Raw genomic sequence first — 277,532 nt, 5'->3', positions numbered from 1 at the left:
AAATACGGTAAAATTAAATACTTTTGCATACAAACACTTCATTGCCACATAACTCTACAGTAGGTACATCTAAAATAAATTTAAATATGGAGGAACTGAATGAAATAAAGATGCTTAATGTGGGCCTGCACAGAATTCTGGGTAATATTGATTGACTTGCTCATTGCTGCGTAGCAAAATCCACACAGAAGAGTAGCTTGCTATTGAAGTGACAAGTTATTGAGTACAAACACAAAAGTAGGTTTCAGAAGCAAAAATTGAAAGAAGCAGCCGAGCACGAAAAAACAAAGCTACCAAATATATTGATTATTTTCATTATTCTATATTATATATTTATATATTATATATTTTCATTAAAAAGAAAAAGAAAGACGGGATAGCAGCAAACATTCGTTGTGAGCAAGAAGAGCCGAAGCTGCTATGGCAACAGCATCGCGCCATCCACCGCAGTGAAGATGAGTTACGTGCCCCCGGACACATTCAAACTTTGACAGCCTGAAACACTGTGCGCTGACACAGATGGACTATTTTGAGCAAGCAGGTGAGTTATGCCATATTTACAAAAATGACCTCAACATTTCCCACGCAACTCCTGTAATTCTGTGGGTGTTTAACAGACAGCATCTGAAAAGAGGAAACAATACAAGAATTTACCAGGATGTTGATTATGACAACAACTGCAGCGCTGCGAGCTTTTCTTAACTAAACAATTCCAGCATGTGTAGCCTCTGCCTAACTTATTGCATTGGGGCCCCACGCCAACTCGTTACGCCCCTGTGCTGAAGCTATATTTCCTGAAATGTCAAACTCATTCTTCAAACTCCATGTATAGGAGACTCCTGGTCTCTGTCATTGCTGTAGAGGGGATTAGTGATACCTGACTATAGATATCGGGCTAGATTCTTCTAGATTCACTTGGCCACATACAGTACGTAACTAGGTATCTAATCAACTTTTGAGATTTATGCGTACGCATGAGAATTGCTATGACAGCAGGGCAGCAGAGATCATGTGGCAGTGCCAACTTGTATTTAAAACAATTAAAATCAACCTCCGACCAAATCTGAGACTGATACAAACTAGCTTCTAGAAGTCGAAATAAGTCTGTTTCCAAAAGTGAGCTTCTGACCCTGTAAATTTCCTACATTCACACAAACATTTGCACAGGAAAATGCTGTGCTATTTCTTCCCTCTCAGTGCATGAAAATACTTTGACATCCTGCATAATCTGAATTCTCAGAGTAACCTGGTTTCTTGTGTTCATGCACGCATACTGAATTACTAAAGTGGACACCTATCCTTAATACTGGTGAAACATACAACACCAGCGTGAAGATTCCTGTTGCCATGGTATGCTTAGTCCACAATGCTGTATGACATCTAACCTACAATATACATATTTGCATTTGAATGAAAGAAGAAACATCCTTGCAAGTCTAGTTGTTCTCCAAAGCAACAAGAACCTCATGTAATGAACTTGAAATAAACTAACACTGCCTTGATTTTGACCTGAGAACCAGCAGTGACGACTAGATTCTAGCAATGTTGTGCTATTGTAAATGAACCCATCTGTGACAAATGGTAATTGAAAAAAAGACTATAATCTTATTGGCTTGTATGATTTCATGCATCAGTAAACCTCGTTTTTGCTGCTTTACCAGCATTCACCATTTTGCCAACTAAGTACATGGTTAAAAAGACATCAGCTGTCGGGCCATTTGTCTATGTGAAGCCAGCTGCGTGCTTAGGCTTCAGAGGTGGCCTATTGCCTGGATCTATTCCCTATGTACCGGTAAACATTTTAATCACTAATCAGATGGCCTATTACAATGGATGCCAACCAAGGCCATCAGTGGGAATGGGAAAATTATGCAGTAAAACGGCAGAGATCAGCAAGCCATTTGCTCCCTTGCCTCTAAGTGACTACAGATGGATAGCAAAGAGCCATTATGCACATTACAAGAATTAGAAGTACATTAAACATGCAAATGCAAATATTCAACCACCAATAATCACTAAGCAGGACCAAGAAACACCTCTCTATAACAATGTCTTGTAAAATCCCACAGAGCTTTGAAAAAAAGCATTACCGGATTGGATTCAATATTATAGTTAAAGTAAATGGTAAATGGACTGCACATGTATAGCGCCTTTCTAGTCTTCGGACCACTCCATCAACAGCTGCACGTTGTAGAAGCAGCTACCATAAAATTCCTTACACTTCACTACATTTTTGTTTGAATTTGTATTTTCTTTCACCTTTATTACTGAAACACATATGATTATGATAACTCAGATCAGACCTAAAGCTGTTCAGCTACCCAGCCTACTCCTGGTTAATATCTGGTCAGACGAAAATAAAATGGATGAAATAAGACTCAGGCTACCCCAGCAAGGGGAAAACAGAAACTGCTGTGCCCTCGTCTTTGAGGCCTCTGAGACCTAGCTGCAAAACAAGCTTGTAGTTAGGTCTGACAGAGAACAACCTGCTGGCTTAACATCAGTAAAATCAACAAGGTGATTGTTGGTTTTAGAAAAAAGGAGGGTAAGACAAACACTCCAGTCTACATCAGTGGAGCTGAGATGGAGCAGCTTTAGGTTCCAGGGAATCAGCAGAGCCCAAAAGGTACTAAAACAGTACCCACCTGTTTACCCTGCTGCCCTCTGGAAAAAGATATACATATATATAAATACAAAATAAATGCAATCATCTCATTTTACAACTCTGTTGTAATATGTCAAATAAATCTACCTTTACACTACATGTCAAATTCACACACCGATTGCAGTGGCTGCCATGCAATGTGCCAACTGCACATCACAGAGGAATTAATCATTCACACAAACACTGATGGCACAGCCTTCAGGAGCAAGTTGGGGTTCAGTATTTTGCCCAAGGACGCTTCGATATGCAGAGTGGAGGAGCCAAGGATCAAACCACAGACCTTCTGATTAGTGGATGACATGCCCTACTTCCTGAGCCACAGCTGCCTCTATTTAATGTTTATTTTTGATAGTAACTAGTACATGGCACAGACTGTGGCCTAGGCTAGTTTGCAAAACAAATGGTAACCCCCAAAATATCTGGACACAGCAGAAACAGCGATCACCTCCAGCGATGGTATAACAATCAAACAAACAGGCTTACCACCGGGACAAAGCTTGGGAGTGTACAGATCACTTAATTATTAGATTATCAGTCTAAACTCTAAAATGTTTAATACTTGAGGTTCATTTAAACATTAGGACATATATCCATCCATCGTCAACCGCTTATCCTGCATACAGGGTCGCGGGGGGCTGGAGCCAATCCCAGCTGATATTTGGCGAAAGTCGGGGTACACCCTGGACAGGTCGCCAGCCCATCACAGCGCTAACCACAGCACCACCGTGCCGCCCGACATATGTACATATTATTTTAAAAAGTGCAATTATATTGAGTTACTAAACTGGAATCCTTAAAATGAAGACACCTGAAAATGTTATTACAGTTTTTTTTCAATTGCTAAGATGCAATGGTCAAAACTGAAGCCACTTTTTCAAAACTCTTCACACAGTCTGCATTACCAACATGCATCCTGGCCAAACAATTAATCTCACCACCAAAAGTCACTCAAACCACCAAAACACGTCATATAAGCCTCAAAATAATCTCGTTTAGCCAAACCACTGGAAACAATACCCACCCAGAATGCATCCATTGTCACTCATAACACATTGACCTACAAAACACTAACAACAGGAAGCATTACGTACATTTGTTGAACTTTTATCTTTGAAATGTGACTGATTTTTTCATATAAATCAGCATTTCATTATAGAATATATATTGTTTTCAGTCACTTTGGTACATTTCTCAGATCAGAATTGAAATTCTACTTGTTCAGTCTCCACATCATCTAGTCACTTGTGAACATCATATGTAAAAGCAATTTCTCAGTCTTTCGAGATATTGCAAATTGCACATGTTTTGACACATTTGTGCAAATTATTATGTACATTTGTCTGCCGTTTCCTACATTATCAATTGCTTACTGTATGTCATGTTGATCACAGTGTATTACAGTATACTGCTTCTTTGTTGAGAAGTCTTACCCCCCAAAACATCTAGACATAAGTTCATTGCGTAAGTCACTACATGCAAAATGGTTAAACACCTCATAATCTGCATTTTCCTACATATGTCTATTAGACTTGTTTTGTAAATGTGTCCTACGGTAAACTGATGAAGTTCTGATCTGTTGTGCTGTGAATAAGAATCTGTGGCCCAATAGACAGGAACATCAACCTGAGGGCGTTTTCATGTTTCCAATTCTTATTTTGTAATTGTTTCCGTTGTGCTATGCAGTGCTGTAAAATAGTCTTGTTTTTTTATTTTCTGCATCACAATGACATGCTCTGTCAACAAATTACAGTGCATACAGTAAAAGTGTAACTGTGAATCCTGTTCAATCTCTTGCAATGTTTACTGTAACTCTGTACTGTTGAAATGTATCTATGCCATACAGAAAAAGCACAGCCTTGTGCATTTTCAATCATTGTCATCAAAAGTTTAGCCATAGTTTACCAATACAAATAGTTTTGCAAATGTACCAAAGCGACTGAGAAACAATGGAAGAAACCTGTAACATATTTTCACTTTATTGACTGTACTATAGTATATGTTACAAGAATGAATCAGAAATGCATTCAGTAATTTACTTGTGAAAAAAATAAGTTCTTGACATTTCAGTGCTGCAATACACTTTTTTTCAGTTGTTTACATAGTTAACAGTGGTACCTGAGACCCAATGACCCAATGTACCATCCCCTTGAACCAGTTCTGCTAAAATATAAGCACATTTCTTGCTTTACACTCAGCTTGCAGTTTTACAGTAAAACCACATTCAAAACATTACACATATTTCTCTAAAACATAAAATGGATGTAAATGTTCTGCAAAGATTTTCTATATATATCTTTCCAGCTACAGCAAAAATGCAGGAAATTTGCAAACATTTTGTTTTGAACGTGTTTTTAACAGTTTTGGACACAGTGTGTTAGCATTTGAAAAATGTGCTGCAGATAAACAGTGTTTTGCAGGTGGTGAAGTAGTGGTGAAGAGTTTATGGATTTTGGAGCAAGTGGTCATTGAATGCATTCTGTGTGAAAGCAATGAAAAATGATTCACAGTTTGGTCCACATACACTTCTGTTTTGCTGACTGTGTGAAGAGTTTCAATGTGACTTCAGTTTTGACCAATGCAGGTTAGCAATTGAAAAAACTGTAACAATGGATCAAATGACCATGTGTAATGTGAAATTACCACCAACTCTGCAGCTCACTTCAGCTGTACGGAGCTTTTTGCCTTTTTCAGCTGGGTTTCTCATCAACCTTGTGTCCAGAAGTTGTTTTCAGTAAACCAGCTGCCTAGCACCAAACAGCATACAAAGTTGAACGGTGAACAGTGGAATATTTGGCAGCTAAAGAGACAGGTATTTGTCTTAGACCTAGGTGGAGATGAAAAAAAAAAAAAAACCAAGGGCCAAACAAAATTTGTGTAGCCAAATGTCAATATTCAATCCACTCAGATTTATTTTGTGTCCCCAAGACAGAGAATTTAGTTTCTGCTTTTTCAGACCATTTACTGTTGCATATGCTGCACATCACTACTGAGCATTTTACAAAGCTAACCATTGTGTTTTAGATTTGTGAGTGCATTTTCCTACCTTATAGGGAATAACTACTTTCTGTTCACATCAGTATGGAATTAGAAATCAACATGCAGATAATTCATATTTAAAAAAAACTATCTGAGTTAGATAATATATCACAGTGAATTTTTGTCACCACTTGATGATAGACACAAGTTTTGGTCTTGAAATGGAATTTGTTGATGACAAAATACACAAATAATAGCAGACTTTATATAATGATACATTAGTTGATATTTACTTTGGTGGCAATTTGCAATTAATCAAATTATGAAAAATCAACTGACATTCAGCTTTCATGGGTCTCTGGGGTACTGGAAACCCAGGACAGTGGCCCAATTTGCCCAGTTGGTAGCAAAGCTTGTTACCACACATGATAACTGATCCCTGAGAACAGTCTACTATATATATATATATATGTGTGTGTATATTTTCATACTGTATGCTTTGGAAAGCTGTCAGCACTACTTTAATGTAATTCTTTTAAATATGTCAAAACATGCAATAACACTTAGAAATTAAACTGACACACAGAGCTTTGGTTTGGATTTACAGTTTTTTCCAAAGGCTTACACACAAAATCTTCATATGTCACACAATTTTTGAAACGTCTCACTCAAAGAGCAAAACCTCACCTCAAATCTCCAAAACCATTAGCTATTTCTCAGCCTTTCACTCAGTTTTCAATTGCATATAACACTTTTTTCAAAACACTACAGACAATTCTCTACCTAGGACACAAAAATCTAACAGGAAGTGACCTGCTTTCCTTTTCCAAACACAATCAATGAAAATGCTACACTTCTTCACCAGGTCACACACCCACTCCTCACATGTGTAAACTGATACAGTAGACCTCTATACATAGGTCAAAGGTCAGATTACCTGTTTTGAACAATGGACCACACCGATGCACAGAGAGCAAGGGGGGTAGGAGGGAGAGGCAGGGGATGACAACAAGGACAAGTCCAAGAAGCAAGAGCTGGAAGAAGATGAGGAGGAGGAAGAGAACTTGGAAGAGGATGAGGGCGAAGAAGAGAAGGAAGGAGAGCCATCACTGATGAGATCAGGGTCACACACACAGGTTGACAATGAGAGAAGCTGGACTAAGAGTCAAGCCCAACTTAAGTTTCTTTACATTTGCATCCTTAATTTGAACTTTCAGCTATTTGCAACAATCTAAAGTAATGGTTATTTCAGCAGTACAGTATTGTAAAATAAGTATTACAGTAATTTTTAGCTATAACAGTAAAAATAATGCTTTCAGTTTATATATATTTATGGTTTCCTTTTCTTACTTGTCACTGTAGAAGATTGCATGGAAATGTGCACATAAGCCTATGAAAGACAAAAGAGCTTTAGATTTAGAACAACAGTGTGTAACAGGATATCCAATAGTTTATTATTATGGATATTATTATGATGCAAGTGCTTCATTTTGGGATGTGTTTATGGCATTTTGAATGCAGTGTTACCTTTTGAAGGACATATGAGGCATTTTGCATTTTGTGTGAGCAGTTGTGGGAATTGTGTGTAGAGTTTAAAAAAAAGACAGTTATGAAAACATGTGTAAGCAGTTGTAAAAAACTTTAAAGCACAAATTAAACTTAAAACAGCTAAAGGATGAAGCACTAGCGCAGTACCCAGGGCTATTTTAATCAGAAAAGGTTCATGTTCTATGAGTCCTGTTAAAATGCTTCTAAGTACGCCTAACGATATAAAGGCAAGGCTGAAAGTATGCACACTGTTGAGTGGTTAGATGTGTGAATAATTTTACCGTGTGATGTGGAGAGATGCTGGTGACCTTGTGAAGCATCTAGCTCACAGGCCTTTTCCAATCACTCCTACACAACCCCAGAATGAGCCTGGACATGAGGTCAGCCTACACTGCCCTCCAGGCTCTGCTTCACCTGTCTTTCTGATCAACACCATACACAACAGGGCTCAGTATGCACGCTGCTAGTAATGGGCCTCCTGTTGACCTGGACCTCTGTAGAACAAGACTTCCAGCTGTGCCCCAGAAGTAACAATGAACCTAAACGCCCAACACATACGTGCAATTAAGGAGACATCTTGAGGAGCACTAAAGAGGTTCACGGGACAGCAAATTAACTAAAGAAGAGCCATGTGTTTGTGCTATATGTAGCTGTTGATGTAGCTAAGATGATTCTTGTTTTTGTAATTTAAGACCAACAAAATAAACATAAATATAGTTTTCAGCATGTCTCCCCCTAAGTATAATTCCACACAAAATAACAATAACAATAGCAAACTGTGTCCTGCTTCTTGGATTGTCCATGGACCTCGCTGTCAACAAGTTTTATTGATATTAACTAGCCAGAGTAACCAAAACAGTATAACCTGTTGATATACCGATATGTTCAGCTTTTAAAATGTCATTTATTAAATGCAGAACAGATATCTCAAATTCAATAAATAAACGTAAACCTATCTGCATGGCCAGACACCAAGAGGGATCTATTTTGTGTTATTTGGGTGAACCAAGCTTTTAAATGTGTTCTTTGCGTTGTGTTTTCACTGTAGTAGGTGAGGCGAGGAAGTCAGGTTTGATATTTTATTTTCACATTACAAATGTGAAATTACCACCAACTCTGCAGTTCACTTCAGATGTACAGAGCATCTCAGTATTTCAGTCCTAATTTTGCAACTTTTGAATTACGTTATTTAAAAATTCATAATTTGTAGTAAAGCACTTTGATGAGTACTTTAATACACACAAAGGAGAAATCAAGACATGCAGTTGGTGTGGAGCGCTGTCGGTGATGGGTCACCACAGTGCAGCGCTCTGAGCGGGGTTAGGTGAACTAGCAGCTCTTCAGCTACCAGCCACCTCTGTATCGACTGGTCCATGCTGACCCCGAACTAGCCACCTCCCTCCCCCCAAGACACGTCCTTATGCACTGAGCTACTGCCACTGGGAAGTAAACTGTGCACTGAAAAACTCAATAACTCATCATACATCACACGAACAATAAAAAGAGATTTCTAGTCACAGTAGGAGCAAGAATTACAACAACCCTCCAATTCCTGGTAGGCAGCAGGAGTACCACTATATGTTTTTATGCCCCCCGAAAACAGCTCTGTGTCTAATGCATGATTCAGGCCCCCCCGTAAATGCAGCCCTGCTGCAGGCGGTGACCTCAGGTCTCCAGGTTGAGCTGTTTTACCATGGTCTGTTCACTGTTGTTGAAAAAGAACCCCTTTCGAGCGGCTCGCCCTCCGAAGCAGATGACAGTTCAGAGGGGCTGTCAGCCCTTGCTTGACACAAGGGCAGAGTCAATGACTGCGAGTCAGCCAAAAAACAAGACGGACTGTCAGCCAAGGAGCCCGAGGGGAAAGAGAAAAACAGCAGCCATATTTGGAAGGCTAATGAGCTCAGTTGCGAGGCAGCAAGGAGAAAACATAGAAGGCATTGCATGTTTTTACAGCATCTTCTTGTCACTCTCTCTCTGGGGAAAAGGTAAGCTTGCCTTCCCACCAATGGTCTCTGCTTCCATCATCTCAGTCTGTCTGTCCTCACTTCTCCCTCCCTGCCAGCAGAGATTTGCTACAGTGTCTGAAAGGCCAATTTCCATCAGTCACCTCATGAATACTGAACGGCCTCAAGTAGTTTTGATTAAGAAGGTACAAAGGTTGCAGACAGTAATCTGCAATCTTTCACCAGTCGGAGAGGGATTTCTAGGAAAACAGGCCAGAGGACAAGGGGGAATAAGATGGATCGGAATAATTTATGTCTCATTTTTAAACTAATTCAAACAGAGTAAGGCAGTGGCTGTTTATGGGACTGGAGTTTTTTTCATTCCATTCCAGACAGAGAAGAAATAAAAGGTATTAACACCCGAGAGAATTGCCTGAAATTGCCATTTCCCTGTCCTGGATGTGCTGAGGCAGCAAAGCCACTTTTCACATCCCCACTGACATAGCTGCTTAGCTGCTGTATGCCATATGAGAGGTGAAGCTGAGCAGCCGCCTGCCTGCTGTTTGGGGATGTTCCCCTGTAGAAGAGCCACAGTGAGGGAGAATTCTCTATCACTTATCAGCTCCACAGATGATCTGACCTTGCCTCAGGTTGCTTCCTGCTAGCTTTTGCTTGTCAGGGGGACTACACTACAGGCAGGGAGCTGCAAAACGTATTTGACTGGTGAAGGGAAAACTTCACGAGACCGACCTCCCAACCTCTACGCATAGATGAAATATTAGAGAGGAGAATTTCTCTACTTTGATACTGAATAAATTTCAAATATGTAGAAGTGTGTATGAAGGAAGAATGCAATATTTATTAGGCAGATGCCAGTGTATGTAGATTCTTTTAGAGGCCTGGTGTTTTTATTTTTTTTTATTAGTTTTGTGCATTAATTTTTATCACCTCTGCATAGTTAATTGTGTACAAAGCCACCTACTCCTGTTGCTATTGCTAATTACCAGATGGTAACTGATAACTACTACAGCTAAAGTAATAATATAATAATAATAATAATAATTTTATTTATAGAGAAGAACAAAGTACAAAGTGCTTCACAGGGACAAGGATGGATTAAAATACCGCAGTGAATGATAAAATACAAGAGGCTCCAAAAAATAAAAATAATAAAAAAGAAAATAAAAAACATTGAAATAAGCAGGATAAAGAAGAGATAAAACAAATCAGACATTAACAGGAACAGGTGGCTCCATGCTTTCAGATAAAAGTGCGTTTTTAGAGGAGACTTAAAAGAAGACAGGCAGGTCATTCCAGCAAAAGCTCTGTCCCCTTCAGATTTCAGACTGGACTCGGGAAGAGACAGGAGACCCCAGCCTGAATCGAGACTCAGACAAGACCAAGACTTTGAGGGGCTCAGACCAAGTCAAGACCAAGAACAGTGCCATACAGAACAACCTATTTAGTATGTAGATTTTTCATTAAAATAAATGCAATTGGTGATGGGGACGATTTAAAATAAATGTATTGCAACAGTAGGATATCAAAATACTGTAATACTTTTCACAATGAATGCATTGCTGCTCCACATGTAGGCATATTGTGAATTGTCGTTTTTAAATAGGTTATGGCAAGCCAAAGTATCGACACCTGGTCGAGCTTCTGATTGTACACTGGAATGTCGAAAGCGTGTAATTTGCCATAAAAACGGTGCGAACTTGTGTTGGAAGCAGGGACAGTGTTTCCCACAGACAGGCTTTACTTGGGTGGGCCGCCCAGGTATATTAGCGGCCACCCAAATATATTCAGGTAAACAGTGAACATACCGCTGCATCTGTCACTCGGTGACCTCCAACAGTGGATTCGGTTTTGATAGGCTTCCTAATTAACAAGTCTCTGAATGTGGCGCACTTGGCTGCTGAAGCTGCAGCAGAGGACAGTAGCACCTTAGAGGTAAGAAAACATAGAAAATACAGCTAGCTCAAGTCATTTTCACTTCTGCCATTTAGCAAAGTTTTGGTCCATAAGATGGGGTTTTAGACTTTTGTATTATCATTAAACCCAACGAGACCATGAATCATCAAGAACAAATCTGACAGTGGATTACAATTGTTGAGTCAATAGAATTCAGTAGGCTATAAATTAAATAACAAACATGAACTTTTCTTTAAAATTGCTGTGGGTGGATGACAGTAGCTAAATATATCTTCAGTCAAGGCTGACACTTTATTGTAGTTGTAAGCTTTGTAAGCTCCCCAATTGGAGCCAATAAAACAGTTTTTCTGAGCAGTTTATTTGTAGCAATTTAGTTGTAGCAGCAAAAGCTATAAAAAAAAGAAGCCATTATAACTAGTGGTGCATGATTTGGATTTGTTTCCCACTGGTCCAATAATTGCGTACTTCTCACGGCTGATGTACTGCGGTAAGCGTGTCGACTCATTTCAGTTTCCGGTGCTTGTGTGTTGGTACCGTGTTGTGCTGCTCTTGCTAAATAACAGTTACATTTGTTAGATTACAGCAGCCAACTGTCCGCTAAACACTTATTCTTACAGTAATTTTGCCTAAGCACTCAGTTCTTTCCTTCTTTTAGTGACTGCTGTTCAATCTCATAGCTGTTCTAAAGTTTTGGTAACTGACGCTACAGTACTTTAGCTTAGCCGTTAGCGACTTTAGCTTAGCAGCTAGCGATGGCTTCTCCTTCTCTCTCTCTCTCTCCTACTTTCTCCTGCTCGGTGTGTCAGATGTTCAGTTACTCCTCTGCCTCCTTTAGCTGTAATGGTACGTGTAATAAGTGTAGTTTATTTGTAGACATGGAGGCGAGGCTCAGTGATTTAGAAGTCCGGCTCCGCACCTTGGTAGATCAGTCTTTAGCTACTGTAGCTAGCCAGTTCCCGGTAGTCGGTGCGGAACGGCCTGAGTTAGCCTGTGGTAGCCGTCCTCCGGCATCCCCTGTGCAGCCAGGAAGGGGGGGCTGGATGACTGTTCCATCAGGAGGAATAGTCGTAAGCATTCAAAGTCCACGGGGCACCATCAACAGATTTTCCCCACTCAGCGACACACCCGCTGAGAAACCAACTCTGATCATTGGCAGCTCCATTTTGAGAAACGTGAAGTTAGCGAAGCCAGCGGCCACAGTTAAGTGCATCCCTGGGGCCAGAGCGGGCGACATTGAGTCTTATTTGAAACTGCTGGCTAAGGATAAACGTAAATACAGTAAGATTGTTATTCATGTCGGCGGTAATGACTCCCGGTTACGCCAATTGGAGGTCACTAAGATTAATGTTGAGTCGGTGTGTACATATGCAAAAACAATGTCGGACATCAAAGTTTTCTCTGGACCCCTGCCAAATCTGACCAGTGATGACATGTATAGCCGCATGTCGTCATTCCGCCGCTGGTTGTCGAGGTGGTGTCCAGCAAACGATGTGGGCTTTGTAGATCATTGGCAGACTTTCTGGGGAAGACCTGGTCTGATCCGGAGAGACGGCATCCATCCCACTTGGGAAGGAGCAGCTCTCATTTCTAGAAATCTGGCCAAGTTTATTAGTGGACCAAATCCATGACCACCCAGAGTTGAGACCAGGAGGCAGAGTCCCAGTCTAACACACTTCTCTGCCCTTCTAATTCAGCAGTTACCCACCCAAAACCCTACGCAGAGTCGCAGTCTAACACACTTCTCTGCCCTTCCAATTCAGCAGTTACCCACCCAAAACCGTACGCAGAGTCGCAGTCTAACACACTTCTCTGCTCCTCCATTCCAGGAGTTACTTAGTGAAAATCCTATAGTGACGGTGTCTGCCCCCCGACCATCGAAATTATTTAAATCAAAGGTAAACAGAAGAGGAGCTGTGCATAAAAACCTCATAAAAATTAAAACCACAAAAGCAATAGTGCAAACGAATAGGAGAGTTAAATGTGGAAGTGAGATCTCTCTCTTCTAAAGGTATATTAGTAAATGAACTAATATCAGATTATGATATTGATTTATTTTGTCTTACTGAAACCTGGCTGGGTGATGGAGAATATGTTAGCCTAAATGAATCCACCCCTCCCAGTCATATTAATACTCACATTCCTCGAGGCACAGGCCGAGGAGGTGGAGTTGCAGCTATCTTCGACTCTAGCCTACTAATCAGCTCTAAACCTAAACTAAACTATAACTCATTTGAAAGCCTTGTTCTTAGTCTTTCGCACCCAAGTTGGAAATCACTGCATCCAATTCTCTTCGTTATAGTGTACCAAGCACCTGGTCCGTACTCTGAATTCTTATCTGAATTTGCAGAGTTTTTGTCAACTTTAGTCCTTAAAACGGACAAAGTTATTATTGTAGGGGATTTTAATATTCATGTGGATGTTGCGTTTATCTCTCTGTTAGATTCCATTGGCTTCTCTCAGAATGTTCATGAACCGACTCACTGTTTTAACCACACCCTCGACCTTGTTTTGGTGAATGGTATTGAAATTGAACATTTAGTGGTGTTCCCACAGAATCCCTCTTTATCTGACCACTGTTTGATAACTTTTAAGTTTGTATTGCTGAACTAAATTTTCTATACAAGATGTCTGTCTGATAGTGCTGTAGCAAAATTTAAGGATGCGATTCCATCAGCTCTAAATTCATTATCAAGTCACAAAGTAACAGTGGACTCCTATGCTAATTTCAGTCCGTCCCAAATCGATCATCTTGTTGATAGTGCAGCAGGCTCGCTGCGAATGACACTGGACTCTGTAGCCCCTCTAAAAAAGAAAATACTAAAACAAAGACTGTTAGCTTCATGTTATAACACTGAAACTCGCAAATTAAAGCAAATATCGTGGAAACTTGAGAGGAATTGGCGTTCCACCAAACTGGAAAATTCTCGTTTAATTTGGCAAGATAGTCTTTAAACTTATAGGAAGGCCCTCCGTAATGCCAGAGCAGCATACTACTCGTCATTAATAGAGGAAAATAGGAACAACCCCAGGTTTCTTTTCAGCACTGTAGCCAGGCTGACAGAGAGTCACAGCTCTATTGAGCCAAGTATTCCCATAGCTCTCAGTAGCTACGACTTCATGAGCTTCTTTAATGATAAAATTCTAACTATTAGAAACAAAATTCACCAAGACCTGCCCTCAACTGGCACCAACTTATCTCTAAACTCAGGAATCTTAGAAACAGCTGTAGAACCAGATATATGTTTAGACTGCCTTGCTTCCCTCAATCTTTACCAACTAACTTCAATAATTTCTTCATCTAAACCATCAACCTGCCTCTCAGACCCCATCCCGACTAGGCTGCTTAAAGATGTTTTACCCTTAGTCAGCACTTCTATACTAGATATGATCAATCTATCTTTATCAACAGGCTATGTACCACAGTACTTTAAAGTAGCTGTAATTAAACCTCTTCTGAAAAAGCCCAAACTTGATCCGGATGTTTTAGCCAAATACAGACCTATATCTAACCTTCCATTTCTTTCTAAGGTTCTGGAGAAAGCAGTTGCTAAACAGCTGTGACTTTCTACAGAGCAATAGTTTATTTGAGGATTTTCAGTCAGGATTTAGAGCTCATCATAGCACAGAGACAGCACTGGTGAAAATTACTAACGACCTCCTCATTGCATCAGACAAAGGACTTGTCTCTGTACTGGTTTCATTAGATCTTAGTGCTGCATTTGATACCATTGACCATCAGATCCTATTGCAGAGACTGGAACATTTCATTGGCATTAAAGGAACCGTTCTAAGCTGGTCCTATTTATCAGATCGATTTCAGTTTGTACTTGTTAGCGATGAGTCCTCCATGCACGACAAAGTTAGTCATGGAGTTCCACAAGGATCTGTGCTCGGACCAATCCTCTTCACTTTATATATGCTTCCTTTAGGCAATATTATCAGGAAATATTCCATAAGCTTTCATTGTTATGCAGATGATACTCAGTTATATCTATCGATCAAACCAGATGAAACTCATCAGTTAGCTAAACTTCAAATGTGCCTTCAGGATGTTAAAACCTGGATGACCTGTAATTTTCTAATGTTAAACTCAGATAAAACTGAAGTTATTGTTCTGGGGCCTAAGCACCTCCGTGACAAAGATATAGTTTCCCTTGATGGGATCGCCCTGGCCTCCAGCATCACTGTGAGGAATCTTGGAGTTATCTTTGATCAGGACATGTCGTTTAAGTCTCACATTAAGCAAATTTCAAGGACCGCCTTTTTTCAACTACGTAATATTGCGAAAATCAGGAACATCCTGTCTAAAAATGATGCAGAAAAACTAGTCCATGCATTTGTTACTTCTAGGCTGGATTACTGCAATTCCTTATTATCAGGCTGCTCGAAAAAGTCCATTAAGACTCTTCAGCTGATTCAGAATGCTGCAGCACGTGTTCTGACAGGAACCAGGAAAAGAGATCATATTCTTCTCTTAGCTTCTCTGCGTTGGCTTCCAGTAAAATCCAGAATAGAATTTAAAATCATTCTTCTTACCTACAAAGCTCTTAATGGTCAGGCACCATCTTATCTTAAAGAGCTCATAGTACCTTACTACCCCACCAGAGCACTGCGCTCCCAGAATGCAGGGTTACTTGTGGTTCCTAGAGTCTCCAAAAGTAGACTTGGAGCCAGAGCATTCAGCTATCAAGCTCCTCTCCTGTGGAACCAGGTTCCAGTTTGGGTTCAGGAGGCAGACACCATCTCCACATTTAAGAGTAGGCTTAAGACTTTCCTCTTTGATAAAGTTTATAGTTAGGGCTGGCTCAGGTAGTCCTGAACCATCCCTTAGTTATGCTGCTATAGGCCTAGACTGCCGGGGGATTTCCTATGATGCACTGGGCTCCTCTCTCCTCTACTTTCTCTCCCTCTGTAAGCAACCTCATCCCATTATTGCATGTTACTAACACAACTTCTCCCCTTTCTGGTATTCTTGTGCTTTCTCGTCCCTCTCCTCTCTCCTCCTATCACTTCCTCCAGGTGTTTCTGGCTCTGGAGCTGTGGAGTCTGGATCTGTGGCTGCGGGTCACCTGCTGCCCCCGTGTTCCTGCTCGGCACCCTCTGCTGCAACGACTATTGTTGCAAGTCCTATTGTTATTATTGTTATTATAATCATTAACATTACGATTGTTATCATTAACAATACTGCAGATGGCCGCCCACCCTGAGCCATGGTTCTGCTCGAGGTTTCTGCCTCTTAAAAGGAAGTTTTTCCTTGCCTCTGTCGCCTAGTGATTGCTCTTGGTGGGAACTGTTGGGCTTCTGTAAATAGCATCATAGAGTACGGTCTAGACCTGCTGTTTTATGAAAAGCGCTGTGAGATAACTGTTGTTGTGATTTGGCGCTATATAAATAAAACTGAATTGAATTCAATCCAATAACTAATAATTTCTTAATATTTTATTATTAGTTATAAAAAAGTTTTAATGTTTTGATGGAGAGAATCATGTCTGCTGCTATGGCTGTAGCTATCTCCAGTTAGCTGTTCACATGCATCAAGAATAGTCAATATGTTTTCAGAAAGAGCCCACTAGCATGCACTTAGAGGTGCAAGTAATTCATAGTCTATCCAATAAGAAAGCAAAGTAACATCAATAAGGTCTGAGCTTATAGATACTGCTATTGAGTCTAGTGGGACCTATAATGTAGCGTTATGTCTCGAGAGACAAGTCATGTAATTTAAATCAAACACGATTTAACTTAAAATGAATTTTAAAAAAAAGTTATTTAGTGAAATGCGGTATTACAGGGACCCAGGGCTGAAGATTGTAACTTACTGCTTATGACCAGGCTCCAGCCTCTGTCTGCTCTGTGTGTCCACTCCTGAGCAACCACACACACCCACACACACACACAGCAGCAGAGGGAGTGGCCACAGTGGAGATGGTGAAGTAAAGGTAGCTCCAAACTAGTCCAGTTGACCACAAGCTTACGTTAGCTTACGTTAGCTTGGCAATTAGCCAAATGTACAAACTAACTCAATTGAAAGCTGTCTGTAGTCTGTAACTGTTCAGCCTAGATTGCTTAAAATAGCTTAAAATGTGGCACATTGTTACCTGCAGTGAATCACAACAGAGAGAGAGAGAGGAGGTCAGGAGGAAGGTCTGATGCCATATTGCAACAGAGCTGTCTTCTTCTGAAACAGTGAAAAACATCCAAACCATCAACAACATGTTTGTTTGGCTCTTGCTGCCTGCACCCAGTCTGTGTGGCTTTATCCAGGCGCAGCAACATGACAACCAGAGCATGACAACAGCAGCAGCACATGTTAAAGCATTATTTGATTCTTAACGCTAGATTATCAGCCAAAATTGTATTTTCCGATATGATTCCGATTATAATTATCAGCCCATTTATCGGATGGATAGGGCCCTATACATGGTCAGTTGGGTGAAAGGCAGCTATTAAGTCCACAGCACCTGCGTCAGTGTTCATTAAAAGGTCATTAGTGACTCTGAGAAATGCTGTCTCAGTACTGTCAAGCTGACCAAATACGCAAATAAAGACAACAGAGATTCAAAGATGCGTTGTGAGTGTATTTTTAGAGAAACATACATCTCTATCATCCGAAAAGTCAAACAAAATCTCCTTTCCTAACCACCTTTCCTTGACCTTGATGGAAAACGTCATGAGGTCAAGAAAATATGTGAAGGAGTATCCATAAGGACTTAGGAAAAGAGGACAAAAAGAGGTCTAAGAGAATCCGACTGCTCTTTTCTAAGCAACGTAAATTATGCGATGGCGGATTTTATTGACGTGACCTGCCGTGATGAAACTACAATGTTCGGAAGATGGACTACATCTTTGACACTGTGCCCCGTTGTAATGCATGTAGGCCTACTTCATAACCAAGATAGCAAAAAGGCAGATAGGGTAGCCTACCACCTATCATGAAACATCAAAACTGTTGGTACGGTGTGACTGTCCAGGCTATATGTGACCTCACTAACATGAGAATAAATCTCAGTAAGACCCAAAATAATTGATACATTTACAGTTTAAGTAATATTAAAATGTTTTTTAAGAGACATAGAAAGTGTTGAAGCTTGTGCATGATTTTTAGGCAAGTTATGGCCAAATACATTTTGTCCTTAATATGGGCATCATATGGTGTGGCAATAATTTGGAGATCATGATGAAAAGGTCCACACTCATCCACAAAGTTGCAGTTACATCTCTGGAGTGGTTAGGAAGGTAAACATGTGTTTTAACTTTTAATTAAAGTTTCTCTATCTGACATGAAAAACCTTAATTAATCAATTAATTCTTAAAAATCATTGCTGCCATGTGGAAATTACAAGAATAAGCTAGCTGTTTTTAGGTAACAAAGAAATTAGAATAACTGAAAAAAAAACACCAGATGGTAGTGACTGTTTTCTAAGTCACACCATATGATACATCTGTCACACAATATTACCCACAACTGATTTTATCATAAATACATAAATATTTAAAACATAGTGCATTGATTTGATTGTGAACATTAAATTATCCATACAATTAATGTATTCAAATTTATACTTATTTTGACCAGGTTTATTATTATTATGTTTGGCATGCTTTGCATATTAGAATATGTAATTTTTTGTCTGTTTGAGGCAGAAAAGTCAAGTAAAGAGACGATTCAAATACAGGGAAAGACTCAATGCTGACCCTGAGGCAGTCCTGAGAGGTCCTGATGGAAAGGAGGAAAAAGTAAAGGGATCATGCCAGTTCAAACAGAACAGACTCCTAAAGGGATGAAAGTCTAGGCCACAGCCTGCATAGTGTAACTGATTATATTATCAAGATGGTGAAGCTGAAATGTATGGATGCAAAAATATTATTATATGTAATTATATTATATATATTTAAAACTATATGTATATATGTGTGTGTGTGCGTGTGTGTGTGTGTGTGTGTGTGTGTGTGTGTGTGTAAGAGAGTGTGTGTGTATATACTGTATATATCTATATAGCTCCTGGATAGTACATGTACAGGTACTTTGGTACAGGTGATTGTTCGATTCCTGGTCAGGGCGAGGGATTCAGGTGGACCGTAAGGTCCTTAATGATACTTGCCTACCTCAGATATTAGTGAAACCGCAAATACAAGAGCCATAACGGCTCAGACGTCGCCCAGGTCAACAAGGTCCGCGTCAGGTGCTAGGGAACCAGGGCAACCTGATGACAAATGGGCTACTGGAACAAGACATTCATGGACTACAGCAGAAAATATGGATCTGATGCAATGCTACTATACAAGCAATCCCGGTGAGAGGGGTTATATGCAGAGACTGTGGGATATATGGATGCTTCGAAACCCATCATCAACACTGACAAAGAAACAACTCCTAGCTCAGTGTAACATCCGCAAACGGCAGCTCTTATCACAACCACAGATAGATGAGGTACAACAAATATGCTACAGCAAGGGGGAGCCAGGACGACAGGTTGGGTCCCAAGCCCCAATAACAACAAGCCCTTATGGTAGTGAATCACTCAACATAAGGGCGGCTGACCTACAATTGAAGATCATCACTAAGCTGGACCCCCAAGTACAACGACCAAGATTGCCAAGGCTACGTGACAAAGTACCCTACTAAAGCCATAACTGAGACCAATGAGCTGATGTACGCTACAGCAACAGTGATCCTAGAGATGCCACAAAGAGCATTACCCCCCATGGAGGAGAAGGCTAGCGGCCAAGATCTCAGAGCTACAGAAAGGTGCAGTCGATACCTGAGGCTCTGGAAACTGCCAAACAAAGACTTACCGCTCTGGCTACCCGCCTAAAGAGATACAAGGGAGAAGCAGAAGCCAGGAGGATAAACTGGATATTCCCCACCGAACCATCCAAAGTGTACTCTCAGTGGCAGGGTAATAACACAACTGAACAGTACTGGAAGAACATATGGGAGAAAGAGGCAACACCAATGCTCAGTGGCTAGTGGATCTAAGAATAGATCCCAGCAATCTCCCAGAACCAGATCCAGTAACCATTACAACGGCAGACATCCAAGAAAGAGTGGCAGGTATGAAGAGCTGGACAGCACCAGGCCCTGACATAATCCACACCTACTGGCTGAAGAAACTAACTGCACTCCATGAACGCCTGGCAGCACAAATGAACCAACTGCTGATGGATGGGATCCACCCAGAATGGTTAACCCAAGGACAGACAGTCCTGATCATGAAGGACCCCCAGAAGGGAACAATCCCATCCAACTACCGGCCAATAACCTGTCTCTGCACAACATGGAAGCTCCTGTCAGGCATCATAGCAGCTAAGATGAATAGGCACATGGCTCAATACATGGACAGGGCCCAGAAGGGAATGGGCAGTAATACCAGGGGAGCCAAGCACCAGCTACTGGTTGATAGAGCAGTCTCTCGAGACTGCAAGACCAGGCAGACCAATCTGTGCACCGCCTAGAATGACTATAAGAAATCCTATGACTCACTGCCACATACATGGATACTGGAATGCTTGGAAATGTACAAGATCAACAGGACACTAATAGCCTTCATCAAGAACTCAATAGGGCTGTGGAAAACAAGTCTGGAAGCCAACTCAAAGCCAAGTGCACAAGTCACCATTAAGTGCGGCATATACCAAGGTGATGCACTATCCCTGCTGCTTTTCTGCATAGGTCTGAACCCCCTCAGCCAGATCATCACAAAGACTGGCTACAGATACCGGTTCCAAAGTGGAACAACCATCAGTCATCTCCTCTACATGGATGACATCAAGCTGTATGCCAGAAATGAGCGAGCCATCGACTCACTGATCCACACTACCAGGATTTACAGCAACGACATTGGAATGTTGTTCAGACTGGACAAGTGTGGCCACATGGCATCAAAAAGAGGGAAAATGATCAGAACCAAGGGGGTTTAACTACCAGAAGGCCACATTGCAGATGTTGAGGACAGCTACAAATACCTTGGGGTGCCGCAGGCTAACGGAAACCATTAGGAGGCAGCATTACCGTGGTGAGGGTGAAACGACAAAGATCCAAGAGTACATCAGGAAGATGGCCCCCCAAGATGAAGGGCTTAGTGAATACCTCAGGCAGCAGAAACCCGAGGGTGAGGACAAGGAAGACGAAGAACCTTCATGGAGGGACAAGCCGCTGCACGGCATGTACCACAGACAAATGGAAGAAGTGGCTGATTTTAAGAAATCCTACCAGTGGCTGGAAAAGGCTGGACTAAAGGACAGCACAGACGCACTTATCATGGCGGCATAAGAACAGGCACTCAGTACAAGGACCCCAGGTGCAGACTGTGCAAGGACGCCCCTGAGACAGTACAGCACATAACAGCAGGGTGTAAGATGCAGGCAGGAAGTGCGTACATGGAACGCCATAATCAGGTAGCTGGCATAGTGTACAGGAACATCTGCCATGAGTATGGGCTGGAAGTCCCAAGGTCAAAATGAAAGATACTTCCTAAGGTAGTTGAGAATGACCGAGCTAAGATCCTGTGGGACTTCAAGATCCAGACTGACAAACTGGTGATGGCTAACCAACCAGACATCGTGTTGATCGACAAACAGCAGAAGAAGGGTGCAGTGATATCAAGAAGAAGGAGGACATCAAGAAGAAGGAACATGAGAAGCTTGAGAAATACCAAGGGCTGAAAGAGGAGCTAGAAAAGATGCGGAAAGTAAGACCAACAGTGGTGCCAGTGGTAATCGGAGCACTGGGGGCTGTGACCCCCAAACTGGGAGAGTGGCTACAGCAGATTCCAGGTAAAACATCAGAGGTCTTTGTCCAGAAGAGTGCAGTCCTAGGAACAGCTAAAATACTGCGCAGAATCCTCAAACTCCCAGGCCTCTGATGGAGGACCCAAGCTTGAGGATGACACATACCACCCCGCAAGGGGTGAGAGGGGGATTTATTTATACATCATGTTCAATATTCTTGATGTTATGTGCTGTTTAATTTACTCATATTTGTAAGTTTCTTAAATAACATTTTAAAAGTTTTAAAAGGATGTTTTAAAAGGCTAAACTTTTTGTTATTTAATATCAAACTCAAGTCTTTAAAGTTTGTAAATTTGTGTCAAAATTCATTCATGTTAAATACTCCTAAGTCAATTCAATTCAATTCAATTCAATTCTATTTATATAGCGCCAAATCACAACAAGTTATCTCTGCACGCTTTTCAAGAAAGAGCAGGTCTAGACCGTACTCTGTGATGTTATTTACAGAAGCCCAACAATTCCCACCAAGAGCAAGCACTAGGCGACAGTGGCAAGGAAAAACTTCCTTTTAAGAGGCAGAAACCTCGAGCAGAACCATGGCTCAGGGTGGGCGGCCATCTGCCTCAACCGGTTGGGGGTGAAGGAGAGAGAGAGAGAGATGGAAGGAGAGAGAGAGGGGAGGGAGGCAGCCTACACAATATACCCACAGAGGTAAAGACAGTAAAGGTGATGTTGCTATAGAATGAAAAATGGTACAGATATATACAGTAGTGTTAATGATAATCGTAATGTTAATGACTATAATAACAATAATAACAATAGGACTAGTAACAATACTTGTAGCAGAGGGTGTCGAGCAGGAACACGGGGGCAGCAGGTGACTCGCAACCACAGATCCAGACTCCACAGCTCCAGAGCCAGAAACACCTGCAGGAAGTGACAGGAGGAGAGAGAAGAGGTACGAGAAAGCACAAGACTACCGGAAAGGGAAGAAGTTGAGTTAGTAACATGCATTAATGGGATGAGATTACATACAGAGGGAGAGAAAGAAGAGAGAGGAGCTCAGTGCATCATGGGAAATCACCAGGCAGTCTAGGCCTATAACAGCATAACTAAGGGATGGTTCAGGACTCACCTGAGCCAGCCCCAACTATACCAGGAAAGTCTTAAGCCTAGTCTTAAATGTGGAGATGGTGTCTGCCTCCTTTAAATTCTATTCTGGATTTTACTGGAATCCAATGCAGAGAAGCTAAAGCTGTGTCTCAATTCAGGGACCGCATCCTTCGAAGGTCGTGGCCTTCAAGGCGTACGAAGGCATGCGGCCGCAAAAGGCTGAACCGACCATTGTTAAATGAGACGGTCTGGTCTACGGACGACTGATGTCTATTGCATCATCAACTGACCCCGCCCTTACCCATGCGTGGGGAAGCGCCGCTCCTGTCACCTAGCAACCTTCACAGCTGCGGTCCACCGGCAATGGAGACGAATATTTTAATTTTAATATTTTACCTCTTAAGAGTAGGAACTAGAGATACTTCACCGCCGGCGCCGCTGCATGATGTATTTTAGGCTGAGAGAGGACCCTGGCAGGGTAAATAGTGGGGGAAAGTAACTAAGAAACGTTACATTTTATATGTATTTAGGTACTATAGGCTTCCTAAAGCTAACAGTGATGTTAACCTCAGTTAACGTTGTTTATTGCTACTGCCATTTCACTATAACAACATAATTTTCACATTTAAAGAAAACCTAACCTTACTTAAATATTAAAATATTGACAGTGTTTTTGTCATTGATCAGCTAAAGCAAGTTGAATAGAAAGATATACAAGTCTTATCTAACTAAGCTCTCTACACTTCATAACAGTTGTTCTTCTCCTTGTATCCCTACACCAGCCCCGGCCCCTGTACTGCAGGATAAATTTGAGAGTTCCTGTGCTGGACAGGTTTTTTAACCTGCAGGACACACGGCCGGATTTCCGGTTGAGGAGGGAGGCCCTGGGAGTGCTACTGGGACTCCTAAACCAGGAACGGAGACACAGATGGGGTGCCACAATTGAGACCCTGGTGTTTCTCTTCTAACTGGCAAGAGTGGCATCATACAGGTGGTCTCCAGAGTGTTTGCAATGCCTCGATCCACTGTCCACCGCATCGTCTACAGAGTCACTGAGGAGGTGGTGGCCATTCGCCACAAGGTCATCCACCTACCAAAGACCCAGGATGAGTTACAACCGATATCCCGTGAGTTTGCAGGGTTGGCAAGACACAGAGCCTTTTTTAAAGCTGCTGGAGCAATCGACGGCTGCCGTGTCCGCATCAAGCCACCGAGCGGCCCTGATGGTCAGTGCTACAGGAACAGGAAACTGTTTCCATCCATCATCCTGCAGGCTGTCTGTGACCATCAGGGCCGCTTCATTGACACCTACGTGGGCTGGCCTGGGTCGGTCCACGACTCCAGAGTGCTCTGCTACAGCCCACTGTACAGGAGTTCACTCTACCCTCCTCCAGGGCATTTCATCCTTGCAGACGGAGGGTACCCGTGCCTCCAACACCCACTCCCCCTCATCACTCCCTACAAGAGGCCAATACAAGGTGTGGGAGCCCAGCGCTTCAACAGCCATCACTCCAGGGCACGCTCCATTATAGAGCGTGCTTTTGGGATGATGAAGACCAGGTTCCGGGCCATCTTCCTCCAAGCGCTGGAGGTGCACCACACCTTTGTACCTCACCTGAGTATTTTCTTTACTGTACTAATGAGTAAATTAACAGACAGATTCATCAAAAAGCATAAATGTTTTGTTTTTTTCCAGACTGAAATATATTTTTAACCATTTCAGGTCATAACAGCATGTGCCATCCTCCACAACATCTGCCTTGGTTCTGGTGACATTGTGGCCCCAGAGGATGAGCCTGAGGAGGACGAGGCAGAGGATGAGGGGGAGAACGGTTTGGAGACAGTCAGTGGTGCTCCCTGGCGTGACCAGCTGTCTGCAGAGGTGTCTGCCCTGGAGGAGTTGCCCCCTGACCACCAATGTTTTTAACAGGCAAGTAAAAGATCGGTAAATTCCTATTCATATCCTAACAATTTTGCGTGTTGAAATATTTTGTAGATTTATTTTGTCAAAATAAGATTGTGATTTAGTATTTTGTGTGCACTGCCTATTATTCTTGCCTCTTACTAAAACATCTTAGTGACATGGCAGCCGTCGATTGAACCAGCCCTGCAAACCCACTGATGGACGATGCGGTGGACAGTGGAGAGATGCATCCACACCTGCAACACACTCTGGAGACCACCCCAGATGATGTCCTGCTGACCAGGGTCTTTATTGTGGCAGCCCATCCAGGTCCAGCAGCATCACCAGGGTCTCCCTGCTCAGAATAAATGTTGTAAATATGCTGTAAATACTATTAGTTATAAAGAAAATAAAATAATTTATTTAACAAATATTTTATTTGAATTGATTAATAACTATTATATATATTATTATTTAAGCATTTATTTATTTTTCGTCCAGTCTCTCTAGTAGAGAGAACAGCCTGTCCATCCTCTCTCTGCTCTCCTGTGCTCTCCTCTCCTCTGCAACTTCATGTCTTCTTTCAGTGGCTGAAGCAGCTCATCCTCTCTGTCCCTCTTTCTCTTTCTCGGCTGGCTCTCCTCCTCCTCCTCCTCCTCCTCTTCCTCCTCCTGGTCACCCACTGCAGCACTTGGCCCTGGTGTGTCCTCAGGGATAGAGGCAATTACGACAGGTGGGATGGTGGAATGCCTCTGTCCCAACACCTCATCCATGCGGACAAACCAGTGCCAAGTTGCAGCAGTGGGCTTCCCCCCTACACCCTCTCTTGACCCTGGACACTTGCACTCCTAAGGCACAGGAAATCAATCATGGTAAATAACTGCAGCAGAAAAACAAATTTCAGCAACTATGTTTATTAACGTGCATGACTAAAATGAATGAAATGAATATACAACATACAAGGTAAATGTATGTATTATATTAAAACAGGGTGAACAGTGAACGATTTATACAAAAATGTATACAGAATATATCAATTTCAAATCATGCATACATACTTTGTATTTTTTTTTTTAAATTGTCCCACTTTTTTTTCGCTTGGAGGGAAGTCACCTTCCCCCACTGGCCCATTTTCTCCAAAAAACATTATTTGTCCCACAGTGGGGAAATTGCGGTACATGGTAATTGTGTGAAGTCACAACAAATGGCTGCCCCATTTACTAGTTGTTTTATTGTTAAAGGCTTTGAATAGGATGGCGGCTCATTTAACTGAAACTTTAAGTACATGATGATTAAATGCAGATATTACAAAAGGGCTATTGATACTTTAATTATCTCCAAGCCACGTTGGCAGAAAACTTTGCCCCGGTGAAGAGGTGGTCGCTCTCCCCCCTCAATTTAATAAAGAGGGCAGTTTGCTCCTTGCTCCCTAAAACAAAACGACATGTTCAAGTAAGTTTTATGCTTCACATCACCAAACAGTAAGCAGCATAAATCGCAAAATAACCTAGTTACATTAACCATGTACTATATCCCAAGGTTTTTGTAACCGTTACTAACATTAACGGTGTGAAAACCAAGCAGGGTTCACAACCCGTCTAACGTTAAATTAGTCTAACGTTACATGGTCACGTTATTTTCATGTACATAATATTAAGTATAAGTGATGTGGAATATCGCGACAATCTCGGTAAGACGCAGGTCTGACTCCGAACCCCTTTCGATTTAAAGTGAAGACATTAAACGCTTTATTTTTTAGGTTGTAACTTGCCCAGCCGATTTGCATTTAACGTTAGCACATCAGTAACCTCAGGTAACGTTAACTTAATGTTAGCTTGCCATTTAATCACTTAACTCACGTTAACTTCTTCCACAAAACTATTCTTTAAACGAAACATTGCGCTTTTATGCCTCTTGTTATTTTTACATATGTGTAGTTGGCATTTGAAATGAGTTGAAATCCAATACTTACATTTATAGGTAAAATCCGGGGGGCTCAACTCCACAGCCACAGCCGACGCCATTATTTACGCTGGGACAATCAACCAGCGCGCAATGAATGTCGGGATACCAGGGGCTGCGAAGGATCCAATTGTTGGATCCTCCAAACGGAGGAAAAGAAGGTCACATTTGTCGGCGGCATTTGAAGGAGCCTTTGAAATGGGACAGCCTAGTCGCATCGACTGTGATGTATTCGGTCTTCAAATGCAGCCTTCGAAGGATGCGGTCCCTGAATTGAGACACAGCTTAAGACAGGAGAAATGTGATCTCTTTTCCTGGTTCCTGTCAGAACACATGCTGCAGCATTCTGGATCAGCTGAAGAGTCTTAATGGACTTTTTTGAGCAGCCTGATAATAAGGAATTGCAGTAATCCAGCCTAGAAGTAACAAATGCATGGACTAGTTTTTCTGCATCATTTTTAGACAGGATGTTCCTGATTTTTTCAATATTATATGGGTGAAAAAGGCAGTCCTTGAAATTTGCTTAATGTCAGACTTGGACATGTCCTGATCAAAGTTAACTCCAAGATTCCTCACAGTGGTGCTGGAGGCCAGGGCGATGCCATCAAGGGAAAGTATATCTTTAGATAATGCTTGAGCCCCAGAACAATAACTTCAGTTTTATCCATGTTTAACAGTAGAAAATTACAGGTCATTTTAACATCCTGAAGGCACATTTGAAGTTTAGCTAATTGATGAGTTTCATCTGGCTTGATCGATAGATATAACTGAGTATCATCTGCATAACTGTATGTTCAAAGAGAGCGAAAGCAATTTCTGTATGTTCCAAGAGAACGAAAGTGTTCAAAATTTTCTGGTAAAATGTCTGTTGATTTGATAACTGTTGAAAAATGGATTGAGGAGGCTCGCAGGTGTCTGGCAGTTAGACAAATGTCTCAAACTGAACGGATTCTTTTTCTGTATGACCATCTAGAGGGGGATGCAAGAGCTGAGCTTGATTTTCATAATCTGACAGACAGAGATAATCCAGAAAAGATATTTACCATATTTACTGAAAACTTCAGTTGCTCCCTGTCTTATGTTGCTGCACAGCTTCAGTTCTTTCAGCGAAGTCAGCGGGAAGGGGAATCTCTTAGAGGCTATTCTCATGCTCTAAAGTCACTAATGGATGTGGTCATTCATAAAACACCTGGCGGCATTTCTAACTCTGACCAGATTTTGCGTGATCAGTTTACGGAACATGTACATGACGATATGTTGCGGAGGGAACTGAAACAAAGCATCAGTCAAAATCCCACAATGTCATTTACTTTGCTCCGTAATATTGCAGGTGGGCAGAAGAAGGAAGAAATGGGAGTAGGCAGAGGACTCGTGCTTTTTCCTGTAAGACATACACCAATCCGGAAGACAGGGATGTAATTGAGACTAATGCTATGTCTGTCCAACCAAATGGCGATCTAGCTGATCTTAAAGAGTGTCTTAGGAAACAGCAGGCACAGCTTGATGTCATTATGAAACACATAGGAATCTCAAATACTACCCCGCATGCACAGACTTCACAAAGAGAGGCAGACTCAAAACCATATCGTTTTCAAGCAGATGGTAGACCAATTTGCATGCGATGTAGTAAGGTGGGGCACATAGAACGGTTTGTAGGGTTCAGATACAGTCTGCCACAGGTCCTACCAAAAGCTCAAGACATCAAGCAACAGTACAAGCAAATGATGCTGTAGCCACTGCAGTTTGGCCGCAGGAAAACTAGCGCCCTCTGGTGTGGGGAGCCAGACACCAGGAGGGGGACTCTCAGACTCAAGTGACCAGGATGAACGTCCACCTGAACTGATAGGGGAATGTCCAATAGTGGAAGTGAATATAGGAGGATTGACAGTGCCTTGTTTACTGGACACAGGTTCCATGGTCTCCACTATTACAGAAGATTTCTTTATCGAACACTTTCAGTCCAAAGGTGAAGCTAAGTTGAGACAGTGCAACTGGTTGCAGTTGAAGGCTGCAAATGGATTGGGAATCCCCTATATAGGTTACCTGGAACTTGATGTCGATATCTTGAGTAAGACCCTCTCCCGAATGGGGGTACTGGTCGTGAAGAGCCCAGAAGACCCTCGAACTAAGGAGCAAAAACTCTCAGGCCAGGCTTGATTGGCATGAACATCATCCGATGTTGTTACTACGAACTATTCGTTCAGCTGGGTCCTGACCTTTTCGACTTCCCCCCATTGAAATCAGCTGGCCTAGGCTGGAAAGAGGCCCTGTCAGAGTGCCATGCTATTGAGTCACTTGGTGAACAAGGGTACTTGGGAAAGGTTAAGGTCAAAGGTCGACCTGTCCGTATTCCAGCAGGCTCCATGAGATTCATCTCTGTTGTTTGCCCAAGTTCTGCCAACGTGACTCTTCCCTCAGTCTTGCTAGAACGCCTTGAAGAGGGAAACTGTTAACTCCCGGAGGTATTGATCTCTAAGGCCCTGCTGACAGTAAGGCGGGGCATAGTGGAAAAACCTGTTGTCAATGTTGGCTTACAAGATGCATGGCTCAAACCTAACACCTTACTTGGTGTATTGCATGTGGTTTAAATTCAGTCCCCTCTGTGTTCGGTCACTTTGGAGGATGAGGATGGCAGTCAGGTGGGTGTTGTGCAATCCATTGCTGCTGTCTGTAGCTCGACTTTGGATCTCTCTAGTGCCTCATGGCCGACTCTTTTATCAGAGCAACAGCAGCAAGGGGAGGCGCTGTTAAAAAAATATGCAGGAGTGTTCAGCCAAGGAGAAGGAGATCTAGGCTGCACCACATTGGTAGAGCATGAGATCCCCTTGATGGATGATGTCCCTCTTCGCCAGCGCTATAGACGGCTACCTCCCTCCCAATATGAGCAAGTCAAGGCTCACATTCAGGAGCTACTGAATAGTGGTGTCATTCAGCCGAGCTGCAGTCCTTATGCCTCCCCCATAGTCATTGTCCAAAAGAAGGATGGAAGCATAAGACTGTGTGTGGACTATAGGCTCTATATATATATATAGGCAAAGACAAGGAAAGACCCACTGCCACGGATAGAGGAGTCCTTGGATGCCCTGGGAGGGGCAAGATGGTTTTCGAATGCCTTTTGGTCTTTGTAATGCGCCAAGTACTTTCCAGTGACTAATGCAACGCATTTTTGGCGATCAGTCTCTCCAGTCACTACTTCTATATCTTGATGACATCGTTGTCTTCTCATCCACCTTTGAAGATCACCTTCAGCGTTTGGAATTGGTCTTGGCTTGCTTACAAGAACATCACCTGAAGTTGAAATTTAAAAAGTGTCAGTTTTTCCAACATGAGGTTAAGTACCTGGCGCACATAGTGTCAGCTGCTGGGGTGGCCACAGACCCAGACAAGATCAGTGTGGTCTCAGAGTGGAAGCGACCCACTACTGCAAAAGAGCTTCAGTCATTCCTTGGGTTTGCATCTTATTACCGCTGCTTTGTGGAGGGATTTTCAAAGTTGGCAGCACCGTTACACCATCTGGTAGCAGAAGTAATGGGGAGCAAACACAAGTTCAAGGGCCATGGTAAAGGCTCCATCCTGGAGGAGTGGAATGAAGAGTGTGAATGGGGGTTTCAGACTTTAAAGGAATGATTAGTCAGTGCCCCAGTTCTTGGCTATGCTGACTTTGCAAAACCCTTTGTTCTTGAAATCGACGCAAGTAATGCGGGACTTGGTGCAGTATTGTCACAGGATCAAGAAGGCAAACAGAGACCTATTTCTTTTGCCAGCAGAGGCCTTAGACGCTCAGAGCGTAACATGTCTAACTATAGCTCAAGGAAATTGGAGCTGTTGGCCCTGAAATCCCCTGGCATCAAAGTGCCCAGTGTGATGCATGAACCGAAACAGGGGCCACAGATTTCACCTCAGGAACTTGTCACCACTCTAGCAATTCAGGCGCTTCCAATGCGGGAAAAAGTTGACATAAAGGCACTGCAGGATGCAGACCCAGCGATTGGTGCATTTAAATCTTATTGGCAGTGTGCGAAGCGGCCATCAAAACAAGAACTGACAACAGAATCACAATATGTCCGCAAACTGGTCCAACAATGGGACAGGATTTGTATGAGACATGGGGTGTTGTATTGCCGTATCAGACCACCAAACACAGCAGAAGAAATCTTTCAACTCCTTCTCCCTGACTGCCTTAAGGGTGAGGTGTCAAAGGTCAAAGGTATCAAATATCTCCATGATGACCATGGTCACCAGGGGGTTGAACGGACCATACATCTTGTGAGAGAGAGAAGCTTTTGGCCCAACATGTGGCAAGATATTGAGAAATACTGCCACAACTGTAATCACTGTCTAGTAGCTAAAGCCAATCAACTTAAAGTTAGAACTTTTCCTGGTAATATCATGGCGTCCCAACCGCTAGAAATTCTGGCCATTGATTGGCAATAAAACTGGCAATAGAGATACTGATCCCAGGAACGCTTGCTTTACGGAGGAACTATCTACTTCACTGGGACCCGACAATCTATGAGGTGGTCCACTGTCTTGATGATAAAGGAAGAGTTTACAAGATCCGACCAAAGAATGAACCGGGGCCAGACAAAAATATCAACAGGACAGAGCTAAAAGTTGTGCCTTCTACTGCCATCGTTGATACCCCTGACCTTCTTCCATCTGAGTCACATAGTTTGCCCGAAAGAGAGGAAAATGATTTCGATATCACTAAAGATGAAAGTGAAATGGGTAATCTCATAATGGTTCAGATCCAGCCCCCAAACTCTGGAAACTTGGACTTGGCAGCTTCTCATAATTTGGTACCCAAAGATCCACCAGTTACAGTACAACCAGAGCCCCAACGAGACAGCTTAGAAGATCCATTACATGAGGAGTCTTCTAGTAGTTCCCCTATTCTTGTGAGACGTCCCCAGAGAACAACAGCAGGCCGCCACACAAGCCCCTTTAATCTGCCACAGTCCGCATGCAGACTTGCTGAAAATAACAGAAGGGGCAGTGACAATAACATTCCCCAAGCCGTTAGTCAATCAGTGTATGCAGTGTTTAGACCATGGGTTTAAAACATAAACAATTTTATTTTTTGTCACCGGGACGGTGACCTTTTAAAGTGGGGGTAGATTTGATAGGGAAGGCAACAGGGGTTTAGCACTAGGACCCAGGTAAAGGGGCAGAGTCTATAAATAGGGGAGGGAAGATCACCTGGTCCTTTCTTTCTGCAGTCACACACCTGAGAGAGGAGCTGAGGCCAGCCTTTGTTTGGTGCTTGATTGGACTTCATGGTGGTGAGGGTCCAAAGCTTGGAGTGATTGTTTAAACACATCAGCTAAAGCACAGATCCCAGTCACCTGCATGCCTTCAACGGCGGGAGGGGAATGTGTTTCTAAGTCAAGCAAGACATTATTAGGAGAGCCAACCACTGTTTTTTCCCCATCGGTTAGTTTTATTGTGCTCACACTAGATCCTTGAATGGGCCATATTTTGTGTTTCTGGCTGTGTTAAAGGGGGAAACTGAAAGACAGAGTAACCATTTTGCATGGATGTTTTGTGTAATTAGTGTGCGGTATGCAGATATAGATATAGTGTTTTTCCATAGTATTTGGTTTAATTGGTTTTAGCGTGTGGTTTATTTCCTTATTTGTCTACCAGTTTGGTTATAATTTGTCGGTGCTCAATTCTACATCAGTTTCCCTGGTAATGCAGTCTAGTCCTGAATTGTGTTTTTTGTTTTGATGTAACATAAATAAAATTTACATTCCTATACTGATATAGTAGCCTCTGGTGCAGTTTGTTCTGGCACTTGTGTATGAAGTAGCGTTTGGTTTACATAACAATGAAAGTTTATGGAATGTTTCCTGATAATACTGCCTAAAGGAAGCATATATAAAGTGAAGAGGATTGGTCTGAGGACAGATCCTTGAGGAACTCCATGACTAACTTTGGCATGCATGGAGGACTCATCGTTAACAAATACAAACTGAAATCGATCTGATAAATAGGACCAGCTTAGAGCGGTTCCTTTAATGCCAATGAAATGTTCCAGTCTCTGCAATAGGATCTGATGGTCAATGGTATCAAATGCAGCACTAAGATCTAATGAAACCAGTACAGAGACAAGTCCTTTGTCTGATGCAATAAGGAGGTCGTTAGTAATTTTCACCAGTGCTGTCTCTGTGCTATGATGAGCTCTAAATCCTGACTGAAAATCCTCAAATAAACTATTGCTCTGTAGAAAGTCACACAGCTGTTTAGCAACTGCTTTCTCCAGAACCTTAGAGAGAAATGGAAGGTTAGATATAGGTCTATAGTTGGCTAAAACATCCGGATCAAGTTTGGGCTTTTTCAGAAGAGGTTTAATTACAGCTACTTTAAAGTACTGTGGTACATAGCCTGTTGATAAAGATAGATTGATCATATCTAGTATAGAGGTGCTGACTAAGGGTAAAACTTCTTTAAGCAGCCTAGTCGGGATGGGGTCTAAGAGGCAGGTTGATGGTTTAGATGAAGAAATTATTGAAGTTAGTTGGTAAAGATTGAGGGAAGCAAAACAGTCTAAACATATATCTGGTTCTACAGCTGTTTCTAAGGTTCCTGAGTTTAGAGATAAGTTGGTGCCAGTTGAGGGCAGGTCTTGGTGAATTTTGTTTCTAATAGTTAGAATTTTATCATTAAAGAAGCTCATGAAGTCGTAACTACTGAGAGCTATGGGAATACTTGGCTCAATAGAGCTGTGACTCTCTGTCAGCCTGGCTACAGTGCTGAAAAGAAACCTGGGGTTGTTCCTATTTTCCTCTATTAATGACGAGTAGTATGCTGCTCTGGCATTACGGAGGGCCTTCCTATAAGTTTAAAGACTATCTTGCCAAAATAAACGAGAAATTTCCAGTTTGGTAGAACGCCAATTCCTCTCAAGTTTCCACGATATTTGCTTTAATTTGCGAGTTTCAGTGTTATAACATGAAGCTAACAGTCTTTGTTTTAGTATTTTCTTTTTTAGAGGGGCTACAGAGTCGAGTGTCATTTGCAGCGAGCCTGCAGCACTATCAACAAGATGATCGATTTGGGAGGGACTGAAATTAGCATAGGAGTCCTCCGTTACTTTGTGACTAGATAATGAATTTAGAGCTGATGGAATCGCATCCTTAAATTTAGCTACAGCACTATCAGACAGACATCTTGTATAGAAATTTTTGCCCAATGGCGAGTAGTTCAGCAATACAAACTCAAAAGTTGTCAAACAGTGGTCGGATAGAGAGGGATTCTGTGGGAACACTATTAAATGTTCAATTTCAAATACCATACACCAAAACAAGGTCGAGGGTGTGGTTAAAACAGTGAGTCGGTTCATGAACACTCTGAGAGAAGCCAATTAAATCTAACAGAGATAAACGCAGTACTAAAGCTGTCATTCTCAACGTCCACATGAATATTAAAATCCCCTACAATAATAACTTTGTCCGTTTTAAGGACTAAAGTTGACAAAAACTCTACAAATTCAGATAAGAATTCAGAGTACGGGCCAGGTGCTCGGTACACTATAACGAAGAGAATTGGTTGCAGTGATTTCCAACTTGGGTGCGAAAGACTAAGAACAAGGCTTTCAAATGAGTTATAGTTTAGTTTAGGTTTAGAGCTGATTAGTAGGCTAGATTCGAAGATAGCTGCAACTCCACCTCCTCGGCCTGTGCCTCGAGGAATGTGAGTATTAATATGACTGGGAGGGGTGGATTCATTTAGGCTAACATATTCTCCATCACCCAGCCAGGTTTCAGTAAGACAAAATAAATCAAGTTTCATTTACTAGTACACCTTTAGAAGAGAGAGATCTGATGTTTAAGAGTCCACATTTAACTCTCCTATTCGTTTGCACTATTGCTCTTGTGGTTTTAATTTTTATGAGGTTTTTATGCACAGCTCCTCTTCTGTTTACCTTTTTAAATAATTTCGATGGTCGGGGGGCAGACACCGTCACTATAGGATTTTCACTAAGTAACTCCTGAAATGGAGGAGCAGAGAAGTGTGTTAGACTGCGACTCTGCGTAGGGTTTTGGGTGGGTAACTGCTGAAAAAGAAGGGCAGAGAAGTGTGTTAGACTGCGACTCTGCCTCCTGGTCTCAACTCTGGGTTGTCATGGATTTGGTCCACTAATAAACTTGGCCAGATTTCTAGAAATGAGAGCTGCTCCTTCCCAAGTGGGATGGATGCCGTCTGTCTGGATCAGACCAGGTGTTCCCCAGAAAGTCTGCCAATGATCTACAAAGCCCACATCGTTTTTGTTTTTGTAAGACTATTAAAGTTGTGAGATTTATTTATTGTTACATTTTAGTCCAGCAATTTTAAATCCTGTCTAAAATCACATTTTTGTGCAGTTTTTCTTAATGTGCATTTGTCTGAGAGGAAAATGCATATAAAATACACTGTTTTGCAATGACAAATTGTGCGTGGTGCAGTTCATCATATGGTGTGACATTCAGAATTGTGACAATAAAAAGCCTTTTTTGATTATAAAATTATAATCATAAAAGTCAATGGAACTTAATTAAAACAGTATCAGAAAGAGTCACAAGCATTTTGTTAGATTTATAACAAGGTTTGTCAGAATCAATCTAAAATATCTTGAAAGGCTGAAGTCAGGTGTCTTACTTTGCATGATGATTTAATAAAAATAAATAATAGAAAATCTAATGAAAGATTAATTAATAAAAGTTTAAGATAGTAATGATAAAAACCTATGGTTAAGTTAGTTATTTGGGTAAAGTATATCCCATTGTAATTATATAAAATATAACTTTTTACAATTTTAGGCACTGATGCAACAAATTGGTGAATAAATTAAAATTCCACAAAAAAATCTAAAAGACCACATTTATTTTTGGAAATTAAACAGTCAATCCAACACAACTTAATATTTTTCATGCCTAAGATTGAAAACTTTTTCAGGCTTTTATGTCAACCTCCCTTTTATATGCTATACCTTGCACTATATGTCACCAATTTGCCAGTATCTGGCACATCAGTAACAAAAAAACATTGTTCTTTAAGATATTTTACAGTTTGTAATTTTCTGAAAAACAATTTAGGTATAATTTAGGTTTAGTGTATAATGGAAAGCTTTCTCAATTTTTATGATGCCACTTGTAGCATAGTGTTTCTGGGGGCCGACCGTGCCCCACTGGTTACTGTACAAAAACACAACTTTTCTTTGTCAAGAAGAAGCTCTTCAATGATTTTGGTGAAATTGGATCATATTTGAATGAGAATGTATTTTCTAGTTTTCTCTCTGATGTCCCCCTGCTGCTCTGCCTCAACTCTGTGATCTGAGTTTCCTGATGGACAGATAACTTTACTTGTGGCTGAAGTAATCGCTAACTGCAGCAATAGCTGCCATTTTCTAATTAGCCTAGTTAGCCGAGGAAGTAGTTATAAAATTAGCTTACTCTGCCCGTACTGGGAGCTCAGACCACCAGGGGAATGTTAGCGTTTACCATGACTCTATAAAGGTGTTTAAACCTTCTCGAGCACTGGAGGTTTTCAGGGCAGGGAGCTGCGAGATTCAAATAAATGGTATCATTGTTGAAAGAAATGACAAATGTACCTTTTGACAAATGTGCTAGGGCTTTCTGGTCTGTGGTTCAAAGCCTATTATGGTCTTTCTGTGTGGAGTTCAGTAAGTTCTTCCCATTTCTGAATCTTTTTCATCTGAGTGCTCCGAGAGTGTAAACACATGCAGGTAAGGTTAAGTCCTATACCTAACCAGTCATCCCTGTGAGATACACTAGTGATGTGTCCAGGGAATACCTTACCTCCAGCCTCATTACTGATGGAATGGACCTTTCAAACACTGCTTGTATAAACATTGACAAAAGGACCAATTTCATGTGAGGACACTGCAGCTGTGAAACAGATGTCCAGGTAATCACATCGAGTGGAGAACTGACTCTTCACAAATAGTCCAATGTCTGTAAACTAGGTGAAACTAAAAGATTTAGCCTACTAAAACTCTAGTTAGTAAAGGCATTCCTTTAGTGTGCAACAATTATCAAAGCAGACTGATCCAGACAGCCATTTATCCTCCTTACGCAGTTTTAATGCAGTTTCACTGTTGGTGTGACAACTATATTGCACATGCCTTTGGAAAAATGTAATTCTGATAGACATATCTGAAGCACAGCCTCTGCTCTCTGCAGTCAGAAGTTGGATGAAGGACAAAATGCAGAGCACATTCTCATTTCAAAATATTAGAGTGACTATTGATCAGCAAAGAAAGATTACATCTTCGGTCTCACTCTGATGTCCTTCAACGACACTTTAAGCATTTAATGAAAGTCTGAACAGACACACACAGAGCAGATGTTTGTGTTATCGCACTGCTTGACACTGGATGTTTGACGATTCACAGTGAACACTACATTGGCCTTTGACTGAGATTCCGTCTGCAGGCAACATATACACTCTGCAGGCTTTTGGATGTAACTGAAAGTTTTCATACAGAGTCAAGGTCAGAGGACGATATTTTTAAGGATGTCATTTGGTTTTCAGGGTGTCCTTCAGTAAGTGTGCAAGACATTTATCTTATTATTTTCACTCCACAACTGGGAGAGTATTTACATTTAACAACTTTCTCACAAAAACATTCGCTATTTACCTGGTCTATGTGAAAATTAAAGGCTACTGCTTACAGTGTATATCAAGTACACGAAAGCCATGTCATTAAAGTTTCCACCAACACACTTATGAAATCATGATTCTACAACCAATCAGCCACAGGTCTATGTATAATTTGTGCTGTCTCTGGGTCCCCTGTAAGTCAGCTGAAGGTACAGAGAGGATTGGTGAGGATGAATGGAACAGAGGGTTTCAGTAACATAATGAGGAGAGAGACGTTTTCATAGTCTCATGATTTGGGCTATGGCTGTGTCAACCGTCTAACCAGTGTGTCCTAAATTGTCAGTTTCCAACCCTGAATAAACTATCAGGCTGCATAAGCACAACCAGCCACTTACTGTTGTATACAACAGTATAAAAATTTTGAGTGATTATTTTGCAGTCTGGTGCTGTTAAACAAGATGTTATCAAAAACCATCTGATTGCTTCAGTGTGAGACATCCTCCAGTTAAAGGTAGAACACATAACTGCAGCATTTGGATGGCTGTAAATGGAAAGAATGTGTCCGTTTCTGTTGGTTTGCACCGTATGTTCAGTGTGCACGAGCATGAACACACATGTTGCAGACAAAGACAGCACAATGAAGCAATGAATGATGCAGCCCTGTATTCCCCACCTTTAATCCTCTGGACACCTTGAACATCTGTACAAAATGAAATGGCAATCCACCCAATAGTTGTTTAGATATTTCAGTCTGGACCAGAGTAGTGCACAGACCCACTGACCTCAGTCGGCTGATCATGTGATGAGCAGAGGGTGAGCAGTTAAAGCTCAGTTTTGGAGCAGAACAGACTAATTTTCCCTTAAGCGGATTATAAACAAAGGAAAAAAACAAAATCAGTGTGGTTTGTGTCTCATTAAGGCATTCACTGAGCACTGTCAACGCTTTTGTTGACATTTCCCAAAACAGAAGAATACACTGTTCCCCTATTTGTTTTATCTGCATGCCCGCTGGAAATCTTTGAACAAAAGCACACCAAAAGTTTTCATTTAAGTGTAAATGGAAAGACATGAACTGAAGACACGCAAAATACATTAACTCAGACAAATCCAGTCTTCAAGGCATTCTAAAACATCACCATAATTTATTTACAATATATTAAGCCGCAATGCAAAATTTATAACAAGTGGTCAATTTGTTCAATAACGACAATAAACATGAACTATTTTCAAAGCTAGCATGAATCATACACATACTTATATAAATACTGTGTGAAGTCAGCAATATAATATCTGCTGTTGTTTTTCCTGTTGAACACTTTGATCAGGATCAGTAAGGTCAAAAAACATATTTCCACACTTGTGTTGACTGCATAGAGAATAAAAATGAAGACGAGTCTACAAAAAGCATGTATAGTAGAATCACACAATGTTTCTGGCAATGAAGAACATCCTCTAATTTTATTCAGCCCCAAATGCCATGTCAAGCTCTTCTGGATTTTAAATGAGTTTCAAAAATATCTTAAAATACGCCGTAAATACCAGACAGATGATCAAAAGGGTGTCATGTAACACTTTAGCAACTATGAAAAAGCAGGATCCTATTTTCTTGCTGTTTAGAGACATTGCTGGGTTACAAAAAAGACCTGACAAAGAAACAGGCTTCAAAGACACTGAACATGACTTCACAGTATTGGTTATACAGACTGTAGTGTGTCCAGTTAATGAAGTTCCAGTTAAAGTACCCAATGAGGCTTTAAAGGAGAAGGCCGGTGATATTCTAGATTTTCATCAAAACCTATAAAAAGACATAAATCCATGGAAAGATCTGTTCATTTTAAAGGAATCACTGCGATCAGCAGATCTGCTTGCCTGATTCGCAGTTAAACTCTGACACTTACATTTGCGCCACTGACTATTGGAAGGCATTCTGCCAGTGCTGACAACTGAGGTGAGAGAGCCAGAGAATCCAAACTATAGAATCCACTATAATTACCTACTGGTAGATAGGCCTGTCATTTTTCTTTTCATCATTTGTGGGACATTGGGAAAATGTTTTATATCCTTGCCCTATCTGTAAACTAGGCTAACATTCTTTTTGCTAGTGCAAAAAAGAAAAAGCTAGCTAGCTATGTTGAACAAAGTGAATGAACAGAAAAATGTGAATTCCACAACATATTTTAGGACATTGAATTCTGTGTGTGCTGTGTTCAGATTAATGCCCTGATGTTTTTGAAAAAGTGTCAATCCTGTAAGCTGCGTTGCATCATCCACTTTTATAAAACCCTTATCCACTGGAGTGGAGTGGTTTTCAGGCTGTTATGAAACAAGAATTGTTGATTTCATGTATGCATAACCTGAATCATCTTATTGTGGTGTTACTAAGGTAGAGGATTAAGGCCACATGTAAAAAATGTATTTGAGTTCTGAGTTTAAAGACAGAATTCTGAGAATAAAGTCAGACTAAACTCATTGACATTTTTCACATGTGGCCCTGATCCTCTTCTCTAGTTTAGTGACCAAGGTAGTTGAGCTAGCACTAGCATATTCACAGTTTGTAAAAAACTATAGTGGCTAGCAACAAAAAAACTACATTAGCGAGCCTTTTTTTAAGATGTCTATCTTAAAAAATAGGAACCAATTGGTTTAGGACAATTGTGATGACAGCTTAGCTAGCTTCATTCCCCGAAGAAGACTAAGAGATGTGGTTGAAGGGGACCTCTGAGCTGAAAATATTTTGTTACACATACTTATCCCAAAGGTCAACCAAACACATAGCTGGTCTTGGTCTTTCCGTGTGATTTGGAGAAAAATATGGAATAACACCAGCTTTTACCTTTGAGGATACCAAATGCTTTTTGTTTTTTTTTGTTTTTTTTGGAGAAACAAACAGATGACTGGTGCCTAAAGTCAAGGGCATTCCCTTAGAAAAAAAAGCACATCAAACTTAAAGCAAAACATGGACAGCATGTGAACAACAAGCACAAGGACAAAGCCGAAGTCTCTTCATCACTAAAGAATTCTGTCAAGTCCTCAAATCAATTTGAAATGAAAATAAGACAAGGCATTTCACATATGTAAGCTCAAAGGTCATGGAAATTTATTTGCTGGCTGATGGCTGTCCTCTGCAAATTAAATCTGTCAAACATCAAAAACTAAAGATTCAAATGGAGAAAAATCCTTTGATTCCTCGGCACAGCGGTTAGTGATGGATTCCTCCTCCTCTGTAAGGAAGAGATCATTTGCCAGCAAAAGGCACAAAACTTTTCAGGCAAACAAAAGCGAGCAGATGTTAATGAGAGAGTCTTCAGTATATGACGCAGCAGTCCATGAAATGCCACAGCTGCAGAGAAGCCAGCTGTAGAGGAGCCCACTTAAATCAAATGGCACTTGTCCCGAAAAGGAAAGGAGGAGGAGGAGGATAAAAGGTGGGGACTCTTCCCAGGACTCGGCATCAATTGGCAATAAGTAAAAGAGAGTGCACACATACTTGAACAAAGGCTTTTTGGTAATACATTGTGTACTATGTACATGTATGTAAAGAAGAGAGAAAGAAACAGACAAAGAGAGAGTTTGAAAGAATCTATTATCATTGCAACCTCAAGTTCTTTGGCTCAGTTACAACCATGGTGGGAGTTAAACAGAACGGCTGCTCAAGCCAAGCAACTGCTGCTTGCATGCAACCAGCAGAGTCAAGTCGTTAATAATGCAGCTGCTTTGTGTGCAGTGAGGTTAGACTGATGAGTGACGAGTCTAAAAGCCCATGTTGTTTGTTAAACTAGGACCAAATCCTGTGAATGTTAGGAACATCTCCAGTATTTGAATGTCTGTTTTCCGGCAGGGTTGTAAGTGTGTGATTGTGTTGGACTGACCACATTCTTTGGTCAGCTTTGCATGCAAGACCAACTATCACAACTGAATGAGGGGATGGAGGATGGATGTTGACAGCGAGCAATACGATGTGGTCTCATCAGGCCTGTCCTCGCCGCCGTCATCTTTCATAAGGCTGCCACATCTGTATCGAGAGTAGTACGCGCCCTTTGTTGACCTGTCTTCTTATTGTTCTTCATCCTCCTCCTCTTCATCAGATCTATCAAAGCAGTAGCGTCTTCGGCCAGGGGGGCTGGAACAGGAAACAACAGACAACTGATGTTAGAATCAAAAAAGAAAGCAGAGTATTGTTTCTGAGCTCAATGCATTACAATGTAAAAAAAACACAAACAAATGTAGAAATCATCATAACTGTGAAAACACACGTTTAGAAACCAAAGTGGCAAAGTACATGTTATGATATATAAAAATACATGATGACACAACTGATGAAGCTATACTATAGTTACTATTTGCTGGATCTTTTCTAAATTTGACATATGTGTTGCCAAAGTGATGATGTGGTTTTCTTCATTTGCTTGTGTTCTTATGTTCCAGTATGCTGAGCTCTCTTAACCACCACGGAGAAGCTGTACATTCAGACATGTTGTGAGGTTAGTCTTTCTTCTGGCATCTAGTGACCAATAAATCGCATGCAATGTTGTGCTCCACTAGGCATGCATAACTATTTTGTGTTATTATAGTCACTATGGGATTATATCTACACTATTCAAATAACAAATACAAAGCATTGTGCAGATGTGATTCCATCCTCTCAAAATGTTAGTTGTCAAGTGAATTAGCCCAAAGAAAAAAACATGAAACGTACTGAAAATAAAAGAAATTTGACCAAATCTAAACATGATTCAAGTCATTTTTTAAACATAATCCCAAATATTCCTAAAGAACTAAAATCCCATCACCAGTCACACAAGAGACTAGCCCAGCCTTTTCACATTATTTAACATTCAAAATGCTTAAATATTGCTAACGCAGGGTTAATTAGTCAACTGTGCATCTAAATTAATTTGGTAGTTGGTGTAAATCAATGCTCAGGGTCTAATTATGCCTGCAGTTATGGTCCGGAAGAAAAAATGTATTATGGCTTCTCTTAACTGACTCCTGTTATTTTTACCTTTCTGGGGCTACAAACCAATCTGATGTCTCAAGAGTAATTAAAGGCTGACTTTACATCCATGTCTTCACAACAGACCCAGTCTCTTCTGCTCCCAAAGAGTCCTCAATGAAAGCCTAGCAGTATTAAACTAGTGAAAAGACCATAGAGGTTGTGATCACTACTCTTCGGCTTGAAACTGAGAATGTGTAGTAGCAAACATCAAAAATTGTTAGCATGCCTAAGATGACACATCATCAGAAACACGACCCACAAATTATAATTCTAAACTGTTGAAGTCTAATATCAGTCAGACTGAATGGACAACATTTAATGTGCTGAGGGACAACAGTGAAAGGTACTGATTGGTTAGGTCACATCATGCTTCAAAAACACTCTTCAAGGCAAGTCCGCATCAGGCAACCACCTACTGCCTGCCTCAGTCACTGTCCGGCCGGTATAGGTATTTCATCATCAGACTGTCCACCTTCTTCTTTCTCTTTTTATCATCCTTTTTGTTATGTGGTTGGCTCACACTCTGTGGCCTAGCTTCTCCTTCCCCTTCTGGGCTGGACACCTTTCGAACCGGGGCCCTTTTCACACTGCTGGAGCTTCGGTAGGAAATAGTGGAGGCCCCGGAGCTCGAGTCTGACCCAGAGTCCAACTCGGAATCTGAAGACGAAGAAGAGGAGGAAGAAGATGGAGATTCATCCCTCTTCTTGGACTTTTTCTTGGACTTCCTCTTGGAGCTGCTCTTGTGACGATGGTCATCTCCTGAGCTTTCAGATTCGGAGCTGTGGCTTCTCTTCTTCTTCTTCTTGCCTTTGCTCTTACTGCGATGGCGACTGCTGCAGCTGTTGGTGCTGTGGGACGATCTCATGCAGTCCATAGCGGATGCAGAGCGTCTGAGACTGCTGGCAGGGCGAGCACTGTCTCGATTATGGATAGCTTTGCCGGTGTCTTCATCATTCTTGGACTTTGCTTCCTCACCCTCAGAGTCTTCCAAGCTCCTGCGTTTGAATTTGATAGGCTTGAAACTCAGCACCTCATTGATGGCTTTCTCTAGGTCAGGGTCAAGGTAGTTGCGATGACTGACTGGTTTAATATCCAAGTTATCAATTGGGTCAGTAGTTGATGACCTGGCTTGTGGTGGTGGCATGGAGAGACTGCGGCCGGTGGACGAGTGAGGACTGTAGGCCGACCTCTCGGTGAAGGCCACACTTCGACTATCATCAATGTCAAACTCGCTCAGACGGCAGCTGCGTGCCAGCGACATATGGGAATCAGCTCGGCTAACACTTCCAGGACTGCGACCCCCAGACCTTCTGCTAAAGCAAGGGCTACTAGGACTGCTGCCATACATTGGCCGTCCGCCTCTGCCCTCATCTAAGCGTGAGGTGCTTTGGCGGCGTCCAAGTGGGCTTGACAGACCTAAGCTGATGGTAGACTTGGCATCATTCTCTGGGCTTAACCCAAGACGTGTGGAGGCCCGACTTTGTGCAGTGTATGAAACGGTTGATTCTTTGTCAAAGTCACCCCAGCGGCTGTCCATGCCTTTCCTGGCTCGGCTGTTGGCCTCTGAATAGGCTTGAGAGATGACTGATTCTCTGTCATTCATGTCATCCCCTGCCTGAGACTTCCTCCTGGAGAGGGTATCATCCTGAAAATCCGAGGTTCTGGGTTTAGCTTTATGGAAGGATAGTGTGTCTTCTGACTCTGCATTCTCCTTGAGGGCACTGAAGAGGGCATCCCCTTTGCCACCGATGGAATCAAGGTTGGATCGTTTTCTGTAGCTGAGGGAGCTCATCACTGACATTGACCTGCTGGGCTCCACCTCTTTGCCCTCTTTATTTACCTCTTTCCATTCCTTACCCTCTTTCCATTCTCTCCCTTCCTTTGCGTCTACATTTACAGCAAATCTAAGAAAGAAACAACAGCGGAAAGAACAAAGGAATGAAGACAGTGGCAGAGAAAATGACAAAGATGAAATATTGGGTCAAGTGGAGGCGAATGGAAGAAGAGCATAAGAAACGAATGAAACTTTATGAAAACAGAAATATGATGAGAAATGTAAGAGCTGCAAAATGAAGAAGATCAATGAACAAAGGCAGATTAAGGAGAGTGTAACTGGGGACAACTGACAAGCTACTAACATGGGCTTTCCTAGCATTGAAATGTTAAGACATGGACCAAAATGTTTTTATTGCCAACAAAGAACAACTGGAGGCCACAGTAATGATAAGAATAAGAAAAATCACACCTTCAAACCTCTACAAACCCACTTTAAAGCAAATGAAATGTTTTTGGCCAATGTGGTATTATGGCCAGAGATTGTTGCAACAAAACACTGACCCAGCCATTTAGCTAAAAAGCAGGTACATACGCAATACATCTGGAAAAACCAAGTAACAAAATGAATTGAAAATTGAATGGCAATGTTTGAGTTTTATCACTTATATTAAGTTACTTTTAGCTGTCTTGCTTAAAGTTGTAAAAACCTAGATAGATTTGATAAAGCATTCAAATTTGGTATGCACATTTGCTACTAGATTCAGATCCAATATAATGTTATTGAGCCCAAGTCACAGCAGCTGACAAAACAGACGAGAAAGCATTCTACTGCTACAGCGACTAAAAAAAAAACCCTGACAGGATCTGCTTGGGAAAAAGGATTCAAAACATTTGGAAAGAAGAAAGAGTATGTTCCACTCGTTTCATTTGTAAAGTAATGTATCTATTGCGTATGCCTGACTATATGTACTTTCATAGAAACGCAGTTTGTGCTAGCAAAAACTTTCTATTCTGATGGGAAATGACCTATGACTATGTCATTTTTATAGTACTATGTGACTTTATTTATTCAAAATCCATATTTTTTTCAGAATCAGAAAGCTTTATTAAGTGCTCCACTCAACGTACATTTTTTTGTAATGAGCATCATGTTGCACTACTGTATGTTGAACACTGATCCGAAACAATGCATGCCTGTGAGCATTACAGCAGATTTAAGAAACAACATTTGGCTAAACTCTGACTGAAAATGTTTTTTAATTATAAGTAATCATGTAGACATGATAAACCTTTTAAATAATAATCCTTTTCACAACCTTTTGCTGGTCATTTCTTTGTTGACAGAACTAGGCAAGAATTCCTATGTGTTGTAATGTGTACAGTACCGGTGCCAATGGCACTTAAGGTAACTTGAAAGCTACTACTGCTGGCTCACTCGATTAATCAGTCAGTGTATGTCTATGGGGACTTGCTGGTAAAAGAGATTTAAAAACTCCAGAAGTTTTTAAAGTCGGGAGTGGCCCGGCTGAGGGAGGGAAGTTAAATCTTCTGGTAAGGAGACAAATCTGGGGCAATCGAAGCTGGCAGCTGGCAGACACATTCATTAATCTCAGTGAGTGGCTCAGGTAGACTGTGCCAGCTGGCCATTGGGCATGTCGATAAATCTACCAAGGTGGTGTTTTGTTTTAAGGAATAAAAAGTCCCCTCTTCACAGAGTGGGTGACAATAAACACAAAGCAGCTTGAAAATACATTTCAGCCAAATATCCTGCTCCGGTTTATTTCCTCTGGGTCAGATCACTTAAACAATTTCATCCAGACAGTCCAAAAGCAGTCAAATGTCTAGCAAGACTGTTTACTAACTGCTGCTGAAGTAATAGTAATAGAAGCAGCCTTTGTACTGACCTGGAGCTCTTGAGGCTGCCGTCATCTGATAAGTTCTTGGTGGAACCTTTGCTTTTGGACAACCAGGACTTCACCCCGTCCACACGATCCTCCACCTCAGAGTCGGTGTCTGAATCCCCCTGACTGGTGAGGAGTCATAAATAGGAAAACATGTTAGGGGGTGTAGAGGAGAGATGAGGTGGCAAAGGAGGTTATGAATAGAGAAAATAGAAGTCAGATATGCCCATTCAGAGAGGAGGGAATAAGGAAAAAGAAATGTTAGTGTGAAAGGAGAGTCAGCACTGGTAGAAACATTCCTGTAATTCTCTGTCGCTGTGGAAGCAGAGAATGAAGACCAGGCTTTAGTATTAGTGTGGAGGCAAGGAGGGGTTGCGCTTAGGGTGACGAAGGCAACGGATGCCTGCAGCTGCGCCTGCTGATTGTGTATCTGGTGATTTTTCCTATTCCTCCTCCTTCATAGGTTTGGCTGCAACATAATTTTCTGCCACCACCTCTTTGCTTACAAATGAATGAAAGACAGCATATGCAGTCAGCCCCGTAAACACACAAACATGCCCAATAGAGGTTGAGTAGATGTAAATACTGTTGTCCCTGTTAGATGAGTGCTTTCATGGTCCAGAAGTTAGCTGGCACAGAGGCTTCCAGCAATCATTCTACCTTTAGTCTTCCAAAGCTACTTTAGGGCTCAACAAGCACACAGGAACAAACCCCAATGATAGCACTTGAACTATAGGAACTTTCGGTTTTTACAAGGTGTTTTTTTTGGCCATCACTCCTGTTAGGTACTAAGAAAATACCCACTAAATGTATTGTGTACTCTGCTAGACACACACCCTACCACCCAAGCTGAATGGTTTTAAAGTCCATAGTTCTTTTCTTTTTTTTTTTTAAAACCACTTCACTGAAAGTGAGGAGGAAAGTTGAATATGAATTGTGGTTTAGGTAAATCAAAGCTCTTATTTGAAATAAGAGCTTTGATGATTTGGTTAAAGGGGTAATATGTCGTTTTCAGCGGCTAATAGCGGTGTGGTATTAAGCAACCAGGTGTTTGAGCCACACATCGGCATAATACTCCTGGGGAAAAAAGACAGTGTGACAGGGGCCACAAACTTCACACAACATGCTGGAAAACTCAGGTAAACTTCCACTGCAACGTTACAGCAACATTTTTATCAGCTTGAGGTTGAACTAATCCATGCTCGTTACATGATAACGTTACACTGACTGCATTTAGCCGGCGTTTTATGGTGTTAGTGGATTGCATGTTGTCACTGTAGTCGGGAGAGGCTCAGGAGTGCCCATGCAGCTAAATCCCGACCCGATACCTTCACATGGGAAGCAGAATAGTGGCTGTTCCAAGCAACAGAGAAAACAGGCATGCTGCTCAGTTCTAAGTGAGGCTACAGCCTGTTGACAAAAAGGCCCTAAAAAAAGTGATTTTCTGATAAGGGATTTCATTGAAAAGCTACATATAGCCCCTTTAAACTGATGATGTGTTCAACACCTGCCAGGTGCTTCAACAATTCATTATTTCAGTTCCATAATTTGGGGAACTTGTGAGACACAAATTTAGAAAATATTCAAAATCAAAGAAGTAGTATAACACATCTGTATCTCTTTTTGGCAATCGAGTTACATTGTGGGTAAAGTTTTGACAAGAAAGGAGAATGAATGGAAAAACTGGTTCTCCTGCTCCAATTTGGATCCTTTTTTAAACTTTCCAGCTTTTTCAGAGCTAAAGAAGACATTGTGCATCTTATGAACTGGGATAGTGGCATTCCAAAAACACACAAAAATCATTTCCTTTTGCTTGTGTGTTTAGGCAGCAACGCTTTTACTATATTAGAGCACCAGAAGAGCAGTAGTCTCATCCTTTTATAAAAGATAAACAATCAGCCCCTGCTGGTGTGTAGTGAAGGTACAACAATGAGTAAAAATATACAATGGACACTTTTCATCAAATCAGTACATTGTACCTAGACATCAAATCCTTTTTATAGTTATTAAGGCTTTCCTTCTAACGTGTTTGAGAAACATATTAAGGCATTCTCCCCTGTGTTGGTGTTGTTTTGTTATGGGTTCCCTCCTGCTTACCTTGTACTTCAAGTATGGTTTGATTCACCATTCATCATTAATTAGGGCCTTAAGCTGTGTGCCTACATTTCAACACTGCATTCAGAAAGTTATACAAAACGTGGTTTTAGAATGGGATTTTATGTACTGCAGACCCTGGTGCCAACCCTACTGAAGTCACTGAGGGTTTGTGTTTTGTTTATTTTTCGTTAAATGTCACAATGCAGAGGTGGTATGACTGCTGCACACACCTCAGATACATAAAATAAACACATAAACCAACAGGTGGCCCAGTAACTCCCTCATAGTATGCTGCATATTCAAAACCTTACATGCTTGCGTTCCCTAAATTGAGCTGCATCTTGTGATACAGGCCACGCCCATTTCCTATCATTTTTTTTGCACAAAAATACATGTGTGAAACCTACTTTTTCGAAGGTGAGTCCGATCTGCACGACACTTTGTATGTACAGTACAATCTATGATCAAAATTTTTAAAATAATTTTCATAATCAAAAAAGTAAGACTTCAACTTCCTGTAGGTTGCATCAAAAAAATGGGGGTGATGTCATATCTCTACATGGGTCTGTTTCAAAAAAGAAGTAATCTGATCCTGTAGTAATAGGTTTTAAACATTTCTATGGATCTTGGCTCAACAACATTCATTGGCTTTATTTCAGCTACTTCAGCAAATGTAGTAAATTTAAGTCAGTGAAATGCTGTTAAAACATATTCCGACTATCTGCAGCTACACTATGATCCTGCTCACTCAGAAATAATAACATATGATCTCCAATATTTTAAGAACTATGTTCCATTAGTGTGACCAATCATAAGTGATAGAGATAATTATTCATTGATCCTACATGTCTTAAAGGTTCAGTGTGTTATATTTAGGAGGATCTATTGACAGAAATGCAATATAACATACATAACTATGTTTTCAGTGGTGTATAAAGACCTTACATAATGAACCGTTATGTTTTTATTACCTTAGAATGAGACATTTCTATCTACATACACCGAGGGTCCTCTTACATGGACGTTGCCGTGTTGCACTGCCATGTTTCTACAGTAGCCCAAACAGCTCTACCGAGCGAGTTTCATCACTATACACAATAAGTTGGAAAAAAAAAGGAGAAGCAGCAGCAGTAGTCGTCATCTGGTTTATTAGAAGTAAAAAAAGAAGTCAAATTTGGGCAAATGGAGGCCCACACGTATTACTTAGCACAAAAGCTGACAGAGCGTGTCGGCCATCATAGCTTCTCCTGAGTGCATGGAAAGGGAGGGATGAGCAGTGACTGATGGTGCATTCATGTGGTGTCGGAATGATCAGTTTTCTTTTTTCCTTCCTTAAATCGTTATTGCAAAAAGTGGAATAAAGTGTACATGGGACATAAAGAAGTATACAGATCAGTCTATATTATATAAAGATATTAAAAGAGGGCCATATGTTGACAGTTTTCACAGCCTTTTTGTGGTTGGATTTAGAAATTAAATTGATACAATGGAGAAAAAGTACAACATTAGGTTTTTTTTACAGCTAAATTTACAATTCCCATTAGAATTAATACATTTATTATAAAGTACTTATTTTGGTTGAGGAGCAAGTGAATGCAGTGAGCCATTTGTTGCAGTTCACAACCCTCACCACTAGACAGAGATGGGGACTCGAGTGAGAGACTCGGACTCGAGTGCGACTTAAGTCGCACACACAGTGACTTCAGACTCGACTTGAGACTCGAGGCGCGGGACTCGTGAACAATGTTTATTTTTTAGGACACGTCTGATGAGCTTGCCGTTATTCCCTCCCTCCGTTACCTGCCAACGTAACATGTAGGCCTAACATCTGCTACGCGCAACCGCACATGAGAGAGGACATCAAACACCGGCAGCTGCGTTTAACGTAATCATTACGTCCCGCTGGCAGCCATCACGTTAATTATTGCCGTTGGCTGGAAAGACGTTACAGGTTATTGTTGATCATGTAGCCTAACATTACAGTTTTATTTAGTTATAACCTAACATTACACTGGTTTGAGAGTCTGCAGGGTGTGTTGACTTACAGTAGTTTAAGCTGTCAGTGATTGCATTGCACATTATGGTTGTGCTCTGTAAGTTAAAAACAGCTTACTGTTTATTGTTTTGAGAGTCTGGGGGATGTGTTGACTTACAGTGGTTTATAAGCTGTCATTAACTGCATTGCACATTACATGGTTGTGCTCTGTAAATTAAAAACAGACAGATTTATTGTTGATTATGCAACGTCACAGTTTTATTGACTTATAGTATTTAATAAGCTGTCATTAATTGCATTGCACATTACATGGTTGTGCTCTGTAAATGAAAAACAGGTTACGGTTACAGAATTCCTTATAGCTATGCAGTTTTATTAGCAACCTGGATTGAACGCAGCAGCTGATACAACATTCGTAATAACCACGAGAGACTTGAGACTTGACTTGGACTCTAGCATCTCTGCCACTAAAACTTACACACTGAACCTTTAAGCGTTCTGACTGGTACTAATTCAACTGAAATTACAGATTATGCGCAATAAACATTTAAATGGACCTACAGACTATACAGACTGAATCAATGAGGAAATGCGTGTCTGGCTCGACATGTGAAGACTGTGTCCCTTTAAAGGTGTGTGTGTAAGACTTACGGGGATATTGGCAGAAATGGAATATAATATTCACGGGAATGTTTTCATTAGTGTATAACCACTTGAAAATAAGAATCTTCCACAGAGTCCGCCATTTATTACCACCTTTACTTTCTAAAGTAGCCTGACACAAACAAACCAAACACTGGCTCCAGAGAGGGCCTTTTGTGTTTTATTGCTGGTTTAACGTCCTCCGTAAGTCCTCCCACACACTTCTGAACGTTGAGGTGAGACAAAGGGTTGCAATCAGCAAGATTAGATGCCACTAAAGCTAACACACTGCTCCTTTAACTGTGTACATCTCTGTGTGAGGGCAGCGGGACTTCAATAAAAATAAAATCTGTTACACTCCCTCTCACTTATTGCTGCTAATTTTTTTATCCTTCACCTTTACCAGATTAAAAAATGTTCACTTTTATTTGTTTTTAAATCTATAAATGTTACCACAACCCATGATGATAGGTGGCAAAAACACCTATATTGAAAAACTATACTGTTTTGTTTTTTTATTGCACAGTAGAGTGGCAGAAAATGTCCTGATTTATTTTTCATCTGGTAATTACATTCATCGTCAGTCCTGCGCACACATGCGGTGATATGCATACACTCAGAATTTCACTTCTTGACAGAATGATTTGATACACAGTTGGGCACTGCACTGCTTTTCCTCTCAATTATCATTACATGTTCATAAACCACTGCAAGCCACAGAGTAAAATAGAAGGCTTGTCATAGAATTTGACACGGATGAAAAGAGCGCAACACTCATTAAGTGCCGTCAAAGCCCAGTGCATGTGTGGCGTTGTGAAATTAAGTTGTTACAGCTTAATCGTCCTACAGAGACAGAGGGGTGGCTCAACATCTCTGCATCTGTTTCAGAAAGCCTCCCATCTTGTCAAGCAAGAGCGAGAAAAACAGTATTTTCTCCAGCACATGGAGTTTAGAAAGGCCCAGCACAACCTTTAATTAAAATCATTAGCAGTCAGAGACAAAAGCTCCCGAGATTTCAAAGGGGAGATTTCACATAATGGCGTTCCCAGTGAGATCCAAATGCATAGCCAGCTTTAACTGAATACAATAACCTTGGACAGTAAAGCTGGGACTGCATTCACGCCAATGACAAGGAGGGAGGGATGGGAGGAAGGATGGGGGCGACAGACTTGTAAGCTGTAATTAGTTTTACAGAACATGCCTTTACTATTAGACAATCTGGGGATTTGCTGCTGCCTACTGTTATGATGACAGAGCCCCCAAGTGTCTTTGTTTCTGGCACCGAGAACCTGTCAGAAGAGACGGGATAAACATCACTCAGTGAGGAGAGAGGACGCTCTAACGTCATGTAGCAGAACCTAAACTGCAGACATGTTTCCTTATCTGACTAAGGATTTGTGTGTTGCTTTTGGGAAGTCAACTCTTCCATACAGCCCTCTTAAATTACTCTTCCAACCTTTGTCTTCACTGGCAAAACGCTTTAAATATGGAAAATAGAGTGCAGGTTTTTTTCTTGCATCTTTTCACCTTAGTGCCACTGCTGACTTTCCTGAAACTGAAAAAAGACTTGTGATAGTTTGTAATACAGAAACTCTTTATCATGCAGCTCTCAGGTTCATTACATATGCTTGCTATCAGACACATCACTGCACCCTATACAGTATCGTAAACTGGCCATCACTTAGAACGCGCATGATGCTACACTGCTACATTTTCATTTAAAAGGCCATTCTTGGTCTTTTGTCTTCTTCTATCTGTTCTATAAGTTTTCTCCCATGCAAAGAACATATAATTAAAATTCTGTTCCTGGACTGCTTTGCATGGTACCTAATATGAGGACCGAAGCAGGAAAGAGGAGTCTGTCTTACTACAGCCCTAGGTGTAGAAAGACACAGATTCTACCGTTTCTTTTTGAGACTGTTTTCATGTTGGGTTATTGGTCCCTGACTCCATGGTGGAGCCCCGTCTTTAAATGTAAATGCTCCGTATTTGTATAGCGCCTGTCTAGTCTTTTCAACCACTCAAAGCGCTTTTACACTACATCTGCATCAAGTGCTCAAACAATTCGGGGTTCAGTATCTTCCCCAAGGATACTTCGACATGCATCAGTTAATAATATCAGTGCTTTACCAATTTCAGATCACTCACTAATATTATTTGACATTTCTATCCCTAATTCATTTAGTATGGGGAAATTGGGGCATTAGACAAGGTTACCTTGTTATTTTAGCACTAGTGCTTTAAATTACCTTAACTTGAAACTACCAGATGTGATGGATTCAGTTTTTAGCCAAGCCTTTTCGGTGGACTGTCTCACAGACAACTTTAATGGTGTACTCTGGGATTTGTTGGAGTGGGTGGCTAAGCGACGACATGGAAGTGTCCTCCAAAAGAAATCATACACCTTGGCTAAATGAGGAGTTACCGATTCTCAGTAAGAGCTGCAGAAAAGTTGAATGTCAGTGGCGCCATACTAAGCTTGAAGTTTATCATCAGGGATGGCATGACATTCTGACCACCTATCAGTCTAAGATGGCTACTGCAAACGCAGCATTTTATTCTAATGTGATCATGAATAATAAGCATAATCCTAGACTTTTATTTGACACTGTTGATAGACTTGCACAGTCTCAGTAGCCAGTAAGTAGTACGAATTTGTCAGCACATGATTTTATGATGGATTTTTATGAGACAGTTGAGGACATCCGAACTAGGATTGATTGTTGGGGGATTAGACTGCGCTATCAAGGGACCATTTTCTATACGACGGGGCCACTCTGAGTTTGAACCGTATTCTTTGGCTGATTGAACTAAAATTGTTGTGACTGCAAGCGGTACCCATTGCTCTCTGGATCCCTTTCCTGCCTGGGCCAACATTAGGATTGTATGTTTTAGCCATTTTAAACCTTTCGCTCTCCACAGCAGTTTTACGGTTTGCTTCAAATCTGCGGTTGTTAAATCATTATTGAAGAAACCAAATCTGGAAATAAACTTGTTGCCAAATTTTAGACCTGTTTCTAATTTGGCCTTCTTATCGAAAGTCTTTGAGAAAGTGATCTCAAATCAGCTTTTAAAATATCTGTCATCTAATAATCTTTTGGAGCTGCTGCAGTCTGCTTTTCAGGCATTCTACTGAAACTGCACTCACAAAGGTGGTAAATGATCTGTTACTGGCTGCTGACTCAGACTTAACATCTATCCTCTTGTGGTTGGATCTTAGCACAGCTTTTAACACTGTGGAACACCGTATTCTTTTGGACAGACTCTAGAAATACTTCGGGATCTCTGGCCAGATGCTTAAGTGGTTGAGATCTTACCTTTCAGAAAGTTCTCAATGTGTGTTTTACAATAACACATTTTCTGACTCTCAGCGCGGCGTTCCACATGGTTCAGTCCTTGGTCCACTGTTGTTTTTGTTATACTTCGTTCATTCTTTTGGGATGGCTTTTCACTGCTATGCTGTTGATTTACAAATACATATGCCAGTATATATGCCAGTTCTGTTGCGAACATACAAAATAGTGAACGGCCTTGCACCATTATATCTGTCTGATCTTGTGAATTATTTTGTGCCTACACAGTTGCTGCGCTCCAACAGGACAGGACTTCTGACTGTACTAAAGGAAGAAAACAGTTGGTGAGCGAGCCTTTCCGCACTCCAACAGTCTTCCAGCAGATATTAGACTGGCATGTTCAAATGAGATTTTTAAATCAAAGCTTAAGACCTACTTATTCACTTCTGCGTATGAGTCCTAGATGGTTGTTTATCTCTGACGTCTTTGTATAAGTGGTATTTGCTTTTAGTGTTTAAATTAGAAATTTTATTGTACCGTATTTTAAACGTTTTCTTTTTGTAAAGCACTTTGAGTGAAAGTGCTCTATAAATAAATTTATTATATTGTTATTATAGTATATTATTATTATTATTGGCAATATTAATAACTTTTCATATTTCTAAATATCTTTGCTACTTGCTAATAATCAAACCTGCCCTACCAGATCCCAACACCAAACTGTGTTTCTTAAATTGAATCAGTGAGTGTTTCCAACAACTACCCTCTATACAAATATATTCAAGAGGAAGTGAGAAGATTATATATCCTCCAGTGAAAAACTTTGACTTCATTACTCTCCAACACTTTCATATCTGTGTACAATTCCATCATACATTCAAAGCACACACAGAAATCTCTCAGGTCTATAGCCAAAACCACAATGGTGGGCATTATGTAATTGAGCGTTTCACACATGATGTCAACAACAATTTATGTCCTTGACCACCATACCATTAGTTAAGCCCTGCCGATAGCCTGGGGGAAGCAAACAAACACAGTGCTGAGGAGACATTAATTGTCTGTGACATTCTGCCGCCATTGGTTGTACTTCTCTGTTACACACTATTACATTCATCATTAGCTTTTATGGATTCTCCTGCTCTGCTTAGCTTTGCTCCTCTGTGTCGCCGGCTCTTATAGACGCTGCTGTTTATGCCTCCGATATATGAGACTGTTGACCCAGTGAAGTCCCTTTGGCTTTGGAGCACATACAGACATCTGCATCCTCTCCAAGAGCATCAACAAACAACTCCTCTCATCCACAGTGTCACATGAAAATGTAACACTGCTAATCTGTGTAAACCTGTGCTGCAGAACTGCACTGAGCAATGACTTCACACAACATTTAGCATCTAAATTGACCAATACTGACATTTTAAAGCTGTTTATTGTGTGACAGAAAGTAATTTTCTTTACTGATGCTGTACTGTAGAACAGCCTTAAAGTAAATATCAAGTTGGCAAAAACAAGATGACTTGTTACTTGAGCCATTTTGTTGGATATAAAACACTGCCAACATAAGTCAATTGATATTTAAGCCAAAAGTGCTCCGGCATCAGATATATGCCTGTCAGGATTTGATGTATTTTAGAAAAGCTCAATACAAACAGTTACACTGTATTAATATATTTCAATGTATAGCTACATAATGTATATTTTATGAAAACAGAAAGCTGTGTATACCTTATCCAAACACCAGGAAAGACTAGCTTTTTCATTCATCTGTGGCAGTGCTCACAGCTCATTACCATCACTGCACTTTCCAGCTCTGTTTAATAATCCTTTAAACAATCAGAAAACCAAACACTGGCAATGGACTGGAATGGCTGGGAGCCAGAGGTCAATGCTGTGTGTGTGCTACTTGCCTTGTGAGCAAGACTGCTTTTTGTAAAACATTTGAGAGTTCTGCATTATTAAGCAAGCGCAAGTCAAAGATTGACGAGGAACACACCCTTTTTCCTCCTGTCAGGAGGGCAGTCACCGCCGAGCCCTGGCACATCCAGCCCTAGAGTGGGCCGATGAAATATTAAGAGGCCCCGGGGGAGCAAGGCTGACTTGTCGCTGACTGCTGTACAAACAACACAGCAGTGTTTGTAGACTAAGGCAAGGCGGTATATCCACAGCTGGATATACGCCTCAGCGGGTAAAGGAGAACTGTGAGGAAGATCTCTGCCTCCAGGGGGATGACCAGAGACATCATGACACTTTCATTTTAAAGCTTTGCAAAGTGTTTAATGGTACAGGGAATCTGAGGAGGGAGGCTTGTTTCATGCTGAGGCTGAAGGAACATATTGTCAGTGGTATTCATGCATCTCAGCATGTGAGGGCATGCAATGAAGAGTGGAGTAAAATGTTATGAGGGAATCTCTGAGCACTGTTGATGATGCATTATCCCCAAGCCTTCACACATCAAAGTAAAATCCCCTCTTGGATTTTCTATGTCTCTGCCTCTTCCAGGAGGCATTACTTCCAGTTTGAATTGTTGAACATGTGTGGATCACGAACTGAGCCACCGCTCTTTGATTTTGAGGTTCTGACACCTATAGCTGATGTCTTAAAATGGAAATTATCACAGGAATCAGAGAAATCACCAAACATTCCATCTATCTTTTCTATTTTTCCTGGCAGGGGGGATTTTTCCTTTAAAGTTCAGCTCTTTTCTATAGCCAGAAGTGATGGACTAACTCTCCACTATCAACTTCTGACCTAAATGTTCAAAGACTGTAGAATGTTGCATCATTTCCAGTGTTGCAAAACAAAAGACACACACACCCACAAAAAACAAGTTCCTCACGTTTTGTTCTGTCTTTTCTGATACTTTGTCACCATGTCTTGTAAACTGGTCGTGATGATGATGGATGGAGGGACAGACACAAAAGAAAAGAACAAAAGACAATAACACATGAAAACAAGAATCAAGTCAAAAATACAAATAAAAATACATTAAATGTGAATTCTGTTATGGCAGATGCTGTGATAACCCAGTTTTGGTTTTCTTTTTGGCAAACTAACTGTATTGTACACATCATGTTTTTAGGGGCATTGACTCAGCACGCCACCTCATCCTGGTCTTGTGTCTTGCATACAGAGTGGAGAAGAAGGCATCCCAGAGCTTTGTTTAATAACTCACAGAGCTGCTTACTGCTGCTGTAGGGAAAAGAACTTTCACCTTGTCGTTGGCAGGACCGTACAGAAAAATCTGTAAGGCTCAGCAGGCATCTCAGAAAGTATATACATTTTCTTACAAGGAGCCCCAACAAGAGTACAGGACATTTTACTGGGTGTGAACTGAGTCAAAAAGAACTACCATCTCTGTGGAGACTTCTACATGTTAGAATTATATATAGATATAGATAGATGTAACTGCTGTCTGTAGAAGTTGAGTCTTGATCCTGACGAGGAAAGGCATTATAGATGTAATAAATGACCAGAAGATTCTATATCAGGAGGGCTTTGATTGGCTTGGTGACATTATCATAGGTCACATGAGGAAGCCTTGAGAGGCAATTGAGAAAAATACAATTCTGGTGACCCATCCTATGTCTGATCTAAATTGAGTGAAATGAGTGAAAAGAACAGATTTGGCAGGTGAAGCACATTTTTTTTGTCACGATCACTGTTCTAGGTGTTTATTGTTAATTCTGTGAAGTGCTGTATAAATATAATTTAATTGAAAATTAATTGATTTGTTGTAATACTCATTCCTGCGACAAGATGCTGACGTGCACCACTACCCCGTGTTCTAATTAGGACTAAAAGCATCCATGTTTTCTGCCAAGTGAGTGTGAGTGAATGAATCAGAGTTGTGATTTTTCCCGAATTCCAGATTTTCGACCAGAACATGTGACACACGAATCCAGCAGATCCATCAAAAAAATAAAAATTAAATTCTGGTTCCTATCTCGTTTTTTGGGGGGTGGGGTGCATTTTCTTCTTCTTTTTCTTATTATCATCATCATCATTATTATCCATCTTAGGTTAATTAAAGTAGTCTAACTTGCAGGCATGATAACTCAATCATGACTGGACTAAATAGTCACGTGACACACGCAGTTGGAAGACAATAAAATAGGTTTATGATATAATATTTATAAAATATCTGCCTACAGCTTACACTAAATTTAAATAAGTGCTTTCGACATATACTTTACTTGGGCGTTTCCCAGGTATATTAGCACCTGCCAAAGTATATTTGATAACCTATTTTAGCATTTTTCAGAGAAACAGAGAGAGAGATGTAATCTGGTATTACGTGACAAGATGCGGACATGGTGGACGTCACATTACAGAGTCACAGTCAACGCACCAGCGCAAATGTCACTCAGTAACACGTTGGTTTAGATCATGCGGCGCAACTGCTGAGACTTTTTTAAACGCAACAAAAGGAATTTGATGATATAGAAATTGAGGTTGGTGAAGTAGAGGTTAGAAAGGCATTGTTTGGTGGCCACATCAGAGGCGTCACAAACTAAATTTAATGCAGCGAATGGCAAGTTGCTACTGTGGTTAATGCAGTGAGTTCATCAGTGGTCAGATCTAAAGGTAGAGGCAAAAAAATTTAATTGCATCCCACCTTCAGCAAGGCCACACCGAGCTGTCACTGCTGGAAACCCGAATGGCCTCTGTACTCGGGGAAACAAGTTGTTTTTGGGTACCTGTTGATAAGGTCTTCGTTGTCATCACTCTCCATCTCGTCCTCTATGGCTGCCTGGAGGTCACCGATCCTTTTGAAGGCTAGCTTGAGGTCTGCCTGCAGGCTCTGATTAGCAGCCTCTAAGCTCTCAATGTCCATTTCCTGGTCAATGGGACAAGAGACAGCAGAACAAAGGTCAACCAGTTCAATGTTGCTGATTTATTGTTGATGGATGGTAAGTTGGCTCTACTAAAATGTCACGAGTGTCTGACTGTACCGTTTGCTCATTGATAATTGTTAGCAAGTTGTCTTACTTCCGTCTGTCACATTCTTACCAGCTCGTGTTTTTTGCGGCTGGCCTCGGCTTCCTTTTTGGCCAGCTCACCCATCTCCTCTTTGATGTCGCGGATCTGTCTCTGTAGACGTTTGTTCTGCTCCTTCTCTCGATTCTCGCTGCTGCTGCGCTGGTCTCGTTCCTCCGTCAGCTTCTCCACATTCTCCTTTATACGAGCTACAAGGGTCTGCGCAGAAATAAAGACAGAAGGGTCAACTATACGGTCACAGTGACACTATACACAGAACACAACCTGAATAAAACAGTGGAGGAACATTCAAATGTAGATGCTTCGTGCACCAGTTGTCCCTGAATGGTTTGGTGAGTTTGAAAATGATTTGAATAAAATGCTACGGCCTATTAAAGATTTTGGACCATCGTGTAAGACTCTCCACCATCACCAAACACATAATATAAACTTTTATCTTCAGATCTATTTATTGTTGTTTTTTTCCTTTAATTTGGCAACCATCTGGATATATCAACCATCTGTTTTATACAACTACTGTATGAGCGATCATGTAGAGCAGGCTAGACACATAAATATTACTGCGTGAAAAACACAGCACCCTCTTTCATTTGACCGAGGCCAGTCAGTCAACGCTGCGGGGGCGCCAACACAGCTCTGGCAAAAAGAAGTGGAACCTGGCCCTTTATCGGTCTGCAACTACACATCTTCCGGCAAGATGCTGAGATGGCCAATCAAATACGTGCTAGCACACAGTTGTGGTAGAGAACTGCTGTCTCCAACAAAGTCTGCTAGATGACTAGACATTTTGCTAAATTTCTATTTCTAATAGCTTATTTAGCTATTTTAATTCTACTTCATTATCCACCTTGCTTTAGTGTTTACTCACTAGTTGAATCTGCCCACCTTGCTTTTCCTGTCAGTTCTCTTGTCCTCAAACACACACACCTCGGATCTTGTACCGCAAACACAACTGCTCACCCCCCCTTCCTGTCTCTCTCTCTCTGTCTGCTCTGCTGACTTTCTCCATCAGCAGTACATTTTATTAAGTCACCAAAAAGACACAGAACTCATCTTCTGGATTTTTCCCTCCGCGATTTTGTTCTGTACAGCAGCAGGTGAACCGCATGTGGAGGAGGCTTGTTAAGAACATAGCCTACGTGAACCAACGTGATAGCAAGTAGGGTACTGTGATACAATACCTTGAAAAATATCAATGTTTGATACCATTTTCAATACAACGGGGAAAAATTGACACATCCTTGATTAAATTACTGAATTTAATTACTAAATTATCTAATCAACTTTTTTGTTGATTTGCTGAAATTAGGTGAAGTTAATGGTACTGGTTTGTTAAGCAGAACAACATCAGTTAATGTACTTCTGTTGGGCCGACAACAGGACAACTAGCATGTCAGTCCTGCAGGTACTTTGCTCAGTTGGTTTTGTTGGCACCTTTAGTTAGCACTACTTTGTAGCATCTGTTGCATATGGGCTTGCTTGTATCCTTTGCCAGCATCCAATCACAAGTGATGAGTACTAGGGTTAGGGCACAGCACAGCACAGTAGGGCGTGACTTGTTGAAACTATAACAGGAAAAGCAATTACGCGAATCAACTGGAGCAATTGAGAGGAGAAGATGGCACTGTGAGTGAGAGGAGGCGGGGCTAGGTGGGCACTGCAGCGGTATGTGTCAACTCGCTGTCGGGGAGAAGAGATTGTGAAAAAGCGCATTTTCACTATCAAAACTGCAGAAAATGTGTATTAAAACCGATCAAAACATTCAGAAATCTCAAAAAAATGTTATTTTTGACAACACTAGTAACGAGTGAAATCTGCAGTGTTCAATACTGCTTTACCTGGTCCGTGCTTGTAATATATACCCTGTGTGGCTGTTAATATTAATATACCTGGGCAATCGTTAATGTACCTGGGCGGCCGTTAATTCAATTAAATTCAAATGTATTTAAACAGCGCTAGTTCACAACAAAAGTTTTCTCATTGCTCTTTTCATATAGAGCAGGACCGTACTCTTTGTGATATTATTTGAAGATCAAACAATTAATATTAATTAATGGACCCGGGCGGTTGTTAAAATACCTGAGCGAAAGAGTGAATTGAGCTATTTTACTGGATATGGACATGCTGCTGTGAAGTTTGCAGATGACACAACCATCATCAGCTGGATTCTCTCTCTGCCCCACCACCTCCCCATCACCGCCCAGTCTACACAGTCATCAGCTTCATCATTTCATCAGCGTCATTAGCTATCACCACTACCAGTGTCTGGACTCCATGGGGGGATTAAACATGCTGCTGCTCATGGCTGATGCCTCATGATTACAAGTGCGAAAGATTTTCTGTCAAGACTTAATTATCACATATCATCTGTTGTAATAAACAATTATCTATACTTTGTTCAATTGTCTCTTCTGATTGAAAGCCCTGTTGGTCCAGTAATATGGACAGTAACAGTAACAGGAGTGTTACACAGAACCCAGTCAGAAACCAATGTGAACTGCTACTGTAGCTAAGTAGCTTATTGTATCAATAATGCTTTGGAATAGCGCAGTGGACTTTAATGGCATCTATATCAGTCTTCAGCAGTGTTTTAACAGGTGACTCCTATATAGGTCTTCTAACTCTGCAGTAAGTCTGTATTCAGTCTATGCATCAATGCCAGCACACTTTATCAAGTGAGTGAGCTCCTGCATTAGCCACCGGCGCTGTCCATATCTCACATACTGAGTGGGTGTTGACTGTGCCTCCTCACATCTGTATTGATTGAGTTCTTCTACCTCCAGCTTTGATGAGCTTTACTACTCCTGCAACCTGAAATATTTACACACTGCAGATTTTAATGCTGGCGAGAAGCCATAAAAAGCCAACCAAAAGGCAGGAGGAGTCTAATCCTTGGGTATATTTTCTAAATTCTGCACAATCCACCACAGGCAAGAAATCTGTTTTTTAAAATCACATTTAATAAATAAATATATATTTTTTTGACTTTGGAGGGCAAGGAGCAGAGGGAATGTGCCTTGCGGTGGGCACACTGTACAGCAAGTAATTATTAAACTGAACCTGTAAAAATGAGCGGCCATTTTATCAGTAGGAGAGAGAGGATTTCAGTTTCTCCCTGGGAGCATGCAGATGGTAATTTTTATTCTTCCCCCACCAGCACTCCTCCACTCGTAGCTCTCACCTCTAGACGTTTGACCTGGGTCTTCTCAAACTCTAACTTGGTCTCCAGCTCACGGATCTTGGCCTCCTGCCGGCTGACGAAGGACTTCTCCACCATGGACTGCTCCTGGAACTCTAGCTGGCTCTGGAGGGCTTGCATCTAAGAAACAAAGATACACACATTTATGTCACTATACTAGCTGTAGTAAAATCAAATCTTTTTTGTCTCAATTCAAAGCTTCTCTTTTCACACACACACTCCATGTGAAGTGCTGCAAGGTTCTGTCCTGTGTACATTACTCTTCAGTTTTTATATTTTATGACGGTTATCATTTGTAAACACTGTAGATGATCACTATGCAGACGACACCCAGCTCTACATAACAGTTGATCCTTATGACGTGAGAACCCTTTATTCCCTTAAAATAATTTTTTTCATGACCAAAAGTTCCTAAATTAAATTAAATGTAATCTAATCAGGACTCAACAGATATCATAGCTTTTGGTCCAAAAGACAAAAATATCCATACAATTTACAACACTCTCTTAGTCTATTACAGTACAATAGTCTTTAGAATTTCATTCCTGTCAATTCGGTTGTTGATGTTTTCAGTTGTAAAGGATCCTTCTCTGTCTGAACCAAGTTGAGTTTGGTTGCATTAAAAACCTTAGCCTCTTAGGTCACAATGGTACAAGGTAGAGAATTAGAAGTATTTAGAATGCATATTTGAAGCTTTCTCTAGATCTAGCATGTCAGGTTATGAACATGTAAACGCCAAATAACCTGCCTATGCAAAACCACCACAAGACAGTACAGCAATCTGGGACATGGTGAAATGTCCATGTTTATCACTACTAACTATTTGTTGCTGATTAACACTGTATCAACCTGCTAACACCTATAGAATTTTTGTAACCAAATATCTGCCTTGCTTTTCGGTTTCCTGCATGTTCGTTTATGTTTTGTCTTTCTTTTTGCTTCTGTTTGATGTTGGTCTTCTTGTTATAAAACTTCAAATTATATACAGTATATAAATAAAACAGTCCCTATCCACCACATAATTCTGTGTAGCACCTCCTGTTACAGGGTGGGTTGCCAGATACGGTTGATGAGCACCAGTGGTGAAAAGAAACCAAGAACAAATACTCCATAATTGTACTTTACTAGAGTATTTTTAGTTGTTGCAACATTTTACTTTCACCTTGCTACATTTCTAAGCCAAATAACAACTTTTTACTCCGTTACATTCTGCATGAGACATTCATACATCGTTATGCAGTGGACCTGCTTGGAGCAGCAATGAAAAACAAATGTGAAACTGATAAAGCCGATTCTGTGCTAATCAGCTTATGGTATACTGGTATACACAGTGATAGTAATCGAGTCAATCTCACGCAGTGCTGAAGAACCTGCCTCACTCATGTCAAAGGTGAAAGTGAGTGTTAATGTTTACTTTTTAACTTTGATCAGAGGATGAAGAGGGACTATCCTTCTGGGCAGAGGAGACAAAAAACTCAATGGAACCGCAGTCAGGTAAACATGTGTTCTCTGCTCTTAAAGTCTGATGTCAGCAAATAAAAGTAATGGACCGTGACTACACAATGTTAAAGTGAAATACAAGTATAACAATTTATTACATTGGACAAAGCCAGACGGCCACGGCGTTAAAAAACTGTAGCTCAGAAAAGATGACCACGTTGCGTGTGGAAATGCATTCATATGCGTGTGCACAAAATGACACAGCATTCCAGCAAGACACATCTGTCCAGACAGGATGGGATGGCACTCCTCATACATCATTTAAAAACAAGATAGTGATTATCCATCTCTCAGTCAAGGTTTAGTTACAACTTTAGGCTAACGCAAGATGGGAAGCAGTGGATTCACATTGACTATTGAAAATTAAAATGCTGACTAGCGGGATAGACTGGGCTATACGGATGCACATTTCAAATGGTGTTTTTATTTGAAAATGTATTGAAGGAAACCTGGAAGAGCCTGTTTGAATGGGCCTGATGCAGCTGATAACATTAATATATAGAAAATGCTGGATAATCAGCCAGTACAAGAACAGACTTCAGCCAGTCAGCCAGTACAAGCACAGCCGATCCACATCCAGCCTCAGCCTGTACGAGCACAGACCCAGTCCAGACGGCTTTAGCAGGTCACACAGACCCAAGTGAAACACAGGCAGCCTCAGCCAGTGCTGAAGTTAACATCTTTGTGGATTTGTGGTGAGACTTCTGTATGTGTTTTTGTGTTCAGTCACTTAGTTTTGGTTTCCACCTCCTTGTCTCATTCTAACATACACAAAGAACCCACAACCGGGTTCTGCGTCTGAACGAGATACTACCACACCAGCAGAGCAATAACTCAGGCTAATCCTCTCCACAGTATAGAAAGTATCCACTTGTCCTCTACCAACTCAGTTTTCCTTACTGTGATTGACAGTAACTTATAATGCTGTATTTAAACCTGTCTTGAGTGAATTTTTAGCAACAGTAAATTTAACAGTAAATTTTTTACTTTTACTTGAGTACGTTTATACTGGATGACTTTTACTTTTACTTGAGTAACATTTTTCATGTGGTATCTGTACTTTTACGCAAGTATGAGAATTGAGTACTTCCACCACTGATGAGCACACGTTGTGGTTTAGGTCTCTGTACAACCACGATGGTACCAAACCTGGGAAGCTGAGTTTTGTAGAGAATAGCTTGAGGTTTAATAAACTAAGATATACTAAGGTATAATAAAAAGTTGGTTTGAGGGTGTTCATGTTTCTTTAGCTTTAAAGACGTTGCAGGAGTGTCTCTTGCTCCCAGTGGAAATAACTGCCCTGAAACTGAGATCTTGGATGGTATCATTGTAAGGAAGACTGCAGGGCTTGGGACAGATAGACAACATATCCCTTGTGTCGGTTGAGGATGGGACACTACTCCCCCCCCCCCCCCCCCCCCCTCCCTCTCCGGGTGGGTTTGATTTGTCAGGTACAGCTGTGTCTGATGGAGAAAAAGATTCATGCAGCAGCAGTCCTTATGGGGATGACAGCCCTAGCATGTTCAGCATTATTGCTTGTCTGAGTTGGGAAACCAAGCTGGCAATCTGTGTCACATACTGCCAGCGCCAATCCTGCTTGAATGACACATCAATTACATCAAGGGTTGTATTTGTCAAGAGACCAAAGGCAAAGGAAATGGGCTGGGGCAGTACTGCACATTCATGCAAGTTTGTAAATGGGACTCTTTACTAGCCACTGCGGCATAGGAAACTCTACGTATCTGTGTCAGGGGAGGGGGATGGCCTGCATTATGAGACTGAAACTGTCATACTGTTGTCATACGTTTACATTTCTACTCTAATCGATCAATTTGCCCATCTCAATTTCCAAACCAACATATTCAGATTGTTTCGTCCAGTCCAAGACGCTAAAATATTTTGTTTCTGTCATAAAAACAAAGAAAAGTGGCAAATCCTCACACTTAAGAAGCTGGAACCAGCAAATTATCAAAATACACAAGTACACAATAACACACGTACATAAATTGCATACCATAAATAAAGTGGTTACTGTTCTTCAACATTTTTAAATTACTGTCATGATCCTGGTTTGGAAAGATAACTCTTTGGAGTTACAGTAAGTATCAAAAAAAGCCAGAACTAGTCTCAGTGATCCTGAACCAGACTGACACAAACGTGGTACAATGAAAGATAATTTCTCTTTAAATGTTCAGTCATTTATGCACAAAATGAGCCACTGTATTTTTATAAATATCTTTAAATAGTTTATAGGTTTTTAGTTCAACAGGTTTGATATCCTATTTCTACTTTTTTGGCTTAAAACTGAACTAAGTGTTCTCAAAACCTCTCAGCCTTCATTTTATTCCACATCACTTACAGTGGAAGAGCATTAGATATCTTAATTATGGCATCCAATAACTCGTCATTGTACATATTGGCATATTTAAGAAGGACTGAAAAAATTGTGACCCTTGAAATGTGTCCTCATCATCTCCTCTTGATTCTCTCTCTGCAGACTAAGAGCACAGGCATTCCCTCTTAAAACAGAACTATGTGGCTGTCCCTGTCACATTAGTGATATGATAAGAGAAGAAAGCCAGCATCTACCTTCTCCTGAACCTCCTGCTTCTCTTTGAGGGCCTCCTCCAGCTGGGCTTGGAGGTCACTGATCTGAGCCAGGTTCTGGGCCGACTGAAAAACACAGGAAAGAAGCAAAGTCAATGAGCAATATGATACTGTAGGTGGATAACCTTCTTTTATTCTGTCGGATAGAAGAATGAATAAGGATTTCATATCAACAAGTACATCCTCATTATATAGAGTGCAGAGTATACAAAAACCTAGAAACCAAAATCTATATCCAAATCTAATGCCAAACAATGAAAATATACCAGGCAGATCCAGTGAAACATGATGACATTACAGTGACATTGCTGAGACAAATAAATCAGCTGGAAACATTTTTTGTCTGGTGAAAGCATATCAATAAATCTCAATTCAATGTAACCTGTGTGAAATATTTGAGACGAGTGCTTTTTTTTCTCCACAGTAGATGAAGCACTCTGCTACAGCAAGTCCCATCGGGAATTCAGCTGCTTCAATTTAGACAAGAAGGATGGATTCATTTGGAGCCAGTGGAGGCAGATCACTCATCATTCCATCAGCGCGGGAAAGGAAGAGCTTTTACTCCACTTTCATTTCCACTTGCTGCTCATCTGCATATACATCTACTAATGGGAGTTGTGTGCTTGCCAAATACCTCCGCTTTTCAAAAATGACCCAATTGGCAGGGAGGGATGGTGTTAAAACGATGTAATGTAAAGCTTGATCCAGAGATTTTATCTTTTGCAAATGAACTTGGGATTGCTTTTTGACATAATATGATCGTACACATGACATGATACGTGGAACATGTAGGCTAGACTGTGTGTGTGTGTGTAGTGGCAATGCTGACATATCAGCTTGCTGATATATTAGGCACATTTTGCTTTTTTTATTAAAAGGCATACACCAGGCAGTCAATGTCATCCATCAGTTTTATGATGGATGATTCAGTTTTATTGTTGACATACAATATTAGCTGCAGAATTAATCAGTACTGCACTGGTTCTGCAGTGTTTCCCATACATAGGCTTTCCTTGGGTGGGCCGCCCAGGTAGATTAACAGCCGCTCAAGTAAATTTGGCGACCCATTTTAAATCTTTCTTGATTGCAGCGCTGCGCAGCGCATATTCGCTCCACACATCCTCTCACTGGTCGCTGTCTCTCTCGCAAACACGGACAACAGACCCATCTGTGAATTTAACTGGTTAGTATCATAAACACCTCTGCACAAATCTGTCCGACACAACACGTCGGTCACCCATCTTCAAAACAGTTATTAGCAAGCATGTAAGGAGCCTAGCTAATAAGGAGAGCTATGTTAACTTTGGAAAACAGCTGTCGAATAAATCGTATAATTGGTAGTCTACAGGTGCGTTTGAGATAACTGGCTGACTTTTGCCGACTTGAATAAAAACAGCACTATCAAGTCACCTGCGGTAGACTGCGTGAGCTTACTGTGAGTTTACAACAATGATCAGGCCTTGCTCCCACGAGGTGTAGTGACGTGACACCTCACAGGAGGTAACGCTCTGCTATACTGAGAAAATAGGTGGATGCAAATTTCGGTAGGTAGACTACAATCTCTGTTTTGCCGAATTATACAATTAATTTAAAGTCCTTTTAGGACACTTTGCTGTTTGAACGAGGTTAACGCCACATGTTTTTGCTGAATCTCAAGAAATGGTACTTCTACTAAAAGTAATAATATATTAACGATTCTTAACGTTCATAAAATATATACTGATCATTTATCACTATTGATGAACCCCACAAAGAATAGTATAGTGTTTAAAAGCAGAACATAACACCTGTGACAGTCGACTGCCCCCGCCGCCAATCTGTGGGAAACACTGGGTTGTGTATGGGAATCCCTTAAAGGTTTTTGACCTCTAGTGGCACTATGGATGCGTTTATCTATGAGTGTGTCCCCATTTAGTTTATCTCGTTGCATGTGCACGAGGACATGCAGGCACGCATGGGTGATGCGACATACAGTCCCATTGATTTCATACATCTACAGGCGGCGGTAACATACCATGATATGCTTCAATGTGATTCAGAGTTTCGATGTTCTATAGTGTGCTTTTCCATCTCAACAAAATAATATTATGTAATAACATATACAGTGCTTCAATACATTTTTACATGATCATTTATAACAGAGTGGCTGTAATGTCACCATTTCCCATATCAAAATATTCAGCTCAGTAAGGACATTCTGGCTTCTCAGATGTTTGATAACTTTCATACTTTCCAAAATATTCAAGGTTTTCCAGGAAATTTTAGACTTCCATATTACCCGAGACCAGAACTTACAGCAGGGATGCAGAAAGGTGGACATCTCAAATTGCTCTCATGGACACATTTTGACATTAGACACTTAACTGCACGTTGTGCAAATCAACGTATTTGGATGGCTCGCCCCTGCCCTACACACAGCTGATTGAGATGAGCTAATTAGTGCAGTTTGACACACAGTTCATTCTAAGTCCCAGCAGGCATAACACACACACACACACACACACAAAAGATACATATTTTAAGCTAAAAAAAACATTAAAATGTTAAAACATGCTCTTTAATGCCATTTATGGTTGTATACCATTGTGCACCATCAAATATTGTGCTTTTTTCAACAGTTTATTGCAATCGAAGTGAAAATGCCTTTCGCCTGATGTCAGCTGGGATTGGCTCAATCCCTCCTGTACACAGAATAAGTAGTTGACGATGAGTGAGTGAGAAGTGAAAACCATTGCCAATATAACAATTTAGCTTCCAGCTTTTCTAGAAATGTATTTTAGCTCTTGTTTCTTTAGGTAATTAGCTATTAGTTAGCTATTTATTTAACCTTCCTGCTTTTCAGAAGTGATTTCTTAACAGACTCCATATTTGTGTGTGAAACAGCCAGAGAGGAGAAAAGTAGACCTGGGCGACAGCAGCCTTGTGTTTCTTCATCAGCTCGTTCAGGTCCTCCTGGTCCTCCTCCATCCTCGACTGCAGGTCATTCTTCTCTCTCTGCAGACGACTCAGCTGCTCCTCGAGCTGATGGACAGAAAGCAAATCAAAGAGATTTGTAAATAGAACAACCCAGCTGTGTTTTCAATGGCAGACAAAATTAGACACAAGATGGCAGCTGGTTCTTGCATCTTAACCAAAATATCTATATTTACAGACAGGAAAAAAAACTGAAATTCATCAAACAGGATCTGTGCTTCACACAGGGTCAAGCTCTCTAAACATTTTGCTCAGTGAGTCAAATGTTCTTGTACTGTTGCACAATTACGATTTCTGAAGCAGGCAGTTACTCATAGGTTGCTTTTTCTTAATAAAATTTATATTTTAAATTTAAGAGGTGAGACACCAATCTTGGTCATATGTCTATGGTGAAGTAACATCCATCTATTATGGATAACTGTTAAAGAAGCATGAGACACACATTAATAATAATGCACATTTTAGGAAAATTAACTGGGTAACTTTGAAAATAGGATCCCTAATATAAAACATAAAACAACATAAAAATCCAAAAGATATGTTGATTTTGTGTAATAATGGGAACGTTTTGTGATCTAACAAGATCAAAAGATACATTGTTTCAAAATTTTAAAATATAATGGTATGTAATTACTGACAATTAAAATGTTATAAGATAAATCTTGGCATAACATTAAATAATCTCAATAAATAAAATAAAAATTCTCATTTTAAGTAGAATCTTTATAGATTTTATTTATTTTTTTTATTTTTTTTAAAGGGATTCCACCAAAATATCCTCTTGAATTGCTAAATTAAGCTCTGGAATTATTTAATTCATTCTTTCAAATTAATAATTGTATGCATGAATTCAATAGCACAATTTAAATATTTTGGTACGCACATTATGTTTTGGGCACTGTAATACAATAATATATGATTGAGAATTAGAAGTGATATATAAAGATGGACTACACAGCCCCCCTCTGATCACAGGGCCCAGCAGCTAGCAGAGACTTCCTTGTACCTGTGGCTGAGGGGATGGTCTGTGCTGAAGTAACCCTACTTCTGTAATGACTGGGATAATATACACAAGAGGGAGAGGCGTTGGTGGTGCAAGGCTATGGATTAATAAATGATGACTAATGTGACTATGTGAAAAGGCTAATGAATACATTTGCACAAAGTGAGTGGATGAGGAGTCAGGGACAGGCAGAGCTGACAGGCAGTGTCACATCCATCTTATTGAGAAACCGTCCAAACAGGATGTAGAATTAACCTGAATCACTGAATCAAAAGACAGCTTCAAAGTATGAATTTGGATTATGAGGGTAAGATTTATTTATTCCTTATCTATTTATATGAATACCACCCACTGCTGAGATGTACCAAGGTGTAGTTCAGTAACTAAAAATATCCAAATGGAATCTGGGGCAAATTCATTTACATATCACACTTTCCTTTTTTAGATTCACCAGCTTTGAAAGCAGCTCCAGCTCTGCAGCTTGGGGAAAATATTTTGATGGACATTAGAAAAAACGTGACAGTCGGTAGCATCAAACTTTCATTTAGCACATTTAACAGTAGACCGTCAGTGCAATCTGAAGCCAATTATGTGGCTTTTTCTCTCAGATTGCTGTGGCTCTCTGTGGAAAAATAAAGCTGTTGAAAAAATGCAAGACATATTCCTCCAAACACTGCAATTACTGCGACAGAACGACAGGAGAATGGCAAAAACTGTGGACCATCAGAGGGGAATGTATTTAAATGATTTTATCTTTGATGGATTGCAATGTATGATGTGGCTGAAGGCTGCATAAAAAAACAAAAACATTTATGCACCATTTCTGTCATCAGTTCTCACAGCCTTTTACTTTCCCAGCAGGCTGGATGTATGCTACAGAGGTCGTCCTCAAAGACATGATTTCAAAACAAACAGCTGGTGATACATCTCTGCAATATTCCTTTTCCACCTTCTACTAGGTTTGGGTATTGTTTAAATTTTATCAATTCCAACTCTTCTTATCGAATCCGCTTCTTATTGAATCTCGGTTCTGAACCCCTTCACCACAGATCTCATCAGCGCTTGGTGACCTTCATCCTCTTCCTCCTAGCCCATCTTCCTCTTCATGGCTAAAGTGAAGGAAGTCTCTGCACTAGAGTGGCGTCTGTGAGGACTCGTCTCTAAGATAAATAGATATTTAATCATTTGTAGACATCATTCGTTTCCCTTCAGTAAAAAGGTGAACGTCAGCTCACATGTTTTGTACCTGACTGTTACTGTTAGCTGTATCTGAGAGCGCGACACATTGAACATGGCGCGTTCCTTCAGATTCACGCCGTGTTGAAGTAAATGCTTTGTCATGATGGAGCTGCTTCCTCCCTCGCACTAAACCTCCTTACTGCAGGTGTTGCATTTCGCTGTGTCGTTCTCTTTTTCAGTGAAGCTAAGCCAAACTTTGGAGCGTTTGCTGCAGTCTGCCATGGTCCAGGAATGGAAACAGAAGGACTCTCTTCTTCATGTTTTGTTGACGTACTGCCTAACAATTGATGTTAGTGATGTTTTTCATAGCAGGTCCTGGCAGATAAGGGACAATTTTATGGACTGTAAAAACTGTTGAAAAAGACTTAAAACTAGCCGCAAGAGCTGCAAAACAACTGCAGGATGTTGAGTACCTAATGCAATTTATTTGTTTTAATTTTTTAAATAGCCTACTAATGTTTTTGCACTCACTGTTATTGTCGGACCCTGCATCTGCTTTCCAAGGTCTTCTGAATTGAAATACTGGAATACTTCTCTAAACGTCTCCAAACAACCATGATATACAACCAAAATGATAGTTGAGATGAATCGTCCATTGCTCGTGAAATGTGGGCCCAAACAAATGTTAACAAATAGAGGACCAAAAGCTGCTTGGCTTTATTGGACAGTGGGTGGACAACTAGTTTCTAATCCTCACTTAAAGGTTCCCTGTGGTGGTTTTGACCTCTAGTAGCCCTATAGAGCTGTTGTTTTGATGAGTGGGTCCTCGATTTTAACATTTCTTTGTTTATAAGGAATATCCACAGGGCCCCCTTAGTGAATTATTGCAGCGCAACTGATGCTACTTGTGCTGATAAACAGAGAGGCCTCTATTTGGTGCCATACAGCGTTTTGGGCTGCTAGAATAAGCAGCAGCGGTTTGTGCAAAGCCAGCCACTGAAAAGGCGGAGCTAATTAAAAATCATGAGCTGCGTTGTCCCTCTGCGAACCATCTCAGCTACTGATATCATAAACCTCATTAGAGTATAACATACATTTACTAAGATCCCTGATCCTTTCAAACAAACTATTATTTACCTCCAACACGCACTCATTCTGCTTTAATTTTTTTGTTGCATTTAAGAGGCTTATGCAGGTTTCGTTCAATCAGTGGAAAATATTAAAAAGTCAGGTAGACGCAAAGCTTTCAACCAACCAATGAAGCTAACGTTAATTTGCCAGCTAGTTAGATCTGATCAAATCTGCCAAACAGAATAAATATACAAGCTGCTTTGTTCTACCACTGTATGAAATCAAGGATGTGTGCAGTGCCAGACTGAAAAGTGTAGCAGATGAGAAAAGGAATATGATAGGAAGACACAAAAGTCAAGGGGATGTTGATAGAAAAATTTGGATTTGCCAACTAGATATCAATTGTTTATTGTTTTCCCTTACCTTATTATGTAAATGTAATAAATACATTTAAAATAGCATTTGAAATTAATTGATTATAACTGTAGTTGCGGTCTTGAAGTCTATAATGATTATGGTGGCACACTCCAGACTTCATAATGCTGCTCATTAGTTCACTATTATTAAGACCATTGACCAGAAGATCACTGGTATCCATCTACAGAGCATCAGTGATATCGTGTGCAGGGTGACGGGAGCTAATTTTCATAATTTATAAATGCTATAGTAAATGGTTTTGATTGGATTAATCGTGTTATGTCATATTTAACTGTAAACATTTTTGATTTTGTTGCATACTGCTTTGGCAACTTTGTTTAATGAAACATTCATGCCAATAAAGCAGACTGAACTGAACTAGACAGAAGAAAGAGAAGTGTGTGTTTTTGCAGGGAAACAAGATCCTAACTCAGAAAACTGGATAATATGGTAAAAGAAACAGAAAAGAAAGAACAGAAGGAGTAATAGGAGGACAGAGGATGAGCTCTGAGGGAACAGGTGTGTCCTCTAACCCCTATCTCTGGCTAAAGGCAATGATTTGACATATCTTCTGCTACCCTGCTACTACCACAGATGGTGCAGCCTTATAAAAGCCTCAAAAATGACCTATGTGTTCACCACTGATGATCATTTCCAAATGTTGTGACTACTTTAGCTTTTTCCTAACAAGGGTATGCAGTAAATGCAGCCTGTGACTGTGTCACTCCAGGAGACATGTTAGAAATGCTGCTTTTAAAGGCTGAGAGGAGGATCCAGAAAGCTGTACTGACCGCTTGTTTTGTTTTGGAGATGTCTTCCATCTGAACATGTAGGTCTTCAATCTCTACCTCCATGGACTTACGAGCTTTAACTGCAGCTGCGCAGGTGAACTCAGACTCCTCTAGCTGCAATGGACACACAAATGGAAGAAAATCAATTATATATATATAGTCACTCTGCCTTACTATCAACTGATTCAGGTTCCAGAGAAAATACAGTCATTTTCTTCTCCAGACCAGAGTAGACAAAGTGGGTAAAATCTAGAGCAACTAGAAATGGTTGAGCATCCAAGAGGTTCTTCAGTTCTGACTGAGCGGCAGGGAGCCCCAGGTATTTAACCTCTGTGGGCTCATTATCAAGGTGATGGATACCACTTGGTTCGTTAGTGCTCCTGGCTAGGGCCAAGTCTGAACGATTGTCGCCAGTCAGTCAGAAAAGAAGTCTCTTGGATAAGAGGCAAAACGTCTTTAGGTATTTTCAACCAAGTCCACTTGCCCTTAATTTAACCCACCTTGGAAAACTATGACTTGGATGACAGAGAATCTGAGACATCTAGAACAGAGGTTTTCAAACTTGGGAGAGATGAGAGGCATGAGCAGTGTTTGCTTAAAAACATGTACTACTTGAACCAATCATATGCTGTGGGCGGGACAGAGAGAGACGGCTACATTAGAGCCAAAGCATTAGCACATTTTAAAATGAATTATAAATTTATAAAATAGAATAAAATCAAACATAGCTGCATGCCTTTGCCTCAGCTAATGTTTAGAGGAGCTGCTGAATGTAACTGGACATTCATTAGCAAATTAATGTTGCAAAAAAAGTAGCTTATTTCTTCACTTTAAATAGTCCAACTAAATAATTGGCTATATGGAAAAAAGGGGCCCAGCATCCAGTGGTGAGAGGGAGGATGCATGTTTTCTGTACATATCCGGTCGCATTTGTGTAGGATTTATACTGTTTTTTGCTGCCTGGCAGATTTTATCATGTAAATCCAGTGTTTTCTTATTTTGCTGAATCTCTGTGTCCTCCTGCAAACAAGGAGAAGCAACTAACCCACTAACAGCCTGTGGGGTAAGAAAATAAAAAGAAATGCTCTGTGCAGAGAAAGTACAGACAGCTGCTGATTCTGAGGACAGACAGGATAAACATCTACAGTATTTTGACCATCCATCCATCCATCCATCCATTATCTATAACTCTATATGTTTATCCTCAGAAGGTTGTCGGGGCTGGAGCAAATCCCAGCTGACATGGTGTGACAGGCGGTGTACAACCAGGACAGGTCACCAGTCAATCAAAAGGCTGACACATAGAGACAAACAACCATTCACGCTCACGCTCACCTGCAGGCAGTTTAGACCAGTGGTTCTCAAACCTTTTCACATCAAGGACCCCTAAACTGAGTCGGACACCCATGATAAAATTTTGTCCCAGGATTGAGCATCTGATAGGATTTTGGCATTTAGATGTTTGATTCCAGAAAGTGTATGAAATCCATGACCAAAATAGTCGTATGTTCAGTCACTATGTTACTTATGGATGGAATTATAGTCAAAATAAATGATTCCCCTTATTGCTGGGGACCCCCTGGAACACCCTCAAGGACCCCTGGGGGTCCCCGGACCCCACTTTGAGAACCACTGATTTAGACTGCCAATTTACCTAACCTGGATGTCTTTGGGCTGTGGGAGGACAGCGGGGTACCAGGAGAAAACATACAAACTCCATACTGTAAGGCCCCAGCTGGCGGCTGGGTTTAAACCCAGAACCCTCTTGCTTGATTATAATGTTTATTCTACTGTAATATTATTTCCATGCAAGTATACATACAGTGGTGTTATTTATGGATGTACCTGGTTCTTGAGCTGGGCGATCTCCCTCTTGCTTGGTGCGTTGTTCTTTATGTGGTCTAACATGATTTGGGCGTCAGCCAGCAGAGCCTTGGTTCTCTTCAGGTCCTTCCTCAAACGCTTCTCAGTCTCTATGTCACCACCTCTCACCTGGCAAACAGGTACAGTGAAGAGTGGTGACTCCGTTGATACATCAGGGATTAGACACAGACTCAGTCCATTTTACCATTTAAAGGATCGATCCCTAAATGTTGTACCATATCCATTTAAGCTGAATTTACACACACAATAAAGAGTTTGGCTTTTAGATGGAAATACAGTACAGATGGAAATCCAATCAAATATGAAGGTCTCCTTTATTGCTGATGTGAACAAACAGAATCGGCATCAGAAAACATTACACTTACACTTCAGGGTTTTCATGTTAGCGTGTGCCTTAAAAATGGCTAATTTATGACCTCAACCCAATTTTATATAAACAATATTCCCAACAAAGTTGTTTGGGAAAATTAGATAACATACAACCTGTTGACCACAGGTTTTGGGTGGGGTGACCTTTTCTGATCAGTGTTTTAGAAAACAGAAAAGGGATTCTGTTGATGAAGTCGTGTTGGGTTATGTCAGTACAAAAACCTCTACTAGGAAAGTGCAGTCACTGGGTCCAACCTGATCAACACGTCTCTGTGGTCACAGTGGACACCCAGATTTTAGATTCATAAAATTTTGACTGGTTTGGTTGCAGCGTTCTCTATTGTCTGGATGTCAAAGTTGGACATCAGTCTGAACTTAATCAATACTGGTGGCTCTCTTTGCATCTCAATTGCAGTCAGCAAAGTCAGATAAAAATTTGTTTGTTGTCAGTTTAATTGACTCACTTCAATCATATAAAAGGCTCACATCTCCACCCACACACCTAAACAGCAGTCGTGCTCTATCATTAAACTAAATAACATTATTAACATTCTGTTACCACCCTGCTCTGCACATAGGCCAACCAAATGGGCATGTGAGTGACAGACTTCAGGTTTCATATTCTAGAGGGATGTTGCAGGAAATAATACCAAGGTGTTTTCAGCACTGTTAAGCAGTAAGCAGTAACCTCAACTCAGAGACAAGTGAAAATCTATACACAATGTCACTTTGCATTGCTTAATATTGGATTTTGTTTTTATCTGTTTTAAAGTCTCCAGGATAAGCACGTCAACATGCATATAGTCACTTGCACTGTTTCATTTTTGGTAATTTGTTTTATAGGTATAAAGTTTAATATTGTATAATTTATTCTGGATTTCTGATACCGTTAGTATTATGTTTAATGTCACTTATCACTTTACTTTATTCCATGCTATCCACTTGCTGCTGTAATGTGGAAATTTCTCACCTGTGAGACAAACAAAGGCTGATCTTATCTTATCTTTACATGTTCGAATATTCTTCGACTGGACTCCACACCACAATGTACAGTGTAGTTACCTTGTCCTGTGCTGACAGAAGCTTCGACTCCAGCTCTCTCTTCTCTTTCAGCACCTTCTGCTTCTCATCGTACTCCTCTTCAAGCTGGACTTCCATTTGCTTCAACTAGACACAAAAAAAATAACCCACTTAATAAATAAACTAAGTCACAGTGCTGATCACACAGGAGTACACAAAGTAGTGGATATATGGCTGTTTACCAATGACAAAAACCAACATACTGTACAGACTTCTAAAGGTATATTTAAAAAGTCTAAAGCCCTTGTAAAATCGTGCCTCAAAACTACTAAAGATGTACAAAAGACAAAATGAATAACTGATAATAATTTGGTTTGACTGTTCTCAGAACCTTCCCACGTCGTGGCTAGTAATAAGTTGACAAGACAAACAATCTACAGCCATGCTGCCAGCTTTGTGAGGCTGTACTTTCTGGTAATGTTGCAACATTTACCAGTGTTGTCTCTTTGTTTAGCGTGTTGCCATGCTAACATTTGCTGATGAGCACTAATCACATAATACAAACTGATGCAGATGGACATGTTATTAGTTTTGCAGGTATCTGATCTTAAACCAAAGCAAACTGAAATTTTGACCTGATGCTGCTGCTAGATGAAATGTTGAGGAGAACAAACAAGATGAATTGTAACAATATCTGAACCAAATGTCTTGTGCCAATACATCTAATAGATGTTGATATACTTCACAGAATAATTGACCTGCTCAAGGCGCTAGAGAAAAAGTCAAGGGATCACCAAAGAGGACCAAGCATATGTACCACATTTTATGGAAATCAACAGATGTGAAGATATTTCATTCTGGATCGAAGTGTTGGACCAGCCAGCCAACCTTGCTATTTCTAGAGCCATGCTACTAGCATGGCAAAAAAAACCCCCAAAGAAATATGTCTTGGGAATAATGCCTCAAGAAAGGCCATATTTATGGTTTGTATTTCCCTTGAAGCATTAATGCTAAGCAAGTCCTTTGACAAGGGAAAGGGTTTAGACTCTGGAGTATAAATCACTTTGATCTTGCCTGATGATTGGGCCAAATTTGAAATCCTTGTGAATATCCACAGCAATTTTGTCTTTCGTAATCATCCTAATGGTAATATAATAATCCAACAATCCAACAATTTCCAAGGCAACCTATCTGTAGAGAAATCTTGTTGTGGACCAATGGTTGACTGTTTGACATCAGTAAGCTCGCAGACAGACAGATCGCAGGGTGAGAACTACACACTGACCCCACTTACTGAATAGTAAACCAATATCTTGTTACCACATTGACTGTAAAAATAGATGCATTCTAACACTGTCCAGTCCACAGTACCTTGAAATGAGCAAGGTTCTGTGTTGAGGCTAACGAGGCCTTTCAAAAAAAAATGTATTCACACACACACGGTTCTAGGGCAGTTTTCTTTCATTTATTTATCAGCTTCACCCATCATCAAATAATACATCACTATGTAAATGGCACTGGAAAACACTGTGTAGTACTCCCAGTTTGTGTAAGCAAATTATGCATGGGCTAATGAGGGCTCGACTGATGGAGGCCAGTGATGAGGCAGTCAGCACTGTCATAGCAAAAACAAATCCAAACAGTAATAGCACCAAAGCTAAAGATGCACCCAAATTCCAACAGCAAACCACCCTCTCACTTAATCTGCCACCCACATATTCCAGCGCACGTCTATTCCACTGCATTTCCACCATATTGATACCATATTGATTAAGCCACCAATGGGAGCCATTATGCTGACATATAAACAAATGTGACTCAAGAAAAAGTAAAAATATGTACAGGATCAAATTCTTAATCTAACAAATGCAATTATAAATACAGTTGGAAATGCGTTGTACGCTTATGTGTTGAACTAACATTTATTTTTAAAGAGAAATACTATGAATATTAGTTACTAAACCTAACAGGGATGGAAGGCAGGGATGGAATTACTATAATGGCTCATTGTAAATTCAGCATAAAAAACCTGCCGCAGCACTAATTCATCAGTAACAACATGACATACCCCGTGCCATACAATTCACTCAAACACTGGTATAATTAATTCATTTCATTTTATAAGAACCTACAGGAAAAGGAGGGATCATGCCCCTTGAGCTGCCGGGAGGCTTTTACTGTGAAATATCTGTAAAGGAAGTGTTGACAGCAAACTAAAAATGGCAACGTAGAAATCCCTGTAGATTATAAATGATTGAAAACTGTATTTCTGTGAGAGAAGAGAGTGAGAGCAGCAAAGTGTTGAGTATGACATGACTTTTGTTATACTGATGGAAGGAGTGGAGTGGAAATGTTTTGCTGACAGGTAACAGGTAAACAGCAAATCAGGGAAATATGATCACTAAAGAGATATATTTCTGGTTGCGGGCTTCCTGCTTTCCCCATGCTCAACACCCTCTGCTACGATTATTAGTATTATTATCATTAATATTACTATGATTATTAGTACTATTATTCATTTTCACTGTTGTCTGTACCACTACCACCATTACTATTGTTTTACTCCCCCCAAATGTTGGGTGTAACATAGGGCCCAGTGACTATTTAAGGAACTATCTGGATGGTAACCACAAGGGCCACATTAAGAAAATTTGTGTGTTGCACATGTCAGAAAAGCAATGGAGCAAAACTGTAATTCTGCATTCTTCCTGCAAGAAGGAAGGCTATATGTCAAATAGTTAAATGATTTTGTCATTTCAACAACAGCGATTGACTAAAAAAGAACCTAAAACCATGAAAAATAACTGGTAGTGATTTTTGGTCTTAAAATTAGAATAAATACATTTTGCAGGGTTTTCGGAACTTGACCTATATGTCAGGATATTTTGGTCTCTGCTGCTTCAATTTGGCCATTCTTTTTTAATCCGCCTCTTGTGAGTTGCCTTTTAATAAGTATTTGATTGGCTGATTCAGTCGTTAACACTGATCAGCGCCAATGTTAGGAAAATTACAAATTCAATCAGCAGTCAAAATCAGCAGTAAAATGAAATGGTTTAATTAGCATTTTATTTATTGCAGTATTGTGTTAATGTTGTAACTGTTTCTGTTTTTACACCTACTTCTCCCACACATTAAATCATGGATGTACGTGATATGAACCTCCTTACCTTCTTGCTGCAGGACTGTCTGATCTCCTCCACCTCATCGTCTTTGCTCTCGATCTCCTTGGAATGAGTTTGACGCAAACGCTCCATCTCCATCTCCAGACGCAGCTTGGCCTGAAAAAAAAACACAGACATTACACACTCAGCTCTCATTATGTTTTAAAGGAACACTTTGCTGATCTTGTATTATGTATGTATGAATAATAATGTATGAACTGGTAAGAGCAATCATGTGCATAGCTGTGTCTGCCACATTATTGTTCGATATGATGTGTCAGTGGCCTGACACTAAATGTTGAGTTGTTGAAACAGGAGTTTGGTAAATCCTGGCTGCATTCCGCCTTTAATCTGGCAAAGCTGTGCCTAAAGTCCTGTCGCTACCAGAGAGTTGCACAGCAAAGTTCAAAGAGACACAGCAGGGGCACCAACACAGAGTTCCAGCAGAAAAAATGCAAGATCATTCTGCAAGGTAGTTGAACCTGGCTCAACTTTCACAGTATTACAACTGCAATGCATGCTTGTCATAATTCTATATCATAATTCCAGAATTTGGAAGTTAGCAGTGTTGTTACTGAATGCCGTAAAATGAACTTTTATAGGGTAAGAACAGGTCTCTGTTTGTTATGGAGCGGGATCAGGGATATGCATTACCTTTCAAATGTTAGAAAATACGCACTTACTGACTGATGTAATTGATTGTGTAATCAGATGCAGTCATCCATTCATTCACATATGAATGTGCTGTGCTGTGTAGGGCTATAATGAGTTACTGTGCTTTTCTTGATTGCTATTTGTTCTGTGGTTATTGACATACAGTGTGAGCTACTTTGTTCCTGTAGGCTGGCTAAAGGTAGAGTGGTTGTTTGATAGTCAGAGACAGCAGGCTGAGGTGGTTTGAGCCCAGGGCAGGCTGTGTTTGTAGATTTGGCACTTCAGTTGCTGTCCATGGCGCAGATCAAAAGCTGCAGATTTGCTATTAAAATATTAGTTCAACATTTTGGGAAATGTGTACACTTTTTAATCATTCTCAAGACATATTAGCTTTTTAAAAATGTATCTGCATTCAAATCATCGTCAGAAAATAGCAGATGGACGGAAGAGGAAGTCTTGGCCCAGATATTCTCTGGCTACACTGGAAGCCCGGAAACATTGGCCGTTGTCCCAGAGGCTAAATCGTCGTCAAACAATAGCCCATGGGTTCTGAGACCGGTCAGGATGAGGTTAGCCTAGCTCAGCATAAAGACTAGAAGCAGGGGGATTTCAGCTCATTGACTTCAGATCAGCTATTAAAAGGATAGTTCCCTCCAGGCTTGTCACAAAGCTCAAGGACCTGGGATTAAACACCCCGATGTGCATGTGATGGGCAGACCCCAGGTGGTGAGGGTGGGTAGACACATCTCGTCCACCCTCATCTTCGACACTGGTGCACCCCATGGCTGTATTTCGAGTGCCCCGCAGAACTCCCTGTACACATACGACTGTGTATCCACTTCAGTTTATAGACGACACAGCTGTGGTGTGCCTGATCACAGATCACAGTGAAAAGGCCTATCTCAAGGAGACGGGGAGCCACCAATGGGTGGTGCGTCAGTAAGGGCCTTTCCAAAACTGCTTGCTACTCCCTCTCCCTACAAACTTTCCACTCCGTTTGCGTGTTCATGCGGAGGGTCCGCCACATTGAGTGCCATCCCAAACCAGTGAGGGTGGAGTGGTAGTGGGTTATTAAACCCTCGAATGCCGAGTCAGCGCCAATGCTGGCTTGTTGAAGGTGTGTAACACCCTTTGCTGCACGATGGGGGACCTTTCTTTTAATTTGCGTTCTGTGTGACTTCGCCGGTTAACATTTTATATTCTGAAATTACACTAACATTTCATATCACAATTCACAGGAAAACAACATTGTGTTTATAAAAAATTATCTTGTCTGACAGACAATACAACTGTTGTTTTTATTGATTCGTATTCATCTTATACGAAAATCTTCAGCCAAAGAAAATAGCCTACAGCAAACAACAGAATAATAGAACACAACGGAATACACAGGGGGATCACGTTAAGTCTTTATACATTTGAACTGTTTTAAATTCTTCAGACTATATAATGCTTCATAATTTCTGATTTATATTGAAATGTTGTATTTGTGAAAGTAACATTTTCATATTGGCTAAGATAAAGAGGTCCAAATATATATTCTTTTCTTTACAATAAATATCAGTCTTTTCATAGAAGAATATAATATTTAATTTTCGTCAATATCTAAAGTCATGTTCTTAAAGAAATATAAACACAAAATGAATGACAAATGCAATCAATCCTGAATCTTAATACCACTGTTGTTTATTTGATGCACATATTAGCAGGGAGTGCGGCGGTAACGTCAGATCCTGTTTACTCCGGGGGGAGAGGGTAGTTCGTCCGAAAGTTGTCCGCTGTATTTACACCCAAGTGGGTTAGGGAGCTCGACTTGGCTGTGAGGGTGACTCCGACCAGAGTTCACTCTGTGTCGGAGTGGAAGTGGCGAAGGTCTAGTTTCGGAAAGGCCCCAAGACTAAAGAGCTGATAGTGGACTGCGGCCCCCTTAATATCAACTGTTCCTCTGTGGAGAGGGTGGACAGCTTCTAGTACCTTGGTGTCCGCATCACCGAGGGCCTGACCTGGGTTCTGCATACTGACTCAGTGGTGAGAAAGGCAAGGCAGAGACGGTTTCACCTCAGACGTTTGAGGAAATTCCCGGTATCAATTTCTACTCCTGCAACTTCAAGAGCGTTCTGACGGGAAAATCATTGCCAGGAACGAAAACAGCACCATAGAGGACCGCAAGACCCTGCAAAGAGTGGTTCATTCAGCTGAACATACAATAGGCGGTGCTCTACACTGCTTAAAGGACATTTACATCAGGCGCTGCATGAATAAGGTTAGGAAAATCATAAGAATCCCAACCACCCAGCTAAGAGCCTTTTTCCCAGCTGCGGTTGGAAGAAGGTAGGCCTCTGGATACACCAGGCCAGCACTGAGAGGCTCAGGATGAGATTCTACCCTCCGGTCGTTCGGATCCTAAATGAGGGCCCCCTGTATCTAGTTAAACTTGTTGTGGATTACATTTCACTGTGATTGTACCTTTAGCCTAGTACATGTGTTAAATAAACTTGATTGATTGGTTGGTTGATTCTATCAGCTGGATACAGTAAGCAGTAGTTTTCCACTATATCATATTTGAAAACAGTCTACAGTAGCCTAACTTCTTCCTACTGTCTGAAATTAAAGCACCTGTAAAATATTAGTGTGAGTCACAACGCAACACAGCAGTTGACTTCCCAGCACTAACAGGAAATACGGTTAGTGTCTCTGAGACAACACTGCACTGGCTGTGTGTCTTCGTGTTAACAAATAAGAGCCCCAGGGAGTTATCTGGACATTTAACACCATCCACATAACTGACACAAGAGTGACTAGATAGTCAGTATTGCAGCTTTTTTTATAAAACCACTGAATCAAATGTGTAAAGTGAAAGATGTTGCTCAGAGACAAAACCCAGAGAAAATTATCACCAACTCTGCAGTTCCCCCCAGTTCTATGGAGCTCTATAGTGTCTTTCAGCTAATCGCTTTGTTTTTACAACACATGTACTGTATGGCTCAGTTTTAAACAAATTCTGATGAACTTACGGCATCTTTCCAGCGCCAAACAGCAGACGGACAAAGTTAGGTAAGATTAGCTGGTGAACACACTGTAGTGGAGCATTTAGTGGCTGGAGGGACAGATATTTTTCTCTGGAGTTGGTGAAGAGCACAAGAGTGATAAAAGTGTTGTGTTGAATATTTTCACAGTGCTCTGTCTGTACCTGCTCCAGCATCTGGATGGTGCCGGCCTGCTCGTCCAGTTCCTCCTCCTGGTCCTTCACCTTGGCCTCCATGTCGCGAAGCTGCTTCCTCACCTGAATAACAAAAAAATTACAAAAACACATCCACGTACATAATACAAAGATAATAAAATAGAACTAGAATAGGCTGAGTTGACATTCATTTTAATGTGGGTTTGTATTTGTATAACAGACTGGATTTCTGACTAAGTACAAAGTTTGAGTACAAAGAAAGAAAGAAAGAAAGCAAACCTTGGCCAGCGATGCTTCATCCTTGGATTCCTGGGAGTTGAGGTCCTGCAGCTCAGCCTCCAGCTGGTCCAGCTTCAGGTTGAGTGCACACACCTCCAGATCCTTGTCCTGCAGGACGGAAGGTTAAAGTCAGAACATAGAGGACGGGACGGTCAGGGAGGTAAAGTACCAACATGGAACAGGAACAGACACATACACATGATTAAGGAAGGAACAGAGACACACAATATTTCCACAACTTGGATTCATAATTACAAACTCATGCTGTATGGACATGTGCATTACAAACCTACAGACCCTTATGATCCAAAAGTTTCCATTCACCAAATAAAATATTTTAAATTACAAGGCAAAGTGTATAAAATGTTGCATGAGCCTGTACAGTAAATTTTTCAATTATTGGATGAAATGGTGCAGCAAAAAATCTGGACCTCTTGGATTTAAGTAGTCACCTTATAAAATGTAGGTAGACAAAATGTCAATAAAATAAAAAGGTAACTTTCATTGCAAACAGCTACAATCATGCATCATATGTTATGTTTATTCCATTTAGCAACATTTGCTTCATATGTCCTGTTGGTCAGTTTTGCACCGTATCTGTTTTCTTTTCACGTTATAGCTTTAACGACTGATTATAAATAAAGAAAATAAAGATAAAGTATAGTATAAAGGTAACACTGGAAATTTCTTTTGGTTTGTTAGCCTGAAAAAAAACAAAACCTTGGATGATGCCACCTTGGCTCTGGGACCTTCTCATGGGCATTTTTCATTATATTTAATGAATCTAAAAGTTATCAACATCGTAATCTTGTGAAAGTTTGAAATTTGACCTTAAATAATAGTTGAATGACTTATTTACTGGGCAGAAATTACTGTCAATATTTTAGAGACAAATCACATTTTTAGGTGAGCGCCTGGCTTCTCTGTAGGCTGTCATATAATGCTTACATATGCTTAAGGATAGTCTTTATAACTTCTACTGTGGATTCAGTGGGTGGGACAAATCTGTGAGTGTTTCCACACCATGGGCATGAAAATAAACTATGAATGGGCACCACAGAGTGGAAAATCCCACTATAACTACAGCAAACCTGTATGTGATTCCACAAAGACAAAAAAACACCACCAAGTTTTGTGTCACAAACTGGAGCCCACGACACAAACCTCCAACTGCTGTCGGAGGCTGAAAGCGTCTCCGCTCTGCATGTCTTTCTCGCGCGCCAGTTTCTCCCTCAGGCTCCGCTCCCTCTGCACCTCCTCCTGGGCTGCACTCAGCTCACTGTCAAACCTGCACATACACACACATGTTCACACACTCCACTAATTATTGCTGTCAAAACACTCTAATGGTGCACAGCTCTGATGAAATTTGAGAAGTAAAATGCATAGTGTGAAAGTTCATGAAAAATATATTCACTGAAAATGTGCTTAGCATGTCACAAAGAAGATTGTGCATGTCACCTGTGTTTTAACTACAGCATGCATATTCAGCAACACATATACAGCTACGCAGCATGGGCCATGCTAAGTATAGCAGTAGTACAAATTAACTGGAGATCTAGCCTGCCTGTTCTCTCTGCACAAAATGATGCTATAAACAATCAGGAACACAAAATACACTATATTCACAAAAGTTTTTGGACGCCCACCTTTACATGCACATGAAGGGTAATTGCATCCCATTCTTAATCGGTATGGTTTAATATGGAGTTGGCCTGCCCTTTGCAGCTGTAACAGCTTCAACTCTTCTGAAAAGGCTGTCTACAAGGTTTAGGAGTGTGTTCATGGGAATTTATGACAATTCTTCTAGGAGCAAATTTGTGAAGTGGCGGCGTGCTTTACACACTTTTAGCAATATAGTGTAGTTATTATTGATACTACGGCAACACCACTGGACCCTACACAGTCTATGTTATGTGACCATGGCAGATTCTCAAACATGACTGTGTGTGTGTGTGTGTACGCGCGCATACTGACTTCCTCTGTTTCTTCTCAAGGTCGTGGTTGCGGCTCTGTTGGCCCTCCAAGTGAAGTTTGGTGTCCTGCAGCTCTGCTGTGAGTCGTTGGGTTTTCTTCTTCAGCTGCTGAATGTTTCGCTGGGACTCCTCGTTATCGGCCTGCAGGTCGCTGATCTGCATAAACACAAGAGACAACAAATCAGAAGAAAACTTTCAACATGTTGAAAAGCTTATTGCTGGGAAATGCCCAGAAAAAAATGTAATTCAGTGTGTGACCACTAGAGACCCACAGACCCAATACAATCTATAGAACAGGATGAAGTAGGTTTGAAAATGAAAGCAGACTGAGTGTACAGCAATGCAGCAAGCTTTGTGAGGCTGTACTTACACACAGCAGTGCTTTGAGCTATACGTTAATGTTTACTAGGTATAACGTTTACCATGTTCACTATCTTAGTTGACAGTAACTGAAAGTTAAACTGATATTTTGAACTGATGACGGCGCTGGATGAAGGTAAGGGGATCAATGTTATTAGGGGCCAAAGTTATAATTATTATTTTTCTTACGAGGAAACCTGCTTTCCCATGCATAAAAATAAACAAAACCTCTGCACATAGGTCCAGTCTTAAGCCAGACTTCCTTAACAGGCATTGTGGGCTAATGATGATTTGAATGATCCAATTGAGGCCACAGAACACTTCCATCCTCGTGTAAACTAGTTCAGTCAAATAGAGCATCTTTAAACATCTCTTTGTCACATATAGAGCAATCTTTGCAAAATGCCTGGCCCCAACCCAATGCTGCTCAGCAGCTATAATTACAATTCATTCTCTGGGGACAATGGATGTGTGTACCAAATCCTATAGTGGCACAGGAAAAGTCAGAGGATCACCAAAGTCATTAAGATTGTACAAAAATTGTAATCAAAAAGATGTTGCAGTCAGTACAGAGACGGAGCACAGTGACTAAGTAAACGCTTCAGAAAGGAAGTGAATCCACTCACCCTCCTCTCCAGCTGCCGTTTGTTCTGCTGCTCCACCTCCAGCTTGTCATCAAACTCCTGCTGTAGTCTCTTCTTGGTGAATTCAATCTCCCTGATGGCTCGTTCATACTTTAGCCTCCACTCTCCACCTGTAACATCAGCATGTTCACAGTCACAGTCTGCTTCATCTCATTTCTGTCATACCTGAATATGTTTACACGGTCTGCATACCTCCCTCTAAAACAACAACACTGTATTAATTTGAAATGGGGATTTCAGAAAAAAATCAAAGAAAGAAGAAAGAAAACTTCTGTGTGTCATAAACTACATTTACAAGGGACAATGATAATTTGATTCTAATCTTAGTTGTAACTCAGCAAATCTACATATTATGATGTTTGTGTAGTCCCATATATCAATGTTTCCAGCACATTTTGAATGGGCAAGCATTAAACCATTTCTATGTTATGGAAGTCTCAAAAAAAACAGTAAAAGCAAGCTTAGTCTATGCACAGGAAGAGCTCAGGGGAAAACTCCAGAATTATGGCTCAAGATATCCTGACTTCAGTTAGCCAGATGTGACATATCTGGATTTCTCTGTTTGAGAACAGCTGTGTTCAATTCAAGAATAGAGTGGTTAAACTAGTTTAAATTTAATTGTGAACATTAACAGTGATCTTGAAAAAACACGTTTGGGTGATTCCAGCTGAAAAAAATACATCTCTCTGTATGATCCAACCCCTCTTTTATAAGTACATTTGATCATATTTCAGTAAGAAGCCTTTGTTTCCTGAGCTCCTCCTGTTTTAATTAGGTCTTGATGCAAACTCAATACTTCCTAAATGTTTATTTGTTGTCTTGATAAATTCAGTATAATGTACATTTCCACAACACAAATTCCAGTAATTCAGTACAACAACAGAGTCAAGTCATACTGGCCACTCTTACTATTTAATGTTTCAAGAAAGGAAGTATTTGTGATTTTTTTCTGGTCACTTGTTGTTCTCTAAATAGTGGACAGTTTAACATCTTTAGTTCCAAGACAACTGAGCAAAATCATCTACTGATGAACAGCGTGAGATTCAGTCCAAAGTCCAAGACAGGCAAATAAGTGGCCCCTGAGTTATTGTCATCTACATCCACATAGTTTCAGAGAATTCCTCTGTAACAGTACAATTATCTATGTTTTGAATAGCAGTAGATTGTATGTGGAAGCTTTAAAAGGCACAGGAAACCAATGATCTCAATAAGCTTCAACATGAACACACACCGTTTCTGCCAAAGTTAGAACAGTTTAGATTGTTTCCATGAGAGATTTCTGTTTTTGTGTTTTTGTCTGCCTTATCTGACTGGTTTGAAGTAGGTGGGGCTCAGTGGGAAAAAGGGGGAGCTGCAACTTCCCATTCTGGCCAATGAGAAATATCATTTCAAATAATTTTAACAATTACTATTTATGTACCTTTGAATAAATTATACAGTTGTCGTTCATATATGAAACCAGTGGTAAATGTGGTACCGCCTGATAGCTTTTGTAAATCGGGTGTGTTTTCTTGTTTTGGTGAAACTGAGTCTCTGTGTCCTCTTTTCCCACAGAGAAAAAATTAACGCATTATTAACCTGTGGAGGTGAGGAAAAAAAACAAACGCTCTGTCTAGGGAAAATACTGACAGGCAGACAGATGTGACAGAGTGGACATCTACAGTATTACTACCTCACAAAGTGTCACGTTTTTTTCAGTTTTGCAGCTTTGACCGAGTCAGCAGCTGAGCTTGCTGAAGGCTGAAATATCCTTGATCATATGGATCATATTGTTTATCCAGCTGTAATATTATTTCCACAGAATTTTCATATTAACTGCAGAAAATGGGATAATATACGTTCCTGCAGGCATGTTTGTACTAACAGTAAATGATGAAAGATGTTGGGCATCATGAAAACCCTTCACAACCTGGAAACATTATTGCCAGTTTCAATTTTTTATTTCCTTGCTGACCTGTTTTCAGAGCCGTCACACCACCATCCTACATTTGGTCACACTGCAGATACACTGAGCTGGCAGATAATGTGGGGATTATGGGGGCACATTTTTCAGTATGAAAATAGCAGATAACAATTGGTATGTAAGGCTGTGTTAACATCAGCTCTGCTTCAAAAACCTCAATCATGTCAGTAAGACCATTGTATTGGTACAGTAGGAACCCCAATGCAGAGGGCTACAGAGAGTAAAACACAATGCCACAAAATACATGCAAGAACACATTCCTGGTAGTGTTAATTGAACGGGATGATTCTCAGTCACTGCAGATTTATTTTCTGTCTGAACACCTGTTTTCAGAGTACTATGTAACATAGCTACTTAGGCTTAAAGAGGTCATATTATGCTTTTTGGCTTTTCCCCTTTCCTTTATTAAGTTATATATCTTTTTTGTGCATGTAATAGGTTTGCAAAGTGAAAAAGCCCAAAGTCCAGCCCAAAGTGAGTTCCCATCTCCCACAGAAAGCTCTGCTCTGAACTACCTGAAAACAGCTTGCCAAGCTGGTCGGCAACAGCCTACAGCTGAACCGAAGTCGTGTTTGCTTCTCACGACCCACCCTTCTCTGCTTCTGATTGGCTAGTAGTCCTTAACTAGGAACTGCGCATGTGCAACTCCCAACAAAAATCATTTAGAGACAAGATGTATTACTCCATAGCTAAAACGAAGCCTTCAACACAGGGTGAAAAGAGGAGCTGCAGCAATGTGCAGTATGAAAAAAAAATATGGTGTTTTTTGAAAATTAAACCATGTAAACCTGTTCTGGTACAACCCCTAAATAAAGATATTGAACCTGAAAATGAGCATAATACCACCTCTTTAAGTTGTCCCACCTCAACAGATGTGACAAAACTCACAGAACTGTCACTTAGGCTTGATCTGTACATGCAGTCAGAAACCTGTGTGGGTGTGCAGCAGCTTCAGCAGAAGTCTCACAGTTAACATAAATATAAGTCTCGGCAGTTGGTCACTTCTGTTATTTTGTGTGTGTGTAGGAGTGTCTGACCTGTGTCGTCATCATCCATTTCTCCATTGAGCTCAGAAGCCCTGATGAGTCGAGCCTCCATCACCTCCATCTCCATGGATTCCATCTGTTTCTTCATGCTGTCAAACTTGGCCTGGTGGACAAGAAAGAAGAAGTGGTTACTATGACAACATCAACACATCTCTCGTCTCTATAGATAACCCCAGGTGTTTCTCAGGTTTTCATGTATTAAGAGTCTAAGAACAAGCACACACAGGACCAGATCAAGTCTCAGGGCAGCCGGGGGGACTGAAATGTCAGCTTCAGTTGGTCCATCATGATGTGATTATTGCTGCAGAAGGAGAGTGAAAAATGAAGCTTATCATGATAAATCATTTGTGCAACTTTTATTTTGGTAGGTAAATGTGGCTGGTAGTTAGTACAGATCTTAAACCAGGAAAGTTGACATTTGCTCAAAATCAAGCCTCCCCATTAAGCTCTGTAATTCAAATGGTTAGTCTGAGGTTTTAGGTTACAAAAGGTGCCGTTTAAGGAAAATGGTTTTGCTGAGATTAGAATAGGTAGAGCCAGTTGGGAGGTCTGTGCAGGGGAGTAGGTAAGCTGCAGGCGAATAAAACTTCAAGGTATTCATTTACAATGATGATCTGGACTTTTAACAGAGGTACTGAATTTGGTTATTTCATGGATAAAAATAACAGCCATTGCTTACATTTAAAGCAATCTTACAAAGAGAACATCTGCAGAAGGATTATAATACTAATGTAATACTAGATATGGATACAAAATATTGGTACATCCCCTCCAGTGTTTCCCCTATATGCATTCAGGAGTGGCGGTGTGCCGCTGCTGAATTATGATGTCGCTACTAAAAGTTCACACAATTGTTAATTATTATATCAATGCGCTACTAATTTTCACTCACACAGGGTAACACTCATCGCTTGGCTTGCCTCCTCTCCTCATTCTTCAAAGGGCATCTATGTGACAGGTGCTGTTATAAGAGCAAAGTAACTCCTTATCGGGATGTGCGTAGCAAGTTTCATTGTCCGAGCGGCAGAAAGTGGTGAACGTGAGCAGAGGAAAATATTCTGGCAGTAAATGTACTGAGTCGGTTACGGTGTGTTAGATTTTCAAGACCAAGAAAAGTCTGGCTGTTGTTTCCCAGCTGCTGGAAAAGTGAAACCTGTGTGCGCTAGCTAACATGTCCCCTCCCCTTCAGACTGCCAGCTGAGCAGGAAAGCTTCTACAGTAGGCTGTAACTTACCCTTATCTCTATTTATAGAAACTAACTGGTAGCTGTATTTTATTACTACCTACTTGTCCAATGTTGAGAACATCAGGTACAAACTGGTGTAGCCTATAGCTCTGTCCCGTACAGACCGGTACATCCTAAATTATTTTCCAGATGAGTCTGAAAAAGTGGTTTTGGAAAAGAAAGGACAGTTGTGACTGGAGCAGCTGAGGTTAGTAAAGCTAATCAGTGATGCAAACTAGTCCTTATAAGCTGATGAGGAGACGTTTCTGTTCCTGTTCTGATTTTAATGTGCAAATAAAATGCATCTCAGAAGGGAGGAGGTTTCTGAAGTTGCCTTTTTTTTAATATGTCAAAAGCTGTAAAATGAAGACACAAAAGGCAAACATGAACAAACGTATCTGTAATGATTCTGAGGTCACATTAACTGGGTTTTAGGGGGTGATGCCCAAAACATGCTGTGCCATAAATGTTACGTCACTGTGGAGAGCATCATAACCAACCAAATTACTTTCCCCAATCTAATGGTTGTATTTCCTCCCCAGTAGACTGATCTTTGGATATTTATTATCTGCTCTAGCTTTTCCAAATATTTGTTCAGAGATATTGTGAAAATAATGGCCCAATGTGATGTGAAATTACATGTTTTTCATTGGAAAACGTAAAATTTTCCTGGTGGAGGACCCCTTAACCCCCCCCCACTCCCCCGGCCACGACCCTCACCAAAACATTAATCTAAAGCTCACATTAAACTGGGAAAACACTGACATTTTTAGCTATTCTAATGTGCAGTGCATGCTCATGAACACAAGAGCAATGATGCTGAGACTTGTTGTGTTGGGGTTTTATATTCAGGCATACTACGCACTAAGCGCACAAAAAAGAAAATTGCTTCACCTCCGCTGTTCATACATTTACAAATTTTTTTACAAAAATTATAGTTAATTGAATTATAGTGACATTTTAATTGACAGATATTGTAGTGTAGTTGTTTTATTTGGTGACCATCTTTGGTGTGGAAGGGTATTAGGATAAGGTAAAAGACTATTTCATCAATCACAATCAAATTTTAGAGTTGACATGGATATAAATTAATTTCAAAAGAATCCCTGCATTTATGATATGTAAAAAAGTGACAAAATTCCCCCAAATGTTATCCACAGCTTATCAAAGTACAATTATTTGTACATTATTAGAAAATGTAAGGTACATAAGTAGTTTAAGTAAGTGTAAGGACGGTTGCTTTGCTGAGGTTTGGAATAAAACCCAAACTTTGTCCCTACTGAGAGACAACTAGTCCAGATGGTCAGATTTCATCTAAGAATCACCAAAAACAGGTCTGTCAAAACATACAAGCTGCTGGAACACTGTCCAACAAAAATATTGTTAATGTCATGTCCAAAACTCTTTAGACTTGTCAAAAGATTAAAAAACTGTTCAGGGCTACCATAGAATAAGGAAACCTGTGAGGAACGTTTTGTGGCCTGATGAAATAAAGATGGAGTTCTATGTTGTACTAGTATGTTTGGAGGAGAAAAGGAGAGACATTCAACCACAAGAACACTGTACCGTCTGGTGGTAATAAGCTCAGGGGCTGATCTGCTGCCAGTGGAACTGAAGATACCTTCAGGACGACATCAAACCTTCTGCTAGAAACCGAAAAATGACCCTAACACACATCAAAGAAACCTGTTGATGGCAGCCAAAAGCAGTTGATTGAGGTGAAAAATGCTACAGCAACCACATTTTAGCAGTGGAGTATGTACATTTCGACCCATTAGCTTTAGTTATATTTCCTGAAGACACACACAAGAAACCACCTTTCTGAATGTGCTTTTCAATCATTGTATTACCAAAAATAAAAAATAAAATGACAGTTACTGCCATTATATATATGTCCCTTACAAATGTTTGGAGACTCTGGACCTCCACTGTACGTTCATTTTGAACTTAGTGCCAGTTGTTACTTTTAACCAGCGCTTGAAGAGGAAAAAAAATAGGTGCCAGTCAGTTTGGGTTGTGGTGGGGACATAAGGGCTCAGATTAGGGGTGTGACTACACTTGGGTCACGAGACCAAGATGAGAAGATATTTTAACATTATTTTGAATAAATATTTGATGCTGAAATATGAGTGTGGGTCTGGGGGTTCTCCCCCAGAAGACTTTGAGCATTAAACACTTAATTTCCTGCATTCTGGAGATACTTTCTGCACCAATTTATGGTGGAAATGTCTTTATTTATATGAAGGGAAACAAAATTAAGGTGGCATGTCACAATTCAAAATATAATGGAATATAATGCAGGAATCAGTAGCTTGTTGTTTTAGCTTAACTTACTTTTCTGTTTCTTCTATATTTTAGTTGCATTACATGTTTTCTTATTGTGCATCGTTTCATCTTTTATTTAACATTTCTTGTTGCTGTTTTCCAGGACATTTTTAACAAAAGCTTTCAAAAAGTGATGGAGACATGTCCCCAGTGTAAATGACACTATCTGTCAATATCTTTAAATGTCCCGCCCCATCCACGCTGTGATTGGTCGGTTCACTAAGCTACTTTCTGCACACAGCTGATTGAAAGGCACCTGAGCTTCTCTTCTCCCTGCTGTGTCTCGCCGACAGAGATTAGCAAGCAGGCAAGAACGGGAACAGGTGAGCGTCACGTAGCGCCCAGAGAACCTGATATGGAGGGCAGAGGAGAGGACTGACAGCTTGTGAAAAGTGCCAGTACGCAAGAAAAGATCCCAGTAGAGTGAAATGTTGAGGTGCCAGTACTGCATATCAAGCTACTTCAAGCACTGCTTTAAACTGTAATCCTGAGGACTTGAGATTCTTGGACCTCATTTTGAAACACTACGATAACAAGAAATGACTGTCTAAATTAATCCAAGTATGTAAGTACATCTGGTCCATTCCATTGCAACATTCCCGACATGCAATGCATGCTTTCCCTCTGTGTGTGAATACCTGCGTTGCCCCCTTTTGTCTCTCCTGCCATCACACACACAAAAGGATTCTGTCTGCTTTTGTAGGCAGCCCCTCCCCATGGTTATCTCAGCAATCACTCTAAAAGATCTATCTTAATACCCCCAATACAAATAGAGAAAAAAGCATATAAAAAATGTCAAATAGTGAACTAAGTGGATCAAGGGAGGAGGGGGAGGGCAGTGGCGGATAAAAGGCCTGACAATATGATTTCACAATTACAGTCATCACTGTGCATGTGAGCGTGTGGAGATGTGAGAGAAGGAGGCAGCAGGAGAAGAGAACGCTGTTGGAGAACAGAAAAGTGGATCATTTCCCCTCCTGGTTGAGTCTAATCCATTTGACATGTAGCTCATCAGAGCAACTTCTGCCACTTTTGTGTTTCTATGCATTGGTTTTTTATCCCTGCCTATTTCATAGTGCGTTTTAATAATGCTCCTTTGAACCATACCTGTTCTTGGCACTTACTGTAAATGTCCATGTATGAATGACAGCATGGTGTTTTAGTACTGACTGTATCGAAGTATACTGTAATACTACAACTGCATGCCATATACACAGCTCATTCATCCCTTCATAAAGCGACTACACAGTAAAAGATAGGGGACAAAATCTACAGTCCTCCAAAATAATACATTCTAAAGTTCGGCTGAAGCTAATATGAGGCTTCTGCAGTCAGTCAGACAAGTAATGCGTCATCTTTTTGTGTGGTAGTTGAGTGTAATTTCATTTTAGGTATTTTGTCCCAGACATGCAACTAAACACACCTGACTTAAGAATCATAATGCCCTAATCTGAATTCATTTGTTATAGTTGGAGTTTAAATAAGATCATGAAATCAACTGACACACTGAACTAAAATGAACTTAATGCAAAACGAATATTCTGGCCACCATATAATCATAGCTTGCCAATTTACTGAGAAGCTGTTTTTTGTTTTTTATTTTATGGATTTTGGCATCTCTCAGCCGCAGTTGTAGTTGGTGGAAATTCTGCCTTGGGGTCTTAATGCAAGTCATCACCTACTGTAGACTAGAATATTCTCTTGTCTAATATCTCCATGACACGTCCCCTTGACTGCCTCTTATTAGCCATGGACTGCTTTGAGTTAGAAAGATGTATTTTAGCATCTCATTTCGTGTCAAACCTCTCCCTCTAAATTCCTAGCACAGTACAGTGCTGCTCTGATTAGGGCAGCTAACCCTAATACCACTGCTGACACTGCTGAATGTGTTGTGTTTTTGTCTGTTGGCTTTCGACAGCAGATGAGCGGCCTGAAAATCTTTTCACACTTTGCTACATTTCTGTTAATGAAACTTGCTCACAAACGGAGAACTTATGAAGCAATTTAGGGACACTGATGATCAAATCTCACAAATGCATGACTGCTCATGAACAGGTAACATCCACAGGCTTAAACAAGAAGAAAGAGAAAAGTAAAAGAGTATTAGGATAAATATAAAAACATTCTCATTTGAGGCCTAATGTGAGCACTGACATTAAAATGACATATAAAGTAATTTAAATAATTTATCTTAAATCTGTGACAAAAAAAACCCTAAAGAAATAATAATAATATTAGATAAATTAAACGGGATTTCATCACTCACAACCAAATTTTAGAGTTGACATGGATATGAATGCATTTCAGAAGAATCCCTGCATGTATGAGATGTAAAAAAGGGAATGTTTTTCAAAGCTAGTGTGACTTTGTTAACCTAATTGGGTGAAAACAGTTCCAATTTTGTTATTAGTTATGGCACTGTAAATGCAGCCCAAGTAATCTTTGAAAAAGTGTATTTGTTTCTACAATGAAAGACTCAGGAAACACTGAACAAACCAGGATTTTGTCATTATAGGTGAAAAACTCATTTAGACGGAGGATTTACAGCCCAGCAGGCCGTGCTCTCCTGCTGTCTCACAGCAGCACCACCCCTGAAGAGCTGGAATCTTTTAATCCGGTACCTGGGAATATACTAGCTAATTTGTAATTTGCTCCTATGTGTGTGTGTGTGTGTGTGTGTGTGTGTGTGTGTGGGGGGGGGGGTGTTATTGTTACTATGCAACATTAACTCTTAATTTTAGTTCCATATGCACTTGGTGAGGACAAACAGCTGTGAATTAATCACTGATGAAAGAAAAAAGGTGAGATACAGTAAGTGACAGAATTCTAAGTGGAACATGTGACTGAGATCCTACAGGAGAAAGGGATAATTTTATATACAGTATTTTGAAGTTGTCCATCTGATGCTAGCACTCCAGAAAAAATATTCTGCATACTGTTTGCCTCTGAGACATTGTCATAGTAAGAACTGTACTTCTGTGTTATTGACAAAACAGCAATGTTTAAATATGAGACAGCCTTTATCCAAGGTTAAATTCATATACAACATTCATTTGGCTTTTGAAACATTACAATAGACTGTAAGATCCCACAGGACCTACAGCAGGGCTGGTTTACAGCTCTGCTCTTCAATAATTCAAACTGATGTGTTAAATGTTAATGTTAAATTCTAAAAAATGAGCAGACATTAAACTACATTTTACAATCTGCCTTTACATCAAACAGTCAGAGTGTGTGTGACTGTGTTGTAGAAAACTATTATCTTATTGCTGAAGGGCTAATTGGACTATAAACCATCTTGATTTGGCATTTTCATTAATAGAACTCTGCTTGGAAAAACGCATCAAGTAGAGGAATGGGTCAGTTCTTTAAAGGGATAGTTGGGGATTTTTGTGTGGGGCTGTGTGAGTTACTTCTCCACAGTCAGTGTATTACCTGCAGCAGATGGCGGTCAGCGTGTCCCCAGTTTGGAGAAGCAGAGAGATGAACTTGCATGGAAGCTAAGCAAGTAGGGTCAGCAGCAAGGACACCTAAAAGAAGGCCTACTACTACTACTCTGCCGCAAGTAACACACTAACTATAAATGAGTACATCAAACAGCACCACTTCAAAATTCCTGAACTATCCCCTTTAATAGACACAGTGAGGCGTTAGTGCCCTTCTGTGTGACAGTTTTGATCAAACCTAAACTTAGGCGTTAAACCACAGCCATTGAATGGCACAGCATGCAAACACAACTCTCTCATACTCTGACATGTTATGCTGTTATCTTCTGTGTGTCTGTGTGTGTGTGTGTGTATCTGTGTATTTGTACCTGCAGGTCCTTCATGTCCTTCTCCAGGCGGAGTCTCTCAGAAGTTTCAGTCTCTAGCAGCTGGGAGGCAGACTCCCCGGTGTTCCGCTCATCAGCCAGCTCTGATGACAGCTCTGTAATCTGATGCAATACATACACACAGTCACACACACAGATTAAGAGCCAAGCATGTTTCCACTTTATTGATGTATAGTTTGGAATATTTACTTTATTTGGGGATTCATCCCATGTCATTCATACACCAATGAGTTGAGTTACTGATACACGGGATTATCTGGAAATCTGTCAGGGACTGGACACTGCAGTGGATCCCACTGCTCTGATACTACATCACTGCAACGTTATACAAGGCCAAATAACAGATTCAGCTCAGGTTTAATATCACTACCAAGTTTAGATTTGTGTTCCGATTGATTTCTCTAAAACCCTATTTCCCTGATACCTATTTCCTTCCATCTTTCTCTTGCATATACCCACACACACACACACACATATATATATATTTATATTCTATTTACATCATATAAATGATGAAGGAATGGTGAGGAAATATCCTTCAGATTTGTAGGATTCAGACTTTATTCTGAAAATTCTCTGATTACTCTTAGACTCCTGCTACATGTGTCCATCTGTTTCTGTGTGTTTACCCGGCTTTCGAGGCGGTCGCTGTTAAGTCTCAGCTCATTCCTCTCTTTCTCCACCTTCTCCAGCTTCTGCTTCAGCTGTTGGATCTCTTCCTGAGACAGAAAAGACAGAAGATGTTTATGACAGACAGACAGATTTGTGATAGAGCAGATGGAGTGAATTCACAGCATATAAACTAATGATACTCATAACTATTCAAAGTCTTGTTAGTTGTAGGAATTTACTTATGGGTTTTTTCCTTGTGCACTACCTCTGATATTTATCTGATAGATATGAAGTAGTTTGATTAACTAAATAGTATTATCGAACAAATATTCATTGTCCAATCCTTGTTTTCCTCTAGCAATGTGTTGAGCGCCATAGCGGTCAAAACTCCATGCAGAATTTTCATGAATGTTAAAAAAATAAATTGTGGGGAAAATAACTGGAATTTTGACAGATGTTTTGATGTGAATAGGGTCAAATTTAATTACAACCACAATCGGCATAAAATTAAATAATGACTTCTATATCCAGAGTCTATATCAGCCTCTTTACATTACACCAGAAAAATGTTTTTCCAGTATATTATTTCAGTATTTGTAACTCGAAAGAAAACAGCTACAATTGAAAAGCCACTCCTCAATCACACCATTCTTATGGATACGCACAAGTATTGTGTGTGTGTGTGTACTTACGTCCTTGCCGCGGATCTGTTCCTCAGTGAGCTGCACCTCTATCAGAGGCCTGACGGTGGTGAAGAGCTTCCACCACGGCCAGCCTTTGACACCACGATTCTTCTTTATATTCTTCTGGATGCAGCGGATGGCCAGATCCTGGATCTGTTTCACACACACACACACAGTCAGAGGAAGAACACAAGACTGAATAGTGTATGGTGCACTAACATCTGTAAAGAGTTTCTGATGGTAGGAGGACTGTGTATCTACATAAATAATGCTTGGTGCTCAAACGCAGCCAAAGTGGATGGACAATGTTTATCAGATGTGGAATTTTTAATGCTGAGATGTCGGCCATACTATCTGCCCAGAGAATTCTCCAGTGTTTCTGTCGTTGAGGTTTACATTCCTCCAGATGCAAATAAAAAAAATTCACTACAGGAACTGTACGAGGTCGTCAGCAGTCACATGCCAAAAAAACGGATGGTGATTTTATTGTTGCTGGTGATTTTAATTGAACAGATCTCCGAACAGTATTACCGAAATTCCACCAGCATGTCCACATCCCCAACCAGAGGAACAAACATGCTGGACCACATCTACACCAATATTCCTGGCAGCTACAAAGCCCTCCCCCGTCCCCATTTTGGTTTATCAGGCCAAAAAAGCTGGTTTTCAGACAGCGATAGTGAAAGCTGGCATCAAGGAGGCGAAGCAGAGACATCATGGAGACCTCAACACCAACACCACCAAAGATATGTGGCAAGCCATCAAAAACATCACAGGCTACAAAAGCAGGAGCTCCCCCATCATGTGTGAGGCCACATTACCAGATGAACTTAACACCTTTTATGCTGCTTTGATCTGCTCAACAAAGAGTCAGCTGTAAAGTCTACTCCACCTCCAGAGGACCGGCCCCTGTCAGTATAAACAGCAGATGTGAGGAGAGTCCTGCTGAAAGTGAATTTGAGTAAATCAGTTGGGCCATGTATTAAAAACCTGTGCCAATCAGATAGATGATGTTATTACTAGGGCTGTCGTGATAACCGCAAAATTGAAATACCGCAGTATTGATCAAGCCTTTCGCGGATGACAGCAAGCACTGCAACAACTGCAATGTTCATACTGTACACTTCAGGGCGTGTTAAATTAATTAAAGAGTGCTTCAAAAGTTACACAACTGTAACGAGCTCCGTAACGGTTCAAAGATGGATCTCCATGGGCTGTGCGTGACCCAACTTCAAACTCTGAAGCTGTAAGTGTTTTGTGCTGTTTTACTGTTTATTTGAAAGGTTAGCTGACTTGGCGTTAGCATATTGCGCGGCTAATGTGGCTAGCACGCTCGGTGATTTTGGACTGACATTGTGATCCTGAAGGATAGTCCAGAGAAACTCTGGACAGTATGGCTCATTTGAAGCTCACAAACTAAGGCGTGTGTCGGGAGCCTGCAGCTGTTTTTCATGTTGCTTTCTGGGGAAATTTTGTTATAACGTTACTACAGCGCAGTGATTAGTTGTGGACAGCCATTCTGCTTCACACCGGCGCGTGTGTGCGCGCGCTTTGCTGCGGTATGTAAATTGACTTGATAGGTGCCTTGAAGATAATGATATAGCTACGTCTGAAAAGGACACGGTCAAACTACATAAATCAGTTTACTTGCCAATGTTGTTGACTAGCACGCTGCAGCTAGCTTGCTCAGACCATGAAGCTCCTGCTAGCGGCTCGCTGTGCAGTGAGGCGACAGACACAGACACTCTTACTCTGCTATATGGCACCAAATTACTTCATTGATGACAAATGTGAAAATACCGCATACCTGACCCCCAACATATTGCCACGGTGGAAATTACTTCACCGCGACAGCCCTAGTTATTACTGACATTTTCAACATATCATTGTCTCAGGAGAGGGTTCCCACCTGCTTCAAGACAGCCACCATCGTTCCTGGACCTAAAAAGTCTGAATGACTACCACCCTGTGGCACTCACCCCATTCTGATGAAGTGCTTTGAGAAAGTGGTTCTTCAGCACATAAAGAACAACATCCCAGCCAGCCTGGACCCTCACCAATTTGCTTTGAGAACCATCTCCACTGCCCTCCACTCAGCCCTCACACACCCTGAGAAAAACAACATCAGAATGCTGTTTTGATTTCTGCTCAGCATTCAACACAATCTCCTCCATGAAACTGATCAACAAACTCAGCACTCTGGGTTTAAATACAACACTCTGCAATTGGATATTAGACTTCCTCACAAACAGGCCCCAGTCAGTTTGGATTGGCGGACTGGCGGATTGGCTGTGTGCACAGCCCCCTCCTGTTCACGCTGTACACCCACGACTGCATCCCCCGACATGAAGACAACTCTGTTTTGAAGTTTGCGGATTACACCACCATCATCGGACGGATTTCAAACATCGATGAGACTTCATATCGGAAGGAAATTGATAATCTTGCAGAGTGGTGCTCAGAGAACAACCTACTTCTCAACATCAGCAAAACCAGGGAAAAGGAGATAAAGACACACTCCTGTCTACATCAGTGGAGCTGAGGTGAGGTGCCTACGCAGAGCCCAAAGGATACTAAAGTACCCAGCCACAGCCTGTTCACCCTGCTGCCTTCTGGGAAGAGATATAGAAGTTTCAGCTGCCACACCACCAGACTCTTAAACTCTAATTCATCCTCAGCACTGCTCCAGTGATGATAGTTTATTTCTGTTTACCATTATATATATGTAAATGCTCCGTATTTGTATAGCGCCTTTCTAGTCTTTTCGACCACTCAAAGCACTTTTACACTACATCTGCATTCACCAGTCAAACACATTCATACACTGAGCCTAAGTGCTCAAACAGAAAATAACATTCACACACAAGTCAGAATTTCCGAGTTCCCAGTCGGAACTTTCACCTGGAACGCCCCCTGAAGTCGGATTTCCGACTCGGGAAGTCGGGAGAACCACACTACCCCGACTTCTTGATCGCTGTTGGGGTATCAACAGTTAGTGAAAGCTGTAGTTTATACTATTTATTAGCACTTCTGTGTACTTGTGACTCATATAAATGTTCGTACACAAAGTCCTATCAATAGCTAACCTGGCTAGTTGTAAACAAACAGCTGGTCGAGCGAGGCTTTCCGACTTGTTAACTGGAACACCGTCAACTCGGGTGTGACGTCATTCCCTGCTCCGACCTCCGACTTCCGAGGTAAATGGAACGCAGCATTACACACCACTTGCCACAGTTGTGTCAGGATACTACAAAATCCTCATTTGGTCAATGGGAGAAATATATAAATATATTAATATATTTATTTTGAAAAAGCTAAATGTTCAGCCGTTTGTTTAATACATAAAGGTTGGTCATATTGTGTCAAAGTTAGTTTGTTTTAGTGGAGTGTCTGATTTTCTCAGTATTTTCTTAATCCTTCAAATTTAGGAAGTGACATGTGCAATGCATCATTTAAATAGGGCCCAAAATGTTTAGGGGGGTTATGGAGAGAATTAAAACATGACCATGATGAATGGCAGCAGCAGATCTTAAGTACTACAATCTTTTCTCAACCATTTTCTTCAAGTCAGGAGATGCCTAATAACAACATGATGAAAGAGGATTAGTCAGCACATATCAGCCCTCTATGATCACGCATGCCTACAAATCAGCAGTTGTTCTCTTTACTGTGGCGTATAGGTGCATGTGGTTTGACTGATGGCTGTATCTTAGACAGATTGTTAACACTGCAAGCACAAATTAAACCATCAATGACACACAGGCAGCTTGTTGAAGAGGCATTAAGAGAAATCTTAACTGCAGGTGATCTGGGGAGCCATAAATGAGGGGTGGTGATGGCGCAGTAGATAAAACACGTCTTTGGTGTGAGAGACCCACTGTGACCCATCCACCAATGTGTCCGTGAGCGAGACACTTAACCCCTAGCTGCTCCAGAGGCGTGCGACATATTTAGCAATTCTGTTTGGATAAAACAGTTAGCTAATTGAGCTAAATGTAAATGTAATACACAATTGGAACAAATTGCTCTGTACAGCAAAGGCTGGTATGACTTGGAGTCCTGATTACAGAAATGTTACACACTTTTACAGAAAGGTTTGTGTAACTGGAATAGTTGTTACCAGGCCAGGAGATTAGGAATAACAGACTTCTGTTGGAGACACCTGGCAAGTTGACCATGTAGACCTGTGACTGATTTTAAAGCACTCAGAGTGAGTGCAGGCAAAAGATCTGTGTGGCAGCAGTGTCGCAGGATAAGGACAGATCAGTAGCCTTGAAGAGCGGGTTGAAACACTGATCTAGACCATTTCACTAATCTTCATCTTCAACTTCAATAAACTCCCTGTTCGATTCCCACACTCTTCCTGAAGTGGACAAGAAAATCTTCCCTCAAGCTTCCCTTCAGAAAAGAGGCCAACTCAGACAAGCCTTTATGTTATTTTAGGTTGATTCGATTTTACTTTTTCTTATCCAGGATAAATAATGTTGTCAAGCAGTTGCTGCTGTAGATTATTACACTAAACTTCAAGATGTGGCATTCTATCTATTTTTCTACTATAGCTGAGAAGAAAGTTTATAATACTAATATCCACGTATTTAGACCAAACTTTGACATAGCGCTGAGTGGCACATGCAAGTTGGGCCGGTGCTTGGTCTGTTTTCAAGCAGGAAAACATTGCAGCCTGGCCACAAACTTTCTCCCATTCTCCCAATCTGTCTGAATGGAAGGGGGCAGGTGTTCTGCCAGCACAAATGAAACATGAGCACGGCTGATTTTTCTGGTTCAGGCTAGCAGATTGCTGCCCCAGTGAGAAAAATGATACACGATTCTATGAAAAATGTGTATTCTTAAACTTTGCCTGAAACTTTTTTTTTTTTTTTACGTATTATATAGAGTTGACATTTACTTACGATTGTCTGCTGTGACTGTCTACTTTGTACATATAGCTGTACTGAGTGCCGTCTTGGTAAAGGATCCATCCATCTCCCTCCCCTCCCACTCCCCCCCCCCCCTCCCTTTGTGCTTAGCCTGTGTATTATAAGTACCTAACTACCTTTCAGGGGTTCCGGCAATAAACCAAACAGCCATCCAACTCAAAATATGATGTGTTTGTATGTATATTAGGGTTGGGTATCGTTTAAAATTTTCCAATACCTGTACCAAAACCAGTACCCTTTCATTCGATACCTTGATAAAATGCCACCTGTTGAAGCCATTTTTCTGGTTAAATAAAAGGTATAATAAAATAATAATAGTAGTTGATTGAAAGGTTGAGTAAAATAGTTTAGTGACCACATGGGTTGTGGAAAAAGATATTTAAGTTACATTTTTGATACATTTGTTGAAAGTCAGCCACAGAGAATTATTTTGTTAACTTTCAAATAATAAACTGACTTGAGAGATCTCCACGAGTGCTTTTTCCTTTAGTGGTGAGTTGCAAACCTCCAAAAAGACGACAGTAAGAATTAGAAAACAAGTAAGGAGTCAGCTAAACAAGTTATAAAACTACACTAATGAGTCTAAAGAAGCAAACAGAGGAACAGAGAGACTGCTCATCCAGCAGATCACACAAACTAGGCCTACATCTGAAATCAGCTGATGGCTGCTGCGCCACAAAAGCGTTGAATTGATATGATGGAACGCAGTGATCGATCAGTGACAAGTGATGTGAATAGCAAATAAAATGTACAGAGAAGTGTTAAATGACACCAGAGGTGTCACCAAGGGTGAGGGGCTGTTAAAATCCCGCATGGAAAAAAAGAGCTGTGCCCTTCTCTTTCTTTCAGCTTGATGCTTGCGTGTTTGGCTGCAACAAAACAATATGAATAGTAAATCTAAATAGTATTTTTTCCCCCAGATCTGGTTACAAAAGGGATCGAAAGAAGTACTTGTTCGACTGGAGGGCTATTTCGGTCGATACCCATCCCTCACGTGTATATACATACTGTATATATAAACTCTGTTAATCCTGAATGAACAGATGCATATTGTTGCCACTATATTGTTAATATTGCACTACTAACTGCAGCACCAACGATACTCGAGGCTGTGTTTGCAGTGAGAGATCAGAAATGTGTGTGTGTGTGAGGAAAAGAGAACTGACGGGAAAAGCAAGGTGGGCAGATTCAACTTGTGAGTAAACACTAAATCACTAAACTAAGGTGGAGAATGAAGTAGAATTAAAATGATGAAAGTTGTTTCAGTTACAGTGTTTCCCACAGAATGACGATGAATGAAGTTAAATAAAATAAAGTAACACGTTGCCTGTCCTTCTTTCCTGTTCCCTGTCTCCAGTTCTGAGGCTAGCTAGAGCTGAATCAGAGTGGAAGGGGAAGGCAGATGTCTCCACACTCTCTCCATGTTGCCGCTTCAGGTGAATACATTTTTAGGTGAGTTGTGCTGCCTGTGTATTATTTATTATTATTAATATTTTGCAAATTGCATGGGTCTTGAAAAATCCAAAGTGTATCCAAACATTTGATTTGTAGGAATTCGTGTAGCTCTCCCTCCTCTATATTAACCTAATGTGACATGCCTCTGCCTCTATAGTAGCTGAAAGGCCACTGGCAGCCGTGGAGATATGAGATGAGAGAAACACTTACAGTACACTACAATAATTGTTTATATAAAAAATTGGATTTTACTGACGCAAAGATTTTAGACGATAAATCTGGAGTTCATCCTAAATTGTAACCGGTGCACACTTTTTAAAAAAATCGAGCCAATCAAATTAAACTTTTATGGTGCACCGATGCAAATTGGTGAATCTTATCATCACTACTTTGTGTGTTTGGTTACATTTTAATGCAGCTGATTATGTTTCCTGACTGGTAATAGAATGTCTCATGCTCTTCCAATCTCAACTATTCCCCATGAATGTCAAAGAGATAGGATCTCTTGTATTTGTCCCCATGGCGAACCATAGTCCCTCTCTTTCTCCAGCTTCCCATCCTTTCTCATTCTCATCCTTATCTGGCGGTCAGGCTCCTATCTTCATAGTATTAGTCAAATGAAAGAGATGAGGTACACTGATAAGAGATTCTGATGATCTGTTAATGAATGCAGATGCCAGAGACGGCTCCATTCTCATGCTGGACTTTATAAAATATAATGAAAAAAAAAAAAAAGGTCAGCATTTCTTCCGCATTTACATTGTCAATGTGTTTTTATACTGACAGAAAACTGATATTTGACCTCCTTGATATATATATATATATATATATAGTAGTCATATTTCACAGTTTTCATCAGCAGTTCAGTTTTAGATGTTGCAGGGAGTAAGGAACAAGATGGAGAAGCCACAATGAACTGTTAGATGAAGAGCTGTAGGCAACCGGGTGCAGACCTCCGTTAGCAAGCTAACCATATTACTATATCATGCTGCTGTATGGCCTCAGTATCTAGTTTAAAATAGATGATTAAGCACGTTCTGCTTTAGGGTGTCACTACCTTGTAATTGACAAGTCGTTACCACAGTGATAATAATAAAGATACGGGTGAATCGTATCCATTGCACATGTATGTAAATTTAACTAGCCGTGAACTTTTTTGTGTGCTGTCTGTGTTTTTGTCTAAGAGCTATGACCTGGGCCACGGTTTTGATGCGTCCATAGCCCGGTGTCAAAGTCCACTGGAAGCGTTTCAGCAGCGGAGCGTGCAGCCTGCCCCACGTTTTTAATTGTTATTAATTTGATAGAATCTCTACAAAATGCACTAGCTGCGGTCACAAAGTCATGAACCCAATTCCAAACTACATCAATTACATGAGATCAGTATTGAGACAAGACTCAAACTCCTTAAAGTGAAACCCAAATGCCAGTGAAAGGTGATTTTAGTTGGCAGGCCTAAACCCAGTGCAGCTAGAAAGAATAAACTGAGACGGTACTAAAAATGAAATGCTTGATCTCTACCAAGTCTCTCTCACACACACACACACACACACACATTTACTAGAAAAAAATAAATAAATAAAACTGTGCACCAAATGTAGTGTGTGTTCACATAAGATCTGACTTCCATAAGCAACATCAAAGCTTCTGTGAAATAACACACAAACAGAAAGTCAACAGATCCCCACTAGCACCTTCACAAGACAGTCAGACACACACACACACACACACACACACACACACACACACGGCAAAGACAAATTCCTCAAGAAGGGCAACTTGTAAAACACCCAAAAAGCTAATTTGGCTACAATGCTAATGCATCTCCTTGGGTTTTAACTCCTTTTCATTTCACTGTTTACTGTCCAGAAAAGCTGAAATGCCATGATGGTCTTCAGAAAACACATTAACACAGAATAGAGCACTCACCCATCCTCCCCCACAGCGACCAGGGATCATGGCCTGGCTAAATTTCTTCCAGCCTGACCTCAAACAGAGTTAGCATTGATTGTGGATGGGTCTTCACTTTCATCTGAGCATAAACAAACCATGCCAGGACTCAAAGCAACTTAACTGACCACTGACCCATTTTAAGTTGACCTGAACCCTACAGGTCTGAGAACAAATCAGGACTCTGAGGATGCCAATTTATGCCACTCACTAATCCATCTTCTGGGTGATCCTCTGGACTTCATCAATAACCCATACGGTTATATATAGGAAACAAGGACCAAAAGAAACCAACTTTGTAATTCAGAATCAAATGTACATTAATTGATATTGAATTGACTTTTTTTTCTCTTACTGTCAGTCACATTGTATCCCCACTGTTCCTGTTTACCTGATTTCAGGTAATTCCCACATAAAGCTAATTAGTGCAATCTCTCTTGAGCAAAAACCGAGCTACATTTTAAATATATGTTAATATTGGAGAAAGTTAATTAAATTACTGCTACTTCAATAAGTATTCACTACATATTGGCACAGAATGCAGTACGTTGGCTTCATCTGTGTGTGCAATGCCCTGGTCAGGAGTGAGGTCAGCTGAAAAGAAGCAACTAGCTATCTATGTTGTAATAAACTGATCACCTTCAAAGCTGGAAACTGGTTCCAACCAACATAGTGTAGCCAGATTGTGTAATTAAATAATAATAATAATGCATTACATTTTTATAGCGCTTTATCATTGAAACTCAAAGCGCTTCACGATGAAGTGGGGGGGCCTCACCTCAACCACCACCAATGTGTAGCACCCACCTGGGTGATGCACGGAAGCCATTTAGCGCCAGAACGCTCACCACACATCAGCTTGAGGCAGAGAGGGAGGGGAAACATTGAGCCAATTACTACGGGGGATGATTAGATGGTTGAGAATCTTGCACCAGGGAACCCCCTACTCTTTGCATTACATTCATTTAGCTGACGCTTTTATCCAAAGCGACTTACAATTGCTATACAACTAGGGAGCAACTAGGGGTTAAGTGTCTTGCTCAGGGATACATTGGATGGGTCACAGTAGGGGATTGAAGCCAGGTCTCTCACACCAAAGGCAAGTGTCTTATCCACTTCCCCACCACCTTTGCGACAAGTGCCATGGGATCTTTAATGACAACAGTGAGTCAGGACCTTGGTTTAATGTCTCACCCGAAGGACAGCAGTTCCTACAGCACAGTGTCCCCATTACTGCACTGGGATCTTATTATGAGGACCAGAGGGAAGACTGCCCCCTACTGGCCCACCAACACCTCTTCCAGCAGCAACTTCGTTTTCCCCAGAGGTCTCCCATCCAGGTACTGGCCAAGCCCAAACCTGCTTAGCTTCCATCATTCAACAGTAGCAGGGTTTACATTGGTATGGCTGCCAGCAAAAGAATCAGAATCAGCTTTATTGCCAGGTATGTGTACACATACGAGGAATTTGACTCTGGATTGTGCATTGCTCACGATGTGCTTACTCATAAAAAAATACAAAATCACAATAATAAAAATAAAATACAATCAGACACAGACTTCAGTGTAGACAACACAAATATAATAGTGCAGTGAGCAGAGTGCAAAGGATGCAGGAGTATGTACATGTCGTACATATACGTGATATACAGGTACATATACAGCATACATGTACACAGTGCAAATAAGTGTAAGTAGTTTGTGCAGTAGTTATGATTGAGGTAGGTGGATTTGGTATACAGTATCTACAATATGACAATATAACAGTATGAACAGCACTGAAATAGAGACTGGTGAATAAATAAAGTGGTAACCAGTAAACAGGTGGCTGATTAGAGTTATTAATTAGAGTTACTGGGTTATTGCACAGGAATTGTTCCTGACACGTGAGTCAGAAATCAGCTGTTCATCAGAGTGATGGCTTGTGGGAAGAAACTGTTCCCAAGTCTGTTGGTTTTGGCGTACAGTGCTCTGTAGCGCCTTCCAGAGGGTAGAAGCTGGAACAGGTTGTGTCCGGGGTGAGATGGATCTGCAGTGATGTTTCCTGCCAGTTTCCTGACTCTGGAAATGTATAAGTCCTGAATGGAGGGCAGGTTGGCACCGATGATCTTTTCCTCAGTCCTGACTGTCCGTTGTAGTCTGCTCCTGTCCTTTTTGGTGGCAGATCCAAACCAGACAGTGATGGACGTGCAGAGGACAGACTGGATGATGGCTGTGTAGAAGTGGAACAGCAGCTCCTTAGGCAGGTTGAGCTTCCTGAGCTGACGCAGGAAGTACATCCTCTGCTGGGCCTTCTTGATGATGGTGTCAGTGTTGGGCTCCCACTTCAGGTCCTGGGATATAGTGGATCCCAGAAACCTGAAGGATTCCACAGCAGACACAGGGCTGTTGAGTATGGTGAAGGGGGGCAGAGTGGGGGGGCTCCTCCTGATGTCCCCTAAGGTGCAGTCGTTGGTGTAGAGGGAGAAGAGCAGGGGGGAGAGAGCACAAACCCCTGGGGGGTAGTCCGGGTTCTGGATGTGATGTTCTCCAGCCTCACCTCCTGACTTCTGTCTGAAGTTTGTGTTTGGGTGAGTTATGTGCTGAGGATATCCGGGATGATGGCATTTAACGACGAGCTGAAGTCCACGAACAGGATCCTTGCATATGTCCCCGGAGAGTCGAGGTGTTGCAGGGTGTAATGCAGTCCTAAGTTGACTGCATCATCCACTGACCTGTTAGCCCTGTAGGCAAACTGCAGGGAGTCCAACAAGGGGCCTGTAATGTCCTTCAGGTGGGCCAACACCAGTCTTTCAAAGGACTTCATGACTACAGATGTCAGGGCGACGGGCCTGTAGTCATTTAATCCAGAGCAGAGATGGAGGGTTTTTGGGGGACCGGGAATATTGTGAGCATTTGAAGCAGGAGGGAACTTCACACAGCTCCAGTGATCTGAGGAAGATCTGTGTGAAGATGGGGGCCAGCTGGTCTGCACAGATTTTCAGGCAGGATGGAGACACTCCATCTGGGCCGGGAGCCTTTCTGATCTTCTGCCTTTGGAAGAGGTGGCTCACGTCCTCTTCACAGATCTTGAGTGCAGGTGAGAAGTCAGAGGGGGGAGGTGACTGTTTGGAGATGGTGTTGGAGCTGGGGAGAGGTGTGACTCTGGGCTTCTCAAACCTACAATAGAAACCATTCAGCTCGTCTGCCAGTCGTTGAGTACCATCAGTGTTGAGGGATGGTCTCCTGTAGTTGGTGAGTGCCTCTCCACACTGACGCAGGATTGTTGACTGCAAAGCTTTTCGGCGTAGCTCCTCTTTGCAGCTTTGATCTCCTTAGAGTGTTCCTGGCCTGGTGGTACAGAACTCTGTTCCCACTTCTGAAGGCCTCCCCTTTGGTCTGACGAGGCTGCCGGAGTTTCGCTGTGAACCAGGGTTTTTGTTTGTTGTATGTGCGGAAGGTTTTAGTCGGCACACACGTCCTCACAAAAATTGATGTAAGATGTCACAGGTGCCCAAACAAAAGTTATGTTTCCATTTAGTGTAAAGGCAAAGATGTTTATTGCTGTTCCGAATGGCAACACTCGAAGACCATCATAGGGCCGCATTTTCAAACAGACTCTCATTTCATAGTGATGCACTCAGTTGTTCACATGAAAGGTGACTGAAATAGTTGCATAAAGAATGGAAAAGGTGAGCTTTATATAGAAAATAAACCCTGGCTTCCACCTCCCCAATTACAATGGCAGAAAGGTGTGGGGGCAGGGGTTTCTGAAGCTATTCGACTAATTCTGATGAAGTATGCTGGCAGCTTAAGAGTCATTGCAGAGCATCTTATATTTCTGACCACACCCCAGCGAGTGTCAAAACAGTTGCTTTTACTAAGTTCATCTTATATGGGAGGAATAGTAAAGAGAGGTTAAAACTAGGAAGCTCAGGTTCGTTGTAACCTGATGTTTGAAATTGTTTCTTTATCAAGTATGCCTAGGAAAGTATTTTTAAACTGCAGTAAAACAACAATAAAAGAAGGAAACCCCAGCACCCCTCAGATCTCATGAAGTGATCCTACCCACTATGTGCAGCAGTCTTACCTTCCTCTTCTTAAAGGCCTGTCTAGCCAGGTATCCCCTGCAGGCAGCCTGGAACAGAGAGATGTTCCTCCTGGTCTGAACGTCCCGCTGCTCCTCAAGCCTGGACAAAGTCCCTGCTCTGAAGAACACCTGCGCGAGGAGAGGAATTTAGAAAAGTCACACATAATTCTTTTCTTGAAGGTATTGGCACACGGCCACATAGAACAGCCAGCATGTCAGTTAAGGACATTTTTTTACTATATTTCCACTAAGTTACCATAAAACTTTGATTAATAGCCCAGGTTTTTATTTGCTAAAAACACTGAATTGACCCTGCCTAATATTTGGGACTGGCGTCCACATGGGACAGGCCTTTAATTCCTCTCGCACAGAACTGAAATAGGCTATGAAACCGTTTATTTATTTCAAACAGAATATTACTTGTATAAAAATTATCCAATAATATCAAATACACATCAGACGGCTTATGCGCTTTTATTTTGAAGGCAGCAACGTAACGAAAACAACAACATGGTGCAGGCTGAGAGAAGTGTGGCAGAAGTTAGCAGACAAAGTGATGGACTTTAAACCTTGGATTAATTTTCATGAAAAGCTGGTTTGATTCTTTTGATCGGTGGACCCTTACAGACTGAAGCAATATAAATAATCAAGGAACGACACATTCAGACTCATATCTATAAGAATTAGACTTTGGCTCGCTGTTTCCTTTAAATGAACTGAACGATTGAATTGTATGTAAAAGGATGTGTAGCATGTCCATACTGACACACTGATACCATTAAACATTAATGTTTGTATGAACGATCTAAGCAGCTTAGAAGCAGCTAAAGCGGGCAACCCTGCAGTGTTTAAGAGGTTTTGTACATTTAATGGAGACCTGCGTTTATTTGTCAAAGCAGGCCAGGCCAGTAAACGGGGTAGGTGGCTATTTGGGACTCGGCTATTAATTGAAGTTTTACGGTAAACAAAAACTTGGACAACTGATTGTAAAACTTGCCAGGACTTCAAGTGGACTCACATGGATTTAATCCTATCTGTTTTGTAAGAGTGATTATTTTTATCACCTAAGCTCCATGTTGACATGTTGAATATTTGGGCTCCTGGCAGCATAACAAAATCACCGGATCCCTTCACTGTAGGTGTCAAGCATTCACTTGTAAAGAATATGGTGAAGTATGACTCATCTGACCATATCACTTTATTCCATATCTCTACAGACAGCCTTTGCACTACTGAACTCTCAAATGTGCATTTATCTTCGTAATGAAGGGTTGTCATTGTGCATAGTGTTGTAGAATAAATGTACCTTGAATATTTGATTATTTCATTATGTCACGCACAGTACTGGAGGGGGCGTTTCACTGCACAATGTAGAGAGATGTTGAGTATGTGACAAATAAAAAAAACTTAAAACTTTAAGATAGTGTAGAGTATACCCTTCTGAAGCAATCAACTACAGCAACCCTGTAAAAACATGGCCACTGATCTAGCTGCCTAAATGGAAACACGCCAAACTCTGCACTTCACATCACTTTCTGAATCATTTTATATCTTCCACACATTAACCATGATCACCCAAGTCACTCTTTTCTCTTGCAGGTCACTGGCCACATGCAGCTAACACCAAGGAAAAACATACCCATCGCTGCATCGCAGTGTTTCATCCCTGACTAGGGTATTTCTATTTTGTTTGATTTCTTATAAAAACACTGATAGTGTTAACCATGGATGGATCATCAGCTCTTCTGAATACTTATTAAAATATTTTTGATGTTAAGTCAACACTAGGCCTGTCCTGATCAGTTGAGTAAGGATACCATGCTCAATCCACTATTTATATGTAACACGTTTTGTCTATTTCTACTTAATACAGATGCAGTATATTCTTCAATGCAACTCATACCGTCCATTTGACATGGGTCACATCAAACATGTCTAGTAGTTGAGTAGGGAAGGGCCAGCAATTGTAATAAAATTGCTGCTTTGACTTGCATCAGTGCTGCGAAATCAGACAGCAGCGTTTCCTGATGGACGGGCCATCAAGATGCCATTGGTATGCAGGCTGAAATGGGTGTTTTGTAGTGGTGCAACAGATCACAAAACTCACGGTTCGGATCGATCCGTGGTTTTGACTCACAGATCGGATCCTTTTCAGGTTTCAGGTCGGCAAAACAAAAAAGGGGTTAGGGTTAAGTTAATTTTAAAATGAATACTCTGGCTCTGATGTAGCCACCTCTCTCTGTCTATCCACCTTATTTTTAATGGGAATACGGACACAGCCAGTTGACAGCCAGTCTCGCTCAATCTGACTGCTTACATGTCATGAGTAAAACATTTGCTGCTACGGTGAGCAGCAGAGCTGTGCGTCGAATGGAAGGCAGCGGATATTACTGAAGTTCAGTTCAATTCAATTTTATTTATATAGCGCCAAATCACAACAACAATTATCTCAGAGCGCTTTTCATAAAAGAGCAGGTCTAGACCGTACTCTGTGATGCTATTTACAGAAACCCAACAGTTCCCACCAAGAGCAGCACTAGGAGACAGAGGCAAGGAAAAAGTGAAGTGGCAAAAAACATCACAATCGTATAATCAGTTTCTATGGTGAAAAGCAGCCCAGTTTTTGACGTCACAGCCTATGGGGTTTCACTAAATGGAGGCGAAAGTGACCTGCTCAGCGGTTTGATTTGTCAATTTCTTCCAAGTCCAGAGAAACTATCTCAGCTATTCTCAAAGAATGATCAATATTAGTCTTAGATTAGATTTCTGTCTTTCATCTCCTTTGCTGATGATTTGGGCAGCAGTAGTGCTACTTCCTGAATGCTAATGAGCGCACAATTTCATTTTTGACTGTAAAGAGTCATGATGTGCTGACACTGGGCCCCCTGTAAAAGCCTACATCATAATGCCTCCAACTTCCTCTTGATAATTTTTGTCTGGGAACAGACATTGTTCTGTTCCTCAGACCTGAGTAAGCTGGCAGCTCTTTGTGGAACTACATTCATTAAGTGGAGATGGAGTGGCACTTTGTCTTTCACTGGATGGGACCGTTTCTAACTCTGACTTTAATTTTCAAAATTGGCTGAGCAAAGGAGAAAGAATGGCTTGGAGTATGGCTGGGAGTTAAGGTTGTTGTTGAGATGTCAAGCAGCCCTTGTAACTTCACCATTTATACAACAGTGACATTACTCAGTCCATTTAACCACGCGTCCCTTGACGGTCCATCCAAATATTAGGTGTTTCTAAGGCACTAAGGGCAATCAAATGGGGTCAGCCCGGTCATATAGTGGTTAGCACTGTCCTGTCTGTTCCTCAAAAATCACAATGAAGGTTAGGTTAATTGGAGTGTAAATGGTGGTGAACCCCACTTCTTGCCCAATGTGGTTGGGATAGGCTCCAGCCCCTGCCCAGGATTAGCAGGTATAGATAATGGATGGGTGGATGTTGGTAATCAAATAGCCATATAAAAACAGAGGCCTTATTACAACTGCAGAGCAAGTCCACCCTCAAATGCAGCCAGGAGCAGCTACTGTCAGATCTCTGTCTCTCTGCTGGAAAGTCAGTGAGTCCAGCAGTTTTCTACAGTCACTAGAAGCATGGGATTTAAGTTAAAATTACTTTTCATCTGCCCTGAATTTCCAGTGAAGCTGGATATTGCACAGTTGTCAGAGGATCCAGTTTTCTTTTCTGCTGACTTGTCCTAGGACAATCATTCTTGTACACACAACCATTTCAAAATGAATGGCTACTGATACTGCTCAACAAACATCTTTTAGTGTGGATATGCTTTAATGACTTCTCCTGCTGTACAGTGTATAAGATGTAGGATTAGTAGGAATTTTCTCACCCTGCTTGACTACAATGGTGATGCAATTAGAGTGCAATGTGAAGTAATATACCATGAGTCTGCTGCTCCTCTATGGTGTGTAAATGTGTGCTGGGATGAGAAATGTTGTGAATAGTAACAAGCTACACCATGAGTTAGTAGGAGCTCTAGAAGAAAATGTATTAACAAACGGCTATTGTTTTCATAGATTTATTTTTATAGTGCCCCCTACAATATTCAATGAAGCAGACCCCGGCGTACATTTCACGTAAATGTATGTAATTTGGGAGGCAGATGTATCATCTCTAAAATTAAAAAAAAGCCTCTTGGATCCATATCCTAAACCTAACTGGACGTCAGCTATTTTGAAATGAATTTTTTGCCACCTGTTGGCAATAGGAAATGACATGATTTATACCTTGATGTACCCCTCCAGGCTGCTTTCTTGGATTCATCAAACGGCACTGCCATAGCGACACGGCACATTTCTATGTTCCGATGTTCCAAAATAAGTAAGCCTGCTAACAGATTAAAAGTTTCGAAATAAGTAACTGTTGCACCTCGACCACACTTTGTCAGATATTTACATTTTTATGATAGACCCCTTTGAACTACCCAATGGGCAGGAACCAGCCTGCTATGAAGTCACACCTTAACGTCATTTATCCCAGAATCTCAGGCTCCATCCACACTACTATGTTTTCTTTTTAAAATGCAGACCTTTTGCTACGTTTGCACCTACTGTCCAGACTAAAACGGCGAATCAGAAGACCTAAAACGGAGAAGTCTGCTGACCCCATTTTCGTTTTAAAACTCCGTTGTGGCATATTACTGCAGACAGGCGAAAAACAGGGGCCTTTAAAAACGCAGGACTTTAAAAACGATGATGCAGATGCTCATGTTTGGCTTCCTGATTGGGTGTTACCAGTCATGCAAAGCAGAAACAAGATGCTACTGACAGTGTGTTAGTTTTGGTACTTTATTAAAATATTTAGTACTGTGCAAATAACACTTAAAACACTTTGCGACGACTCCCAGTCTGTTTTCCTCTGCAAGAGTCTATTTGTACTTTCAGTAACAGTTCCACCTCTTTGTCGGTCCATGCTAAAATCTCTGGTGTGGTTGTTTGTAGTACCTACTTTCGTCTTTCGCCAAATCTTCTGCAACTGCGGAGAAGACATTCGTGAACAGCCACTAGATGTGCGTTTTCAGTTGTTTTAATGTAGACGAAGATCAACTCAGCTAAAATGCTGGTGTGGACAGAGATTGTTTTCGTTTTAAAACTCTTAAACTGTTTTTTAAACAAAAGGCTAAATGTTTCTCCAAGCAGATGGCCTCAGGAAGGAACAGCAAAATCCGACCAAACAAATACATGAAGGCCTAATAACAAAGCTGGGTATTTTATTGTATATATTGTGGTTTGTAAAGAACAAGCGGCTAAGTTATAAACAGTACAACAACATTTTTTCCCTCTGTATACAAGGCTTCAACAACCATGAATAATTTCTCTTTTGGTGGGAAATGCTGCTGTGGGCAGATGTCAAACTGGCCTGGGAGGAGATAACACATCTGGTTAACATGAACTGCTGTGCTCCTTAGAGTCTCATTTGTCAATGTGGGGATGGTTTTATGATATCAGGCAGAGAGCCACATACAAGTTGGCAGTGAGAGGTGGGTCATCTGCCAGCCTGGAGAAGATACAGCCACCTGCACACTCCACACTTTCTGCGTCATGCGTGGCACTTTTATTTTGGTTGATAATCATTCCTACATCAAAACTAAGGTATACAAGATTATGTGGTATTCTTTTTAGTTTGCAGCACATTTAAAGTGGATTTTAAAAAGGGTTAACTTTGTGCTATTTATTCCACTGGACGTTAACTGATTCAAAGAAAAGCCTCTGTTACTGATGCTTCAACAATAAGCCTCTGTGTTTATTATCACATCTACAGTATGGACCACACTGAAAAGCATTCTTCCATGGGATGGGTTATTTGCTTGTGCTTATTTTTCTCTGTTTATTAGTTTTAAGTAGCCAAAAACTTGTAACCTCATTTATCCACAACAGCTAAGTCCACCATATAACTGGTTGGAAAAGCATTAATCCTGTGAGCTAAATCGTTACCCCACTTTCAAGCAATGTACCTTATTGAGAAAATCATTTTCATATCGTCACCTTTTTAAAACAAAGTCGTCCAGCTCAACACAGCAGGTACCTACTGTACGACTGTTCTTACGAGAAGATGTGACTGAAGTACTGAGTAATGTAAAGCAAGTGTTTTAAACAGTGGATTTTCTCCACTTTAATGCAGCTCATTTATTCATTATTTAAAATTATTCCCACTCTGCACAAGGTACGCAGTATGATTAGATTAAGTAAGTGGCCCAGTGTGTGTCTTGTCTGCCAGTAAAAATAATGTGTAACAAGAGACCTTAGCAACATAAATAATATGAACACCAGAGAACAAAAAAGTTCTGATTTGAAACTTTATCTAAACTTGGGAAAAGTAGCGGGCCAAGAATAGACTGACACACACAAACACTAAGGCAAGGTTAAACTCCCTGCAATATCTGCCAAGAAATGTCTCTAATTGACAGCTTAAGGCGCACACTGTTCTTTATTCCACAGACATTTACAGATCTAATTAACAAAACCATCAGCCTGTCTTTTTCCTTGTGATTAGCTGTTTTTTCTCTATCTCATAGAGTTGGAGTCTGGCATTGTCTGACTGCTGCTTGGCAAGGGTCACAGCTACAGAAAGCCACACAGATCAGCTCCTTCCCATAAAAAGAAAGATTAAAAACCAAAACACACCTCGAGCAGTGAAGGTGAGAATGGATGTGTGAAGATTAAAAAAAAATAGTGGCACACCTGATTGTGTGAAATCTCCCACATAAATTACTGCTGGATTAATATTACAATTTATCACAATCATTTCAATGTTTCAGTCTATCCAGCCTTCATCAGTCAGCAGCATCGCAACACTTCCATGTGGGACCCTCCCATATGGAAGTGTTGCGATGCCCCCCCTCCAGCAGGTGTCTGTGCTTTTGGCAATTGGTGTATTTTCTCTGTTGTTTCCTCTTGTCACACCCCAACCACCCACCCGTCCATCTTGCAGGTGCAGTCATTTCTCTGTGGTATCCGTTTCTTTGATGTTTGTGCCCCCCACCCCCATTTCCACCCCCCTGTCTGGCCTAGTGAAAAATATATACACATACATTATAAAATAAAAACAAAGACGACAAAGGACTGAATTAAAACTCTGCACAACATGGTACCCAACTCCTCCTACTATACATATATTAAACATAGCCTGCTCCAGAGCAGGTTAGTCATTTAGCTAAAGTTACCATGGCGATGTACCCAGGGTTAAACCTAAATTTAACATCAAGAGTTAAGAAATTATACACAATCTTAGAAATATGGCTCACCATTCAAGCTTTTTCTGGTAAGGGGGACAAGTGAAAATAGTCTAAATATATAAATAAATAAACATGCAGAAACACTTGATGCACATTTATTAGGTAACAGGTCTGAAAAACCAACACAGTTTTCCCCATATGTTTCTATGACCACCTATCTAGTGTGTATAATTTTTGTATGTTTGTTTTTTTGCGAGTAGCAAAAAGGGAACTACAGCTTATCCTGTTATACAACCCTGTGTTGTAAAATGATGTCTCTTTTAGCCACAACATGGTTAGATTTCTAAATCAGATTAGGCCAGTGTTTTATACACTCCCTAAACTACACAATCAATACCGAACTGCCAGTTGCAACTACTAGCCGACATCCCACTCTGCCCGGTCGGCCCAAAAGCCATTTTTAAAGTCTGACCACACAAGATTATGTAAAAAAAAAAGTCGATCATGGGGACATCCCCTTGATTGGGAAGACTCGCTTCAATCTGTTAAGCAAGAGCCAGAAAAAAACTATTCTCAGCTACATGTTTGACTCATAGACTTTATAAAAGAAGCGTATATAGGCACTATTATGTTACCCGTTGGTTTCTGGAAAACCATCTTGAAGCCTTGAGTTTAACATTTTGGCCGTTGCCATCTTGTTGGGGTTTTTTGGAACCAAACACTGGACATGATCATGTTTGGACGAGAGGGTGGCACTAGCTAGCTTGGTTAGCAAGGTGAATCCATAATTCATTTTAACTGTTCATTTTACCCATGATAATAATTTTAGCTTCCAAAAAAAACAGGCTTCAAACTAAAACAGCTGACTCCTAATAAGCTTTTTCAACAGCGCTGGACACAGAGCTGCACAAGTCTGATACAAGTCACCTCTAGTCTGATTCATAGGTCACCATGGTACAGACTTTTCAATCCCAAAAGCATACCCTGCTTTATCGTCTATTTTAATTTTAACTAGGACCATAATTTATAAAATGATTGAAGACCACTTGAATCTTGCGAGTGACACCATAAACCTATTAGGAAAGTGTTTACTGAGGTAATAAATCAGCTGAGAAGTAGGTTCATTTTGTCTTTACGTCTCATGCAATTGGACTTATTTTTGCCATCAGTGGAGTCACCCCCTGCTGGCAGAGGTCCCCGACTGGTATAATCACCTACTCTCCTCAGAGTCATCTTGTAAGGTCAGTATTTATGAAGCACTACTACATATTAAAATCACACCCAGAGCTATTGCTCATTTTTAATTACCCATCTTTGTTTGTATACAAACGGGGGCGAAATTTAAGACATAATTTAGTCTATAATGCAAATTTTTCCCATAAGAAAACTCTGACTTGTGTGGATCTGACTTGAAATGAATGTGTATAATGAAAATAAATAACTTAGAATGGGGATTTATAGCTACAGTGGGAGCATGTCCGCTTCCACAGAGTCCAACCATGTTGCGCTGTCATGATTCAACCTCACCGCTAGATGCCCCTAAATCCTGCACATTGGGCCTTTAAGGTTAATAAAGGGCCTGGCTACAATTTCAAAAATGACAGCATTACATTGTGACTTATAATGAGCTGACAAGTGTGCATGTGCAAGACTCACCCGGCTTAGCCCCATGTGGTAGCTGCTCTTTTCCAGTTCCAAGGACTCCAGCAGCTCCTCCACTGCCTGGAAACCAGCAGAACAAACAGTCAGTAGTCAGATAAATATAACAACTTCGGTTTGTTCCGGGCCTTACCGCTACTTGATCATAACGTAGTTTCACAAAGGATGCTAGCTAGGTGACAGGAAACAACCACTATTCCCCCTTAACAACACACACACACACACACACACACACAATCTGCTTTGAGGGACTTAGCATAAAACAAGACAGAGAGGGAAGCTTTTCTGTCAGGTTTCATCTATTGTATCAATCTACAATATTGATTGTATTGATTTAGAGGGCTGATGCTGAGATTGAGGATTACGAATATCAATATCTAAAAGATGTTTAATACTGGCTACAAATAGGAAGAAGAATCATTCTTACTTGCCGTGAGGGGTCCTAGATTAGCAATAGATATTATATTCCACAATAGGAAAGTGTAGAATTTGGCTATTCAACACTGATAGTAGCATAGTAGTAGTAGATAGTAGTATAATAATAGTAGTTAAAGCTTTCAAGTTTGTTTTGGGGTGGTGCTATAGGAAAGGCCGAGGGACATTTAAATTACAGAATAAGCTTAATTGGCTTTTAATTTGTTATTATTGGTAATAGCAAATGTGTTTAAATTAAAGTCCATTCAAACTTACATGCATATCGCCCTCTGGAGGCAGCATGCCTTCAGGGGCTATTCTGTCACAAATGCAACAGACTAAAGAAAATAGTTTTTGTCTTCTGCATCACATACAGTGCAAGCACACACCTTTTTTGTAAATGCCTTCCTTGTGTGGGAACACAATATAAAGTGGGAAAAACAACACAAGCTGCCAACACTAAAAATGCATATTTAAAGCATTATAAAATACAAATTCAATTTGTTAATCCTCTCTAAAGCATGGTCATGTAGAGAATCCCATGTACTGGGCATGTGTACCTACTGCTACCTCCTGGAAACCTCAGGGGTGTGTAATTCTGCTCCAGTGGGCGTAAATAAAAAGTCCAACCAATAAAGGCATTGACACCTATGTGCCTTGACTATCAAATATAAACAGTTTTCTCTCAATATCTAATAGCCCATTGATTTACATTAACAAGATAATTCCAGTTAATTACAACTTGCGTCTTACTGTTTGGTTCTGTGCATCATTTTTATGTGTTATGATAAAACTGTACTCGCTAAAGTAACTGGTGAGATGTGAGCATATGAAATCGGCAAAAAGATTACAGACAGACAAGGATTAACTGGGTTTTTTGAAAACTTTCCCCAGACTTCACTGTAGGAATGTCACCATGTTCCCAGGTCTCAGCAATTAACTTGGTCAGTATCCAACAAAGGTTAACATCAAGGGCAACTGGACTTGGTTGAAGATACTGGAAGACGTTTCGTCCCTCATCCAAAGGACTTCTTCAGTTCTGACTGACTGGCAGGGAAACTCAGCTATTTAACCTCAGTGGGGTCGTTATCCCAAGGGTCATCGATACTGGTATCGATGACCCTTGATTTTAACCTTCGTTGGATAACTATGACCTGGATGACTGAGAATCTTCATAGACAACTTGGTCAGTACAACGTTATTACAATGAACACAGCTATGAAAATACAACACAATTATTTAAAGTTCCCATGAAACAGGAAGCAGAGTGCTGTTTGATTCCTGTAAAACAAAAAGCTAGGGAGGGAGTTGATTGGCTCCTGAGCTACAGTAGAGGTGTAAACACTCCCTCTGTGCTCTGATCTCCCAGTCCGGCCAGAGTCAGCTAATATGGCCACTGGCTGCACAGCTAACTGAGCTAACTTAATAACAGCAGCTACTTCATCAGCAGTTTGCCGTTATTTTAGCAACATGTAAAGCTATCTCTTCATCAGGAAACTCTGTAAATCATTGAGGAAGAGGACATCAGAGGAAAACCAGAAAACATTTTCTCTACAAATGTTCACACAAGTCACTCAATAAAGTGTTTTGTAAAAGTTATGAAGTTGTGTTTGGTGTGTTTTGTATGAGGTAAGCTCAAGGAGTGTCCAAAATGGAAAAGATTTGTGGGAAGCATGAATGTGCTCAGTACATTTATTTATTTTATTCTGCATATCAAATTTTGACATTAATAAATATAAAAGCCCTGACAGATTATTATTTATAATTTATTAATTTTATTATACTGTAGTATATGAGTGAAAGCTTCCACTGAAAACCACAAAAATAATAGTAATCCATGATAACAACACACAGAACAGTCAGGTTCCACTGAGGTTTCAGCCTCTCAGGGACAGAACACTAACAGGAATGTTGTATCATGTGGTGGATGTCCTCTCTGTTGTTAGACTGGTTGGTCTGAAAAGCTCTTGGCAGGTACACCATCTGGCTACTGACATCATGGCTACATCACACTATATTAAGAGGAAGTGACAGAACTGGGCTGACAGCGGCAGAAAGTGAGGGCTTTTTGTTTAGCAAAAAGACATTTTTCAGACAGGCTCAGCAAACCAATATTCCTTCTGTCGCTTTCTCTTTCTCTGAAAACCAATTCTTTATTATTCCTCCAATTATACATCCTTCTCTGTCTCCAACTGCCTCCTTTCATCCATCACCCTTGCTTTCTTGTTTCTTTGCTGTTTATTCCCGACTCCCCAGAGAGCTGGGTACCATTAGTTCTTTCTGAGTAGGCTATCCTCTCAAAGCTCATCTCCAAGGAATCTTATGAGCCACTTTACTGCCAGTGTGCTGTGGTGTGGTAAACAGAACAGGGCTTGATTTCAGTGAACCACTTAATTAATCCAGTAAAATCTTGTTGACAGTGGCTATTCATTTTAACGTTCTTTTCAAATTACACATTTTGTCTGGCACATAAATAGGCAGGCATTCAGCCAATCAGATTTTCAGTTTTTTGATTCCTGAATATCATTTTGAGACAAGAAACTTCAGCACATCAGGTACAAAAGGCCTACATGTATAGATGTTTTTTTTCCCCCAGCAGCCCCTCCTCCCACTCATAAAGGCTAATCATGCCTTTGTGCAAAGCTGCTATATACTGTACTGCCTAAAGAGAATATAGAGAAGACATTAATCATATGCTCAGGGATGTTCCTAAACTGTTCTGCCTCCTATACAAAAGAAGTGGAAAGATAATGAGACCTGAAAAAAGGGAAAGCGACAAGGGAATGGAAGGGAAGAGGGAGAGCGCAGAGGAAAGAAAGAGCTCTTCCCACTGCCGGTAATTAATCAGTACAGTAGCCGTATGCTGCCAGCCTGCACAATCATAATTAATTACACAGAAGAGCGCTCTTGGAACAGGAAGAGGACAGCACAGAGAGGAGAGCAGGAGGAGAGGAGGAATAAAGGGATTCTGTTCACACCGGGAGATTAGAATGTGGTGGGAAAGGAGAGAAATACTGAATCTCCAGACTTTACAGTTACTACATTTATTTGGCTAGCAAATAGCTTCGAATGTTACGAGCTACTCCAGTGATTTAGTACTGCACTTCCATAAAGTTGGAGGGCTTACAAGAGACAGAATCATCAATACTGGCTCAGCAGAGGCAGATATCCTGACTTTTACGCCTTAGAATCAAGAAAAGCTCTAACAAGACTGGATCTCACATTTCCCATAACGCAACTCAATAGCTTATCCTCATTAGACCCTCCCCGCCTGGTATACAGCCACACCTTTCAAATATCTAACCTCCAGTTTGTAACGCAGGCTTTCTGTAGTGTCTAAACTCAAACCTTTTTTGGTAGTTTGACAACACAAAGTTTTTTTGTAGGACAAAGCTCCTCCAGAGACAACGAAGACATTGTTTTTTACAGGCCGAGTAGTACTAACCTTAATGAGTAAGTTGACATTGGTGTGTAAAAAAGGTGTAGTGACTGTTTTCATAAAAAAATATTTTCTAATAAATACATTTTTGCTGTCGACAATGTTTTCCCTCTTGATGACCCTCAAAAGAGGGTTCAGAAATAAATTAAACACGCAAAGGTTAAGCACATTGATTCATTATCCGGTTAACTGACAGTAAAACTGTCAAGGACCAGTACAGCACAAGGCTGTAACGAAAGTTTATAGTCCCTTCATGCTACACACACAGAACATAAGAGATAATTACTTTATTATTTATATTCAAATACTAAATAATATAGACCTACACCATTATTTCATGTGGAAACAAAAAACAAATAGACCATGTGTCTTTCGTTTTTTGTTTCAAATGAAATTATGAATTGACTGAAGTAGACCTCTTCATTCTTCAAGTCAAAAAGGAGTAATGATAAAAGGAATCGCCAAAACAGACTGATTTTGAATGGTTTTTGATTCCGATTTTTTAATTACAAATTAATGATGGATTATCCAATGATACCCAGACCAAAAAGGAACATTTCTGTCTTCAGATAATGGTCATACATAAAATGATGTTACAAGAGTGAAAATTGTGAAAGTTAGAGCAAGTTGAGAGAGTTTTACCGAAATGTTTGTCACATTCCCACCCATTATAAAATCTGAAACGGTCTTTAAAAAACAAAAAAAATCACAGTTTACATTTTGTGATAGCTACCAAAATGCCCATTTAGCACAATAAAGTCCCAAGTCTCGTGACCCGTTTGAAGAGGTGGTATTATGCTTTTTGGCTTTTTCCCTCTCCTTTATTGACTTATTTCTCTTTTTTGTGCATGTAACAGGTTTGCAAAGTGTCCAGCCCAAAGGGAGTTCCCATCTCCCACAGAAAGCTCTGCTCTGAACCGCTTGAAAACAGCTCGTTTCTAGTCCAGCCCTTCACTTCCTTTACTTGTGACGTCACAATGAAAACGCGTCATAAAGCTTGCCAAGCGGCTAGCGGGGTCAGGCACGCCCTCAAACCAAGCTAGTCTGAGCGGAGGCCCTTTGGCTCGACTCGCTTTTGTTTGGTTTTCCATTGTAGAAATGTTGCACCTGTACCTGCTTCCAGGTACTTTTTTTCGTATCACCTCACCTCCATCGAGGTTCCAAGCAAGCTGAGGGATACTAAAATGTAACGTGAAAACAGACAGACTGCTGATTGGTCAGAGAGAATATTCACTATTCACTGCATCATCATTGCTGCACCAGACAGAGGCCAGCAACAGGAAGTTTTATATTTTACAGTTTTCGTATGGAATTTCATTACTAAATGTTGCATTGAACATTACGTCGCCCCTGAAAATGAGCATAATACCACCTCTTTAAACCCAAAGAAGAGCGGGTTTGAGCTATATCACAATGATTTCCCAGTTGAGAAAGTTACATGGGTTGAAGTCAGAAAATCTTTAAAAAAACGGAGGATCATTGGGTGACATCACAGGTCATGTGACACACTAAGCAGCGCAATACACACCCATTATAAACTCAGAAAAGGACCAAAAACAGCATAAAACTGTGATAATTACAAAAAATAATAAATATATATATCAAAAGGCTGAGTTTAACAGCTTAAAGTCAGGAGTAATGCATTTTTAACATCTTAATGTAGGGACTCCCATAAAAGTTAGAAAGAGTAGTTTCCATCATATCAGGGGTTACTGTCCAGCCACATACAACAGCATTATGAAGTGTCAGCCTAACCCTGCCGAACACTCACCCTTCGCTCATCTGTGACAATGTAGTGGCGTCCATGCTTCTTGGTCAGATGTGGTGCCAGGACATCAAAGCGCCTGCGGAACTCAGAAAACACCATGTGGTCTGGGTATCCTGGAGGCAGGGAGAAAGCAGAACAGAGAGGAGGTCAGTGGAACGTCTGCAGCTAGTGGAGAGCCAACAATGTTCAATGGTCAACTTTTATTTTCAGGAGAAATACAGGCAAAAAAAAACAACAAGAACACTTCAAAGCTGTCAACAAGACAATGTTGTGAAGGTTTGACAGGTGAAAATGTATGAGGTCACAGGGGGTTCTCAAGCTTTTAGAAAGGCACAAACAGTAGGAAGGCCTATGGGAATACATTGGGACATAGGGCTAAGGGATCTGAAAGTATACACTTTTGAATGAAGACAGTGGAAATAATTGTGCCTTTTGACAGTAACAGCATTGGGATAAAGTTATTGCAACAGTTTCAGATTCTCTCTGGAATCTCTGGAAGTTAAATTCATCACTGGATCCAAATGATTTGGGCAAGAAAAGAAAGAAGGTATAGTTCATATTTTATTGACACCATCAGAAAGACAGCTGAGTCATGGAGGAGTTTGAGAGCAGGTTAAGCTTCAGGAACTTTGAAACATTAAAAGAGAAAACTGACTTCTGTACCAGACAGTAAATCTGAGATCAAAATTTAATCCATGAGAATGTATCATTGTTTTATGGACGTTTTCCTACCCCGTTAAAACCAGTATTATCCTGACTTTTAGTGACTAGTAAGTCACTTTATTAACAATAACTTTATTTCTATAACACCTTTCATAAACACAACAAAATGATTCATATGTGTACTTACTAATAATAGCATGGAATTCACTAATAATTTCAGGGAATGGTCACACTTAATTCAAACATACTAAATAACAACAACATAAACTTAAGTAATATGTGGAACTCCTTGGTGCAGGATAAGAAACTGAAATTACAATGTAAAGCAATGTCATGCAGTCAGGACTGGGGATATACTGCATGTTCTCGCCAACCGCAGATGAGCAACTGCTGCAATATTCAGGTAAGTCAAGGCAAAAGTAGGTGGAGGAGTGGATCATTTTTGGGGAGAACTGGTTTAAAATACTGCTGATTTGTGAGTAGCCAAACTGAACAATATAATCATAATAAACTATTTATAGAGCACTTATCAAAGCAAAGTACAATGTGTTTCATAGAGACACCAAGAGAAGGATGAAATGAAACTACAGGGCATAATAAAAATACGAAATAAAAAATAAAGTAAACAGGCGGCTCAGATAAAAATCAGGATATGGTTTCTGATAAAAGTGCGTTTTTAGAGGAGACTTCAAAGAAGACACTGACTCTGACAGTCTAATTTCTTCGGGCAGGTCATTTCAGAGCCTCGGGGCCTTGACAGCCAAAGCTCTTTACATTTCAGCCTGTATTCAGGGAGAAACAGGAGACCCCTGCTCAGGTGTGATAAGACCGTACCACTTGGTTCTGGTCAAAAGCCGAGCAGCTGAGTTCTCCACAGTCTGTAGTCTTTTCAAGGTTTTTGATTAAGACTAAAGAAGACGCTGTTGCAATAATCAAGACATGAGGAGTAGGAACAGTTTCTCTATCTTTAACATTTATTTAAGCAATATTTCTGAGGTGATAAAAACATTACTGGACAGCTTAGTGATGTGTTGCTCAAAACGTAAAGTGCTATCAAACAGGGGTGTTTGGTGTAAAGCTGATGATACACGGGGCAACATTTTGAGCAATCTCGCTGGTGGCAAGTCCAACTATGTTTTGAACGGATAGCGGTGGTGCGGGGAGGGTGGCTGAGTGATGGGGGAATCTTTACTCATTACCACTGACAGCAACATTGCCCAGCACCATTGCTCTAAAAAGTTGCTCCGTGTATCATCAGCTTAAGGCTTCTTGCAACAGGCTTGATATGTTGTGATAGGTGACCAGTAGATGGCAGTATTTGTTTTCTGATATGTTGGGGCCCAATAACAAGGATTTCTGTTTCATTAGAGTTTAGCTGAAGAAAATGTATCGAAATCCAGTTTTTATATCTGCCAGGCAGTCCTGTACAACTGTGTGTCATCTGCATAACAATGAAAGGAAACACCATGTCTACAGATCACATCATCCAGGGGGAGCATATGTATGGAAAACAAAATTGGTCCAAGAACTGACCCTTGAGGCACACCATAAATGATGTGGGAAGAGGCAACATGAAGCTGTTAATAGAGACACAATAGAAATGCTTCAGTGTATCTAAAAGAATGCCATGATCACTTTTGTTGAAGCGCCAGAATTGAACACAGAAGAGATTATAAATCAGTGTTCACAGACTGAGTGGCCCTCCTTAGTAAACTGACCATTTTAATTGCATTCTTGGTATTTAAATAAAATAAAAATTAAAAAACAAGATTTCCACAAGTACTTCATTACCTTGCCTGTAGATGCGCAGCGCATCCAGCAGCTTGGATCCTCGGAGCTGAGCTCTCAGGAGGCCTACGTCCAGAGTCATAAGGCCCGACTCGGGGCTCTCTCCTTGCACAACACGGGGCTCACCTCCTCCACCCACTGCCTCTGCTTTGGGCAGCAGGCAGTGGACGAAGTGAACCCTGGAGCGACGCACCATGTCAATCAGAGCATCCTAAAAACAGAAAGGACTCAGATATCAGCTTCTGCTTGTTGACAGAACAACAGTCGTTCTTTCTAATAGTTCATCAACTTCATTGTGGCAGTTTGTGCTGGACTGCGAACCACTCTACATGCAACCTACAGCAGCTGCATGAAGCAACTCAATAATTTTCTTCAAGGCCCTGCATTTATCACCACTGATCAACGACACAAAGAATATTACATCGTTTTTAAATAGTAATTTAAATAGACCAGCGAGGAAACGCAACGTGCGTGCTGCTATCGGCCGCACAGCAGGCACGCAAAACTCTGCACAAGACCGGTGAATGGCAGGCGAGCAGAGAGAAAAGGGTCAACAATAAGACTCAGTTAGCTGGAAATGTACAGTGTAAGTTACAGTGACTAATAAATAGAGACTACAGCTCTGCAGCTTCTCAAGAATAAAGTGGAACTACTGTGTATCAACCCCCCACAACTGCCGCACACAAACACTGTACATGACTAAGTAAATATGTAAATCCTTAGTCGGGGACAGCCCTACTTTATATACTTACATTTCTTTAATTTCATTACACTTACAGTATTTTGTTGCTTATATGAAACAATGACATGAACAAACTTTATGTTTTGAAATGTCTTTGAATAAGTAAAGGAAGTAACACTTTTTTCTCTCCCAATACTGATACAAACTTCAAAACTTAATGACTTCAAAATAATTTTACCAATTGACACTGAAAATTACAACAAAAACAAGCGATCACAGTAAATTACTTCAGCAGTGACAAAGGACCAGTCTGTAAAGTTGACAGGAAAGGTTATTTTAGCAATGAGGTACAGGTTTTAATCACCGGGTCCTCCACTTACCACTTGGAGTTTGACCTGGATACACAGGCTCTTCTTCTTGACGGCAGCCACTCCTGTGGTGAAGGTTTTCCTCATGCTGGTGGCTCGTCGCAGGGCCAGCTGGGAGCTTCCCTCTAGACCTGCGATGGAGCCCGACAACACTGTGGCCCCGCTGGCCCGGCCCATAAACAGCCCGCTGATGTTCTTCCTGTGGTGGCAGAAGAATAGATTTTTGTTTGTTTGTTTGGCCCGTTATTTGGTAGAAGAGCTGAAGAGAGAGGAGAAAGAGGGGATGACATGCAGCAGAGAGCCATGGGTTGAACACGGGCAGCTGCAATAAGAATTTTAGCCACGTACATGATGCGTGAGCTAACAGGTGCTCCAAAGGGAGTACATTTGTATGCATACACATGATTGACATGTTTTTCTTCATCACTGTATCAGCCAGTAATTGGTACTACAATCTACACGGAGCTAGTCTGACTGCATCCATAGCAAATTCTACAGTTTGGAGACCCATATGTTGGCGGGCTGCTCCCTGCATCATTTGGCTTACTGTGTTGCCAACTGCTCTCAAACTGTGGACCTCTCTTTTTCTAAATCCTTATGGATACTGGAAGTCTGACTGTGACTTGGATTAATTGCTATTTGCAACTACACATGTGCATTGTGGTGGACATGAACAAATTAAGTACAGTAGATCTTGATTTTCATAGAGAACCATGTGGCTTAGAAAATGCTTGTAAATTAAAATACATACAAAGGACAGCCCCTGACAGAAGCTGAGGTGATAAATTCAGGAAATTCAAAATTTACTGGGGTTCAACTTGTGGGTTTATAGTTGAACGTGAAGATTTTTAATAAACATGCAGACAACTCTCTTCAAGCTACATTTCACCTGCTCTTATGAATGTATGTCGTCACCTGAAAATGCAGCATCTTTTAACAAGTTCACATGCATACATACCAGCAGCATCGCACATTTCTCATTAATTGTCAGTATTTGTCAGTCTGATAAATGAGATGTGTTTGTTTAAATGATAAATATTTATCATTTAAACAAACACATCTCATCCGTCATAGTAGAGAATTGTAAAATATGAGCGGTGACAGTTTGTGAGTTTGAGAGTTTGCCGTCGCTCATATTTTACAATTCTCTACTATGACGGATATTACAGGGATGGGGCATTTGTCCCAGGAAAGTCATCTGGTGCACAGGAAGCATTATAGTTTTATTCTTTCAGTAAGCAATTACATGAGAGAAGTGGTTGATTTAAACAGATATCCCAAAAAAACACAGTAACATTGTCACAACAGACTTAGCTCTTATAAGCGTTACGTGGGGTGTGTGTGATTGCTGTTAGTGGTCATACTTCTGGGAGTCCTGCAGTAGTGTGGCAGCGTTCTGGGCAGCATGGTTGTGCTTGGCATGGCTCAGCCAGCCCTGAGCATTGTACTCAACCCAGTCTGTCCCGTGGCTGTGGCCCAGCAAGAAGAGGTGGGGCTTCTCTCCTCGCAGCAGCAGACTGGCTCCTGCAACACATGCACATGGGAGAAGTTAGCCTTCAAGGTTTTCTGCCAGAAGGAAGTCAGGTGACGTAGTCAGGTGACGCAGTATTAAAATAAAATTAAAGCTGCAAGCAGCGTTGGGCGGGCCCTCGCACTTGTAAGCGCGTCCGCGTGTGAGCCGGCCGAGTTGCATATTCTGGAGCTCTGCCGGTGCGGCTGTGAATTTCCTACGCGGTTATGTCGCCGCATGAAGGTGCTATATGTCACTTCCTGTGTCCCCTATGTGGAGCTACATAGCACTTGCCGCTATGAATATAAATCGGTAATGGTGTGTAGATGTCTGCGGGGTGGGAGAGTTATCAAGCACGTAAAGTTTGTTTCAGATGTGGGCATGTACACTGAACAATAATGTACCCAAACAATAAAATAAATTCCTTTTATATTTCCCTGCCTTGTTGTTTATGTGTACATACAGAGGAAGAATGTGATAACAGCACACATTTCATCGTTACTGTGTGCTGTACTGCAGTTCTGTGTCCATGCATGCAGCAAACTGAAAGCACTGTCTGTCGGAGCGTCTACATGAAAAGAGAAGGAAGACATGGCTGGTAGTGTCTTCAGAGTTGTTAAACACCTCAGCGCACTGAAGGAAGCCATCTGACTGTGTGAGGGGCAAGATCGTTGATGTCTGCAGGCAGAGTAGGCCTAGAGCTCTCCTGTCTGACTGGTCCACCAATAGCAGAGAAGATGACCCCTTGAGACACAGCCCCTCCTCATTTGCATAATGAGGCAGAAATGCATACAGAAATTTAAAAAGGACAGGCAGAAATAAATACCATGGGTGAAAATAAATAAGGTAGAAAAATACAAAGGAAGAATAAAACAGACAAAAATATTAAAACACACACATAAATAAATATATTAAAAAAATTAGTAATAAATAAAGTTGAAGATTATAAGGGAGAATAAATAAATAAGGTGATTATAACAAAGGTGAATAAGTAAAGGCACTAATTAAAATATATACATTTATGTCTCCTTGCATAATTTAATTAATACCAACATTTATTTATTTACTTTATTTTTTTGTGTATTTAATTGGAAGCTTATTTATTTATTGAGCATTTATTTATTTCTGTATTTATTTCTGACTGTGTCAGGATCGGTCCTCCATAGTGGGGTGGGAGAGTTATCAAGCACGTAAAGTTTGGTTCAGATGTTAGCATGTACACTGAAGTTACAACAACTTCCTGTGTCATGGCGAAGACTTGATCTTTGACGCCACGCCACGGACACACCCATTGACGAAAACTCGCAAATAGCACAACTTTTCATCTTCAATGCCTTTAGAAGGCACAGCACAAATTTGAAGTCGGTCGGACTAAATCCCTAGGAGGAGTTCGTTAAAGTACGAAGTGTGTAAATCATCCAAAATTTGACGTAAAATTCAAAATGGCCGACTTCCTGTTGATTTTAGGGCATCGCTCCGAGAGGCTTTTTTGTGCGTCTGGACAAGATACACGTACCACAGAAAATTCGTGCACGTAGGTGAAACGTGCGGCGGGGGCTGCTTCGTTAAAAGTCACTTCCTTTTGCCAGCAGGTGGCGCTATGACTGTGGGTGAATGTCAGCATGTACATGTGTTCAGGGCGGGACTCTCATCCTACATGTACAGTTTGGTGCAGATGTGAGCATGTACACTGAAGCTACGACAACTTCCGTGTCATGGTGAAGAGCTGATCTTTGACGCCACGCCACGGACACGCCCATTGACGAAAACTTGCAAATAGCACAACTTTTCATCTTCAATGCCTTTAGAAGGCACAGCAGAAATTTGAGGTCGGTCGGACTTAATCCCTAGGAGGAGTTCGTTAAAGTACGAAGTGTGTAAATCATCCAAAATTTGACGTAAAATTCAAAATGGCCGACTTCCTGTTGGGTTTAGGCTATGGCTCCAAGAGACTTTTTTGTGAGTCTGGACAAGATACACGTACCACAGAAAATTCGTGCACGTAGGTGAAACGTGCGGCGGGGGCTGCTTCGTTAAAAGTCACTTCCTGTTGCCAGCAGGTGGCGCTATGACTGTGGGTGAATATCAGCATGTACATGTGTTCAGGGCGGGACTCTCATCCTACATGTACAGTTTGGTCCAGATGTGAGCATGTACACTGAAGCTACGACAACTTCCGTGTCATGGCGAAGAGTTGATCTTTGACGCCACGCCACGGACACGCCCATTGACGAAAACTTGCAAATAGCACAACTTTTCATCTTCAATGCCTTTAGAAGGCACAGCAGAAATTTGAGGTCGATCGGACTAAATCCCTAGGAGGAGTTCGTTAAAGTACGAAGTGTGTAAATCATCCAAAATTTGACGTAAAATTCAAAATAGCCGACTTCCTGTTGGGTTTAGGCTATGGCTCCAAGAGACTTTTTTGTGCGTCTGGACAAGATACACGTACCACAGAAAATTCGTGCACGTAGGTGAAACATGCGGCGGGGGCTGCTTCGTTAAAGGTCACTTTCTATTGCCAGCAGGTGGCGCTATGACTGTGGGTGAATGTCGGCATGTACATGTGTTCAGGGCGGGACTATCATCCTAGATGTACAGTTTGGTCCAGATGTGAGCATGTACACTGAAGTTACAACAACTTCCTGTTTCATAGCGAATCATCGACGCCACGGACACGCCCATTGACGAAAACGCGCAAATAGCACAACTTTTCATCGTCAATGCCTTTAGAAGGCACAGCAGAAATTTGACGTCGATCCGACTAAATCCCTAGGAGGAGTTCGTTAAAGTACGAAGTGTGTAAATCATCCAAAAATGGCCATAAAATTCAAAATGGCCGACTTCCTGTTGACTTTAGGCTATGGGTTCTTGAGGCTTTTTTATGCGTCTTGATATGATACATGTCCCCAGAAAATTTCGTACATGTAGGTTGAACGTGAACGAGGGGCTAATTTTTTCCAATTTTCTAGGTGGCGCTAGCGAGTCATTTTGCAACGCCCATGTGCGAAACTTGTAGAATACGAAATTTTTCACCGGTTCGGACACGTTTGCAAATTTTGGTGAGTTTTCGAGAATGTTTAGGCCATGTCAGTTGAGCCTACTTTGCAGAAAAAAAAAAAAAAAAAAAAAAAAAAAAAAAAAAAAAAAATATAATCCGAGCAAATTCAATAGGGACCTCACACGGTCGTGCTCGGGCCCTAATAAAAAACTAAAGCATGCTCTTTTCCTAAACCTAACCAAGTACTTCTGGTGCCTAATCAGTAGCAGTTTGGTTAGGTTTAGGTACCCTATTATTAATAAGGTGGTGCCCTGATGGGTGTTTATTTAGTAGTGTTTCTCCTAAACAGGAGTATGATCATCCAACCTTCAGGAACCTTCTGTTGATGGCTTCAGCAAACAGTGACAGGCTGAGTGCTCACCTTTTTTTTCTCCCTGTGCAGTGCCATAGTAGTTGAAGAGTCTCTCCAGCATGGTTTCCTCTGAACCTCCAGGCTGAACAGCCTCCTCCTCCATCAGCCAAAGAAGGCCCCGAGCCTCATCTGTCCTGGCCAGAGTACGCACCTGTGAGGGAAACCAACAGCCACAATTGTCCCAGACTGTATCTTTCACAATCACTCTTCTTTGACCTTGAAGGAAAAAACCCTGAGGTGTCTGTGATGTGAAGATGTGTGTAGAAATCTTAATTCATAAACAGGACTTTTACTTCCCTGGACGTCTGTCTTTTCACTTCACTATGTATCTATAGCAAATTCCATTCCATTTCAAAGGGTTGCTTTAATTTTTATACACATATCAAAGGATGAAAATATGTCATGTTAATGCATTTTCCAATTATTTTCTTTTTTGGGGGTTATATTTGCCCTTTCTATTCTTGAGTGAAGTCAAAAATATTCTCCTGTGAAAATGCCTGTTTATCAATCGTCAACTCAAGCAATCACATCATTTCAATTGAGAGGGCAAACATGGCACATAAACTAGCTTTAATCATTTTTCCTCCTAGGCTTATTAGGGTTGGGCAGACAGACGATGCCATCGTCCATCGCTGATGGCTAACAGACAATGTTGAGCAGGCATCGTGATTTTTTTTAAAATGGCCCTTAAATTCTCACAGACATTATTATTATTAGCCTATTATTTTTTTTAAATATAACTGCTTTGCACCTGCTTCAGACTTCTCCACACAGTTACACACACCTACACCTCTGGTCTCTCACTGCAAACACACCTGCTTGCCCACCTCTCTCTGTCTCTCTCTGCTCCCCTGCCTTTCTCCTTCAGCAGTATGTTTTATAAACTCACCCAAAAGACACTGGAGTTTTCCCCCCATTATCAATTTTCATGCCAGCAGGTGCTCTGCATGCCGGCTTGTTAATGACGTAGCCCATCAAACAACCGAAACCAACATCTGCACTCTGTGTGTTCACTGCTGCTGTACCTGCTCCCTGCTTGTACTGTGACCAAGACTTGTACGTAATACAATATAAGACGACTGCTACCGCTATTCTATTGATCTATTTTCATTAGACTACCAAATTAGTACCTGCTATCAAGCAATGTTAATGAGAAAAGGGTGCCCCATTGAATAACTCAAACCTGTATATTGTTCACTGTACAAAGATTAAATGTATGATGGTGAGCGAAACGTCTTTAGTAGAGGTCTTCACTTGTCATCTGGGCTCCTAGTAACTGAGACTCGAGTTAGGGTGGGACCAGATTATATTCAGTCTAATCAGGAATGGTAGGATTCTGCTCTGGTTCTTTATTTGGGTATTTTTGGGTCAATTGCATTTTTGAGTGGATCTAATCATCTTCAGGTTTTGTTTCAGACTCAGTCACGTCTCTATTTTTGAAAACTATTTATGCACCTTGGTTTTGGGTAGGTTTTCTATGGGACTGTTTAAAATCAGTGAAAAATTTGGGACCCATGAAGATTACAGTAGTAATGAGTGAACTTAAAAGATTATTTTCACAACTGTGATTATATGGTAGCTTTAAAATACATTGATCTGGTCCTGGAGTGAATTTAAGGGCATAACCCTAACAAGACACAAGTCAGCCAACATGTTAATTATCTATATACTGCAATCTCATTTAATAGGATTAAAAATTTCTCTCCCAAAAAAACAACATCATAACTGCTGGCTTCAACATGATCTAACTTTCCATGGCTATATTCTGCTGTCCAAAGCAGAACGTATTTTGCATCAACTGTTATGGTAAAGCTTAAGTAAAATACTTTAAGTACCATCACTTTTTTCTTTGTAAATCAACTAAATCAAACATTGCTCGAAATATGATAACACCCCATGTTTTGTATCCTGAATGTGTTATTTTTAAAAAATGAATACAATTTGAATTTATAGTAAATGCAATAAGCTCCCTGTCAAACTAGCAAACTTGATAAACAAGCTTTGTATGCGCCAACACTACCCCATACACAGCAAATTAATGCAATGAAAATGCTCTTCTTGTCAGTCTAAATGTTAGAATCTTGCTCCCTGACTACTATTTGTTTAGAGGGTGGCTGGCCCACATTAAGCCAATGGAATTCTTAAATCTGTGTGCTTGGCACAGAGCAGGCTTGTTAAATAAGGAGGTGGAACCTCTGCAAATAGGCAGCCATTGATGAAAATAGAAAGTTAACTGACTCTCAAGGCCTCTCAAAACAGAAGCACTGTATTGTGTGGCTGAAACCTAATTAGCAGCAATCTGGATCCTTGACAGAGATAGATACTAAACAAGCTAGCTGTTGACCAGAAATCACAAACCACTGATTTCCCTTTGCTACCTGTATCATTTCATACCAAGTGAGATATAATGTCCTGCCATGTCTATGTCTAATTAAAACAAAATACATTGTTTCTTGTTGCCTTTAGAAGGACCCATATAGATGTATTTTGATCTCAGAATCAGAGCTTTATTGTATTTTACACATGCAAGAAATCTACTGTGATGATAAGGTGCTACTTGTAGACAAACAAAAATACAGTCGACATAAATGTAGCACCTATAGGTGTATTTGTTTTTATTTTTATATATATATATATATGTGTTTTTTGATCTGTTGCCTCTATCAGTAGGAAGACATCATTTGTCAATGGCTCCACATAGGTTTGATCGCAAAGACTACTTGGTTAAGTTTAGACAACCTAATTAGCACTAAACACAAAGTACAATTGAGGCCGAGCTATCAGTTGTGCAGGTACTTGGTCGTAAACCAAAGTTGTGGACAAACTGAAGGTGTGGCCTGATGATGGCACTAGATGAAAAGCCTAGGAATCAGAAATTTTCTTACTATTCGTCGTACATACACATATGTCACAGCAATCCATCAGATATTTATTTAGTTCTAGAAATGTCCATTTAGAAGGTATTCTGATACCTGATAGGATAAGTGACAACCTGCTGGTGCCACTATAGGAGCCGATCAACCGACCAACCGACTGACTGGACAAAAACAACACGGTTAGAAACAACTGCTTTGTTAAGGTTACGGAACCTAATCATGGTTAAAAGAAATATTGTTTGATTCATTTGTGATTTTTTTGAAAGATTATTTCCTGATCTACCACTGCTATGATTAAGGCTTGGTTTGGTTTGGTTTAGGAACAAAAGCTATTTTTGGCAAAGATTGTGATTTTTGTTAGGGAATGCTCTTCCTCCAAAAAGACACGTGAGCATTTCCTAACATCCCTAACAACAGCGCATCATCAGTGCCTTCAGAGGCCGTTAAGCTAAGAGAACCTTCATCATTGTGGTTACAAGTACAACACTGTTTAGAACATAACAACTGCTATCATGGTTCAAGGAAACCAACATTAACTGTCTATAACTTTGATGAGCTACCCATCCACCTTGAACTCCTCCCTACAGGTTTTGGGGCTAAATAACAAAGCTATGCTGCTTCTACCTTTGCTGCTGATGGTGATAAAACTACACAGTCTATGTGGTTTCCAGTCCACACACACATACACAGTAGTATATTTACCCTTGCTATTTACAGTCAACCTTAACACAATCCTACACACAGGCAAATTGAATAAAACATTTGTTAATGCCACTTGTTTAAGCTAATACACATCACTACTGCAGCTTTTCTGCAAAGGCCAGGCGCCACACACATCTGTACCACTGACAATTAAACCAACTGTTGGGAAGAGAGAGAGAGAGCCTTTTCAAGCCAACAAAAGGGAATAAATCACAAACTTGATTCCAATCAATATTGCTATTGGACAAATGACAAAAGGAAATTGAGCATATAAGACAAAATGAACCACAACGCTGAAGAGCCAAACTAATTGGATGGAGGCAACATGCCTGGTATACAAAGTCATTGTCTGCTTTTGTCTCTATTTAAAGATAAAGATTTTGTTTGAATAAAATGTCATGAGTTTAAACAACAAACAACTGGCAGGAGAACAGTAAAATAACACTTTCTGTAGGACATGCACATAAAAAAATTCTGAATTAGCCCTCACTTTAGAAATGGCAGAGCTTGTTAAAAGCTACTTCAACTGTATTGTAGTGCACTTCATAGAAAATATTAAAACACAAGTTCCAATTGACATTTTGATTAAAAATGAAGTATTGTGATCATGCAAAAAGGATACTGTAAGCAAGTTAAACAGGAAGACTCTCCCCAGCCTCTATGATGACATTCATAAAAGTCAAATCTTGTGAAACTGACCATTTTAAAAATGAACCCTAAAAAACCTATTTCCATTTCATTTTTGTTAGAAACCTGCTAAAAATACAGCATTTAAAATTGAACTAAAGGCCAATTAGCAATTTTATTTCCTAGTTTGCCAACTGGAAAAGAGAAGTCAACTTCACATTTACCTTTATTTTGGCAGTGTCATGTTTAGGAGTACACTGAATTTATGTGTAACATTTTTCAGATTTTCATACATCGCGCACACAAATGCAAAATAAAATGGGCAGCCACAGACTTCCAAGGAAGTTATGTTTAAACTGTTAATGGAGAATTGCACTTCTGATGATTGTTTATTTCTATGTATGTTTTGATGTAAAACCAAATGCAGATTTATTTTGTTTGAGATTTTCTATTTATCTTAGGGAATACTGGGTGTACTTTCTGACTTTCAAACATTTATTCGTAGTTTAAATCATACAACTGTACAGAGGCCACAGTGGAATATTTACCTGCCACCACTATAATAAACTGATACACTTAAACAAGACAAGTTGCTGCTTGATGCAGTAGTGTCATCCCAGAGTCAAATTAGCACAGAGCACAGTTTTCCTTCCTGGATTCTCAGATCTGGTGGCTTTCGGACACATTGCTATTTGTTGGCTCAGTGGTATCTTAGAGCCCTTAATTTACATTAATGTTCTCATTGAATAAAGTAAAATCACAGGCCCAAATAAAGTACCCTTAAATCTGAATGCCTCAAGGCTTCACTGAACACAAACAGAAACTTAACATGTGCTGTTATCAAGATCACTCGTCTCTCGCGTCAGGTTTCAGGTAGGAGCAGACCACGACGACATGACAGAGATGCCTGAAACAAAGACAGTGTAGTGAGGTGTCATGTGCTTACCAGAGCTTGGGTTGAGGCTTGGTCAATAGCTGCTACAGACAGTGAGGTACTGGATTCTATGTCATCTAAAGCAAGCTCTATGTTTTCCTAGAGGCAGGAGGGGATAAAGGCTTAGGGTTAGTAACCTACAGGAGATTTACCAGAAGAAGAGATCATCAATAAATCACAAGTGGCTATTCAGTTCTATCCTAAAATTAACCATTAGCTATAGACTGTTGATTGGTTGTTGTGTGTGTTGCAATTAGCACTTTTCTGACATTTTTAACAAACTTTGAGAGCACTATAATTAAGTTAACTTGTCATTGAATAAAGTGAACTACTGTGAGTAAACGTGAAAGGATAGAGATTTGTTTGACTATGTAAAAAGTTTGTCTGGATCTGTGTGTGTTATGAAGTAACTTTAGACAGTCCACCACTTATCAACATGTGAATATGAATTAAAGAGTTTTTGTGTATATATGCAGGTCACGATGCTATATTGCTTGTATATACATATTTTCCCAGTTAAGTCTAGTGGTATCTATTAATTCAGATTGTTTTGGTTTATTTGTCCAGGTTTTTGAGATGACTCCTTCCGAGATTTCAGTTTCCACTCAAAAGAATGGAGGTGAATGGAATCCAGGATAATCCCCAGACCTTAATGTGAATGGTTTTCATTGGAACTACTTGCAACAGTAACAGCCCATAAAAAACGGTTGAACACAGTATTTTCTGGGGATTAAATTTCCAATGCCGTTAGCACCAAGGAATTTCCACTGGCTTCCATTGTATTGCAGCAGGCATCTAAAAACTGACCAACCTGACTTACCAAAACTAGTTGCCACTAGAGGTGAGCGAGTAAATAAAAAGACAATATATAATTTTGTTGTAATTTCAACAAACCAATCATTTCAAAGGGTATATGTGATTATATTTAATATTACAGAATACAAATAAAGCTACTGTGCTATTATGTGTACGTTCTGTTCATGCCACTGCTTAGTGTCATGTTCTGTCGGCTCAGTAGCACCTCCTTGTATCTCTCCAACTCTTGGACGAAGGTCCGTTCATGGAACAGGGTCTGCAGCCTTTCCTGGGTGTAGTTGTGGCAGAGCTCCTCAAATGTGGCTCCCCGCTGCTGCTGAGCCCGCCGAGGGTTCTGAAAACCCGGGGTGTCCACAATCAGCAGGGAGCACAGAGAGTGTTGACTGGACTTCAGAGCCCTGAAGGACACAAATATATCATGACGCTTGTATTGTAAAGCCTTAATACAGTCTACCGACTTTTGTGTGGGGCTATTTGTGATTTTTGTGTGTGTATAAACACACACACATATATATCTCAACTTGGGGGAAACTGCGCTGCTGTCGTCGTCCTGTACTCTAGATGCTGCTTAAAGTTAATGTAGAGATTATTATTTTTTATTTCAAGGGCTATTTGGGATTTTGGAGTAATGCTTATAGTACATAGTAGTAAAGGGGTTTTCAAAGTGTGAGGAGGGCCTCCCTTTGGGGGGTCCAAACAGTTTCAGGGGAGGTTCAGTGAATGGAAATGAAACAATATTACATCACTTATTGCATTTGTTATCAAAAGGAAATCACATAGAATAGCCTACATGTGTGAGAGTTGCACATGCACAGTACCTAGTTAAGGACTACTAGCCAATCAGAAGCAGAGAAGGGCGGGTCAGCAAAAAGACGGTAAACAGCTTTGATTCAGCTGCATGTTGCCGACCAGGTTGGCAATTTGGACTGAAGCAAGAGTTTCAGAGTGGTGAGTTATTAATCTGTAACAAAAGTATCTTTCATCCATAAAGTTTTAACTGAGCTCTGTCTCTACATCACAGTAACAACTTTATGTCCACTGACTGCCTGGAGGGTAGCTAGTGTTTGGAAGGGAGAGGAGAGCTGTGTGCTGCGGCTCAGTGTTTTTCCATCTGTGTTTTTGAGGGCGTGTCGGAGTAGCTGCTTGGCGAGCGTTATATGACGCACATTTCGAAGCAGCTAGACTACAAACGAGCTGTTTTCAGGCAGTTCAGAGCAGAGTTTTCTGTGGGAGATGGGAACTCCCTTTGGGCTGGACTTTGGCTTTTTCACTTTGCAAACCTGTCACAACCTACATAAACATTTAATTTAATTCATGAAATTATAGAGCATTTGTTGTACGAAACTGCGCCTCTGCCTTCTTTCTGTACAGGCTAATGCTTCATTCTATATATATCTATATATATATATATTTTTTTTACTTGAAAAAACTTAAGCAAATTTAAAACCATTTCATAAGAGCGCATTATGACTTGTTTAGGATTCAAAACTCAAAGTTTGGGATTTGGACTTGACTTGGGACTTGTAAAACGATGACTTGGTCCCATCTATAGGAGTTGAGGTATGACGTTACACTGTTGTTAAAGGTTTGTAATCACAGAGGAATTTCCTTGTTTTTAAAGGAAATTCACCTTTTCTAAATAAAAATAATATTAAATTGAAATATAACTGCTAATGTGGTAAAATACCATTACTGTGGGAGAAGGCTGATTTTCAGCAACCATCACTCCTCTGTTACAATGGCACATTCTGTTACCTGATCCTAAATGCTCCTGTAAAAGACAAATTCTTCACAACAAAACACTTGTGCAATCAGGTTAGCACAACTGAAAACCCATTAGCTGTTTAAAAAAACAAACTGGCCTTCTCTGGGCAACTTGAGTATCTGAAGCAGTTTCTGCAGGTTCATTTATGGTCTCAAAATGGCCAGAAACAAGGAGCATTCTTTAGAAACTCAACATTCAGTTGTTGTTTTGAGAAAGGAAAGCTATTCCATGAGAGAAATTGCCAAGAATATCATAATATCATACAAGGGTGTGCACTACACACTTCATAGAATAGCACAAACTGGCTCTGTGGGAGGTGCCGGTGCACAACTGTCCAGGAAGAGAAATACGTCCAGGTGTCTAGTCAGAGAAACAACAAACGACTGAAACGGAGGATGACGGGAGAAAAGTGTTATGACAGATGAATCCAGGTTTGAGGTGTTTGGCCCCCACAGAAGAACTTTGTGAGTTTCAGAAACCATGGAAAGATGGTGGAGGAGTGCTTGATGCCATCTGTCGAGCATGTGTGAGGCAGAGTGATGGTCTGGGGGTGCTTTGGTGCTGGGAAAGTGGGGAATTTGCATAAAGTAAAAGGCATATTAAACAAAGAAGTCTATCATATCATTTTGCAACACCCTGCTTTCCCAAGTGGAGAGACCTGATTCGAGCCAATTTCATCCTACAACAGGACGATGACCCAAAACATTGATCCAAATGATGTAAACCCTACTTAGGAAAGAGGCAGTATGCTGGTATTCTCTCTGTTATGGACTGGCCAGCACACTCTCCAGATCTCAACCCTATCAAGCTGTTTCAGGTACAAGAATGAAATAATGAATGGATGGAAAGAACAGAGGGTTGGAGTTAAAACTAGGTAGGAAGAGAAAAAAAGAATACATGGTAGGAAGATATGATTCTGCATCCTGTGTGAATGTATTCAGAGAAAGAAACTTTGTATCAGAAGCTGTTTCTGAAAAACAGGTATATGTGGTAATGCCATCCAGTACTGTCATGAAAAAGAACTCCCAACAGGATCAAATAATAATGCATCATATTTATAGGTAAATATTGTGAGGTCTAACCTGTTAATGAGGGAGATGACAAGAGTGAAGAGCTCTGAGTAGAGTCCGGATGCCATGGCCTCCAAACACTCTAGAGCTGTTACCTTAGAGCCTGAGAGACATAGGGGGTTCAAGAAAAATCTGATCAGATTTAGAGCCAACAATAACAATATGAAGAACATCAAATTAGCCTAAAATCTAATCACTTCCAGCCACAGACCCCCAGTCTACAACGGTTTGTTCAGGGACAGTACAAATATTTTGGGGTTACATTTTTTCTCTTTTCAAGCAAAAAAATGTGTAAAGTGTATTTCTCCAAGGAAATATCGAGATAGCATCGGATACCTTGTACACAAACCTGGAAAACAACCACTTAAGGATGACCATCAATTTCCAAAAGCTGTCCCTAAATGATTGGTCTAATTCTTAGTCGTTTGTGTTTTTACAGGACATGTACAACCAATTCAGTATTTAAGAGTGTGGGTTAAGTAGTTTGGGTTTTTTACCTGAGCTGTCACCTTGGCCAGCCTCGTCAGATCCCCCTCTGAATGAGGTGGAGTGCTGCAGTCCTTTGGCCTGGTGCTTAAAGATAGAAGAGGACAGCTCCTCCAACGTACAGCCCAGCAGGTAAGCTGCCTTCTGGGCCCATTCATGACGGGCAAATTGCCTCCGCCCCGCTATAAAGAAAGAAAAATATGCAATAAGGACCTGAAGAAGAAAGGAAGGAAAGAAAGATAATAATAATAATAATAATAAAAAGGTCAGGTATAGAAAGATGAGGCAGTTGATCTACAGCTGGCAAAGCACAGACACATTCATTAATTACTTAAATCTTTCAACAATGGTTACTGAACTTTTGTGCTTCTCCTAACCCCATTTTCTATTTGTTAACTGATAAAAGAACTGTTGGATAAATGAGGACTTTATTGACTGGTTTTCTTACTGGACTTTCTGTATTTTTCAATCTCTAGGCGGAGGGGCAGAACCACCACAGAGTTGAAAAGCAAGTAGAAAAATTGCATTTCCTGCAGAAAATGCATGTGAATGCAGAAGTAGTAGCTGACCGAAAAACCTATGGAAGAAGAATAAATTTCGAAGCATTGCTGAAAATGCAGAAATCTGAAATGAATTACTTATTTTGAAATTCTAGCCCTGTTAATGGCTCTCCAGCAAGCTTATGTCCCCATCTAGAGCTTTTGAAAATTCATCCTCATCTGTGGTCACACGGTAAGCTCATGTTATCATTGGGGGGCTTTTACTTTGAAAATCCAGCCCTGTGGCTGGATTTTAGCTTTTATTTTTAAAATGAGGTCCATCTGTAGTTTCCTGTCATGATACAGTTACTTTTATTTTGAAAAATGAGCCTCATCCTGAGTTCCCTTATGATAATTCTATATTTTGATGACTCCTATATTGTATGGTTAGAGTTGAATAGACCTCATGATGCATAAATGTTGTGGAACATTTTAAGGGTTGAAGGTAAGTCATAGCTAAAGTATGAATAAAAAGATAAGATTAATGGTGGAAGAAGTACTTAGATATATTTAAGTAAAAGTACTACTACCAATTATTATGAATCTACAAAGTCCCTAGTAATTAATTAATAAATGTTGTTAAATAGTGATGATGTCTCTGAAGCATAAAAGACAAAATGCGATATTGGAAAAACTGTAAAAGAAAACAAGTTTAAAAGCTGAAGGTACTGTGACCAGTTTAAAGTTTAAATTACATCTGTAGCAGAAAGTATGCAGAACTAGTAGCATTTCAAAGTGGAGTAGGTTTGATGAACAGGATTTGAAGATTGTTCCATTGACTTAAATTGCAAAAACAAATTTGAAAAAAGATTACCACTTTAAAAATGTAAAAGGTAGAAAAATGTCCTTTAAGAACTGAACATTTTGATAGTTGAATGCTTTCTGTAGCTGAAATATGCAATAGTAGCAAAGCAAGAAATTGTGTAAAGATTTGAAAAACAATAGTGATTCAGCATTCCCCACCCCAGATTCCAAATGAGATATTTTAAGAAGGAATAGATCAGCTGTCACGGTCGCATTTCCACGCTTGTTGAACTTTTTCCATGTAAAATACAAGGTTAACGACAGCTGATGTTTAAAATGAGTGCCCACAGATAAATTGTCTTTTCTAACTGTACATCACATTTAATATTTCTGTGACCTGTGGCACTGTGCTAACCCACAGCAACCCCACGGAGGAGCTGCAACCAAACCACAATGCAGTTTCCCATTAAAGACCATGGCGGCCTGCCACAATTTAATTTGTTCTGCCATGGTTTTAGAGAGTTGGGTTGGACTTGAATTTAGCGCGAGGATACAATACAATTTTAGGGAAATTACTTATTCTATTTTCTATTCTTTGATTATAAGGTTGATGATGAGGTTGCTGGAAAAACATTAAATAAATGAGTTGACTTCTGTTGCTGTTTCATCACCATTTATAGCTATACAGTGGGTTTATGATTCAATTGTTTATTATAGCACAACATTGTTTACAAGAGTAAAAAAAGTTCTTCATAGCTAGCCTCTTAATTTAGCTTTAAACTTTAAAATTTTCTTTCGGCGGGGGCATGCCGAGGCCCACCCAGTCTCTTAAAATCCTGTGGGAATAAGGACATTTAACACTGCTTATCTACACACATCCTCTATTTCAGAAAGTAATTCTTACTCTCTTTAACAGTACTTACTTGAGGTTAACTACAAGAGATATTGTACTTTCATTGTCAAATTCTGTGTTGCACTTTGTTGGGTTGCAAAAATGTGGCTCCTCTCATAAACTTCTAATGCTAGTGAAACTAAGAGCTCTGCTGTGCATTTAAAAAGGCATCATAGGTTATCCACAGTAGGCATTTAAAAAAACAAAGTAAAAGCTTTTTAAAGCTAAAACTGTTTAACTGACGACACCCTGACTCTAAGTCTGTGTTTACACGAATGTTTGTTTGAGGAGCGCATCTCTTTAATCTGGAGGTGAAAGAATAAACCAAGGCGACATGACAGCCTGCACAGCCAGCCAATCAAAGAGCCTGAGAAATGAAAATGAATGAGCTTCACTTTGAGAATGTTGTAGTGTGACAGCGGCTCGGGGGTTGAATGTAGCTGACATGGGGAGGCATTAGAGGGAGCAGTTTAAAAAGGGAGACCAAAGTTCTGATGACCGTGATTTTAATCTCAAGAACAGAAAAGTGAGACAGGAAGTGCGGAGAATCGTCAAGAGCCAAACACGAAAACACAAGAGAATAGAAGATGAAGGAAGGAGGGGGAGAAGGAGCAGAAACAATAAAAATGCTAATGACTTAAGGCCTGGAAGGAATGATAAAGGCATTAAGACAGAAAACACAAACAAGAGAGGCTCTGAAATAAAGTTTTTTAAGTGTAAAACAGTTGTGTGTTTGTCCATTACCTTCATCTCCATCTGCGTTTGATAGGGAGCAGCATGCAAACATGCAAGTAAAGAGAGGGGGTTAGAGATAACACAGCTCATGGATTCATCAATTCATAGTCACAGGAAAAAATAACAATTAGCACTGAACAACACTGAAAACCCACCATCATGCTTTGCAAGCAAGCTGGGAAGTTAGACATGTCAATGTTGGAACCACAAGCCTTTGTTTTATAGCAGTGGATGTTAAATGAAACTCTTTGGACTGCCGGGAGTCCCTCAGGGGGTTTGTATGTGCTGATGACCTTTACTAACTACTTTTATCCAGGGTTGGGGAGTATCAGATTACATGTAACGGTGTTACGTAATCAGGACACAAAAAACAGTAACTGTATTCATTAAAATACAGAAAAAATACATGTAATCAGATTACAGGTACATTTTCTAAATTTGGGGATTTTGTAAATTGAGTCAGTAGCGACTAATGTGTTTTTACACCCCCACCCTGTCATGCAGACTCTGTGCGGACTGGTTCCAGCTGTCAGTGAGTGAACACGGCAGCCCGAGCGGGACCGAGCACAGCCTCTGAGACCAACAGAGCTTCTTCTAACTTCAGCACCAAGTAAAGTTATCTGTCCATCAGGAAACAGTGAATCATAGAGTTGAGGCAGAGCAGCCGGGAGACATCAGAGAGAAAACTAGAAATATATTTTATGCCTATTTCTAATATTTCTCTGTCAAATATGATCCAGGTTCACCAAAATCTGAGAAGACAGTTGTGTACAGTAATCAGTGGGGCCTGGTCCCAGAAACTGTACTGTACTTCAGCAGCTCACATTGAGAATCTTCTTAATACAACAAGCGCAGAATGAGTCATCAACATTTTAAAACGGTTTTCCAAATGACAAACTCTTAAATATCATCAAGAATACCTACAAAACACATTGTGCGTCATTGATGGGCCAGATACTGCCATAGTGGTGACATAGTGCAAGTATTTCATATAAAACATTTAAACATGGATTTTGTTTTGTGAATGGAAGATTTTGTACATTTCTCTAAAAATACACTGAGTAGAAAACGCATCATTGATACTCTTCATTTTCCTATTTGGCATTGAAGTAATCCAAAAGCAACTACACGTAATCAGGTTACATTACTTTTAGTTAGCGGTACTTGGATTACGTTACAGATTACATTACATTAATTGTACAGGATTACATTTTTAAAGTAATCCTCCAACCCTGCTATTATCTGTTTACTGCAATCCAGTATGCAGAAAATCCTGTCCACACATTGTTGGTGTGTGTCAGCATGCTGCCTACTGACAGCGTGAGCATTCACATGTCAAGCCTGACACCTAGTGGCAGAGGGTAGAAAGTCAACTCCAATTCATTTTTTTTACTTGTGTGAAAAGGATCTGCATTTCATTCTGTACAGTTTGTTTTCTTTTGAGCCGGGCTATGTTGCCATTAATGCTGAAGCAATGATGTAAGGGAAATCAATACATGGTTGGCAGGTAAAATGAATAAACAGAGTGTTCAGAGAAAGAGAAATGGGAATATGAAAGAAAGAGTAAGAGCACCAAAATATAGATGACCTGAAAATGTGCTGAGTTGTATTTACAATGTAAAAAATGACAGGCTTAAATGCAGCACATTCAGGCAAAAAATCCTGCTTTTCTCTTCTCTTTCCAAGTAGATAATACACTGCCCACTCCCTCCTGGAGTCGATGCCCAGTGAATGAAGTGAGCGCTAACACCCAATATCTTTGAACTGATTATTTAATTAAAAGTTTTTGTGGTTTGACCTCTCACCCTCTAAAATGTCTCTACACCTAAAAGCTACAGCGCTGCTGTGGAACACAAAAAGCAGTCAGGGATACGTGCATGATTTTAATGTCCATGTTCTCATCATGTAACAACCAGTATAAAGAACGGGACACTCTTCCGGAGAAGTGATGTACTCAAGTTGTTGTGTATCTGCAGTCAGTCAGTTGGGAGTTCCTACCTTTAGTGGCTCCTGCAGCCCCCAAGTGGTAAACGGCCCCCAAGATGAGCCATAGGGCCTTCTGCTCTTCACCAGAGATTCCTAACACCTTCATGGCTGCCTGCAGCTTGGTAAACTGCTGCGAGGCTCGCTGCTTGTCCTCAGGCTGGAGAAAATGAGAACAGATCAGACTTTACTTTACTGATATACATCTATACATACACATATACAGAGAGTAAGGCAGGTCCTGAAAAGTCAGCTGAATGGGAAGAACAAGATCTGAGCCATCAGCACATACACCCTGCCAGTCATCAGAGACCCCGCTGGTATAATAAACTGGCCAAAGGAGGAGATAGAGGCCACTGACATCAAGACAAGAAAGCTCCTCACAATGCATGGAGGGTTTCACCCCAAATCCAGCACCCTGAGACTGTACAACAAGCGTAGTGAGGTAGGCCGAGGGCTAGTGAGTGTCAAGACCACTGTGCAGGATGAAACGACAAAGATCCAAGAGTATAGTAGTGAATACCTCAGGCAGCATAAACCCAAGGGTGAGGACAAGGAAGACGAAGAACCTTCATGGAGAGACAAACCGCTGCACGGCATGTACCACAGACAAATAGTAGAAGTGGCTGATATCAAGAAATCCCACCATTGGCTGGAAAAGGCTGGACTAAAGGACAGCACATCATGGCGGCATAAGAACAGGCACTCAGTACAAGGTCAATAGAGGCTGGGGTCTACCACACCAGGCAGGACCCCAGGAGCAGACTGTGCAAGGAAGCCCCTGAGACAGTACAGCACATAACAGCAGGGTGTAAGATGTTGGCAGGAAGTGCGTACATGGAACGCCATAACCAGGTAGCTGTCATAGTGTACAGGAACATCTGCCATGAGTATGGGCTGGTCCAAAGGTCAAAATGAAAGATACCTCCTAAGGTAGTTGAGAATGACCGAGCTAAGATCCTGTGGGACTTCAAGATCCAGACTGACAAACTGGTGATGGCTAACCAACCAGACATCGTGTTGATCGATAAACAGCAGGAGAAGGCTGCAGTGATATCAAGAAGAAGGAGGACATCAAGAAGAAGGAACATGAGAAGCTTGAGAAATACCAAGGGCTGAAAGAGGAGCTAGAAAAGATGTGGAAAGTAAGAGCAACAGTGGTGCCAGGGGTAATCGGAGCACTGGGGGCTCTGACCCCCAAACTGGGAGAGTGGCTACAGCAGATTCCAGGTAAAACATCAGAGGTCTTTGTCCAGAAGAGTGCAGTCCTAGGAACAGCTTAGATACTGCGCAGAATCCTCAAACTCCCAGGCCTCTGATGGAGGACCCAAGCTTGAGGTGAATGTTACCGACCGCTGACAAGAGTTGCAGTGAAGGGGTTACATCCCTTTGCTACGTCTGAGACATCCATGGTCGTTAGCCTTCTTTGTTATTTTCCTGACACACCAGAAACAACTGACAGATCACTGACTAGTCCTTATAAGAGAGTAATATTTCTTTCTATAAATTAAGGGGGAAAAGAAACCTTCCTGTCACAGTTGACAGTTTACTAGTGCGCTGTGCTTGTGTAAAACAAAGGATGAGAGACTCTAAACAGAGCAGATTAAAATCTGTCTTTCCACTGGTTTACATGTTTATGCTTGTTGAACAGGTGAATGGTTAAAGTGACTTTTTACTCGCGAATGTTTTACTGAATGTACTTACAGTAACGAGCATAGTGGTCATCAAGTATTCTCCACCACAGCCTCCCTGATCAGCTGACTTTGCTGTGTGTGTGTGTGTGTGTGTGTGTGTGTGTGTGTGTGTGTGTATGTATTATCAAAACGATGTGTTTAATTCTTTTGTACCACTTGCCATTTTGGTCTTTTTTACTTGCCCTGGGCAATCCTTATTGTTGAGCTCTGCAGTTCTTGGTCACAAAAAAATTGTATTAAAAATCATATATGAGTCAGGCTATATTACAAGGCTCAGCAGAAAACAAAGAAAATATGAAATGAAACTAACAGACACATGTCCATTAAGCCATCTAGTGCGATTACCTTAGACTGTGGTAGGATCCCAAAAGCACTGTTCTCAGCCAGGTGATTAAAGTGCAGCTCCGTTCTGAAAGAGAGGAGGAGAGGAAGACGCTGGGATCAGGAGGTTCCTCGGTGCCAGTGAACATAGTTCCTAATGTCACTGCTGCTGCCTTTTGATTAAATTAATCCGACCCTGTCCGTCATTTGTGACATAATGTGATAATATTTCAAAAGCAAGTACACTACTTAGTGTTGGTTATACAACAAGCAGTGAATGGGTAAAGGGGGGGGGGGGGTATTTTAGACACCGAACCTGAAATCTTTGTGGTCCTGTACCATAAGAAATGGACATCTGTTTGTCTTTCTAATTTACACACATTTTCATGACAAAGATGATGAAAACCTTTAAATCTGGATGAAACAGTGGCTGGAGACACAACAGCAGCAGAGACTGTAAACTCTGCAGAGAAAGCCGGAGAAGAATGAATCTCATAAAAGAAGGAGGTTCTGACCGGAAACTTCTAAAACGCAACGTAAAACATTCTCACAGTCACTGTGCTAGCTTACCTATTTTACACCTTTCTTATGTTTCCTGGCCAGTTATGGGTTTGTAATGATTATTTCTCCCACTCATCAAACGGGTTTAAAATAATCTTAATGAGAACAACAGGTAGGAACAGGATAAGCTAACAGTTAGAACCACTGCCCACAACACGCTGCACACTGGCCTGGGATGACGAGCTCAGACTTGATTCAACTTGCGCTGATGAGTTGTGACCCAAATTAAAACTACAATCAACTGATTTTCCTGGAATTTGAGAAAAATTTAAAAACCACAATCAAGAAACAAAGTTGAAAAAAAGCCAGTTCCTTTGTAATTATACATCACAAAAATATATATATATAACTCGGAACACATGTTACATATTTCAATACTTCAGTTTCATAGTTTATTCAAATGCTGTACTTTAGTTGACAAAGAAGTGCTTGAGCAGTCACCTCAGGCTGCTGTCGGCTCCAGCCATCACGTAGTAAAAGACGTTGAAGGTGGACTCGGCCTCAGGTCGTCTGGTCACCCTCAGCTTCTCCAGCAGCATCGTCTAAGCAGGAAGAGACAGTGTGAGTCAGACAGTTCTGCTGCGGATATACTCAGCACAGTAAGTGGAAGAGTCTCAATTTTATTGTGTAAAGCTTCAAATCTTAAATGACTGGGTTAGTTTATATTTAAACTGTTGAGGTGTAAGCTGGTAGCAACAGATGTTAGTATTTTACATTAATGCAGGGACTCTGGAGGCATGAAAGAAGCGTAGGTCAAGTAAAGTCAGGTTCAGCTGAGGACACACCTCTTTCTGTTGCGAGTATAATGTGTATGTGTGTGTTGTGTGTTACCTGGATAGAGGCTGAGGCCACCTGCCCAGTCTGGTCGAAGTCGAGGGACACTACATGGGAGAAGCGGCTGGCGTTAGTGTTCATAGAGGTGGAGCTGTTGCCAAAAGCCTCCAGGATGGTGTAGACCGCCTGCCACTTCTCAGCTGTGTCACCAAACAAAAAGAAGAATTACATTGTATCCTCATTTGATCCACGGGCTCAGTGTAAACTTTTGCAAACTGGCTATCAACCATTTATTGAGAATCCAGAATTCTGTTGTGCCCTGTGATATTTTTCTGTAAATGTCAGCTCGTCTCCATGCACCACAGATTATTAGTGATGTTTTTTTATAGAAGTTTAGAAAGTGAGGGCCATATTATATTTACAGTTCTGTTTTACACTTCTTGAGCAGACTCAACGGCCGTTCGCACTGCAGGACACGTTACTATACAAATTCATGATCAAATGATCATATGAAAGCCCTGTCTTACTACATGTCAGATTTTCCACAGCCTGCTATCTGTCCATCTGTCTGTCTGTCTACTCTATCTACTCTCCTCGTCTGTCTGCATGCTCACCAGAGAAGATTTTGCCAGTACTCCCAGCAATGGAGACCAGGTACTGGACCAGGTGCTGGCAGTTTGTGGTCTTGCCGCTGCCAGACTTGCCCAGCAGCACAATGGACTGATCCTGTCGGGTGGTGAGCAGATTGCGGTAGGCCGACTGGGCCACAGAGTAGATATGAGGAGCAGAGTCCTCTCTGCGACAGCCTTTGAACATGTGCATCACCTGATTGGTGGGAGGAAGAAAGGGAGACAAGGAATATACACACCACAGGGGAGGACCACAAAAGGAACAAACACAAAAGCAGGCAGACATTTAAATAAGAGCCACAACCACAGCGTGGCCAACCTAGAATTTCTGTTATTCAATATTTGTGACAATCATCAAGCTTGACAGGTGGTCAGCAAACTGTATCAACATATGAATAGGACATTTTCATGCGTGCGATGCAGGGTACAATTCAACACACATCTTAGAAAACTTTGGAAATTTAAATTTATATACTGCATGAATAACATTGTGTTTTTTCAAAATAATTTACATATTTTTATGTTTTCCATTTGGTAAGAGCAACTTGTCTAATGAACCCACAAAAGCTAAACAAGAGGTCAATTTAAAGAATGCAAAGGTGAAGTTTTTCTGCTAAGAAAACAGCAATTATCAGCCTGCCCGTCATTAGTCTACAGCTTACCTTCTCAGAGTACATGGAGGGTGTGCTTAGGGGGTTGATGACTACCATGTTGGGTCCAGCGTAGGTGTGGATGAGGTTGCCTCCATAGCGCTGCCTAAGGCAGTGCATCACACTGGATTCATTCAGATACAGCAGCGAAGCCAGGTCATCTGATCGGTCGTATGATGGAGGGTTGGCCTACACAGAAAGACATGACGATGATGGCATACAACTAGGAGACATATGTCTGGCTAAATGTACCCCACTCCTCCTTAAACGCCAGTGAAATCTATAGCAGAACACAAAAAAATTGCACAACTGAAATTCTGAACTCTTGTATCATACTCATCTTTTGATCTTAAACCCAAATGTCTTCAGTGAACAACAAAAACAAAGGGATTGGCCTTACAGTTCCAATACTTTTGGAGGGGACTGTATGTATATGTAGCAGTATGAGAAGTATTAGAAAACACAATATTTGTTTTCAAACACCGCAACATAAATTTGACGAGTCCTGTGTACCTGAGCTTGAAAGGAGGAAGATGTGCAGTCCCAAACCAACAATGTGTTCAGTCTCTACTACTATCTAACTTCTCTACTCTGTCTGTGTCTCTCTGCTGAAGACGTAAATCACAAATGTATAGTTTCATTTCTAAAAAAGGGTTAATCACTTCCTACAACAGCTGGACACCGTAGTTTTTAGCAAAGATTACTTAAAAAGAGGAAATGGTGCATTTGTTGGGGACTATTTTCAGCAGTGGATTAATCCACATGCGGTGCTCTAGTGAGTATTTCTGGCAGCAGGACAGCGTCTGTGGGATTGAGGGAAAATAAACTACCCTGTAGCTCATTGTGTGTTTTGGAGCAGCTCTCTGGGAAAGAAGAAGATACAGTGGTGGAAATAAGTATTCAACATTTTTTACATTAAAATATTTCCAATGACGACACTGACATGAATTTTATACCAGACATTAGTATTAACTCAGTAAACGCAGATGTAGATAAAGAAATCGTAACAATTCAGTCCATCAAAAGAGTTATCTGCAATAAAGTGGAATGACACAGGATCCAAATTGGAAATATGTTTAATGAAAAAACTGTATTTCCCTCAATGTATGTCAGAGTTACAAGCAGTCTGCTTGTAAGAAAATCACAGAATTTCACCAGACTCATCTTTTAAATTTTAAGCAGACGTCAGAAGGAAGAAGGATACTAAGGTGCTCATGTCATCAGTAAACTGTATACTGAGAAGAACAGTATTTCACATGTCTGTAGCTTTTATCCCAACAGTGTAAAGAGCCCTCTTCCCAATCTTCTCTCTTTCCTTTGTTTTCTCAGTAAAGTATAGTGATAGTGATTCTGCAGATTATTAGATAGAACATTACACAGGGAGGTCAATGACATCATTACATCATCAAACAATTTTTGTCCTCTGGGTACTGATGATTAGAGCCTTGCTGTCACAGACTTGGCAACACCATTAATAAAAAAGTTGGTTGTTCCAGTATACACATCTTCAGAGATGTTATGAACGTCTGATTTAGAAAAGCACAGTGACTAAAGCAGTCATCCTTCATCCTGCCCAGGGCCACTGATGCCAGTTAGCTTCAGCTCAGCATCTGTTTTTTATTGGACAAGGTGCCTGCTGAAAAAAAATGATTAACCAACTACACTTCATTCTGTTTTACTTGAAGTGAAAATCTGGCTTGACTGATGGATCATATATAAATGTCAGATTTGAATGTGCCCGACAACAAACAATACCAAAACAACATATGAGACATCATACGTGTAGACGTGGCGACCAGTTGCTCCCTTAATTTTTGCTTTTAATATTTTTTTTCTCCTTCTTTTTTACGGAAACACGCAATATATAACGCTTATAGACTTTCAGGACTACAGGCTACCACTTAACTGCATTTCAGTGCACTCAATTTCATCATTTTCACTAACACATGTATGGATGAGAGTTGATGACGGTAACAGTACAGTTTATTCTCCTTTGTTACAATTTCCCCTGGTGGACAAAAGTTAATATTCCTCTTACATTAATAATACTTACATATTATAGAAATCTAATTGTTAATGTCATTAAATATTAAAAATCAACTTAAGTCATTACTAGTGTTGTGAAATTAATTAATGCGTAATAATCATAATAATCATGAAACCGTGATTATTTCTCTGACAATAATCGTACCAACAAAATCTGTAATCGTTGCATCCCTAGACTGGACTGAGCGCAGCGGATCTGGAAACGATAACTAGCAACTGCATCTCGCGACAAAACAAGCGGACCAGCCAGAGTAAGTGTCGGAGAAGGAAGAGAGAAAAGCAAGCGGGGAGAAGGGTGAAACTAAATCAGTTTGGACATAAGGCTTTCCCACTCCCCCGCAAAGCCTGATGCCACAGTCCATTTCACACTAATTGTTAGAATTAAATAGATACATACAAGTACATGCCAAGACTGTGATATATCATGAAATTCTGTGATAGAAATGATGGATTGACATGATGACACAGTCTTACCAAATGATTTTATTCATAATTGCCAGAAAGTGAAAATCTGATGTCTATAAAAAATCTATTTGTAAAAATGTTCTACTATGAAAGCATGACATTGGTATGGATGAACGGTGTGTGTTAAGCAGTACATAGGGCACTACCATTAAGCATTGTAGCCATCTCCCACTCACCTTTTCTATGTCGTCTTCGTCCACATCTAGTGTTGTCCCATCGTGCTCCAGTTTGATTTTCACCTTGCCCTCTGGCAGGGAGCCAGCCTCTGTCTTCACCACGGTGGCTGGGAAGAGAAAATACATGAAACACTAGTAGTTAGTAGCCTGCTGGAAGTCGGGCCATAGTGTGCCTATCTTAGCATAAATACCGGACACAGAAGAAAACATGTAGCCTGGCTCTGTACAAAGTTTAAAAATGCGCCTATCAACACATCTAAAGCTCAATATCTCTTTTGTTTTATCAGTATACCATACATATATATATATATATATGTCCAACTCAAGGCCCGCAGCACAATTTTCCCAGCCTTTATTTAAAATGTTATTTTCATGAACATAATTACTGGGGGAGCATGTCCCGCATCCCTGTACTTTTTCTAGGTTTCAGTTTGTTGCAGAAAGAGTAACATCACAAGAGATATGCACCTTTAGATACCAAAGGTGTGTGAGGGGGATTCCAAAGGGGCATTAATTATTTTTTCATTGTCAGTAAATTTTAAGTTTTCATTTTTTGCCACCCTAATAGAATCACTGGACCTAACGTGGCCCATTTGTAATTTTTAAGATGGCCTCTTCATTGAGGTGCTATCTGCACAGAAGTGCTGGGTGGAAACCCTTACATATGTACATACATTTCTACTCTATCCTACTTTGTACTGCAAATGCTACACAACAATTTCCCTCGGGATATATAGAGATCTTATTATAGTAACAATTTGTTAGAGCTGAAACAATTATTTGATTAATTAGTTAAGCAACAGAAAATGAATCAGAAACAATCAAGTAATCCTTTAAGTAACTGTCAATTATCGTCACAGTGCATTTTCTAATTGAAATTATTGGAATGTTTAAAAGGAAATAGTGCTATATGTCTCACCCAGGGAAAAGCCATCTTTGTGGACTAGCCAGACTTTCTCTGATCCATACCAAGCCTGCTCCGCTGCGATCTGCTCCTCCGTCTTCACCTGGTGGACAGAAAGGACAACAAAAAGAATTACGGGACAGCAGGGAGGAGGAAATTATTACTGCCACATCACTGGACCACTCAGTCACACTGAGTCTTTCTGAAACTGACAGTTTTACCAGCGCATGCTGAAAAGTTCTGATGGAAAAGGTTGTCAGGATGATGACCATGCAGTGGATGAAAGTAGATTCAATGGTCTCAAAGTCGACTGAGCACTGCATGCTCCTTCAGGGTGGTGTTGACAATATTTGTGTGCATGTTTGTGTTAGAAATGTCAATATAAGAAGCCTCAGGGGTGTGTGAAGGGGGATCAACAGGAACCCAACCGAAGTGCCAGGTATTAGTATTATTCAGTGAACACAAAGTGAAGAAGGAACACGACAATAACACTAAAATAATAGGCACATCATAAAAATAAACCATAATGATAAGTAAGATATTTTCCCAAAAAACAAATTAAGTATTAAGTAACTATTGATGGCTACTTTAATTTCAGATCATTTTAATGGGAAGAGAGAAACACTGCACTTTGCAAGCAAAGGGAGAGAGCACAGCACAACACTCCACAGTCCAGGGTGATGATGGGGACAGGTTTGTGGTGAATTACACTCAGGCACAATGCAAGCCAGACCTGGGATTGCTTAGCTGCAGTATGAGATGCCTGAAGGAGGGCCAAAGGGTCCTCTTCCAGTGATCCCTGGTGATTTGGTCAGCATGAAGAGGTCAAAGGTCACAGTTATATATATATAAGCAACAAATGTTAACAGTCACACATACAGATAAATAGATAAGATCAAAGACATGCACACAGATGAAAGATCAGCAGAGTTTGCATCTGAACAAAGTGTTGGTCTATCAGCATGATCCTCTATGACAGGACCTGTTATCATCCACCTATTGGCTTTATGGTAGATCAGCATATTCATGTCATGAACAAAGACTCACCATGAAAAACAAAACTGTGTGCTAGGAGCACCTGAACGTAATAGTTAGCCACACAACACTGTGGAAACAGAACACATGCATGTATCATAGTGTGCAGCTCCGTCACCATGCCATTCCAATCTGCTATAAACTGCAGCTCATGTCAATTAGGGACATCCTGCCAAAAAGCTTTTGACTACATGTTAGACACAATACCAGGAGACAAAAACCCAGTGACTGTTCAGAAAGTAGACTTTAGGGGTCAACAGCGTGTCTGGCTTTGCTGTAAACTATCATATGATAAAAGAACTGTCAATTTCATCTCTGTGTTTCCAGAACAAAGTCCAGCACATGTTCAGCCTAATTTAGCACTTGAACCGGAAGCAAAAGGGGAAACTGCAAGCTTAGTTCTTCCAAAAGTGATAAAAACAACACTCTCTTTTTAGCATTGTACCTTTTTACCTAACACAGTTATTACCAATAAACCCATGACACAGCTAGGAGTTGTTGCTTTGTTTAGCAGTCACTCCACCTGGCAGACTTGTCAACAAATGGCTCCAACGCTAACTGCGTTGTGGATTTTGCCTTTTGTTTTTGGCATATTAGGGTCACATGCAAGTGAAAGACCTCAGGAGTTACATACTGCTATATTTGTTCTCTGCCTAAACTAGGTTAAACATGTCCAGCATCTATCTCTGAACTGGATAAACGGTCAGAATGTGACAAACAGAGGATCACCTAACAAATCTGAGGTATTACATTCAAATCTATAATGATAAAATCTTTAACAAATGTGATTGGTAAATCTTTTTTCAGTCCCCTTTTCTCAACAAAATAAATATTTTTATAGAAAATTAAGGGCTACTTTGTTCGTGACTCAAATTAATTAAACCAAATGTTTATTGACGATATATTGAACATTTATTATATTGTTATTGAGGAAAATTATATTGCGATAATTATCATTATTGTTTTATTTCCCAGCCCTACTCTCAGACCATTCTTTAAAGTGTGGTTCCTTTCATGTTTCTTTTTAATCCCATCCTTTGCAGCTGGACAAACTGTCTCCAAAATTATTTGGACAAGGATCATAATCACTGTGAGGCAGCAATTAACCTAATTAGTGGCTGAAGGGTTTCATCAATGCTAAACAAATCCACATCTCATCCATTATATCAGATGTGGACACTGACTAATGTTCCAGCCTTGTAGGGTGGTCGCAGCCTAATACAGATGTTGTAAACACTGCAAAAAAGGGAAATGAGTAAAGGATTCTGGGCCTTACACTTTGACCAGCCACATGAGTACATATTCCAGCCACGAGGGCCAGAGGAGGGCTCAAGGGCTGCGGTACCTGAAGGGGGCCCTGGGGTTGCGGGGCCACAGGGGCGGGGGCTTGGACAGAAGACGAAACACTGACTGCCAACTCCAGCTTAGCCACAAATCAGCCACAGAGAGACAACGACAGCCAGCAAAAGAAGTGTGAGTAAGGACAGAATGAGGGGAACAACAGGAGAGACAAGAAGACATGGTTAAAATGGAACTCTTGCTGAAAGGAATACAGTGCAGAGAAGAAAAAAAGAGCATGGAAACTTGACTGAGTAATGGAAAGTAAAAAAAAATGGCTTTTCAATAAGTAACCATGGGGTGAAAATGATTCCTATACAGTGACACACTGACAATGGTTTTTGGAAGTGCAGATCAGTTCCAACTAATTCTACAGAGTTATTGTTACTTGTCAGAGTAACACATTGTAAGATGTTGCTTAAGTGAATGTGCTAAATCTGAGAAGTACGTATAGTTAGGACAATAACTGATATTACAAGTGCCCCAGTCAGAATGTTACTAGCCTTTCTAATCTATTTCGGCAGTTCAGGATAGCCATTCGACTATAGGGCTTTGCAGTCAAAAAGGCTTTGTCTGGCATCGAGGGTACCTTAAGTGAAAGTCCAATTTGTTTTTCTATATTGACTCTGTTTACCACATGAGTTACAGCGGGTTGCCCGTTAATCGGAACGTCGGCAGTTCAATCCCCGGCTCCTCCAGGCTGCATGTTGAAGTGTCCTTGAACAAGATACTGAACCCCGAATTGCCCCTGGTTGTACTACGTATTACATTTAGATTTTACTCGGGCGGGCAGCCCAGGTTCACCCAGGTACATTAATATTATGTTTTGTTTTCATTTACGTGTCATTCATGAGCACGCTGCTTCTCTCCTCTGCTCTCTGTTGGTGTTTCACATACACAACGAAGTGAGCATGCTATCTAGAGCCGCTACAGCTCATTACTTTAACATACTCTCAAAAGTGGAATCACATCAGCAGCTGCAAGATGAGCTTGTCATGGCTGTATGGACGGAGTCAGATATGCAGTTACAAAAAATAAAAAGCGGGGAAGAAATGATCAGTAGTCAAATAAAAACCTATTTAATATGGGACATTTCACAGTAAAAGTATTGAAACAATAAATTTATTGTGAATTGTCCCCATAAATAATTTTGCATATATCTGAACATTTCTATATGCACATCTGGATTGATACACAATGTAATCAGTGATATTGATAACATTTGTAATATTTTCTTGTTGAGAAATTTTATTAATCCACCACATGATTACACACTCCTTCTGATAATAAAATCTGTTTAAAACGTAAAACACAGAATTCAGGAAAAATGTAACTGAAAACATGGAATTTGGGAAAAAATTAAAGGGAATCTGGCAATATTTTAAATGGATTTCATAGGGCCCTAATTAGGTACTCAATATTAGAACCAGATCAGGGGCAATGAATACTTAATCAAGTCATTCCTAGTGTAAACTTTCCGATGACTCAATATTCAACTAGGAAACTGGCATCTGATTTTTGAGAGCAGCCATAGTTAGCAGATAAGTAAGAGGGTAATACAAGCAATACAAGTGCATGATGGAAACCAGAGAGTTAGAGAGTGGAGCCAGGACACCAGGGCTAATAATTCCCTCATGAGTCACAGACTGTTCTGCCCCAGTCAGGAGGGCAACAGATGCCTGCTTATACCTCCCTATGCCAAGTGTCTGTGAATATACACCAATAAACTAAGCATGTTAAGCATGGTGACTAATGCCGACAGCCCAGGGAGCTACCATTGCGGGAGGCCGAGGTTCTGAAACTGCTTTCCATTTTTTGGGGTCTTGGTGGTGCCCGGACGGTAAGGGTTAGACTGATTAAGTGGGTAGTGCAGGGATATGAGATTATTACATGAGGGCAGAATTTGCCTACAAAGAGATTTTTTCATATTGTTTTATGGTGGTAACTTTCCCTTCAAATCTCAGTTTTAATGTTGCGGGGATGGGGGGATGGGGGGGGGGCAAAGAGAGTCATAAAGCAAAGACAAGTCATCAACAATTTGCAGATGTACAGCTGTGATTTACAGGGGCACTGAAGATCCTCATCAAGCGTCTCTGAGCCTCATCGGTGGGACTGAGCAGTGTCTCCTACAGGTCAAAGCAGCAACACATGGAGATGAAGCAAAGCCCATGACTACACACACAAAACGTTACAAAACGTGTGGATATGTGCCTGAGTACGCTTAAAAATCAAAGACCTTTTCATTGCATGTTGTCTGTAGGAGACTCTGCACGCACACACTTCTGTCGTTAACATTGAAATAGCAGTTTTGGTTATTGTGCAGTCTAATTTGAAAAGATCACGTTAGTAGTACTTCCCAATAAGGACTAAATGTTTAGAGGTCTCTCAAACAGCATGCACAATAGAAAATCAAGAAATCCAACACACACAATAATACAAGTGTCTGGTTAGGAGAAGAGTATCTAGAAGACACGAGTTGCAACAAACCAAGCAGAGCAAATGAACAATACAGAGAGCCAGCATCAATTTAGAGACCAGCCAATGCACACTAAACAAATGAACAGAAATTGCCGCTCATAGGCCCTTCGGCCAGTGGGGCAACTCACATATTTATAATGCCAGTTAGAACCATGTAGAGGTCAAAAGAAGTTAATATGTTTCCCGCAAATACTGAGAGAGCTTTCTGTGCCTGTTCATGGGGTTTGCTATGAATCTCCCAGAATGCAAAACTGCAGTAATTGGCTCTACATGGATTTCCAATTAGTGACTTGACACACTAGGCTCCTGATGTCCCACTGTCTCTACTGGGACTCGGCCTTTGTAAACAAGGATTGTGAGCTACATTCTGCTATATGAGATATCATGGGTACCTCTGTAGTCCCCAACAAATACACTACTGACTATTTTTAAAAACGCCTTGTTATTAATTAGAGAAGAGACACACAATGGCCCCTCACTCTTACACATGTTGCTAACGCCCCAAAATGATTTGGGGAAAATGATCGTTTCAGACCATGGAGACGTGATATGGAATTCAAACATTGGATAAAGGACTAAGTAAAATAAAATACCTCTTTAATGAAAGTACTCTGTATTTCTAACAATCTGTAGATAAACATGACTTTCCTAAGAAACATTTTGTAGGTACTTACAAATTAGGAGCTGCATACATTCCTAAGTTAACAACAGCTTGGAACCCTCACTGTCTACGATTGAACAACTCCCAGTAAACCATTTACATGACAGAGGCCAGTTGTCCATGTTTTATGATACATCACCAGCAGGTTCCAAAGAACCCTCCCTTTCCTATCTGTCTGCATGGAAGAGGGATCTTGAGCTGGACATCTCTGTAGAGGACTGGGAGAAGGCATTCCTTGTGGCCCAAAGCTAAACTATAAATACCAGATGCAAACTGTTACAGGCTGCTCTGGACTCACACCTCTTAAATTACACCATTTACTCCAAATATTCTGGGAAAACTTAAAAGCTACGGATAAAAATGGTACCATGTTCCATTGTATGTGGGAATGTTAAAAAACTGAAGATGTTCTGGAAAGTTCTTTCTTTTGCTGATTTCTAAAGTGACCCTTCGCTAAGCCACGCCCCAAATACACAGCTGGCCAATCACAATGCAGTATAGGACTCGCTCTAACTAGGTTTCAACACTTTCATGGCTGCACTCCGTTGATTCTAATGCAAAATGAGTCATTTTCTAGCTTTTTTTGCTGTATTTTTCCAAGATGGTCAAAGCTGTTCCTGGAGCACTTTTAATAGTTACAGTCACTACCAGAGAGGTTGAAAGGAGAAGGACGATTTATTCACTTTCCAAAACCTAAAACAAATCTAGAAAAATGTTGGCTGTTAACTATCTAACGCTAGCTAACTTACTACTGAATTTAACATTATAAAGCCCTACTGTCAAAAATTTGACAATATTTCTCCAGGGAGTGCAGTAATAGACTGTGGCAGCGCAGTGCTAAAAGTCAGACAGGTCCAACAGTTTGTCGGACTTAGCAACAGTAACTAAGGGGGGGGCGTGGATTAGCGAAGGGTGAATTGGAAGGACAAAATAATATATTACTTAATTAATTAATTAAAATATATATAACACCTGTCAGTACAAGGCAATACAATTTGACAGCACCACAAACTACAGCCTTCAAAAGGGGAGAGGGGATTTATTTCAGGACTGTTGTATTAGACTGTATTAGTTTTACAAGGTGTACCTAATAAACTGGAGAGTATATAGATTTATATTTATTGTGTGTGTGAGAGGTAAGCAAACACCACAGTGCTATTTTATTTCAAACAGGCATTTCAAAGACCATGCACTTTCCACACCAACATCCCAAATGTTGACCGGACATGCCATGGACACTGTACCTCTTGTTGACTGACAGCAGGTTGCTGAATGGAAATGACTGCTGGAGGGAGAGACAGTGGACCAGGATTGGGACAGGGAGGATCAGGGTTCACAGGAATAGCAAGAGGAGAGGGTTTGGGGGCTGGGATGAAATGTGATGGAGGACAGAGGGAGGAAGGTTTTTGAGCCACTGGCGTGATAGAAGGATGATTTGTAGCGGTAGGTTTAGTTGTAGCAGTTGGTTTGGGTGCAGGTATGAAGCCAGGAGGTGGAGACAAGGATGAGGGTTTGGGAGCTGGGATAAAGCCAACAACCGGTGGGAGAGATGAAGGTCTGGAATGAGTCGATTTGGAAGAAGTTAGAGCGGAGCGCTCAGAAGCCTTGCTGGTTGGGTGTCCAGCAGTCACAGGAGATTTGACTTCCTGTGTAACTGGACCAAGGCTTGTAGTTTTGTGATTGACCTCCTGTGGCTTTGGGGCGGTTAAAGTCTCTTTCTTCTCCTTTTTTGTCTCCTCCGGCTCATTCTTCTTCTCTAATTCTACTTTTTGTTCATCCTTGCATATTCGTGGGCGGGGCTCCCTTGTCCTGCCTCTGACCATGAGGTTGGTCAGTCCTCGTGAAATGTCATCTTTGTCTTCTGTTTTGATGACGTCATGTTTAAAAGAGAACCCTGACATCACGGGGGCCTTTGACACCGACGCTGGTGCTGGTTTAGCAGCAGGCTTGGCTGCTTCTGGAGCTTTGTCTGATGGTTGTGTTTGCACAGTGGCCTTGTCCTCTTCTGTGGGCAGGACCTTCCTGACAACACGACGAACCACCTTTACTACTTTCTTACGTGTCAGACCCTGGTCATCTGTAGTATCCATCTGGTTGGTGCCTGTTCCGGGAAGTCTGACATTACCGTTGGCTGTACCGTTAACCATGCTTTTGCCCATTATGCCATTTTGCTCTCGCTCACTGTTCATAACTGGCTCTGGGCTCAGAGCAGCTTGTGGCGGTTCAGGACTCTTAAATTGCGTTGCCATCTTTGACGATGGCTCAGGGCTTTTGAAGCGCTCGGGCACTTCAACAAGTGTCCTGACTTTAGGTGGGGAGGGACTCCTGAACCGGGCTACCGACTCCGTAGGAGAAACTGATGGAGGACTTGTTGTCTGGAATAACCTCCTGCCAGGGTCTAGAGCTGGCACTGACATTGTCCGGTTAGGCAGCCCATCAGTGCCTGACTACTCACAGAGAGGAAAGAGAGGCGGAGGATAAGGATGTGAATAATGAAGGAAAATCCCAGCATGATGTCTTTATGCAAACAAAAATCTAAATATTGCTATGTTAGGTTAAGCTGAATATGTCTGCAGTCATTGTATGTCCATCAAATGAAGTGAACCCTGCCTTAAAGTGTCTCTTTAAAGAACCCTCATGCAAAAACCACTCGTCTGAATAGATGTGTCAGCTGATTTCCAACAGCAGGACTTCAAGGTCTGCAAGGTTCTAGTTCTTCATTTATCTCTTGGATAACATTTTTGTGAATAAAAATTGTTCACAAATTAACAGAAAAATGGGAATCCATTAAAGTGATGTACAAATTTCAAGAACATGCACAGGTGGCATTTATAGGGTTGAAATGTGTTTTTCTGACAGGTTTGTGTAAATAAAGAGGGTTTTATTTAATCTGACTTAATTCACTAGTACAAGCAAGCCTCACAGGACAAAAGTGAGAGGTTTAGGATATGAATATGAAAATGCTATTGCACAAGGCTCAATATTTTGCGATGTTTGAACTAAATAATGTATGTAATACTAACTTTCAATATCTAAAAGTATGTATACACAATACTTTGATCTTCACAAAAAAAAAAAAAACTGATTCCTGGTAGACATGAGACAGCGGTAACATGACTACAATGACCAGAAATTTATGTATCAAGAGAAAAATCTAATAAAGGACAATATTTACTTACACTTTTGCTGCCTGGCTTATTCTCTTCTTTGATCTAAATGTTTGATATACAAAAGAAAACTAGATCAAAACCACGGCACTACATGAAGCTGCTCACACACCGTGCAAACCGCAAAACATGCTACATTTCTTGCATGTAATTAATTTATAATTATTGCACAGCAACATCTATTTCTTTAGATACAAACAAACACTCTGTTCATATTTGAGGAACTAAAACTCGCTGCTCTGGGAGCGCTATGGTTGTGTCCAGCCAATGGCATAGGTGGTACAAAGCCACAGCAAATGGTTTAAATACTATAACATACTTTTACACATACTTTAAGAGTGAAAGCCAAGTCTTGGTGTGATACTGGCAAAGGCCTCACTTATCAAAAGACACACATTAATACACAGTGTAAACACTGTAACACCATGCAGAGTAAGCATGCTTTATGAAAAGTCCAAATGAGACCTCCCTTTTGCTCCCAGAAGGAAAAGCGAGATGAGAATGCCATGTTGGCTGATCTGCTGTCATGGGCTGTGATGGATGAGATGAGAGCGGGAGCAGGAGGAGGAGAAGGAGATGGAGGGGAGCTAGGACAGGAAGAATGGTGAGAATACACAAAGACAGATGAATAGGAATGAGGATATTCAGGCTACAGAGATCATAAAACGTTCAATGTACAGTAGGCAGAGCCGCATGTTAATGGCAATCACCACGGTCCAGGAGACGTAGAGGATGAACAGGAGATCAGAGCAGGTTTAGAGAAATGAAAACTGCCTTGTCAAAAAAAAAATCAAAAGATTATCATCCCACTAAAAGCTTACAGTGCACAATGCTCTTGGAAAGCCTTTTGAATGATAAACCAAAAAACAAGAATATTAGAGAGATAATCTTGACCTTTGTATGTTATAAAAGGCAATGATGTTAAATAATTCATCTTTCTCTACGCCCAGACACAAACATTAACTTTCATTCATTTCTCTTTAACTACAAAAAGACACTATGGTAAAGATTTCTGCTCAGCAGTGTACCTTTGTTTCAGCATCAGGGCTCACTGAGTGACGTAGGCTCAAACTAGGGGCGTAACAAATCACACCTCGGCTTTTTCCCATTTTTTCAACGCTGACCGATACAGTTCGTTTTTTTCTTTTTAAATGGGTAAAATAACATTTGAGTGCAGTCCTGCACGCAGCGCATATATATTCACTCAATACAGTCCCTCTCCCTCGCGGGTCCGTCTGTGATTTCAACGGTTAGTATCATCAGAGACATTTTTAGTATCATGAACACCGCTGCACAAATGTGTCCAACACAACGCTGTCAATGACAGAGACCCACCAAAAAAAGTTATTAGCAAGCTTGTCAGGAGCCTAGCTAATAAGGATAGCTATGTTAACGTTAAGAGTACAACTGGGCTGTCAAGGTTAGCGTGCTGTACGTAGCTGATAGTCAATGCTGAATGCACACCCAGGTCACTATTTGGGCTTGGGGTGGGCGATATGATGATTAACACAGCGAGATGATTTGGCCATCGCTCTGGCTGTTTAAATTATTTATAGATGTGATGAAGTTTATGGTAACTTGTCTGGTATTTAAAAAACTGGATTAGCCTTCAATTCCTATTAATTAGTAAAAGTACTGTGTCAGTACAACAGTTTCTCAATTGCTTTTCCAGAAAATGTAGTATATCATCATATACATCAAAATGACAATAGTTGTTGCATATGCTGAAGATATTATTCATATTGCCCACTCCTATTTGAGCTGGATGGTGACCAACACAAATTCCAGGTGATCACTGCCTCCTTTCTCAATGTAGAAGCAACCTACCAACATAAACCAAATGTATTGTGTTAAAATGATATATCTTGAGTGAACTATCACTAACCCTAATCCTCACTATTAGCAGAAAAATACATTTACCACAATCTAAAAGGGACAATGTCATTTTTGGGAAAGTAGTCCAGGACAGGTCTAGTATGGTCCTGGAAAAAATAGTTTAAGGCCCTGCCTGAAGTCAGCAGGTTAAGTCAAGGGCTTGATCTTATCTAATTAATTTGTACACAAAACAGAACAAAGTTGGTCTCTGTCTTGGACAAGAGGTCTTCAGCTTGATAAGATGAGCATCAACAACCCTAATGCCTTTCCAGAACAACTTTCCTGGGCGTGGGACAGTGTTTAGGTCTGGCTCGGGGTTATTGAGTTTTATCAGTGGTCACTGAATTAGGACACTAACAGACTTATTTTTGGATTAGACAGCGGTACTGTCGGGCTGTGGGCCAGATTACTCCCTCAGAGAAAGGCCAACAAGGCAAATAAAACAAGCAGACATATATAGACATATACACACATACACCGGGATACCCCCTTCCTCGCCATCATGTGCAATTCATGCCTTTTTGCTCTAGACTGGTATCTGTGGACCTCATGTGACTTTCAATAGGACATAAACACGCTTAAATGAGACTCCTAACGCACTGCATTGCAGATACGAAAATTGTTATACCAATGGCCTTTAGTTAGATGCCTGATTAAAGTTTAGATGGTAATCTATAGCAGGGGAAATAATATGGTTGCCTGTGGCTGTCTGAGAGGAATAGAGGCAACAGAGTTGATAAGTCTACAAAGCAAAAAGATCATTAGACCTGATCCTAAATGTGGTCAGTCTGAACAGACGCAAATAGAAAGAGACCAGCATTCTCCCCATCAGATACTAGGACCCGAATAGAAACCATGTAATGCGGGGCGACCAGCAAATCTATCATGTTAGTAACCAAATCAACAACTCCCGCTACTATGACCACCCACATTTAATATTAGTACAGTTAAAAATCTGAGTATATTGTATATTATTAAAACGAGTCCTTGGTTTGTTCCAGATCTATGGAGACTGAAGTGGGCATTTTTATTCATAACTCTGATAGCATTTTGGCAGTAAATTCAGAAGGAATTATGTTTGAACTATAACAGGAAAACTCTTGGTATTTGTAAGTAAATTTGAGTCAAACTTAATGTCTTTTTTCTATGTGAATCCACAAAATGCAGATAAGGGGGTGGATCCCTATATTGCATGGACCTCCCAGCAGTGTTGGGCAGCTAAAGGAAGCTAAAGGACGTATGGAGAACGAAGGAGAGAGTTGTTCTTTTGACAGCATTAATTATTGCGAACAATTCAACATGAAGCATCTGCTAAAACAGCACAGCAACATGAAACATTAAAAAGAAACTCCAGCCACTACTGCCACTGATGCTTGGACTCATTGGGAGAGAATGGCAACATTTTATGTGTTGTAAAAACTGAATATTGCTAAATACATGTGCAGAAAAACAGCAGTCGGGAATTACTTGCTTTACTTTTTTATTTCAGCTGGTGGCGTTGAAAAACGTTATAGCCTAAGCTTTGTAGAAACCGTTCTTCTTGCTGCTGTTATGAATATGATTAGTAAAAAAGTCGGCAGTGACTGCTTTGTTTGGGGGGGTGGTAGTGAAAGTAATTTGGCAACATAACAAGTAACGTAACTACTTACTTTTATCACCCAGTAATAAGTAAAGTAATAATATTACTTTTTCACGGAGTAATAAGTAAGTAGTAACTTACTAGTAATTTCTGAGTAACTTGCCTCCCAAGTAGTTCCTGCTATTGATCTAAATTAACATATGGCAGATGTATGCAAATAACATTTAAAATAATCCAACTGATGTTTTAAACAAAGATCTGTGTTCCACTGTATTACACGAGACCAAATTTCTCGTCCCACATTTTAAAAACAGACATTTGTAGAATGTTGCTAAAATACAAATCATGATACAATTCAGCCCAAAGTCTAAAACAATAATACTAAATTATCACCCAGTGATATACATATAGTGCATACAATAAGTCTGAATGTGATCACTCTGAAAGAAAACAAAGCCTAACTAACATCCATACAATAAAGAACTTATCAGAGCACTTCAGCTAATGACAACATGTTCAATATGAACTAAACACCAGTGGCACAACATGAAAGTACACCAAATCCCAGTCCCAACAACATTTCCCACCAGTTTACACACCAGCACATGAGCTCCCACTCAGCAACTATCCACAAAACCTACATGTAGACCACCTCTTCGAAGCAGCCAAACTGATGTTCCACACACTACTTTTATATTCTACCACTCTTACTGATTAACATCCAAGTAGAAAGGGGGAATGGCATAAAAGCTGCTATTGTAAAATGCTACTCAAGCTGCCCTCCTCAGCTATAGTCTAAAAATAGTGCCACTGGCTGTAGAGCCTCGGGGCCCCACTCTTGTTAGATTTTCCAATAAATATTCCACATCTCGTAAAAAGTTATCACAAATTGTTCTACCTGTTAGTGACGTAATTCCACAACTCCTATATCCAAATAGTCCCCACAAGTCACAGATCAACTCAAAAGCCGGCCAAAGTCGAGGAGATCTGAGCAAGTGGCTAGAGACAGAGTGGAGCGTGAAGCAGCAGAGCTGAGGAGAGGGGGAGCGCTCTGATAGGCCAGCTATTCCTGACAGTGGACAGACAAGAGATGTGGGGACAGCTGTTGTGATATGAGAGTGCTGAGCAGCGGTAAAAATAGGAGCCTCTGCACTCCCGCTGGACAATTCCGCCAATACCTCCCCCACCACCTCCACAGTCCACTCAGCAGCCATACTGTTGAAGCAGACATGCTGCTGCAGCTGCTGTCATCTCAGCTGCTTCTGTGGGTCCACACGTGTTGAGGCAAACACAACTAAGGGTCTGTCAGTGTGACTGAGTACATACTAGGCAAATCTGCTCATCTTGTAGGTGAGCAATACAAATGTTACAATATAGGACTTGCACGTTGTTGACATGGAGTATTTCAGGGGCTATTCTAACACAGTTGTGGGATACTGGTTGTTTCCATATGGAGCTGATGCTGTAGGCTTCTTTTAGTAAAGACCCAAAATAATAAATCTAAGGATTCTTATTTCAATCTATAAAATTTCAATAGTAACAGAACTAACATGTTGATGTTTAGCAGATCCAATGTTCACAATGGTCACCATCTTAGTTTAGTTTATTAAAAACCTACCATTTGCTAATTAGCAATTACAAATGTGATTAGTTTTGCATGTATTTGGTCATAAACCAAAGTATTAGACAAAGTGAAATTTGACCTGTTGATGCCACTACATGAAAAGTCAAAGGATCAACCGACCAACATGAAAAACTAACCACAAGTTCTCATATCAGAAGATGATGCTTTCAAAAACCCACAAACAAAAACCAGACCAAAACCAAAACCAAACCAAAACCTCTAAATCAGTTTCAGGGACTGAGAAAAGCTGCAAATCCTCACAACTGTGAAACTGAAACCGGCAAAGGTTTGGCATTGTTGCTTCATAAATAAGAGAGTCAACTAACTGTTTCAGCACTAGAGGTAACACACAGGGACAAACTGACCAAGGGTGCACAGGAAGAGCATGGGGAAGGACAGAGCACAGTCAGTGGTGGTGGAGACAGGCACTTCTTAAAATAATTGAAACTCAATCTATTACTTTGATGCTGAATTTAAGACAAGAACAACAAGAATAAGTTGCAGACAGTGTTTCAGATTGCCCATAGCAAAGCAGAATTAAACTGTTTTCAAAAATGCAACCCCATCAATTGGCTGCACTGTTACATTTTTGCAAGATGTTGCCTGAATTTCTGTCAGTCAGATTTACTACAGCATTAAATTATACAACAGTAGCTCAACATTGTGTGTAAGCTGGCTATGTAGATATAATGCCGAAGGACATCAGTCTGGTAGCATTATTCAAAAGTGAGGAGAGATTTCAGATGCTGCTCATTGCTGCTCTATCCAATCTACAGCTAACATACCTTTAGATTTTGCCCAATCATCATTTTGCATTTCACTCCAACATCCAGTACGTGAGCTTTCTGAAACGCAAATCCGTCAAAAACCAAACCAAAAATCAGCTCCGTTCTCTGTCTGCTGTTCTTTCTCTGCTGAAAATACACAGGCTACAACATTCTATCTGACTATCTGTGAGGGTGTTGTTGAGTTGCATCGTCTTCCTGTGTGAAACTGTTTCGTGCAGCAAAGAGCAAGCAATCTGAGCATTTAAAGGAAGGCAGTGCAGAGAAAAGCAGAAGTAGAGTGTAACATGTTACAGAAAATATTTAACAGGCTTCCATCACTGCTGGCAGTGAATGAAATAAAGCTAATCATTTACTTGTGATGCTGGCTCCAAAATGTTACTACTTGTAAAATCCAATGAATAAAAAGTCCAGTCATGAATATTGTGTTTATGTATTACACATAAAAGCTGTTCTGTGTGCGTCAAAGTGTCAGTTTTACCCATACAGCTCAAAGAAACACATCTTCCTGGAGCAAAGAACAGGTACCACATAAGGAATGGATCCATGGAGGATTCAGCTGTGGTTCATGGGACTCATTGTTAAGGTTTCAAAACATACTCACATTACGGTCAAAGCTTAAGGGTATTTGTGGGTCAGATATACCAAAAAATCCTAAATGTAAAGCAGCTCGTCCGCATGCTGGAAATCTGACACCCCTGCTTTACAGCATATCAATGTTTTTGCAAAACTCAGCTTGATTTACTGTCAATATATTACAATTTTCCCTGCAACATCCACACACCCATAGCACCTAAATCATTAGTAAAAGTACTTACATCTGTGTTACATTTGTATTTACATACATTTAGTCAAGGTCAGGGGTAGGTCCGTGTTTTGGTTAAATATGGAAAAAGTAAACGCAGGCTTGAAGGATGCTTCAATGACTGACTTAAGTTTTTCTTACACAAGCAACACAGTCAGGATTTCTGTCACTACTAAAGCAAACTAAATCCTTCAAAACACAACATTAGTCACTTTAGATGATTCACCCACGCAAGTGAAGATATTTGCAGATATTCAAGGGATCTGATCCCACCAGCGCTGCATCTGGACCACAAGATGGAGCCAGAGGACCAGGAAAAGCTCCATATGCTTTTAGAATCCTGCAACCACACAAAGCCTCCATTATTTCCCAGCAGCTGCCATGATATTCTAGGGAGGGGACGGCAAAGTGATATAAAGTACAAACAAACTGCTGTGAAATGCACGGCGTGACAGCTTTAGTCCAGCTGACAGTGGGGAGGAGGGGGTGTCGCGTACAGCCCGGCCTGTCTTGGGAAATAGCTAGAGAGCAGCTTAAAGAATAGGGTGGGGTAGAAGGGATAGGAGAGAAATACAGTGATGTAACACTGCATTCAAAAGTGACTACACGTATTATGAATGGCAAGGAAGTGTGTACAAGGGCTGGTGGAAAGGCAGCAATCTGTAGGTCTGAAACTTTCCACAACCTATTCTTTGTCAGGTCTCATTTTTGAAGATATCCCATTAGTCTTATCTCCAAATGACTCAATAACATGTAATAACATTTTTCAACACTGACTCTTTAGATGAGCCCTTCTTTTAAATCTTGCCTAGCATCAAGTCTGTTTGCAGACAAATCATTGTTTGTCTTCAAGAGCTTTAGAACACAGTCCATCTCCTTCAGGCTCCAGAATTCAATACATTTCCTCAGTGGAATGTGACATTCCGCTAATGCATCCAGCAGGCCTGTCACAGTTATTACATGATCACGCTATTTGAGCTGACCATGATCATTTTGCATAATCTTTACATTCAACAATCAAGGGAAGTTTTGCAGTTTAATATAATTTATTATTTATGTGTTGACATTTTATCATATTTGCTTCTATTCTTAATACATTATGTTTAATCCAAGTCTACTCTGAATAATTAGGATTATATTTTATTTGTTTCTTGCCTGTAATATACACTTAACAACACTTCAGTGCAGTAAGAGGCTGCAGGTGCAGAGTGTTGTGGACTTTTAGAACACAGAGATAAATGGCAGCCTTTCTGTTGATGAATCATGGGTGTCGAGTCGCTGTGAGCTGTGTTAATATAACATAAGAAACACAAGTCAGGTTGACTTGAGGTTTACACTATGGGCAGCGGTGTGTTCAGATAGAGCAGGTCTACACCGTGCTCTTTGTAATATATATATATATATATATATATATATATAACTATTTCAGATCAAGTTGGAAAACGGACCAGACTGAGTTATTAAGAAGTGGAGGCCAATGCTGTTGGTGGCAAGTTTGAACTAACGGTTGTTTTGTAAAGTAAATGGTTAACATCAACAGTTATTTACTGATAATTTGAGTTGAGCTCGTTCAGATTTGCAAGTTCAAAACGCACTTAAGCAGTGACATGTTATCCATGCAAATACCTCTAGACCCCTAAGCCTTTCATACTAGGGCTATCTCCAACGAGTCATAATATTAAAAGGAGACAATGAATTTTTTTTAGCAATGAGTTTCTTGGTAGTAAAAGAGTCATTGCTCCATCATAGAAAAAGGTCAGCAAGAGCGGGTAAATGGATTTTTGAATTATCTACAACTCTGCCCTAAAATGTGCTGTCAGGAGTAAGCAATCAGTTTCACAACATTTGGTCCTCCATATCTTATCTATAGAGGACAGACAGGTCGGGTTAGAAACCATTTGTTTGTTTTGTTGTAGGAAGACCTTGTTCATGCATCTTATATCTTTGTGTCTGTGACTAATAAATGCAATATGTTTACATATATAATATTTGCTATTGAAACATGGGTTTTAATTATCTGAATTACTGCGCTGATTTATTGGGGTGAGGTCACAATTAGGGAGGAAATCAAAGGTCAAAGGGGAGAAAATCCCCACTGAAACACCGAAGTGGGCTTAATGGGAGCAGGTGTGCTTTAAGAAATAATTGTAATTAAAGAATAAAGATAAACAAACACATTCTATTGTCTATTTAACAGGATAATAATATAAACTAAAAAGAAATGTTTAACTATAAACGCTATTGCGTCATTGCAATGAACCATACAATGCAGCTACTGTATTGATGCATGTGGTCTGTTTGCTAAAATCCTCAAATTCATTATGATTTCAATTCAAGTAACATTCTAACATATGTCTTATTGTAAATGCTCCGTATTTGTATAGTGCCTTTCTAGTCTTTTCAACCACTCAAAGCGCTTTTACACTACATCTGCATTCGCCATTGACACACTGAGCCTAAGTGCTCAAACAGAAACTAACATTCACACTCATTCATACACTGGCGGAACAGCCGCCAGGGGCAATTCGGGGTTCAGTATCTTGCCCAAGAATACTTCGACATACAGCCAGGGGGAGCCAGGGATTGAACCGACGACCTTCAGATTAACAGGCAACCCGCTCTATCCAGCCACAGCCGCCCCTGTCCCCCTATTCAAAACACTACTCACTTACATTTTTATAACAAAAGGAACTTATCAAAAATAGAAGCAGAAAGATGCAAAAACAAAGGGTGCACTGAGATGGTACCAAAATCACCAGTCTTTTTGTAGCGTCTTCTGGGATCAGCAGACACGCGTGCTTTGATAACTTAATATTGACAAATCTGATTGGCTTACGCTAAAAAGTGTCATTTATATTAACCAGCAGCTTCATTAGCAGAAATATCACACAGCAAAAGAAAAAAACTGACAGAGCCAGGCTAGCACTTTCACTCCCTCCAGTATTTGTCTTAAACTAGACTAAACATGTCCCAGACTTAACTGTAATGGGTACTCAGATGCTCATCTGTCCATGTAAGAGAGCAAAAAATGAATTAAGCTAAATGTAGGACTGTTCCTTTTAAGACCCAATGGATACTTAAATGTATATAGTGAGTAGTTTGTCGGTTAATAAGATGTATGTGTAGAATAACGTTTTGTGAGATCAACAGCGGTGCAAATCTAAAGTAAACATGTTGCACAATTAAAATACCATGCTTTATTCACCAAATGTTGTCAGCTACCTTGCCTTCATAAGGGTGGTAATCTAAGGTTCTTTCCAGCTTCTTTATAATCAATTTGTTAAATGATGTATAAATCAACGTAAGTCCAAGGTATCCAAACAAACATTACAATCATCTCTTTAATAGTTCTTCTAAAATACCACATTGAGGAAGGCAAGAAAGCTGGAAAGGTTTTGTAAACCAGATAAGAGTTGTGCAAGGTGTTCAATTTTGATGAGTTAGAAACTCAAATTTTAAAAACACCGTGATTTGTTAGCATGGAAACACAGCTTACCTCTGTCCAGTCCCTTTTATTATGGAACGAAATACGCCCAGAGCACTAATTACTGAAAGATGCCATTGAATGTCTTGCCAGATTCTTCATGGGTTGGTTCATATTTTTTGAAGTGTGGTTGTATGAGGTACTTATCCATAGTCCGAGTTTTACCTACAGTAGATGGCGGTCGGCAGCCCCCAGTTTGGAGAAGCAGGCTGCAGTACCAGCACAGCAGTAGAGCACTGCCTACTGTATGTTCAGCTGAACAAACTACTCTATGCAGGGCCTTGCAGTCCTGTTCAAAGCCATTTCCATTCCAGGCAGTCATGTTCCCCCCCAGAACGCTCTTGATGGTCCAGCAGCTCCTTTATAATTGATATCTGTGATCAGGCTCAAAATGCCCTGGGGTGCTCTGGTGTTACGGTTGAGGATGGAAGAGGTATGTTCGTCCACCCTCACCACCTGGGGTCTAGCTTTTAGGAAGTCAAGGATCCGTATGCAAAGTGGGCTGTTTAATCCCAGGTCCTGGAGCTTTGTGACGAGTCTGGAGGGAACTATGGTGTTAAATGCTGAACTGCTGTTAATCAACAGCACAGCTTCCTTTCTTGTCCGGGGGAGATGGGGTGGTGTGGAGGGACGGTAGGCAGACATGTAATCCTTGACCAGCCGTTTTCTTGACCACAGGAATGATGGTGGACTTTGTGAAGCAGACTGAGGGACAGGAAGCTTATTGTCCATGTTTCCAGTCTGCAGCCCTTAGTTGTATTGTGTTTATAGCATTCCGGAGGGTTCTGGTAATCTACGGTTTCTGGTTGTGGATTTACGGTAGTTTTGGGTACGGTTGCTTTTGTTGTTTAACAAATTAAATACCAGACTCAGTTAATCCATTGATGTAATGTGTGACATCGACTGTGGTGTCCTGAAGCGTGCTCCTGTCTGTGACACACTCCAGATTGTAGGGCAGCCTCTATTAGCCTGACCTTGCGTCACTGGGGGAATGTATGGTGGTTTGTTTACATACATAAATTTGACCTGCTAAGTTACAGGTGACTCTCCTGCACACAAACGCGCACACGTACGCACACACGTCATATGAAAGTTGCCGCGCTAGCAAGAGCTCATCACTTCTACATACTCACAGTGCAACCACATCAGCAGGCGAAGGCGCAAGCTCACTGAAGACTTCGTGGCTGTGTGGACAGACTCAGATATTCTGTGTACATTTAATGAAAATCTACATCTGGTTGAGATCTGTAAACAAGGAGGAGCTTTGCCCACGTAAGAGCAGCCTCTGTCAGACCCACTTATTACCATGGTGTGTTCTGCAGTATGGAGGCTGTCTAGTAATAGTACCTATTTAATAGAGGACAATTCATGTACATGTCCTGCAAAAAATATATTCATTGTTAAGTGTCCCTATAAAATCAAAAGCATGAAATTTGTGAAATAATAAAAAGGAATACAGGAAAGATTAAAATGGATTTCATTGGGCCCTACATTACATAAGTTTGTAGTCCTTTGTGGTACAGCATTTAGATCCACCAGATATGGACGCTGATCAAAAAACATCTCACAACATGATAACAGACTCAGATCAGCTATCAGCTTAACTGTCACGTCTTGTTTCTTTCAAGCACAGTGATTGTGTCTGGCTGCAGTAATCTCTGTTGTATGTGTGGGCAGGACGAAACATGGACAATTCTTTTTATGTAACTCCTAAGAAACCAGCTCTTCTGACCTCACATGCTGGGTCAAAGGGCATGGAGTCAAGGCTATAGTGTACAGGCCAGTGACTGGCTTATAAAACCAAACTGAGGCAGTGAGGTCTGGATACAAGTCATTGACTAAAACCCTGACGAGGGAGCGGCTGAAAGCCTGGGAGGATCCATTGACAGTATTGATGGTTAAGGACAATGCGTGTGTCAGTAGCCATCAGGGTGCAGTTTCTGTACTCCATAATGGATTCAGGAAAAGTGTCCATCTGGTACTGGTTACTTATCTTCCAGTATTTCACTGGATGCTTCCACACAACTTTCACTCCAGTAGCTTAAATGAGTCTTATGCTTGTTACAGTACTTTTCAGATGTCATTCAATCCTGTTCATGGTATAATTCAATGTTACTTCAGACATGTGTATGAACGTATTCCATGAAAAGGGAAACAATTTTACATAATACAGTCTTCTGTGACTCTGGAGGAGCTTTGTCTAGTCTGAGAAATAGCCCTGAAGATGTAATCAGGATTATCTCGGCTTGGGCTAACAAAGGATGGTTTTGAGTTGCACAGCGACTGAAATCTGGATATGTGGGCCTCTGCATTTTCTGAATTTTCAATTCATTTCATTTCAATTAGCTTTACTGACATGATTGTTTAGGTAAACAATGTTGCCAAATTCATATATATAATCTCCATAAAATTACATATTAAAAACAAAACCAAGAGAGGAAAAAAATAAAAATTTTATCTCATCTTACAAAAAATGTAATTCTTTTTGGCAAGCTGTAGCATTTTTCCAAGGAACAATTATTAAAATTACAAACAATAAAAATGATAATATGATGATAATATTACAGTACAATTATTTAATTTATTTATTAGTCTAGTCTGAGTATCCACTAGTTGTCCTCAATTCATATAGCATGAGGAGATATATTTTGCTGCCACAATATGGCATTTAGGCATTTCTCCCATTAAGCAGGGGAGTTTGTGTGTGCCTGATTTAAATCTCTGCAGTTTAGACCATGAAAAGAGTCAAAAGCCAGGCTAACAGCTCCGAGAGGGTGTACCTAGGAACAGCAATGACAATTCTAATATGCTGATGCTCAGCAGGTACTTTATTTTTTAATACTTTAGTTTAGCCTGTTAACATTTGCACTGAACAAAAAGTACAGCTGAAGATGATGTCATTAGCTTTGCAGCTATTTGCTCATAAACAAAATTATTAGACAAAGTGACAAGACAAAAAGTCAGTCGCTCATTTAAGTTATTAAAATTAATCCCGTGAGGAAGAAGTATGTGCGACTGTGGAAAATATCAAGTATGCCAATCCTTCAAGGAGATGCGGCTACAGTATTTGGCCTGGCCCAAAGTGCTAGAGTGACCAACAGACAGAACACCTGCCACTGCCATCCCTAGTCTCATTATTACTTAGGGCAAGGAGATATGGCCAAATATATCAAACATTTCATATCATTCAATATTGATAATTATCACAATAAATATATTAATATATAAATACATTTTGCTTTATGTTCACATGACAAACTGTGGATCACTTCACTAATCTGAGGTAGAACATTCAAGACAATTATGATAAAATCTTTTTTTAACAAATATGCATGAGTAAAATAGAGTAAAATCTTTCAGTTCTTTTTAAGTGCTGATACGTTCTTGATTCAAATGAATTAAATCAAACATCTTATATTGTTATTAAGCGATAATTATATTTTTTTTGCCCAGCCCTACAACTACTGTGTCAAAAATGTCCTAAAGACAAACATCAAAGCAAATCTCAAAAGGAAATTACACCATCCAAGAATGTACTGTTAAGTATTTGTTTGGCGACAGATTAAACAGCTGTGTAACATTTAAAAGCTGGAATACTGGTTATGTGTTGGTCTGTTTACATGTATGCAGTGATTTAATAGATAAATGAATGAGTTGACACCATGCATTTCAAATGTGGTTATGTGTGTTTAAATGTGGTCAGGTGTTATTAGAGCACAGCAAACTGAGAAATCCGTCTTTACAGATTAGGGATAGATTTGTTTCATATACTAATGTTCCTTGTGGTTATTTTTGACTAATTTAGAGTTGTATTCTGTATTTTAACAGGTCATAACATTAATGTGTAAGCCTACAGTGATGTAAACACCCACACACAGCAGTGATAGGGCACTGTAGTGAACAATGAGCCTAATGCACAGTCTGTTCTCTCTGGCTGACAGCCCCAGGGCTTAGGTCAGCTGAGGAATAGGCTCGTAGATAAAACACAGAGCCATTCACTGGCCTGTCTGCTCAAACTGAAACTGAACAGCCGATAAGCTGAGTGACACTGGAAGTGTGGCCTTTGAGTTGAGTGTGTACAGTATTTGTGTCAAGTAAGCAACTGTGTAGAACTTCCACATTAACTTGCCTGTGTATTTGGGGTTTCATTGAATTTTAGTGGGTTGGAATGAACAAAACAACCAATTTTAAAACAAAGAGAAAACAAAGCAGTTTGGGCTGTACAAGCTTGCTGGCTGAAGCAAATTCTTCACCCACCAGCTGCCTACTATGAGTCTGCCATTGGTCTAAAGTATCATGTGATTTGCTGTTACCTAATAGGAACAGCTTTACTGTTCTGGTCCAATCCCTTGATTTGCAGTGTTTCCTCTAGGATGGAGTTGTAGCAGCAGAAATGAAGCAAAATTTCTGTCTGAATATAAAACCCCAACACAACAAGTCTCAGCATCATTGCTCTTGTGTTCATGAGCATGCACTGCACATTAGAATAGCTAAAAATGTCAGTGTTTTCCCAGTTTAATGTGAGCTTTAGATGAATGTTTTGGTGAGGGTCGTGGCCGGGGGAGTGGGGGGATTAAGTACGTAAAATTTTACGTTTTCCAATGAAAAACATGTAATTTCACATCACATTGGGCCATTATTTTCACAATATCTCTGAACAAATATTTGGAAAAGCTAGAGCAGATAATAAATATCCAAAGATCAGTCTACTGGGGAGGAAATACAACCATTAGATTGGGGAAAGTAATTTGGTTGGTTATGATGCTCTCCACAGTGATGTAACATTTATGGCACAGCATGTTTTGGGCATCACCCCCTAAAACCCAGTTAATGTGACCTCAGAATCATTACAGATACGTTTGTTCATGTTTGCCTTTTGTGTCTTCATTTTACAGCTTTTGACATATTAAAAAAAAGGCAACTTCAGAAACCTCCTCCCTTCTGAGATGCATTTTATTTGCACATTAAAATCAGAACAGGAACAGAAACGTCTCCTCATCAGCTTATAAGGACTAGTTTGCATCACTGATTAGCTTTACTAACCTCAGCTGCTCCAGTCACAACTGTCCTTTCTTTCAGACTCAGACTCATCTGGAAAATAATTTAGGATGTACCGGTCTGTACGGGACAGAGCTATAGGCTACACCAGTTTGTACCTGATGTTCTCAACATTGGACAAGTAGGTAGTAATAAAATACAGCTACCAGTTAGTTTCTATAAATAGAGATAAGGGTAAGTTACAGCCTACTGTAGAAGCTTTCCTGCTCAGCTGGCAGTCTGAAGGGGAGGGGACATGTTAGCTAGCGCACACAGGCTTCACTTTTCCAGCAGCTGGGAAACAACAACTGTTTTTGCATGTAAAACTGTCAAATCTATCTGCAATTATTTTAAAGGAGATTTTTTTTAAAACATTAAAAAACTACACTGAATTTTTTTATTCTACTTTCATTTTATGTATGGCACTACGGTGGTATTTAAGTGCAGGTTGTTGTATATGGATCATTGTAATGACAAAAACACTACTACGACCTCCCCTCTGACTATGAAGTAGTATTGCAGTAGTCATATTGAAATGGTTGGACAGATTCTGGAGACAGGAACTGGCAGAACAAGACCTTCCTGGCTTCGATGACCTCAAGATGTTCATGATTATATATCCAGAAGTATTCAGTATCTAAGTACTGTATAACTGATGTTGCTGTAGTAACAGCCCGTTTCCTTAATACTAAAAACGTTGCACCAATCAGGATTTTTGGGGCCAATCACCGATCACTGGCAGCTGTATTGACAGATACCAATCACCAATCACGGGGTCTATTTGAAGCCTTCCATTTATAGTGTAGGGTTATTTTTTTATTTATCTAATTATTCTTAACAATATTATACAGTATATCTTATGTAAGTATGAAAATGAAGATGAGAAAGTATCATGAATTGATAACAGTATGTTTATTGGCAAATAACATGCAACATTTTTCACTCTCTCTCTTAGAACACAACTTCCCACAGCAGCCTATGCTTGGAAACTGGAAGCACCTTAGAGCATAACAAATATACAGAGTTTCCCACAGGCTGGCAGGCAGGGAAGGAGGGGGGGCAGTAGGTTATATCATATTCCACCATTTGATTCTACTTAATTGTCCAGCTTATTATAGTGTTTACTCACAAACTGCTTTAATCTGCTCACCTTCTTTTTCCCTTCAGTTCCTGCACCAACAGGTACGGTGCTTTACCTGGTCCGTGCTTAAAATAAAATATCCACTGTGTGTCCACATCTTCTAACGTAATACCAGATAACATCCATCTTTCTCAGCAAAATCCTAAAATGGGTTGCCCTTCTGATCAGCTTTTATAAAACCCATTAGGGCTGTGCAATTAATGGAAGTTTAATCACAATTTCGATTTTGGATTCCAACAATTATAAAAACAACGATTATGTTAATATGCTGTTTCTGACACTCGTTGACACTTGTGTTGTAAATCCAGCGCCCCCGCCCCTCCCTAAAAGCTCAAGCTCACCCTCATCCAGGATGTGATGTTTACTTCAGCTCGAGCCAACGTGACGGGTTAGAACTTCTACAACTTGCTAGTCACCATTATTAGCTTAAGGCTATAGCATTTTACACTGCATGAATTAGCCTAGCTTAACAATTTTCTTATTATTTATGCTTACACTAAACCAGGTGTGTTAAGCCTTGGTTTACCTGGTCCGTGCTTGAAAAATATTCACCGTGTCCCTATCTTGTAACATATTACCAGATTTATACTTTTCTCACCGTTGGTTTAAGCCACTGCGTCTCCTGACAAAACATCACAGCTGAATTCCAGGGTTACGTAACGTAATGAGGTGTTGTCAACTCAAATACTTCACCTGTCACCTCTACTCCACCCCGTGCACACACACACACACACACACACAAACACACGGAATCCCGTCAACCCTGTGCTGCTGTCCAAGATGCTGTTTAAAGTTAATAATAGTCGATTACTATTTCTTATTCCACGGGCTATTTGGGATAAAGCATAATTTTATTTTATTTTTTTAAATAATGCATTTAATTTTAAAAGTTCAATAAATGCATTATGTTTCCTAAATAAATCAGTGATCGTATTAATAATCGTGAGTTAAATTATTGCCAAAAAATCGTGATTATGATCGAGTAGCCCTAGAGCACACCAAAACTTCTTAGCATATATATCGGTGGCTGTGGATCAGGAGCTGGAGCGTGTTGCCTGTTAATCGTAAGGTCAGCGGTTCAATTCCCGAAGTGCTTGGGCAAGATAATGAACCCCGAACTGCCCCTGGTGGCCGTTCAACCAGTGTGTGAATTGAGTTTCTGTTTGAGCAATTGAATGTGTGTGAATGGTGAATGCGAGGTAGTGTAAAAGCTTTGAGTGGTTGAAAAGACTAGAAAGACGCTATACAAATACGGAATGTTTAATATTAAGCTCTATTGCCTTGAATCCTCACTATTAAATGTGAGCAACTGCACGCACTGATAAATCTGGTTGAAACAAAACTAAAATAAAAGAGGGCTTTATAGAAGAATCTTCCGGTTGTTGCACTGCTAACGGTAATGTCTGAGGTCTGGATTTACTGATGCAGGATATGGGATATTGGTAAAGGTATCTATTGACACATTTTACCATCATCAAAACGCTCTCTCTACAACGATATCCGACAACTTGACTTTTGTCAGAATCACAGACAAGTCAAGAGGGCAGAGAGCAGTCTGTAACCATGGAAACAGCCGGGCGCCTTAGTCAGGCAGTGTATTTTGACTGTACTGCTGTGTCACTGTGTTTATGTGGAGAGAAAGGAGAATGCTGACAGCATGGTTTTCTGTCAGCAGCAGTCAGCACTGAGAGAGGCCAAATAGTGACTTTAGCACCAACAATAACATTAACAATACTTCCAGGAAAAGAAAGGGGCTGCTAATCGTTAGGGTTAGACCTATTCTCTGCGACAACCAATTCCAATACCTCAAGGCATGATATCTGTCGAGGCTGGGTACCAATCCACTGCCAGTGCCTTTTTCACCAAATGAAAACTCTTTTGGATAATCTTTATGTATGGCAACATGGTCCAGGGATTTTTGTGGTACTAAAAACTGAGATGGCAGATCTTTGTGACTAAATGGATGTAACTAATTGCAGAAACATACATTTTTGTAATGACATTAATGAAAAAACAATTCTTTATATGGATTATATAAGTATGGCCAATACCCAATCCATTTAATAAGCTTTACATTGGCGGTGATATTGATTGATGCATCACTACCAATCCAAGCGTTCACTCGCATATGCCCCTAAAAATAAATATGCAAACCGAAAAAATGATTTACTCTGTGGGCCACCTGAGGAGAACATTATACTTTAAACAACAGTGACAGAGATGCGTTGTCAGCTATGGCTGAGCAATATGCAAAAATAATTAGAATAAAATAAAGTTGCAATTTTTGCATTTCATTTTCACTGATATATAAAAATGATTGTATGATATTGCTATTTTGATAATATTTAGTGTAAATACTGAGTCAGCATTCACACTATTGTTGTGCTTGTTTTAACAATTTTTTACAATTTAAGTCAATGGAGAAAGGGTACTACTTCTGCATAGCTTCATTTGTCATTTCAACTTTAAACTGTTCATAAATCCTACAAGTATTAAACATGTATTCAGATTTTTGATATCTTTCATAGTTTTTTTAATATTGCTATTGTAGTTTTATGATGTTTTTAGCCTTTTCCAGGTTTTATACTGGGTGTGTACTGCGTGAGTTAGAGTGCGTGACATCATTGATAGAGTCTAGCAGCCTTTGAAACTCATCTTAAAACTTTCTCTTTAACTAGCTGGCTTGACCACAATTTTAACTCATCATGCATCATTTCACACCAGAAATGTAGTAAATTTTGTTCTGGTTCCTCACATGGGCTTATAGAATCCATCAGACAGATGGATTTGGCTCTGTGCGCTTCCAAAGGGCGAGAGTGACATGCAACTCCTCCATTGGCAGCCATTATGAATTTTCATTCACATTTCTTAACCAAAGTAGAACGTACCAGTTTTGAAACTCGCTGAAGAGCTCACTATTAAATTTATCCATACAAATAAAATATCAACTTGCTCACAAATGCGTTATGCTGCTGCTGGTCAGGTCGTTTTGCCGATACGGCCTATAGTTTATTCTTTATTGAGGTTTATTTGACAGAAGGTTTCACAGAGATTTCCCCATCTCTCTGTATGGGACAGCTGGTTACTTAGGTGATGTTAATTAGCTGAGAAAAGATCAAAGGCCTTTGTCCTCTGTTCCGATTGGTGGACTGTGTCCTCTTCAATGGACTTCAAGGGATACTGATACACAAACACATTGACAGACACAATACACAGACACACATTACAAAATAAAAGTCTATATAGTAACCTTACAACAGTAAAGCCAGGATAAGCCAGGCTTCTCAAAATGAAAGACCCTAACTGTCACTGTATGTTACCTGTAAACTAAGGCTCATCCTAGTTTTCCAAAATAAAAGCCTCAGGCAGTAACTGCATAACAGGGGACTAAGGATGGACTAAGGATGGAAATTAAAGCCCCAGACATTCCCCAGAATGTTACCACATTGTTGTGAACAAACATTTTATGCGTGTTTATGCGTTTGTGCATTTTCTATCAAATAAATTTGGACTACTCCAAATTCTTTCTCTCTCCCTGGGAGAAAGAAAAGGAGGGGGTTTTGAGATATCAACCCTCAAAAGACAGCTGAAGAGACCCAAAGGAAGAGGTGAAGGGTTGCTTTCCCTAAGTGCTGTTTCTGGGCAGTTCGATCATAAAACTTGCCACCTCTGATGCCGCAGCCAGATAACGCTCGGTGGCTGACTGTTAAAATGACAAAGAAACACTCACCAGAGACTAGCTTCCTGAGCCTATCGGGATCCTTCTTGGAAAGGGGGCAGGAAACCCTAAACTACCCCTACACACACACACGTAACCATGGCAACTAACCTCCCTCTTTGTTGAATTATTGCACATCAAAGGATATTCTCCTTTCACACCCAGTTGTAAATTCGTGAGGAACTCCAGGACACCAGAGGACAGCCCTGAACTCAAAGCATTACCTTGTTTAATTAAATAATCTTTCAGTTACTTAATTAGGTCTCTCCACTCCATTTGAGTAGTTATGTGTTATTTAGATTCTTTTCAACAACAAATAAGATAATTTTGCAGTGTTTTAATTTTCAGCAAGGCCTTTATTCATTCTATGTTGTAACCAATGCTTTGTTCCCAACACTTTCTGACACTTCCTTTAGAAATGATGATAAAGAAATGTCATCCTATACTACTCGAGCAATTTTCCAGCTCGAATTTAAGGTTAAATAACTAAATCCCCCAGCTCCTGAGCGAGAGATTGTTTAGGGTTAATCAAAGCTATCCTCATGTAACCCGAGCTCCCCCAACTGGACAAAATAAGTATTACATGCCATCGTCTGAAATGCCGTTTAATGTATAAATGTCACTCTGTATTTATCTTGTCCATAATCTGATGCCATTCGTGTAGCTTGCTTATATTCTCTAAGAACGTGTAACAGCCAATATATCCAGAAAGCTAGTTAAGTTTAAACACCTCTCATCTGATGTGATTCCTATGAAACACTGACCTCAAAGTTTTAACTAACAATTGTTTTCCCTTTTATCAAAAGCTTAAAACTAAGAACGGTATCCCGTTTGACAATTAAGGTTTGATTGTGGGAAGATATTTCATTACAATACACGCAAATAGATCTTTGATTTGTTTATTAAAAGTTAAAGAAAACACTCTCTCAGGAAACCGAAGATAAGCCCTCCCTCAGGGGAACAAAGGACTGCCCTCTGGGAACCACGCCCCAACAGACAAAAGCAGCGACACACGCTGTCTCGCTCTCGTCAACACCCTAAGAAGTTCGACGCGGCGTAACAAAGGCCCTTTGTTCATTTTCAAGCCACACACGCGAAGCGCCGCAACATCGATTTTGCCCTCGTTTCCAGCAACTTTACTTGCTTTTTATTTTATTTTCTTTTGTTGTTAAAAGTTATCAGACCATAAGTTACACTAGTTTAATTCAAGAACGACCAAGAAGCTTTATTCTTTGAGCGAACTTACGCTGCTCCCACTGAGCTCGGACCCCACCATGTGGGCCCGCCAGCAGTAACAAAGGACGACCAAACCTCTGAACCGAGCCAGGGTTTGAAAAGGCCCACACTGCGAGTTTTTTCAATAAGCCGACAAAAGACGGACCTCCGGAGCAAGTCAGGTTAGTTTGACACAGCTTTTTAGTGCATTTTAGCTTCTTTCTGTGTTTGATTTCAGCTCTTCTGCATTTTCTGCAGTGTTTTGCAAGTTCAGTTCAGCTTTCCGCATTCCCACGCACTTTCCGCAGGAAATGCAAATTTTCCATCCATCCATCGTCAACCGCTTATACTGCGTACAGGGTCACGGGGGAAATGCAAATTTTCTAGTTCATAATTATTAATTATTAAATATAAATTGGTCAGCCCCATCATCAGCAGTTGAAGCAGTAAGACAAAAGACAATGAACAAGGTTTGGCTAGCTGGCTATTTACAAACTTCTCATCTCATTATACAACCCTGTTGTAAAATGACAAATAGATTTACCTAGTAAAATGGTTTGTTCACTGATATGTTTAGTTAATATGTTTTTGGACAGCAAAACAGGGAGAGGGATGGAAATTAATTATTAATATTATTAATAATTGCCAATGGGACTGGTAGATGAAAAAATCCACCGGACAAAATAACAACTTGCCTTTTTATGTCATGTAAACATTTGTTTCAGTACATTTAATTGAGATAATAAGGTATTTTGTTGAATACAAACTTAAATAAGACACCAGACTGAAATTTGAAGCGCAATTAATTTCTTGCTATTAAAGATACTTAAGACATAACAGTAAATTGTTTTATAAATGTACAAGATGCTTATCATTCAACTTAAATCTCATCACTGCTCACTCTTAATCATGCTTTATCATTCAACTTAAACCTCCTCATTAATTTTGTATTTTTTTATGTTCTGCTTCAGCCTCATTTTTTTTTCCCATTCACGTGACACTAAAGTTTCTGTAGTGTCAGCTTCTGTCAAGCTTAAGGCCATTGTACAACAAGTCAAGATCCAGCGTAAGGTGCGAAGTTGATGCTTCCTCTGCAAACTGGTTTAATCTCGCGTGTCATGTGACCAGTGTAATCGCAGCCTTTGCGATTAGAAAATCTCTTTTTATCACATTGCGATAATATCGCAAATGCAATTAATCCTTCAGCCCTACTCCAGGTACTCCAATCCCCTTACACCCACCCCCTTACATCTCAACAACAATCAAACACAAGAAACCTGAAATGAACATAAACAACAACCAATGAACACCCCTAATCCGTGTGTTACATGATTGTAAATACCATGGTACAGCAGGGACGAATTTAAGTGCGACACACAACAAAAAACAACGCTGATCTGCTGTTAGGTACAGTCAAAAAGCAATTATATGGCGATATCATACTGAATACGTTTACCTGCCAATGTGGCAGGTAGCCTTCCAACATTTAGCCGCCAAACAGAAAATCTCCCTGCATTTGGCGCTTGGCGGGTGTTAATTTCCACCCCTGCACAGGGGTACAGAATATAGCAGGCTTTGGATACACACAACTGCACACGGAGCTGTGTCACATAACAAAAAATAAACATATCACCAATTTTACTTTACACGGAAAATACATCCTACCCCAGTAACTCATTTATTAGCTCTCCCTCTGACACAGAAACCAAACACCTCATTGAAATTTATCAGAGAACAGCAGTTGAACTCTTCAGACCTCCCCTCTTTACTCTGACAAGTCTTCCAGCAGTCTTCTCTATTATTCATCTGGTCTGCAGCATCTCTTTAAATAATTCAGTTTGATTAAAAAAGAGGAGTGGAGGCACCCCATGCACCACCAACAGAGAGAAAGTTATCATGAAGGAAGGTCAGAGCAAGATGAACTGAGCGAAATGAAGTATGCTGCCACACCATTTAAACCAGCCTACAGTAACAGTCCTTGTCTAGTGCCCACACACTGCCACTAGAAATATCTGTAAAAACACACTACATTTTTATAGAGTACATATAGTATGTCCTCTAAACCCTGACCAGGCCTCAGCCCTCACCACAATGTTAAAAAGTAAGCCCCCTCTTACCGAGAGAAAGAGAAAGCTATTTGAGGATATGGGTCCAAGTCCAGATGTTTTATGACTAGGGATGAAACAATTACCGGTTTAACGGTAAACCATGGTTGTTTGTGGGCTCTTTTCTGCGGCTTATTATGGACTTGAGGGATAAATGGCTTGCGAAAAGGATTGCACCGTCTAATATTACTGAATATGATTGAGATTCTATGTTGTGAAAGATACTATATGCTTAATGAGCTGAATGTAGTGATGTATGTGTAGTTGATCTGAGGTTGCTTAATGTACTTTAAGGTGAAATAAGTATGTATTTTGGGGGGGGTTATTTAAAGATTTTTCACCTAATGGCTAATGGCATATAACTGACAATGAATTGCACTGATGGGAACTGGATAAAAAATGAACTGAATCTGCAAGAATAAAAAAGGAGAAAAAGAAACAGCTGTTCAGTCATTGAGTGGAATCCAGTTGAGAAAATCTTCGAGTAGACATATTCTCTTTCAAGTGGCGAAGCTGCACATATTTAAAAGGATAACTTGACACTTATTAAGATAAGTTTATTAGATAACTTAGTAATTTAATTCAGTAAATTAACCATAACAACCGCTATGTCCATAACTTCTATGGTATGTGTGAAATGAAAAAATCATTGCTTTTCAACATACTCAACAAGCAATACAAGGGCCTTGTGTTTCAGGGTAAATTATGATTACTTCGCTGATCCCTTAATGTTTCATCTACTCAAATTTTTAAGTGGTCCAATATTAACAATACATGGCTTCATTTAGCCAGTAACAATGCAGGTTTATGACCATGTATAAAACTAATGTAGTTCCCATAAGCCTCAGCTGTGCTGCTTGTTTGGTGCTAGTTAGCATGTTAACATGACTGGGAAGTGAACTGGCTCAACATTATAATACCTGCTAAATCTGAAACTGCAAAACAAGCATGTATAACATTTCAATGAAGAGTGATTTTGTGTTTAACATTTAGTCTGAGCAGGGAAAGGTTTCACTTTACTATTTCTGGCTCGGTGCGAGTAGGAATGTGTGTGTGTGGAAGAGAGGGAGAATGAGAAATCGAGGTAGGTCTGTCTTGGTGTGTGATATTTTTAGACTTCCACTCTGAGGTTCAGCCACTGTTCTGTCTACCATTAATAATAGTCCTGATGAAAACAAATTAAGTGTGTGTCAGAAAAGGCGTGACTGTCTTTCAACACGTCCTATGGCATTCCTGTTTCCTGTCTCATCTGTCCTGACATCTCTCTGAACTCTCACACACTGAGGGCTGCAGGAAACCCCGAGGACTGAACAGAGCCTTTCAACGCCCGTTTGTCTGAGCCACAACCCACACAGCATTAAAACCAGTACTGCTCATTTACAATGCAAACATGCTAACAAAACAAAAGCAAGACACACTCATCAATGTAGCAGTATTCTGCTGTAAGTCTGATTTTGCACGTGACTGGTAGAATTTAAAGCACTTTCAAAGGTATCAGTTTGTGACCTAAAAAGCTAAAAGCTTTTTGTCTCGCTGAGAAAGAACTTCTTGCTCTCAGTGTGTGGTTAAATAACTAATCACTGCATTCAAAAATGGCTGCTTTAGAAGCCTGAGGCCCATGTGAGGAGAATAAAAACAAAGAATCCAGATCTAATATATCATTGTTACCACAATCACTATAGACAGGAATGTGGAGAAACACAATGGAACTTCACCAGCAGATAAAAACATAGAATCCTCTTCAGACAAGTAATGCTATTTTCAGATACTCAAATTATATGGAATTACTGCGAGGACTGTGGGGTTTTGTTAATAAGAATTAGGCTGCACTGATTGTAAGGACGGGTGTGTATGATTAGGCGTACTGACTCATTCATACACAAACACCCATGGCATTCATGTAGTTTGACTCATTCATACCAGTCTGTTGGTTACACACAGTCTAAATTCCTGTGTGCTGTCATTCACACAAGGTTTGTACCCCTGTCCACAGACATGAATACTACAACATAGAATTATACTGCACCTTGCATTCAATCTTTAGAATCGGACTAAAACTATTTGGGTCATCAATCGCACACTTGTGGAATCCAATCCAAATTTAATTCTCATAAGTCTAGACAAATCTCAACACAGACCGATTTACAGCAACTTTTTGCGCTAGTTTTGTCAAGCACAGATGCGCATTCTTAGGGCTGGATGATTTATTGAACAGCAATCTAAAACAAAATTCAGAGCCTTTAACTGACGGAATTTCCCCATGTTAGTTATTTTGGTTATTTAATCCTGTTAATATTGTGTGTGTGTTCATGCTACTTTCTCCTTGGAACATCCTAACCATAGCTCCTAATGCGTGTGTAATCACGTGACTCTGCCCAGTCAAGTTTCTGTAGTCCTGATTCTGAAGGCTAGCGCTAACCGTCTTCACTTTCCAGCAGTTGTCGAAACAACAGTAACACTTTTATTAATGGACACACCGTGACCAACACTGTATATTTACTGCCAGACTGACAACTTATTACTCACTCGCTTACAGGGTCACCTTCTGCCGCTCACTCTCTCTCATTCGCTCGTCCTTTCACTTGCGATGCACACACATTGTACTGCAGTTAAAAGACCTGACTCCACTGCTCTTATAAAAGCACCTGTCACGTAGATGTACTTTGATGAATGAGGAGAGGAAGCTAGCAAAGCTTGATTGACCGTGCTCACACAGTGTTTAGTAGCAGCGGTCATAATTCAGCAGTGGTGATGCGCTGAATATAGGGGAACCATGTCTCAGTCATGTGCACGTCTACATTACCATATTAATTAACATTTAGATAGCCTAATGGATAAGTGAAATCTGTGAATAAATAAACCCAGCTTTAATGGTTGAACATATTTAGAGTACAAACCTTGTGAGTGAAATATCAGGGCAAAAAAAAACAACATTCAAAAACAGAATAATTGTTCAATAATCCTAATCAAGGTAAAATGTTCAATTAATCATGATTTTGATTTTAGGTGAAATCGTCCAGCCCTACACATTCGGCTCCAAACTTGTGCTGTATCTATCAAACACGCAGCCGGCTGGAGTCGCAGTTTGCAGTTTTGTCAGTTGGGCAAGTGTTTGTATGGTAACTGGAGGAGACATGTTAAAGCAGCAGTCAGTAGCAATTGAACACAATGTAAAGCCTTCCGCTTGTATCATTCCACCAAGCCACGCCCACCAAACCTACACACAGAGAGCCTCACGAGACCAGGTCCCTCTCATTGGACTCGTCTTCTCAAAGACGCCCCTCCAGCACTGCGTGGTCCAGGCTTCAGAGGCAGCTGCAGCAAAGGTTAACTGCCCCCCCTCAAAAGTTATTCCCCACTGGTGGTCATCGTGCCTCTTTGCCACTCATCGATATGAGCACCATGGCATTGACCATAATGAGCCCGAAGCTCCGTGTGGAGCCTGGGCGTGATCACACATGTTTTATACTACACGCTGTTGTTGGAGGGATGTGCAGTTCTTCCATTGCTGCTGGTTGTTTCTCAGACGTTGTGTTTGCAAAACATCTGAAGTTATTGAGCTTGACTGAGTGAGAGAATGCATAAGGAGAGAGGCGTGTGCACGAGTGGTGATTGACACTGTGTTACAGACTGATCCTGGCTCTAATTGGCTGTTTTGACCAGGGCCGGGTGGATTCTTGCACAGTAGTAGGAGGAGCCAGATGAACCGCTGCTGTCAAGATATGGTGACAGTTTTCACAAATATGACAAAAAGTTATCTTTAACATCTGTCTCATCATATCCTCCTTGTTACCCATGAACATGTAAAATGCAACAATAATCATTTATAATTTTTTTGGAGGTCAGTACCAGGTACAATCCAGGACCTGACTGTAATGACATGCAGACTGTGGCCACTGACTCAATTCAATAAATAAATGTTCATAAATCAACTAAGAAATCAAACATATATAGTACCATTACCTTACAATGATATATGGCATGCCTAGCTAAAGGCTCATGCAGACTACACAACTTGCCGTCTTGTGACGGGAGTCTTGAAGTCGTTGTGGCCTTCACACTACGTGACAGGGGGTCACACACTACACGAGCCGACAGCGGCTGTGTCACCCGACCGCTGGTCTTCAAACCACATTTTGTCAAGAAAACACGTGAAACGGGAAATGATGCGAACCTACACACAAAACAGCTGTTGTTTGTTATTATAAAGACAGCAATTATAAAGACAAAGAGTATGGGTGAAAGGATGGATTAGCACACGCAGGTAAGCAGGGATTGTATGAGCTACAATGAGAGCTAGAGGTGAGTAAAATGTGTTCTGCAGTGAAAAAGTAGCTGCCTGCTCTCATTGGCTGGATGCGGATGTCGAGTCATGCTACATATCTGGCTGGCGTCGGTGATGTGTCAGAAATGTGTCGGGGAGCCGGTTTGATGCGTCTTTGAGTAGTTCACACATAAGAAGTGGCGACCGCCTGATTTACCCCTGATCACAGCCCAGCGGTCACTGAGCTTGCCGCCGGCAAATCGGGCTCAAAATAGTGAAGTGTGAACTAAGCTTAATTTAATGTGATCCATAATCTTGTCAATAAAGATCGCGGAAACAGCCTAGGATTCAAAGGGGTAAATCTGTGTGCTAAACAGAGCTGTCAAGTTTTCCTAAAAAGTAAAATAGTGGTCACTGTTTACAGCAGTAGACAAGCAGAGGGATGTAACTTTATTAGACGGCTATTTATTTTTCATTACTTCTTCGGACCTGGCTTCATAATACACTATATGACTCACTACCTATAGCCAGGAGGAGAGTGTTTTCCAAGAACAGACAGCAGATAAAGTGAAAAAAACAAACCAAAACAACAGACTAATATACACAGAAGTCCGTGTCACATGGCGGATCACACATGCTGATAATCTATGGCAAAAAAAAAAACTAGCAGACAGAATGGTGCCACACACATAATGCAGCCCCGCCCTGAGTCAACCACTAATTGAGGTCACCTTGGCTGTTTCTCAATACCGAGGTCGCCAAGTTTGTACTTCTGGACTTTATGGCTCGGACTTGGCAAGTTCGGCTCGGGAGTACAGACTTCAAGGAACGGGAGCACGCAGTCAGTCATTCAGCAATTGGAACAGCAGCGGACTTGATGACGGCCAGACCCGTTAGTGGGGCGGGACCTCACATCTTCGAAAACATCATAGCAATTTTTAAATCAGCTCTGTCTTGAGAAATCAGCCACATATTTGTAGTTTAAACAACTATATTCCCGCATAAAAAAACTCTTAAAACTACTATATGTGACACGAGAACAGCAGTATTACAAGTTACAGTTCTGAGTTTTCTCGTCCGACATTTCCGCTTTTTGGCAGCGAAATGCATTCTGGGATATCTGACGATCAGAAGTCTTCACAAGTCACCAACGATGCAGGCTCGGTAAAACGGGCGGAGCGAGAAGACATCCGGGTATTTTACTGTACCTGGCTAGATGCAGACTTTTGAATTGGAACAGTACTTTGGCTGCGACTGATGACGTTTCACAAGAACAGACAAGAACGCAGATTGAGAAACAGCCCTTGTTTGGGCCTGTAGCTAAGTGGTGTAATCAAAAAACAAGCCAGACCTTCTCAGATATCCTGGAATTGTTTTAGTTGTCTCTGACTCAATGCTGAGGCAACTACTTCCTGCTACTTATACAGACCTGTCTTTAGCCACACTTTTGAGTGTTCAGTTTGTGGGTCCTCCATTAAGTATCTCCACATCAATACATTTTTTCCTTCAGAGCAAGAAAAAACGCGATACTTGCTTTATTAGAAGGGAAGCAATGCAGCCATAAAATAACTGGTAAGTATCCCATAAATCTGAAGAGACACATTAAGGCTCACCACAAGGACACTGATGTTCTGTAGGTCAACAACTGTTAGGTGGTTTTGTTTAAGCTACGTTAAGCCAACTGGCAGGCTGTGTTGTGGATCATTCACTTAAAAGCAAATAATTATTGGTTTTGGCTAGATTAGACTGTCTGATGACTAAATAAAGATTAAAATGTTGACTAAACTACAAAATAAAAAATAGTTATGGCTTTCTTTGACTAAGATAAGACTAAAATGCCCAGACCTTCAGTCAACTAAAACCTTTGGTCAAAAAACAGGATGGGTCTAAATTTTCAGAAATTCAACAACATTCTGTTTCTCTGATTAGCAGCTTTACTCTCGCCAACGCCATTCACTGGACCACCGATGCCCTCTGCCCAACTTTGAACTTTAAGCGCAGAGGCACGTATCAGTATTGTAAAGATGACTAATTCTGAAACTAATGCATTAGAGAAAATAGTTAGGACTAAGAATCCATCAGCCTTTAGCCTCAGAACTTCATTCCTCTTCCTCCCTAAGAAAATCCCTGGGGTAAAGGGTCAGGAAGTGGCCTATTTGTTCCAAAGCAGATTCCACAAATACCAGAGTGAGACCTAAAGGGAAAGGCCTGCTTCCCGTTGTTTCCAGTCCGCCTGTTAAGACAAGTGAAGATAGCTTCTTGCAACTTTAACCTCCACTCTCTCACGCTCCACCCTCGCCTCTCCTTCCAGGCCCCTTCAATCTGGATTCCTGCAGCAAGTTACAGATTTGTTTGGGGCAGAAGTCTCCAGCAGATTTATGAGCTAACAAGTTTGCTTCACTATTTCCTCGCCGTACTGTATATTGTCACAATTATCAGGCTTGTTATGTGTGTGGTTGGGAAAATATTTGAAAACATCATATAAAGGAGGTCCCAGCCTTAGCAGTAAGTTTTTTATAATGGGAAGTATGAGAATTTTTCAGGCTACAAAACTGATGTACACATTCCACCCTTTGACTATGCATTTAGGTCATTACTAACTCTACCCTTCAGTGTGCCTTTTTGGGCGGAATTTGGAGAGGAAATATGAAGAGCACCCGTCCAACTTCAAATTCAGGACATTAATGTGCGTCTTAGATTAAAAAGAAGTTTCAATGCAGTCTGTGCTTTCAGTGGAACTGCTATATAACAACATCATTTTGATCAAATGATGTGCCTTGATGAGCCTTGTCTGAGCAAGCAGGGTCACTCAGTTATCTGGATTTACTACACAGGTCTTTCACTGGTCCTAAAGCTGCCTTTCTCTCCCCTAGCTGATTCCCATTTTTTAAGACACCTTTGAAAGGCAGCAAACAGGGCTTTAAAGAATTATAAAATGTGAACTTTGAGGAGAGGTGCGAAGTAGGCGCTGAACAATTTTGGAAAATAATCTAATTGTGATTTTTTAAAGCTCTTTATCTTATGTATTATCCAAAACCGACAAGCAATAAATCATATTATTGTATAACCACAGTATTAGATAGATTAAACATACACTGTCCTTTCCAGGCCTATATGTTCTGATGAAATTAGGTGATGCCTGAATTGCATCAATTACATGAATTATTATTATGAGCAATGGTGGAGAAGAAGTATCAAATGATAATGTCATGGCATTAAATAAAGTTCATCACAGTGTATTACACAGAGCTCAATACCAATCCCACAGTTGAACCACCAATTAATGAGTGCTTATATCAGTTTAAATCTCCACGAGTCCATCTCTCAACAAAAACCTCCTTTTCTGGATCCCAGCAAGGAAACAAAAAAACAGTTTGAGGTTCAATTAGGGATGGACAATGTGGCCAAAAATTTTATCACGATAAAAAGTTTCATATCTTTCAATATCGATAATTATCACGATAAGTATCAAATCGTTATTTCTTTTGAGTTTAAAGGCTGGTTTTTGTCAACACTTGATGCCAAACAATGGATCACTTCACAAACCTGAGATAGAACATGTGATAAAATCTTTGTCAACAAATACGCATGAGTAAAATTAAGTAAAAGCTTTTTTCAGTCAAAATAAACAACTTAATACAAGTTCTAATTCATGTATAAGTGAAATAAATCAAACATTTATTGAAAATATACAGTGGATAGAAAAAGTCTACACACCCCTGTTAAAATGCCAGGTTCTTATGATGTAAAATAATGAGACAAAGATAAGTCATGACAGAACTTTTTCCACCTTTAATGTGACCTATAATGTGAACAATTCAATAGAATGTCAAATAAAAACCTTACAATAACCTGGTCGCATAAGTGTGCACACCCTCTTATAACTGGGGATGTGGCTGTGTTCAGAATTAACCAATCGCATTCAAACTCAGGTTAACTAGTAGTCATTACACTCCTGCCATCATTTAAAGTGACTCTGATTAATCACAAATAAAGTTCAGCTGTTCTAGGAGGATTTTCCTGATATTTTCTTAGTTGCATCTCCGAGCAAAAGCCATGGTCCACAGAGAGCTTTCAAAGCATCAGAGAGATCTCATTGTTGAAAGACATAAGTCAAGAGACGGGTACAAAAGAGTTTCCAAAGCATTAGATATACCATGGAACACAGTGAAGACAGTCATCATCAAGTGGAGAAAATATGGCACAACTGTGACTTTACCAAGAACTGGATGTCCCTCCAAAATTGATGGAAAGACGAAAAGAAAAGTGGTCAGGGAGGCTTCCAACAGGCCTACAGCAACATTAAAGGAACTGCAGGAATTTCTGGCAAGTACTGGCTGTGTGGTACATGTGACAACTATCTCCCGTATTCTTCATATGAATGGGCTATGGGGTAGGGTGGCAAGACGGAAGCCTTTTCTTACAAAGAAAAACATCCAAGCATGGCTGAAGTTTGCAAAAACAAACATCAAGTCCCCCAAAAGCATGTGGGAAAATGTGTTGTGGTCTGATGAAACCAAGGTAGAACTTTTTGGCCATAATTCCAAAAGGTATGTTTGGTGCAAAAACAACACTGCACATCACCCAAGAACAGTTCCAAATACCAGGCAATTTTGGCACAAAACCTTCAGGCGTCGGTTAGAAAGCTGAAGAGGAAGTTCACCTTTCAGCACGACAACGACCCAAAGCACACATCCAAATCCACAAAAGTATGGCTTCACCAGAAGAATATTAATGTTCTGGAATGGCCCAGCCAGAGCCCAGACCTGAATCCAATTGAACATCTGTGGGGTGATCTGAAGAGGGCTGTGCACAGGCGATGTCCTCGCAATCTGACAGATTTGGAGCGCAGATTTGAAGAGTCAAGATGTGCCATGCTAATAGACTCCTACCCAAAAAGACTGCTGTAATAAAATCAAAAGGTACTTCAACAAAGTATTAGTCTAAGGGTGTGCACACTTATGCAACCAAGTTATTTGAGGGTTTTTATTTTTCATTTTTCCCCAGTTTGTTTTTCAATTGAATTGTTCACATTATAGGTCACATTAAAAGGTGGAAAAAGTTCTGACATGATTTATCTTTGTCTCATTATTTTACATCATAAGAACCTGACATTTTAACAGGGGTGTGTAGAATTTTTCTATCCACTGTATTGAACATTTGTTATGTTGTTATTGAAAAAAATTATATCGAGATAATTATTGTTATTTTTTTATTGTCCAGCCTAGGTTCAATACAAAAGTTGGCCAACAAAAATAAAGACAAGTGACACCTCTCACGTTTAATAGATCTGTAATTCTCTGACCACCGGAGTCCCCCACTCCCGCCCCTTTAGCTAGCCTATGCTGCTGGTAAGCAGCATGCTGGCTGTAACTTAAGTTAGCAAAGCCAGCAGCCGTAGTGCATCCCTGGGGCCAGAGCGGGCGACATTGAGTCTTATTTGAAACTGCTGGCTAAGGATAAACGTAAATACAGTAAGATTGTTATTCACGTCGGCGGTAATGACTCCCGGTTACGCCAATCGGAGGTCACTAAGATTAATGTTGAGTCGGTGTGTACATATGCAAAAACAATGTCGGACATCAAAGTTTTCTCTGGACCCCTGCCAAATCTGACCAGTGATGACATGTATAGCCGCATGTCGTCATTCCGCCGCTGGTTGTCGAGGTGGTGTCCAGCAAACGATGTGGGCTTTGTAGATCATTGGCAGACTTTCTGGGGAAGACCTCTATGCATGCCAAAGTTAGTCATGGAGTTCCACAAGGATCTGTGCTCGGACCAATCCGCTTCACTTTATATATGCTCCCTTTAGGTAATATCAGGAAACACTCCATAAACTTTCATTGTTATGCAGATGATACTACGTTATATCTATCGATCAAGTCAGATGAAACTCATCAGTTAGCTAAACTTCAAATGTGCCTTCAGGATGTTAAAACCTGGATGACCTGTAATTTTCTAATGTTAAACATGGATAAAACTGAAGTTACTGTTCTAAGGCCCAAGCATTATCTAAAGATATAGTTTCCCTGAATGGCATCGCCCTGGCCTCCAGCACCACTGTGAGGAATCTTGGAGTTATCTTTGATCAGGATATGTCGTTTAAGTCTCACATTAAGCAAATTTCAAGGACCGCCTTTTTTCACCTACGTAATATTGCAAAAATCAGGAACATCCTGTCTAAAAATGATGCAGAAAAACTAGTCCATGCATTTGTTACTTCTAGGCTGGATTACTGCAATTCCTTATCAAGCTGCTCAAAAAAGTCCATTAAGACTCTTCAGCTGATTCAGAATGCTGCAGCACATGTTCTGACAGGAACCAGGAAAAGAGATCACATTTCTCCTGTCTTAGCTTCTCTGCATTGGCTTCCAGTAAAATCCAGAATAGAATTTAAAATCATTCTTCTCACATACAAAGCTCTTAATGGTCAGGCACCATCTTATCTTAAAGAGCTCATAGTACCTTACTACCCCACCAGAGCACTGTGCTCCCAGAATGCAGGGTTACTTATGGTTCCTAGAGTCTCCAAAAGTAGAATGGGAGCCAGAGCGTTCAGCTATCAAGCTCCTCTCCTGTGGAACCAGGTTCCAGTTTGGGTTCAGGAGACAGACACCACCTCTACATTTAAAAGTAGGCTTAAGACTTTCCTCTTTGATAAAGCTTATAGTTAGGGCTGGCTCAGGTGAGTCCTGAGACCAACCCTCAGTTATGCTGCTATAGGCCTAGACTGCTGGGTGATTTCCCATGATGCACTGAGCCCCTCTCTCCTCTTCTTTCTCTCCCTCTGTATGCAACCTCATCCCATTAATGCATGTTACTAACTCAACTTCTCCCCTTTCCTGTAGTTTTGTGCTTTCTCGTCCCTCTCCTCTCTCCTCCTATCACTTCCTGCAGGTGTTTCTGGCTCTGGAGCTGTGGAGTCTGGATCTGTGGTTGTGAGTCACCTGCAGCCCCCGTGTTCCTGCTCAACACCCGCTGCTACAATTATTGTTACTAGTCCTATTGTTATTATTATAATCATTAACATTACAATTATTATCATTAACACAAGTATAAATCTATACCATTTTTCATTTAGTTTATAGCAACATCACTTTTACTGTCTGTACCTCTGTGTATATTGTGTAGGCTGCCTTCCTCCCCTCTCTCTCTCCTTCCATCCCTCTCTCTCTCTCTGTTCCTCTCTTGCCCTCTCTCTCTCCTTCACCCCCAACCGGTCAAGGCAGATGGCCGCCCACCCCGAGCCATGGTTCTGCTCGAGGTTTCTGCCTCTTAAAAGGACGTTTTTCCTTGCCTCTGTCGCCTAGTGCTGCTCTTGGTGGGAACTGTTGGGTTTCTGTAAATAACAACACAGAGTATGGTCTAGACCTGCTCTTTTATGAAAAGTGCTCAGAGATAATTGTTGTTGTCGTCATTTGGCACTACATAAATAAAATTGAACTCCATCAGAATGAGCTTCTTCCGGATCAGTGAGTTAGGTTTTAAACTCTGTTTCACAGATATTTCCTGAGCTGACTGGTGGCTATGTGTGTGGAACGCAGGCGTGTGTGCCGATCGCCACAATACGCTAAGCTTACTACACATGTCATTCTCTTGTGGATTTTCTGTGTCAGTCAAAGTGGCAGATGGCCCGACGAGTTAACCTGCTACAGCCAACAATTTACCCGTGGGTACTAATTTCATTCCCTGCTTGACACTAAAGTTTGTGCAGTGTCAGGTTCTGTCAAGCTTGAGGCCATGGTACAACAACTAACAGTACAGCGTACCATGCAAAGTTGATGCTTCCTCTGCAGACTGCTGTACTCTCGCGTGTCATGTGTCCAAAGTGCAATCGCAGCCTTTGCGATGAGAAAATCATAATTTTATCATATTGTGATATTATTGCAAATGCATTTAATCGTTCAGCCCTAATGCAAAGTATAAGTTCCAAAAGCTGCAGAAGTAAGTTCAGTCACAAGTAGCACAATTTGGAGAAAAGTCCTATTGCAATTACTGTGGAAAATATAATGGAACAAATGGTACTATAAGTCTTGCTTGTCTATCAAGGAAAATGCACAAAATACTGACATTTCTCAACTCAAACAAAGTTAAACAAACAAGAAGAAATACAGGTTTTTGGCCACATTGTGAACAGCTTTATAAAACACTCATCACAGAAAACTCTACTGTGACTGGTTAATTTCGTGGATAAGACGCATGCATTTGGTGTTGGAGACCTGGGTTCAGTTCCCACCGTGACATCTACGAATGTGTTTTTGAGGAAGACACTTAACCCCTAACTGCGGCAGAAGTGTGCGACCTCTGACACATATAGAAATTGTAAGATGCTTTGGATAAAAACGTCAGCAAAGTTGTTGGTTGTTGGTGGTGTTTCCTGGCGATTGGATCGCATATCGATGATTGAAGGGATGATCAACAATTGTTTTTTCATTGGCCGATATTAAGGCAATTTTAACTAACTCACCATCAGAACTAAGATGACAAACATAGTCTCTAGAATCTGCACCCTGTTTCCCATTGATTTATTTTTTGTGGCGGCTATAAACACGGACCACCACATATAAATTTTTTTACTATTTAAAATTGGTAAAATAATAATTGCTTCGTGCAGCGCATAGATTTGGCGTAACACACATTCAGAGCTATTGGCTACTGTAAGCGGCAATCAGTATCGGCAACAAGTCCCTCCGTGTTTGTGTTTTTAAATATGCAAAAGCAAATAGCACATTTGCCTGCAATAATCTGCAATTGACCCTTTGCTAAGCCACGCCCTGAAAAACAGCTGGCCAATCACAGCACAGTATAGGACTTTCATGGATGTGCTCCATTCACTCTAATGCAAAAGGAGTCGTTTTCTAGCTTTCTTCTGCTGTATTTTTCCAAGATCTGGTCAAACACTGTTCCTGGGGCCCTTGTAATGTTTACAGTCACTACCCAGAGAGGTTGAAAGGAGACATACGATTTATTCTCTTTCCAAAACCTAAAATAAATCCAGAAAAATGTCGGCTGTGGATTGTTCCTAATGTAATGTTAGTTAGCCAATGCTAGCTAACTTCCTAATGAACATAACATTATAAATCCTTACTGTTCTGCTTTTTAATGAGTGTAATAATGAATAGAAGCCTACCCAGCTGTACAGGAACAGTGTTGATCCTTAATATCGTTGTCTTTTGTCTCAATCGTCGGGGGATGCAGTGGATCACTTGTAGGCCTACTGTGTGATCGGTAGACTTTAGTTTCTATCTATCTTTCTTTTTTTTTTTCCACGTCCATTTGAGTCAGTTTGATAGCCTGAATACAACCTTCAAATGTATAATGCAACTGCAAAACTGTTACTACAGCATTTGATTTAAAATAGAATGAACATGTCTACATATTGGTCAATAGACCGATCAATCAAGCTTTAACTGCTGCAAGTTAAAAAGACCTACAGTATCAGGAGCCAGTGTCCACAAATGATGTCAGTAATGTCAGTTTTTGCATTAAATATTGATTAAATTGTGATTTCATTGAACTGATAAAATGTAGAATATAAATTATATATTCAAATTAATCTACACAGAGCTAATGCTAAGGCACCCGGAAGATCCCAGAACCTGCTGCCAAACACAAGAGGAGAGGAATAGGTAGAAGGTATGTGACAGACATGAGTGAAGCACCAGCTTAGGGGTGTTAAGGGAAGTCAGTCCCGATCACCTGTGTCTGCATTTACAGCACTGAATGCTGCACATCAGGTTTTACTGGAGCAACTCTTGACTGCATCAAGCCACACCACCTCCATTAAAACATATGTAATGAAAATTCCTTTATACTTTTTTTTAAAGGACAATCTCAATCCCTAACATTATTATATTCTTATGATTATTTACATGGTGGTTTTGCTCATTTCTGTCATATTTACTTTGAAGTACTCCTATCAGTTATTGCTCAGAAAAATCAGTAAAAAAGTTCAGAAATTTTGAAAATGATAAAAATTTGTCTAGGAAATCATTTGTTTTTATCCAGTGTGCATCTGGCCTTAGCTAAACTGGTCATGTTTGTCTTATATGTCAGTTCAGGGTGAAAACTCCTCCAAGACATCCCAATCCTTTATTTTAGAATATCCTGCCATACTGGTCACAGCTAAATAATAGGTGCACTGGGCCTTTCTGTCTGCTTCCAAATTCTTGATTAAATCTTATTCATGTTTGTGCGCAAGACACAGTGCTGCTGAATGACTTCAGTTGTCTAACCCCAGCTGCTGCAGTTTACTGGAAACAGCAAACCCAATCCTCCTTTTAAAGGATTATTCTAGTTTTTTTACTTGGCTATAATCAGTTGAAGAATGAAGGATAGAAGCTCAAGTCTACCGATCACACAGTAGAAGTGAACCACCGCATCCCCCGACGATTGAGACAAAAGACAACGATATGAACGAGTCCTATACTGTGCTATGATTGGCCAGCTGTGTAATCGGGGAGTGGCTTAGCGAGGGGTCAGTTGGGGTAATGTGACCTGGCAGATGAGTCCCTTTTAAACCCCTTGTCAGGACTGAATGATGGCCCTTCTGCCGGCTCGTCTTTAAACCAGTAGTCAAGCTGGTGAAAAGGACAAAGAGAGAGACAGTTAGGCCTGCTGTTTTACACACACACAAATCAGAGATAGGCTCATCTAACTATAAAAGAAGGAATCTCTGTCTGTCTAAGCATCCATCCCATCAACTTCACACTTGGCGGGCGTACTGCTGAGAAAGTGCAGTGTGGAGTGCGAACTGTTGAGATCTATGGGACATATTTCTTAGTATATTTATTAGTACCCATTTACTGTTAGACCGCCACACTATGCTGGCTACAACTCGCTGTCACTCAAAAGATGTCACACTGTAGCAAAGTGGCTTTCTGGGTACAACACGCTCTCACTTGCTACAGTACATTCAAGCGGTCGTCTTATGTGCATGTGTTCAATCGCACAGATCTTGCTTGGTTAAAAACTTGAAATGACTTTACAAGTCGCGGTGGATATTTTACAAGCACATAGGGTGCAGATGTTGGTTTGGGTTTGAGTTGTTTGACAGGCTGCGTCATTAACAAGCAAGCGGCTCACCTGCTGCCATGATGAGAAAAGAGATGACAGCCCCCCTCCCCCTCCCCCCCCGCGACCCATGGTTGGACTGTATGTGTATTCAGAGCTAGTGAGCAACGGACTTTCAAACTAATAATTTTTTTAAAACTACGTCAACGTGCGCTAAAATAATTGTCGCCGTTAATTAATTAATGCGTTAAAGCGATAATAACAAGTTAACATGCCCAGCCCTAGTGTGTGTGTGTGTGTGTGTGTGTGTGTGTGTGTGTGTGTGTGTGTGTGTGTGTGTGTGTGTGTGTGTGTGTGTGTGTGTGTGTGTGTGTGTGTGTGTGTGTATATATATATATAAATAATGTTTTTGGAGATGTGAGGTCCCGCCTGCTAACGGGTCCAGCCATCATCAAGCCCTCTTCTGTTCCAATTGCTAAATGATTGACCGCGTGCTCCCATTCCTGGGAGTTTGTACTCCCGAGCCGAACTTGCCAAGTCCGTCCTTTAAGGTCCAGAAGTACAAACTTGGCGAACTCGGTATTGAGAAACAGCCCATGTCTTTTAGAACACAATATCTTGGGAAGCCTCACTACATAGCCAAAACACCACAGGTTAAGTTCCTGCCTGAACGGCACACACTGGCACTGCACTAGTTATGTTAAAGGAGGATAAAGTGTGCCAAAACAAGTTTGACCCAACACTGTTTATACACTTAAACACTTCCTGTTTGCTCCATGAAGATCATTACAGCAGCTCCTCAAACGACTGAAACTAAATCTCTTATATCAGGCTGCCCCCCAATAATCGACTAAGAACAGCAGTTTTTATTGGTAGGATAGTCACACAAAATTACAACCTCAAACTCTAGAAGTGGAGCCGGACAAGGGCCAAACACAGCCTCTGAGACTGGCGTAAGTTTGAGGACAGGAAATACACTACCAAGGTGATTTACAGTGTCTCCGGCCGGGGACGACAAAGACACTGTGCAAACAGGAGTGGAGTCGACTTTGTAGTATACGTCACATTTGTGTTGATAGGACGGTGAGTATTTGTTCTTGTGAAGCTGGAAGCTATTTATTCCTCCTTGCTTGTAGTTCAGACACATTCAGAATCATTACAGTGCTGTGAACAGGCGGCTTTTAGTAATTAAATTAATATCATAAATGTGGAAAGACTAGTAGACTTATGGCTTGAACTACGTTAACTGGGGGCAGCCCTGCTGTCAGTCAGTCAGTCAGTCATAGGTCATAGTTGGATTATTCCAATAAACAGACACTGTGGATAAAGAGTCAAATCTGGTTATCTGGTATCATGTTATCGACAGTATTTAAAAAGGTTACAAGATGCGGACACGGTAAAATTTTAAATTACAGAGAAACAGTGAAAGCACCACTACAGATGTCACTCAGTAAGACGGTTTAGATCATGCAGTGCAACTGCTGCTGTGAAAACTGAATCGTGGATGAGTTTATTAAATGTGACGATTTTATGAAATGTACTGCTGAGAAAATGAGCAGAGGCACATACAGGGAGAGAGGAGGGGCAGAAGAGAAGAGAGAGGGAGCAGATTCAAGTAGTAAATAAACACTTAAATATGGTGGAAAATTCCCCCCCTCCCCACCATGTACAGCTTCCACAGTTACACTGTCTTAATGAAAGCTCAACAGTCCAGTGAGTGGGTGTGCCGTGGTTCTGTCCCTCGGAACCACGACACAAGACCGCGGACTTTTGTGTTGCGCTTTTGGCCTTGGTTTCAGAACCAATACAGCCCTAGTAAGGAAACATGGGCAACGTAGACTCACTCCCTGCCACTCAGAGCAGATTAATTCAGTTATTGTGGTGGGGTGACGGGTTTTCAATCTGTCTACTACAGGACAAATGTGATGACTTTTAAGACTGTTTCAACAGCTTCAAAAGAAAAAAAGTTACTCTATAATTGATTAAACAATGAATCAATCAGAAAAAATTGTTGAAACATTTTCTAAACAATCCCAGACCCAAAGATAGTCAGAGTACAAAATTGAAGAAAGCAGCAAATCTTCATTAATCAACTAATATTTTCTGCACTATTCTATAGTTTTTTATTTTTATATACTAAAGATGTTTTCTGTGATGGCATTATATCACAATCAACAACCAAGACTGCAGCAGATGAATAAACATAGTATTTTTGACATAAATACTATGAGTCATCTGGAAAGGAATCCGGGGTTTGGATTAAAGAGCAGCCAGGCAACAGTGAAAATGGCAAAATCCCAAAATACGAGTGCAGATATTATGGAGGAGGATACATTTTACCATGTTTGGCTATTCAGATTCGGATATTCAGCCATATTTATTTGGACCAGAGAAGAAATGCAGCAGAGAGATGCAGAGGCTGCCATTGCAGTTGCAACTTTGCAAGAGGATATGGCCGGCAGAGACCCTCCAGAACCTGAGCTGCCGAGAGCAAACACTGACCACTGGTGCCTTTGTTCAAATTGCCCTGCGAAGCAAACAGAACCTAAACCACTCTACTGCAGGGAATTTCAGCGTGGACAGTTTTTGCTGGATGCTGCTGCTGAGGCTAACCCAAGGACTAGAGATGAAACAGTATGAAAATTTCATATCACGATTAGAGTGACCAAAATGATCACAGTTATCATTATTGTGATATTGCTCAAATGTGCTGATTATGTTCAAAAAGTACTGATACCCAGGGTGACCCCGAATAGTCCAAGATTCAATGCTTCACTGTATAGAAGGAGACTGATTCGACTGCCAATCTCACAGTCGAATCTTTGCAGAGCCCTTACGAACCAAGGATCATACCATTTTGGCTATAGGTGGTGCTCAACATCTGTTTTTACATAGAACTACCAGCACCGAGTTTGGTTGCCTAGTATCCACAAGAGAAAGAGTAGGAGGATTAGGATTTATCTAAAGAGAGAAACACACACACAGTATTATGTCAACTGTTTGCAGTGCAGATTAATACTCTGTACTTGTTGCATAATGTTTGAAAGAGAAAGAGCTTTTCAGTCTCAGAAAATAAGTGTGGGTGATTCAATGCACTGTGCCATTGTTGATCACTGATAAATACAGAATAATAGGATCTGGACTCTGTATAGAGCACTAAGATGGGCAAAACTCTCTTCAAATAAATTTAAAAAAGCTTAAAGAACACTAGCAAGGAACCTTGACTCTACTTGCCTCCAGGTACAGCATCTTAGAAACAGCTTACCATAACTGTACAAAGTACACAGAAAGACGTGTCTATAAAGCAGAACCCAAATACCCCTGAGAAAATGGAACATTGCTGTGCTTAACCTGGAGTGTTTCTAACACTGGGAACTTTCAAAACTGAGAGAAAACATGGGACAGGTTTTGTTGTTCTGTTTAGGAGTTCTGTTAAGCTCTGTTAATAGAAAATGTTTTATCGTTGTTTCTGTTGTGTTTGGACAAGCAAACAATCGGCTTGCTACTCCTGCATTATGAGGGGGGCCCAACTACCACTCAACAAAATCACAACAGCTTGCTGTCCTGGTGAGCTCCCCTGACATCAGGAAAGCAGAAACTCTACAGACTGAAAACTCATCTGTTCAGACTTCACCCATGAAAAAGAATCTTCCTCTATCTTATTGTTTTTAATTGTTCTAAATGCAGCACTTGAATCAGTTTAGGATATGTGTTTGATAAAGTTGATATACTAACAAACTTACTTCAAAAGTACATTCAACGACGTGGATACAACCCACACACTGCAGAGGGTTTGAATTTCAGCGTGTGCAATCATTTCAAAGCGCAAAGGAGTTCATAAAAAAAGAGAATGGAGCATGACAACATTTCTCTCCATAGGCTTAGCCCTACTGTGGACTGAATATAATCTGTCTCTCACTTCACTGACAAAGATGATTTTTCAGAATATTTTCTCACTATCCAATGCTTACAGCATCAACACCAAAAGGCGCCTCAAACGTCTCCGTTGTCTCAGTCATCTCAAGGGCCGCATTCTGTCATTTTGCAACATCTTGTGGATGTTCACAGCTGTTGCCGCTCCAACAAGCTGCTGATTTGAAGTTATACTGACCTGCAGATGAGTCGGATCCTATTTCCGCTAGGGAAAGTGAAATTCATCTGCATGTTATTTGCTGTATTTATACTCCATACGATAATTAAGGAACACAATTTGGCTGCAAAGACAATTTAAGAGCTGCAAGAAATGGAGCACGTTAGAATCAATCCCAAAACTTAAAATTGGTCAAACTCTTGATTCAGTGACATACGAAGCTTTGAATGTCATCTGTCACATGCGAATGGCAATTTCAACACGGTCTATGCTTTGCAAAAGTGAAACAAGCTTCAGCACTTCAGTATCAAGCGTCCCATCTCTAATTAGCAGTGCACTTTTTCCGGTGACTGTTCAACAAGCTATGGTGCAGGACAAGACGTGTTATATTTGTAAGTTAGATAAGGAGACTTTAGCAGGAAAGCTAAGCTAATCTTCCTGTCAAATACTGAAAGACATTGGACCAAGATATCAAAAAAAACAAACAGTGACCTTTATCTTTGTACACAGTGAGTGGACAGGCTGCTTACATGTCTGGCCTCCCTGCGCAGCCCCTCAGTGTTCCTCAGCCAGCAGCGGCTCAGCTCACTCAGCTCCAGGATGGGCTGCACCTTCAGCCTCACAGTGTCTCCAGACTGACGGATCATCTCTACTATCTCGTCCCTGCTCTTGTTCTCCACATTCCGTCTGTTTATTTCAACCAACCTGTCGCCAGGTACCAGCCCCAGCGCCAGGTCCTTGGTTCCGGCGCCGGGCTCAGCAAAGTGGACCACACGCCTGTACACTCCTCCATCAGGGCTGCGGTCCAGCATAGTGGTGCGACGCAAGGAAAATCCAAAGTCGCCAGTGTTGCGGCGTTGGAGCTCCAACTCACGTGTTTCTGGTACACTTGGTGCAACCACAGCTGGCAGCTGCAGCTGTGCAGGGAAGGTCTTGTCGACCACTTCGGGGATGCAGACTTTTTTGGTTGCTGGTTCTCCAGGCTGCTGCTTGAGGCTGTGCTTGCGCAGCATGCTGAAAACTTTGTTCTCCACCTGCGGGGATGGGGCAGCAGAGTTCTGGCCTGAGGGGGTGGAGCCCTCTGAGGGGCTCTCCTCTTTGCTCCTCTGGGAAAAGGAGAAGCGTTTCATCATCTGTCCCACCTGTGAGGAGTTCTGCTTGGCAAGTGAACCAAAGTGAGCCACGCGATCACGTACTGAGCCGCGGTGTCCGTCCTGTCCTCCTCCACCCTCACCCTTCAGGTCGTCAGTGGAGCTGGCAGCGCTCAGTTGGTCATCCAGAACCATGCTGTTTCGGCTGCTCAAGCCGTCTGACTCAATGTCAGTAAGTGTGAGCTCGTTGCTACTGGCCACTTTGATGGGAATGGGGTTGGAGATCTCCAGTTTGTTCTTGGATTCCCGCTTGGCCTCCCTCTTCAGGTTGAAGAAACCACGCCGCATGCTCATCTCTTCCAAACTGCGCAGTTCTGCTGCAGACATCCTCTCCTTCTTATCTTTCTTCTCCTTCCTACTTCCTTCTCTCTCCTTATCCTTTTTCATCAGATTAAACATGGTGACAAACTCCACACGTTTATACTTTATACTTGGCTCTATTTTCCCTGCAGAGCTGGAGGTCCAGTTAAGCTCAGGTGCCTCGTTGTGACCAACAGGAAGAAACACCCTGGGGGAAAAGACCAGAATAGCAAACGGTGTCAAACTCACAAAATAATAAATATTCATGAAAAACTGCCCTTGATTTTCATTTGAAGCCAGACAACACTGACAAAAATCAAATACCTTCATATTACTGATGTGAAACTATTCTGTGGATGCTTTCAAACGATACTTACACACATGAACATGTAAATTAGGAACACTGTTAATATGATGATTTTTTGATCGGTTCACTCAGCTGAAACAGAGAGGTTTAGAAATTGTTTTCTTCTGACTAAGGTGCAGTCTGTAGTAAAAAGACAACATTTCTACGTTCAATTCAACATCTACTTTCATGTCCCTACTGATCACTATTATTAATTATTCAATTAATTGGTCGATTCACAAAACAACGATATAGATAATCATTTGATTAAGTTAAGTAACTCATCAAGCTAGGGGTAAACACTCTGTATTTGTATAGCGCCTTTCTAGACTTCCAACCACTCAAAGCACTGTTACACCACATCGCATTGACCCATTTACACACATTCATACACAGAGTGCTCAAACAGAAAGTAACATTCACACACATACACCCAAGGAACAGCCATGGGGGCAATTTCAGATTCAGTATCTTGCCCAAGCACACTTTGACATGGAGCCTGGAGTGAATGTCAGTTCTCCTGAAATACTGTTTATGGATAAAATTACAAGACAGGAAAGTCTGTTTTTGGCTAATATAATCTAATCTTACAAATTAAGGTAATCTTTCACATGTGCAAAAATCAATAAAGATATCTGGCTAATTGATTTGCAACATGGTCCACAATGGCATGATATTCCCAGAGACATTAATATAATTGCAACCATTGTATAAACAATATAGCACATCCTCTGAAATTAGTTGTGATTATAAATCATGACATCAGTATTTTAATTAGGTAGTGCCCAATGTAGTTTCAGAGTTGTTCAAATGGGCAAAAACTACTGAAAGAAAGAAGTGGCTAATGTATTAAATAGTCTGCTTCTCACTAGAATCTGGCTACTGCATATTTCCTACACTTCATTTATTTACAATAAACCAGCAATAAAAGACTGAGGTAAGCAAGAACAACATGTTACTTTCGAGCAGGCATGAAAACATTTGTCCAAGTCTCACTCCTCACTGCAACTGTCCACATGTGTAGACTGCATTATAAAACACAGTTCCATCACTGAAGACTCCCAACACGCTGACATTACAGAGGACCAAAACACATTCCTGGCTTCATTTTTAACTGTGTCTCTCCAAACCCTCAAAAATCAGGAACTCTTCCTGCCACACACTACCACAAGCAGACAGGCACACACACATTGTTCAGCCTGGTTCTCATTAGCTGCTGAGGGACACAGAGACTCCTCTATTAAGCCCACCAAGTCTGCTTTTCAGACATTTTTTTATATACAACCCCAATTTTAGTGACAACATTTTAGTGAAAATGAAAGCCTAATTTCTCATTTTAAGTGTACATATTTGATTTATACCAAATTCTAATTTAATTATTATTTAATTTGTCAGAATATATCAAACATCTGGTATGGTCAATGGGTAAAAGCCCATGGCCGTTTCTAAATAAGCCCACTTCATGAGATATATATATATATATCTCATATGGCCTGTAAAAGGAATTTGAAATAGGTGTGCCCAGCCTTTTTACTGTGTTGTTAATGCAGAAAAAGCTACTCGCAACATGTTACAACATGTCTTGTTTGGAATGTAGCCAAGAAAATATTTCCAACAAAATCAAAACTATATATAATACCTCATCTTTCAAGATGTGTTGATAACTATAGGCTAGAAGTTTGAAAACATTGTAAAACCACATTTTAAAACCATTCAGTTCAGTGAGGAGACATCTTCATATATCATTAGCCTCGCACTTTGGCAAAATAAACAAGAACAGAGGTCAACATGTCTACAATTTCTACATTACAAAAATGGGCCTTTGCGCTATATTGTGATTTTAAATAAAATATAATATTTAATCTTAATTACCTTAATTATGGAGCTCAATGAAACACAGTCAAATGGGTTTAAGGGAACACCATCGAATTTATGAATCAGAATATTTCATGACATTAAAAAACAACTATATGATATGAAATAAATCATGTACTGTCCACTAACATAACATGAAAAGTATAAATTGATCATGCAGAGAAATAATTAGGTACCCAATACTCATTTGCATCCACCCCAGACAGCGTGATTGCTAGTGTCAAAATGTTATCTTCCAAGGTCTTTTTGCAACTTCCTTTGGGATCAGCAGGCACTGTGCTTCAATAACTCAAAATTGGCTAAACTGATTGGTTTGTCATTTTCAATGGCATAGGTGATATTGGGCATGGATCCATCCATTTTCTTAGTTTATCCGGGGAACATTTGTGCCTGACAAAAGTCTGAGGTGTCAGGTCAGTAAAAACGAATGGTCACACACACATTAACAACACAGTCCTCTGGTAGCGGAAATAACACGACTCAGCACCTCAAAATCATTATTTGATATTTTAATAATATAGTGCTGATTAACGTAACCTCCCAATCAATTAGCCAGAACACCGGAAAGTTTGTTAAAAGGTATTTTTCAGTCAACTCTTATATTTACCTTAAGTGTAAGCAGGGCCACAGTGGATGGGCAGCTTGTGTGTCAACATACTGTCGATAATAGCGAGGGTTAGGATCATTACATTACAACGCTTTAGGTCTCAGCAGCTACTGTTAAAGCTCTCTTCTGTTTATCTGCTTGGCTGCTGCGGTTCAAACAATGCTAGCTAACACCTGGCACACTGCTGTACACAAAACAACGTTTATTAGCCCCACATTCAATGTGAAGTCAGGGGACAAAAAGAATGACAGGGCTAAAATAGGTGTAACGTTAGCTTTTCGGCTACATTAGCTAACGTTAACTGAGCTAACGTTACTGCTTGGTAGGTGGGAGTAACGTTATCTTACTTTGCGATTTTATTCCACCGTAAATGAAAAGGCTCCGAAAGCACAAGCTAACAGAAATTAAATATTACTTTGTTTAACTTTCCAGTGAGCAATCTAACGTTAGCTGGCTAACTACAGCCTTAGTTCTTTCCCCTCATTTTTCGTGAAGCGAATCCTGGAACAACACACTGGGATCCTGTGAAAATGATCCAGTCAGCCCAACACTGCTGTCTTCAAACAAAAAGTGCCTCATCACTCTAAGCACGCGTTTTTCGTCAAAAGAAATACTCACTGTTCTCCAGTACAGCAAACAGAACCTCGCTGGAGCCTTGTTAATGGATGCAGTTCGGCTCGTAGGGAACAGAAGCCGCAGGCTGGCTTTTAGCTAACGTTATCAAAGCTGGCTGCTCCCAGTCCAGCTCTGAAGTTCCAGTCCAGCTAGAGACGGTCAACTACCGACCCCTGCTGGACATACCGTGGAGCTACAACCTGAGTGCGGCTTTGTAATTGTGTGGACCATGTGAGCATTCCAGCAAAAGCTCCTGCACTATGCTCCTCCTCTTGTCTTCTAAAATATGACGTTTTGGACAGACCACAAACTGCAAGCTTGTAACGTCTACAATATAACAGTGAATCCTAATCCACAATTGATGGATTTTGGGGCATATTCACAGTGCATACACTGCAGTGGACTCCTCACCTTCATTTCCAGCAGGCTACAGAATATTGATGTTCTGTTTGAGGTCCTGGAATCTCTGGGCTCTTCACAACAGTTCAAATGTATGTTCTACATCTATAATAATAATGTGTAGAATAATGTGTTACAGACTGTATAGCAGGTGGACAGGCAAAGAAGGGGAAAAGAAAGAGAAGAAGAGCGAAGAGAAAACGTCAGGGAAAGGAAGGAAGCTGTCAGTGCAGCCAGTGGAGAAAAGACAGAGTGAGGGGTGCCATTAATGAGTACCAGGAGATAGCTTAGAGAGGGCAGACTCCAAATGTTTTAAACGTTTTAGCAAGAACTTGGAACATTCCAAAGACCAGACACACCAGACGCTAATGTGTCTTGCAAAGACTAGACCATCAGATCCTATTACAGAGACTGGAACATTTCATTGGCATCAAAGGAACCGCTCTAAGTTGGTTTAAGTCCTATTTATGATCTCAGTTTGTACATGTTAACGATGAGTCCCCCATACACGCCAAAGTTAGTCTTGGAGTTCCACAAGGAGCTGTGCTGGGATCTTCACTTTATATATGCTTCCTTTAGGCAATATTATCAGGAAACACTCCATAAACTTTCATTGTTATGCAGATGATACTCAGTTATATCTGTCGATCAAGCCAGATGAAACTTATCAGTTAGCTAAACTTTAAATGTGCCTTCAGGATGTTAAAACCTGGATGACCTGTAATTTTCTAATGTTAAACTCAGATAAAACTGAAGTTATTGTTCTAGGGCCCAAGCACCTCAAGTTTGCTCTTTAAGATAAGATGGTGTGTGCCTGACATGACCCAAAATCTCTTTTGTAATAGCTGGTGTAGGGGAAGATATAACACATAGTATAAATATTTGAATGTAAGAATACTTAAGAATACTGTTAAACTCTGCATACATAGTAGACATGATATCACAGAAAAAAAGACATTAGGTGAGTAGTAATGCCAGCAGCATGTGAGGACGGGACTAGAGGGAGGAGTTTAAAGTCCTGATGGCTATGGGAAACGTTAGGTCTTGGTGGACAGTAACCTTTAGCGCCTCCTTGAGGAAAGGGGCTGGAAGAGATGATGAGCAGGGAGTGAGGGGTTAGGCGTTTCACAGTCTGAAGATTCAACTGAGGGGAGGGGGTTGCGTATGATTTTGGATGCTTTATTGACAATCCACTGTAGTTTTCTCCATGTTTGCCTGTCCGTGCTGCCGTGCCATTTAGAGGGTGTGATCATGGACACAGTGATGGCTGAGCAGAACAGAACGAAGAGTTGATTCTTGATCTTTTCTAAGCTGCCTAAGGAAGTAAGGTTGTTGTTGAGCTTTTGCAATGATATGTTCTGTGTTAGGTTATAGCTAATGTGTGTTCCAAGGAATTTAAAAGAGTCAGTGGTAGTGATGGGGTCGCCATTTATATGTATACATGTTTTGGGGTTTGGCATGCATCAGAAGTCAATAATGAGTTTCCAAGTTTTGGCTGTAGTAAATGGGAGGTCATTGTTTGCACACCATGTAACAGCTTGGTTAATGTCAATGTAAAGTGGGCGTGTAAAGTGAGAAGAGCTGGGGAGAGAGAACACATACCTGAGGAGCTCCTGTAATGAGGTTATTAACCTTCACCCTCTGTGGCCTGTTCTGCAGGAAGCTCCTAATCCAGTGGCATATAGCTCACTGTATCTTACCTGACAGAGCACATACACAAGGCTGGGTCCACAACAGCCCGGGTCCTTTGCTCCATGTCTTTCTGCTTTCCTGTCTCGTCCCAATCAAATAAAAGCAACATGTCAAAAAAAATTAATTTCACAGATATTTAACTAATTAATTTAACATTTCATGATGCTCTTTCAAATCCTTTAAATAACCACTGTTTATTGAATTGATTCTTTTTTTCATTTTAATGAATAACTTTTTTCACTGTCTGTGCCTCCATTTAGGGGGTAGTGGAGTATAAGACAGCATCGATGCAGACTTGCTGACAAGAGGGTTGACCATCCACTAACTGATCTGCACTCTGCCAAAAAAAACAACTGTTGCTAAGGAGTGTAAGCATCATAATGACACATCTCACATATCACACACATAATCTATTGTTTAGCAAAAATCCTGTGAAAAAGCAAAGCATATGGTGAGATTATCACCCAAACTGTCCAATATAAACACCCATCACAGTCTACAGATGCACACAGTTTTCTTGTTCATTTAGGGATTATTGTGTGGTGACTTTCTGTTTTATCTCCAAACAAAATGGCTAGATAATCTGGATAAACAAGTATAAATTAAAATTAAATTGAATTAACCAATTATAGCTACATTATGTTCCATTACGTGGACAACACCATGGAAATGTCATATAAATAAAATGATGTTTGTTACACAAGGTTTACTTTGTGACAGCGGCATCGTTAGCCCTTAGCCTAAAGGATGTTTTTCTGGCTTGCTTTATTTGACAAAGTATAATGCACAAATTCACCTCTTGATTACTGTATATCATCATTATATACACCCCCCTGGGCCCACAACCAAATTCAACTCATGTAAAAACCACAGAAATATGTTGTCTATATGCAAACACCACTACTCCGACTAAATCCTTCCATTTTCACAATCTTTATTATCCGAGTATACAACCAGATTAGCCATATAAAGGCTTATGTATATAATTACTATCATTATCTCTAAAGTGCTCATTCATACAGCAGCCTAACATCCCTATCCACGAGTAAAATATTAATTGAAGTAATAAGCTTGATACACTATATGAATAGTGTACACTGCAGGTTGTTCACAACAGCACGGCTTTGTTGGTAAATAAAAAGGAAAAGTTAAGTTGCGTTCTCCGGCGGACCGGATCAGCTGTTAGCAGTTTACAGGGCTAAACGCTACGTGGCTGTGTTTTAATGTTTTAATGACCGGGTCTGTTTGTTTTGGAGAGGAGACGACCTCTGTGGTAATTCAGCTCCAGGTAGAACCCTGTCAGGGTTCTGAAGTGGAGCGGACCCACAACAACTCGTCAGCTGTTAGCTGTAATGTTAAACACTAGCAGGACTAAAGTTGCGGTGCGGCTGTGTTAAAACTATAACTTAGCACAACATCACTGCACTGTAATAACGTTATGCTTTATTAAATGTAACATAATTAACAAAATAGCTATATAATGTCAGTCCAGTGACTGTTACCTGACAGCCGACCTGCCTCTCATTCTCCGGCGCTGGCAGTCACTCAGCCTGCCGAGTGAACAAAAGACTGAGGAGGACCCATGTGAGCGCTGAACGAGTCGTTCATTCTTGCTCCACAGTAGGAGCTGTCACGTGACAAATGAACAACTCAAACAGACCTACAGTTGAGAGTCGTGATGTCTCTGAAGGTTCTCCGTCATCCAGGTCATAGTTATCCAACGAAGGTTAAAGTCAAGGGCAACTGGACTCGGTTGAAGATACTGGAAGATGTTTCGTCTCTCATCCAAAGGACTTCTTCAGTTCTTCGGTTCATTAGTGTTCCTGGTTGCTGTAACAACAGTCGTTACAGTCATTAGGGCTACTTGAGGCCAAGACTGAACGACCATCGTTGTATCTTCACCTGAGGCCAATAGGTTATGTTTGTTGAGTTTCCTGGGAAGTGATGAAAGGACAGCATTGTAAGTGGGGGATAAGTGGTGGCGTAGACCCCCTCCCCTGTTCAATGACGGCTTCTCAACCCTGGTGTAGATGGCTTCCTTGACACCTCTTTCAAACCATTCATCTTCTCTGCCTAAATTGTGCACCTGGTGGTCCTCAAACGAGTGTCCTCTGTCCTTCAGATGTAAGTAGACTGCAGAGTCTTGACCTGAGGAGTTGGCCCTTCTGTGTTGAGCCATGCGTTTGTGTAGTGGTTGTTTAGTCTCCCCAATACACAGGTCTGTGCATTCCTCACTGCATTGGACCGCATACACTAGATTGCTTTTCTTGTGTTTGGGTGTGCAGTCTTTGGGGTGTACCAGCGTCTGTCTTAGTGTGTTCTTGGGTTTAAAAAACACGTTGAAAATCCTCCTGAGTTTCTCTGAAACTTCAGACACGTATGGAATCACAATGTTGTTGTGTTTGACCTTCTCCTCCTCCTCCCCTGTAGTTTTGTTCTTCTTGGATCTTGTGGCTGTTTTCACAAAGGTCCATTTAGGGTATCCACAGGCTGTAAGTGCCCCCTTCAGGTGGTTCTGTTCCTTCTCTCTGGCTTGGGCGATTGTTGGTATGTTTTCCGCTCTGTGGTGCAGTATTCTCATGACCCCTAGCTTGTGCTCCAGTGGGTGGTGGGAATCGAACAGTTTTGTTTGATTGTTGAAATAAGCCATTAAGTGTTTTCTACAATAAAAAAAAAGCAACGACGATCAAGCAAAGATGGTGTGGAGAACGTCTCGGGTTACGTATGTAACCTTTGTTCCCCGAGAAGGGGAACGAGACACTGCGTCGGTGACAACACTATGGGAACGCCTCTGGGCGTGGCAGGGTTGAAATCATGAATGAAACTACTCCAATCCTCCAATCTAGCATGTGATGGCGTAACTGGAGGCGTATATAAGCACGCCGGACACATTAGCTCTTTGCTATGAAGCAAGGCACTCCAGGCGGGGTGAGGTGTGGCGGACCGACGCAGTGTATCATTCCCCTTCTCGGGGAACAAGGGTTACACACGTAACCCAAGACGTTCCCCTTCGAGGCAACTCGAACTGCGTCGGTGACGACACTGTGGGAACAAGATACCCACTAGGCCACGCCAAAACCCCCGCCTGCCCCCAGCATGCAGTAACCCGCAGGCACGACTAAAAGGAGAGCGCAAGGGTGCCGGGTGCAGAAGGAAGGTCCAGACTGTAAAACCGGATGAAAGTGTGAGGAGTGGCCCAGCCAGCTGCCTCACACAAATCCTCGAGCGAAGCCCCTGCGAGGAGGGCACTAGAGGCCGCCATGCCTCGAGTAGAGTGCGCCCTTACGGCTATAGGTGAAGGTAACCCGCACACCTGATAGGCCAGGGAAATAGTCTGAACGATCCAGTTGCTGATCATGTCTGTCAACTGGTCTGCTTTACTCCACCGGGAGGACCTCAGAGTGTAAATACTCAGCGCTCTGACAGGGCAGAGCAGATGAAGTCTCCCATCCTCCGCCGTCACATGAGGTGGGGGATGAAACGCCTGCAGCAGCGTGGACCCTGCCAAACTGGACGGAACCTTAGGGACATAGCCCGGACAGGGGTGCAGGATGGCTCTGACCCTCCCCGGGGCAAACACCAGGCATCGAGGAGAAACCGAAAGGGCCTGGAGATCCCCCACCCTCCTCAGAGAGGTGATAGCGAGGAGAAAAGCCATCTTAAGGGTCAGGTGCTTGGCCTCAGCCGACTCCAGGGGTTCGAAGAGGGCCTCAGCCAGCGCTTTGAGAACCACTGCCAGGTCCCAAGTGGGAACCCTGGAACAAGTTCAATTCAATTCAATTCAATTTTATTTATATAGCGCCAAATCACAACAACAGTTATCTCACAGCGCTTTTCATAAAAGAGCAGGTCTAGACCATACTCTGTGATGATATTTACAGAGGCCCAACGGTTCCCACCAATAGCAAGCACTAGGCGACAGAGGCAAGGAAAAACTTCCTTTTAAGAGGCAGAAACCTCGAGCAGAACCATGGCTCAGGGTGGGCGGCCATCTGCCTCGACCGGTTGGGGTGAGAGAGAGAGAGAGAGAGAGAAAGAGAGACAGAGAAAGAGAGACAGAGAGAGAGAGGGGAGGGAGGCAGCCTACACAATATACACACAGAGGTACAGACAGTGAAGGTAATGTTGCTATAGACTAAATGAAAAATGGTACAGATATTTATAATAGTGTTAATGGTAACCATCGTAATGTTAATGATTATAATAACAATAATAACAATAAGACTAGCAACAATAGTCGTTGCAGTAGAGGGTGTCGAGCAGGAACACAGGGGCAGCAGGTGACCCGCAGCCACAGATCCAGACTCCACAGCTCCAGAGCCAGAAAACCTGCAGGAAGTGATAGGAGAGAGGAGAGAGACGAGAAAGCACAAGACTACCAGAAAGGGGAGAAGTTGTGTTAGTAACATGCAATAATGGGATAAGGTTGCATACAGAGGGAGAGAAAGTAGAGGAGAGAGGAGCTTAGTGCATCATAGGAAATCCCCCGGCAGTCTAGGCCTATAGCAGCATAACTAAGGGATGGTTCAGGACTACCTGAGCCAGCCCTAACTATAAGCTTTATCAAAGAGGAAAGTCTTAAGCCTACTCTTAAATGTGGAGATGGTGTCTGCCTCCTGAACCCAAACTGGAACCTGGTTCCACAGGAGAGGAGCTTGATAGCTGAACGCTCTGGCTCCTAGTCTACTTTTGGAGACTCTAGGAACCACAAGTAACCCTGCATTCTGGGAGCGCAGTGCTCTGGTGGGGTTGTAAGGTACTATGAGCTCTTTAAGATAAGATGGTGCCTGACCATTAAGAGCTTTGTAGGTAAGAAGAATGATTTTAAATTCTATTCTGGATTTTACTGGAAGCCAATGCAAAGAAGCTCAGACAGGAGAAATGTGATCTCTTTTCCTGGTTCCTGTCAGAACATGTGCTGCAGCATTCTGGATCAGCTGAAGAGTCTTAATGGACTTTTTCGAGCAGCCTGATAATAAGGAATTGCAGTAATCCAGCCTAGAAGTAACAAATGCATGGACTAGTTTTTCTGCATCATTTTTAGACAGGATGTTCCTGATTTTTGCAATATTACTTAGGTGAAAAAAGGCGGTCCTTGAAATTTGCTTAATGTGAGACTTAAACAACATGTCCTGATCAAAGATAACTCCAAGATTCCTCACAGTGGTGCTGGAGGCCAAGGCGATGCCATCCAGGGAAACTATATCTTTAGATAATGCGTCACGGAGGTGCTTAGGCCCCAGAGCAATAACTTCAGTTTTATCTGAGTTTAACATTAGAAAATTACAGGTCATCCAGGTTTTAACATCCTGAAGGCACATTTGAAGTTTAGCTAACTGATGAGTTTCATCTGGCTTGATCGATAGATATAACTGAGTATCATCTGCATAACAATGAAAGCTTATGGAATGTTTCCTGATAATATTGCCTAAAGGAAGCATATATAAAGTGAAGAGGATTGGTCCAAGGACAGATCCTTGAGGAACTCCATGAGTAACTTTGGCGTGCATGGAGGACTCATCGTTAACATGTACAAACTGAAATCGATCTGATAAATAGCACAAGTCACAGGTCTCATCCACTGGGCTCCACGGAGGAAGCACACGACCAGTGGAAGCCCAAGGCCCATCCCTCAGAGGGGGATGGAATGCTGCAATAGCAGCCATATACACATTGAGTTTGGATGGGGTAAGGCCAGCAGAGAAACGGGCCTGGAGGAACTCCAGTACCATAGTCACCGGGCAGGTAACTGGGTCCACCGCCCGTTCTCTATACCAGATGGCAAACACATTCCACTTCAGGCCGTAGATCCTTTTCATGGACGGGGCTCTGGAGCTGAGCAGCATCTCGACTGTTCCCACCATCAGGCCCGCCTCAAGGAACTGGGCCCCCTCAGGGGCCAGACCCACAGTCTCCACAGGGCGGGGCAAGGGTGAAAGACCAGGTGGAGGGTCTCACGGCAGGCCCTCCAGGAGCGAGATTATGTCCGAGAACCACACTCGGGCCGGCCAAAACGGGGCTACTGGCAGTAGGCTGACACCGTCCTGACGGACCCGCTCCAGAATCCCCGGGAGCAGAGCAACTGGGGCAAAAGCATACAGACACAGCCTCGTCTGCACCATGGCAGCCAGCCTTAGCGGGGCTGGGGGCGAGAGGGAGAACCACAGTGGACAGTGCGTAGTCTCTTGAGATGCAAACAAGTCCATGTCTATAGGGCCGAACCTTTCGCACAGTAACTCCACCACCTCGGGGTGGAGTCTCCATTCCCCAGGCCTCAGCCCCTGTCTCCACAGCAGGTCTGCTCCCCGATTCTGGGTCCCAGGGATATACATCGGTCTGAGAGACAGCAGTCTCTGCTGGGACCACAGGAGGATCTGATGTGCCAGCTTGCATAATGGGCGTGAGCGCAGACCCCCCTGGTGATTCAAATAGGCCACCACTGCCGTATTGTCGGTCCTGACAAGGACGTGGCGACCGCGGAGAGCGGGCAGAAAACTCCTCAGAGCTCTGAAAACTGCCAACATTTCCAGGCAATTTATGTGCCAAGAGAAATGATGCTCCTGCCAGGAGCCTCTCGCAAAGCGGCCGTCCATGACCGCGCCCCACCCCGTGAGTGAGGCGTCTATCGAAATAACTGACTGGCGACATGACGCTCCCAACACGGGACCCTGGGACAGGAACCAAGGTTTCCTCCATACTGACAGGGAACAAAGGCACCTGCTCGTAACCCATATCAGACGGAGCGGATTTCCCCTCGGGGAGAATCCCTTGGATTTTAACCACCACTGCAGGGCTGTCATGTGCAGCAGGCCAGACGCCATGAGACCCAACACCCTCTGGAAGTGTTTCACAGTGATGGTGCGGCCTAGCTTCACTCTGGTCACTGTGGACAAAATGGACCCGACGCGTGCAGGAGACCGATACTGGTACGCCGTGCCCCCGAAGGCGAACCTCAGGAACTTCCTGTGAGAGGGACGGATGGAGATGTGGAAATATGCGTCTCACAGATCTATCATGACAAACCCGACTGCGGCCCCTCGGGGTAGGCAGAATGGCGCATGCTCGCTGGAGGCTAGCACGTCCCGAGCGTCGACACGGCGGGATAGCAGCACCTGCTGCCTGAGCTGCCACGAGGGAGGGGTCTCTGTTTTTCTTCCCCCGACCCCAGCAAGACTGAAGCACAGTCCTCAGATCAGTTTTCTTGGGGGGCTTTGGGCGAGAGCGCCGCCTCGAGTCCTGGGTGTGCTGAGGGGGACCACGAGAAGCGACACTCTGCCTCTGGCGGTAGGAGCTGGACGACGGCTGGGACCGTCTCTCCGCAGCCATCACCATCCTGGACCCAGACCGGCGAGGGAGATACTGCCGGAACCCTTCTCCTTGTGTATATACATCTCCAGTTATGCCGTCACACGCTACCGTTCTAGCAACGCCAATAGGATTGGAGTAGTTTCATTCATGATTTAAGCCCTGCCACGCCCAGAGGCGTTCCCATAGTGTTGTCACCGACGCAGTTCGAGTTCCCTCGAAGGGGAACCGGGGTTGATATACAGGCAGTGATGAGGTTGATTACTGGCAGGTGTGGCAGGCTGACGAGGTGCAGGTGTGGGTCGTTGGCTGGGCTCAGGAGCGGAGGGAGAGAGAGGAGGAGAACACGCAGGGGAGGAGACACAGGGAGGCAGGCAGAATACAGGAGAACAAAACAGTGGGAGAACAAAAACGAGAAAAATCCAGGACACTCACCATCAGCCAGGCTGGTCCCACAACAGAAAGGCGCTATACAAATAAGGAGCATATTTCGCATTGCCTTCCTGGCACACACATTCCACATCAGTCATCAGTCAAAAATCATGTAGCCTATAGAAATGTTGAGGGAGAAGAAAAGAACTTGCTTGAGGCAGGAGCAGCAAAGTGCTTCAATATTACAGACTTTTCTTTTGTGCTGCTGTTACTTCTAGCTGAAGGCATAGTGATGCTGTCTGCAGCAGGGGTGGGTCAGTCTGTAATCTGCATTTTGCTTGTACGCGCAGTTACGCAGTAAAGCGCTGGTCGGGCGCTTGTCACAGTCACAGAGCATTCTGAAAATGTCAGAGAACCCAGTTAGATTCTGAATGTGCAGAACTTTGACCATGAGCAGAAAACCTGCTGAAACACAGGAGCCATTAAAGTCCAGGAGTTTATAACTGAATTAAAATGAATCAATTTATTATTGATGATGTAAAAAGGTGCCACATGCACATTTAAAGAGGTTACCTCAATCAGTCACGCCTGCATGTGTGTTGATTGTTGTGGCAGAATTGCCAGCCTTCGAGTCATTGAAAAGCAGCCAGTGAAAACGGCTCACAAAGATTCAGCCACCTGCCTGAAACCTGAATTTTGTGTGTCCCTTTGCATAAATAAATACATTTCCACCATAAATTGATGCAGAAAAGGCAGAAATTGGTGCAGAAAAACACCAGAATGCAGGAAATTAAGTGTTTCACACTCACAATTTTCTGGGGAAGTACCTCCAGAGAATTTTGTTGTTATATTATTATAATTAGACACATGACCTTACAATTTTGCAACATCAAAATTTGACAGTTAATAGTGTTCTTGCGAGTTTTGTTGTGCCATATGAGTAGAGGATGTGTGCTGTTGCTTTACTGCTTTACAGACTTAACTTTGGGGGGAAGTTGTGTGAAGATATGAAGATATGTTTTATGGGCTGGGCTAAGGCCTCATCCACACTACTGCGTTTTCAAATTAAAACAGAGACCTTTTGCTATGTTTGCACCTCCCGTCCAGACTAAAATGGCAAAAACGAAGACCTAAAATGGAGAAGTTTGGAAACACTGCCAACCTTGCGTTTCGAAACTCAGGAAGAAAGGGGCAAAAACGTAGGACTTTAGAAACGATGACACAGACACTCACACTCAGCTCTCTAATTGGTTCTTATAAGTCATGCAAAGCAGAAACATGGTGCTTCCGACAGAGTTTTTGAGTTGGTATTTTTATTAAAACATTCTGTACCGTGCAAATAACACTTAGGCCTATCTGCCTACACTGTACATGTCGCTGTTTACTTTGCAACAACTCCCAGTCTGTTTTCCGCCGCCACAGTCCCGTGTTACATTCAGTAACAGTCCCAGCTTGTTATTGGTGCACACAAAAAAAATTGCCAAATCTTCTGTAACTGCAGAATAGACCATCTGCTTCATGTTTACACCGGCACGCGCATGCCCAGAATGGGCATGTGAGTTTTCAAGCGTTTTAATGTAGACGGAGATAAACTCTGATACGCAGCTAAAACGCTGGTGTGGACGGAGATCATATTCATTTTAATTCTCTGTTTGTAAATTTAAATGGAGTAGTGTGGATGGGGCCTAAGCCCCCAATGTTTCAAGATCCTAAAAACGCCCCTGCTTTCTGCCGCCAGTAGCTCTCGTAGTGACTTTTAGTACATTTGAGTTCATGTGGCAATGCACAGCACTGACTTAAGGTGATGTATTCTGGACTTGACATAAGAATGGTTAGAAAGTGTGTTATTTTATTTTTTTTTATTGAATCTTGTTTTGCCTAAATGTAATATCTCTTTCTTTAGGCAAAACAAAACTACATAAAATAAAAAAATAGAACAGGACACAACTATAAACAAAGAACAATGGGGTATCATGTTACAAACTACAAAGGCATTAGCCTAAAGAAAAATATTTAAGTCTTGTGAGATTGTGGGCTTTGTAGATCATTGGCAGACTTTCTGGGGAAGACCTGGTCTGATTCGGAGAGACGGCATCTATCCCACTTGGGAAGGAGCAGCTCTAATTTATAGAAATCTGGTTTATTAGCGGACCAAATCCATGACAACCCAGAGTTACAGCAGTTACCCACCCTAAACCCTACGCAGAGTCGCAGTCTAACATACTTCTCTGCTCCTCTATTTCAGCAGTTACCCACCCTAAACCCTACGCAGAGTCGCAGTCTAACACACTTCTCTGCTCCTCTATTTCAGCAGTTACCCACCCTAAACCCTGCGCAGAGTCGCAGTCTAACACACTTCTCTGCCCTTCTAATTTAGCAGTTACCCACCCTAAACCCTACGCAGAGTCGCAGTCTAACACACTTCTCTGCCCTTCTATTTCAGCAGTTACCCACCCAAAACCCTACGCAGAGTCGCAGTCTAACACACTTCTCTGCCCTTCTATTTCAGCAGTTACCCACCCTAAACCCTACGCAGAGTCGCAGTCTAACACACTTCTCTGCCCTTCTATTTCAGCAGTTACCCACCCTAAACCCTACACAGAGTCGCAGTCTAACACACTTCTCTGCTCCTCTATTTCAGCAGTTACCCACCCTAAACCCTACGCAGAGTCGCAGTCTAACACACTTCTCTGCTCCTCTATTTCTGCAGTTACCCACCCTAAACCCTACGCAGAGTCGCAGTCTAACACACTTCTCTGCCCTTCTAATTTAGCAGTTACCCACCCTAAACCCTACGCAGAGTCGCAGTCTAACACACTTCTCTGCCCTTCTATTTCAGATGTTACCCACCCAAAACCCTACACAGAGTCGCAGTCTAACACACTTCTCTGCTCCTCCATTTCAGCAGTTACTTAGTGAAAATCCTATAGTGACGGTGTCTGCCCCCCGACTATTGAAATTACTTGGTTCCCTAGTAAATCACATTAAGCCTGTTGCAAAGAACCTTGGTGTCTGGTCTGATAGTAATTTAAATTTTGAGCAGCACACCACAAAGCTTGTTCAATCATGTTTTTATCAACTTAGAAATATAGCAAAAATTCGACTTCAAATTCGAATAACTTTTAAGGACACCAAGACCATTTTACACTTCATCTCATCACGCCTGGATTATTGCAACAGCCTTTTCACTTGTTTATCCCAAAAATCTACTGATCGACTCCAGACTGTCCAGAACTCAGCTGCCAGGCTTTTAACCAGAACAAAGAAATATGACCACATTACTCCTATTTTAGCTTCATTACACTGGCTCCCAGTATGTTTTAGAATTGACTTTAAAATTCTATTGATCACTTTTAAAGCTCTTCATGGCCTCTCGCCTTGTTATATTTCTGACCTTTTTAGTCCCATACGCACCAGCACGTACCTTGAGATCCTTGGATCTATTCCAGAGTCTCGACTGAAAACTAAAGGGGACAGAGCGTTTGCTGTCAGGCCCCCGAGGCTCTGGAACAGCCTGCTCGAGGAAATCAGGTCGGCTGAGTCAGTGAACTCTTTTAAGTCCCTTCTTAAAACATACTTTTATAGGAGAGCCTTTCCCGATCTTATTTGACTTTATTTTATCCCTTTTATTTTATTCTATTTTACTTATTTTATATTTATCTTAAACGTGTATTTTAGTCTTTTCAATGTTTTCTTGCTTTTATCTTGTATTGTTTTTGTATTATTGTTTTTGTGGTATTATTGTCTTTACACTTGTTAAAGCACTTTGTAACTTGTTTTTGAAAAGTGCTCTACAAATAAAGATTATTATTATTATTATTATTATAAAAATTGTGGCATTTGGGCATTGTGGTTGTTTGCTGCGCGGCGGTGGGGTGCTGGATGGGGGGGGGGGCCACTGGTCTATGTTGTTTGTTTGTTGTTGTTGTTGTTGTTGTTGTTGTTTTTCTCCTCCCCAAGCCCCCCTCTCTGTTCTATTGCAGGTTTCGTTGCTTTCTGCAATTGGTGTTTCCCACAGCTTTTCCCTGTTGTCCCCACCCTCCATCCCCCTTTCCCCCTTCTCTTACAGGTGTTGTCCTTTCTCTGTGCTGTCTGTTTTTGCCCCCCATCCCCGTGTCTGCCCCCCTGTCCGGCCCGGTGACAAATCAATACATAATTAAATAAATAATAAAACAGACAAAGGAGTATTTTAATACTCTCTTGTTAAAGTAAAATCTGTCTGGCACAATATGGTATCCAGGTCATTATACTCTGGGCAGGACAGGTTTAAAAAAAAAAAAAGAAAAAAATTATAAAAATTAAAACCACAAGAGCAAACAAATAGGAAAATTAAATGTGGACTCTTAAACATCAGATCTCTCTCTTCTAAAGAGTACGGTCAAGACCTGCTCTTTTATGAAAAGCACTGTGAGATAACTGTTGTTGTGATTTGGCGCTATATAAATAAAATTGAATTGAATTGAATTCTAAAGGTATACTAGTAAATGAACTAATATCAGATTATGATATTGATTTATTTTGTCTTACTGAAACCTGGCTGGGTGATGGAGAATATGTTAGCCTAAATGAATCCACCCCTCCCAGTCATATTAATACTCACATTCCTCGAGGCACAGGCTGAGGAGGTGGAGTTGCAGCTATCTTCGACTCTAGCCTACTAATCAGCTCTAAACCTAAACTAAACTATAACTCATTTGAAAGTCTTGTTCTTAGTCTTTCGCACCCAAGTTGGAAATCACTGCAACCAATTCTTTTTGTTATAGTGTACAGAGCACCTTGTCCGAACTCTGAATTTGAGTTTTTGTCAACTTTAGTCCTTAAAACGGACAAAGTTATTATTGTAGGGGATTTTAATATTCATGTGGACGTTGAGAATGACTTCAGTGGCTTCAGTACTGCGTTTATCTCTCCGTTAGATTCCATTGGCTTCTCTCAGAGTGTTCACGAACTGTCAAGTGTTCATCAACACTGTTTTAACCACACCCTCGACCTTGTTTTGGTGTATGGTATTGAAATTGAACATTTAATAGTGTTCCCACAGAATCCCTCTCTATCTGACCACTGTTAATAACTTTTGAGTTTGTATTGCTGAACTACACACCATTGGTCAAAAATTTCTATACAGGATGTCTGTCTGATAGTGCTGTAGCTAAATTTAAGGATGCGATTCCATCAGCTCTAAATTCATTATCAAGTCACAAAGTAACGGAGGACTCCTATGCTAATTTCAGTCCCTCCCAAATCGATCATCTTGTTGATAGTGCTGCAGGCTCGCTGCGAATGACACTGGACTCTGTAGCCCCTCTAAAAAACAAAATAATAAAACAAAGACGGTTAGCTCCATGATATAATACTGAAACTCGCAAATTAAAGCAAATATCGTGGAAACATGAGAGGAATTGGCGTTCCACCAAACTGGAAATTTCTCATTTATTTTGGCAAGATAGTCTTAAAACTTATAGGAAGGCCCTCCATAATGCCAGAGCAGCGTACTACTCGTCATTAATAGAGGAAAATAGGAACAACCCCAGGTTTCTTTTCAGCACTGTAGCCAGCCTGACAGAGTCACGGGTCTATTGAGCCAAGTATTCCCATAGCTCTCAGTAGTTACGACTTCATGAGCTTCTTTAATGATAAAATTCTAACTATTAGAAACAAAATTCACCAAGACCTGCCCTCAACTGGCACCGACTTACTTCCAAACTCAGGAACCTTAGAAACAGCTGTAGAACCAGATATATGTTTAGACTGCTAGACAGCACTGCTGAAGTTATTATTGTAGGGGATTTTAATATTCATGTGGACGTTGAGAATGACTTTAGTGGCTTCAGTACTGCGTTTATCTCTCCGTTAGATTCCATTGGCTTCTCTCAGAGTGTGAAAATTGTAGTGAAAATTACTAATGACCACCTAATTGCATCAGACAATGGACTTGTCTCTGTAGCCTACTGGTTTTATTAGATCTTATACATGTTAACGATGAGTCCTCCATGCACACCAAAGTTAGTCATGGAGTTCCACAAGGAGCTGTGCTCAGACCAATCCTCTTCACTTTATATATGCTTCCTTTAGGCATTATTATCAGGAAACACTCCATAAACGTTCATTGTTATGCAGATGATACTCAGTTATATCTATCGATCAAGCCAGATGAAACTCATCAGCTAGCTAAACTTCAAATGTACTTTCAGGATGTTAAAACCTGGATGACCTGTAATTTTCTAATTTTAACTGTAATTCCTTATTATCAGGCTGCTCCACTCTTGATTTAGAATGCTGCAGCACGTGTTCTGATAGGAACCAGGAAAAGAGATCAAATTTCTCCTGTCTTAGCTTCTCTGCATTGGCTTCCAGTAAAATCCAGAATAGAATTTAAAATCATTCTTCTCACCTACAAAGCTCTTAATTTTACTTTACAGGGCTACTTGTGGTTCCTCCAGAGTCTCCAAAAATAGAATCAGGTTCCAGTTTGGGTTCAGGAGGCAGACACCATCTCCACATTTAAGAGTAGGCTTAACACTTTCCTCTTTGATAAAGCTTATAGTTAGGGCTGGCTCAGGTGAGTCCTGAACCATCCCTTAGTTATGCTGCTATAGGCCTAGACTGCCGGGGGATTTCCCATGATGCACTGAGATCCGCTCTCCTCTTCTTTCTGTCCCTCTGTATGCAACCTCATCCCATTAACGCATGTTACTAACTCAACTTCTTCCCTTTCTGGTAGTCTTGTGCTTTCTCGTCCCTCTCCTCTCTCCTCCTATCACTTCCTGCAGGTGTTTCTGGCTCTGGAGCTGTGGAGTCTGGATCTGTGGTTGCGAGTCACCTGCTGCCCCCGTGTTCCTGCTCGACACCCTCTGCTCCAATTATTCTGCTCGAGGTTTCTGCCTCTTAAAAGTTTTTCCTTGCCTCTGTCGCCTAGTGCTTGCTCTTGGTGGGAACTGTTGCGTTTCTGTAAATATCATCACAGAGTACGGTCTAGACCTGCTCTTTTATGAAAAGCGCTCTAACTGATGTAGTGATTTGGCGCTATATAAATAAAATTGAATTGAATTGAATATAAAATTTTCTATATAAAATACAAGGGGGTAAGCCAGAGATCGGACAGTGAAGTCGACCAAAGCCTACATGGAGGGATCCAGGCAGGCCCAAAAAATTACATCAAAACCCTGTGACACCCTGTCACTCATAAGAGATGTAACCGTATTGCTTAGATTATAAACTCTTGACAATCAAAAAAAACAAACAATCCGAGTAAGACAAACACACTGAACCATGAAACTTTTTGTTGCCGCAGTTATGCAGCTACCAGAAATCTCGATGTGTCGAGATCCTGAAGCACAGATGTTTTGAAACACTGCTTCAAAGCATGGTTCAAAACATCAGTGTCACTGGACTGTGGTTAAGCGAGGCGTCTGTGCGTTTCACCCCTGTTTCGACAGGTGCCACACCTGCCGCTTCTACGATTGATTCAGTGTTTGGAACAAACCACACATCAGCCTTTAACTCCCAGAAGGCTTAAAAGTCAAGCAGACACATCCCAACTTTGAGGCTTTGGTGAGAAAAGAAACATTTCAAAGATAGTGACATATTGAGTGATTAACAGTGTGATTTCAGTGATAGTTCGGCTGGATATTAGTACATTAATTGATAGGCCAGTGAGAGACAGCGATTTGGGAAAGATATAATAGGCCTAACATATTAATAGTGATAGCTTGGATATATTTAGTGACATTATTTTTAATCCATTCCACCTCATCACTGCTGGCACTCATTATTATTACACTATGGCCTATGTCTTTACAGCTATTTATCATTACAGCTCTGTTAATAAGCTACTGTATAATACTGTAGATATCCACATTTATTATCATTATTATATTCTTAGATTTGCATACTTTATTATATTCTCTACTCACTAACTTCAACTATTATTTCTATTCCTTTTATGCCTTGTGAGTATCTGTAACAAAGAATATACCCTCAGGGATCAATATGATTTTGATTCTCAGATATGAATAGGGTGTGGCGATGGGGTAGTGGATAAGACACATCCCTTAAGTGTGAGAAACCTGGGTTCAATTCACACTATGACACACACACCAATGTGTTCCTAAGCAAGACACTGAACCCCTAGTTGCTCCAGAGGCATGCGACCTCTGACATATATATAACATCTGTGGGTCGCTTTGGATAAAAGTGTCAGCTAAATGACAGATTATATGAAACAACACACAGATGTGTTTTATTTAAACACACTTTTATTGCAATCCCCATCTGCTGTCTCTGATAATCTGAAAGCATTTGTTTGTTTGTTGTATGGTGATTTCTCTGACGTTTAGAATTGTAAACGCCGGTCAATTATTGTTTCAGTGAAACCCCTATCAAGGTGTGTCAATATCAAAAGTGACCAGTAGGTGACATCACAGAGACGGGTGTCAAAGTGTTTCAAAGCCTTGACACTATTCTAGCACAATTGCTTCAAACATTTCAATGTTTCACAAAGCGAGGCTTTGTGAAACATTGAAACGTCAAGGTAGCGTAGTAATGTGGCAAAATGCTGTCCCATTCCTATTTACAGCATTTTGTCCATTTGCAGCCACTTGCTCTCAATCACTTACCAAGTGATGTCAGTTAAGTCTGTGAGGGTTCAGGGCTTAGGATTTAGGGGGGACATTAGGATTGGGCCATTGTGTCCTTCTTGACGGCCCTGCAGTCGCCTGCAGCTCATGTTTGACTATCAAGTCAGTGAAAGTCAGCCACAGTCATCTTGAAAGGACTGGGTATCATTGAATAATACGTAATTCGTTTGTAATTGAAAAATGAAAACAATGTTCATCTGTTATTTGTTTCAAAACAAAAAAAATGAAATTAAAAACGGTTTGTTTTTTGTTTTTGGCAATTTATTTTATCGTTTCTTTTTGAACAAAGAATGAATTAGTAGTGTCTGTTGTGGTGGCAGCCCGGCTGACGGTGAGTGTCCTGGCCTTTTCTCCCTTTTGTCTGTGATTCTGTTTTTTCCCTGGTTTTCTCTGTTCTGCCTGCCTCCCTGTGTCTCCTCCCCTGTGTGTGCTCTCTCTCTCTCTCTCCCTCCTCTCCTGAGGCCCGCCAACGACCTGCACCTGCACCTCGTCAGCCACCTCCTCTGCCTGCCACACCTGCCAGCAATCAGCCTCATCTCTAACAGTTCTTCGACCCCGGTTCTCCTGTCAACCCCTGCTTGCTGTCGTTGCTCCAAACCCAGTTCACTCACCCTCGTCCTCAGCCTAGTGGGCTGGGCTCGCTCACCTGCTCTCTCCCTTCGGGTTCCCCCTCGGCGTCCTCCCAGTTCTCCCGTGCCTCCTCTCTTCCTCAGCCCCAGTGTCCCCCGGACCTCTGTTCTCCGTCTCCTTGGTTCCCCGTGCCTGCGTTTCCCCGGCACCCACCTCTCCCTCAACTCCAGTCCCTCACCCCTTTTCTCCTTAACAAAACCAGTTAAACCTGAGGATTGCATTTGGGTCCACTCTGTCCCCACACCACACCACACCACCATAACAAGTGTCAGTCAGTTCGTTTTTTGTTTTTCGTTTTAAAAAACGGAAGTCACATGGTCTATTCCTTTTTTTGGAAGCGAAAGTAACCGGTAAAACATTCTAAATAATAGTAGCCCATGTACCATGTCGTTAGCAAGGTGATTATAGACTAAAACTAAACTAAAAAAACATTTTTAGTAGGCTATAAAACTACACTAAAAGTGGATGTAAAAAAAACAGTTCAGTTAACTGAAATAAAAATAACAACTAATGAAAAATAAAATATAACTCTGGCTGTAAGACCTGACCTGTAACTTCAGATGAAGCTATGAAGCTTTGGATAGCAATTATATATTTCAGATATCATCATTAGGGATCCAAGCAGCGAAGCTGCTGGAACCCTATTGTTTTTGTTCTGATTATTCTTTCTTTCTTCTTTTTCTCCGCTAAAAGTGTTTGGTCAGCAAAAACTGCTGGACGAAAACTCACCAAAATTGGCACATAGGGTGCAAATTCCACCCACTACTCAGGCAAAAAAATTGGCCCTCATAGACCTCATGGTGGCACTATAAGAATCAACTATGCATTTTTGCAATTATCTCAAACAGCTTTGTTTAGAGTCAAACTTCTTTCATTATTTTAATCTCTGGATTCATCTGCATCTTTGCTCCAAAGGTCTTCTGCTCTAAAAATGTCAAATTATAAGACTTTTTATCACCTTTCTCTAAAACCTATTTTTGCAAACTCGTCCCAAACGGTTTCACCAATCACCCTGAAACTTTGGCAGGATCATCTACGGTCTTGATGCGTCTGTTCAGATGCTCGGTCCGAGCTTCGCTGAGCAGTCCCAGGATATTCTTCTTATATAGCTCGTAATCCGCTTCATGGATTCGTGCAAAATTCGATTTGTACGATCTCTGGTCACTAACCAGTTCATGCATAAAAATTTGGTAATGATTGCACAAAGTGGGTGTGGCTTATTACAACAAATGTAAATTTACTAGATATTTCTCATTCCTAACTTCAAAAAAATCTAAGAAAATCACCCGTACGTCTAGAAAGCTGAACCTCTAATTATACATTTTTCCGAATATGCTAATTCAATTAACACCTATTTTTATTTTAAACTGACATCACTACCTCAAGTTGTGAGAAGGTGTACTGAAACAGCCTCTCACCAGTAGCTCAGTCAGTAAGTCAGCTAGGTCCACCTGAAGTTCCAGGGTTCAAAGATTACAGTCAGTCTAAAGTCTCTCTTTTATTAGGATCCCGTGACACTACTTTCTTCTTATTTTTCTCTGCTTAAAAGTGTTTGTGCAACTTAAACTTTAAACCTTTGGAAACACAAAACAGGTGGGCTGAACATTTCACCCAGTAGTCAGGTATGTATAATGACATCTCTAGGTGATGCTGTAAAAACTATAGTTTGCATTACCGCAATTATCTTAAAGTCCAAATTCTCTCATCACTTTAATCTCTCAAGTCATCTGCATCTGTTCTTCTCGTCTGAAATGTTGCAATTTTTCACGACTTGCTTGGATCCCGATCATTGCCACTCACGGCTATATTTTAATCTATATATTTTAGTTTCTAACAAATTCATACTTGATATGAAGCTCGACCAGCAGAGGTCACTTTACCCCTCTGAGGCGTTCTGACTTGTGTTTCTGTGTCAAAGAGAAGGCTAACACTAATACCAAAGGAAGCTAATCACTGAGTTTGCAGGGTGTCCAGAACTTCACCTGCCTTCTAGCTACTCTTTCAATGGCACTATAACTGCTAAAAACTCTTAGCTTCTGCAATCTAATGCTACCCCTTCTGTGTCGAAACAAAACATTTCCAAAACAAATCTGTGTACTCGTATACTTTTTATTTTCCTTTGCTATTTGAAGACATTAAACTTGCCAGTGTAATATGTCAGTTACCTAAGTAGATTAAATATTTTTAATGCAGCCTATTGTTCTCATTAGTTATGTAAGCCTGTGAAACCTGGTGAGTATTATGATTTAAAAAATCTCCTCTGGCTCTGTGGCTTTCCAGTCTTTTACTGCCTTTCTTGGGTTTAATTCTTTTTGATGAACAATCAAGGGAAAGGCAGAGCTCTGCACTGTTCATACCTGCGTAAAGTAAAAAAAAAAGTGAAATTGAGTCACACTTCTTTTCTCCCTGCTACTCATCCCAGGACCTCACAGATTTTCCCCAAAACTGGTGATTTGAGTCTATGCTGGTTTGAGGACTGATGATAGTAGCAAGGCTGATCCCAGTCACCTACCATCACTCTCTGCTCAAATAAATGCTGACTGTCAGGACAAAGCAGAACAGCACTCCTTCCTCCAGCACCAGAAAAGGGTCCTGTTGTCACTTTCAGATATTTAGATCATGTTATATGGTAAGCCACACCTTGTAATTGTGGCACTGCTTTTGTGCATAATCCTTATGCACACAGTTGCACACAAGTTAAAATGTATTTTCATACTTATCTATACCATATACAGTTATATGTACTACAGTACAGTAAAGCAGAGCTCTGCAGTGCGACACCTTTACTTGCATATACCCTTACATGATGTACATACATACATAGTGGTCGAGTAAAGGATAAAAACTACTATAAATGTTGCTATAATGTTAATGTTTTAATATTATACTGATAGTCATTTACACTAGTTCTCCTCCGGGTTGTAGATATAGTCTCTGCAGTGGAAAGATGTAGATTTAGCCAGAGCCAGGATGCCATTGTGCCAATACAACCTCCTCCTGAGAGCAACACGTTCCCTGGTTCTGTTTTACATCTGTTTTACTAAAGTTATTGTTATGAATATTGTTCAGTAATCTTGTTTACAGAAAGTGCAGTATGGGTTGTGTGTGCATGTGGCAAATGCAGTATGTTAAAAAGCTTTGACAATTGAAAGCCCATGCCGAGTAGCTACATGCAAATAAGCAAGCTAGGAACAGATCCATGATTTGTTCTTTAATTTTAACCCATGGGATTTCATTTTTACAGAGCAAGTATTAATTAAGTGACAGGTTTTAGCCTCCAATAGGGATCAGATAACTAATACAATTCTGAGCTCCTCTTTAAAGATTTTGACTTGATCCAAAATATAAGAACATGAATAACCACACAGGCTAACATACATACTGCAGTGACATACAACTTTACATTTTGGCCGACAGTTGGCCATATTATCAAACTGAAACTTTCTCAGTGTTATTAAGCAGTTAGCTATCTGAAACAAACAGAAACAAACAAAGAGAAGGCCAAATAGAAACCTGGTGCCATCCAAAAGAAAGAAAAAGTCTTATAGACAAATCTAAATATGGCACTATTTTCTCAAGGAACCACATGTAGACACAAACACAGTATTTTTTTTCTTTGTTTAGTTTAATAAAGGGGACTGTGGCCAAACTTCCCTAAACAGATGAGAGTCTGAGCACATTGTTCAGTCTTCTCCAGAGCAGCCTTTACTGCCAGTTAACAACCTGAGGAGTCATCAGTCTGATGGACACCAAGCTTTATGTGGACATTAAGCCTTTCATTGACAAACACCTCAGAAGTAATACCTTTTGGATATTTCCACTGTCACATCACAGAATACCAACAGCAACTTTTTCTCACATCTGATACAAATCGGCAGTCTCCAAGCATGATGATGAAGCCTCACAAAGTCTTAATGTTGCAACACGTCTGCAATGATGAAGAAAGAACCACATTAGCAGTGCTGTACATAATTTTGAAAACAAATTGGAGCAACAAACACATAACCCACCAAATGATCAGGAACATTAACTTGATCCAGTTACCATCGCATGGCTGTTTTGGCTCTGGATAGAGCCCTCACCTCTCCATTCATCCAGGCCTTCTGATTGGGGAATGATTTTAGCGTTTTAGCGATCCCCACATCATCAACACATTTGCTGATGTATGATGTCACTGATGATGTATATTCCTCAAGGTTGATGTGGCTCTCCTGGGTGGCGGCCTCTCTGAACATACTCCAGTCCGTGCTCCCAAAACAGTCCTGCAGAGCTGCTGTAGCCTCATCTGTCCACACTTTAACTGTTTTAATTGTTGGCTAGACCCATTTAATCAGCTGGGTGTAAGTGGGCTGAAGAAGCAGAGAAAGACATGGTCCAGCGTGTTTGTTCCTCTGGTTGGGGATGTGGACATGCTGGTTGGAATATGGGTTATACTGTTCTAAGCTTTGTGTGATTAAAACCACCAGCAACAATAAAATATCAGTTGCTGTAGTGCATTTTTTGAATTTTCAGGTGGAGGAATGTAAACAGCAACGACAGAAACAAAGGTAGTATGGCCGACATCTCAGCATTAAAAATTCTACATCTGATAAACATTGTGCATCCACTTTGGCTGCGTTTGAGCACCAAGCATTATTTATGTAGATACACAGTCCTCCTCCCCTCGTCTTACCAGACAGACAGGTGGATGCAAATCTCAGCAGGTAGCCTACCACATCTGTTATGCCGAATTATCTCTTACACCTCTTGTCCTCTTCAGACACTTTGCTCTGCACACAAACGCGGTTCTCACCACATATTTTAGCTAAATCATAAGGAATGCTACTTCTACTAAGTGTAATAACGACTCTAAAAGTTCATAAAATATATACTTCAAATCATTTATCACCATTGATGAACCCCACAAAGGATATTATAGTGTTTAAAACATAGTCCCGCCCCTTAACAAATCAAAATTTTAAAAATGTGATAGGCATCTACATAAACGAATCAGAGGCCTCTCTTAAAATAAAGATCATAGTCTGTCACACCTTAGGGTCAGAGGTTACCCTCTTAAAGTGACAGAGCCTAATATAACAACACTTGTATACTGCTAAGCACCTTTTAACTCAAACGCAGAGGTTACACAATATATACAGTATATAACGTTTTATGCATTTGCTTCTCAACTGAGGTGGCCACCAATTTTATTAGGGTGGCCGGGGCCCCCCCTGGCGGCGCCACTGGCCAGAGGGAACGACCACTGACAGTCCGGTGCGCCGGTTCCACTGGCAACACAACCCATGGTAGGTCTACCAGAGGGGGAGCGGGGCTCTGGAGCCTACAGGGTGAGGGAGAGGATGGTTGGTGATCGTTCCCTCTGACTGGATGAAGCCCGACGCATGATCCATTATGGTACAGAAAAATAGAAATAAGTGGCAAAATAGCATATTGTCAATATTTTAGAACCCCCCCAAAATATCACAAATCATATTTTCAGGGGAGCTTAGGGCTTATTAAGAGGAGCCAAACTCCCTAAAAACCCTAGCTCCCCCGTAGATCGCATTGATAAACATATTTGGGTATTTTCTTAGATAGCTCAGGTAACCAGCTGCTTCAGATCAGCCCAAAACAAAATGCTTCATTGAAGCTGAGATACTTAATCTAGAAATTGGAGAATTTTGAGTGATTAAGTGGCTCCTAGGCAAAGCAATGTGTCACAACAAGGAGGTGTTTTTGCTCTAGTGAGTTTGAACCCAGCTTGACACGATCTTGCAAAACAGGTAGCCTACATTTTCTTTTCTTTCTTTTTTCATATGTGGCATATATAATAATAAGAAGAAGAAGAAGATTTCATATAATATAGTACTCACTTCTACAATCATATTCGCCACAGTTGATATGAGATGAAAACTTGGAAAGACTTGAAAAGAAATAACCTTATATAAAATGAAATATAAAAATATTTAATACTGACTTTTTGTTTCACACTGGACATGAACACAGGTCTTCATTGTTCAAAGTCAGGGTTTTGGCCCTCCATTCACTCCAACCACCTCCTTACTCAGTCTGTTCTGTTAAATATCATTTACCTACCTTTACCATCAAAAAGTGACGCTACAGGGCTTCCCCCACTGCGTTGACCTATGACGCTATATAGTTACAAACCGACACGATGGGTTCATATGTGACAAGTCGGGGAGTGAGAACGGGTTGTAGGCATACAAAACCGGTCAAAAATAGAACAAATTGAAACAAATTACAGATAAACGTTTGTTTTGTTTTTTCATTTTTATCTAATTATACCCAGACCGAACACACCTGTTATTTCTTAACTTTACCTCTAGCACCATCATCAGATCAAAAAAATCCATTTATCTGATACTCCAGATACCAAAAATACACCTACAAAATTAATGACTTTCCCATCAGCCTTTAGTTCTAATTTGCAAATATAAGCATGCTAACACTCTAAACTAAAATGTGTGAGCATTGAGCTAACCCCGGCATGGCTGTACTCTATTAGTCTTGTTTTTACATGACCAGGGTACAGTTATGTTTGACGCTTCTTTAACGTTTTATTGTTCATTTTCTTACCCTTTATCTAATAAGAAAGAATTAATCCACAGATTTGTCGAACTATATTTTAATTTTAATGTTTCACAAAGCATTAATTATTACAATTAGCCTGCACTTGTAAGCATTTTGTTAGAGATTCTTATAATTTTCAAATATTGGTGGAACTTTTGACAAATCCACCTTTGTTAGCTGCATTCAGTCTGATGTTCAGTAAAAACAAAGTGTTGTGTTTTTTTCTCAACTTATCCTCTTGCACTTAACTTACTACATTGCAGAGAATACTTGGACAAATCCCAGACTAAATTTTAGCTGAATGAACTTTTGAATGAACTATTAATTTACTGAACCTGATAACAATTGGTGGATTTTTCATTAAAGGACCAATATTTTCAAGAAATATATAGCATATAATAAAAAATTAGAATGATTATTTGTATTATGAATACACCAGACAAATAAACAAGATCCAAAGTAATGTAAAAGGAAAAAGGAAAAGGAAAAAAAATTAATAAATGCAATAGCTGTGGTCACCAAAACCATGTTGTGATGTCAACACCAGCCAGAGGTCCTGGATCTCTACACCATCACAGAGGTCAGACTGATGTCTCCATCAATCTCCAGGGTGTTAATGTGTTGGACGGGAGTGAAACGATGCCTAAAGTTGTGTGCCTGCATCCCATTGACAACAATCCTGAAGGAGTTATTCTCACAACAGATGGTCAACTGAAAGGAAAAAAAAGGGCCATTTAAAAATCACATATTTTGAAGACCTTCCCTCATAGCAGTAAAACTAACAAACTAGCCACAGTGTCTTTTTTTAAACTACCACTAGGAGTTGCCAAGGTTCCAAACATATGACATGTCTGGCTCAAGTGGGAAGCAGATCTCTCTTACTGAATCTTGGATTATTGATGCAAGAGACTACTACAGTCATGTACTGTTCTTGCAAGATGGTAGAACATATATGGTAGGAAATGTCTTCCATCTACTTCAGACACTTCTGGGCAATATTTTTTTCAAACAGTTCGAAGGGGAAATGTTGTAAATCTGTCAGATGATGCCTGAATGATTTGATCAACTCAAATTCACATGATGTCAATGTGATTTCTGCATCTACACTGATTTAGTGTACTGCAGAGGAACAATTTCAGAATTTTAAATGAATATATTCATATTTCTTATGTTATTCTCAGAATTTTGAGATTTATTTAATTATTGACTTATGCTTAGAATTGTGAAAACTCAAAATAACTCATGTAATTAACATAACACTGGAGTCAAAATTGTATCCCTGCACAATGACTGAGAGAGATCGTTTAACTATGCACTACACTATATGCTCAAGTGATAGAGATATGATGGGGTCTATCAACTTTCTCTGAACCCACTGTTGAAGTAAATGCAGGGATATTACCAGTGATGCTCCACCTACACCTGGTCAGTGTGTGGATGTAAAAGGTACCGTAAAAGGCTGTCCCCGGTGGAAGGGCATCCCTCCGCCGCGTTCCTCGTTGCCCCACTGTTCCCTTTGCTTATTGTTTCGAACCACAATGTTCTCACTGAAACGTGGATTGTAATGCAGAGCGATGCCAGACTGATGGCTAAGATTCACATGGAACCTGAGAGGAAACACAGAGGAAATAGTGACTACAATATGATCCTGCTTTTACAGACTACTACCTAGCCGGTGAAAAGGATTCTGTATTGTTTTCAGTGGTTGTGCAGGACCCTTGTCAAGTCTAAGAAAGGAGTTGTGTTTTTTTTTGTATTTGAATGAGACAGGAGGAGTGAAATAGTTTGGTGACCAAATGAATTGTGTAAAACAAATTTAAGCCCTTGCCGCTGATTTTCGCGAATTTGCATCATACCTCTTCCTTGCAGACTGCCTTTTGCAAGCCCTGGTTTCTCGTTTATGCCTGTTGTCACTAATTTGCATCATACCTACATCACACCTGAATATATCTTTTCTATGTTCTAAAGACAAATTAACAATCTTCACTTAATTTAACATCAGCTTGAAAGCAAATGAACACAAATCATTTTTTTTTTTTAATAAAAATTCAGGCGTTAAAGGGTTAAGTAAAAAAATGTATACGTTTGTTGAAAGTAAACAATGGAGAATTATTTTGTTCACTTTCGATCAATAAACGGAATTCCACAAGTGCTTTTTCCTTTAGTGGTGAGTTGCAAATCTCCAAAAAGACGACTTTTGAAGCAGCTGCAGCCGGAGGCTCCCTGAAATCAGCTGATGGCTGCTGCGCCACAAAAATGTTGAATTGATATGATGGAATGATCGATCAGTGACAAGTGATGTGAATAGCAAATAAAATGTACAGAAAAGTGTTAAATGACACCAGAAGATGAAACCAACGGAAAGCCAAGCATGTGGTGATGAACTTGCAACAGTGATGAACATGCGTGGGACCACAGCCGAAGGTGGGGAGCTGTTAAAATCACGCACTGACCAGGCGCGTGCAGACACATAAGGAAAAAGATCCATGCCCTTCTCTTTCTTTCGGTGTGTTGTTGCGTGTGTGGATGCAATAAATGCATACAAATAGTATTTTTTGCCGCGATCTGGTTACAAAAAGTATCAATGAAGTACTGGAGACGTTTCAATACTACTTGATACTGGGCTGTTTCGGTCAATACTACCATCCCTAATAGTAAGTCATTTTTAAATTCTACATATAGTGGCCTACACAAATGTCTCTAAGTCTGAAGCATCACAGAATATTCTCTATATAAATGATTCACTGAGGAAATGAAAATTTCAGTGTTGGGCCCATATTTCATGTTTTTGGATGATTTAGGAGTTTACTTATATGGGCAGCAACTTGAACTATGGTGTGTTATTAGATCGCTTAATTAAACTTGAGAAACGGTACCCATGTTTAGAATGAGTATTCTAAACAACAGTATTATGAACATGTGTCAAAATTTGCATGAGGGTGATGCTGTTCACCCTGTTCTGTGTTTTCCCCATATGTTGGGTTGCAGGTGTTAGCTGGTGATTGGACTGGAGATTGATGACACCCACTTTAAAATGGCACAGACCAATGCCGGTTCACTTGCTGTCGTGCTGTTTTAGACTGGGCTGTGCTGCTTAGCAATCGCTGATTCAATGTGATGATCTTCTAAAAGAGCAGTCCTGATAGCTGTAGGGATGAGAAGCCTTTTCTGCTGTTGTCTAGTCTCCTGTTTATGTTAGGGAGGTAGATAAGCTACCTGTGTTTTAATCTGTTTTCTTTTGTTGAAGGTATGGTTTGGTTTATTATTTTGTTTCCAACGCCCATTTCTAGCATGATTTATGAATAAATCCTGTCTGTTTTGGACTGTAGCTGCTGCTGGGTCATCTTTGCGAGAGGCGAAGTAGGGAAGTAATTTTACGCTGTGCTGAGACTTCCCCTAGGCTGGATGTAACAGCGGTCATTTCCTGCTTGGAGAAAAAACCCTGAGATTCATCCTGTCAGGCATGACCAATAAATACAGACCATCACCTTGTCAGATAATCCTTATCCTAGAAGATACATTCCCTTAAAGCCTAGCTACTACATTTGATATGTTTCACAACTCTACATACTGCAGTTGCAGTTAAAGGGCAAGTTAACGGTTCATGCCACCACATGATCTGGTTTTGCAACCAAATGTTGCAAAAGGGAACGTTACTGTTAACTGTTTTCAGTTCTCAATGTGCAAGGAAAAGCCAAGAATGAAACTTTGGTGCTACGTGTGAAGGGCAGAAAGGCTGCCCCCATATCAGGAACTGTTATGTGACTAGCCGTCATCCACAGAGATTCAGAGGAAATCTGGTTCCTTCATTTGAAATGTAAGAGTTTTCAGCTGAGGGCCTGGGTGCTGAGAAATAAAATCCCTGCAGCTTGTTTTACTGGCAGTTTTGAGAGGACATAAGAGTAGTTTCTGGACTCGCATAGCAATCCATTTTCAGTTTCTTTTCTGCTACTGAATGTATAAGTAGATGAGTAAAATGAATACTGTTAAACTCATTTAGATTTTATCTAAGTCCACAGGTTTTGGTGATTTTTAGAAAGCAGCATTAACACCACATAAAACAACTGGATGTGGTTTATGTTCCCATACCATAAATTAGATTCTCTGTAATTGTTTTTAGAAGCCTTGCAGCAAGGTTGTGATTTTAGTTACCTCTTTTCCGTGGCAATTTAACCAGTTTCACACAGGCATACATTTAATAAAGTACTCCCTGAATTATGCATTGCTGATTTAAATTGTTATGTAAAGTTCATAAATTCACAAGTCACTATGTATCTCCTTTGTGTTTCAATACTAAGCGATTGCAGCAATATGTGGTGCACTTTATTCAGTTCAGTTTGAGCATTCAATGATCAAGATTTCTGATGTATGATGTTAACTTACAAAAGACCTATGACCAAATCCTTGTCAGTATGAACTAATAGCTAACTAGTTGTATGGTCTAGGGGAAGATGTGTGGCCTAAGAGCATGCAATCTAGATTCAAATGGACATTCTTGGGACAGATGTATGATCTCTGTATAGGTCAGTGGGCAGGAAAGGGCTACCATCTGTCAGAGTGTGCTAGTATTCCAGCCAAATTTACACAAGGCAATTTCAGCTGTTCTCTTGTAGAAGTTGTACAGGGAATTACAAACAACTTGGGTAGTTACTGGCTGGCTGGAAATGTGGCGCAAACAGTTTGAAAGCGTAATACATTGCAATCAGTGCAAATACTGTATTTATGGTAGACTGTTTTGTATTGTGTCTTTTATGGGTTTAATTTAATTCCTTATTTTCTTAACTACTCTACATACACAGTCCTCAATCTGGAGTAAAAAAAAGTTATATTGTTTCTTTTCAATCATTTTTGTTTTAAACTGAAATCCAGTTAACAATTGATAATTAAGTCAGACCTTGTGGCACTGGGGTGAATAGTCCCCTGGATAGTGATGGTCCTGCCAGGTTGAAGTCCACCACTTATGATGTTCCTGTATGGAACAGCCTGTACAGAGATGGAAATGGAATTAATTAATTATACAAATACACTCACAATCTATTCATTTTTTTAAAATCTAAGAGTATCATTAATTTGCAAAGCAGAAATGTTCAAACTTCTGCTGGTTAGCTATCCCTCCAGACAGCTGTTCTTTGAAAAAGCATGTGAAATGAAATACACTTGCTGTGACATCACTGAATGTGGTGTGGCCAGAAAAGTACCATTCTTCAAAGTTCAATTCTGTAGAGAGCAGTGCAGCAGTAGTTACTTTTTGTAAACTGTAATCTGGTACAGAAAAGGGGTGTTACAGGCTCTAGTGTGATATTCAAAGGAGGTTTTGGTAGTTTGAAGACATAGTAGTGTGGATGTGAAGTAGTGACATCATATAGCTTCACTTCAGTGGAGAGCTGGAACAAGTTTACACACAATATAAATGAGATGCTGTCAGACTGAACAATAAAGAATAATGTCTGGGAAACATACTTATCAAACCATGGTCTAAACAAAGAAACATGGCTCTGTAGTGCACTGTATGCCATCACACATTGGTTTATGTGTGAATGTATAGGAAGTGCCAAGTGTTAAACTACCCATATGCTTCTTTAGAACAGAAACCCCTTCCCCCCCACACTAGCGTGAAGTCAATATATTTGTGTTTCTTGAAAATTGTGTGAACTCACCCTTTAACTCTACAAATAAGGTTTGGCTGCCCTCATAGCAGCTCTGTTAAATGTCTGTAGAACTGTAACTCCACCCTACATGGTACTCACAGCCATTGCAGGAGGAAATCCAGGCTGCGAGGGAAATCCAGGCTGTGAGGGAAATCCAGGCTGTGGGGGGAATGCTGGGAAGCCAGCCTGGGTCTGATAGGCTACATGTGAAGCAAACGCAGGCTGAGCAGGAAATGCCACCTGTCCAGGGAACTAAATACAAAAGGAAACCCCTTTAATCTCATTCATCTTTCTATAGTATACTCTAATATTCTAATATACTATATGTTGACTTATCTATGAGGTTTGGGATTGTTTGTGACTATACAGAACATGAAACAATTAATGCCATACACCTTTTTTGCATTCATTCTGGCATCCTTACCATAGAGTTCTGGAAGGCAATGGAGGAAATTTCAACTTTCCCGCCTACAGAGATGGTGTTCACCTGGTGAAATGGGATCCGATGTCTGTACTCCATCAAAGGGATGCCACCGACATTCAGCTGGAGGTAGAAAATATGGAATTATGTCTGAGCACAAAATATTTTTCCATGCACATATGTACATATTTCGTTTTATTTTTGTATTTATTTATATTACATCTTTTAGAAAAATTATTACCATGCAAAGAAAGTAAAAAAATCTAAGTTTGATTGGCCGAAATTGTGGCTCATTCTAACACGTCAATTTGAGTGAGAGTGCAGGAAAAGGTTATTATATTGTTCTTCGCTTAAATTTCTGTAAAAAATATAATTTCAGTGCAGGCAAAGGAAAATATATCTGTGCTCAAAATTACCTTTTGCACCCACATAAGAGACACAAATGTAACTACTTCACAACCAGGATGTCTAAACATAGTGAAATAACATCTGCTTGAATTAAATGTCTAGAATTGTGTACATTTGTCAGAATGATACTCTAACATGTAGATCATTTCTCAGCAGTTTTGGCCCTACAGACCTGGTAGGAATCGCGGGAGACTGTGATGAGCAGGCTGAAGCTAGAGCCAACAGGGAACGGAGAGTTGGTCTTTCTCTCTTCAGTGCCCCACGCTCCATGCTGGAAGGTATTGGTAACCACATAACCAGGGTGACTGTCATACCGTGGGTTAATGTGGAGAGCAATGTCTGCATTGCTATGTGAACCACACTGTAAATTCACATGGAACCTGGAGAAAAACAGAAGTCATCATTTAATAGTAGATTCTGTAGCTTTTTATTATTATAAGAACTTAAATAACAAAATGCAGCTTAACGACTTTTTTTCTGCCTTGTTAGCCCGGCAGTAAACTATTTATGTAGAGAGCTATGGGACTTTAGTGTAGGGGAGACAACAATTTAAATAATCCCCAAATAATGAATAGCAGGAAATGACCTTAATGTACCCCCTGGTTTTAATCACCCATGGCGGTGTGGAGCAATGTTTTGGTGATACACAGAAATCTGGGGTCTTTGGGCCAATATGCAGACACAGAAACTTGACCAGTAACATGTGAGGTGTTTATTTACAGAAGGTGAAAACTTACAAACAAACAAACAATACATAAGAAGGTGATAAATCCATAAAAGTCCCACGGTGTACATCCAAAGGACAAGAAACTAGGGGTATAATCTAGAAATGACATGACGAAACAGCGATACAAACAGCCATAAGCAGTGGAGAACAATGAACACGTCATGAGGTTAAACTGTAACAGGTGATACTATATCATAAAACAATGGACGTAGTGTCCGTGGCATAACCCGTTGGTTTCTGAAGAGCCGTTTTGAAGCAATATTATGTAGCTGCAGTACCAGAGGCGTCAGTTTCAGGATCGCCGCAATCCTGGCCGTGTGTGCGATGTGCTAGCAGGCAGGTTTAACCTCCTTTGTGTTGCTGTGCGTTACCACCACCACTTCACTAGATGGTGCTGTCGCAAAAGAACTACGGTCCTAGAACTGCGCTCTCAGGATTGCGGCGATCCTGAAACTGACGCCTCTGGTACTGCAGCTACATAATATTGGTTTCGAAGCTCATTTTTGGCAGAGCTGGCCGTGGCCATCTTGGCAGCGCGTCACTCCTGGATAACCAAAAATGGGCAAAGAGGCGGGTCGTGGGTGGAGCTGAGGTGACTGGTTTCTGAAACCACGCCCTCCGGGGGCTTGTGTGGTTGGCGTTTTGGTAGCCTCTGGCTGCACCAGCTTATAATGTTACTGGAGGTAAGTTAACTTGAAACTATACAACAACATTTAGTTATTTAGATTATACTACACAAGTTTTTTAATATATAAATGTGGTAATTTGCTACACTAGATTAGGCTATGTGGAGATGTTAACAGTTAACGTTACCATGAATCACCATTTATTGCTATGGCTACTTGACAGCTGATATTACATTGTCTGTCTTCAAAGGACAACACAAAAACATTGACTATTCTTATTGACTGTCATCTATATATCGAGGTGTTGCTCCCTTGTTCCATTTTCTCTCAAATATGTGACACCTTGGTGGCTTTTTTAATTATGCTAATATTACTTATTGAATTTATTGTTCCCACATAATGGTTTCCAGGACACCTTAAATAAATGAAGTTAAATAAAACAACAATTCAGTCAGATCTTTAGGCTGGGATGTGTTTCTTATACATTGTGTGGCAGTGTTTTAATTTGTGTCATGTACAGTATCTCACGAAAGTGAGTACACCCCTCACATATTGTAAATATTTGATTTTATCTTTTGAACACTGAAGAAATGAGACTGTGCTACAATGTAAAGTAGTGAGTGTACAGCTTGTAGAACGGTGTAAATTTGCTGTCCACTCAAAATAACACATCACACAGCCATTAATGTCTAAACCACTGGCAACAAAATTGAAAGTGAAAATGTCCAAATTAGGTCCAAAGTGTCAATATTTTGTCTAGTCATTATTTTTCAGCACTGCCTTAACCCTCTTGGGCAAGAGCAGCAAAGTCCACATAAGGAGGTGGATGGGGCCAAGTTACGTCACATCATGTTACGTAAGGTATTCAACTTAGTGTTTTCCTAAAGCTAACCAAACTGAGCCTCGCTGGTGACGGCATGACTGATAAAGGTGATGCTTAGATTTTATTTGCACCTGCCCTCCACAGACATTAATGGGAACGATTGGCGTATCACCTGCACACAGTTTATAGTTTAAAGGTGACGTTTCTTGCACACAGATTGATGAGACCAGGATGAATATTTACCTTTCCTTCACAGAGCAGATGGAACAACATACAGTACCTCCACTGCCACGACTGAGCCTTTGGATTATTTATTATTTATTATAGTTAACAAACATCAATCAACAATCCTTCCCTAAAGACATGCAGCAGTTGTTAACGAAGCAGTCCAGGTACACTGGGAAACGGGTCTCCACGTATGTATGCTCACGTTTTCCTGTACTGATTGTTATTTTATAGCATCAATGAATATTTTAAAGCAGTATGACTTATCTGTGTTCAAGGCAAAGCAGCGTATGAACGACATCCTGAATAATGCAGGCACACAGGAGGAAAAGCCTTGAAACTCGTGGTTAGGACAACAGCCTCCCACTATTAAAACGAAATGAATGCAGACACAAACACCACTCTGTAGGATGAAACCAATCAGTGGTTGCAGTTTGCGGGGTCCATGTTGGGGAACAAAGATCAGCGTAAACACTCTTTGCCTCTTGTTATGACCCTGGGGTCATATTTTGTTGTTTGTTTTTCTCTCCTGGCACTGTCAGCTGTTCTCCTCCATTAGAGTGTGTGTGTGAGTGTATGCAGGTACTGGAGAACAGGTGGACACACTGGATTGGTCCTGTTGAGCTGATTGGAGCCTCCTGATTGGGCACCTGGATGACAGCAGCCATCTTAAGCCCTACTGACAGGAACTCTCCCCTCTCTCTGCCATTCCCAACCTGCCTGAGGACTGTGTGTTATGTCTGTGTTTATTGTACATAGTGAACGGTTGTGACTATATTCAACTTAGATTGTAAGTAGTTTATCGTGGTCCTTCTGATTGTCTTATGACAACCTGGTTTTGTTGGCTTTGCCATTTTTGTTGCTATGAAGCAATTTCCTTTGTCGTAGCTATATTGTGTCAGCTACTAGCAGTGAGTAGGAGTGAGAAGCCCTTTTTTTTTGTTTGCACTGTTTTTGGACTTAGAAGCCTAGTTTTAGAGCTTTGTCTTTTCTTTACCTTTTGGTTTTGGCCTTGTTTGGGAATGGGAAGAGTGGGAGGCCACACATTTACGTTACATCCAGGACACCCCTAGACCTTGGGACGTAACACTCTCCACTCTGCAGTCATCCCACAGGAGACGCTGCAAGCACTGATGGACCCTGCTGTAACACTTCCCTCCCCCTCCTGTCTCCTGAACATGAGTCTATAAGGGCGCTGATGGAGCAGTTGGATGCTGAGGTGAGAACGTGATTGTGTCTGAGTGAGCTTTTTAAACCAGGAATTCTTGTTGTCTTCTTTGTAAAGTGATGAGTGCAGATTTTGGGAAGGTGACTGGAGACAGGAGCAGATGGTGCTGAACGCAGTTTTAATTTAAAGAAAACACTAAACACACATACGTACAGTGTTCAATCCCCGGCTCCTCCAGGCTACATGTCGAAGTGTCCTTGGGCAAGATACTGAACCCTGAATTGCCCCTGGTGGCTGTTCCGCCAGTGTATGAATGTGTGTGAATGTTAGTTTCTATTTGAGCCCTTATGGTGCTTTCAGACCAAAAGCGAAGCGAGCGTTCGGGGCGGTGACTTTACATACAAAGTCAACGCAAAGACACGTAGAGCTGCGATCTCCTGTCGGGCGACGCGAAGGCAACGCGAAGGAATCCGCATGAGTTGAATATTTTCAACTCAAGCGAAGAAGTCGCATGACGCTGAGTCGCAATAGCCTATCAGTGTCGAGATTGTCCGTACATCACTGAGGCTTCAGAGCGTTGTGTAGAGAGGACCAGGCAGAGCGGAGGATTGAAAATCTGCTGGTCAGCTGTGAGCTGCTAAACTTGGGGGAGAGGAGCAGGGAGCAGCGCTGCAACCAATGGAGAAATAAACACCCGTATTTGGTCGGTTTCTGCTCTGACAACTACGCCGATTACTCGCGGGAGGAGCTCAGAGTTAACTGCTTTTATTAAATTAGCTTTTTACTTTAGTTTTTGGGATTTCAATGTTGAGTTATCTTCACTGGAGCTTCTCAGCAGCTTCCGTGCACATCCAGTTCCAGTGTTGTTGTTAGCGTTGTTAGCTCTGTCGGACTACGACTACATATTTATATAAAAAACGGACAAAATTGGACATTACTGGGAGAAAAGAAAGCGAGGAGGTTGAACTACCTGGTGAGTTCAGAAAACATATGTATGTAACTTTATTCCAGATATCATTGTACTTTACTGTGACCAAGTTAGCATAGCCCTGATCGATCCAAACTCCATTCAGAAAACAAACATCTTAGAAGTTGTCCTGCTGTCTTGCTGACAGACCTGACAAAGCATGAATTCATGTTTAACAAATCTGCATCATATTGTAGTTATTTTGGCATCAGTTTAATCAGTTTATTGCTATTTAATCACAGCAAAATGTTTACTTAGGGTTCATACAGCTGTAGTAAAGGTGAGTTGTGTTTATTCACGTTATCGCGTTAAAACCGCCTTCTCGCGTTGTGTGTGAACACTTGCCGCGAATGTACACAGGCGAGGAAAGCGGTGCGAGGCGCGGTTGGTCTGAATACGGCATTAGGCTCAGTATGAATGTGTATCACTGGTGAATGCAGATGTAGTGTAACAGCGCTCTGAGTGGTCGAAAAGACAAGAAAGGCGCTATACAAATACGGAGCATTTACAAAGTGAGGCATCCTTTATAGCTAACTTTATATTTTACTCCCTGCAACATTTAATTCTCATTTATTTTCCTTCAATAGTCACAGTGTGGTTCAGATGTCCCACCTAGTGCCAGACAGCTGCAGAGACCTGGAACACATCCTCAGTGTGCTGGACGTCTGTATCTGATGGCATGGACTGACGTGGAAAGGCCTTCTCCCCTTCTGTTTACTTTTATATTTAGTTTAATGTTGTCCATACGTGTTTTTTATTCACGTTTTAATAATCTAGAAATTATGGCAATACATTCTCCATATATTTCCACTAATTTTGTCAGATTCCATCTGTCAATTCCATGGACAATATATCAAAAAATAAGGCTGAACTCTTGCTAAGTCTAGTATACATTTAAAAGTGAAAATGCTCCCAAAATTGTTTCATGGTTCACATAAAATGTTGAAAAATAATGAAAGCTCCAAGGACATCTCATTTCTTAAATGCCTGTTTCATCGACTCCTCTCTCCTTGACCTTAGTTGCTATAAACCTTGTTTTGCAGATCTTAGGTGTTTGTGACTCCTCTGTTGCCCCCCTTAGCCAGGGTCATAAAAAAACGGAAACAGAATTCTCGCTCTGAGAGGCAAGTTGCTGCGTGCCGGTGGAAATGTGAGTCAAAGATGGAGAGAGGATGTTGTTGTGTTGGAGTAACATTAGGAAAAAAGTCTTGCTAGCAGTTCCTCTAATTATACAAACTCCTCTCCATCTTTTCCACTGGTGGAGTGAAGAAATTCTCAATATGAGACAATACAGAGAACATATGGTTACATTGTAACCATGGTTACAGTGAGTAAAGAGGACTTTCAGGCTGCTCTGAGACACGCTCAGATGAAACTAAGTGATTCAATGGCAGCACAGTTGCTTTTATAGGTAAACAGACAGGTGTGACCGGGCAAGCTGGCGTGAAATATCCACGTAGATCTTAACTCGAGACGATCAAAACATATTAATCTTAAAATACATAAATCATACATAAATGTTTGTTCCAACTTCTGCTTACAAACTCAAAATCTAAATAAGCCCTTAGGTGAAAATATAGAATACTTCTCTTTTCAAAAGGATCTTTTTTTATGTCCCCTCATGGGGTTTTTCACATGTTTAGTCATGATATGTCAGTATAGATGTACGTAGATGGCAGATCAACAACTTATGGGCCAACCCATGTAAATGAAGAGCATGTAAGGACTAACAGCTGTAGAAATACAGGAAAGCAAAACTGAAATGATGATGAAGAGGGGTGTCTGACCTATCGGCTCCAGGCAGGACTCGTCCACTGATGCTGATGGACTTTCCCTCCTGCAGACCACCATGGATTGATCCAGTGAAGGGGATTATCTAGAAAGGATATGATTTTACATGTCAATAGCTTCTTTTCATTCAAACTGCTAATATATATTTTTGCAAGTATACTGGAGACAATAAATGAAGCCTGTGTGTTGTCTCCAGTCCTTTTTAGTCCACACCTGTCAGAGGTTAGATCTGGAAAGGTTTCTAAAAAGATGGAAATGGATCAACTTTGCTCCTTCTGTACATACAGAAGCCTAAACCTAAATTATACTACCTATATTTTTGTATACAAACACAGAATATCATAATCTCTGAAAGAACTTAAGTATTGAAGATGTTAGTTGAAACTAAAGGAACAACCCAGTCTAAGACAGAGATACTGTCGAATTGTGGCAGACATTTAGTCAGCTAAATGACCTCTCCTAGGAGAAGGAGACAGGGGGAGTGGGAAATAATTGATATTTAGATGCATCGCGATGCGGACTTGGACGATTCTAATCGCTTAACAAATGTCAAAAATCTATCATCTAGAGGTTAATTTATAACGTAATGTTGACAGAAGGAAAAAGGCGGAACTCGGAAATGCCGAAGTGCAGGTGCACACAACGTAGACATGTGGTTCTCCCTGTTTACCACAGACAGGCAATTGAGTGAGTTACTGCTGCTTCTGAAACTTTACATGATTAGTAAAGTCAATGTGTAACTCAAGTTAATGATTTTCACCTCCACACTGTGCAGCGCGGTAGCTTAGCGAGCGTCCTCTGCTCCTTCTTCAGAGGACGGCTACGTGGCAGGCGGTGAAAGCGGAGGAGCAGAGGAAAACATGAGCGCTACGCTTCAGTCTGGCTGTAAATGAACAGTGTAGGTCAGTGTGTCCGTTTATCAAAGTCTGTTGTTTTCCAACTACTAGAAAGGCAGTTAGCGCTAGAAAACTTCTCCTCTTCAGACTGCGGTCTGGAAGCTGAGCAGGATGTTATTTGGCTCCATTCATCCACATATCGAGGACACAATGAACGAAATGCTGTTTCTAAAAGGCCCATGGTGCTCAGTACTAGATAACAATAATCAACTTACAGGACAAGACACAAACATGTTACTACACTATAGGAGACAAAAAAAGGAACAGATATATTAAGGTGGAGTGAACGTGGTTTGGCTGGATCGTTGTAAAGTGCTTAGTTCAACCTGTATCTGACTATACTAATAACAGCAGCCTCATAAATAAAAATAGCAACAGCAGAGGTCAGTAATAACGCTGTAATAATGTAGTAATGCTATGCAATGTTAGCTACATCTATATGAAGTAACATTAAATAGCTGCATTGGATTGTTACAAATACTTTGCTTTAAAAGTACCAAATAGTCAAACAGTGAGAAAAATACATCTGTATCCTATTCAATTTACAATTGCATCTTAGCCTCATAATCGTAATGAGGTACCTAGAAATTCCCACCCTTGAGGTGATGCATCTTGATGCATGCAGTAATGCAGTAATTATCAAGATTATGTTTTCACTATCAATCTAAAAACGCAACTTGGCCTAGAGTCAGAATTCATTAATTATTTTAATACATTTAGATACAGAGCCATATTTCTGTCTTTAGTTTCGAATCCAAAAACAATACAGGAAAAACAAAAAACAAATAATGGTCCTTTTGGTTGTTGCAAAACTCCTTTTTTTGTTTCTCCGTTTGATTTTTAATGTGGTTTCCACTGTAATGGATGTCTCCCCTCTCTACCAGCAGGTGGCAGTATGAGTCGTTTTTTGTTCACATTTGATACTGACTTTTTAGTTGTTTTTTTAATTAATTCATTTTTTATTTCTTGTCAATTAATATACACACACATGTTTACGGTTTTATCTGTTTTTTTAATTTGTTTTTTAACACACACTTTTGCTGTTTTATTTACTTTACTTTATTTAATGAAATTAATTGCTCTTATGTAATTTATTTGTAGCTTTGGCAATATTGTTGTTTTACATTTATGCCAATAAAGCTGATTTGAGTGTGTTTAAAGCCTGGTTCCTGTTTATGTTAACTTTGTGCCAACAAGTTTGCAGGTTATTGATACAGATTTATTAAATTCTGTTACTGTCATTTGGTATCATATTCATCATTCTCCCTCAGCTTAGAGCCCGTCCTGCATATTGTATAACTGAAACATGGAGATCACAGCTGCTCTCACATTTCTGAGGAGATGTCTCACATCTTTCCTGTCCCGTTACACTCTAGTGATTAGAATAGGCTATACAACACTCTCATTATGTGTCCAGAATCCTATAACCCTGACACATTTATTCTACATGTGTGGCATACGTACTTTCAATAAACATAACATACCTACATTGTAACATTTCAGGCCTACAAGCTATTGGCCAGGCTGATATTTCCGCTTGTGGCTACTTTTTGAATTTCCCTTTGTTAGTGGCTACAATGTGAATCAGACGTTATGGTTTCAATATGATCCATATTTTGCCTGTTTTCCTCCTGTCACGACCTCTTGGACACGTTAATTCTCTCTAAGGATTTCTCAGCCAACAATTCAGATTTAGAAAGCAGCAGTCTGTAACTCTCTTTGTCTCGTTTCACACTTCTCGACAAGATTATTATTAAAAGCAAGTCGCAGAAAACGCACGATTAAACTGCAATAGCGCCTGAGCTGAAATTAAAGGATAAAGCTGGTAGTCTGTAGCCTATATCGTTTTCCTGCGTGGAACTTTGCCGACCTGATCTTAAATTATATACGAGCCAGTAACGGGCAGGGCCTCAAACAGCCTGAGCAGAACCTGCCCCCTCTGCAAGCCGCTCATCACTCCCTCTGTCTGGAAAATAGGCTAAATCCTTCAAAAAACACAAGTTTGAATCACTTACTGGGTTATAAAAAGGTGACTGCTGATTAAAAGCCATTTCCGAAACTGACTTGTTCAGGTATGCTGAGCTGCTGGCAGTGTGATCTGGACTCAAAATGGGAGAATTATCACTAGAGCAACGTAGTTATTTCACAGATAGGTTTCGATTTCTCTGCAGGAGGCGGTGTTTACATTGCGACACAGTTTACACACTAGAATGATGAAAAAAATGATACTGTTACAGGCTTGCATACTAGGTGAAACTGTTTCAGTTCTATCAAGGATCAAGGAAGTCTATCATTATAGTAGGGGAGACGGGGTATGGTTGTAACACTTTTTGGTTCAGCAGCTATAACTCACTGAATTGTTTTGCTAGAGTTAGTAAATTTATCTATAGAATAAACTTACTTAAAAGTATACTTAATAAATACTAGGGCTGCAACTAATGACTATTTTTAGTCGACTAATCTGTTAATTATTTATTCAATTAGTCAACATTGTTTTTATTATTATTTTTTTCGTCAACCCCTAACCTTAACCCTAATTAAACCATTTATCAAATTAAATATCTTTCAAGTGAATTACTGATCTCCAACACACAACCTAACTAGCTAATGTTACCCTTAAGTGAATGAGGTTTACAACAGTATCAACTCCAGGAGGAAACAAGGGAAGAAGACAAGACAGCATAGGCTACTCCGATAATTCACTTATTTATTTAAACTTTAAAACTTTTAACTGTAACAAAGACATTTGCTTTGGAACTAATATAAAAGCAAATTAAAAGCAAGTACTAAAACCACAACTGTACACTAACAATATAATGTCTATTTAGAACAATAAAGCAATAGTCCCCTTTCCTACTTCTGTAGTTTATTTTTCAAAAGTGCTTATAGGTTTTAGGCAATAACTCAGTGGAGAATGTTCTGTGGGCTACATCACGAGCCAGATGTTTCTTGGTTGTAACATGGGGAGAGTTGTAACAACACCAATTCCACCAAATAGAGATAAGATAGGAGTTAGGTGATCATTTCAGTATTTACCTACTTCTTCCTCGATCAGGCATGGTGGTTATCAAGTCTGGAAAGAGGCACATTCAGAATATATAGAGAAAAAACTGATTTTGAGGTAAGAAACTAAATGTTTTGACCAATATTATTTTTTGTTTAGTATCTATACTATTGCAGATAGAATTGTTTGATTTATATTAGATTGAAATATAGTTTCTCAGGCAACATGTGATGCATTCTTTCCTTTCTAATTTCAAACCACAATGGTAATACAGCTAGCTAAACATTGGCTGACAGGGTGGGTTGTAACGCTTCTTTAAAAAGTGTTACAACTATCACCAATATTGTTGTAACGGATTAGTGCGCATGCGCCAACGTGTATGCAGCCTGTTGCAGTTGCTCCATCGTTCGTCGTCTTATTTCTAACTTTTTAAGTTTCTTTTTATTTCTCACGTGTGTGTACTATAAGTCATTTAAACTACACTCTCTCAAATCATGCTAAGTGAAAGAGTTTTGGTAAGTCACGGCACCGTTGCGTAGCAACAACATGGCCGCTTTGTTTACACCCGGGACCAGCTGATTGTGCTGAAGCCGACCGGGGCGCCCAGGCCCACAGACATCCCCAATGAAATCTGGAGGAGGACACACGGAGGATGTAGAGGAGGAATGAAACGGCGAGGGAAGAGAGAGGGAGAGGACATTTAAGCCGTGTCTCCTCTCTCTCATCATGGGCAACGTGAGGTCACTGGCAAATAAGATGGACGAGCTAACAGCGTTAGCCCAGAGTCAGAGGGAGTTCTGGGAGTGTAGTTAAATGTGCTTCACGGAGACTTGGCTACACTCGGATATTCCTGACCACAACGTCTCCATCGACGGCTTTCAGACTGTTCGGGCCGACAGGGACTGCACCGAGAGCGGTAAGCGTAAAGGCGGGGGGCTTTCCGTTCTAGTTAACAACAGACGGTGTAATCCCGGCCACATTACGGTTAAACAGCGTATCTGTAGCCCGGACATTGAACTGCTTGTTGTGGGACTCTGACCATATTATCTTCCACGGGAAATTTCACATGCCATCGCTGTAGCTGTTTACATTCCGCCCTCTGCCAACCCGACGTCAGCGTGTAACATCACCCACACCGCCATTGCTGAACTCCAGACTCAACACCTGAGTGCCCTCATAGTGATCTCGGGTGACTTCAACCACGTCACCATGACCAACTTCACCCAGTGTGTGAGCTGCCATACTAGAGGGCAGAGGACCCTGGACCTGCTGTATGCTAACGTTAAGGATGCATACAGCTCCCCCAGCTTGGACAGGGCCTCTCCCCCTCCCCCACCTGTGACCTCTGTGTGCTGCTGACCAGGTGAGAAGACAGCTGTGGAGACTCCACTCTAATAAGGCTGCAGGCCCTGATGGTGTTCGCCCCGGGGTGCTCAAAGCCTGTGCCCCCCAGCTATGTGGAGTCCTTCACCATGTCTTCAACCTGAGCCTGAGTCTCCACAAGGTCCCTGTGCTGTGGAAGACATCTTGCCTCGTGCCTGTGCCAAAGACGCCACGTCCCAGTGACTCCAAGGACTACAGACCTGTGGCACTGACCTCCCACATCTTGAAGACCCTGGAGAGACTGGTTCTGGATCAGCTGCGGCCCATGGTGAGACCTCTCCTGGACCCTCTCCAGTTCGCCTGCAAGCCCAGATTGGGAGTTGAGGGCGCCATCATCTTCCTGCTCAATCGTATCTACGCCCACCTGGGTTGCGAGAAGTGCCTGTGTGCAAGACAAAGTCCCGGTACGCCAAAGAGTAAAGTGGTCTGTAATATTCTTGTATAGGACTGAATATGTAACATCTGTAGTAAATGTAACAAATGTGGGTACTTTGTATAAAAATTTGAGAACTCAGAATTCAGTGAGTTATAGTTGCTGAAGCAAAAAGTGTTACAACCATACCCGGTCTCCCCTACTTTAAACCATTACACATTATTAAAGCCCCCTCCAGTCAGTTTTAACTGCCGTTTTTGGTGAACGTTCTTTCTCAAACAGAGAATGGGGGTATGGTTAATAGTCGGACATAATACATTACCATGACAACCAAAAACTGACCGCTGGAGTGTTCACTAATGATATGCTCTCTACACTGTAAAGTTTAGTACACTTTACTGTCTGGCAGGAGTAGCTGTTACTTACCCATGATAGAAACTAATGTGCACGTATCAGCTATTATCAATCATACAGTCGATGGTCCTGTTTTATAGTGCGCTTACTTTACAGCGAGGGTGTGGGGGGTGCCTCCGCCGATGTATTGGTAAAACGGCCGTCGGTAAAATACATGTTGCAGACTGCAGGTGAAAGTGCGACGCGTTTTCTGTCATCTGTCCTCCAACACCGCACGCACAAATGCCATAATGAAAATGAACAGCACACTAAACCAAGAGGAGGAAACTAAAAAATAACATAAGACCCTCTGTTAGCTAACTTTCTGAAATAACTATGCTAGCTAACTACAACTTAGTTAACTTAGCTCACTAAACTAGAAAGACAAACCAACAATCAGACACAGAGAGACATACCTACTGTAAGTAATAAGTAAATTACATGATAAATTGGTTAGCTAGCTCACAACGATGTTAACGGTTTGATGCTTTGACTTAATGAGGCGTGACAGTGTGACAGTTTCTTAACGAGGCATGACAGTGCGCCTGCGCAAGCTTGGAGAATGACGTATGATTAATTGAATTGCTATAGTCATATGACACCACCCTGTTTTAACAACTAAGCAATTTTTGCAACTTTGAGCACAAAATTAAGCTATTTGTCAAACTATGTGGGTAATCAACATTGTAAGGAAATATGAAATATCATAGAAATGTCAAAATACACTGGAGGGGGGGCTTTAATAACTTTTTTAAAGCTGGGTCTCCGACATTGCCAGCGTTGTGTTGGACAGATTTGTGCTGCGGTGTTTATGAGAGAGAGAGAGACGAACGAGAGGACGTGCTGCACGAATGTGCTACGGCGCTGATCTGCAATCAAATAAGATTTTACATGGGCCTAGTAAAGTAAAATAAAAACTAAAATCAGTAGCCTATGTGGCGTCAGCGTGGATATTGTGGCGGGCCACCACAAATAAATGAACGTATAGGAAACACTTCCTTTCCTCTGTCTCTGCATCTCTGTTGTTGCTGCTGCAGTAGTCTGAGTAACTGGGACCAGGGCGCACCGTGAGCGTAACTGTCCGGCTGGCTGCCACCGCCAACCCCACGGGCACTTGTGGAGCTTCTCAACCCCGAATACGTTTGAGCACATTTTCGATTGGCCATCAACTTTGGTAAAACTGCCAAAATTCAAGTTCTACACGACGCTAAAGTTAGCATCTGATTTGTAGCTTCCGATTCAGCAGTTAAGGGGAAAGTGAAAGTTAACTGACTTTTGCACCTCTTACTGCTGTGAAAGCTGTTATGCATTTTAGGTAAAACCTTAATGCTGTCTGAAACAGTTTTTTAGATTTGAAAAAACAAATTTTATTTGTGAAAATGAAAAAGGGCAATTTCACTGCTTTTTCTCCACATGCAGACCACATTAAATCAAATTTGTATATCCTTAGGTCTAACAAAAAAGAAGTGTGTGTCTGTGTGTGTCAATTATTATAACTACTGAAGACACAGGTCCATATAACACATCATACAGTACACAATACAAGGAAATACATAAATACAATACACACAAAATTCCATATTAGCCTAGGACAGAGGTCACTAATAGGCGGACCGCGGTCCGGATCCGGACCCAGCCGCCGTCCTCTCCGGACCGCCAACCTACAGCACATTTATTATTGAGACTTACTACCTCGTGACGGAGCGTTTCTATTTTAACCCGTGCAGCTTTTCTAGCCTTTACTGTACTGGTTTAGAGGACCAGGAAACTCACAGACCAATCGCATGTGCTCCAATCGTCTCATGTGACGCTGCTCAGCCAATCAAATCTGTGCATACCGATGCTTGCGAGTCGAGTCCGCGAGATTCAACAGAGACGTTTTGGAAACACACCCGAATTGAGGAGACGAAAGATAAAAGAGATTTCACATGACTTTTAATCAAGAATGTACAGATTTTTACATGTACATTCCTCCCACGGGCAGTTCAAAACCAGAATATCTCATAGATCTCCAATATGCTAGCTGGAGCTCACGTTTCTCACTGAACAACAGAAAGTAGGAAAGTGGTAGCTCTGTAAGAGGAAATGAAAGAGGAGGCATTACAGCTGTTCATTTGTTATGATGTGTTGAGTGTTTATTATAAAATTGGTTAAGACTACACTTCATCACTTCAAGTTACACTTTTTATTAAATTTTTTCTAAAAATTAGGCACTTTAGTTTACTTAAATTTAGAATTTATTATTTGAATAGTTATTATTTATTATCCCTCTAGTTTGATGTGAAAACTGACTGAAATATTATTTGATTTGACAGTCCGTTGTTGACTAAAAACATGTGTTGATACAACTATAGGTTATAGTACTGAATGATAACGCAAGTTCGTCGTTTTGATGTTCCGGACCTTTGCTTCAGGAAATTTTCTCTAACTAGACCTCTTTGAAATCTAATTGAATACCCCTGGCCTAGGATATGCAGACTATTGCACCAATGTCGTCTTAACTTAGAAGTGTATCTATAACAGCTTTTCAGAGGACTGACTAAGGCTTCAATTATATGATTCTCTGACTTGTCCAGGCGACACATAAAACTAAACATCAGTTGTCTTAAGAGTGCCTACCAAGTTGGCTACTCCAGTAGACACAAACAAATAACCAGCATTATGCCACCTAGGGACACGAAGCAGCAGCCTCATTGCATCATTATATGCTACCTTAAGCCTCTGCATACTCTTTTTCTTATAGTTAGACCACAACTGAGCAGTACAAAGCGGTGTAATGTAGGTTCTAAACAGAGAGAGCTTCACACGGTCAGAACACATGGAAAACCTCCTTATAGGCACATTAGCTGACGGTATAGGTCTTTGTCATCCGTCCAGTCATTAGATATGACATGACTGAAATATTTAACTTCCTCACACACAGCAAGAGGGCTATCTTTACACTTTATGTCATAATCAAGGCCATACTGAGAGCACACCTTCATCATCTGCTGCAGCCCAGCACTATATGGACATAGCAGGACCAGGTCGTCTGCATACATAATATGATTAACAACAGTGTTGCCCACAAGACAGCCAGTTTTTAAACTATTTAGCTGGTCTGATAATTCATCCATATAAACATTAAAGAAAATAGGAGACATAATTCCTCCTTGTCGCACTCCATTACTCACATGGAAGGGAGCAGATACAACATTGTCCCATTTAACCAAAAGCGTTTGATGGGCATACCAAAACTTTTTACAACAAAAACAAAATTTAGGGGCACCTCTATCTAGCAGTTTTACAAACAAATGCTCATGATTAATTCTATCAAATGCCTTTGAAGCATCAATAAAACATAGGAATATAGATGTATTCAGGCTTATGTACCTGGACACAAATATACACAGGTCAGTTCCATGCTTTCTTTTGAACCCAAACTGATTGTCGGTAATAACGACATCCATTTCTAGCTGTATTAGTAGTATTCTCTCCAGTACCTTAGATAAGATACTGGTTAATGCAATAGGTTGATCATTTTCAATACTGTTGAGCTAGCCTTATCTCTCAGCACAGGCAGTAACATTACAGACATAATAGCATTTGGCAGGACACCATGAACCAGACCACCATTAAAGCACATGGAAAGCAAAGGGCAGAGCTTATGGCTGGCATATTTTAGATGTTCTGCAGCACCATGAATATCTGCTGCCCTAAATATCATATCTGCTGAGAAATCAATATGTTCATCATTGATACTAACTGTGTTACTTTTAACACAATTAAACAGGTCACAGTAGTGCTCACACCAAAGCTCAGCTATTTTTTCTGGGCTACTAATACCTTCAATATCAGCCGGTAGGGATGTTTTATTGGTATTCATTACTTTGACCTTTTGCCAAAAGTTATTATTCTGTAGCTTTCTTGCTAATGAAAGATTAGATTGAAATGTAGTTTCTGTCTCCACCAGCGGAGACAGAAACTACATTTCAATCTAATATTAATCAAACTATTTTATCTGGAATATGATAGATACTAAACAAAATCTTGGTTAAAAAAATTACTTTCTGACCTCAAAATAATTTTTTTCTCCATACATTCTGAATGCACCTCTTTCCAGCCTTGCTAACCACCATCCTTGATCGGGGAGGAAGTAGGAAAATACTGAAAGATCACCTAACTCCTATCTATCTCTTATAACTGGTGGAATTGGTGTTGTTACAACTCTCCCCATGTTACAACCATACCCGGTCTCCCCTACAACACAAGGTTGCATAAGGAAATTCTGTGGCTCAGGAGATAGAGCGGGTTGGCCGTGAATCGGAAGCTCGGCGGTTTAATCCCGGCTCCCCCAAGCTACATGTCGAAGTGTCCTTGGCAAGATACTGAACCCCGACTTGCCCCTGGTGGCTGTTCCGCCAGTGTATGAATGTGTGTGAATGTTAGTTTCCGTTTGAGCGGTCACAGCACCCGCTCTGGTGATCTGTCAAACGTCCGCCGCTCTTTACTCCAAACTCCTGCTATCTTTTCCTGCCTGCTTCTGTGTGGAGCCTATTAACAAGAAACTACAGCATGGACCATACACTAAACAAGGCAGTTCTCAACAATTCTCACTTTTCCTTAAGTTCCTGTGTCCTTTAGCTTCACCAGCCTTCGTGAGGTCATCCACACCTTAATCATTCCCAGGAGCACACTAGTGCATGTCGTAGCTCACATTGCTTAGGATTAAACAAACTTCAGCAGTGGAAGAAGTTGTGAGACCCAGTAGCAGTTTCACAGACTGGGCCTATTATAGCCCTTCCTGCAGTCTAACTTCTTAAAAAACGTTTTAAATTTAAAGGTAGGCCTACTGTAGGTGGACATAAAACCTTTCCGTAAACTTGATCATTTTTAATTCCCTGTTTGGGCTGTTGGGTTTTAAACACGTCTGAAGTGTTTTTTCATAGAGAGAAAAATATACAAATGTGGAATAACGTTTTTCCTGAGCTTACTTCTTTGGTGATTACCTTAAGCTCACTCTCAAATGGCAGTGACACACTTCACAGTAAAGCTGACATTTTGGGTGGACGTATTGTTCACATAATTATTCAAACTTGTTCCTCTTCCTTACTGATTAAACAGGATGTCCTAGGACAGGACCACAAATTGAGGAAGTAAAGCAAATACCCACCTAAAGGCCCTTATCATATTAACTGGTGCATGCAGTGCACTATGTATTTCAATAGTGTATAATTGCTGACTATGAAAGTTTATGTTTATATTTGCTATAATTCTAAGTACTTTGTTTTTCACCTGTTTTCTTTTCTGGCTTATTGCTGAAACACGTGTTACCTCTGACAGAAATACAGTGATTGGAAAAGAAAGACCGGGTTTTGGATTAAAGAGCTGCAGCCCATAGACGATCCCCTTAGCCCGATCAACTGGACCAGGTACTACGGTGGTGATTGCTCAGAGGAGAGGAAAGAGAACCAAGATAGGAGCCATGTTGGCCCAGCTTGGACTTAATTCTGGTCTGGATAGAATGTGACTCATGTTGGTCAAGCAACAAAAATCAGAGACTTGCCCCATCAACATCCTGGATCAAGCACGTGTCGGGTGGTGTTCCGAGCTGTCAGTGCAAGATTCGCATCAGCGGGGGTCCAAAATGCTTCATCTTCACGAGACCGCAGATAGTTCCCAGAAGTCCTAGGCGGGCAACTGAAAATGAGCGAGAAAAACGACAAAACTGCGATTTTAAGCAATTTGTGGTAATTTATACAATAAATGTGTTGATTTACAATATTTGTACAGCACACTGACACGTGTGTACTTGTTGACATTTTTTGGCTAACCTGACATTGGAAAGTGTGTTCCTCTTGAAAATGTTAATTGATCTTAATGACTAATGAAATCTTTATGACTTCAGATAGAACAGACAAGTGACTATCAATGATTGTCATGTATGAATTCAATAAACCTCCAATAAACTCCAGAAAACAGCATGTTAAGTGGTTGTGTCTGTGAATTGTCTTACAATAGTCTACAGCACGGTTTATTGTGCTGTGTGGAGATGCTGCTGCAGTCGGTTGGAAAAAGGAGTACGGATGTTTGGTTTCCCAGCTGACATGGCGAGGAAGAAACAATGGTTGACTCGGGTCAACAGGAGCAACTTTACAAAAGAGGCTAACAACACAAAATATGTGAGGTACGTTTTCCAAAATGTTTGGTTTATTAAAAACATCACTGCAGATCATCTTCAGGCTCCTGAACCCCCTGTGATTCCTGAACCCCCTGTGATTCCTGTGCTGAGAGAGGGAGAACAAGAGAAAGGGTTAGACAAACCTACACATCTGTAAAGATTCATCCAGGTCATGTTTATCCAAGAAAAGTTGAATCGGGAACAACTGGACGTTTCAGAAGAAGTCCAGTTGCTCTCAGTTCAACCTTTCTTGTAAAAGGCTACAGGTTTGATTGAGAAAGTTATGGATTGTTAAATGTTGAAACTGATGTTGGCATCAGTTACTAGATATTTTGTTAGTTAGTGAATGTTTTTATTTTTTCAAACAGTTCTCACACACTTGAACTCTGATGATGATGTGATATGAATTTGTACAAAGTAATTATGTAATTAGAGTAAAGATATCCAGTAAGAATTGAGTGTTCACCAATATGGTGCATTCAGCCACTATGATGTATTAATGTGGGTAAATAAACCTGAATTGTTGTGTGGAAAATAAGCTCATAAGCTAAGACAGGATGCAGACACTGAGAGAAGGGAAAGAAAATGAAAAAACATTTTAAGTATGATTACTTATAAATGGTATAATAGGCACTTACAATCATGTGTTGTTTTTTATCTCACCATGGTCCACTCAGTACTCTTTAGCATCACTGCTACAGTCTACTATAATATAATTAATGTTTACTATGAAGATTGCTTTTATAATATGCTACTATACTACTTTTAGGGTTAGGCGTAAATCCCCAACCCACCCAAAAATAAATAACGTTTTGAAATATTTTATTCATACTCACCAATATATTGAAATAAAATTAAATACCACCCCCCAAATACGTATTTTAGAATAAATTAATAGGCTGCCCCTGTTTATATTGTGTGCTGCTAACTTTATCCATTGCCAGTATCATAATTTGTTTATTCATTTGTTAACTGTTAATGTCCCTAAATATTCTAATTTAGTGGGGGAAATCCACTAACCTGCTTTAACGCACGTGATTGAAAGACAACTTCTCTCCACATCGATACTATATTTGTAATAATAAGGACATTCTCTATAAAAATGTTGGTCAACTGTGTGATACTAGTGGGAGACTATAAAGCTACTCAGAGATTTGACGACATATCAAATTCCCATATCAGTTAAAGAGTATGCGATTGTTTTTGATGCCGTTCCTTCAGGAGTCAGGATGCTGCTGGGGAGCGTTAACTTCCTTTGGCCACTTAATCACACTATAAATTTATTTGACACTGCTGTGGGGAGTTTATGCTTTTCCTCTAAGCAACAGGTAAATTATAAACTAATTAGAGGTTTATTCCAAAAAGACATTGTGACTATGCTTTATGTAATTTCATATTGGAATAGTATAAAAGAGAGTGTGCCTTGGGATAAAGTGTGGATATTACCCTTTAAATATTTGCTTACTATTAAAGTGAGAGACGTTTAAATTGATTCACCGTTTCTACCCAGTAAAGTCTTTCTTTAAAAGAGATAAACTGAATATTGATACTGAGTGTTCATTCTGTAAAGCTGCAGAGGAAAATGTGTCCCATTTATTTTCGAACTGCTGTCACACTGAGAAATTCTGGTCAGACATGTTGGAGTTCATTCAGGCTCATCTCATTCCAGATATTTGGTTTTGTTTTAAGGATGTTTTCTTTGGTGTTTTTGATTTCAGTGAGGATAAAAAAGGACTAGGCCTATATTTCATAACAAATCTGTTATTCTTACTTGCCAGAACAATGAAATGTTGTATGTCGTTACATGTTGTGTCCTTTAACGTTATATGTATCTGATGACCTTCTCAATAAAGTAAGTGAAAAAAAAAAGAAAACAATCTAGCCAAGTACAGTCAAATACCCGGATGTATTCTCGCTGCGCCCGCTTTACACGTGGACAGTAAATTAGTGAACAAAGCCACCCCGCTGGTTTGAATGGAGAGCAGGAAGCCAGTTTTGGACCACTAAAATATTACCACAGGGCCACTTCCTGTTGGCACCAGCGTCTCCTGCGCATGATCGCGCAGCATAACGGCGGTTTAATGACGTGGAGCAACGGCAGAACCGTACTGCTGGTAGCTGACCACAGTCTGTATGGCGGAATTCAGATAGCGAAGTATCCCATAATGCATTTCGCGCCAAAAAGCGGAAATGTCCGAGGAGAAGCTTCACAACTGTAAATAATACTGCTGTTCTTGTATCACTGAATGAGTTTCTTATGGGGCAGTACAGTTGTGTAAACTCCAAATGTGTTGTCGATTTCTCAAGACAGAGCTGATTTGAAAATTTGCTACGACGTATTCGGAGTTGTGAGGTCCTGCCTGCTAACGTTTCCGGTGTTGTGCCAAATTCTGCCTGCCTGCCGAGAATTGCATGCACCTCGCGGGTGGTAGCGATAATTCAAGCTGAGAAAAGAGGTGGATGCAAATCTCGCCAGGTAGCCTAAAACATCTGTTCTGCCAAATTATGCATCCACCTCTTAAGGTCCTTTTCAGACACTTTGCTGTGCTCATTGATCAAACGCGGTTCAAAAGGAATACTACTTCTACTAAGTGTAATATTATTACCGACTCTAAACGTTCATAAAATATATACTTCTAGTCATGCACCATTGATGAACCCCACAAAGGATATTATAGCGTTTAAAAGCAGTTTTTGGAGGTGCGTGCAATTCTTGGCAGGCATACAAACACCGTCATCACGTCTGCTGCTGTTCAGTAGCTGAATGAATGACTGCCGTCTCCCGTGCTGGGACTTTGTACCCCCGAGCCGAACCTGCCGAGTTCGACCTTTAAAGTACAGAAGTCCGAACTGAGAAACGCATTGAGAAACTACCCATGTTTTATGTAATCTCATAGCAACCAGTGCCACGTCAATTTGTTGTTGTGTGGAGCCTTGAGATCGGTGGTCTTATTAATTAGGGTCCCAAGCAGATGTTCAAAGCTACCTGTGTGTCTGTCTCTAAGAAATTAGCTTCTGTCTCCTGGTGTAATTATTTAGTAGCTCTAGTGCAGGTCACTGGGGAATTTAATCATGCCTTTCAGAATTTGGCTAATAATATAATAGTATTGTGTGGTGGACTTAAAATGGTCTATTTACTGTAATATTTTGTCTGCATGGCTTGATTTAAAATTAATTGAATAACTCTTTGCACCTGAAAAAGTTATACAGTTCATTCTCTCCACTTTCTAGAAGTTTCTGTAAGATGCTATCTGCTGAAGGTGAAATACCAGACTTCCAAGCAAGTACATCCGACTACAGTCAGTTTTCTCCTCTTTGGAGTTTGTCAACGAAGGCAAGCAACTATCTTGTATAACAAAATGTAGATGCCTCTATAACAAATAAAAGAACAAGATTTAAAGCATTTTTTACTGTCCTCATGATATTTCATCTTGGCAGTGTGCTTTTTGCGGCAGGCCTTTTTTTAACATTAAAAATACAGGCACTTAATGAATGTATAGCCTTACTACCTATTGCTGTTACTTAGTGAGACAGTTTTAACCAACTTTAAACTTCAGTATTAAAATTGCTCTTTTGTCTTGTACACTGTAATGTTGCTAATAACCCAAATATATATATATATATATATATATATATATATATATATATATATATATATATTTATGTCTCTGAATTTCCGACTACTGTGACAAAGTAGATTTCAAAGAAAAAGACAAATCAGCATCCATCTGCAAAAACAGTTTGACAATGTGGGAGTGGTTGTGATTGTCCCACATACTGTCACAGTTTACATTACATTACATTTATTCATTTAGCTGACGCTTTTATTCAAAGTGACTTACAATTGCTATACATGTCAGAGGTCTGGAGCAACTAGGGGTTAAGTGTCTTGCTGCAATGGTGGATGGGTCACAGTGGGGAATTGAACCCGAGGCTCACACCGAAGGCATAGTCTTTTCTGTTGCGCCAACGCCACCCCCCAGTTTGCTCTAGCAGGTCACCCATATGCTGGATATTTGTTTGTGATAATGTTTTTCCTTATTTTTAAAGACCATTCAACACAATCTACCCAAACGGACCCCATGTAACTTTCGTGAAGTGACAATGACCACTCAGTTGAAGTAGATGGGGGATTTCCATAGGCAGAAATACACCCAGCTTTGAAGTCATAATCCGGTCTACAATGTCGTGTAAAAATTCAAGACTTGGGCCAGATAAGAAAGCTTGAACTTTTACCAACATTTTTATTATCAACAAAAACAGACACCTATTAGAATACTAAAGTTCCACCGCAGTGTGTCAGAGATCGGTGCAAAATAGAGCCCCATTCTGTTACCAGAACAGAGACCCGAGTCGACATGAAAACCATGTAACGACTGACTTTTACCTCCTTTTGGACCTCCTTTTATAGCTCTGTTTCTTGGCTTCACATCATCTGTTGGCTCTCTTACATGCTGCTCCCTCCCTTTTCTCCCAAAGCACACGAACTTGCTCACACACACACACACACACATGTGCTACTGCTGAGCCTGGGCAGTTAGATACAGAAAGGAGCACACACACTCAGAGCTATAGAGTTCCAACACTGTGATCCTAACTTTACACTATAAAATAACACTTTAAATGATGACAATGTAGACCACCATTGCTCTAGTAATTAATGATAACAATTTAGGCTATAATGCTCCAAAATAATTCACAACACTCTCTCCTCTGAGGCTGTAAAGCCTCACAATTTATACACCAACACTGTGACCACTGAAAATAGGCGGCCTATTGTATTTGCAGATCTGAAACCTATTCCTCAGACTTGCAGACCTTCAAGAAAATACCCAAATTAGTGTTTACACGTTGTGAAATAATCAATAATCATGCGGTGGGATGTTCCTGTTTCTAACACATTTGAGCAAGTTATAATGACAAGGATTTCCATTACTTCTCTCTCCTCCTCCTCATTACCCTTTAAATGAGCTTAACATATTAAACTACCTATACGTGCTATAATATAGTGAGATATACCTTGTAAATGGTTTACACTCGTGAAACAAATAATATCTTATGCAGTGAGCTGTTCTTTTCTTATATACTTTAGCAAGCTAACAATTATAACAACACCTAATGTGTTGAAAGGCACACATCATCAGAACAATCACATGGTGCATAGTGAACTTTTTGTGTAACAATACAGTGACCAGACATAACAGTGTTTCAACAATCATTCATGTGACACTTCAGAATGGTGCAAAATGTCAGATAAACATGTATGATGTCCATTTTGAAAGTTTAGTCCGTGGTACTGTGGAACTCTTTTTTGGGCACTCAGGTTTCATGGGGAACAGACTGGGTACCAATTTGAGGGCACTCAGTCGTTTGTAGTTTCAGTCTTGTTCTTCCCTTTTGCTGGTTCACTTGGACTCATAGCTGGTGATTGTCAAAGTTGTCTCTGTGGTGATGCAGGTCGCGCTTGATCTTGTCTGCTGCTGCGTCTGCCTCACGAGGCCTCATAGGAGAGTGGCCTCCTCTGGTCTTTGACTGGCTGTGAAGGATTATTTAACTTGCTTGCACTATTGTTACTATTACCAATAAGTGAGCTTTATCCTACTGTAGTTTAGAGACTTTAACTATCGTCTCTATCTGTTTGAAAAATATCAGTCTTTTTCAACATGAGTTTGCTTCCTAGATATTCCATTTGCTTGCAATTTAACCCTTCTAACATCCTGTATATCTGTGTATTGAATTACATTGTTATTGGACGTACAAATAGTAAATCTTGAAACACTCCATTATTCATTAGTGCACTACAATTCTTCCATACTTCAAACTAGTTTACTAATAATTCCTACAAAAACAGAAAGAAAACATAAATGAACTCAGGTGTTCAGCATCACACATGTGTCTCAGGTTATCATTACAGTTGCTTGGTTGTTCCTGTGGAATACATGACAAAGGTCGATCATGATTTAAGACTCACAATCATCAAATTTAAGCAAGCAGTAGCAATGTGCTGCTGAAATTGCTTTATAAAGGCTTCAATGAGGCTTCTCCTTTCGGCCTCTTTAAAATCAAGCCTGAAAGGCTGCCTGTCATTGTATTTGCTACGCCAAGGAGCTCTGCACTGGCTGTTCCTCTGCACAAATCCAGAGCAGACAGTGATCTCTAAAAGTTATAATATAAAATAATCCCACTAGATTCCCTTTTCCTAAAAACACAAGGAATGCTTGATGTTCTGATCCCTTTTTGCTGAAATTCAGTTAATAGGTGGCTGTTGGAAGAGAGTAGGACAGTACATTTATTAACTCAGTGTATTTGTGTTAATTAATCAGTTATTAATGACATATCTTGCTATTTTATAGATCCTGAGCTAACCTTATTCTTTGTCTTTTTTGGATTTAACATCAGTCTCTATTTTCTTTTTTCTTCCCCTATCTTTCTATTTTTTCTTCTCCTACAAATTATCAACACTCCTACTCCCAAACTCTTGTGAGGTCAGTCTTCAAACAGTTCTTTTTCAGCAGATGTTGCAGTTTTCAAGGCCTCTGACAGTCTGACCATTTGTAATGTTGATCATGTGAGACAGAGAGCGCTTCCTTGGTGATGTCTCTGTCAGCACTCGGTCACATGTGAGAGCATTTTGGCTGAAGTTCATTTTCACTGTTAAACCTTCTTGACCTTTTAAACTTTGTGCTGTTAGGTTCGCAGTCTTTAAGGTGGTGTTGTCCTCTTTATGATTCGACTGTAGATGGTAGATGTGGTCTGACTGGCTGCGTCCTCAGCGTTGGGAAGATGCTGACGTCAGTGGAGGTGGGCTTGGGCCTGTGATGCATCAGGTTGACACGCCTCTCTGTGGAACGCCTCCTGTATCACTGCTCGTTTGTGGCCCTCCCTCTCTTCCTCACAGTCAGATTCTGCTGTGTCCATTTTGAAGCTGCTCTCTCGCCTTCTTCATGAAACTTCAGAGCTGCCATCGTGTCCAGTGCAGCTCTGTCTCGCTGTCGTCATGTCTCATGGTTCGTTGTGCTCTGCAGGTGCCTCGGTCTGTAGGCAGATCTTTTGTCTTTCTGAGTTCTGTGCTCTGACGAACTTTGTTAATGTTAATAATGTTAATGGTAACATTACGATGGTTACCATTAACACTATTATAAATATCTGTACCATTTTTCATTTAGTCTATAGCAACATTACCTTCACTGTGTGTACCTCTGTGTGTATATTGTGTAGGCTGCCTCCCTCCCCTCTCTCTCTCCTTACATCTCCCCCTCTCTCTCCTTACATCTCTCTCTCTCTCTCTCTCTCTCCTTCACCCCAACCGGTCGAGGAAGATGGCCGCCCACCCTGAGCCATGGTTCTGCTCGAGGTTTCTGCCTCTTAAAAGGAAGTTTTTCCTTGCCTCTGTCGCCTAGTGCTTTGCTCTTGGTGGGAACTGTTGGGCTTCTGTAAATAGCATCACAGAGTACGGTCTAGACCTGCTCTTTTATGAAAAGCGCTGTGAGATAACTGTTGTTGTGATTTGGCGCTATATAAATAAAATTGAAAATTGAATTGTTATTCTTTCTATTCCTATCTAGCTCTCGTCTCCTCCCTATCTAATATAGCCTCTCTTTTTCCATCTCTCCTTTATATCTTAACTCAACCCTTTAAAGACCCTAATTCTTTTTTCTTCTTCTTCTGCCTGTACTGGCCCTTAAATGCACTTACTTACATCTTCCTTCCACTTGCTCTGTACGTTTCTTCATCTGGGGGTATATCTATTTAGACCTTATCTAACAGGATGGGGTCTTTCATTATTCCGTCTCTGTGACTCCTTTTCACTCACTAAAGGCTATATAGTATGTTAATATTATCTACCTGTTGGTCAAACTGTTTCTCCCTATTTTCCCTTCATTCTGAGCTTTCTCTATCTCTTATCTAACGTCTTTTATTTTATCTTTAACTACTTAGTTGTGCTGTTACCACATATGTTGCTGCCACAGCTCCCTCCTTTGACCACCTTTGCAGCTAATATTTCTTTTTTCTGCTCTTTACCATTTAATTTCACCTGCTGTGTGCCTCTCAGGACAGCCATCGCACACTCACTGCGAGCAAACACTTACTCTCTGGAAACTTTAGGCCTTCATGCCTCGAAAAAGAAAAAGACAGTTAATTGTCAAGCCACACAACCAAGAAACTAGAATGAAACAATTCATTGAAAGAAACTCAGGCAGCTCCCCTTGTTTTTATATCAAGGAGCTATTCAACTGAAAAATCATCAAAGCAGAGTTTATTAAACTAACTAACTAACTATTAAAATATCAAATTCATTTTCTCACATCTAATACAAAATTGATGGCTCTCAATCCCTTCTCTAACTTAAATCCTTCATAGATAATACCTCACATTGCTGCCTATGTACTTCTGTGTTTCAATAAATGTGCAAACTTTATCAGATGTCATCATGTTTCTAGTTTTGTTCCTTCTCCTCGACCAAAAAGTGTTTTCAGCCTGTTATTCTGAACTAAATTTCCTTTATTATCATAATACTTTAGTAGGCTGTTTCAACTACACTTTTCTTTTCTGTATCCAGCAGTCATTGCCGTTCTTTTACTAATCTGCTCACTGTCAAGCTTATTGCTTCAATGTGGCTCAGGAGCTAGAGTGGGTTGGCCCTGGTTGCGTGTCGAAGTGTCCTTGGGCAAGATACTGAACCCCAGGATACTGAAATGTTAGTTTCCGTTTGAGCACTTAGGCTCAGTGTGTGACTGGTGAATGCAGATGTAGTGTAAAAGCGCTTTGAGTGGTTGTAAAAGACTAGAAAGGCGCTATACAAGTATGGAGCACTAGTCCACATTAACTATTTCTTCAATAGTATTCATATACAATAATTCATATATCTATTACTTTATAACTCCTTCCATCAACTTCTTATACTTTTTTATATCACTATATCAACTCTATTCATCTGTTATCCTTAAGCTTTATGTTAGTTTAATATTAGATCAGTTATTCAACTATCATTATTTTATACTTTTTGTCTAATGGTCTTAAACATGAGGCTTCAAGACTCAAAATCTTAGTATTATTATTTTATGCCTTGGTAACATTTATGTGCACTTTTTGTTAACACACAGCTATCGACTATATTTTCTGCAATATTTACATGCACGTACGTCTCTGACTCCTATCTCCTGCCGGCCCCTGACTTAATTTACATTACCTAGGTTTTCAAATGGACTTGTCTGATGCACTTCCTCAACACAGACTTAATTTACACTACCTACGTTTATTTTCAAATTAACTGGTCTGATGCACTTCCTCAACACAGACTTAATTTACACTACCTACGTTTATTTTCAAATTAACTGGTCTGATGCACTTCCTCAACACAGACTTAATCTACACTGCCTAGGCTTACTTCCAAATTGGCTGGTCTGATGCACTTCCTCAACACAAATCCAGTCTACTTATTATCAACAACAGTGTTGTCACATGTGTTATTTTTCTTTTACAGTACTGCTGCTTTTTGACATTCCTCTGATACACTGAATTACTTTGACCCTTACCAGTTTTTGGTATACTGTTGTTCGAATAATTTGAATACTGAAAACCTATTGTCTCCTATATGAGAGGTGGAAAATGCCTTGGGGAGGATGTCCTTGTCCTGAGATGCACGGGCAAGTGTTTCCTAAATATTTTAAACTAAATTTTATTTAGTTACAACTCTGGACTTTGCTTAAAGGAGGATTCCCTCCCGCATGCAGAAGGAGAAATATGCCCTGGGAATCACTTAACTTTTTCACTTGCTAAAAGATCCTTTCTCTCCAAAAGGTATGAAGAGTCAAGTATACAGAGAGCAGTAAAAAAATCTGCTCGCTGTTCTTCCCTCTGTGATAGTTCAGATTCCTATATTTCCCATATTTGTTGAAAAAGGATTTTTACATAATTGTTTTGGATATTCTGTTGTTTTGATTGATTTGTGAAGTGATCCACTCTTTGGTAAGTTATTTTCATGTTCTGACCATAAAGAATAGTTTAAACCAAAATTAACTGTCTGGTTTCTTCAGCTTTCACTAAGGAGCAAAAATCAGCATTTAAACTCAATAGAAGTAATGATTTGACATTTATTCTGATAATTCATAATGATAATAATAATAATATAACTGATAACATTAATATCTAGCAAGTATTGCTGGATCATAAGCCAGTACAAGCACAGCCAGAGATGCACAGCCAGCAGCAGTCTTAACAGACTTTTTGAGAATTTTGGGCTAGATCTAGAGGTTTCCATTCAGGCTTATAACAGAGGCAGACTGGAGACTGACAGATGAGTCTCCAAGAGTTTGTGAGTTATGGGCAATACTGCTGAACTTGGATTCAGGAATGTTTCATTTATCAAGCTGTTCATGTGGCTTCTCAGTCCTTGATAACCCATTTAAGAATTGATCACAGTTTTTATCCTAGCACCAGGTTTAAGTTGTTTTTCTTCATAAATTCATTGTAAGCATCAGTTTTTAACATAATCGGGTTTCAAAAAACATTTTAAGAGAATTTCAAGCTAATTTTTTTAAAGTCTCCAAGATATTACAGAATTTGGTGATTTAGTGCCATGCTGAGCCCTGAGGCTAGCTGTTTTGAGAACAATGTATCAGGTCTTAAAGAAAATACAAAAGATTTTTGTGCATCAATTATTGCTAAACTCCAAAGAAGTGGTATAGCAAATAGTTTAGTTTCAGCAATTTCTAGAGAATTTTGAAAACCCATCTGTTAGCTTTAATACTGAAACTAATTGAATGAAATATTTCAATGTAAAATGGGGGCTTGTGCAGCCTGTAGAAATAATATTAGGAGTTCGATTTGATATGAGGCGAAATAAATGAACACGTACTTATGATCAAGTCCCAGTCAAAGACACTTTCGTTTACATTCCCATTTTGTAAACAATAAAATTTTGTAAACTACTTGGGGAACCTTGTGTATAAAAACTTTTAAGGTGCTTATGGTGGAGATGAGAGCCTACATATTGTACCCTTATTTTCTCTGTAAGTGTGCATAATTGTGCCCAATCTGACTGGTACTAGGAAGTTTTTTTCTGTTTGTGAAAGGGAATAACACAATTTAGTGTTTAAAAACTAGACTTTCAAGTGTCATAAAACAGCACTGTGAGTGTCAGACATTAAGACAAATAGTGAAAGGTAATAACAGAGTGTAATGTAAAAATAGACTTTCATGTGTCAAAAAACAGCACCGTGTCAGATATTTAACATTATAAAGAGTTGAAATGTTAACACTGTCCAAAGTGTAACTTTAACACTGAACTGGTGAGAATTATATAAACACTGGGATGGTGTTCATTTTAACACTATGTGTGTGGTTTAAGATCTTGCCACTTCTGTGCCCGTTTTGGATCCAAAGGTTTGGAAGTATTATCAGTGAAATATATGCATAATTTTAAAAACAGGATATACATGGATTTCTTATTTTCTATAAGCCATCAAGTCGGCAGAAGCAAATGTCAGTAAGTTGCTAATCACTTGATCCAAGTCATATACCCTGCAGCTCTTCCAGAAGGTAAGTAGTTCAACATCCAATGATGGTGAATAAGAGAGCTACAGTAGTTCAAAGTCAGTGTGTATAGAGGTTCTTTGCCAGGACACCACAGGATGTCAGAAAAGGAAGTGAATCTTCTGAGGTGTGTATGATTTACTGTAAAAGATTATCTATTTGGTTAATAGCTGATGAACAACTTCTGTCAGTTATTTCGGCCATTTGAATGCTGCCCTCCTGCCTTTCTGTTCCTCTTAGTATGTCATACTGTATATTCTGGTAAATGCTTGTTCCTGTCTTAGTGCTTATCTAAAGTCATTCACATAAAATGATCAAGTTTATAAAACAGTAACAGAAACAACATTATATTAAATTGATAGATTCAAAAGAGAAAATGTTACAATAGTTTGGAATTGAATTGAGTAAAATGTACAAACACAATTATGCAGCAAGTCTTTAGTCTAGACCAGGAGATGGATAAAGACACTGTTTTTGTGGATGTAAGATTGTGGGGTTGTTTTGTATGGTAATGTTATCAATAGAATATTTAAATTAATCCCTAATTTAGGGAATTCAGTGGACAGATGCCGAGCTAGGAGTAGTCGGCTCTGTATATATTGTGTTGGGCTCGTGATGTTTTTCATGGTTTGGGAAGCCCCCATAATTCCAGTTAAATAACATTTTGTCCACTAACACCTGAAGAAAATATCTGGCTTTTCAGCTGCTAAATGCTCCACTGTGTTCACCAGCTAGCCAGGTCTTTTTTCACTGAAGACAGTTGCCTGCTGCTACAGGAAACCAGACTGATGAGAACATACACATGGAACCAAAACTGTAAAGTTGCAACCAAAACAATGAGCTGAAAGCCCTTATCCTCTCTATGGTTTTATGCAACCACTCTCACATCACGGTATCTGACACATTGTTTATTTAACATATGTATGTGAATGTGAAGACCTTTCATTTGTATGGCAAGGTAAAATGTGGTATCTGTGAGGCTGTACTACATCAATTACGTATCTTGTTTTTGTGAGCATGTTGGCATTTAGCTCAAAGCACCACTGTGGCCAAGAACAGTTGCATTTTATTTGAAAAATTGGATAACTATGAATCTTCACTGACATCAATAATGATGCTAAAAACAGTACCCACCAACCACAGCCTGGTGAAGCCCGCCACAGAGCAATTCTCCAGGCTGCGAGACTTAAATTCATCCTCAGCACTGCACCATGGAAAATTGTTTATTTCTGTATATACTTTTATTAATTTTGTATACATCATTTGCTTTGTAGCATAAAGGGAATTACAAACTGCATCTCATTATACAACCCTATTGTAATATGACAATAAATGTATCTAGCTGTTTATTTCCTTTTTTTTCCTAACCTCATTAAACTTGATCTTGACACATTTTGGTGTATTGTCATGATTTGTATCATTTCTGATACATAACACTGATTCTATCACAAAAGAAGATCAGATGTAGTCACTGGAGACCAGCTTTAATATATTCCATTGTTCAGAGCAGAAGCTTACAAATTATCAACTCATCCTGTACAAAATACAGAACAGATTAACCCCCCCACCCAAGAAAAAAACAACAAAACACCAATACACCAGCGGCAGTTTACACAGTGTCTAAAGTCTATACATAAATATTACTGAAGTACATATTACACTGTATATTAAATACAATCTCCAACACTGCATATTCAGTACATGCATGAGGTCATCGTTGGATGATGCTTTATTAGGTTCCACTCTGCTGGTGAAGCCCATTACATTCAGACACATTCAGTGAGTGAACATTGCAATCCTGCCTGAGGAAACACACACACACACGAGCCACATCCTGTTCACTAACACCATGTGGTGCACGCAGGAAAGAAACAAATCTGTTGCAATATCACAAGTTGCTGTACACTTGAATAAAACCATTATCTCCAGTTTTGTACTCTAGCTCATTGTTCTGTTAGGAGTCAAAATAAGAATGAACAAACTCCGTAGCTCTCATTATATCTCACTCATGTCTGAGCAAAACAGGGTGTCATGTGACATTTGTGTGTATTTGTTACAGCAAAACAAAGCCAAAGCTGCCCCAACATAAAGTCATTTATGTAATAACAAAGCATTGTTTATTTATATTTTGGGGAGTACACTTTTCAAAGGATCACTTCACCCAAATTACAGAAATAAATATTTTCTCATTACCTCCTGTGGTATCTCTTCATGCAGGTATTGTGATTAATTGTCCGGGTTTGATGACATTTTTTAGTGTGTGTTTGTGTGACTGTGGCAAAAGTCGGTGTCTGTGCCGCTGTGCACATGACATGAACCGTGTGTCTACTAAATACTAAAGTATGCTAT

At 40.6% G+C, this 277,532-nt stretch overlaps 3 protein-coding genes across 14 annotated transcripts in view; all 3 read right to left on the bottom strand.

Annotated features, from left to right (window-relative positions):
* Positions 1 to 38,491: 38,491 nt before the first annotated feature.
* Positions 38,492 to 213,191, bottom strand: myo18ab (myosin XVIIIAb). Of its 9 annotated transcripts, XM_038694217.1 has the most exons (47): positions 169,755 to 169,895; positions 165,872 to 165,989; positions 165,415 to 165,447; positions 163,480 to 164,682; positions 161,160 to 161,222; positions 156,739 to 156,826; positions 155,820 to 155,926; positions 153,145 to 153,321; positions 152,468 to 152,678; positions 151,911 to 152,053; positions 151,521 to 151,621; positions 150,543 to 150,606; positions 148,519 to 148,663; positions 146,530 to 146,541; positions 143,622 to 143,792; positions 143,137 to 143,227; positions 140,495 to 140,687; positions 139,486 to 139,572; positions 134,344 to 134,485; positions 130,776 to 130,935; positions 129,424 to 129,610; positions 128,365 to 128,572; positions 125,914 to 126,023; positions 120,287 to 120,352; positions 111,439 to 111,567; positions 99,041 to 99,184; positions 98,366 to 98,455; positions 97,719 to 97,838; positions 90,346 to 90,457; positions 87,328 to 87,455; positions 86,343 to 86,497; positions 85,530 to 85,653; positions 84,366 to 84,473; positions 84,096 to 84,188; positions 80,258 to 80,368; positions 77,133 to 77,237; positions 75,663 to 75,809; positions 73,818 to 73,931; positions 69,288 to 69,404; positions 66,366 to 66,449; positions 62,259 to 62,396; positions 59,090 to 59,275; positions 58,777 to 58,916; positions 56,916 to 56,960; positions 46,055 to 46,177; positions 42,791 to 44,278; positions 38,492 to 41,498 (listed from the first exon to the last, which is right to left on the bottom strand). In XM_038694217.1, exons 2-46 carry the CDS (start codon positions 165,908 to 165,910, stop codon positions 42,799 to 42,801), a joined length of 7,794 nt encoding a protein of 2,597 aa, XP_038550145.1. In that variant the 5' UTR covers positions 165,911 to 165,989; positions 169,755 to 169,895; the 3' UTR covers positions 38,492 to 41,498; positions 42,791 to 42,798. The 9 variants fall into 9 exon arrangements, with proteins under 9 accessions (XP_038550145.1, XP_038550153.1, XP_038550147.1 ...); XM_038694225.1 differs by lacking the exon at positions 42,791 to 44,278; XM_038694219.1 differs by lacking the exon at positions 56,916 to 56,960.
* Positions 213,192 to 238,674: 25,483 nt separating this feature from the next.
* LOC119882746 (galectin-9-like) lies at positions 238,675 to 254,506 on the bottom strand. Its single transcript, XM_038692983.1, has 8 exons — positions 254,351 to 254,506; positions 251,436 to 251,524; positions 245,285 to 245,492; positions 244,708 to 244,827; positions 244,383 to 244,535; positions 243,530 to 243,618; positions 240,086 to 240,242; positions 238,675 to 239,346 (listed from the first exon to the last, which is right to left on the bottom strand). Exons 1-8 carry the CDS (start codon positions 254,384 to 254,386, stop codon positions 239,200 to 239,202), a joined length of 999 nt encoding a protein of 332 aa, XP_038548911.1. The 5' UTR covers positions 254,387 to 254,506; the 3' UTR covers positions 238,675 to 239,199.
* A 22,135-nt stretch (positions 254,507 to 276,641) lies between these two features.
* The window catches only part of LOC119882913 (kinase suppressor of Ras 1-like), a 96,129-nt gene continuing 95,238 nt past the window's right edge, over positions 276,642 to 277,532 (bottom strand). For all 4 annotated transcript variants that reach the window (XM_038693276.1, XM_038693277.1, XM_038693279.1 and 1 more), the window contains exon 18: positions 276,642 to 277,532. This exon is cut by the window's right edge and continues 2,221 nt beyond it. The gene's annotated coding sequence lies outside the window, so the exon portion shown is untranslated.

The sequence above is a fragment of the Micropterus salmoides genome, unplaced genomic scaffold, assembly GCF_014851395.1.
Source record: "Micropterus salmoides isolate LMB-PRFRI ecotype aquatic unplaced genomic scaffold, ASM1485139v1 Ms_hic_scaffold_3, whole genome shotgun sequence".
Lineage (NCBI taxonomy): Eukaryota > Metazoa > Chordata > Actinopteri > Centrarchiformes > Centrarchidae > Micropterus > Micropterus salmoides.
Note: the sequence above shows the minus strand (reverse complement) of the source record. Positions and strands in the feature narration are given on the sequence as shown.

What these genes read in the sequence shown, in the direction of transcription:
- LOC119882746 (XM_038692983.1), bottom strand. Translation starts at nt 254,386, where the DNA reads ATGGCTTTTAATCAGCAGTCACCTTTTTATAACCCA. An exon ending in AGTCACCTTTTTATAACCCA is followed by an intron (nt 251,525 to 254,350) that starts GTAAGTGATTCA and finishes TATCCTTTCTAG; the next exon opens with ATAATCCCCTTCACTGGATC. An exon ending in GTCCTGCCTGGAGCCGATAG is followed by an intron (nt 245,493 to 251,435) that starts GTCAGACACCCC and finishes GTTTTTCTCCAG; the next exon opens with GTTCCATGTGAATTTACAGT.
- myo18ab (XM_038694217.1), bottom strand. Translation starts at nt 165,910, where the DNA reads ATGGCATTCTCATCTCGCTTTTCCTTCTGGGAGCAAAAG. An exon ending in AACAGATCCGCGGCAAGGAC is followed by an intron (nt 98,456 to 99,040) that starts GTAAGTACACAC and finishes TTTCTGTCTCAG; the next exon opens with GAAGAGATCCAACAGCTGAA. An exon ending in TCTCCAAAACAAAACAAGCG is followed by an intron (nt 69,405 to 73,817) that starts GTCAGTACAGCT and finishes TCTGTCCATCAG; the next exon opens with CTCGAGGAGCAGCTGAGTCG.